The sequence below is a fragment of the Equus caballus genome, chromosome 15 (genome assembly GCF_041296265.1).
Source record: "Equus caballus isolate H_3958 breed thoroughbred chromosome 15, TB-T2T, whole genome shotgun sequence".
In the NCBI taxonomy this organism is placed as follows: domain Eukaryota; kingdom Metazoa; phylum Chordata; class Mammalia; order Perissodactyla; family Equidae; genus Equus; species Equus caballus.
Window position 1 is genome coordinate 66,383,576 of NC_091698.1, and position 288,358 is coordinate 66,671,933.

Genomic DNA, 288,358 nt, shown 5'->3' on the forward strand with positions numbered 1-288,358 from the left:
GAAAATCCAGATAATCTCTGTCGCACCTTGTAACTTTGAAATGGTTACAGTCTTAGTAGTTCTGATTTATTTATACTCTGCAGTTTTGTAGCATTTTCCATTTTCTAATACAACTCCAAAATTAACTGACATTATTTGAACATCAGATACTGTTCCACCATGATGAATCCTTCCCCCTCAACTCAACAGATTTCAGTTCAGATGACCATAGGACACAATGCTATGGCCAACTGGTGACCTTATCACACAGTGGAACACTGTTAATGATCACATTACTGCCTGTTTCAAAGCATTTTAATATCGAAGAGATGTGTATATAGTGTACATATGAAAATTAGTAGTTATAATTATCTCACAGAAGGTATGGAGGCTGACTTGAAACGCAATTTTGCCCATGGCTACTTTTTCAACATTCTCATCAGGGTCTTGATAAAGATTCAGTAATTTCCTAGTTAACAAATGACTCCATTTTCATTTTTTTAATCACAGTGTGTATAATCATACATGAACATGAAATATTAGCAAAGATAATGTCCATTGTCTCCAGTTAATTTTCCAATCTAAATTTCTACTTAGAGAAGATGGAGGTAAAGACCAATAAACTGAATTTAAGGCTATGACCTGGAGAACCAGTTTTGTTCCCACAATAGCTGTACTTTTCTTCTTTCCTAACTTGTCATTTTATAAGAGGTAAATGGCAGCATCTTGAATATTCTATATTGTTACCTTAGGTGCTTCAAATATCAGGAGAGACAGGAACAATATGGAGTAGACATACTTCTTCCTATTCCTTCCACTAAGTACAGCTGAAAACTCTGCATATTATATATAAAACAAACATAAGAAGGCTCCAAAAGGTGGAAAGAAGAACACAGACCAGCTAGAAACCTTATAACCCAAAGAATGACACAGCAGTGAATTCCCTGGTTTTGTTTTTGCTTCACGTATACCAGACTGGGTGCTGGTGAAGCTGGCAATCCAGAAACACCAATGGTCACAGACAAAAAAGAACAAAAGCCTTCTCTCTCTAGCCAAAGGACCAGAAAAGGGGCAGCAAGACAGAAAACTTTTAGATGATAACAGCTTTACTCCCATCAAACATCACAGAAAAAACTGGCCCCGCCCCACCCCTGTCAGCAAAACCACGGTAAGGAGTTTCGACTTCCACTCTTGCCCAGCTATAATGAGATGGAGCCATCTGTTTGAAGGCATCGGAGACCACATGGGGTGCCTGGACTTGTACTCCCATCCAGCTGTAATGAGGCATCGCTACGACCCACTAGATGGTGTCAGAGAAGGTCAAGTGGGAAGCCAACTCTTTCATTCCTGTCTGCTGATAGGGAGACCTCCCCCTTGTGGTGTCAATGGAGGTCACATGAGGAGGAGTAACAATGTACTCTTCCTTTTCTAGCCAGAGAGATGTTGGCAGAAGCCTAGTGGATGGCCTGAACTTCCACCCTGCCCAACAGTAACGAGGAGCCCCTCCTTCCACTGGGGTGTCAACGGAGGCTGAATGAGGAACCTGGCTCTTCACTTCTACTGGCAATAGCAAGATGGCTCTCTTACCTTCCCCTGCTGGCCCAGTGTCAGAAGAGTCTGGCTAAAGGAGAAGATTTAAATAAGATCCAGTGTCTCATAATAACCAAAATGTCCAGGATGCAACTAAAAATAATTTGTCATACCAAGAACCAGGAAAATCTCAACCTGAATGAGAAAAGACAATAGACAATGAAAAGACAATCAACACAGAGATGACTAAGATGTTGGGATTATCTGACAAGAATTTTAAAGCAGCTTTCATAAAACTGCTTTAACACACAATTACGCAAACAACTTAACAAGCACTTCAAGCAAATGAAAAATAGAAAGTCTCAGCAAGAAATAGAAGATATAAAGGAGAACAAAATTGAAATTTTATAACTGATGAATATAATAACTATAAGAAAAAATTCAATGGATGGGCTTATTATGGGTTGAATTATGTGCCCACGAAAAGGTATGTTGAAGTCCTGACTCCCAGTACCTCAAAATGTGACCTTATTTGGAAATAGGGTCCTTGAAGATGTAATTAGCTAAGATGAAGTCAAACTGGAGTAGTGTGGGCCCCTAATCCAATATGACTGATGTCCTTATAAGAAAAAGACAAAGACACACAGAAAGAAGACAGCCATGTGACAACAGAATGATGCATCTACAAGCCAAGGAATACCAAAGATTGCCACAAACAGCAGAAGCTGGAAGAGGCAAGGAAGAAATTCTCCCCTACAAGTTTCAGATAGAGTATGGCTCTGTCAACACCTTGATTTCAAACTTCTGGCCAAACTTCCCAAGTTGAGACCATAAATTTCTGTTATTTTAATACCCAGTTTATGGTAGTTTGATATGGCAGCCCCAGGAAATTAATGCAGGTTCAAAAGCAGAATGGAATCAGTGGAAGAATCAGGGAACTTGAAGATAGAACAATGGAGATAACCCAATTTGAACAAAGAAGAGAAAAATAGACAACTCAAATATAAGTGGATTTCTCATCAGAAACCATGGAGGCCAGGAGGAAGCAGCCTGAAAGAAGAGAACAGTCAACTCAGAATCCCATACTCAGTGAAAATATCCCTCAGGAAAAAAGGGAAAATCAAAACATTCTCAAATGAAAGAAAACTAAGGTTATTTATCACCAGCAAAACTACCCTAAAAGAATGGCTAAAGGAAGTTCTTAAAATATAAATAAAATTATAAAAGGAGGACTATCAAGAAGAATGAAAAGTAAAAATATGGGTGAATGCAATAGACTTTCCTTTTCTTGAGTTTTCTAGTGTGTTTGACAGTTGAAGCAAAATTGTAGCATTGCCTCATACGGTTCTCAAATCCTATTATCATTGGGGGAGGGTAAAGGAAGAAACAACTTCTTCACTTCACTGGGAATGATAAAAATGTTGACTATGATAAGTTATGTAGGTGTAGTGTAATACCTAGAGCAATCCCTAAAAAAGACTACACAAAGAAATACTCTGAAAATAATATAGATAAATCAAAATGGAATTCTAAAATATATACAGGTAATCAACAGGAAGGAAGGAAAAAGGAAAGAGAAATAAAGAACAGCAGGAACACACAGAAAACAAAAAGACATGCACAAACCAGTGTTGGCAAGGATGTGAAGAAAGTGTAAAATGGTGCGGCTACCTTGGAAAACAGTCTGGCAGGTTCTTGAAAAGTTAAATATAAATTTACTGTATGACCCAGCAATTTCACTCATACCTAAGAGAAATAAAAGCATATGTCCACAAAAATACTTGTACATGGATGTTCACAGCAGTGCTGTTGATAACAGTGAAAAGGTGGGGAAAACCCAAATGTCCATCAACTGTTGAATGCGTAAATAAAACATGGGCTAGCCCTACAATGGCATACAATTTGACAATAAAAAGGAATGAAATACTGATACATGGATGAACCTAGATGAACATGAATGAACAACACGAATGAACCTCAAAAACCTTGTACTAAGTGAAAGAAGCCAGAGACAAAAAGCCTGTATTGTATAATTCCATTTATATGAATTGTCCAGAAAAAGTAAATATATAGAGACAGAAATTAGATTAATGGCTGCACAGGGCTGGGATGAGAACAAGGAGCAACTGAAAATGGGCTTGAAGGATCTTTTGGGGGAGATGGAAATGTTCTAAAGTTGACTGTGGTGACAGTTGTACAATTCTGTAAATACACAGTCATGTGACACGTAATAAAATTTTGGTCACCAATGGACCACATATTTGATGGTGGTCCCATGAGATTAGTACCATATAGCCTAGGTGTGTAGTAGGCTATACCATCTAGATTTGTGTAAGTACACTCTATGATGTTCACACAACGACAAAATCACCTAACGACAACTTTCTCAGAATTTATTCCGTCGTTAAGTGACACGTAACTGTACTAAAAACTATTGAATTTTACATTTAAAACAGGTGGATTTTATGATATATAAATTAATCCTCAACAAAGCTGTTAAAAGGTACTGGGGGGCTCTCTTCTTTAGGGTGGACCTAATTTTTTTTTAAATGTCGTAAAAATACACATAACATAAAATTTGCCATTTAATCATTTTTAAGTGTAGAGTTCAGTGACATTGAGTACATTCACATTGTTGTGCAACCATCACTACCATTACCATCCATCACCAAACTCTTTCCATCTTGCAAAACTGAAACTCTGTACCCTTAAATAATAACTCCCCATTTTAATTTGGGGTTACATTTTATCCTAAGGTGGACAGGTCAAGGAAATTAAGCATCTGGTATTGTTTCACATACAGGAAAAACCCTTCTGCAGCTACAGAATGGTTCCAAAATACTTTTAACAAAAGACAGATACTCTCATTTGATAACCAGAAATAACTCTTACTTTATTGGATGTTGGGTATTAAATGAGAAAACACGACTCCTGGCTCATAGCAGGTGCTAAAAGGCTAATAGTGCTTCCTCTTCACTTCCAGCAACTTTCAAAAACAAGATTAAATCCAATTTAAAAACAAACGTTTTAATCTTTTCAACCCCTTGGAAATATATATGTGTGTTTATTAAGAAAAAGTTTATTTGTAATGATAAGTGAAACAGATTTTAAATTTCTTGAGGACTGAGGTGTGTATTATTCATCTTTATATGCCCCCTGAGTTCCTAGCATAGTACCTCCAATATGGAAAGCATTCATTAAATGTTATTGATTTGAATTTGTTGTTAAACTGCTAAAAAACGGAATTTCTAGCCTATTTGTGGGGAAAAAATTCGGGACTAAAATGTGACTATCCTTAGAAGAAGTAGTGCATTGATCTAAATTTAACCTACCGTATCATTCATTCATTCATTCATTCAGTGTTTTTTATTCAACACATAAGTCATCAGCTCTGGCTAAGGGATCAGCACTGTAACATTGATACTGCCATCACCTACCACCACCCCTGTATGTGAGCCTCTTCGCAGAAAATGGGAAATCACTGTGGGCAGAGCCACCCCAATCAAAATCCCAAGTCGGGGTGGGGGGGGGGGGGAGAAAAACACACAAGCAATTACAATATAATGGGATTAGTACTAAAAATTACTCATGAGGAGCACCTAACCTGAATGGGGAGAGTCAAGGAAGGCTTCCTGGGATGAGACCCCTTAACTTAGATCTGTGGAACAAATAAGGGACAAAGGAAGGGGACAAGGAAGAGTGTTCCAGGGAGAAGGCACTGTACAAGCCAAAGCTTGGGGCATGAGAGAGAACACAGCGGGTTTGAGGAAATGAGGGCAGTTCGGTTGCCCAGAGGATAGAGAACAAGGCAAGTTGTGGCAAAGCTAAGGCTGGCTGGTAAGTAAGTGCCAGATCGTGTGTTTTCTGCTGACCGCAGGGTGGAGCATGGACTGGAGGACGGCCACCGTGGAAGCAGAGAAGCAGAAATCTGTGGGGTGAGGAAGAATGAACAGCTCTGTTTGAAAAGCCTGCAGCAGAAGCAATGTCCCCGGGGAAGAGCAACAAGATCTAAGTTACTGATGTATATCCTTTCTTGGCACTCAATCATATAAGGCAAAGAGGAAGAGAGGGGGAAGACTCCACGAGACTTGAGGAGGTTTAGGAGGAAGGAGGCAGAGCATCCACTGATGGGGAAAAGGCAATAAAAAGAGGAAGAAAAACATCAGCTACAGCACAATTTTACCCAAGGCCACTTCTGGTCCCAGTGTGAGTTTAATATAGAATTTGTCCTTTTCCACAATGAGTACTTAGCAAAGCCTTTGAAAAGTGTTTCAGAATGTCTCAAAATTACCCACTGGAGAGGCAGGCTCTTGGCATTTAACAATGCTACTGTTCAAAGATGCTCTTTCCTTGTCCTTTTCATGGCACTTGAGGACCTTTGGGTGGAACTCTCTCTGAGCAGTGTGAAAATATCAAAATAAAACCCTATGACAAGCACTGCAACTGGGCGCCATCTGCCACCCCCACACAGCCACTCACAGATCTGCAGCATCTCTCTTGGAGAGGAGAAGCAGAAAAAGAGACTAAATTCTACAGCGTTCACAACTGGGCTTCCCAAATCAGAACATTTATTCTCTGTTAGAGGAGATTAATAATCTCAGTTACAAAATCACAAGAATGTCCCCATTAGGATCAGTACACTTGATGTTCAAGCATTGATATCAGTAAAGAGCATATAAATTGAAAGACACAACCAAAGTATTCAAGAAAATAAAATTAAAGTCAGTCATAAAGGGTCCTTCATGGCAATCCATAGACACTCAGCCTCTGTGGGAGGGTGAAAAGTCTATGAACCCAATTTCATTTCTGGGAAAGAAACTAAGAAACAATACCTTGGATATATAGGCCTGGCTGCCTCTATGCCCATAAACTCTGCCTTCCCTCCTATTGTAATGGGTGAACTGTTCACACAAGTATCTAAATCAGCCCCTCTGCTAGCACCTCAGATCCCATCCCCTCCTATCCACTCAGAACTATGGCCCTAGCAATTTTCCCTCTCTGTCTTCTGCATTGTCAGTTTTCCTTTCGCTATGAGATCACTGCCAACATGCAGAGATAGCCACCATGCAGTGGTATGTCAGGGATCAGGAAGGGGGCAGTCAGTCCTGGGTGCAGGCAATAATGACATGCACTGTCTGTAGAGAATTTAAATACAGTAATGAAACCAACTAAAAGTCAGTCTACTTTCTATTATCAGCATGTGCTGGCAATTCTAAGCAATGCCTGAGACAAAATACCTCCCTAACTGTTTTATTGACATAGTGTCCTGAACAATTGTTGCAATTACGGTTGAGTTTTAATAAAACATATGTAAGCTTCAAATCAGCACGTTTTAATTTCTTAGCATTTAATAAACATTGTATTGTATGTAGAAGTTAATTTTGAAAACTCCCAGTTATACAGTTGGACCCAAGACACATGTGGACTTAGAATACATATTCATTTGGGGAATTCGTAATGGTCCAGGATCCTTCAAACTTGTTTCAAGACCGTTCTTATCTCCATCCCCTTTGGTACCACATATTCCAGGGTTTAAACTATAGATTCAAAATAAACAATGATCATAAAGATAAAGAAATAGAACTTGAGTTACTTCAATTCTGTCTTTCTATGTGACTATTTGGAGTTCCTATTTTTATCTTTAAATTTAAAAGAGTGCAACAGAATGTGGATGGCAAGATGGAATATTTTTGCTCAGTAAGTTTTATTTGGTTACTTTACACATGAAATATTTATTGTGGTTGAGTAATAACATCTTTAAAATTGAAGTTTATTCTTCTATTGTAATCATTAATTGTTTTAAAACTAACAAAGGAATCAAGAAAATACAACATTACATTAGTAGTTGCTTAAATTGTACCTTTTGCAGACATTTTTATTTCATTAGGATTTACTTATTAGTTTCTGGACAACTATTTACAGAGAATGTTATTACACCAGACTGGAACAAAGAACCAAAGTACAAACTGTTAGGTAAATATAAAAACTATTGAATAAATAGTTGTGTTTTTTTATCCTGCAGGAACTTGGAGGAATTTGCAGGTGTTCGCAAGATTGTGAGACCAGCAACCAGTTCATAATTATTCTGAATTACATAACAAAATCTAAAGTGAGATCTCCACCAACAGGAAATGACATTGACCATTGGAGCTCAACCAAAAAAACATTTAAAAGCAAAACAAGAGATGATTGAAGCAATAGCTGAAGTTATTTTGAAATGTGTAATGTCTTCAACACCACACATATGGTTAATGAAAATTCTGAAGAAGTACAAGCTGGCACATCCAAAACTCCTATGATTTTGTATAAATTAAATTATATAAACTATTCTATAAATTATAAATTAAATTCTATAAATTATTCTATAAATTATATTCTATAAATCCTATAAATTATAAATAGGAATCATTTTCTATAAATGTTGACAATGAGGAGGAGAAGGAAGATTTTAGCAAGAGTCAACGTCAGTAAAATAAAAAAAAAAATAGTGAAGAAGAGACACCAGTAAAGACCAACACCATGACTTCAGTCTTATGAGCTGTGCCATGTCCGCGCTCAGGATCTGAACCAGCGAAACCCTGGGCCGCCGAAGCGGAGCATGCGAACTTAACCACTCGGCCACAAACGGTTGTGGGCCAGCCCCAAGACATCAGTCTTAATGCGGGTAAAGGTGTTTAAAAAGATCTTATCTTCACCAGCTACCATCCCAATGTTCATATATACAGCAAAACTCCTCAAAAAACCATCTACTCACAGTCTCCACACTCACTTGAGTTATCTGTCGAGGTCACTGATGATTTCCATGTTGCTAATGCTCCATTCTTAGTCCTCGTCTTATCCTGTAGCAGCATGTGAGGGAGCTGATAGATTATACTTACTCTAGCTAGCTACTCTTCCTCAGTTTCCTTTACTGGATCATCCTCATTTTCTCGACCTTTAAACTGGATTGCAAAGGCTCAGTTCTCAGAACATGTCTACTCTTTATATTCACTCCTAGGTGATGTCATCCAGTCTCACAGCTCTAAGTACTGACATCTCTCAAAGGCACATCTCTAGCCCAGGCCTCTTTCCTGCCTTGTGTGTCCAATTGCTACTTACTGTCTCCACTTGGATGTCTAATAGGCATCTCAAAGTTAATACCTCCAAACCCGAATTCTTTATCTTTCTCCTCAGACTTTCTCCTACAACAGTCTTCCTCTTCTCTATAAAAAATAGCTCCATTTTTCAGTTGCTCAGGCCAAAAATCTGGAAGTCATTTTTGGTTCCTTTTGTTCTCTTATACCAGGAATACAGTCCAATCCCTCAGCACACACTACTAGCTCTGTATTTCAAGCAGGTTCTGAGTCCAACCATTTTTCACTTCCTATCACCAGTCCTAGTCACCACCACCCGTCACTTAGGTTATTGCAGTAGCCTCCTGACTGCTCTATCATTGCTCCCCTTCTGTGTCCATAGAATCATCTTAATTCAGTTCATGTCACTCCTCCACACAAAACCTTCTAGTGGCTCCATCTTACTTGGAATAAAATCCAAAGTCCTTCCCATAGCCTAAGGAGCTCCACGTGACCTGCTTCCCTCAGCTCGCCACAGCCTCTCTGATCTCCCCCCAAGATGTCCTCCTCATTCACTCTGCTCTGCCACCCAGTAGCCATCTGCCCTGGTGTGCCTCCAATAGGCTAAGCACACTCTGATTTCAGCGCCTTTGCAGTTCCCTCTTTTCAGTTCCCTCTGCTGGACACACTCTTCTCTCCGAGATCTTGGTGGCTTGCTTCCTTATTTCTTTCCAGTCTCTACTACAGCATCATCTCATCAGAGAGGACTTCCCCGACGAACCTATCTAAAATAGCATTCTTCTGCCACTCTGTTGCTTTTTTCCTGCATAACAATGATCACAACTTGATATCTGTTTATTGTCTGACTTCTCCCACTATTATATATTCTCTAGAAGAACAAGAATTTACTGTTTTGTGATTGCTTATTCCCAGTGCCTAGAAAAATGCAGGCACATAGTAGGCACACAATAAACAGTAGAATCAGCAAGACAATTGGAACAACAGTCACATAGCATTTTGAGGTGATTCAAAGTGACCATTTAAGGCAGTCAATGTCTTAAGCAAGCCTTCTGTACTTCAGAGTGTGGAAGACACCTTTGGGAATCCCTCACGTGTTTAGCCACATTCATAGACTTACTCACGCTGTAAGATTTTTGGAAACATATTGTTCTAACAGGCTTTATAAGAGAATGACAATAGCAGGGGCCGGCCCAGTGGTGCAGCAGTTAAGCGCGCACCTTCCGCTTCAGCAGCCCAGGATTTGCCGGTTCGGATCCCAGGTGCGGACATGGCACTGCTTGGCATGCCATGCTGTGGTAGGTGTCCCACACATAAAGTAGAGGAAGATGGGCATGGATGTGAAGATGGGCACGGATGTTAGCTCAGGGCCAGTCTTCCTCAGCAAAAAGAGGATTGGTGGCAGATGTTAGCTCAGGGCTAATCTTCCTCAAAAAAAAAGAGAATGACAACATCAGCCCAGAAAGATTCCTGAGAGAAAGATAAGCACCCATTTTGAGAAGGCAATACTCATTACTGATTTCTGAGGACTAAATAGGGTGAAGGCTTGTCCCTGAGTCAAGGTGGCATAGAATATTCTCTGAAAGCATATATTGGCTTGTTCTTACCTAAGAACCTGAGAGCACAATCCTGGGCTGGAGCTTTTTAGAGACCACATGGACTTTGTTAGATGCAACTCAAAGCTCAGAAGCCAAAAAGGATAGATTCATTCCAATATTTTATAAATCTTTTAAAGTAAGCAGATTTAGAGTTTATTAACTCTTTTTAGAAAAAGTTTGTTTGAAATCTGCTGAGAAGGAAGGCACTATTTTTCTGTCTCTTTAGTACATAGAAATGTTTAGAGATAAGAATGGCGTTTAAATCTTTGGGATGTGTAAAATTGTATTCAACAGCATTTTTAGACAAGGCATTAAGAATACTTTAAAGTGTTTATCTACTGCATTAATTTTAATTATACTCCACTGGACTCACAATGCTTTGAAATGCTTTGCAAAATGCCCCCAAGATCTTTTATTAATCATAATACAAGCACCATCAAATCAAATGCTGCTGTTTCTAACTCTGGGTAGCAGCAGCTTACCTGCGAGCGCCCTCTTCTGTTTCAAGAGTAGACCGCAAATTGTATTACATGGAATTCACAGCCATTCTGGGTAGTACAAAATGGGCTTTTCAGGAAAATGTCAACACACGCAATCACATAATTTAAATAAGCTATCCTCCCGCCTGAGGTTTGTAAGGCTGTTCTGTAACAGACAGATGAGGGAAAGGTTGCAATCCCCAAAGTGTAATGGTGATTAGTATTTCTTCTCCAGGAAGTCTCATAGAAACGAACCTTAATCTTTTAAAACATGGAGCTAGTCTAATCCATTTTCCTTTTCCTTACAGACAGAACATGATTTTAAAGGCATAATATTACCTACTTAGATAATATTAGCTAAGGTATTTTTTGTAACTCGACTATTGCTTTCTGACTAGCAATTCTGTCTTGCTTTTAAAATTAACTTACAGTCAAATTCATATTTAGATACCAGTTCTAAGCAGGAATTTATTAACAATTATAACAAGAAAAATATTTTGTTTCATATAAACTGGGAAAATATGCAGGTAATTGGGTTGAGCCCCATGAAATTGCCGTCAAGGATGGTTAAATATTGGCCATTTCATATGGTTCAATCAAATACACTGAACCCTGTGCCTTAGGACCCTGGGTAAGAGCGTCAACAGTCCTTGGAGTGGAGCGGCTGCCGAGAACGGGGAGGGGCTGGGAGAGAGACACAGCAACATCTAGTGGGATCACTGTGTCTACACAAACAGGCCGGGTAGTCTAGGCGGAGTTAAGACCAAACAGGAAAGAATTGATTGATGGGAATTTGAGTCATTTTCTTAGAAATGTGATCAGTTTATGCCGCTTAATCCTTTTGTTGTTTCTCCAGAACTAGAGCCAAGCCCCGATGATTTCAGTAGTGGCTAAAACAGCGCTTAATGATCTGGCCTCGATGAAGTTTTATTTCCTGATGCACTTTTGAAATTTAACTTTAATAGCTAGATAAAAATTGAATTTCAACACACGGCAGCTTTCTCATCAACAGGGCGGGTGGTGAGGTTGTTAGGTTGGTTTTTGTTAGAGCTGATTTATCTTTCATATCTTTTATGCCACACGCACACACACCTTCTCTGAAATGTATTGTGTACAATTATACAAAACTCGTTTTCAAAACTTTAAAAAAAATTGCTTTAAATGCACATCATTCCTATAATACTAGTTGCCAAAGTTTGAAAATTCCTTAGAATTCTCCTGTGGATGAAGTTTGTCCTGTTGTCAGGAAAACCTGTCGAAGACTGAATAGTAGGTGTCCCATCCAGCTCATTTATCCAGGCTCTCAGCACCATTCATTGTCTCTGAGTTATTTTACAACTCTAAGTCTTAGAAAACTGACAGTAATGCACATGATCCTTATCCATATAAATGCAAACTAATTGGGTGGGGATAGGGTAAACTGCTTATGGATTATTGCCCAGTGGATCATCCATTTTGTGTCTGTTTGTAAATTCATTTCAGAACTCCTTATTTCCTATATACGTCTTTGCTCCTTGCCTTCTCCTTGGAATCAGCTGCAATCTTACCAGTTCCCTCATTAGTCAATGAGTTAAGTAAAACCTCGGGCACATAAAGATATTATTTCTTTAGGAGAGTAATGATTGTATCCTCTTTTAAAAGTCATCCTTTAACATCACAAATTGTAGTTTGATGGTGTTATTTTTCCAGGATGTGCCAACATGTCATGTTCCCTGACTCCTTAATGGTTTAAGCAGTATACATTTGCCTGACAGAGAGTCAATTGTTTAAGGTTATTGAAATTGATTTCATACCTTAAAAAAAAAATAGTCCCAGACCTTGCAAAAGGAGATATAAGTCCATCACACAGCAAGAAGCATTTGAAATACATCTTTAATTTTGGAAAATCAATATGCAATCTACAAAATACTTCGTTACATGATTATTAAGACTCAATCTGTTTTATATGTGTATTGGTATGACATAAAATCATATTTTGAGTAAGATATAAAAATACTTAGTCATCACTAAGGAAGCCCTTCTAACTGAATTTATAAGAAAAAGGGCTGTATCCTAAGCACAGCTCCAGAATGAAGAGAACTAAAACCCTAGAACTGTCTAGTACATAAATCAGGTCAAAACTTCCTGCCTTTATTTATGTGCTGGAAAGTTTTCTTTTTTCATACCTTTTTAAATGGATAAATATTTCTATTCCCATAGAACACGGAAACGTCCTTAAATTCAGATCTGTACTGTTGGTCAAGGGATCATCAAGCCTTGAGTTCGTTTACACAGTTAATATCATCCTTTGACTGGTAAGGCAACCAGACCAAACAATTTGAGCAGAAGGACTAGCCCCCATCTGGTCAGCTGGAAGTCTGCCATGTGTCACTCAAACGACTAACTCCAGAAGGGTCAAATTCATAAAGGGTTGACCTAAATTCTCTAAATTAAAACACTAGAAAGGAGTAGTGCCTCCTTCACTCACTTCCTTCCTCCCTTCCCAACCTTAGAAGCAGAGGTTTTTATTGTTGTCATTGTTGTTTTGAAGATCGTCATTTACTTTCTGGCAAGGAAGATTTTCCTTCTTCATTTCTAAGTTTAAGTGGATCCTACCTGATTTTTCACTTACAGCACCATGGTCACATCTGACCTTCTGCCATTTCTGAGGTCAGAAGAATTGTATTAAAAAGCTTCTCCTCCCTACGCAGAATGTTAATTTAACGCTAAGTAATGAATATTTAAGGATCCTAATAGATGTGCAAATTAACAATTATGCTGTAGCACCCCGCTGTTAATGCTATCAACCTTTGCACTGCTGCAAAAATTAAATTTGGACTTTAGTCAGCCCTCGTTACTATATCTCCAACGCTGAATCTTGAGGTGCTCCTGAAGGCTGGATGGCTATTGAGTAAATGACCCCAGCAGGGAGGACCCCACAGATACTGGGCAACCTGTGATGCATGAGGGGCGATGAATTGAACCCTTTGCTGAAATTATTTCGAGGTGTAAATATTCATTAAGTTCACGTGATCAGACTCTGGGTTCTTTACGGGCAGGATGCCATAAAACAGAGTTGAAAGGAATGGCAGTAATTAACCCAGCTGACTTCCCTGGGATCGTGGACCAGCACCAGGTTCTGCCTGCCTCCATGCTTGCTCTGAGCCGTTGAAGTCACTCCAGGATGTGCCACACCAGATGATGAGGAAAGATGGTGGGATTTTTTTTTTTAAACAACGTACACACAGATTTGCCCTCTTACTCCTCAACAGTGAGTCTCAAGCATATGATGTTATAAGCAATGCATCAAGTGAAGTTAAAAAGAGCAATACCAATTCATTTTAAGTCAACTTTTGTATTCTTTGCCTTTACAGTAAAATAATGAAAAGCAATAAAATCTGCTGATTGATACAGACCATTATAAATGTTTGTTTTAATCTGTTTTTTGAACAGATTAAAATGTATGTAATACAACATTAAATAAAACATAGGACATAAACTCTGTGGGCCAACATACAAATGCTGTTTGGAAGAACATTATTATATCAGTTTTGACAAAACATAGTAAATAGAGAAAAATACCTCCTAATCATATTTAAGATTCAACATACATTGAAGGTGTATTAACACAACATAGAAGAGTTTGTTTTTCAGACTAAAATATACCTAGAATATAGATTTCATAAATTGTTAAAGTCTGACTTTTCACTGTAAATAATGAAAGGAAATTATAAACGAATTATAACTGCTAATGCCATTGACTTTTCATTAGAAACCAAACATTTACCTGACTTTGAAGAATCGAACTGTCAACTCTTAGAAATCTAGGTAAAATAATCTACTGTCATTTTGCTCATCTTTTAAAGAAAAATACTCTAGATTAAGCAGAATTAGCATAAATAGCATGATAGCAGAACTAGCATAAAATAGTCATAATATGATTTAGGCTTCTACTCAAGAGAGGCTTGTGTTAATTACAAATAATACTTTATCAAAATACATTCTTAGAGTCTGTACTTTTGGGAAATAATATTCATGAACTTTAAAAATTCATCTTTACTGTACATAAATGTTTCAACTAGTGTCGAAGACTGGGATTCCATCGTGAAAGGAATCTCTCCAAGCAAAAGGCAGTATGTCCTAGTGACTCGCACTAAAATATGTATATCAACAGAAATATCTTCTTTGCAACACGCACCAGAATACAAATACATTTTGAAAATGATAATACCGTGGGGGAAAGACAGGTTCCAAATACAGCCAACGATTACTCACCATGTGGTAAGAGGACAGGAAGATAAATAATTCAAAACCACAGATACTTCCACATCTCCATTTTAGCCTGTGGTTTCAGTATCATTCTACACCTAGCCACATTTCAGAGATGAGCAAAAGGGAAAATTAAGTATTTTGTTTATGCCTCCTTTGATTGCCTCACCCTTCAGTACAGGTGCTAACACAGCAAGAAGAGATAGAGACTGGAGGATAATAAATATAGTACCTAGGTAATCCAGAGTGAAACGATCGGCCACTGAGTAACCAAAACTCAAATACCCTTTAGCCAAGCTGGCTGTTGGGTCACACAGTGAATCAAACAGTGACTTTGAGTTTCGCTAGGAAGCAAAAACATCACGCAAATTATAGGCACATTTTAGATCAAACCTCTATGGCACAAACATGTCAAAAGCATAAAATATAGATTGCTCAGTTTCAAGTCTAAACTTCTCTAAACACAGCCATTGGCCCTGTCCTAAGCCCTCTATTCAGAAGACATTTCCACTATGCAGTAGCAGAACTCGGTGTGGTCTCTGTGAATTACATATTTGAAAAGTGGGTCATCACCATTTATTCTTGCTACTCCTACTGAGTTACACAGTCACCGGCTTTATCTGGGTCTTCTCCATCGATTTTAATCCACTTCTTTTCTATTTCAACCTGTTATATAAAAGCAAAACATGGGCAGCATTAACAAATGCAACACAGCACAAACACCTGCTCAGTGCTCTTTTATACATGAAGCAAGAACTGCAGCCACCTCATCCTTTGGACACAGACACAGCCCCTCCGCCCTCTCACGCTAGGTCTGTAGTGAGCACTCTGCTCTCCTTTTGGGCAACAGAGCGCCCCACATTCTTCCTTCTAGGGACAAATCTTGAAGAAGACTGAAACTCCTCTCTTCTAAGTCAAACATAGTTTTTATAAAATGTATACAGAATACACACATTGATAAGACAATTAGAGATCTGGCTAGACATGAGATCAATTACACTCCCATATCATATATCCAACCTTTGGCCCACCTGAGATTTATAACACACCCCAGATCATCTCTCTAATTAACTAAAACAAACTAGTTTACAAACTGGTAAACCAGCGGGGCAGAACCATCTGCCTGCCCCTCATCTTTTTCACCTCAGCTTATATGTCACCTCCTCACAGAGGCCCTCCTGGATCATTCTAGAAAAGGAAGCCCTCCATCACTCTCTACCCTGTTACCCTATTATATTCTCTTAGAATTTGTCACTATTTGAAACTATATTATTCCTTTGTTTACTAATTATTTTTTGTTCCCCCACTAGAAGGACTATGAGGACATGCTCTTGCTCACTCTTGTGTCCCTGGCATCTAGAACAGCACCTGGCACTTTGAAATTGTTCAATAAATACTTATTAAATGGAAGATAACATTTTGAAACTGCCACCAAGTATGGACCAATTAGCAAATGCTATTAAAGCTAAAGAGGCTTTGTCATATAATTTTGAGCTGTCCTCTAAAATTACATGAAACTGGTTCAGCTGTGAACAGGAAAATAGGTATAAATGAAGTCTCCATGTGCACTTGAGCCACATTTCAGTCACATATAATACTTCTATAACTAGTGCTACAGGCCAAGATCCCCCAAGAAGCAGGTTCTGGATGGAGACTGGTGTGCAGAAAGTTTACTGGGGATGCTGCTGGGGTCAACACCTGTGGGGGAAGGGAGGGAAAGGCAGGAAGCAGAATGGGAAGAGGGAGAAGCTGGGCTGCAATGCAGTCCCAATAAAAGCTGCAGCCAATTCTAGGGAGAGCTGAAGCTAGGACGGGCCTGCAGAGTTATCCCGAGTTGAGGCATAAGGGTCTTTCTACCCCTGCATCCACCAATCGCTGGACACAGGCTGCCCCAGGAAGGGGGCGTGACCTGGAGCAAGGCAGCTTTCTTCAGCCAGGGCAATTCCCAACTGCTGGGCGAGGGAGTTCTTCAGACCCAAAGGGGCTGCACAGGACAGCACCCACATGTCATTAATTTTATCAATAGAAAAAAAAAATCACCGGAGTTAAAAATATATGCTTCTAAACAGACGCTCCAGACTTATACTACTATATTATAGAACCATCAGTTGATGTTAGTGATGTCATATAATCACACCACTTTGAGAAACTATGGGAAACATGTGGCAGAGGCTATCTCTATATCTACTAACTTTGAAGGTGAGAAGGAAAAGCAAGTTTAGAAACAGGTGCAAGTGTATGTCACTTTTTAATTCATCTACCGAAGAATGCAGAGGAGCTGATGGTGAAGCTTTAAAGCTTTTGTAATAGAGAAACTCAGCATTTCCCAAAGGGTGCTCCACAGAATTATATTCCAGAAGACATTGATAGGTGTATTACATGCACATGGACATGCTCTCATAGACAAGATTCCATAATCAATGAGTTTGGAAAACTGGGTTAAGTTTAACAAGTTTCTTTAATGCAGAACTTCTTAGAGCCTTCATTTAACATTAATTTAGTGTACAGCATTCCCCAACTTATTTTTGAATTGGACACAGAACACATCTTGGAAAATGCTGTTCTAACATAATTTTTATTATAAATATGCTTCTGAAATGTGAGCTCATTTTTCCCCCCAAATCCCCCCAGTTTAGAGTTGTATATATATATATATTTTTTAGTTGTGGGTCCTTCCAGTTGCGGCACGTGGGACGCCACCTCAACATGGCCCAATGAGCATCGCCATGTCCTCGCCCAGGATCTGAACCAGCCAAACCCTGGGCCGCCAAAGCAGAGCACGTGAACTCAATCACTCAGCCACGGGGCCGGCCCCTGAATTCATTTTTAATGCTCTGTTCTGCATTGAGAGCTGAATTATTAAGTACATGGCACTGTGTGCTCAGGCTTCTGACATTCTCTAGAACTGAGGGGAAGAACTAGGCTCACTGGTGACCAGGAGGTTTCCATGGCTGGGCTCTTTTCTAGGGCAAATACACACACACACACACACACACACACACACGGTCACTTAAGAGGGAAAAGCAAATATTTAAAGCCAAATCAGGTCACAGCTCCAGAAGCCCCAACCTGAATAAAGGCCTTCGAATGTACCTGAATGTTGTAGCAAGCTCGCTGATGAATGTGTTTCTGCGGCTGGACATCACTCTCCACCCCCAGAGACCTGACTTCTGTCCCTGAGGCACAGGTGTCAAGCATCCCAAACTGAACAGTAGCAAAAGGATACCAATCAGAGGGAATTTCTTGGTCTGATCCAAGTTCTAGTTTGTAAGACAAACAATGGGGATGATCAGGACCTTGAAGAAAAAAAATCAAATGATCAGTCAAAGTATTTCAACAACCATGGGACATTTCTCTAGAAGGTAAGAAGCACACATCCTCCTCTTTAATAAGTAACTCCATTAACATTATGACAGTGTGAATTCCATTTAAACAACATTTCATCAAAATTCATGATTTTTCACTAACTAGGGGGAATCTATCTATGTTTTTTAAGTACTAGCTTTAAAATAGGTACAACCTTATTACTATGTACCTGCATATATTAACTCCTAAAAGTGTTTTCAATTAGAAGTATGCTAAGTTTCTTTAACTAAAAGATGAGCAATACTTATATTAAGCATCATTTGGCTACAGTGTGTGTCAGATCTGTAAAAAAACCATCTTTCTCTTAAGTAGACTGAATAAGCTCTTACAATAACTTTTAATTTATACACGTTCTTACCACTCTGTTTATTGATAGATAATGCAAAGGTAAATTTCAGCCCAAATTAAGTCACATTATAAAAAAATTCTGATTTTTAAAGTTAAATTTAATACAATTTTATTACATTTCAAAAACTACTCTAGGCCAAGAATTCTTTTTTCAGTAAAATTAAGTCTCACTCATTCTCCTTAAAGCCTTGACTGGAACAGATGTACAATATAGAGATGGGCATATTGGCTTTCAGTGTTTCAATTACTATTTGTTTTCACTTAGCTCAATTTGCCATGTATTGAGCATCTACTCTATGCCAGACCAGGCTCTGTGCCAGCCCAGGGATATTGGATATATGCAAAGATTTTAAGTGGGGTCATGTAAAGTGTGTGTGTGTGTGTGTGTGTGTGTGTTATAATGGAGTTAAAAATATTTTCAGTGTAATCACTGTAGTAACTCTACAATGTTCCATGACTCTGCCACCTTGTCCACAGCATCTGCATATCCAATGCGGCTATCTTTACATAAATAAAGGTATGACATGACATTAACTTCAAAAGCCAGATTAAATTACTTTACCACTGACATAGCTCAAGAAAGAACATTTCCATTAGAATATAGCTTTAGGCACAAAAACAAGAGTTTAAAGGATTTCACTTAATTCTTAAAAGATAAATTGCTTTTCCTTCCTTACAACCTGTTTCTTGTAGAAACTAATAGAATTCTAAGGCTGTAAAAGGCCTTGAGAAGTCATCAATCAATTAACCCATGGACCTCATTAACCATCTCCACCACTTGTACGTAGGGTAGGATGACGGTGGCCTCTGAGGTGCTCTAAGATACCTAGATTACTGCAGGCAAGTGACAACTGTATTCACATACACACACATACACCCAGGGGAGAGTCCACAACCCCTTACTCTTTCTAGTCTTCTGTCTACAGTGAGGATGCAGTAAGTTTATTTAAGATTAATTCAGGCGCTCTTAAGTCCTTTGTGGCCCAGTGGTTAAGAACACAAACACTGAGGCCAGATTGCCCGGGGTTCAATGCCAACCCTGCTACTTCAGAGCTGTGTAACCCTAGGTAAGTTACTTGATCTCTCTGAGCCTCAGTTTCCCCATCTGAAAATGGGGGTGATGATGAGGCTAATAATAACACGAACCTTATAGGATTGTCGTAACAGTTAAACCAGTCGGCACACACCAAGAGCTACAGCCATGGGATACTACGGGTGTAGAAGTGTTGGACGTATATGATTACTTTGCAAAGTGCTATTCGATCATAAATCCAATGTTATTATTTAATTACTATAATTTTGCTAATGAATTCTACACTTTTGGAGCTGAAAATGATATTGGAGATGATCTAATTTGATATTCATATTTTAAAGGAAAAAATTCTTTTGGAACGTTTGCAGTCAAAATTACCCAAGTTGAAGATCTAGAACTCAAAAAATGTGAAAAACAAAACCTTTCCACCCGCTTTCCAAAAAAAATTGGTAAAAGATAAAGGAGATTCCTTTCAAGCTTTCTGGCATATTTTTCCTGGCTTTTAAAAACTCTAAATACTCTACCATGTTTAATAACACAGTCCCCCTTTAGCCTTTGATCTCCATGAGGAGAGGTATCCTGTCTGTCCCCAGCGCAATGTCGGGCACGTTTGGGCCTCCGTGGGTACTTGTCGAATTTACAAATAAATGAATAAAACGTAGAGGAAAATCATGCTGTTTATCTCAGTACTGACCAGCAGGGGGCGCCCTCGGGCTTTGGTAATGGTTATTTTCCTCAACGCAACTTTCTTAGGACTGGGAACGCAAACCACAAAATCTGCTTAGGTCTAGGCGATATCCCTCCCTCTTGAACCAAAATATTTCACATCCGAAACTGAACTGTTGAGAGTTAGAGGGAATGAATGGTAGGAGGATGACACAAGGGGAGGAGGAGAGAGAAAGCAATGTGCCGATGACAGAGAGCAAAGAGAAAAAGGAAAGGCAAGTTATATTTAAAAATTGGTAAAATGGGGAAGGTGGAGAGATATATGTTAATTGACCCTCCACCGCTCCCACTCCCCTTTCTAATTCCATGCTACCGTCTGCACCTCCTTTGGCTAAGCCATCTGCTCATTCATCCTCCTTCTCTTCTCCTTATTCTCCTTCTTCTTCCGCTTCTTCCTTTATCTCTCTCTCTCTTCTCCTTTCTCTCTCCCCTACTCAGCCACCCACCCCTAACAAAGCCTGTGCTCAAGAAAGGCTCCTCTGTCCCTCTGTAGTCATTCACACCTTAGTCTGAATGAACTATCTGAGCCACCTGCTCAAGGCCAAACTTTGTTGTAAAATGAAAGACTTGCCCACTGTTAAAGGAGTATTAAGACTGACATGCTGGTAGAAGAGACATTTAAGGGGCCAGCAGCCCTCCCCGCCTCCCTTGCAGTAAGATGTAAGTGAAAAGGAAAAGTCATTCCTGATCTCAAAAATCCACAGGAGGAAAAGCATAAAATTTTTTTTTAAACTAGTGCATGGTAGACTAGTTCATATATTCTCCTTCAGTTTCTGTTAAAAGATTTTTTCTAAAAATACAAGTTTTTTTATAAACTAGCTTGAAAAGGGTAATGTTTTAAAGACTTTAAAAAGATCTTCTGTTCTCTAAACATCCAATTGATTTAAAAAGTATATAGAAAAATAGAGATACACTGTAAGACCCTGCTACTCTACATGTGGTCCATGGGCCAGCAACATTGGCATCACTTGAGCACGTGGGGGAAACACAGTATGGGGGCCCCACCTGCTGAATCAGAATCTGCATTTTAACAAGGCGATTCATGTGCACACACAAGTTTGAGAAGCACTGCCTCAGGTCAAGGACTTCCTCTCTCCCCCAACCCTACTCTTTCTATGCTTCTCCTCCAGAGGCAAATTGCCAAGCACCATCTCACTCTTTGCATTACCCTCCCCCACCCCACAACGGTGAAGCCACGTGATCCCAGAAGTGCCCTGCACGCCCCAGCCCCCTCACCCCCACTCTACGTGACACAGCCTCCGCTGCCTTTTTCTCTGGGCCTTCTCTTTGTGCACAGACCTGATCTGAACAAAGCAGCTTTGATCCCAAAGGATTTGTTCAGTGAATTATCACCATATAATTCAGTGGAATGCTTGTAAAACGTTGTTCTGTGTGGGCCTGGTGCTATGACAGTCTTCCAAAAGAATTCCTAAAGGCCAAGATCGAGTCCAGCCAGCCTCTCTGGGAATACCCATTCCTGTAATGGTTCTTAGTGAGCTCAAATGCTGGTAAATATGGGTGGGAGGGCAATAACAGAGCTCCAGGAGCCAGAGGACACACAGAGCAGGGACAAACAATGCCTGGGGAAGCACAACAGGCTTCAGAGGAGAGGTGGCAGGGCAGCAATTCTCAGCCCTGGCTGCATGGGAGAGCCCAGACCTGGGCCTCACCCCCAGAGAGTCTGATCGGTAGGGATGGTGTCTAAATAAGGGCATGTTTTTAAAACTCTAATGATTCTAAGGACTCTAACACGCAGCCAGGGCTGGGAAACAGACTTAGACTTTAAAAGGAGTGAGGAGAAGATCCCAGGCTGTCTCAGCTAATGGCACCATCACCCACCTGTTCGCCAAAGCCGGACACGCTGACCTCCTCCCACCCCCTCTCCTTCCCCCACGCCCACAGATAACCTGTCACTGTTTTGGGGGTACCTCTTCCGAATTCCCTCACCCATCCCTCACCTCCTTCTCAGTGCTCCCACTGCCAGTGGGCTTGCCTAGCCTCTCTCCCCTCCACCAGCCTCCCCGTATCCATAATCTACTCTTAATCTCTCCCCCACGCCCCATGCCTGCCTTCCTACAACAAGGTATGATTCTGTCACAGTCATGCCAGACAACACTCTGGAGGCCCTGCTGACAGACGAACTCCACCCCCCACAGCATGGTTCATAGTGTCCTTCATATCCTGGTTTCTTCTCCCACCACTCCCTCGGTCCTAAAACTCAGCTAAGACCTCCCACCTACACGCCTGTGTTTCTGCTGTTTCTATCCTTGATGGAATCCTACTGACACCTGCACGCCAAGCTGAGCTGTCCCCTCTTCAGCAGAGGCTTCCCCAGTACTCAGTGCAGTTTACCACTCCTTCCTCTTGCATCCCTACTGTGTCGGCTTCCACATGTCTGGAATAGAGCACATTTCCACAGCGCACTTGCATAGTTGCTTCCAGGTCTGTTCTGCCTACTAAGCTTGTGTTTCTGGAGAACAGAGATCATGTTTGTATCTGCATTTCCCAAGCACTCAGCACAGAGCCTGCACCTGGAGGAAATTTAGTGGGGTCTGTGGAATGAAAGAAAGAATGAGCAAGCCCTCTTCTCAATAAATTCCTGTTGATTGAATCAATTAACTCTACGATTAACTCTGAGAAAATGCAGTGTTATAAACAGGATCATTTTCACAAGAAGCTTCATATGTTGCTCCCATTCTAAAACTAGAAAAGAATGATTGGTATGGGTCCTCAGTTTGAAGAATCGGGACGGTTGTCCTGACCAGGTCTAGCCAGAGTGCCTGCTCTGAGGCTCAGCAGCTGGAAGGGGTGCTTTGCAAGCCTGTCCCCGACCCCACCTGGACGAGCCAGCAGGCTGAGCCCCTGTGCTCCCTCTCAGAGGCATAATCATTAGGCAAATCTATGTGAAAACTATGTCTGACCTTCTGTTCTGGTCCCAGTGACCATCTCTAAGACCAAAGGAAAACAGCAGGAGGCAGGTTATCACCCAGCCCTCAGGGGACCTCTGTGCATCCTAGAAGTTACAGTAGGCATTTCAACCTGCCTTCCCCTCTTTCCCTCTGTTTTTAGCAAAATAAAAGGCAAGAGTATTCTGATTTTTATAACCCCTCTCACCTAAGAGTAGCACAACTTTGAGAATAGATCATTTGGAACCTTATATTCAAAAGCTCAAAACTTTTCCCTGGGATGAAGATAATCTGAAAATGGTTTTAATTTGCTTTTCCAGCAAAATTATTTAAAAAGGCAGGAAACGTTACCTGGATTATATCATGGAAGATATTCCCATCATGCTGGAGTTGACCAGGAGGCGCCATGAGAAGCCATCTGTGTGACCACGCTGCTATCCCGTCACCACCCCGCCCCGCCCGGAGCCTGAGCCGTCCTCGCTATTCCTTGGGGCTGGTAACTAACGTGAGTCATGAGAGCTGCAGAGCGGAATTAGGCATCAGCAGAGGAGAGTGGGGCATGTCAGAGGGGACTGCTGTGTGGGGGCTTCCCTTCTGCACAGCCGCCTAGGGCTCCTCAGCCACCCAGCTCTGTCTGTCACCTGCTGGAACCTGGAGCCCAATCAGTCAACAGACATTAAGCCGGCGAACTGCAAGTGCTAGACAAGGGGGCCCTGCACCTTCCAGGGCACGGTCCATGCCGCCCCTCAAATCTCAAGTCCATGTGCTCTTCCTGCCCCAGAACATTGCAAGGCCTGCTGAGCAGCATCCCTCAACCTGGGCTACACGTTAGGTTCACCTGGGGAATCTCTCAAAACATACAGGTGCCTGGGCCTCTCCCCCCAGATTCTGATTTAATTGGTGTGGAGTGGAGCCTGAACATCAACATTATTTAAAAGCTCCCAGGCTATTCTAAGATGTAGCCAGGTTTGAGAAACACAGCTATAGGGCCACCTCGAATAAAAATACTACCTCAGAAGTCCACAGCCTGGAAGGCCCTAAGATGAAATGACATTTCCCTGAAGGATTAGATCAGCTTTGAGCTATTTGGGAGCAAGGATCAGACCTTATTCATCTTTAGCCCCAACACCTGATGTGGCACTTGGTATACAGTAAGTGCTCAATAAAAGTTTAGTTGCATGAATGAATGCACCAACTCAGATCCCTCAAATCTGCCCCCAATTTAGTCCCCTAGCCCAGTGTTCTGCTAGAAATAACTGAACTAAAACAGGGACCAGCCCGAATTTCACAATTTGCTTTTCCGCTCTATTATATTACACCCACTACTAACCTACTAGTCTAAAATAAATGGTGTGCTAGGACTGTCTTCTCAAAGTTCTGAACTTCTAGATTAATTATTTTCTTTGCAAAATTTTAAAAAATTAGCTGAATTTTTAATGCTTAGGTTGTGTCCACCTAATTCTAAAACAACTAGTTGAGCTGGTCAAATTGGTCGATTCAGCTAAAGAAATCAATTTGGGTAAAAACAAAAGGCAATCTGATTTCAAAAAGCAGGGATCAAAACCTAAGGAGGAAGTGGTGCTGGCTGAGAATAGAAAAAAGTTCAGATATACTCACAGATGACAGATCTTTAAAAGTTAATTAAGGGATCTAAGGTACGTGAGCAATATTTTTAATATTTGAGGTTGATGGGGTTGATGTCAAGACACTTAACTAGAAACTTTCCCTCAGTGCCACATCCACAACAAAATCCTAGCCTAGGATGGTATTTCTTATGATATTAAAAAAATTTTTAAGTTAAACTTATCTGATAGAAATAGATACAAGAGGACAAAATCAACCAGCGACTAAATGTTCCATTTCCCACCCAGCGACATAAGCGTGGCCTCAGCTGACTGAAGTTACCATCTGTCTCAGTGTGGTTTCAACCCGAGGAGAAGGGTGGAAACATTCAAGCTATTTCACACGGAAATCAACTTGGGGTGTTGAATATTTACTTGAATTTTTATCAGGAAGCCGGTCTATCTTCCATACCACGGCCCGATAGGCGCTCTCATATTTTGCTGACCCCACAGTGACCTGTATGACAGGTTCAGATTCAAGTTCATGTAAATTCCCCAGACATGCCCGGCGGTTCATTTTGGCTTTCAGGGACTTCTGCCGCTGGAGGTTCATGGTCCAGAGGGCCTTGATCCACTGTGATGGGACAGGAAAGTGTATCATTATATTGTCACAGGACCTCAAGGCACTGGCGTGGGATGGTCTCTGAGCCAATGGGGCCATGTTGACAAAGGCTTGAAGCTCCACATACGCCCCCTGGACAACTACAACAGACTTCAGGGAAAAGGGAAGATCTTCTCCATTATACGACGTCTTGAAACGCATCAGCTCAAACCGGCAGGCATCCAGGGGTACAAACTTAATGATTCTTGATTGCTCAAATTCTTGGTCTTTCACACACTTATGAAAATGATAGTCAAGAATATCAATCCCCTTCTTTTCTGAGTCTTTTTCAAAATAACGTTCATTTCGCTTCTGCAGTTCAAGGTCATTCAAAGTTAAAAAGCATTCCATGTTGCCATTCACAAAGCAGAGGCAGCAGATTTGAGTTATCACAGCACTTTCCACCAATTTTCCATCTTCTTTAGTAATTTTACCCCAAAAGTTGTCCACAATTTCCAGGGAAATTTCTTGTTCCTCATAGTTCTTTTTTGGTTTTGAAACAGCTGGCAGCTTCATCAGCTCCTCCTCCACAGTAGTCAGAAAGTCAAGGAAGTCATGGTACTCGGTAGACCCCAACTTCAGCATCTGTTCTATGTCTGGCTCGTGAACTACTTCTGTCTTAGAATGGTATTTCCTTTTTTCTGTGTAAGACACATGCTCAATCTTCACAGTATGGATTTTTCCTGCCACACTGAAGTTCTCAACTTTGGGTTCGGAAAGCCTGCAATGTGGGTCGAGCTGTAACTCTTTAAATGGTTTTTCTAACCCCTGCTCATAATACATTTGTAGAATTCCTCCAGGTACGACCTTCAGAAAAATTGGTCCCCACTGACGGGAAGACATCATGTTCTTCTTCTCAGGAATTCTCAGCATGAAAGACCATCCGGTTTTTGGCTGACTCCTAAAGAGTGTGTGAGGGACAAAGGAAGAGGCAGTGTCTTCGGCACACAGACATTTCATAGACAGATTTCCAAGTGAGTCTTGGTTCTCAGCTGATTGGAGATGCTCAAGCTTCTCACAGATGTAGTTGAGTGAACATTGATTTAAACTTTTTTGATCAATGGGCATCTCTTTGTCTTTTGATGGGAACATCTTTCTGCTTCCTGGAGGGTCAAAGGTGAACTGGGAAGCACTGCCTTCATCTTTCCAAAATGGACTTGAAAAAGCACAGTCCTCCCGAAAATACTGAAACTGGGGAGCATTATTCTGCAACCCTAGGCTTTCAGCCTGGTGAGGGCTATTTTCATTCGGAGAACCCACTTTGGGAGCTGGATGTGTACATGAGTGGTCATTGGGTAAGGAAGCATGGGATAAACAGGTTGGTTTAGTAGGCAATAAGGAGGAACCTGCTCCTGGGATTGTGAGTGGACTGTTTGAAGATGATTCTGGAATAGGATAAAGCACATGAGTCCCTGTTTTGGGGATGCCAGGGATGCCAGGAATACCTGGGAAGTCTTTGGTAGGTGTAGAAAGAGGAGAGTTACTTGGAGGTCCTGGACTGAAGTAAAAGTCTATGATGGGAGAGGAGAGGGGGCTGCTGCCGGTGGAGGAAGGTCCTCTGGGAAATTCCTTAGGACCAGAGAGGTTCAGCTTAAGCCCGTTTGGCCTACAGATGCCTTGATTCTCCAGAGGTAAATTCTTTGACTTTTGAGAAGGTTGAAAAGTGGGGTCATCATCAAATGTGACCCAGTTGCCTGGGTTCGTGGAGCACATCTTTGGGATCAGATTATGGTCTCGTCAATGAACCAGATACGTTGTCTCTGTTAAAGGAGAAAGAGAAAATAAGAATATAATGAGGGGAAAAAATTCGAGTTACTAGAGGTCTTTAGTCTGAGAAATACTTGGATTTAAAAGCATCTAGATTTATAGATTGAGCTCAAGGAAATGCTTAAAAATTGTAACACTTTTGATCGATGAATGTATAAAAAAAGAAGATCTAACCATATGCTCTTTACAAGAGACTCATTTTAGATTTAAGGACACACATAGGCTGAAAGTGAAAAGATAAAAAGATATTCTATGCAAATAGAAACCAAAAGAGAGCAGAGGTGGCCACACTAACATCAGACAAAATAGACTTTAAGTCAAAAACTGTCACAAGAGACAAACAAGGCATTATATAATGATAAAAGGGTCAGCTCACCAGGAAAATATAACAGTTACAAGTATATGTAAACCAAACATCAGAGCACCCAAATATATGAAGCAAACTTTAAAAAATGAAGAGAGAAATAGACAGCAATACAATAACACTGGAAGATTTCAATACCCCACTTTCAATAAGGGACAGAACATCCAGACAAAAGATCAATAAGGAAATAGAGGACTTGAACAACACCATAGACCAAATGGACCTACCAGACATAAATAGAACATTCCACACAACAGCAGCAGAATACACATTCTTCTTAAGAACATATAGAACATTCTCCAGGAGAGATCACATGTTAGGTCACAAAACAAGTCTTAACACATTTAAGAAGATTGAAATCATACCAAATATCTTTTCCAAACACAACAGAACGAAACTTGAAATCAAGAGCAGAAGGAAAACTGGAAAATTCACAAATATGTTGGAATTAAACAACCCACTCTTGAACAACCAATGGACCAAAGAAAAAATCAAAAAGGAAATTAGAAAATATCTTGAGACAAACAAAAATGAAAACCCAACGTACCAAATTCACAGGACATAGCAAAAGCTGTACTAGGAGAGGAGCTTATAGTGGTAAACACATTTAAAAAGAAGAAAGACCTCAAATACACAAACTAACTTTACAGCTCAAGGAACTAGAAAAAGAAAAAACAAACTAAGCCCAAAGTTAGCAGAAGGAAGGAAAGAACAACGATTAGAGCAGAAAGAAATGAAATAGAGAATAGAAAATAGAGGAAAATCAGGCCCAGCCCCATGGCCAAGTGCTTAAGTTCATACACTCCACTTTGAGGGCCCAGGGTTTTGCTGGTTCAGATCCTGGGCACGGACCCAGCACCACTCGTCAAGCCATGCTGAGGCAGCATCCCACATAGCAGAACTAGAGGGACCTACAACTAGAATAACAACTATGTACTGGGGGAGCTTTGGGGAGAAGAAGAAAAAAAAGAAAATAGAAGAAAATCAATGAAACTAAGAGTTGGTTTTCTGAAAAGATCGACAAAATTGACCAAACTTTTATCAAAACTGAGAAAAAAAGGGAAAATACTCAAATAAAACCAGAAATGAAAGAGAAGACATTAAAACTGATGTCACAAAAGTAAAAAATGATTAAAAGGGATTATTATGAAAAATTACATGCCAACAAATTTGATAACCTAAAAGAAATGGATGAATTCCTAGAAATACATCTACTAAGACTGAATCATAAAGAAAGAGAAAATCTGAACAGACCTATAATTAGTAAGAAGATTCAACTGGTAGTCAAAACCTCCCAAAAAAGAAAAGCCCAGGCTTGGGAGGCTGCACTGGAGAATTCTGCCAAACATTTAAAGAAGAATTAACACCAATCCTCAAATTCTTCCAAAGAAGTGAAGAGGATGGAACACTCCCTTTACTCTGACACCAAAGCCAAAGACACTACAAGAAAAGAAAAATACAGGCCAATATCCCTGATGAAGATAAATGCAAAAATCCTCAACAAGACACTAGCAAACCAAATTCAACAGCAGATTAAAAGGATAACACACCATTATCAAGTGGAATTTATCCCTGGGATGCAAGGAGAATTCAACAGATGAAAAGCAATCATGTGATACACCACATTAACAGTACAAAGAGTAAATACCACTTGCTCATCTCAGTAAATGCAGAAAAAGCATTTGACAAAATTCAACACCTTTTCATGATAAGAAACCATTCAACAAACTAGGAATAAAAGGAAATAACCTCAATAAAATAAAGGCCATATATGAAAAGCCCACAACTAACATCATACCCAACAGTGAAAAACTGAAAGCTTTTCCTATAAGATCAGGAACAAGGCAAAGATGTCTTTCTTGCCACTTCTATTCAACTTAATACTGGAAAACCTAGAGCAATTAGGCAAGAAAACACGTAAAGGCATCCAAACCAGAAAGGAAGAAGTTACACTGCATCTGTTTGCCAATGATAAGCTCTCATATGTAGAAAACGCTGAAGATTTCACAAAAAAACTGTTAGAACTAATAAATGAGTTCAGCAAAGTTGCAGGATACAAATCAACATACAAAAATCAGCTGCATTTCTACACACAGTGAACAATCCAAAAAAGAAATTAAGAAAGCAATTCCATCTACAATAGCATCAAAAAGAATAAAATACGTAGGACTAAGCTTAACCAAAGACGCAAAAGACTTGTAAACTGAAAACTGCAAAGCATTATTGCTGAAAGAAAGTAAAGACACAAATGAATGAAAAGACATCCCACGTTCATGGATTGGAAGACTTAAGATTGTTAAGACATCCATACCAACCAAAGTGATCTGCAGATTCATCGCAACCTCTATCAAAATCCCAATGATTATTTTTGCAGAAATAGAGAAAACAATGCTAAAATTCATATGGAATCTCAAAGGACTTTGAATAGCCAAGACAATCGTGAAAAATAACAAAGCTGGAGGCCTCACACTTTCTGACTTCAAAACATATTACAAAACTATGGTAATCAAAACAGTATGGTACTGACATAAAGGCAGACTTATATACCAATGGATCAGAATAGAGAGCCCAGAAATGAACCCACACATATATGGTCAAATAATATTTGACAAACCAGCCAAGATCATACAATGTGGAAAGGATAGTCTCTTCAACAAATTATGTTGGGAAAACCAGGTATCCATATGCAAAAGAATAACCTTGGACCCTTATCTTATACCCAACACAAAAATCAACCAAAAATGGATTAAAGAACATAAGACCTGAAACTATAAAACTCCTAGAAGAAAACATAGACGAAAAGCTTCATGACGTTGGTCTTGGCGATGATTTCTTGGATATGACACCAAAAACACAGGCAACAAAAGCAAAAACAGACAAGTGAGACTACAACAAACTAAAAAGCCTCTGTGCAGCAAAGGAAACCATCAAGAGAGTGAAAAGGCAACCTACGGAATAGGAGAAAATATTTGCAAAGTATATATCTGATAAGGGGTTTGATATTCAAAATATATAAGGAACTCCTACAACTCAATAGCAAAAAACAAACAAATAACCCAATTTCTAAAAAATAGGTAACAGACTTGAATAGACATTTCTCCAAAGAAGACAAACAAATGGACAACATGTATATGAAAAGATATTCAACATCACTAATAACCAGGGAAATGCAAATCAAAACCACAATGAGATATCACCTTATACCTGTTAGGATAGCCATTACCAAAAAAAAAAAAAAAACCATCAACAACAAACAAACCACACACAAACACAAAAAAATAAGTGTTGGCAAGGGTGTGGAGAAATTGGAACCCTTGTGCACTGTTGGTGGGAATGTAAAATGAAAAACACTATAGGGGTTCCTCAAAAAATTTAAAACAGAACTACCATATGATCCAGCAGTCCCACTTCTGGGTATTTATCCAAAAAAGTTAAAAACAGGCTCTGCACTCCCATGTTCACTGCAGCATTATTCATAACAACCAACCTAAATGTCCATCGTCCAATGAAGAAAGAAAATGTCATATATACATACAATGGAATATTATTCAGCCTTAAAAAGGTAGGAAATTCTGACACTCGCTACAACATGGATGAACGTTATGGACATTATGATAAGTGAAATAAGCCAGTCACAAAAAGACAAATACTGTATGATTCCAGTCATATGAGGTATCTAAAGTAGTCAAATTCATAGAAACAGAAACTAGAATGGTGGTTACCAGGGGCGGGGGGAAGAGGGAAAAAGGCTGATGCTGTTCAATGGATATAAAGTTTTAGTCATGCAAGATGAAAAAGTTCTAGAGAGATCTGTTGTACAAGGTGCATATAGTTAAGAATACTGTACTGTACACTTAAAAATTTATTAAAAAAGGGGCCGGCTCTATGGCCAAGTGGTTAAGTTCACACACTCCGCTTCGGCAGCCCAGGGTTTAGCTGGTTCGAATCCTGGGCGCGGACATGACAACATTCCTCAAGCCATGCTGAGGCGGCATCCCACACGCCACAACTAAAAAAGAATACACAACTATGTACTGGGGGGCTTTGGGAGAAAAAGGAAAAATAAAATCCTAAAAAAAAAAAGATTTATTAAAAGGGTAAAACAACTTGTTGAAAAATGCTATTTTTTACTACAATTAAAAAAAGCTGCAACACTTTTGAATCAATTCAAAAAGACTTGATCCAAATGGCCTTGTTAGTGCTGTAGAAAACAAAAGGAAAAGACAAAAACTCAACTTATAATGAACTTATAGCCTATTGACAACTCCAAAATATGTGAGATTTACAGTTTAGAAGCATTTTCAAATTCATGATCTTATTTCTCAAAATGACTCTGGGAGGTATATATCATTATTCTCATTTCATAGCTGAGATTACTTGGTTTAGAGTCATCACCTAAAGTCACCCAGTTGGTAAAAGGCAGAACTAGGATTTTTTTTTTTTAAAGACTGGCACCTGAGCTAACATCTGTTGCAAATCTTTTTTTTTTTTTTCTGCTTCTTCTCCCCAAAGCCCCCCAGTACACAGTTGTATATTCTAGCTGTAGGTCCTTCTAGTTCTGCTATGTGGGATGCCACCTCAGCATGGCACCACATGGGCAGCAGTGGTGTCATGTTATGCCCAGGATCCAAACAGGCGAAACAAACCCTGGGCCTCCGAAGCAGAACACGCAAACTTAACCACTTGGCCATGGGGCGGCCCCATAGAATTTTTTTTTATAACAGCTTTATTGAGATGCAATTCACATACATAAAATTCACCCATTAAAAAAATGACAATTCAGTGGTGTTTAGTATATTCACAAAGTTGTGCAAATATCACCACTATCTAATTTCAGAACATCCTTATCACCCCCAAAATAAACCCTGTACTATTAGCAGTCACTCCCCATTCTCCTCTCCCCTAAAACCTGGCACCCACAAATCTACTTTCTTTTTCTATGAATTTGCCTAGTCTGGACATTTCATAGACTCCACAACATATGGTCTTTTGTGTCTGGCTTCTTTCACTTAGCATCATGTTTTCAAAGTTCATCCATGTTGAGCATGGATCAGTACTACGTTCCTTTTCGAGGCTGAATAACATTTCATTGTAAGGCTATCCCGCATTAGGTTTATCCATTCATCACTTGATGGACATTTGGCTTCTTTCTGTTGTTGGGATATTATGAATAATGCTGCTACAAACATTTGTGTATAAGCTTTTGTGTGATCATTTCTCTTGCTATATACCTAGGCTTGGAAAGAACCAGAATTTGAACACAGGTCACTTCATCCGATCTAATACAACATAAATTATTGAAATTATTCTAATGACATCAGAGGTGATGTGCTGTACGGCCACAGCACTGACCAGGGGGTGGGGTAACCCGAATCCCAGGCACTGCTCTGCCACGCACGAGCTGTGTGCAAAGTCTCCAGACATTCAGTGGTTAGAGGAGAACCATCTCTGAGGTCCTTTCTAAAACAATTCTCTAGTGGTTGACATCCAATTGAAATTTTTTTCAAAAGCACAAATTGTGATACCACTGGGATTTCTGACCAAACTTCCATGAGACAGAAAGTAAAACTCATGAGATCTACTGACGTGAAAACTCAAAACCTCCTGGAGTAAAGCCCATGAGAAAGGCATATTTTTCTCCCTGCACCCAGCCTTCTCGCCTCCCCCTGTGGATAATCGAGGCTCAACCACTGCAATCATTCACGCCTGGAAAAGAGCCAACACAAAAAGAGAGAGAGAGAGGGTCTGGGGCTTCACTGGGGACGTGGCTTGCTCGGTGTTGTCATTTGCTAAATCTGCACATTCCTGAGGGCACAAAAACACACAGTAGAGCAGTAGCCCAGGCCAGCTGGCTCTCTCTGGAGGGCATTTCACTGTCACTGCCCTTGGGCTGGAGTTGCCATAAAGCACTTTCCCTTCGGAGCAGGAAGAGCAGAGTTTCAATGGGACACCGCCAGGAGGCTCAGAGGCAGGAAAGCAGCTGCAATATTTTTTGACCCATTCCATCCCACCTTCTTCAGAAGGAATCCGGCCAAAATAATTCTTCATATAGGGTGAGGGATCATGTAAATATTTGCTTTAGTTGGGTTTATTGAAAAGAAAGAAAAAGAGGGGCTGGCCCAGTAGCGCAGAGGTTAAGTTCGCACGCTCTGCTTTGGCGGCCCAGGGTTCACCAGTTTGGATCCAGGTGTGGGCCTACATACCACTTATCAAGCCAGGCTGTGGCAGGTGTCCCACATATAAAGTAGAGGAAGATGGGCATGGATGTCAGCTCAGGGCCAATCTTCCTCAGCAAAAAAAGAGGAGGATTGGCAGTGGATGTTAGCTCCGGGCTAATCTTCCTCAAACAAAACCCAAAAAACAAAAAATTAAAAAAAGAAAGAAAAAGAGAAAAGACCAAGAGAAGAAACGATTCAGCTTCAGACTGAAACCTATTCTGATCTGTATCAAACATTTTGCCTCATCCATTTTCCATTGGTAGCTTCAATATTTGGAACAGCAATATTGGTTTCTTCAGAATTTTTGCTTATCATGAAAAAAAAAAGTAATTCCCATCAACCAGAGAAGGAAATCAGTCCCATTACTTTTTAAGTGACGCTTGAACTTTTTAAGAAGCACACCTTGCAAAAAAATCTCCTACCTTAAACCCAAAATCTATGCAAGGCGCAATCCTCTCCCTAGGCAGGATTCTTCCATATGGAGGCACTCAGCAAACATAATGTGAGTTTAATTTAACCAAACAGAATTCTGTACTGGGCCCAACAGGAGCCTAGACCTTTTTCTCGGTTTAAAAGGCAGGACTTAGATGCTGTTCTGGAGTGAGCGGCCAAGACTCTGGCTCCCAGTGGCCAAGGGCAGGTTTGTTTCCCACTGTGCTCCTCTTTCTCCTGTTCTGATAGCCCTCTTGCTGTCCTTCCTTATCAATCCTTTTTACACTCATTTCCATTTCCCTCTTACCTCTTTTGCCACCTCCCCCCCGACCAGGACCTCATCCTTCTATTCTAGTCTGAAAGCTCTGACCAGTCAGTTCTCCCAAAGTCAACAACTAGAATCAATTCCATTCAGCACTTTCCTTCTCTGTCCTTCCCTCCCAACCCATCCCCACCCCCAGCACGGAAAGGGGGCCAAATCCTGTGCAAAGCTTGGTCTATCCAAGGCCAGTGGGTCTTGGGAAGGGATGAGAAAGTTCAGAGTCAAGAGGTCTAGAATGTGTCTTCTTTTAGTCATCTGCAACTCCACCCCACCTGCTTTAAGACACTGGAATACAAAGGTATTCAAGCAGCAGCACCTACTTAACCTCACTGTTCTTTTTTTCTGTAAATGGCACAGGAGCTAAGTTTGCATCTGTGCTCCCAGAGGGCCCTGAGTCCTACCACATACAAAACCCTTCCACGGACAACATCTCATTTAAACTTAATGACAATCCGGAGCGGACCACAGCACTTGAGCACCTTCTCAAAGTCCAGTGCAAAGTTGGGAACCCCGGACTCCTGGCATCAAGTCCCCAGCTGCCTTCCTGTGAAGCAGAGATTCCTCTGGTTTGATTCCCTGCCTTTTTCCTCAGCTGTGGATTCCCTCCTACCCTGCGTGCCCTAATCCTTTCAGAGGTCTGTTTTCAGTCAATCTGGATTATTTTGCAAACTTCTAAAGACAATTCCAGAAAAAAATCAGAGACAGGGTAAGACACCAAAACTCTGAAAGAGGCACAGATAGAAAAGGAAAATGTATTATGGTGGAAATTTCTAGAAATCAATCTCTGAGCTTTGAAGTTTTCTAGGAGAGTGTCGGCTTCCCCTTAAGACTATTAGACACTCTTTTCAGATGCCTAATTTCAAAGCAGCATCAGAACACAATGAACTCAAGAACAAATTAGAAGTAAATGCACATCCTGTTCACATTGGGAATAACAAGGATAACGAGACAGTGGTTTTTAACCTCTACCTCAATACCTATGACAGATGGCATTCAGAAGCCTCGCGCATTCTCTTGGATGCACCCAGAGTTTAATAACCCCCTTAAATCTTTAGGGAATCCCTAAAATAATTAATTATCCCCACCATTCTAAATTTTGGATCAGCAAAGGAGGGCCCCAGGCCACAGCCAAAATGAGACAGTCTGCACTTACATGCTATTCCTGCACTCCAGTCCTTTCTTCCACTTAAGAAATGATACTGGAATTCTTATAAGAGTATTATGGAGATTATTAAGAATTGATTCTAAATGGTTTTAAAAAGTAAATCACAAATAGCAAGACCTTTAATATTATTAACAATATTGCAAATTACTTACAATAAGCCTTAGAATAAGAAGCACTGGCATGAAAAAATAGTCTCAACAAAAGAATTTGAGGATAAACATCTTCACGTTGTCATAAGAAAAATTCACATATTCTTTTGAGAGTCAGAGTGAAGCTTTTTCAATGAATGTCTCATTCATTAGGGCATTTTCCACATTACCTACAAATGTCTGAGACAAATATGCAGCTCAATGAATTTGTGATTGAATAATTTTAAATGGTCTTTCCAGTTTTCCATAAAGCAAATCTCTATATTGCCCTCAGGGCAATATGGAGTTCAAAGAACCACTGAATTTCAGAGTTAGGCAGAAATTAGAGGTACTTTTTTCAATTAACCACACCAACAAACATTTATAAAGTACTTCCTATGTGTTGATGGTATGCTAAGGGCTGTATGAGCCTGATCTCATTTAATCCTCATGACTCCATGAGGTAATAATATCACCATTTTGTAGAAGAGGAAAATAAGGCTCCAAGAAGTTAAGGTACTTGCCTAAAGTCACTCAGTCAGTAAGAGTGACCTGTGACCAGGTCTGTCAATCCCAAAGTCCATGCTCAGTACCATCCACCACCCCAGAGGTCCAGAGAGATCTGCTGCCCTGCTGGTGTTGGTGTCCTAACTGCCACTTCTGAGCACTTTCCACCACTCCATCCTTCACGAGAGAGAAAGCTCCAGGATTGGAGCCACCATTTCCTGCAACCGGGAACTCTCTAAACTGGAAGGACGCTGTTGTCACCTAGGAAGAGCCTATTTCTCCTCAAAGCCCCTCACATGGATCTGCCCCTTGGACTGCAAGCTGTGGGAAAGGCATGCTCTGAGAGTTTTCCCCGTGATCGCTCAAGAACAACAGCAGCTCAGAATCAGTTGGGGTCAATTCTGAGAATGGCTTTCATAACTCAGCCGGCCCTATTTCCTGTCCCTTCTTAACTGCATCAACCGGTTATCCCCTCCCTTAGTGATGAACAATTTTTCAGACTTGCTGCCCAACAAATACATTCAGGCGCCACCCTCTCTTCTAGTAGCAATCTTGGTATACTGTCTAATTCCCCAAACTTCACGTAACCCCCTGCATCATCCTTCCTTCCATGCCATCCCCCACCCCCTCCAGGCTCAAGGGTCTGCTTCTGCTCTTCTTTGCAGTTTTCCTTTGCTTTTCTTCAGAAACCATTCAAATAGAGGATATACATGAAGTTCTACCTCTTCCTGCAGATTCTCAAAATCAGATTGTTGAAGCAGCATTCCAGGTCATTTGCAGCTGAAGGCTTTGTCCCCACTTCAGCGTGGTATCTGTGGAGAACAACACCCTCTAGGATGGTCCCCAGGGTCTGGCTTCTCTGTATTTGCCAGATGCTGGCGGAAGACGGATGCTGAAGGGGTCTTCAGCAGAGCGCCAGGGAAGCATCTCCAACACCTACGACAGCCTCCTGGTATCAGCCCCACCCGAACTGTCATTGTCAGGCTGACTCCTACTCAAGCCTCATGTACACATCTGGACCCTCAGCAACGCCCTCGCCTTTGCAGAGGGCTGAATTTAGTCCTTTATGCCTGTGACTTTTTTGCTTGACAACAATGCTGCATAATCTAGAGGAAGAATGTCTTCACGTCAGTATCTGTGTGGTTTCGTCGGCTGCCCCCAAATAAGGAATTCTCCGGCTCTCTCCAGTGCTGGACTCCTCAACTGCAACACTGGAACTAGACTGAAGCTGCATTTGCAAACCCTGCCTGTTGTTTTGTCTGCGGTCTAGTTACACTCCATGCTGTTCTGGGATGTATATCTGGAAACAAAGCCAAAGTCAAGGAGAGCCCAGGGTGCAAAATGCATCCATGAGAATTTTCTTAAAGGTTTGCTGTGAAAGTCTTTAAAATATCATTCCTATAGAATTTTTCCCTTTAAAAGGCAAGCTACAAGTTTGAAACAGAAAGGAATCATAACACAAAACCCCAAGTAAAGTGAGAACGCTTGCAGAGCATGCTCTCACCTTAGGTCGTAGGAGAAGTGCCCACTGCATGCACTGCATATATCATTAGCACATATGTTCTGCAGCCCATAATATTTAATCACAAACATGTGTGGTATTTAGTTCAGCTATGTAACAGGAAATACCATTTGTAAAATATTAAACCACAGCAAAACCTATCCATGCCTTCAAATTTTATCTTTGCTGGTTCCAGCTCAGCTCCCCAACCCGACTCCTGCCCTGTGGTTTTAACCTCCACTTTTCCAGATGAATTTGGGTCCCAGCTATTTTTTTAACCTTGTTTTAATAATCTGCTCATTTCCTAAATTTAGAGAGTAGCATGAACAGATACCCACCCAAACTGGCTACTCCCAGGAGATGGTCTTTACATGAACAAAGAAAAGACTGGGGGCTGGGCAGACATTTTCATTTCAGAATTTTATTCTTCTTACCATGACATTTTTATGGAGTATCCATACCATGTTCATCTCACTGTCACAGATGCTATGGAAATTTGCTAAGCAGAGGTTTCTGAGCCTCAGTTTCTTCATCTGTAAAATGGTTGATAATATTTGCCTCATATGTAAATTACCTCATAAGAGGTACTCAATATATATAGTTTTCCTCTCCCTCCTTTCTGGTTTTCCTTTCTCCATTCTGGCCTTCCTTTCTCTAGTCAGGAAGAAACTAAAGAGCCCAGATTCTGGAGTGTGCTTTAGCACAGGTCAACTTGTCACGAATCCTTTTTTAGAACTGGGTCCCCAATCTGCCTGGCACGTGACCATGCCCCTACCCTGCTGTCCAGGTACGGTCTGTTCCCATCTTGGTCCCTTGTGCCTGAATCCGTGCTCAGGGGTCCTCCTTGTAGACAGCATCTCCCGAAGAGGAGAGAAGTCAACAGGTGTGGGAAAAAGACCCACTATCAAATGCATTTGAGAAATCTCGGTTAAACAAGGGTTTACAGGTCTCTTCATGGCAATCCTTCCCCAAGCCTATAGGATGTTAATATTCTCATGGGCTCCAGGAGGGAATAACAGGCAGCTTTCCTCAAAGACCTACAGGAAGGCTGTGCCTCAGAACATTCTGGAACATGCTATTCTAAGATAAAGTGCCTGAGGCTAGGGAATACACTCCACCTTTAACTCTGGATACCTTGGCCTTTTCATTCTGTTGCCAGCTTCTCTGCTCCGACCATGAGGGTTTGCTCTGGCCCCACAGCAGCTTCTTCGGTTTAGCAGAGTCTCAGCTTTGCTCTCAGGACAAGCAGCGCTACAGGTTCCTTCCCCGGGACACCAGCAGTCCTCATCGGGAGACATGCCCCCTTTGCTTTCCAGATAGGCCATGGCTCGAATGAACTCTGGCCTTTGACCTGGGGCTTCGTCCCCAGGGCGTCCTTCAGGCATTGAGGGCAGCATCTGGCAGCTCCCTTCACTGCCCCTGTGACTGTCAGAACTAAAACCTCCCACCCCCAGGTCCCGGCCTCTCCTGGCCAAGGCAGGGAGCCCATCACGGGTCTCTGGCCCTCCTATGGCGCAGGGGCTCTGGAATGCTGCAAGATGCCCAGTGTGCACACTCTGCCTGGGGCCATGGCACCACAGCCTGTCTCTCTCCAACCCTGCCACATCCCAGCATGTGGTCATCTACCCTCACAGGCTTCTGGGCCCTCCTCAGTCTCCCACTCCAGAGGGTCAAGGAGGGAAGTGTGTGGGACTATGGGGCTAGGGTCAGCCTCTCATCTGCGATTTGAGTGAGTGGCACTGAACTCGGGCTGTTCTCTTAGGGGAAAGTGAGCACCCAGCATGCTCCACAGTCAAGTCTTGTCCAAGTTGTGAAGGAAGGAAACTACCTTAATTGGGGTCTTCCTTGTGCTGGACACAGTGCTGGGACTCATGGTCTCAACCAGCCATCTGCCTGGCCTAAAGGCCTGCTCTCCTCCTTAGGACCTGTAGGTGGCAAGATGGGACCTTTTGAGGCACGATTAAGAGGAGCTCCTCCTTCAAGGGCTCTTGTCCTCTAGTCAAGGCAAAGGCTCAGCCTGCAAAGGCAGAAGCGCACGGATGGGAGAGCACAGGCTCTCAAGCCAGGCACCCGGCCTCTCACCTCGGTTCCTCTGCTTATTAGCCCTGAAGCACGTTGCTTAACACCTTTTGGCCTCCAGTTCCTCATCTATAAAGTGAAAATAAATAACCCTTACTTCCTAAGGACCAAATAAGTGAATGCCAAACTAATAAGTAAAATGCTACATAGTAGGTACTCAAAAAATGGTAGCACTGTGCTTACAAGCAAGGAGTTCTTAAATCTGCCTTGACCAATGCTACAAGCCCGGGGGCTCGAGCGGCAGGCTGTGTCAGGCCTGCAGGGGACGCTGGTGAGAGTCCCGGGGCTCCTGTCCAACCCTGAATTGGTCTCCCATTCTTCAGCAAGAGAAAATCAAGGTGTAAGCCTGGCCTGTGCCAAATTGAGTTGTGAAATGGAAGGTACTACTTAAGCAAGTCAGCCTGGCATCTAGAGACACCAAAGTAATCAGGAAAAAGACTGATCGAAAGTAATGGAGTCCTTTCTCCATGTGGCTGATAACTATAAGGTGAAAGCCTGGGACCACGCTTGCCACCCACAACCCAAGACTCAGCATCACTCAACTGGAGTGATTTAACTCTCCAGGGCACATTTGGCAGTGTCTGGAGACATTTTTAGTTGTCACAACTAGGGGTAGGGGGTACTACTGGCATCTAGGGCCAGATATGCTGCTAACCATCCTACAGTGCACAGGACAGCCCTGCAACAAAGTATCCAGCCCACAATATCACCAGCACGGAGGTTGAGAAACCCTGCCCTGTGTTGAGAAGGTCAGTGAGCTGAGTGTGCCAAGCAGGGTGTCACCCTTCCCCGTGTGTCTACTTTGTTGACAATGAATTAGAGGCTTAAGTTCTGTTAAGCCTGAGGTGTCACAACCAGAAAACATGCTGTCAGATCGAACCCTGTCTCAGGTCCCAAATCTCTTGCTCTTTCCACTACACCACACTGACTACCAGGGCAGGAACGGAACAAGAGAGATGGCAGACAAAGGAATATTTTAAAAGAAGACTTGACAGGACTTCGACACCAAACGTGATCTAGAAAACACGGGAAAAGGAGGAGTCCAGCACTTAGAAAAGCAGAGACGCTGGAGAGGCAGTAAGAGGAGCAGTTCACACGTCGCGTCTGGCGTACATCCCAGTGGAAATATCTAGCAAGGAGCTGAAACCAGAGACAGCATCTGGAGAGAAAACCAGAGGCTACACATGTAGAGTTGGGGGTCTTTCTCAGCTGGGTGAGAGCTGAATGCAACAGAGAATAGGAGAGACCCCAAGCACCCAAAGCTGAGGACCAGGTCACTCTACAGGAAGAGGAGTAGAAATGGAGAAAGTAAGACACACCACAGAGGCCAAGGTAAAACCAGGAGGTGCAGACACGCCCAAGGCAGGAAAGAGTGCCCTCATGGGGCTTTAAAGAGCTGCAGAGGGTGGGGACAATAGAGACAGATGACCTCCAGGTTTAGTGATTATGTCAACAGTGACAAAGGTTGGAGCAATTTCAGCAGCAAGCAGGGGTGAGGCCAGGCGTCCAGTCTGGAAGAAAGGGGGCATGGATGATGCAGCCCATGGACAGAGGCTGGGCTCAGCTGTCCACGTCTTGGGCAGCCCCCAGCCCCACGCCCCGTTCCTGGGTTTCTGCAGCTTTGGGGCTGTGTTGTTTCCTGGGTGGACTGGTGTCTAGCAGCTCTAATGACAGCCTGCCTCTTTGTATCCTACCTACTTTCTGGTCTCAGAAACGAAAAAGGGCCCCTGGGCTTCCCACTCTCTGAAGAATCCAGCCCACCCCGGGCGGTGGGGGGAAGGAGGCAGACAAGGCCTGCTTTCAGGGCTGCCTTCTGGTATTTATATTCCCGTGGGTTCTCTAGTGGGAACAGCAAGGCGCTCAGAGAAAAAAATGAGAAAGGGCATTATCTCCATAGGGGCCCCAGGGCTGGGCTGGGGTGCAGGGCCCTGTGGTTATTAGATGGCGGCTTCTAGATTTGTATTCTGAATTCTCAAAGGAAACCATGAAAATGATGTGGGATAAAGTTAACTGAAGGGGGCTTAGCTCAGATCACGCATCTGAAATATGCAAATCTCATCCTTCCCTTCTTCCCTGCAGGCCCACAGCCCTCCTGAAAATAAGCAGAAAGTGCTGGAAGTTTAAAGAACTATAAAGAGGATCTCTCTCTGGACTTAAATATTTAGTAGGGGGAAACCAAAATCAACCACTTTGCTATGAAAATTGGTCAAGTAATTTATCTTAATTACAGTGTAATTGCTTTTAGTGTTTTGAGAGAAGGCAGTAGCTAAATGGCCCAGAAAGGATATTTAACACTTTCAAATGTGATTCCTTCCCACACACTAATCATGCTGCGTGCAGACTGGAATGGTCTGTGTGAGAAGTTAAGGACCATCACCTGCCCGGAGAGTCTCCCAGGATCCTGACCCTCGGATGCTGGGCCTTGGGGAATGTCTTCCAACTGTTCTGTACAAATTCTTGTATCACACAACCCCTGCTCGTTCATTCAGTGAATAGCTACGTGTCTTCTAAGTGCTGGGTCCTGGGTGGAACGCCATGAAGACCAGAGAAACGAGTAAGACCCGATTCACTAAACGTGTGGTGAGGAAGGAGGGTTTAGAAGTTAGAGAGACTCGTGTGCAGATCTCAGGCCCGCCACTGACTAGCTGTGTGCCATGCGGCCAGTTACTTTAATTCTCTGAGCCTCAGTTTCCTTGGGTGTGAAACAAGGATAATAAGAGTTAACTTTTAGGGTTTGTTATGGGCTGAATTGTGTCCCCTCAAAATTCAGCCCTAACCCCCAGGACTTCAGAATGTGACTGTATTTGGAGGCAGAGCCTCTAAAGAGGTGGTTAAGTTAAAGGCAGGCTGCCAGGGTGGGCCCTGAGCCACTCTGACTGGTGTCCTGATAAGAGGTTAGGACACACAGACAGATACCAGGGACACGCATACACAGAGAAAAGAGCATGTGAGGACACAGTGACAGGTAACCATCTACAAGCCAAGGAGAAAGGTCTCAGAAGAAACCAAACCTGCTGACCCCTTGATCTTAGACTTTAAGCCTCCAGAACTGCAATAAATACAATTCTGTTGGTTAAGCCACCTGTCTGGGGTATTCTGTTACAACAGCCCAAGCAAACTGAGACAGCGTTCTCATGATACTAAATAAAGTAACATCTGTAAAATGGCAGGTGTATGGGGGAGATCATAAATAGAGGCTGTTATTGCTATAGATTCCTGCTCCTAAGGTGCTTATAACCTGGTAGGAAAGACCAGAGAAAACAACAAATGAAAGGCAAAATGCACTCACCCTCCTGTGCTAACGTGTACTGGGAGGCTCAGAGAGGACAGCCCTGGCTCAGGGCCAGGGAGGCCTCACCAGGAGGGGGCATCTGCTTGGGCAGAGACATGGGGCAGCAGATTAGGCATGAATGATCATACCCTCTGGCCATGTTTCTGTGGATTTGGATCCTGTGCCAGTTAACACCAGTGTAAGGGAATTTCTCTCGCCTGGCTTCATTCACTCCACTAAGCAGACACAAAATCCAGTGACATACACGTTGATCATCGCTATGACAGGTCTCCTCTCTGGCTGCCCAACCTGGGCCACAAGCCACAGAGACGACCTCAGAGGTGATCAGGGCTGTGTGCATGACCCAAAGACAAATGCATTTTGGTTCATCTATGGCCAGTCCTAGGCTCTTGCTGACCACGCAGCTCACCTGGAAATGTCCACATCACTGTGAATACACAGGCAGGAACTCCTGACTTACAGAGAATGAAAGCATGTCTGCTTCAATCCTCTCCACTTCTGGGTCTTCCATGACTGTACATGTGTAAAAGAAGTGACAACTTGAGCAATTCCAAGAATAGGGAAAGATTTTAAAAATCATTTATTAAGGTCCTATGTACAAACCAATTACAAATGACAAACTTTACTTGGGGTCTTAGTCTCAAATACAGATATCATACACAAAAATAATATTTGTGTCAGCCCACAGGAGTGCTTGCAAAATGCTTATGAATTTCATTGCATTTCCAAGGCCACTAAAGGCTTTAACCAAGAATTTTGCCCTTAGAGCAAAGTCTGATCAGAAATGTGTAAGTGGATCTGAATGAATGGATTTGCTGAATGACATTCTCAGCAATGGGCATTAGCTTATGTTTAAACTTACGGATCTCTAAGTCTCAACCTGGGCGCTTGAGCCGGTGGCACTGACCTCCTTCATCTCGACTGAGCCCCCATTTCAATGAGTAACTCTCAGGCTCCTCATGAAGCACCCCAGGTGCCTCTGCATAGCGCTGCCCAGTGAGGCCCACAAGCTCCCAATAGATGCAGCCCAGCACAGAAGGGGCTCGCCCAGCCTCTAAGATGCTGGCAGGTCTCCACTGGACACTCCCCAGGGCTCTGCTCCCTCGACACACCCATCTCTCCACCAGACCTTCATACAACTGTTCACAGCACACAGAGATCCCTCTGGGTGAGGTCCCCACAGCCATTTGCCAAGACTGGGAGCCAGGAGGCCCAGGTTTGGGAGGTTTTGTTCCAGTTCTGCTTCTCTCTGGCTCTGTAAGTTAAAACAAGGCACTGCTGGCAAGCGGTTTCCAAGGGTCCTTCAAGCTCTAACAATTTATGAAGATCAATTCTCCTAAAAAGGGGTCTGCAGAAAAGTATGTGTCTCCCCGAGGACCCCTTCCTGCCTAAACTCTTTAGGACTCCTGCCACCATGCTTCAGGCTGGAAGTTTTCCAAAGATGGCCACAACCATCTCATGCTCTTCTGAAATGTCACCTTGTTCCTCCTCCATTGAGAAAGGGGCTCTATTTCCCCTCCCCTTGAATCTGGGTAGGCCCTGTCACTGTTCTGAAAATGTGGCAGAAGTGGCACTGTGACAATTCCGGGCATAAACCTTAACTGAATAGGCCCAGAAGCTGCCATCTCCTGCTTGTCAGAGCCCTGAGCTACCACATAAGAAGCCCAAGCTATGGCTTCTCCATCCAGCTTCTCTGCTGGACGGAGGAGCCACACCGAGGCACGATCTTGGACATCCAGCCACTCGATCCTTCAGTGATTCCAGCCCCAGTCGCCATCCAACTACAACTACATGAAAGACTCTAAGCAAGAACCCCCCAGTGGAGCGCAGTCAACCCACGGAACCAGGAGAGAAAATATTAAATTGTGGCTGAAGCCTCTACATTTTTGTTTGTGGTAAAATAGACATAAACATAAAATTTACCTTAACCGTTTTTAAGTGTACAGTTCAGTGGTATCAAGTACATTCACATATTGTACAAGCATCACCACTCTCCATCTCCAAAACTCTTTCATCTTCCCAAACTGGAACTCTGTACCCATTAAACACTAACTCTCCATTCCCCCACCCCAACCCCTGGCAACTACCATTCTACTTTTGGCCTCTATGAATCGACTACTCCAAGTCCCTCATGTAAGTGGAATCATACAATATTTGCCCTTTATGTGACTGGCTTATTTCAGTTAGTAGATTGTTGCCAAGGTTCATCTATGTTGAAGCATGTGCAAAATTTCATTCCTTTTTAAGGCTGAAAAATATTCCATTGTATGCATATACCACATTTTGTTTATCCATTCATCTGTCAATAAAAACTTCTATGTTTTGGAGTGGTGGCTCGGCAGCAATAGATAATTGGAGTGGTGGGCAAAGCAGCCCGGGGACAGCAGAGAAAGGCTCCCAAGGCAGATGTCGGGACCTGGAGAGTCTGGCAGACTCTTTTTTTTTTTTTTTACAGTCATCTATTTTGCCTTATTTTTCTTATATCGTAATCTAAAACTAAAGTCACACAAAAAGCAATTTTTTCAAGTGTTATAGCTTAGACCATGGCTTTATATTTGGCTCAATCCTTTTTTACCAGTTTAATTTATAAAGCTCGTAATCTTGCCAGCACAGGGCACTTGGGCATTAAACCTCAGGGTAGGTGACTGGCTGGGAATCCAGGTTGGAGCTCCCAGCAGCACATGTCACAGCAGGCTGGGTGTCTCCTGGTTCTCCATTCTAGGCTGGAAGCAACCCCAGGACAGGGACGGACAGGATCTTATTCATGCCTGGGTTCCCTGCCCTGGTACAGGAGAATAGGCCCAATAAATGTTTGGTGAACTAGTGAAAAATGTTCTTGACACTGAAGCCAGGTTCTGACTCATCCCAGAGTTTCTTACAGACTCCATGTAGGGTAAGAACTGTGCCAGGGAAAGCACAGGAGAGCAGCTGCTTCTGGCTGGAAAAGAAAGAAGGCAGCAGCAGGACATTCTGACAGCCAGGCCCAGGCTTCCCAGGAGGCTCAGGATCTCCATTGAAGTACCGACCTAGATGTAGGCAGCCACCAGGAGCAGGGCTTCACCATCTGGAGGCGAAGAGGCCCGATTACGAAAGGCATGTCAGGCACCAGGCTGAGCCAATAGCATGAGGCCTCTCAGGGATCAGCCTGGTTCAGCTTGTTGGACCCAATTCCCAGGGCTCAGGGTGGCAGAGCCTCATATGCCTGTTACAGGGGCAGGGCAGGGCTTAGAGGTGCTTGGCCCTTGGTCATAGCACAGGCCATGGAGGGTAGGGAAGAGGACTTGAGCTGTGAGCTGAGTTGCATATTCAAGCCCTGAGAGCTTTGGGACAGTGATCTTTCTTTACTGCAGGAGGACCCAGGTTGGTTGCACTATGACCCCAGCTCACCCATGACCACTTTACCAAGGAAACAGAACCTATTCTTCCTGCTGCACTGCTCCACTTGACCACATAACCAGGGTGCCCGACACAGGTCAGGATGCACCAGAGCACAGATGCAAATTCCAAATCTAAGAAGAGGACTTGTTCCTGGTTGACTTAAAGAGCGAATGCCAACCATACAAATGTCCGCTTGGGAGCTTAACAAAAAGGACTCAAGTTGCATCTCAACTCTGCATTCAGGTTTCCCAGCCTCTAAAGATAAAGCAAAACCTTAATAATAACTCCAAAGGTGTTTGTCTCTATTCTCTTCAAAGCATACACCATGTAGGTCAGGAAGTGCTTACCATGTGGAAAGCATTTGTCAAAGAACTCAGAAAACAAGGATTTGGGACTTAGCTCAGCTTCTAAGTAACTGTGGGACTTTGAACAAACCAATTACCCTCTTTGGGCCTCAGTTTCCTAATCCATAAATGGAGGAAAATACTATGTAGTCCCATGGTTTCATTAGGTGCATTAATAAGAACAAACATATGTGAGTTTATAGAGAGAGAGAGATACACACACACGTACACACATATATATGAGGTCCTCATAAGAAAAACTACAAATATGTCAGAGATTTACTTATGTTCAGTAGATGCTTGCTGATACCTGCTAAATAAATGGCTGAATAACCGAAGATTACATCAAAACTCACATTTAGTGAGAGCAGGTCCCTCTCCACACTTCAGAATTCCCAGCTAGAATATCTACCAGATCCTAGAAGGCCACTTCTCTGCTCAGGAGGCTGAGCCCAGCTCCCCTATGTCTTAACAACCAACTCCCCAGCCTGCACTCTTCCTCCCATCTGGCCTTACGTTCTTCCGGCCCACTAGGCTGGAGTCAGCCTGATCTCCAGAGTCAGAGCCTGACCCCCTGCCTCTGGCGCAGCTCCCACCTCCAAACATGGCATGAGGCTGCTTCTCAGCCAACTGCCAGACCCAGAACCCTAGGTCTGCCTCCAGGGTCTCCACGGCCTTTGGTACCAGAGGGAAATAATTTGTTCCCTTTTCCTGGTTTTCCTGAAGCACACCCACACGGAAGATTTGTGGGCCAGGAGCCAGCAATGTCTGCTCAGGGCCTCCTTCCCCAACCTCAGGCCTGGACTCTACCCATGACCTTCACCTGAAAAATGAGGCTCACACAGGCTCTTCCACCTCAAAGGGCTTTGGGGAGCATCACAAAAGGTAATGGACTTGAAACCTTCTTTGAAAAATACTTAGCACTCCACAGCTCTTTTGCTCTTGTTTCTCTTGTTACGTTATTTCAGGGCAGTCTCAGACTATGAGTCTCTAGAGGCCTGAGATGCTCCCTGGGTAAATTCTTTTGGTACAATGACCACACACACAGAGAAGAGCTTGATGCTCTTTGTGACTTCGGGACTATGAGCAAATGCAGTGTGATCTCCGGGACAGAGGCTGGGACGGAAGTCAGGAAGCGAGGGTCTGGCCTCATTGGCTCTGCCAGTAAATTAAGTGCCTCATTTAACCTCTCTGGGCATTTTTCTTCATCTGCACAATGCAGCTGACAAGCCACCCACATTCCTAGTCACCAGGATACCAGGAGGGCAAAGAATTTGAAAATAAAAACATTGCACAAGTAGAAATGTTGTAGTATTCAGTGGGCAAGGAGAGTTAAGAAAGAAGAGATGAAAACGAAAAATGAAATGGGAAAAAAACAAAATCAAAACAAAAGAGAGAGAAAGCATTTGGAGTGAAATGTGAGAAGGCAAGGATGGAATGCCACGGAAGTTCCCAGGACAGAAAGTGTCCCCAAAGCCTGAGAGTCAGTGTCTAGAGTAGAAGATTTAGCACAGAGACATCTGAAGCTCAATTCCAGTGAAGAAAAGTGGATGGAAGGAAGCGAAGTCTGTCCATCACCTGCAGTGGCATGAACACATCCCAGAAGAAGCCGAGACTCACTGCCATTTACTCTCATAGCTCAGCTCAGAGCCAGAAGACTGATGAGAAATTAATAGGTCCACTACCTGTAAAAATTGTGCCATGTTCCTAGAGAGGCCCTGGCCAGGCCGCATTCTGGCACTCGAGGTCCAATCCAGGTGCTCCACTTTAAGGGAGACATTCAAAGACTAAGGAGTTCCCATAGGCTCGTCCCCAGCACAGTGGGGTGTGCTGAGATGGCGTGACAAAAGGAAGGGCTACGAAATCTGAAAGTGTTTCCCTAACCAAGATTTAGGGAGGACATGAGAAGCAAAGCCTCTCTTAGAATCAGAAAAACACTTTAAACATTATTTAGTCCAACTCACAACTGAAGGATCTCTAATACCTCATCGCTGAGGAGGAATTATCCAGCAGCTGCGTAAACTCCTCCAGTAACGGAGACCTCATTACTTGATAAGTGAGTTCATCTCATTATTGTTTGGACAGGATTAGACTCTTCTCCCTCTGATTAACCCCAAATTAACCTCCTGGCTTCCGTCTATGCTGTAGGGGAACAAAGACTAAGTCTAAACACTTTTCCACCTACTTCTCCTTCAGACAACTGAGGACAGCTGGTCTTAATGACTTGCACTGGTTCTTCCCACAGACTGGCCTGAGAAGGGGCTGTGTTTTCAGCATACCCCTTAAAGGGCACCAGCCAGCCCCCTTCAATGCTGCTTTCCTGGTTATCTCCTGCCAATTTTGACCTCAGACTGCCATGGGATGCTGACCGCAGCCCTTGCCTTGCTCAGGGCGTCTCATCCTGGCCATGCCTTTTTAGCACTGTATTTGCTTTACAACTAGGTCTCAGCCTCCTGCCCCACTTTGGGCAAACTCTGGTCCATCTCTTGGTCCCAGCTCTGCTGCTCCGCCTTGTGCTGAGGGCTTGTCAGGAACATGCTCCATAATGAGGGCAAGAAATTAGAGTCCTAAATTCATGCCACTTAATGGAAAGCAGCTGGGCATTTGATTGTAGGTCTTATAATGAAGATTGAATCTAGAATGTTCAGTAGGCATTAAATATATTTTGTAACACCTCATTTGACAGATGAGGAAATAGAAGCACAAAGAAGTAAAATGACTCACTCAGGTAACAGAGCCAAGAAGATGAACATAAACTCTAGCCTTTGATTTTCCAGTCCCACATTCTTTCCACTGCTGTTAAGAGGAAGGAAGGCTACATTGTGGCTCTCAGTACACTTTGCAGTAAATTTTCCATGGTTTTTGTGTGTCAGCATTCATTTTTACTTTGACTCAACAGACATTCACTACGCACCTACTATGTGCTTTGTAAATAAACTCATAAGATTTGAAGTAAGCTTCCCATAGGGACCTACGTCCTGGTGTATGTGCATACACAGTGTGTATGAATTAATTTTTTCATACATACACTCATTCACTCGACAATGATAACCGGGAAGCCGAACACTATGCTACACACTGGTGCAAGTAAAAAACAGTCACAGGCCATTACCCCAGGACATTCTCTGTCTAGCAGGGACAATTCTCAAATGTTTTGTTAATGGAATAAAGCCAAATGCAGGGTACTGTGGGGACCCAAAGCCAGATGTGTAACTAAGATTGGTGAGAGTGTTCCTAATTATGATGGGGAAATGAAGCTGATGGCCCTGGTGTTTTGAAAAGACCTCAGGAAAAGCAGATGTCTGAGCTGTGTCTTGAAGGCTGATACCAATTGATCAGGCAGAACAGACTGGAGAGTGGTGAGTGTGTGTATGTGTGTGTGTGCAAGACAGGGAGGCAGGAGAGGGCCTGATTCTGCAGGTAGATGGGCCTGGCTGGAGCCAGGAGTTCATGTGGGTGATGCAGTGAAAGAGGCAGACAGGTGACTAAGGTACAGAAGCCCTCTGTATCATGCTAAGGAGCTTGACTTTATCCTAAAGGCAATAGGTTTCAGTGAAAGAATTTAGAGAGACAATAAATAGGATCAGATCAGAATTTTAGGAAGAAAGCTCTGACAGAGGAGAATGGACTGGAAGGCGGTGAGACCAGGGGAGGGAAACCAGATAGGAGGCTATGGCAGGAAGGCAGGAAAGAAACCAGGGTTGAACCTGGCGGCTCCTGGCTACGCACACTTAGTTTTAAAGCCTGAAATATAAGAAGAGAGAAGAGATTGTCTTTCACGTTCATCTCTCATGGGATGAGGGCAAGTTCCCCAAAATTTTGCAGAACGACGTCACCATCATTCTCCACGGTGACTTGGTGGCACCAGAAAAGTGAGGTCACCGTAGCATCGCGACCAACTGTAACGTGTAGGAGCCTCAAACAGAGCAGCTGCTCAGCAAGTGGTGGCTGCACGCACGAGCTGCATGTATCATAAGGGGGTGGGGTGGAGAAGTCCTAAACAAAGGAAGGTCAGGATCCCGGGCGCACGGATAAGTCAAGCCCGAGCAAGGCAACAAGTCAGAAACAAGACAAAGACAAAAGTTCCAAGGGGAGAGGGGTTAAAGGAACCAGTTCTCCACAGGAACGGAAGCTGCAGGGCACAGACGGACTAGGAAACCGATACAGGAGCCAGCAGCGGTCTCAGGTAGTGGGATTCTGCGTGTCTCGGTGTCTCTAGAGGCAGAGTGCCGCTGAAGCCCATACGGTGCCCTTGTGAGAACCGAACCGGGGAAAGGCACCCCCTCTGGCCAGACAGGCAACAAGCAGGCCACAAGCCGAGGAGTCTGCAGCGGGGTTCCTACACCGGGGCTGGCCAAAGCCGGTGTACGTATGTGGATGGGCATGTGTGAGCAGTTAAGCAGGAACATCTGGCGGGAGAGAGGAATGTGCGGGTGGGGAGGAGGCAGATCCCGACAAGCAGAGGGCTGTTTAAGCTGGGTAAACCTCATCACGTGTGGTACAGAGCCATCGTCACCGGGAGCTCATAGTCAAAGATGAATGATAAAGACGATGAGGTCGGAAGCCTAAAATAACAATTCCCTTGCTTATGAGGGAAAAATGCTCATCTAGGCACGTCTGAGCGTTCTTGGAACTGGAGGAATCTGACATTATCATCCAGTTCCCAGGAAAGCCTTATCACCTGTTTTTCGCCCCAAGATAATTTTTCTGAAAATCAGGAGAACCTGATTGCCAGTGCGCTACTTAGAATGACCCCACCTAGGCACCTTCCACTGAAGCCAGGACTAGCAGCCGCACGGGGATTTTCACAAAATTTACCAGGTTCTCCTCCAAGCCACAAACGAGCAACAGGCCTGGAGCTGCCCTAGGGGAGGCTCTTGGTTGTAAAGATGTGAGATTAAAGCATTTCTCTATGTTTGTATTAACGCTAAACTGAGGCCAACAAAAGCAAGGTTTGTAGCATGAATTACCATCTTCTAGGTCCTGAATATGAGTTACCGTGAGCTAGGAAAGCAAGGTTCAAAGGGCCAATGAACAGAGGCCAATGTATCAACCCCCTCTCGGAATTTCTGGGCCACGGCTGTTTTAAATTAGCTTCTCAATGCTGCCTCCATGAAACTCTTGGCTTAGCACTGCAATGGAAAAGTTATTTTTATGCTCCGAATCACAGATATTTATATGGAGGCACATTCATAATTCCCATTATGCTTGTTTTCATGATGCTCTTTTCCTCTGCTTAAGATCAGTCATAGCCATCATTATTATTTCTAAGACACTTGCAAAAAGCTCTGGGCCAAGTAGAGATTCCACAGGGCCCAGATAAACGATTGTTGTACAATAGGCAGATTTTAGGTCTTGTGAAATCCTCAAGGAATACCTTTACTTCTTCTACCCACTATAGCGGCCTCTTCTTTGTCAATTCCCTACCCCCAACCACCCCTTTATTGCTCAGGGCCTTCATGATCCTGCCTGGGAAAACCTAGTGCCAAAAGTAGTTCTATTTACTCTTTATATACTCTCCCTGGGGTCTTTGAATTTAAAATGTTAGCTTCAATAATTAAATTAAGGGTTTTTATCTTCTTAAGGGACAGGAGCACCAACAAATAAGGCAAAGAGATATGTCTGGTTAAGAGGAGCATGATTCTTAAGTAACAACATAGTTATTCTATAGAAAGGTCCATCAGTAGGCCGGGAGGGCTCCAAGAGCTGATACAGATGCAAAATCAAAATGGTGGTCGAAAGCTTTAAGGAAATTCATCCAAGAGAAATCTAAATTGATTACCAAGAAAAAGTAAGATATTAGGTGTACCCATGGCCTCTCCCCAGAAGTTTCTCTGATTAAAGAGAGAGAGACACACAATCCTCATTTAAAAGAAACAGCAGCGGAGGGGAGATGATGCAAGGAGACTAACATTTGTGAGTATTAACATATGCCAAGAACTTGGTCCATATTATTTGCTGTTATCTCACTTAATCTTCAGAACAACTTTTTAAGGTAAGTTTTATTATTACTGTTTTATAGAGAATGAAATTTAGCCTCAGAGATGTTAAATAACTGGCCTAAGGCGACTGCATGAATGTTTGTGTGTCCCCCCCAAATTCATATGTTGAAATCCTAACCCCCAAAGTGATGGTATTAGGAGGTGGGGCCTTTAAGAGGTGATTAGGTCATGAAGGTGGATCCCTCAGGAATGGGATTAGTGCCCTTATAAAAAGAGGCTGCAGAGGGTGGCTCATCCCTTCCACAGTGTGAGCACACAGAGAGAAGCAAGCCATCTGCAACCCAGAAGAGGCTCCTCACCAGAACCACACCGGTACCCTCATCTTGGACTTCCAGCCTCCAGAAGTGTGAGAAATCAATTTCTGTTCTTTATAAGCCACCTAGTCTATGGTACTTTGTTATAACAGCCTGAACACACTAAGACAGCCACACATCTAGTTAGTGGCAAAGCTTGGCTTCAAACCCAGATCTGCCTGACTCCAAAGTCCATTTCTTTTCCATTATCACATAGGGCTGATGTGAGGGCCAGAGGAGAAGGCCAAGGGTGATTGCTGGTTTGGTTTCCTTAAACCAAAAAAGAATAGAGTTTGTTGGGAGAGTATGGGAAAGATATGTTTGCATAGATTTCTTTAAACATTATAAACAGGCTCTGGCAATACTGATCAACATTCCCAGAGATGCTGTCAGCCACAGGTAAAGAATCAGCCATTCAGTGTAAACCTCTCTGCACTGTTAGTCACAAGGAACACACGTGCCCAACAGAGAGAGAACATCATCGCCATGACCAAAGGGAACAGGAACCTCTCCACAGAGTCTTTTCCTTTCTACATGGATGTGAACTAGCACATTGGTTGATCATGAGAAGGTTTTAGTCGACTACTGAGAATTGAAAGGACAGCATTTGGGGACTGGAACAGTGTGTTTGGGAAATTCAGATCTCTTCTGGACTGAGAACGTGCGGCCAGATAGGGAGCAACACACCTCACCAAGGTGGAGAGTTGCCCTGTGATGGGGGTGTTAGCACTCAGTACTTTCAGGGCCCCTTCTCTGCTGCCTCACTCAGCAGCAGTGTATTTCAGATCCAGGGACTAATGTATATGCATCTACTTACTTGTATTCTACTTTACATACAACAAAATAAAATAAACTTTAAAATTAGTTAAAATCTTCAGTCAATATGGTGGATTGGTCAACACAGAAATTACCCTTTCCAATCCAAACACTTCAAAACATGAACAAAAATATAACAAAAACATTATATAAAACATAGATACAATAGAAATCTCCGGGTAGCAGAAATAAAGAGGGGAATTAAAGTTAGATCAATGAGTGGGAGCTGAAGCCAAGGGGCTGATGGAAAATCCAGACTAGTTAGAGACCTGAATGGCTGGAGGCTGAGATTTTAATGATATGCATGCAGTGAGGGGAGTCCGGGTGATGGTCACCTTATGCCAGGAGCTGTTAATGAAGCTCTTACATAAAGCTGGAGGTCATAAAAGGCTGCTTCACAGGTGAAACAGGTACAGAGGAACAGAATTTGCCAATCTGAGTCAACTGCAAGAAAGCTCGTCATCTGCTTTGGCAAGGAGTAGAAAATGAGTGATTTAAAAAATGTGAAATTTGGGCTTGTGCCACAACACAGGAACAAGGTTTAAATGCATACTTTCAGGTCATACAGGGACTATATGCCAAGAAATTAACACAAAGGCTAGTTTGGAATGAGTAAAGCCCAAAGATTACCAGCAGAAGCAACTGTGAAATTGCTTCATAAGGATGTGCTAACAATTTGAAGTAGACAGGATTTCTATGGAAAACAGCACCTGATGAAGAGGTAAAACACAAGAGGAAATGAATCATGATAAAGAAAAGTCAAAAGTGGAGATAACAAATCTAAAAATATATTTAAAATGAAAGAGACACAAAAAGGATTAGAAATTATAAGGCAAAGAAACATATTTTAAAAAAGGAAGATATCAAGTACCAAATAGAAATTCTAGAAATAAAAAATTATATTAAATTAAAAAGAAGAAATCAGTGGATGGGTTGAATAGTAGATTAAATCCAGGTGAAGAAAAATTAATAAATTGGAAAACAGAAGTGAAAAAATCACTAAGAATACAATTGAGAGAGAAAAAGATATATAATAAGAAAGAGAAATCTCAGACGTAGAAGACACAGAAGATAAAATAAGAAGGTTCAATATTTCCCTAAAGGGTGTTGTAATAGAGAATAGAAAGTGTGAGGGACTCAATATGAGGGCAAAGGCTTTTGTCTCTTATGTTCATTCCTATATCTCTAGCACCTAGAAGCATTCCTGACACGTGGTAAGTGCTCAGTAATTATTTTAAAATTTGTAGAGAAATCAACTGAGAAACCTTTAGATAAGAAAACAGAGATGAGTCTTCCGATTAAAGGCAGACACTGAATCCCAAGTAGAATATATAGAAATAGACTACCCCTGGACATATAATGAAAAGGCAGAACATGAAAGACAAAAAAAATGAGACAAAGTCTCACAAAGAAAACAGATTACCTACAAAAGAATGACAGACTGAAGAGATTTCTCATAAGTAACAGCTGAGGCAAGAAGACAGTAGAATAATATCTTACAAAATGCTGAGGGAAGAATTCTACTTAGAATTCTATACCTTGATAAATTCTCTTTCAAAAGTGACATGAAATAGACATTTTCAAAACAAAAGAAAACCAAAAATACCCATAAAATTGAGACAACTCCAGACCTTCAGTGAAAAAATGATCAGTATGAAGAAAATGAACATAGAAGTAAGGAATGGTATACAAGAGGCAATGTTGAGACAAGAAACTGGTAAAGTTAAATAAGTTTTGACTGTAAAAAGAAGAAATAAAAGTAGAAATAATAATAATGACTAATTGCTGGGGTGAGGGGAGGATTATACACAATGTGAGACTAAACCACTAGACCACAATTACCAGGAAGGTGGGGAAAAGGGCAGATTAGATTTAAAGCCATCTAAGGCCACTGCATTGTTGAGAGGAAAATAAAGACATTGATTAACTTCAGACTTTGTTAAATGAATACACATTTAAAAATTTAAGGATAACAACTAAAAGAATACAAATAGAATTTATATCTTTCAAAACAGTTGACAGAAAAAAATATGAATATACAAAACTTGATCTAAAGAAAACAGTGAAAAGAGAAACAAAAGAAGCAACAAAAAAATGGAAAAATAAGTAAATAAGAAATATAAGAACTTAAAATGGCAGAAAGATGTCAAATATATACATACAATTACAAAGAATGTAAAAGTTTAAACTATTGAAATGACAGATTTTCAGGTTATAATGAAAATGAAGCTATATATAAATGCTGTTTCTAAGATTCACATTTAGAGCAAAATGATACAGAGAAGTTAACATAAAAGGATATACAGACATACAAGGAAAATAGTAAACAAGAGGAGTAGGTATAGCAATATTAATATCAGACAAAACACAATTTAGGCCAAAGGCATTAATAGAAATAAAAGAGGACAGACATACATAATAAATCCACCGAGATGAAATAACAGTCATGAACTTGCATAAACACTCATGTGTTAGAAGAAGAAATTGACAAATCCACAATCACAGACGATTCTATTATTCCTTTCCCAGAAACTGAAGTGAACTCAGAGTGGGCAAAAAAATCAAGAATATGAGAAATTTGAAAAACACAATAAGTTTGACCTGTTAGATTGATATAGAATTCTGCATCCATCAAGTAGCAAATATATTTTTCTTATAAAGCACATATGAAATATTTGGGAAAATTGGACACAAAGGAAGTCCTAAAAAAGAATTGCTATTATACAGACCATGCTGTGTTTCCATAATGCACCAAAATTTGAATACTTTAAGCAAAGTAAAAAAATGTTTTTTTAAAAAAGTTGAAAATGGAGGGGCTGGGTGTTGTATGAAAGGACAGAAGGTTAGCACTCCCCTTGAAAAGGATGGAAGAGGCCCTCGGGCCTGACAACACACATACGGTTAAGGCATTGCCACCTACTTCGTGGCATCTAACCACTGTTTTTAAAAAGAAACAAGGGAGAAAGGGGTCACAATCCACAGACTAGGGAGACCGATGGATAGAACCAGAACAGGATAGCAAATATTCAACTATAGCATTAGGGTAAAGGTAAGGAAACTACCAAAGCAAGGACGATCTTATCACTCTAACTACAAATTCATAACACGAGTTGGAATAAGAAATGAAAATAATTATTTAGGAGGGGAAGAGCAAAGGGTCTAAATCAGTATTGGCCAAGTAAGTAAGAGACCACCAGAGAATAGACTATATTATATACAAGATTCTAAATACAAACTTCAGGGTAGACACTAAAATAAAATACAGAACAGAGTCACAAATCATAAATAAGGAAAAATCTAAGAAACCCAGCATAAGAAATTGCAGTATTCAATGGGTAGGCTAAAGCACACAGGAAAAGAAACGCAGGAAAGATTGACAGCATTAAGTCCACATGCATCAATAATCACTCTCAATGTAAACGGATTGAACTCTCCAATAAAAAGACACAGAGTGGCAAAATGGATTAAAGAACAAGATCCAACAATTTGTTGCCTCTAAGAAACACACCTCAGCCCCAAGGACAGACACAGGCTCAGGGTGAGGGGGTGGAGGACAATACTTCAAGCTAACAGCAAGAAAAAAAAGGCAGGTGTTGCAATTCTTATATTAGACAAAGTGGATTTCAAAATAAGACAGGTAAAGAGAGACACAGAGGGACAATATATAATGATCAAAGGGACACTTCATCAAGAAGAAATAACACTTATAAATATCTATGCACCCAACACAGGAGCACCAAGATCCATAAAGCAACTATTAACAGACCTAAAGGAAGATGTTAAAAACAACACAATAATAGTAGGGGACCTCAACACCCCACTCACATCAATGGACAGATCATCCAGACAGAAAATCAACAAGGAAATAGTGGAGCTAAATGAAAAACTAAAACAATTGACTTAATAGACATATATAGATCACTTCACCCTGAAAGAGCTGAATACACATTCTTCTCAAGTGCACATGGAACATTCTCAAGGATAGACCATATATTGGGAAACAAGGCAAGCCTCTACAAATTTTAAAAAATTGAAATAATAACAAGCATCTTCTCCGATCATAATGCTATAAGGCTAGAAATTAATTACAAGAAAAAAGCTGAGAAAGGCACAAAGATGTGGAGACTAAACAACACGCTACTGAACAAGCAATGGGTCATTGAAGAAATTAAAGAAGAAATCAAAAAATACCTGGAAACAAATGAAAATGATAGCATGCCATACCAACTCATATGGGATACAGCAAAAGCTGTATTAAGAGGAAAATTCATCGCAATACAGGCACATCTTAACAAACAAGAAAAATCCCAAATAAGCAACCTTAAAGTACACCTAACTGAACTAGAGAAAAAAGAACAAATAAAGCCCAAAGTCAACAGAAGAAGAGAAGTAATAAAAATCAGAGCAGAAATAAATACTATTGAAACGAAAAAGGCAGTAGAAAGGATCAATGAAACAAAGAGCTGGTTTTTTTGAGAAGATAAATAAAATTGACAAACCACTAACCAGACTTACAAAGGAAAAAAGGGAGAAAGCTCAAATAAACAAAATCAGAAATGAAAGAGGAGAAATAACAACAGACTCTGCAGAAATACAACGGATTATAAGGGAATACTACGAAAAACTATATGCCAACAGAACGGATAACCTAGAGGAAATGGATAAATTCTTGGACTCCTACAATCTCCCAAAGCTCACTCAAGAAGAGGCAGACAATTTGAACAGACCAATCACAAGGAAAGAGATTAAAACAGCAATCAAAAACATCCCAAAGAATAAAACCCCAGGACCAGATAGCTTTCCTGGGGAATTCTACCAAACTTTCAGTGAGGATTTAATACCTATCCTTTTCAAGCTATTCCAAAAAATTAGGGAAGATGGAACACTTCCTAACACATTCTATGAGGCCAACATCACGCTGATACCAAAACCTGACAAGGACACCATGAAAAAAGAGAACTACAGGCCAATATCACTGATGAACATAGATGCAAAAATTCTAAACAAAATTTTGGCAACCAGAATTCAGCAATTCATCAAAAGGATCATACATCAGGATCAGGTGGGATTCATACCAGGGACACAGGGATGGTTCAACATCCGCAAATCAATCAACGTGATACACCACATCAACAAACTGAGGAATAAAAACCACGTGATCATCTCAATAGATGCAGAGAAAGCATTTGACAAGATCCAACAGTGATTTATGATAAAAACTCTTAACAAAATGGGGATAGAAGGAAATTACCTCAACATAATAAAGGCCATATATGACAAACCCATAGCCAACATCATACTCAATGGGCAAAAACTGAACGCCATCCCCCTGAAAACAGGAACAAGACAAGGATGCCCTCTACCACCACTGTTATTCAACATAGTACTGGAAGTCCTGGCCAGAGCAATCAGGCAAGAAAAAGGAATAAAAGGAATCCAAATAGGGAGGGAAGAAGTGAAACTCTTGCTGTTTGCAGACGACATGATCTTATATATAGAAAACCCCAAAGAATCCATTGGAAAACTCTTAGAAGTAATCAACAACTACAGCAAAGTTGCAGGGTATAAAATCAATTTGCATAAATCAGTAGCATTTCTATATTCTAATAACAAACTAACAGAAAAAGAACTCAAGAACACAATACCATTCACAATCACAACAAAAAGAATAAAATACCTTGGGGTAAACTTAACTAAGGAAGTGAAGGACCTATATAATGAAAATTACAAGGCCTTTCTGAGAGAATTGGATGACGACATAAGGAGATGGAAACACATTCCATGTACATGGATTGGAAGAATAAACATAGTTAAAATGTCCGTTCTACCTAAAGCAATCTACAGATTCAGCGCCATCCCAATCAGAATCCCAATGACATTCTTTACAGAATTAGAACAAAGAATCCTAAAATTCATATGGGGCAACAAAAGACCCCGAATTTCTAAAGCAATCCTGAGAAAAAAGAACAAAACAGGAGGCATCACAATCCCTGACTTCAAAACATACTACAAAGCTACAGTAATCAAAACAGCATGGTACTGGTACAAAAACAGGTGCACAGATCAATGGAACAGAATTGAAAGCCCAGAAATAAAACCACACATCTATGGACAGCTTATCTTTGACAAAGGAGCTGAGGGCATACAATGGAGAAAAGAAAGTCTTTTCAACAAATGGTGCTGGGAAAACTGGAAAGCCACATGTAAAAGAATGAAAATTGACCATTCTTTTTCACCATTCACCAAAATAAACTCAAAATGGATCAAAGACCTAAAGGTGAGACCTGAAACAATAAGGCTTCTCGAAGAAAACGTAAGCAGTACACTCTTTGACATCAGTATTAAAAGGATCTTTTCGGACACCATGCCTTCTCAGAGAAGGGAAACAATAGAAAGAATAAACAAATGGGACTTCCTCAGACTAAAGAGCTTCTTCAAGGCAAATGAAAACAGGATTGAAACAAAAAAACAACCCACTAACTGGGAAAAAATATTTGCAAGTCATATATCTGACAAAGGCTTAATATCCATAATATATAAAGAACTCTCACAACTCAACAACAAAAAATCAAACAACCCAATCAAAAAATGGGCTGGAGACATGAACAGACATTTCTCCAAAGAAGATATACGGATGGCCAATAGGCACATGAAAAGATGCTCATCATCGCTGATCATCAGGGAAATGCAAATCAAAACTACACTAAGATATCACCCTCCACCCATTAGAATGACAAAAATATCTAAAACTAATAGTAACAAATGTTGGAGAGGTTGTGGAGAAAAAGGAACCCTCATACACTGCTGGTGGGAATGCAAACTGGTGCAGCCACTATGGAAAACAGTATGGAGATTCCTCAAAAAATTAAAAATAGAACTACCATACGATCCAGCCATCCCACTACTGGGTATTTATCCAAAGAGCTTGAAGTCAGCAATCCCAAAAGTCCTATGTACCCCAATGTTTATTGCAGCATTATTTACAATAGCCAAGACATGGAAACAACCTAAGTGCCCATCAACAAACGAATGGATAAAGAAGATGTGGTACATATATACAATGGAATACTACTCAGCTGCAAAAGAGAACAAAATCATTCCATTTGCAATAACATGGATGGACCTTGAGGGAATTATGTTAAGTGAAATAAGCCAGCTAGAGAAGGATAATCTGTGAATGACTCCACTCATATGAGGAATTTAAAAATGTGGACTAAGAACAGTTTAGTGGATACCAGGGGAAAGGTGGGGTGGGGGGCGGGCACAAAGGCTGAAGTGGTGCACCTACAACACGAATGACAAACATTAATGTACAACTGAAATCACACAAGATTGTAACCTATCATTAACTCAATAAAAAATTAAAAAATTTAAAAAAAAAAAAAAAAAGAAAATGGAGGGGCTGGCCCCGTGGCCGAGTGGTTAAGTTCGCACGCTCTGCTGGAGGCGGCCCAGTGTTTTGTTGGTTCTAATCCTGGGCGTGGACATGGCACTGCTCATCAAACCACGCTGAGGTGGCAGCATCCCACATGCCACAACTAGAAGGACCCACAATGAAGAATATACAACTATGTACTGGGGGGCTTTGGGAAGAAAAAGGAAAAACATAAAATCTAAAAAAAAAAAAAATTGAAAATGGAATATTAAATAAATCCATGGGTTAAAAGAGAAAAAACAGAAGTATAAAATATTTAAAGCCAAGTGATAATGAAAGTACACATATCAAAACTTGTATGATGTGGCTAAAGCAGTACTTAAAGGTAACTTTATAGGCCTAAAATGCATTTATTGAAAAACAATAAATAAGCTAGGTGTCAACTCAAGTAGCTAGAAGTGGAAAGAAGAAATAATATAAAGAGGAAAAAAAGAAATGAAAACCAAAAAGTATAGATAAGAAAGAAGTTGTTTATATGAAAAGACTAAGTAGACCTCCACATTAATTAAGAAAAAAGAGGTGACACAAACAATATTAAGAATGAAAACAGGAACATAACTTAAGATATACTCAATATGTATAAAGACCATAAAATAAAATTATGAATAAATTTATGCTAATAAATCTGATAATACATGAAATGCATCATCTAAACAAATTATCAAAACTGGATCAGAAAGAAATAGAAAACCTAAATTCATCAATAATCATTAATGAAACTGAATTGCCAAAAACTTCATACACAAACCCTGTATAAGCAATTCAGATGATTTTACAATGAATTTTTCCAAACTTTTGACAAACAGATAGTCTTTATCTCCTATGAACTATTTAAGAAAAATAAAAGCTGCCCAACTTATTTTATGGGGCTAATATAAATTTGATACCAAACAATATAAAAACAATATCTCTTTTAAAAAATTGTAGACCAATTGTTTCACTTACGAACATATGCAAAAATCCTAAACAAAATACTAGCAAATGATATCCCATACAATAAAAGAGCATATCTATATATGTATATATATGCAAGCATATCTCAACATAATTAAATGTACTCATATTATTTATCACATTATAATTAGTAAGAAAGAAAAATATATGATCTCATAATTTACATAAAAACATTAAGGCATTACATAAGATCAATAGGCATGATAAAATTTATAACATTAAAAAATATTCAGGGAAAGTTCTTAATAAACAATATCTACTGAAACGTTAAGCAAACTTCATGCTTAATGGAGAAACTTTAAGAGCACTCATTGAAAACAGTAAGAAGACAAGGAAGCCCACCATCACTGTTACTACTGAATATTGTACTGGAGGGTCTACCCAATGCAATAAGACAAGAAAAAGATATGAGTCATAAGGAATGACAAAGAAAAGACAAATTACTGTTTTATGATTGTCTACCTAGAAAATTCAAGAATATCTACATACAGACTCTTAGAACTAATAAGTCAGCTGGGATGCTAGGTACAAGATCAAAATTCAATAATCAGGAATGTTTCTATGGGCTAGCAAACAACCAATTTGAAAATATAATAAAAAAGATATTTAAAATATCAACAAAACCTACGGGAAATAAATACAGCAAAAGTTGTGTAAAACATTTATAAGGGAAATCACCACTCATCAGTCACCTGAATAAAAAGAGAAGATGGGAAAACCTAATATTGTAAAGGTGTCAGTTCTCCTGGAATATAAATTGAATGCAATTTCAATAAAAAATCCCAACATGATTTTTTTGTGGGTGTGTCACTAGAAAAATTAACATTTATATGGCCTAGTAAAATCCAGGCAAGCCAAGGAATTCTGAAAAAATAGAAAATTGTAATAGCTAACAACTATTGTGTGCTTCCTTATATGGTAGGCACTATTCTAACATTTTGCATATATTATCCCCTCACAATTATCCTTGAGGTGGATACTACTATCTATTTTACAGACAAGGAGACTGAGAGAAATTAGGTAACTTGCCTAAGATAACTTGATACTCTTAGGAATAGAAATAGATGCAAGAAGACAATGGTGTAGTGTCTTCCAAGTACTGAGGGCACATAAGTAGTGACAGCATTCCACACTCAGTCAAATTCTCATTTGTAAAAGCAAAATAAAGACATTTTCAGGAATACAAATACTTTAAAGTTTACCAAAGACCATAAAGTTCTTTTATGAAAGAACAACTAAATTTACATTGACATGAAGAAAAATGAACTCGAAAGGAGTGGGGTGCCATATACTTCTGTGGGCCACTGAGTTGGCTCTGTGCTTCATTTTAGCCAAATAAGAAATAGGCAATGTCAATTAAAGAATTCACAGCACCCACAAGACAAAACAGACAAGTTGCTCACAAGAACTATTCCTGGCACCGAGACCAGAAAGACATTTCTCCTGTGGTTAAATGGATACAAGATCTGGGACTTTAGTCCGAGTATGATAATTTGGGAAAGAAGTCCTTGACTCTTACAATTTTTTTTCAACAAGAAGGTGATTTAGACGCATCAGCCTTCCGGAAATAATCTCCTTGAAGAATAGAGGAGATAAAGCCTCCTGCTTAAGACTTGTTATTTGAATGATCAGGTGTTTTAGAAATGCCCATCTTTAGGGATCTTTAGGTATATCCCAGGAAGAGGATGGATAAGGTGACCTCTGGGGGCCTGGTTGCCTGTGGGGCCAAATGGTGGTACAGGATCTGGGCATTTTTTTTCCCAGAGCTGTCCCCAGATTATTTTCACCTCCACTAAACCAGTTCATCCTGCCAATGCATTTGGCCACTGACCTGAATTCAAGATTGGATTCTAGCACATACTGGTTATGTGACCTTGGCAAGTTACTCCTCTAATTCTAGTTTCTGAATCTTTTATCATGAGAATAATAATAGTACTTCCCTCAAAGAGTTTTAAAATGAAATACCATATGTATGTGCTATATATTCAATAAATGTGAGCTAGTGTAAAAAAAAAGGCCGAGAAATACAGGCAAGCACACAGAAAATCAAAAGCACCTATCATCCCACCATCCATTTCGATGCATATATTTCCAATATCTTTTGGACGTATTTTCAGAGTGAGATTACAGTGCTTTCTGTTTCATAACTTGCTTTTAAAATTTAACACCATACCCTAAGCATGTCCTATGTAATTCGGTATTCTTGTACAACATGATTTGAAAAGGCCACATCGTATTCCTTAAGGTTATTTTACTTCTTAATGACCCCTGCCCTCCATCCTCAATGCAGGCCCCACACTTCATGTATTTCCAACCCATCTAACCCATCCAGATGATAACTAGCTGCTTTCTATTGGCTAATTGGGGATGCAGGCTTCATCTCACCATTCAGACCATCTGCTCCTTAGGTCGGGGCTACATTGCTAGCCTTCATTACCTACCCAGCGTCCTCTGTGGGGCTGCACAGCAAACCCTCTGAAGGATGGCAAATGACCCAGTTTAACAAGATTCCATGAGGTGGTGCAAAAGCTGAACAAGGCAGAAACACAATTTCACTCCAAACAGTATAAAGTTGACTTCTGTGGCATTGAATACACTATAAAAATTCCCAGGAAGAGGAAGAGACTGGAGATTTTTATCTGAGTGCATTGTTTTTCTAAGCAACAGGGCCAAACAAGTTCAAAACTTAAGTGCTTTCTTTTTTAATGAAAGTCACAAGACTTCCTTATCAATGACCTTCTGAGACCACAGTAAAACCTTACTAATTCATACTAATGAGGATCTGTCAAACTGATTCAGCAGAGAAAAGTGAATTACATCCTTTTTAAAATAAAGTTTATATCCAATGAAATTCATTTTTTAAAAAAGTCTTTATTTACAAATAGTTCAATACCTTGACCTGTTTTGATGGATTGTTCAGAACCTGATCGAATACATTTGTTACAACCACATTTATTGTTTGCATAGAAATGGGAATAGCTAAAGTTCTTGAGAAGTGTGCTCTCCCTAAAAACAATAAAAGTTCAACACCCCTTAAGATCCTGCTCACACAGCTCACTCCTTAGGAAAGCCTTGCCTTCTGTGTCATGGGAAGCAAAGCCCAGCTCACCACCCCATCTCCAGTTCTGAGCGAGCAGGCAAGGTTTCCAACATCGACCCAGATCAATCCCTGAAAAAAAAAATCTCCAGATTCCAGACTTGCTCTGTCCAGACCCATCTGAGCATTAACAAGCTCCTTCTAAGCACCCAGAAAGCCTGTCATGGAAACACTGATTCAACCGTAATGAGAACCGACAAAAAAACCCCCACACAAATGAACTAAACAGTCTTCCACCCAATCAGAGTCAAGTTGAAGCAACAGCCTCAGGATTAAAATGTGAGGCTTTTCCCCCCCCTTTGTGGTCCTGCTCATTTTAGCCTCTTCCATTGCCTTGTTTTCACAACTCCTGTTTATGAGAAAGTGGGAGTTGGGGGGGGGGGGGGGGGAGCCGGAGAGAAATGCAGAGGGAGTATGCCAGGCTGGGAAGGTCAACAAACACTGCGGTTTATGTCAGGCAATTTAAAGCTTCTCGCTTGGGGGAGGCTGGAACAGTCTGGGGTAGTCTGAAAACAAGCTATGCTGAACTCCCCTCTCCCACTAACAGATAAGTGTGGCATGAAGTCTACTTTCCAAAGATCGGGTTCTGCACAGTATTTTTAGCAAGCTCTCTTTTTATCTATCCTCTTATTTTCTTTTTTTTCCTTTTTCTTTCGGAATTAGAAAGTCGAATTACATGAAGTATCACTATTTTTGGAAGAAAGCATAGTTGGGAGGTCAGAAAAGATGCCCAAAGGAAACAGTAAAATCCCAAAGAGGAATATATTTTAATTTCTCCTAGGACCCACAAGGTACGATTCGTGGGTCCAGGGGACCCAACACCAAATCCCAGTGAATGTCATTCGTGCAGTAAATGTTGGGCAAGTGTGGATGTCTCTGCGGTTCTGGCTCCTTGGCCTGGGTCATCACCTTCTCGGGCTGGAGGGGGGACACCACGCTGGAAACATCAACTGTGGCGGGAGCCCGGGAGACACGCGCCTCTCCGGGAAAGCGGGGGAAGGGGTGGTCGCAGCACGAATAACAGCAGCCAAGAGGAAAGAAAGTGAGAGTCCTGGGGATAGGAGGACCACAGCCCCCAAGGGAGGGATGAAGGCCGGAGGCTGGTGACCCAGGACGGGGAGGCCGGGACAGAGCGCGGGTTTGTATGAGCCCCCGGCCGCTGCCCTCGGAACTGAGTTTACATTCTTTTCTTTGCTGTTTGAGTTTTCTTTCTCTTTAGAGCCGGCCCAGATCACAGCGGCAGCCCCATAGCTGAGATGCGGAGGGGAAGCCCCGTCAGGGCCCACCCCTGCCCCTTGCAGGCCCGGGCACCTCTGGGGGGGAGCGAGGGCGGGTGTGGGGAGATGGGGCACAGCGCACGGGGCGCCCGTGGAGATGCCCGCGTCCCGGGGCGCCCGCGCTCCCGCCCGCAAACTTTCCCAGAGAACTGGGGGCGGCCCCACCCTGGACAGAGGGCTCCCCATACCTCCCCGACTGTCCCCTGCAGCTGGTCACTCACGAGCGGCGCGGCTGGGGCTCCGACTCTGGCCGCCGCCATCCACACCAGGAGGAGAAACAGCAGGAGGAGGGAGAGAGAGAGGGGAGAGGAGGGGGAAGGAGGAGGGGAAGGAGAGGGAGGGCCAGAGCCGAGCCGACCAGAGTGGAGGGGCGGGGAAGGGGTGGCCACTCCACACTCTCCCGAACCTGCCCCACCCCCTGCTCCGTCCCCTGCCGGCTCCCCCTTCTCTCCTCCTCCTTTCTGGCCCTGGATGCCCCAAAGTTTTTCTGGTGTCTGATTCTCCCTTCTCTTCCCTCTGCCTTATCTTCCTTACCCTGAGTCTCCAGCCACTAATAGGGGAGAAGATACTCCCTCTAGCAAAAGTTGTGTGTGGGGGGGGGGGGGGGGGAGGGGGGGGAGGGAGGGGTGCATTATGTGAGTTAAGTTTGGATGCCCCCTGGAAGCAGGTGGCTGGAACCCTTGACAGGTCTGAAGCCACCCAGCACCCCGTAGGACCTTGTTGCCGCAGATCTGGGTGGTGGGATGATGGGGGGACCACCCACACACAGACATGGACTTTGTGGTCTGGCTTTCCCTATTATTTCATTGAGTTTTTTTGTTCTGTTTTCTCTTGTGATTAGGAGAACTAAAGAATTACTTCTGAAGCCTCTCTTGAGTGCCTCCTCCTTCCCTTCAGGTGGGCCCAGCCCTGGTCGCAGAGTAAGATGAAAGGTAAAGATGGAGCCCCACCTTCCTGGGCAGTCAATACTCAGGAGGAGGAGGAGGAGGAGGACCCGGATAGCTTAGTGAAATGCCAAGCTGCATGGATGGGACAGAAGGCAGATATTTACAGATGCCTCTTGTGTGCTGCCTGCAGAGCGCAAAAGAGAAGGAGAAGGGGAGTTGTCCTCAGAGAAGAGGTTAGAAGGTGGCTTCTAGTCCCTACTCCATGGCCGGCTAGCAGGTGACTCTGGGCAAGTCACTTGGCATCTCAGCCTCTTCTAAAAGAGGGGCTGCCTCACTGGTAGCAAGTAGAATGAAAGGAGAATATCTACTCGTGCCTTTTACCCTGGAGGGACGGCCAACCCCAGGATGGGAGGCTTGAGCTGGGTCTGAACAGACTTAGAGGGGAGACAAGAGGGCATTCCAGGCCCTGGGACATGGTGCTTTGGAGGCTGGCAAGACAGGAAGCCTTAGGGGAGGCAGGAAATGTTTGGATGGGAAGGTGGAGCTGGGCATGTAGCAGAAAAGAGGAAATCCATGAAATTTTTTAAGCAAACGAATATTTTGATCCAAGTGATGTCCTATTCACCTTTGTATTCCCTGAGCCTGGCATACAGTAGGCACCCAGTAAATCCTTGTGGACTCATGGCAATTGAGGAATATTGACTCAACAGTCTGAAAGACGGACTATCTGGGAAGAGAGGCTTGGGCCCAAGGAGAGAAGTCAGGAGGCCCTCATGAACATCTCACCTGGAAGTAGAATGCCTGGATGGTAGACAGGAAATGAGGGAATTCTGACTGAACACTTCCTTGCGTTTGCATAGCAATGTGCTTCTCTTCAATGCTCTTTCAAGTGTAGTCTTGGTTTTGACCTTGCAGTTCCTTGGTGAAATGGAAAAGATATTCAGGGGCCTTTCAAACACCAGCCAGTGTTAAGAACCTGCACCAAGGGCTGTGAGGATGGAAGGAAACATTCAGAGATGGCACAGGAGTGCCTGAAATCACACAGCCAGGATCTACTTAGGATACTTTTATTCTCAGATAAAATTTCTAATTGTTTTTATGCTTAAGACACCCTAAGCAAACAGTCCTCCTCACTTCCCCAGTTCCTCCAGCTACCGTCCCAGCACCAGTCAAGGGCTGAGGAAGGGCAAGAGGGAGCCTAAGGATAGGAAGTCAACTGACCAATTTGTAACTTTTGAGACTCTTCTATGGAACAAGAACAGGTACTGGGCCCAAGTCAGCCTTCTGGTAAGGAGCTGAGAGAGGTGCTGAGCAAGGACAAAGGAAGAGGGAAGTAGAGAAAGGGAAGACAAAGAGGTACCTTGACCCCATGTATTCTGGCTGAAGCCCCAAACTGAACCTCCTATGTCCTGTGTCCAGCCAGCAAGCCTTCTGGGGAGGCCAGCCCATCTCAGAAAATGCCACAGGTAACACCTGGAGAAAGGACTCATACAGAAAACAATATACTTGACAGACAGCAATTATCATTGCATTTAAATAGAATTTGAGTGTACTTTTTTAATTCTATCTTCTTTGAATAAGCAGATTGGCCTTGATTAGTAAGTAGCCCACCTAGTGAAAGAAATCTCTTTGGGAAACTTTGACACTTCTGCAAAGTGAATAGGCCCATAGTTTTCTAAAGACAAATAGTACAGTTGGTTGAAAACCATTTATCTTTTGCAAGGGACAGTCCTCCTCCCTTCTGTGTGACTCAGTGTTACCCCCAAATGTTGCCACTTTCATGAGTGCAGATTTATTTCTTGGAACTCCTCCACATAGTTCCAACAGACCCTTTCTGGCGATGTCCCTTTGTATCAAAATCGGGTGGTAAACAACTCAGCCTGGCCTTAATAGCTAAGCCATGACAGCCGTTTATCGCCAGCTATGACCTCATTTTACTCCAGTTCCTGTTCTTTTCCTTGCTCTACAATAAGTAGACCCTCAGACTATATTATTCTCCTTTTTATTAACAGGGTTCCCTTTCCTGGAAGTTTTTTCACAGAAACCATTTAGAGGTTCCACACTGTTTAATGAGGGGGTCCCCAAAGTGTCTGTAGATAATGACCTAGTAGATTAACTTGCAATTCCTCAAAACTCAACTCAGCTGAAGCTGTCAGGATCGATTAATATACATGCAAACCAGTTTGCAGAAATGCCCGATTTGAAAGAGGACTTGGTTGGGAAAAGTGGAGGCTTCAGACTTAGAACAAGCTTAGCCCTAAATGCTTGATAAGAGCATTCCTCTCTAGAAACTTTATAACAATGAGTCTCTATTTATATTGCAACATTCATTTAAAAGAGAGTAAGGGCTGCTGGAAAACCATATTCAAAAAAATATTACCCAATTTATCCAAAGAACTTGCAATCAACAATACAAAGAGACTTATGCACTCCTATGTTCATTGCAGCATTATTCACAATAGCCAAGATGTGGAAACAACCCAAGTGCCCTTGACTGATGACTGGATAAAGAAGATGTGGTATATATATACAATGGAATACTACTCAGCCTTAAAAAAAAAGACATAATCATCCCATTTGCAGCCACATGGATGAACCTTGAGGGCATCATGTTAAGTGAAATAAGCCAGACACAGAAAGACAAAAACCATATGATTTCACTCATGTGGAAGATAAACTTACAAAGACAATAGCTTAGTGGTTACCAGGGGAAGTGGGGGGAGGGTGGGCACAAGGGTTGCAGGGGCACATTTATATGGTGTTTGACAAATAGTAATGTATGACTGAAACTTCACAATGTTATAAACTATTTAGACCACAATAAAAAAAATTTTAAAAATACATATTTCACAGTGCAGGGCTTCAACAACAGTGAAAATGAAACAGGAAAAAAAAATGACCATTTTAGGCGCATGATGCCTTCTGGCCTGATCTTTGAAGAACACGCTGTTTTTAAACAATTTTTTCCATGAGGAAACCTGAATACTCTTTGGATAGAAATCCCAGAGATAAAAGCCCACATCTTCACTGAGAATGCCACTTAAAAGCAATGGTGATTAAGGGGATGACCACTTAATCAATTCAAAGTGACCCAAGATTGGCCATCGTTTGTCCTGGAGATGGGACACTCTTCGGTGTGGCTGAGCTACCATTGTCCAGTCCCTTGGCCCGCTCCCTAAAATGTGTCCACTTAGCATTTCTTGAACACCTACTATGTAGCCAACATTCTGCTAGGCATTGTGGGCAATAAGTATAAGGCATGGTTCCTGCCTCATAGCATCTGTAGCTGCTCAGGAAGAGGGCACACAGGGAAATGACTACATGAGATATGGTGACAGTTGAACACAAGGAGAGGTGTCCTAAAGAGATACAGGAAAGCTGAAGAGAGGGAGAATGGTCTTTAGCATCTGAGCAAGAGGGGAGTGACATGTTGTTCTTTGTTAACTGTGTTGTTTCTATTCTTGGACCTATGGCGTGTCACCACTCAGCTATTCCACTGGTGCTTAGGGAGCGGTGGGACTGAGTTCAGAGATCATTAAAGCTCCTGGTAAAACAAACACAGAGGTTCTAAGTGGGGGAGGTGACTTTTGAGGTCCCTACACCTACAAACCAGCATGTTTCTCCTTGAGTCCATTCTAATCCTCTCCTTATGAAAAGTTATTCTAATGCTGCGATATAACCTTTTCTTTCAAATATCTGGAAGAGCTGTAATGGGTTTTCCTGCTCTAATGCTTTGATTGCCAGTTAATTTCCTAATTTGGATCTAATTACTAAACTGCTTAAAAATTTAAGTCCCAGGCAACCGCTTACTGACAAGCTTTCCACTTATCACCATGGTGTCTGAGAACACGGCCCTTAACCAAGGACGGAAGCTTCCTCCTCTTTCACAGAACACACTATTCCTTGTCAGGGTGGCTCTGCCAGATGGTTTCTTAGCCATCGTCAACCAAGTTGCTGTCTTCATACATTAAAGTTATAGAAGAGTTTAAAGCCTTTTAAGAACTGGGAGCAACTTCTAGGGTTAATGCTGCATGAAACAAAACTATAAACTGCACATTTTTTTTTTTGGTCTGAGGATTTTTATTATAAAGAAGGCTTTAATTCATGGTCATTTGGAGAGAGCCTCTTGCTCCATCTGTTTTGGTGGCTTTCTTAGCTAATTGGTTCCTCATTTTACTTGTTTTTTTCTCACAGTTTTGTTTGGAAATAGTGCAGCCGAGTTTTTGTTTGTTTTGTTTTAATGGATAATGAACTTGGAAAGTGGTCATGTTGTTAAAAAGAATCTGTTAGCTTAACTGATAGAGTTAGTTTCTTACCCAAAGCAGTGGAGAATCCAGCTTTATCAGCTTTGAAAAGTGAGCAGTATTGCTTATAACAACATGATGGAGGTGGTGGTGAAAAATGGTGTAACAAGACACATGCTACTTATCAGCATTTCTCAAGCTGTGCTTGGAGGGTCTTTCCCCTCACCCACGCCTGCGACAGAACATCAGTGTCACATCAGGGGGCACAGTGAACAGTGTCCCCTGGAGTCGTGCAGCCAGCTAACCATCACCCCCCACTCCTATTAAAGAGCCTTTTTTTTCTCATTTGGAATTTCTTATAATCCCAATTTTGATTAAAAACATATATCTTATATATGCATGAAAAGAGCAGGAATAAACAAAAATATTAATAGTTGAATCCCTACAAAAAGAGATGTGTGCTCTTGATAGTTTTTCTTATTTTCCAAATTTTCAACAATGAGTATGTGGTATTTAATCAAGAAAAAGTAGGAAATGTCGTTTTAATAAGTTCTAAAAACTCCATCTTCTCCAGGATGCAATGCATGATTAATTGAAAGTCCTTTTCTTGGACTTCAGCTAACTCTCTGAGTCACTACTCTGTGCCTAGACTGAGAATTACCTCTTATTTTTCACTTTCCATGCCCCAAGAAGCCCAGACAGAACAGACAGCTCTTTTGAAAGATGCACTGCAACGGCAAGTAGAGGAACGGGGCAGTGACTGGAAGGGCTTGTGATGTGAGAGGGTGTTATTTAAGAGTGGGAGACACTTGATGCCCAGGAGGATGAGGAAGGGAGATCTCAAGACAGCAACAGCATTGCTAGCTGAGAGATCAACCGAGACGGCCTGGAGCAGGTCAGGGCTCTAGGAGGGGCTTCTTGAAGACGATGAAGCTAGTGGAATGCTCAACTGAGGCTGACTGCACTGAGAGGAGAGTTACACACCTGGGAGAGAATTTAGGAATAAATTAGTGATAAGTACCATAGAAAACATAGTAAATAATTTTTTTAAAAAGACACATATTAACTCCAGGAAAAACAAAGAGTTGTACAGGAAAGGAAAAGTAATCATAGTACATTACATGACTCAGCTACCAACAGCATTTGAATAATCATAATAAAGTATATAATGAATAGTGACCTAATCAAAATGTTGATGTAACTAGTTTGAAGACGGGAAAATAGAAAGTATCTATGTGTATGTATGTGAGTGGTGGGGTGGGGAAGGCAGATGAAACAGAGGCAAATCCTCATCTAACTGTGAAGTCAGTTGATAATGCCAACAGCAAAAGCAAATGTAGCACACAATTTGGAACTATGGAGACAGAGACCAAAACAGTGAGTGAAAGTGGTTTTCTCTTGGGGCAGGAAACGGGGGGGGGGGGGGGGGGGGTGGGGGGGGGGTGGGATCAGAGGATTGTTTTTGCTTTTGTTTTGCCTTGTTTTGTTTTCTCTTTGTAATAGTTATTTTACAACAGTTTGACTCCTAATTTTAATAAAATACAGACATTTAACAAACAAAAGTTACAGCCTCCATGTATTCTCTCTCACTTGCTGCCCTGAAACAAGCCCAGGGCAGGATGGACAACAGGACAGTCTGTGATGAAGCTTTTACATGATCACTGCTGTCTCACTATCAGGCCACCAGCTCCCAAGGGCAGCCAGCCTGTTGCACTTTTCACAGTCGCCTCAGCACTGAGCGCACAGCAGACACTCGGCGCGTACTTGCTGAGTGAATGACAAGTTGGGTAAAACGGACTTAGAGGTCAGCACTCACCATCTCCACAGAGGTATGCACCCTTGAAGTATTGACAGGTGAAATGACCCCATGTCTGGGAATTGCCTTAAAATACTCTAGGAAAACAAGAAGTGTGGGAAAAAGATAAAGCAGGATTGGCAAAATGTGCATAACGAGTAATGGGATGTAAGGGTTTGTACTAGTCTCTCTACTTTTATGTATGTTAGAAAATTCCCTTATAAAAAGAGAAGTAACAACGTCATGGCATAAATATATTAAATTCAGAGTTTGGTAGTTAGGAAGGTTTGTACAACAGAGAATATGTAAAAAATATGCAGGGTCAGAGAAGAAAAAAAAAAGCGTGTCAAAGGCACACCTTGTGCCAGGGCCATTAGCCCATGAAGCTACCTAAAGCTGATGGAAAGAAGGGGTAAGGGGCATATGCATTAATGAAGACGTGCCAAGTTGAACGAAGTACTAGAGTTACTGAGAAATTTACTATTTTATCTTCCAAATATATAGTAACTGCAGGAATAGAACTGACTGTCCTCAATGTAAAAGGCTCACACTACAGGAGTGAATAATCCAGACTCTGGATTTGAATCCTGGCTCCACACGTACTGGATTTGTGACTGTGGACAAGTTGCTTAACCCTTCTTAGCCTTAGTTTTCTGTCTGTAAAATGAGGATAGTAATAGCACCAACGAGAAACAGTTATAGGAGGTTTAAACGAAATAATGCATGTCAAGTCTTACCCATGCCTGACTTATGGTGAATGGTTAACAAACAGAGGTTATTATACGCCTTGGGAAGGGATTCTGCCAAGAGAGCAAAGATCCTAGCAGTTAAGCTAAGGGGGCAATTTTGCCAGGGAATCAACTGCACCCTCTACAGTCATGCCGTCCCTCAGCTCTAGGAAACCTCCCAGGATGCACTGACCCTTACAGAATGGCCAAGCACTCCCCAAGTACTGCCCACAGGTCAATGCGGCCAGATGCGATGCAGGGCAATAGGGGCGGCTGGTCGGAGAGTTCAGGCAGCTCACAGCTGATGGGAGATACAAGTCTCAGCCACCAAAGCAGAGAGGAAAACAATCTCAAGATTCATGCTGTCTCCAAGAGAAAAACAGGCCCATCACTCAGGAGAAGTGAAACTTTTCTTGACCCAGAGGTCTATGGGTTTTCATAAACGTGGAGGGAGAGTACACTGGGGTGTGGAAGGGAATGAGGAGAAAGTGAGCAAAGGTCGGCTGTAGTGTCTTGCATGTACATACACTGCTGGACCGGGCCCAGCAGGCACTGAGGAGCCACGGTGAAGGCTTTCCATCAGGAAAATGGCTCTGCAGAGATATGTTTTAGAAAATGGTCTGGTAAAAGGGGTGGGAGGTCTGGAGTACAGGAAGACCAGATCTCCAGACAATAGGGAGCCAGGGCTCAAGTTAAGGCATCAAGTAAGGAGAGGTCAGAACTGAGAGACGCTGCAAAGGCAGGAAGATTCAATAAGACAAGACAACCAACGAGACATGCGAGGCGAGGAGGAGTCAAAGGTGACTCCCGGTCTCCGGCTAAGTTACAGCTCGGTGGAAGCTAGTTGTCCCTCCCTTGGTCTTGCCTCTGTCAAGTTTGTTCAGGCCCAAATTCTTGGCTTCATCTTTGACTTCTCTCTTTCTCTCACTCTCCACATCCCATCCAATCAACATTCACTCAACAAAGAGTCACTCAGTGCCAGGTAGGGTTCTAGGTTCAAGGACAGCAGTGAACAAACCAGATCAAAAGCCTGCCTTCATGGAGCTCTGTCTTCTAGAGGTGGAGGCAGGCAATAAATAAGATAAATAAGCCAAGTGTATTGTGTGTTGGATTAAGATAAGTATAAGGAGTAAAATAAAGCAGAGAAGAGTAATAGGAGTGTAGGCAGAAAGAGCTGCAATTTTAGATAAGTCTGTAGACAACTCTATCTTCAAAATAAATCCAGAAACAGACGTCACACAATGTCTACTGCCACCAGCAAGTCCAGGTCACGATCATCTCTCAACAGCCCCTATTACTGCAATAGCCTCCTAAGGGGTTTCTCTGCTTCTACCCTTACTTCCCACAATCTAATCTCAACATAGCAGCCAACGATCCCATTAAAACATAAGCCCGATGACGTCCCTCCTTTGTCCAAAATCCTCCAAAAAATGAATAGAAATAGACTAAAAATGCCAAAAGGAGTGTCACAGAACACAGAAATGCCAAGGCCTGGCAGGGGCTGGACACCCTGAGTTTATGGTGGAGCTCATTAGCTTGGTTATTTGCTGTTTCCCTCACAGTGCCCGGGGGCTCAGGTACAGTGAGAACAGCTGGTCAGTGACAGAGAACTGGAAATGAGCAAGTCATAGAAAACAGAAGGGGCAAAGGGGCTGGGGACCTGAAGGGCCAGGGAGAATGGGGCTGAGGTGACTCACCCAGAGATCCTCAGGCAGGATCCAAACACTTTCCTTACTGTGCGGACCGGGCCTAACAACCAGAGTCTCTCTACAGCAGGGAGCCAAGGACATGGGGCAGAGGCCAAGGAGCACAAAGGGAAGCTGGTGGTGAGCTCTCAGGTGAACGAGAATAAAGCATTCTGGAGGGTGACTAGCAACTGCCTAGAGAAGAGGCTCATGGCAGATGGAGCTACAGGCAGCGAGCTGGGGAGGAAGGGGTTTCAGCAACATCTCAACTAATCTGGGTATTTGGACATGGGGTGAAATGGCTCTGTGCAAGCAACTCAGAAGAAAGGAGCAATATACTTAGGACCTTGGGAATGGGGTGCTGGGAGAGACACCACTGAGGTGTACACTGAAATGACACAATGTTTATGAAATAAACCCAGGGGAGCCTGAAAGAGCTCAGGGCCCTTGCTTGAAGTATGGTTACAAGTACCTCTCAAGGTAAAACTCAAAGCCTTATAAAAGATTAACCATACAGTTATTCCACTTTGGGGAACTAGAAAGATTACATCTAAGTCAATTGGGATTTGGTAAATTGTATAAAGCATACTTTAGTAGGTTTTAATTTCCTTTATCAGATTTTCATAGAGAGACTGAAAGATTGATATAAGTAAGAATTTATTGACATCAATTTCTTAAGCTATTATTCCAACACAGAGAGGATACTGAAGAGCTGAAGACAATGATAATAAACCCACAAGATCTGAAGTTTTCAAGGCCCACTCCCTCCATGAGAGAGAGAGAGAAGATATGAATATGTCTTCAAAAAGAATCTGGAGACTGCTTTCAATTGTAGCAAGAAGTAATGACAGTTTGACAATTTAAGCATTTTATCCAGAAACATATATCTATTTCATAGATACCAAATCAATTACCATATAATTGAGTTTGAAAATATACAAAATATTTTTCTTACATACTGAAATTAAAACCTAATTTTAAAAAGTGCACAGTAAAAACAGCATAAGGAAACCTACAATATCCATGGTATATGTATTGTTTTCCATTTTACTGTCAACATCGAACTCTGTATTTGCCTTACTGGTTACAAATATACTTTAAATGGTTGAAGGCCATGTACAACACTGACTACTTGACTAGGTCCGACCACACTCCAGCTCCCTGAAGGCGGCCAGCACTGGACGTGGAGCCTCGCCCTGCGTTCCGTGCAGCAGCAGCAGCAGCTCTGGAAAGACGTCGCCAACCAGCTATGTGTCAACTATCGACTCTTGTTTTTTTTAGAATTTCCCTGTGCAAAGAAAATATCAACAATAAGAACACAAACTTTTAGAAAAATAATTCACACAGTTTAGAGACCGAACTGTCTGGAAGCCATATTTCACTGAGGAAAACTTGAGCTTCCGAGAAGGGAATAGCTGACAAGCTTACATTGTTAACTTTTATTCGTAATCACAAAGCAGTTTGTTCGTTTTAACTCTCCCCACTTTCTATGCCCGTGGACCTGGGGGCTGAAGAGAACCAATAAAGAAAGAAAAGAAAGCTATCTTGGATTTATTAAACCTCAAACTTCATTTTGTTCCAAAGTCAAAGGAGTTTATGATTTCATGAAGCTAAAAAAATTCTCCAGCCTAAACATGTTTCTTTGTTGTTCAAATAAGCACCTCTTAAAGGTCTTAATAGGTACTAATTTTGAATAAGTGCCAACTAACATCCCAACGGCAATGACTGTCTGTCAAAGGAAGCTGAGATACTGGTTGGGAACAAGTTAGGGGGAAGATGTCTTAACTTATCCCCAATTGCTTCACATACGGAGATTCGGACTTTCCAGTTTTGCGTAACTTTTCTTCTTTCTGGAGAAGTTCACTTTTTAGGAAAACATTCTAATGCAATTCCTATACTTAACTGTTAGGTACAGATACTTTTTTTTCATGTAAGTGGGACATGCTTGCAGAATACAAACATGAAGACCAAGATAACAGCAAACCAATGGTTTCAAGATGTTTACTTGGTCTCCCATGGAGACCATGTCAACTTAGCCAAAAGATGATGCTACAGCAATCTAAATTACTAATAAACGGGGGGAAAAGCAAAATATAGGGATCCCAGAATAATCAAAGAAAGGTTAACAATACAGACTACAAAGTGAAGAAGGATCTCTAACTCAGTGTCTTATTAATGACAGATATTTTAAGGACTAGATTAAAAAGTTGAGAGGGCTTCAAAATTCCCTACTTCTAAAGTAGCTGCAATACAATTACCTTCCGGACAACGAGCTTCGCTGTACTCGACATTAACCCTTCTCAATTCAGAACTGAAGGCCTTCTGCAGCTCTGAAGTCTGAGGAGTTTCCCTACAATCTTTTTCAAATGTTAGATGCTAAGGCAGGCTTTCTCATACCACTCACATTAATGTGTGTGCTTTCTACGTGCATCAGCTATTGGCCTGCTGGAGTATCAGGATGCCAAAAGGGTTAAAGGAAGCATTCTTCAAGAGGACCCACTGCCCACCCCCTACTTCTAAGCTCAAGTTTCCCAAAGCACAAATAACTGGAGAACCATAATCAGAACCACATTGACTGGTTAAAATCATCACAAGATGTCCCAGAAAAGCATCATGGACACTCTCTGAAGCAGCCAGCTGCCAATCAATATCATGAAACTACACTGAGAAACAAAATTACATAATGCAGATTCCAATGCATTAACATGATATATTTTCCAAGGAGACGGCAACTGAGCAGAATGCTGCTGTGCATGACCACTAGCAGCAGATGCCAAAATAAAGCTCTGGTTTGTTCTCTATTACCTCTCCATTGCTAGCACATAGCAGGAACTCAATAAACACCTGCTAGATCAATAAGGGGCAGTAGAGGGTTTCAAAGCGCACAGGCTGGAGACAGTAAATCCAGGCTGGTGGTGGTATAGCATTGTCTGAGTTATTAGAATGTACCAAGCATCTGAGATGATGCATGGAACCAAGACCCTGGCCTCCTAAAGCCTACCTGTCATGGTTAAAGAGCATATACATTATGTTACAACAAAGAGACATGGTATAGGGATATGTATTTCAACATAAAAATGCAAACCAATATCTACTGACCCAAGCCTGGTTAAGCAGAGGCTTTATGGGAAATGAAATCAATGAAATTTTTGGAATTAAAAGGACAAGACATTCCTAGGTTATATGGATATGCATGAGAATAAATTTGCTGAAGAAGGTTGCTCTTCAACAGCACCATTTTAGATTCATATAAATAGAGAGTAATCGCTCTTACAAATAAATGCTCTAAGAGTCTCCCCAACTCATAACAACAGTAGCAGAAATGCCAAAGAGCAAGGGACACAGTATTAGGGCCTTAGAGGTCACCTCTTCTCTCAACTCATAATTCAGTCAAAGAATCTTAATTTGACTTTTGGCTAAGAGGACAAGTGATATTAAGAAAAATGATTTATAAACGCTTTAAATCTCTTAACCTTTTGCTCCTGAAATGCACGGCAATGAAATATATTAAATACATTAAATATTAAATATTGCCCTGCCGAGAGACTCCCTGCCCCACCCCCCTACCTTGCTGGACATCTTTAGTGTGTCAATCTCTTCTCTCTGTTTAGATAACGTCTCGTTCATGCTACACAGGTGGTCACTCATCATACTTAACTGATCCTCGTAACTCCTCTTGGTAGTTGTCAGCTCATCCTAAACGGCAAAGGAAAAGAAGAACAAAAGAAAAATCAAAGCCCCACTAGTCCTACCACTCTAAGCCTTTTTCAATTCATAAAAGACATTTTGGAAAAGCAACCTATCAAAATGACCTATCTGATCAATTAACATGAAGGTTAAGCGACAGGCCCAATAAGAGAACACAGCTAAAAGAAGTGGGGGAAAAGTTTTTCTCAGCCTTCAAAATATGTTCTGAATTTCTTTGTAAAAATGAGTTTGCTTCTATGCCAGGTATAAAACTGTCACAAAACAAGAGGGCTACATGACCTTTCAAATCTCCTCAGGCTTCCGAGCCTTTGGGTGGTGGGAAGGCTGTCTTGGCATATCCCACCATCCCAGCACCTCCTGAAGGACCCTCAGGGCAGGACCCTCCATGGAAGAAGCACCTTTGTCTCTCTTGCCGTCTCTCATGCTCTCTGGCCACTTAAAATCTAACCCTGTGCTCTTGGCTAATCTGATAAACTAATCTGAAACTAGGAGGAAGTGGGTGCCCCTAGGCCAATGTGCTTTTTCTTTGCCTGTATCATGTTTATATTTAATAGAGGCTTTCTGGAAACAAGCCTTTAAAACAAAGCAGTGAGTAAGGAGGACTATTCTGCAGCCCTACTGTTCAGTTTAGGTCAGTTTTATGAATCAGTAAAGAGAAGGAACAGGGTGCTCTAAACAAAACAAGCTTATAGCCCTCCATGACGAGATTAACAGAGGAGGAGAAAAAAGGACTATGGGTAAATAAGCATTGTTTAAGGAAATGCTGACTAGAAGAGAAACAAACAATACAGCCACTTTTTGCCTGACATAAGTAAGACGTTACTTTAAAATGAATTAGAAATAAAGTGGTTAGAAAAACGTACGTCTGGAGGTCGAATGCCACTAACTTCAGAAAGGAAATGCTGACTTTGCTATCCAAGAATTTTCAATGACATAAAAACATATTAAATTTCAAAAACACATTAAAACTGCTAGGGTAACACTTGTGGACCCACCTGAAGTCTGCTGATGTTCTGACTGGCTGCTTTCATCTCTTCTGTCAGGGCCTCTTTAGACTTTTCAGCCAAGGCCAGTCTTTTAGAGAGTGCTCGGCACTGTGAAACCAGAAAACATCCCATGATCCCAGGAGCATCTCCCAAAGGCACATTTACTTCAGAGAAGGTCACCAGAAAACAATCGCCAAAGCCAAAAGCCCTTCCTCCTCTCCCTCTCTCTCCCTTCCTCCCACACATATCTGACTACCTGCAGGCCTTGGACCACACATTAGCATACACGTAAGGAAGATGTGGTCCCCACTCTCATCACTTTAATAAGGAAAAACAAGTCGACTACCCCAAGTTCATTATTGTTTTTTTCCTGGCTCTAGCCTGATGACCAGTGGTTACGAAAACCATAAGTTTTCACATTTACCCAGGATTCATTTATACTCACACTGGATGAGAAAGGGAATGGTTATTTCAAAAGTTATCAATGGCTTCTGACCATGCAACATGGATCCTAAGATACTTTTCTCGTGTTTTAAGTCCTTTATTAGAGACCACATTCATTATAGGAACAATTAGAGCTTTTCAGTCCTATTCTACAGATTATGCTCTATCTACATGGAAAAAAAAGTAAGTGTGGGACTGTGAAGATCCCAGCTGCTTTCTCTGGGGTTCTACTAAACCTAGACTATCCAGAGACAGAGCGGATCAAGAAGAAAAAAGAAAAATTCTAGTTCACACTGTTGTTCAAAGAGGGTATGCCATTAAAAGGATCACTAAACTTTCCGATAAGGCCATGAGACTGACAAGGAGGATCTGTTGAGACATATTTGAACGCTGTGTCGACATCAGAGGCTCAGACTAACCATTCCAGTAAAGCCGTACAGGGGATCACCATTTCCTGTTTACACACAGGGAAAAACTAGCACAATTTAAAAATTCTTGTATCACAATTGTACTGAAGACATTTACTAAGATAAGCAAATCTCTGGGAAATAAAACAGCCTCAGAAATCCCCCATTTGCTCATAAGTTCCTCACAAGAGAATTTCAGGAGTTTTCAGTCAACCAAATCAACCACCCTCAATTAACCAAACAACTACTGTGTGCTCAGTACTGAACCTGAAAAAGAGGGAGAGAGTTCTGCAAGGCACGGGTCCTCATGAAGATGACAATCAAGTCTGGGACACTAACTCGAAAGGCAGTTAGGGATCCAAACAAGGACACGATTATGTGCTGCACAGCGTGGCTCAGAGTGGAAGCACTACGGCAGTTCCACTGTAGGTCAGCCCTGCTGTCCACCCCACTGTCTACAGTCCAACAAGCTGCCACTATCAATCAACTTCTCACACATGTATGCAGCAGTTGCTTGTCAACAACAATGACCTAGGCACATCATTTACTTTAGCAGGAAAAAAAGAAGCAAAGCTTCTAGCAGCTGGCCTCCCATCAACCCCTCCATCTCCAGAGTATGGAGAAAAATCACAAAGTCAGGTCCCAAGAAGGGGGTCGTCTTTTCTTTTTCAATTTCTTTAATAATTTTAAGCATTATCACTCTCCGTTTGCCATCTATAACTGACCTTTTAATACCAAGTTTCAAATGAGAGACCTCACACATATTCCTATATGTTGGATGACTTCCATTCTATCATCATTTGTTTCTTACGCTTGGATATCTATACTTTCTTCCTCCATTTTTTCCCCTTCTAATCTAGGAATTGTGTATAATTTTATTGATTACCTTGCATAGTGTTTTTCTAATTCTCTTAAGAAATGAATTGTTTGGGGAAGGGAGAAGAAAATGTAACAAAAAGTAAGATTTTCTATCTTAGAAGTTGAAAAAGGTTATATTTTTGATTTTATCATTTACAGGAATTCATTTCCACAAACCGTCATTTAAAAACTGGAGAGTACTTTTTTAAAAAAAGGCATATTTTGCTTCTTCATTTCCCTATACGAAACTTCCTTGACTTTTGTCTACCTGCCTATAACTCTCTAAAACAAGCATGTAATTTGTAATGATAATGCTCTAAAACATACATTATGTGGCTATAGGAAAGGCTACCAGTTAGTCTCTCAGCATTTTTCTGCAACTTAGAGATGATAAATCAGTCCTATATTTATTGAAATGAAGATTTTTAATTGGTATACAGACCAATCAAGATGAACTCCAAATAAACTCATATGGATGCAAAGACTGACTTCTCTCTCCTAGTGAACAGCAGAGACCAGGACAGTGACCTAATTCCTGAAGGGGTTAGGAAAAAACCACCAAATCTGATTAACTCTCCACTCACCTCAGCATAAAAATGCACTGACTTACTGTCGGCCAGCTGCAGCTGCGACGTCAGTTCCACTATCCTCGCCATGTAGTGATTTTTAATTAAGTCTTCACGAGATTCCACGTCTGGAACCTAAATAGAGCACACATAAATAAATAAATGCCACTGAGACGAAGCAGTTCTGGAAGAAAAGGTTAACGTCACTTTAGAAAAAAGAAAGACAACATTTTGTCTATTTTCATTTGAAATTGGATGGGAAATTATAGTTTTCCCATCCCTTGAAGAAACTTCAGACAGGCAGGTAAATGTATATTCCAAATTTCTTCCATTCAGCATCCTGCCTATCTCAGAGTGAAGCTGTGGCTTTAAGAAAACAGCACAAGTGTAGTACTGGGAAGCCCAGGAGCACTGGGGCCATGTCCCTCCATCTAGCTTCTATTAGTCACGAATCTGACTTTCAAAATCACCATCTGTCTGACTTCTACGTCCTCCTCTGATTAGAAGAGGGCAAGAGAAAAGGGAGCATCTCCTGGAACCCCTAAAACCTGAACATTCTTTTTCCCCCCAATTATCTTACGAGAGCTCTAAGCTCTTAAACATACTAACAAATTAAACTATTTCTATAATGAACAGTTTATGGCACTTGTCCCAGACTACTACTTCTAGTTACTCTAGCAATGACACACTATTGAGTTTAGTTTAAAAATATGCAGAAATTCACGATTACCTAAACTATAATGCCAATAAGGACTCAAAAAATTTACGAACCTACTTGAACTATATTTACCAGTTTGCCATATTGAGCGGTAAGCTGAATGACTTTGGTGTCTCTGAACGTTTATAAAGTTACATCTTATAATATTTCAAAACTCAAATGTGCAAACCTATCTGACAAGCCAAATCTGACCTGGGTTCACTCACTTGAGGGCTGGAAAGAACCAGCAAGCACACTGTTCACCAAGGCCCTGAAAAGCCCTGCTTCCCCAGCCTGCCCATTGCGAGGGCTAACAGCTCTCGCCTCACACAGCATGCCTGCAAGCTGATGGCCGAGCTCATGCCACACCTTGTCAAACTGCCAAACCAAGTCATTCAACAAGGCAATTATAAAAACAGGCTATAATCTGTTGGTGACAATTAAAATAGAACCAGAGAGAAAAGCAACATAGATCCACTGATGGAGGGGGAAAACATTGGCTCCACTTTTCTGGAATCGTCAGAAAACACAATTAGACTTTTGCAGGACTTTGTCAACAAACATGCAGCCACATATTTACTGACAAACAACATGATGCCAAGCACATATTACCTCGCCGTCAGACGTCCTGGTTAAAATTCCAATCTAGAATATAAGGGAAAAAAATCTTTGGAACAGACTGTTTACAAACACAATAGTTTAAACACGTGTAATATTTTCTCTTCTCGGTTTACACTGTTTCAAAGCGCCCTGGGAGTGGAGTACTAGAAGAGCACTCTCGGACGGTCCTTTACTCCAAGGAAGCTGTGCCTGCGGATGGTAACTGCGTTTGTTACCTGTGCCATGAGGCGGTAATGGATAACGGTCATCACTACTTCCTCTATCCAAATGCTGTTAACCATTGTCACTGAAATCCAACAAACTGTCTCGGAAGAGCGAGAGGAAGAACAGCTTTTGAAAGCATCTTGTCATTTCTATGCCTATTTCCAAACCAGTAGACACGAAGGGGTAAAGACAGTTTTCTAGTGACCATAATAACTAACAACTAACTAAGCATTCCACATGGAACACACAAATAAATACCCTGGCTAAAAATTCAAAAGGAGAAAGAAGAAATACACTTTGATATAATGTTACTATATCAAAATATAGCATTATGTCAAATGTATATTATATCAAATGTTACATTATACCAAAATGTAATCTTAGACACATTAAAGTGCTGTCGGGTTTTTAAAACTTGCTTTTGTGCATTAAGATTTTAAAAATCTTAATGAATACTGAAATCTTCCATGAATACTGTTTTCAGGTTATTTTTCAAGGTGGAAGGGCATGTACTTGGGCACAACAACTTAAACTATTGGAAAGTCAGTTTCAATGGATTCTATTCATCAGACATGATGCTCAATAAAGTTTTCACACATTCTAAATAATATCTTCAAGAGTATTACTCTTAACAGTGAGCAGTATATCAACTGAATGTGTGCTAAGGAATGTTATGCCCACCTAGCTGTAAAAGTATCTTTTATGAGACTTTTTTTTATAGAAGAGCCATAATTTTATACTCACTGAAGCAAGAGTAGCAATTAATCTTTCAGTTAAAAACTGTTTACTGTAACATGCCAATCACTTAATTTTATATATTCAAATATGAGTACATTTGGCATCTATTCTGCCTCCCCACCCTCACTCCCGTCCTCCGGGTTATGGTTTGAGAATGTAGGAGAGCACACAGCTCCTCTGTACAGATGCTGATCCAAGCTCTTCTTCCATTAGATTGAAAGCAACTAAGGGAGAGGAACAGATTCCATTATACAGACTAGACTGAAAATGAAAGGAGGCTGACAATGTCTCGGGCCTCTAATCCTGACCACCAAAGACAATGCCCCCAACCAGAGTTCACAGAAAATGTGGCAAATGTAGCATCTCAACTGTACCTTAAGTAAGAGGGGGAAAAAGAAAGGCTGAAATGTGGAAACACCTAGGAAGGGAGAAAATGCCGTCTCTTTTTATCTCTATTGTCTCCAGGTCATTTTTGGCAGGAATCTGCCATGTGTAGAAGAGAAGGAGAGTGACGTGGTGAGACCCTTCTCTCCACCTGAAATACTCTTTTCCTGCCTTAGACTCCTGCTCACTTTGAGACACACTCACGTTACCTCTTCTGTGACGTCCTCCTGGAGTCCTCCAGGGACTTCCTCTGTGATCCCAAAGCACTCTGTATAGGGGTCACTATAGAATCATCCTGTGAGCATGGTATCCAGTCAAGTCAAAACTCTTGAGGAGTTTGGTTTATGTTTTTTGCTTTTCTAAAAATTTTAATTCTTTTTTTCTCCCCTATATTTTATTATGAAAATTTTCAAACATGCAGAAAATTGGGGAAAAAATACAATAAACATCTGTATATCTACCATCTACAATAAATAATTAACATTTTGCAACATCTGCTTTATTTATCTGTGTGTGTGTGTGTGTGTGTATGTATATATATTTTTTTTTTGCTGAGGAAGATTCACCCTGAGCTAACATCTATGCCAATCTTCCTCCACTTTGTATGTGGGTCACTGCCACAGCATGGCTGACCAGTGGTACAGGTCTGCACCCAGGATCCGAATGCATGAACCCAGGCTGCCAAAGTGCAGCACGCCAAACTTTAACCACTATGCCATGGGGTCGGCCTCTGTGTGTGTATATTTTTTCTGAATAATCTGAAAGTAAATTGCAGACATTATGACATCTTACCCTAAGTACTCTGGCATTTATCTCCAAAAACTAAGATATTCTCCTAAATAATGATACCATTATCACACCTAAGAAAATTAAGACCAATCCAAGTTTCTGACACTGTTAAGGTGCAATAAGGTCTGAACACATCTTGAAAATAAAAGTTGGCTTGTACGTTTTACTATCAGGTATGTTCTGAATCAGACGCAAGGTCAGTCTGAGAAAGACCACCACATGCTCTGCAACAGCATCAGTGAGCTGCAGGGATAAAGTCGTGTGCCTCAGGCCAGGGCCCTCAAGAAGCGCCACAGCTCTCCTCACGCTCCTCAGAAAGCACTTGTAAATTACACCTACTGGGACCCTTTTCATTATGAGAGCTTTGTTTTTCCTTCCTGATTTCTCTTTTCCTAGACTTTCTAATTTTTTTTACAGTAGGCAAAATATTATAAATAGAAAACTTTTCTCAAAGTACGTTGAATTCTGTAACTTCAATGGAGATGTTTCTTCACCTTCTAAGTCACTGCAGTTAAACATAGAGTTTCAAGATAACCTGCCAGGATACTGCTTTAGGAAATACAATTAGCCTGATGGGCTTCTGTGCTATATGTATGTTGTAAAGCTTTCTACTATCTACGAATATACCATATAATTGGTTAAAAATGGTATTCAGTAATCATTTCTATAAAAGTTAGGCATTTAGCCCTTGGTCAGAAACATAATCCCACATTACAAATGTTTTTATGGAAAAACAGAATCATCTTTAATTTGACTTATTATATCTCTTCCAGGAACACAGCCCTCACCATGGGAAGACTCATGTACAATCAAAAGGAATTTAATGGAGTTGCTTTTTTTTTTTCTTTTAAAGATTGGCACCTGAGCTAACTGTTGCCAATCTTTTTTTTTTTTTTTTCTGCTTTTTCTCCCCAAATCCCCTCAGTATACAGTTGTATATTTTAGTTGTGGGTCCTTCTAGCTGTGGCATGTGGGACGCTGCCTCAACATGACCTAATGAGCGGTGCCATGTCCGTGCCCAGGATCCAAACCGGTGAAACCCGGGGCCACCGAAGCAGTGTGTGTGAATTTAACCACTCGGCCATGGGGCCAGCCCCCTGGAGTTGCTTTCTGAAGGAAGCATATTGGTTACCAATCTGCTTTTGGATGCATGTGGATTATTCCTGTTCTAAACTGATGTGTAACTTAGATGGTTAACATTGAACACTAGGTTAGATCCTCACCAATTAGCATGAAAAAAAGAAGACACTTACCAGACTGGTGCTGTGGACGGGGTCCAGCACAGCTTTGGCTGAGGCTTCCTCCTGGCCCGTAGCATTCACCATGGTGGCATTTTCCTGGGACGGCCCAGCCACCTGCCCACTACTTGTACTCTTCAGCTTATCTGCAATTCGCTGGTTTTCTTTCTCCAGCTTGATTTTGGCTAATTGTGCTTCCAACATCCAATGTTCTTTTTCCTGCTCCAGTTTAGAAATCTTCTCCAAACTCTGCTGAACCTTGAAAGCAACAGAGAGTTCCAGACCTTAGAGGATGATGCAGACAGAACTTAGTGGCCAACTTAGTAAAGAACCTACTTTATAGAATGTAAACCAAAACTACTTCACAGAAGTGAAAACAAAAAAGCTTGACCCTGGAATAGGGAAATATTTACTAAACAGGATACAAAAAGCATAAGCATATAGTGAGAAATTGGACTATAGTAAAATCAAAAATATCTATTCATGGTATCAATAAAAGAGTGAAAAGGAAAGCCACAAAGTGGAAGAAGCAGCATGTATCCAACAGAGGACTAATATACAGAACATACAAAGAATTTCTACAAATAGAAAAAAAATAACGATTTGAACAGACACTTGAACAAGACTATAAACATTAAAAAAAAGGTACTCAATGTCACTTATTTACCAAGGAAAAGCAAATTAAAACCACTCGATTAAAATAAAGAAGATAGAAAGTACAAAGGTGGGCATGTTTGTGGACTAATTGGAACTGTCATAAGGCGCTGAGAGGAGTGGAATTTGGGACAAACACTTGGAAAAACTATTTGACAGGATCTTTTAAAACTGAGCATATCATATCCTATGACCCAGCAATTCCACTTCTAGATACATCCCCAGTAGAAATGCATGCATGTTTACAAAAGACACGGATAAGAATGCTCACAGCAGCACTATGACAGCCAAACACTTGAAACTACCCAAATCCTCACAAGCAGTGAGAACGGATAAAGTATGTATATTCACACAACAGAATACCCAACTGCAATAAAATGGACAGATTACAACTACATGTAACACAAATGAATATTACAAATATAATGTTGAACCAAAGAAGCCAGACCTGAAAGAGTATACACTGCCTAATCTCATTTAATAAAAATTTCAGTATCTGGCAACAAAACTAAGTGATGGTGTTAGAACACAAGATAATGGTTATCTCTGGGGGAGAGGAGAGTAGTAACTGGAAAGGGGCATGAGGAAGCCTTCTGGGGTCCCAGCAATTTTTTTAGAGGTATACCTTACATAAAAAAATGTTCTTTTTTAATTTTATCTAGGTGCTTGTTACATTACTGTGTTTACTTGTGAAAATTCATTGGGCTATATATTAATGATTTGTATATTTTTCTTTAAGTATGCTATACTCCAATCAGAAGCTAAAAAAACGAATGCTCAAGGCAAACAAAAAACTTGAGAATTACATAAAAATAAAATCTTAGAGTGAATTCCAAATGCTTTACCATCATGGTTGAGTAATTACCATGTACCAGACACTGTTCATGGTACTTTCCTCCCCTTATCCCACCGAAGCCTCCTAACAGTCCTACAGTTCTCAATTCTCAAAGAAGAGAACTAGAGCTCCCAGCAGCTCAGCCACCTGCTAAACTAGCAAATGGCAGAGCCAGGACTCGGGACCCCATCTGTCAGGCTCACAAGTCTGACTCTTTTCACTATATCACACTGCCTCCCATTGGCTCAATTAATCCTTACAAGACCCTGAAAGGTAGATATTATCCTCATTTTAGAGAGGCAGGAATTGAGACTCAAGTGTTTATCAGACTACCTGCAGCCGCTCAGTGGCAGAGAGGGAAAAGCAACAGCTCTGAAGTCAGATGATTCTGTCCCTTACTAGCTACTTTGCGTAAAACCTGCTTAATTTCTTTGAGCTTTACTTTCCTTACATAAAATAAGAAAATCCAAAATCAATTTTTAAAGTATTCCATATTTTATTGTTTGTCTCAGGAATTTTGTTTCTCAGGAATTATTCTGTGGATTCAATTTTTAGTTCCAACATCCTAGTGCATTAACCTCGAAAAGATAAGTGATATGTGTCCAATGAAAATAAGATGAGCATGGACAAAATAGTGTCTCAGATGAATTTATTTGTGCTCTCCTTAAAATAAATATTTCCAAAAATAAAGCAAGCGAGGTGCTGAAGTGAATAAATCTCTGACAAAAGCTAAACTGGCGTCAGTTTGTACCAACTTCTGAAAAAGACAGTACCTCCTACCTCCACCTGCCCCCTAAATTCAATTGACCGATTGAATACTGGAAATGCTTCATTCCTGCTCATTTAAGAAATAAAAATAACTCACTGAGTGTCTAGCCTCACCACCTTTTTTGCCTTATTATTTCAGATATTTAAATCTACTGCCTAAAGAAAGAATTAATCATCATGGCCAAAGTGTGCTGATATTACTCTAGTGGCAACTATAATACCAATTGAATGAAGATGACTTATTTAGAGCATCAGTAAATGTTTTTTAATGAATTGTGCTTATGTTGCTTTTTAGTAGGTGTTAAACAACTAATTTTACATGTTTACTTATATAGCCTTCTAAACCACTTCTTTGTATGCCAAAAACTTTCTCCAGGAGATTTAACATTTATGCTCTTTAACAAGTGCGCTGATTTTCCAGGGGCCGTACCTGCTGTGAAAGACCTTCTCGACTTTCAGTAGAGCTGAGAAGGACCCGGCGGTTTGCCAGTGCTTCTTCATAAGGTACCGACTCCAAGAGGGGCTGTGGAAGAAGCATCATAAGAATTAAAGAAAAAGATCATATCATTCCTCTGATCCTACACACACAAATAAGAAGGCTAACTGGGGTTCGATAACAAATTCAGATGTATGCCAACACAGATTCGTTCCTTTACTATATGTGAAAAGGAAGATCTTTTTTCAAAGAAAAATAATGAATAGAGACTTGTTATTCCAGTTACAAGCTACACTAAAACCATATGGACTTGCAACAAAATAGACAGGTGAAGGAAGAGGATAGAAAATCTAGAAACGGACAAAAGCATATACAAAAATGTATTATGTGGTAAATGTTGCATTTTTAAGTCAATGGAGAAGGGACAGACTGGATAAATGGTGCAAGGACAACCAGCTAATAATTTAGAAAAATAACTATTTATATGCCTATTTCATACTTTATATCAGAATAAATAAATTCAAGATAGATTAAAGATTTCAATCTAAAAATTAGACCACAAAAATACTGAAAAGAAATTCAGGTGAACATTTCTATAATCTTGGGAAAGTGTCCCTGGCTGAGACTCACCACCATAAAGAAAAAGACTGGCTTGATGATATAAAAATTAAAACTTCTCTTTTGAAAAACTACTACAGCAAACTGGGGGAAAACTACTTCCAACGTAGACACAGGATTAAAATCCGTAATATATAAGGAGCTCTTTCATTTAAAAATAGGTAAACGACTTGAACAGAGAATTGACAAAATAAATAGAAATGATAACTTTATGAAAAGATGTTTCACTTCAATAATGAGCAAAACAATGCAAGTTAAAATAAGAAACCTCTTATCTCTGAGATTGACAAATATTAAATTTATGGGTTAAATTTATACTTCTATGGCTGGTAAACTATAAGTAGGTAACCTTCCTGAAGTACAGTCTGGAAAAATGTGTCAAAATTTGAAACATTCACAGACTTTGAACCAGCAATTCCATCTCGGGGAATTAATCTTAGATAGATCATTAAAACAATCAGACAAATATAGGGAGATAGCCTTATACATTGCTAGAAGCGTAAAATAGTATAGCCACTCGTAAGGGCAATTTGCAGTAAATATTAAAATTTAAAATGTGCAAACCACATGATCCAGAACATTCCAGTTTCAATATTCCACACGTGTGCCCAAGGAGGCATCTACAAAGCTGTTCATTGCAGTATCATTGTAACAGTAAAAAACCGGAAGCTACTTAAATACTCACCAATAACAGAATATCTAAATGAACCACAAAGAACCACATTATAGAATTCTATGCAGTATTTAAAAGGTATATAATAGGCACCACATGTAACAATATAGACAGATCTCTAAAACATATTTTAAGTGAAAAAAACAAGTTGAACAATGAAACATGCATTTAGGTAAAAAAAAAAAGAACAGAAAAGAAAGAAAATTATATATATCGTATATTGTTTATAGATCTATAAAGACTCATATAAATGCTCCAAGAGTCTGGAAGGTTACACACCAAACTGATAACTATAGTTTCCTCTGGAGGGAAACTGGAATTAGGGCTTGTAATTTACCTGTAAGGTTCTAACGTAATATAAGTGTGTTTATGCATTATGCGTAACTAAAAGTTAAAAAAAGAGAAAAAGATTAAAACAAATGCACAAAGTTGCATGTGCAAGAATACCCACTGTAGCATGCATATAACAGTGAAAATAGGAAACCTAAATATGCACCAGCAATTAGTTAGATTAGTTAACTATCCACCATTAGTTAATATCCACCAGTTAATCAGATTATTACACATTTACAGAATTAAATACTAAAGATAAAAGACTACAGAGGCACTAAAATGACAACAATTTATATTTATAGATATATAAAGATATCTACTATTCATTAAGAGGAAAAAACTAGGCTCTAAAATAGTATATGTATCAGTATATGTATCCAGATACACTTTGCTTTTTAGAGCATATATATGTGTGTGTTTGTGTGTGTGTGTGTTTGCTCACGCACGCGTGTGAGTGTACACATTCATTAAAATTTTCTTGGGTACAGATACATTCTAACAAAGTTAAGAGTAGCTACCTTTGGGTGGTAGGATTTGGGGTGATCATAATTTTCTTCTTCAGGTACTGCTGTATCTTCTGATTTCTTTTTGTGATGACTGTGTATTCTTTTTATATTCAGACAAAAATTATACATGTATTTCAACTTTTTTCTGTTCCTACAAGTCTAAGATTTCTGCAGTGTAATACTTATTGGCTGCCTAGCTGCCTCACCTCAGACATTCTACTGGGCACTCTGGACATGAGTCCAACATGGCCTATGCGTATATCATATAAGAGGTGAGGTTTGGGTCTCTGTCACCACCTCCTCCCCAAAGACGCCCCCAACACCCACCAACCACCTGTGCCCCCACCTGTGTAAAATCTAAATATGAACTATGGAAAAACTCTTGCCATTCTCTGGAATTATTCCTGACTTTTCCTCTGATTTAAATGTTAATAGCAACTCACAAACCTTTCTCAATGCCTTCATATAGGCAGCAGCTTTTTTCTTGTACTGTAGCATGCATTCAGCTGAAAGAGGACTAATGAATCCACTTGCTGCCTTAGGCCCATAGCTCAGTGAAGCAATGAAATAGTCCACATTGTTGCTGAAGAAAGATGCAATCTAAACAAAGTGTGACAAAAAGATAGATTTTTGTTTTCCGATAATATATCTAAAATATATATATCTAATAGTTTTGGGAGCAAAGTGAAAGACGCTGAGAATGGAAATGAAATTTCAACACCTGCCCAAAAGCCCACATTTATTTATTTGAGGAGAATACCTAGGGCAATAATTTATAATAAAAAGACGATACCAGTATAAACATTGAGACCAGACTTCTGAGGTGTCCTGATACAGACAATTCTTATTCTTCCTGAAAACCAAGACTAATTGTGATTTATTCCGTAGACGATGTTCATGAGCTGTTTACCTCATTAGTTTCTGCCACTGCTCTCAAAATATCCATGTTTGGACTTACACATTCCATTTATATTTTACCTTTGAATGTTTCATCTTCCAATGTAAGACATGACAAAGCATCTTGAATATGTTATCTCCACTTAAATTTAATTCTGTAAATCCCAATTTGTGAATTACAAATATAATAGAAAAAAGACCAAAAATTCAAGAGGCCTTTGTCGTTTACAGATTTAACATTTGTTAAATCTATGTAAGCAGCCACAAAGATCCATGACTGTAATTTTGCTGAGCCATGATTGTGACTCTACAGTGCTACATAAAATGGTGATATTAAGTAAAAATGTCTGAGAAGGTTATTAGCCAGAAAAATTAAAGTCTTGGATACTCTAAAGAATATCCTATTTCGATAAATAAGAAAAAGTGACTTGTAAACAAAGTAGTCTACCTTGGCAAAAATTGCCCAAGAAAACAAGCAATTAAATCACTAATGGTCTGAAAGGTTATATTTTTCATTAATATTTCACTATGTCAAATGAAATTCTATGTTCGGTAGTATTTAAGAAAATGAGGATTCTAAAAGTCTGGAGCTTCACATTCCTTGTGAATGACGTGGATAATCACATGCCCACTGTTTGCATTCAGGTCGCAGTAGTATACGGTGAGCATTCTTCAATATGTAAACATTACACTCTCCTGCTGGGTTTTTTAAAATTACAAACTACAAAATTTAGTTTAATCAAATCACATTAGCTAAGTATTAAGCTGCCACTAACATTAGTTCAGATACTTATTTTAGTTAAAAACCATTTATAAAAATTTCAGAATGAAGATCAAATACCTTTCCTTGAGACAACATTTTAAAGTTTCAGGCAAAGCAAATCTACAATAAGCTATGAAGGATCCAGGTATACATTATTTCGGAGTTCTCATAAAAGGTGGTAAATGCACAGACTCTTGTAAAATGCTAACATTTTCTTTTCCCAGAATTTTTGTGAATTGAATCCAAGTTAGAATTATCCTCAGGAAGCTTCTGGCATGCCTGTAGATGAAAGGTTAAAGAGGGGGCTGTTGGGGTGATCTTCTGGCTCAGGAATCCTCTAGGCACAGATCTGTGAGCTGACAGAACCTAAAGAGAACACCTTTTAATTATGGTCCCAAACTATAGCAAAGCGTCACAAAGACCAGTCTAAGTCTGGGAAAGATGACATTGAATATCTAACATGATCTATGATCATCTCTTACTAACTTAAGACACTTGCAAAAAATGTATTCCTATTATGGTCAACCTTTCAGAAAAATAATAGTACATAAACACAGATGGAGATTAGCATTTCCTTGAGAAATTATGTCGAGTCTGCTGAAATAAATGGGCCAAGACAGTCCTGAATACAGTCCTTTTGGTTTTATATACAAACAGGTAGTTCTCAGACAAGTCTTAATTGTTAAAGGCATTAATGATGGCCACAGGAACACACATTCTGAGAACGCGACATCTGCTGAAACCAGAACATCCAAGATTGGATTTTTAAAGAAACTGCACTTTGGTCAGTTTATAATAATAATTAAGTGCTTAATGATCCAAATGATCATTATTTAATATTAAGAGTTCAATGAAAAGGCACATCTTAAAGTCACTTTAAAAGAACTTAAGATCTAAGTGTTACCAATGAATGAACAAAAAATTAGGAGGAAAAAATATTAATGGAGGTTTTATTGTTTTTTCTTTTTATGAATAGTCCCAATTTCTATACAGCAGACCTTTGATATACACAAGAAATCTATATTGAGATGATATAGAATCTTAAAATCATCAAATATCAAAAAATAGATAAATAGTGAGTGATCCACTTACTTTCATAAATGCTAAATACTCACTACCATATTGTTTTAAATATTGGGCAGGAAGGAGGAAAAGGGAAACAACTTTATTTTACAAAAAGGCCTGATATTTCAAAATCCTTTCACTGATCAATTTTCCTATGTCATTCAGAAAAAAAAAAAAGGAGCATATTTAAGAATTGAATTTATCCTCAATATAAACCAAAGAAAGATTACCTTTCCTGCTCCGTTTGTTAATGCTACTACTGACGACAGGATACAGTCATTAGTTGTTACGAGCTTCTGTGTTGCTGTTGGAAGTTCATGTTCTATTGTAGCTTTTTGACTATAATGTTTGGAAATATCTATAAAAGCAATCAAATGAAAACTCATTACTATACATACACAAGTTGCATACAGATAACCAGTCCATTAACTTCTCATATCTACTCTTACAGATTTACAAAGTAAATTTGACAAAAAATGGTCCCAAATATAAGGACGGTGCTGCATATCAATTAGGTCACAAATCCATGTGGAAAGAACACCATCCTGGTGTCTCTATTACAGCCACCAGTTTGTGGGTCTGATTCTCCCTCCTTTGAGAGTTAGCCCTTTTCCTAGTGTTGGGTATAACCCTGACGAGTATTTACCAGTTAAAAACCCTGTTTTGATAGTCCAGCAGGCACAAATGAGAATTTATCTTGTATTTATATAAGCAAACCATGAGGCTAGAACAGAACAGCCAACATAGGCAGGTGCCCCACAATCTTTATTGGACCTTAGCTAGTTTGCTAGTACACACCCCACCTAACAATGAGAAATGTCTGCACAACCAAATAAGGACTGGATCCTCTAGTATCTGGCTTCACGTGCTAGTGCCTCCAGGCCAAGAATATTACAACAAAGACCTGTGGTTAGAAAAGCACAGAAGAGAGGCTTAGATGTAAAACCGTCAAAGAGAGAAATTGCAGTAGATGAAACTGGCCAAACAGCTAAACTTGGGGTTTTCTGGGTCTCTGAGAAATATGATTTTGTCCTGGAATTAAGGGAAAATGGGAGAATTACTAGGAACGTTGGTTTATAAGAAAGGGTAATTATATTTTGAAATAATAAAGTGTTTATAGTACAGCATCCTTTGGATTTTTTTAGAATACTTCAGTTACGACAGCATTAATTATCATTACCAACAGAAGCAAAAATAAATCACAAAATGTGGAAATTAACTTCTATAGCAGGTGTGCATGCATTGAATTTCATTTATTCAGAATCAAGAAATATAGTTGATTTTAGACTACAGATAATTAAAAGACTTTAGAAAGAAATGGTATTTGAGATTTTACTTGATATGATCATGATATTTTAACACAAATTTACCGTGTTTTATGAATGAGATTATTTTTAATAAAATTTTAAAAGTAGGGAATTGAGGTATTTTATATACATATATATAAACTTTTAATTTAAGATAGTTTTAGATTTACAGAAAAGTTACAGAGAGTTTCTGTGTACCCTTCAGCCAGTTTCTCCTACTATTAACATCTTACATTACTATGGTACAGTTGTCACAGTGAAGGAACCAACTAATTGGTAAATTACTATGTTTAATAAATATATATATTATTTTTTTGAGGAAGATTAGCCCTGAGCTAACATCTACCACCAATCCTCCTCTTTTTTTGCTGAGGAAGACTGGCCCTGAGATGACATCCATGCCCATCTTCCTCTACTTTATATGTGGGACACCTACCACAGCATGGCTCAATAAGCAGTGCATAGGTCCACACCCGGCATCTAAACCGGTAATCCTGGACCACCGAAGCAGAGCATGTCAACTTAACCACTGCACCACCAGGCCAGCCTCTAATATATTTTTTAAAATAGATGACTATCTTCTATATATTCATAAGATATCCAAGTGAATAAAACTTCAAGTGGAACGCTGAACATTTTTGTATACGGAACATCACAGTCTCTAAAGCAGATGTTTTTTTCCTACACACCACAGAAAGTTTTATTCACTATTTTACTGGAAGCATACAATGCTATAAGACGGCTTGGTTGGTAGGCAAGCTTGGTTGATTGATAGGTGATTGACTCACTTACGAATGACGTACAAGACTGAAAACACTTATATGGTTTCTAAAGGATCAATGCTACTGTAGTTCCACTATAATAATTCTCCTAATCCAACTGTTTACTCTTTATTGAGTCCAAGTATTTTAATTATTTAGGGTATTCCTTGACATTAAATTTTAACTCCAAAAAGAACAAAGAAATCATGTGACCTAGACTAGAGATGTATTTTTCTTTTATGTTTCCTATGAGTCTACCTGCTCTAGACCTGAGACTAAAGATCAAACAACTTTCACTTAGAATGCCACTTCTTAAAAGACGAATTCACTCTCATTTTAATTCCATGTAGGATACATATTTTTATAAATCCCTATCTCTCTTTTCACACTGAGACCTGCCTGTCTGCCTGCCCGCCTTCCTTTCCTCCTTCCTTCCAACTTAGATCAAGAAATATTCATGGCAAAACAGGAAGTAAGAGGTTTGAAATAAGAGTCCTCTTATAAACAAGTTTCTTCTGTTAATGCCAGTTAATGCTCACTCTGAGTTTTCATGAGAGATACACAATAGTCTTCCAAGCTAGGTATGAAGACAGATTTGATCTGTAAACCTGGCAACAGGACGCCATAATCTGCTTGCCAACCATCCTTCATGTTTCCCAACATTCTCCCTTTATATTATGTTCATTCTGAAGGACAGAAGCAAGTGGAGACACAAAGCAAAGCTTAGGGGACTTCTAATCCTCCCATAATCTCCAACAGCTCATGCCAAATAATAACAGCAACATTTTTTGATTTGGACCACTTGGCATCTTCTCAATCTTATGTAATGTATGAACAAAAGCAAAAACTTTGTATATTTTGGATTAATTAAAATAGAAATAGAAATAAAGTCAAATTTTTCATGTAAATGAAGCTTTAAGACCCCTCTCAATGATAGCTCTAGCTCTAACCCCTCCTTTATAGAAAATCTGGAGAAAACTCTAGCAGGAAAAAAATCATAATATCAGCAAAGGAAAATTTAGAAAACAAAACCAAAAAGCCTGTAGCCACAGAGCTATTTTGTGGTTCCAATGGCCTAGTTCCAGGTTAAGTAAGGTCATAGAATGGAGGACTACAGTTAAGTCCGAGCTCCCCAAACCAAAAGCTGCACAGAAAAAAGGCACCAGGCCCTTAGTTTTTCTACAGACCAGACTAGGTTCTGCAGGGCTGGAGTTGACTGTTGTCACCAGCCACCAAGACTGTCTATCCGAGCTGTAATTTCTGCAACCAGAGCTACCTCCAGAAGTACAGCGACTTTCAAAGTTCCTTATAATTGAAGATAAACCACAAGAAGGACCATTCTCCAGAGTGAATGGTAAGTGGTGCTGGGTAATACTGCTGAGACAAAGAATGACTCCCAGTGCCATACGTTATATGCTATGCTACAGAAGAGCCCCCAATACACCCACCTTATTATTTTCTGTCAAACTAGTAATTGGTCACTAATTGCTAACTAACCACAATAAATAATCTAGGAACCTGGGCTATTTCCAATAGTTCTCAATAATTGCTCCCACTCTCTCCACATTCCCTTACCCTGAGAGTTTTCAAAACGAAAAAAAGGAGAAAGCCTAGAAGCCATGCAGAGCTATAGAGAAGATAGTCAGGACTCAGAATCACATACTAAGAAGCATAAGAAATGCCCCTCAGCAGACTATATCCTTAGAGGCACACTAGCAATTGAAAACTGACCAGAGGGGCTGGCCCAGTGGCGCAGCAGTTAACTGCGCACATTCCACTTGGGTGGCCCGGGGTTCGCCGGTTCAGATCCCGGGTGCGGACATGGCACGGCTTGGCAAAGCCATGCTGTGGTAGGCATCCCACATACAAAGTAGAGGAAGATGAGCACGGATGTTAGCTCAGGGCCAGTCTTCCTCAGCGAAAAGAGGAAGATTGGCAGCAGTTAGCTCAGCACTAATCTTCCTCAAAAAAAAAAAACAAAAAAGAAAACTGACCAGAGCTTAAAAACAGACCTTCATTTCTTAAGGCTCTGCTGATCAAAACAGGACTTAAAATGGGCACTTTAAACATAAAAATGCACAGGATGGTGGAAGCATTCTTTCTGGGAACTTTAAACCTTGGCTTCCTCAAGTCCTTCCTGCTTGGGCTCTAACAAGTGCAAAGTATTTTGCTCAGTGCCTCTGAATAGCATGTCTGGTTCGATAAAATTCACACACCTGCCTTAAGTCAGTGTACTGTATTTTTGGCTAACATACTGTGCATAAGGGTTTCTCTTCAGCACTTTGTTTACCTTCAGAAATGAAGCAGATGGGAAAAGCAGAAGGCAGTGAGCTGTGCACTTCAACATAAGCCAAATGCTACTAAGCCTTTATCTGGGGTCTATTAGCCTTGGCAGTATTTGTTTAAATCTCGTTCAGGCTGATCTGAGAAAGTGGGATGAAGGGTTTAAGCTTATTTATGTTCTTTTTCAAGCCTCACCTTTCATGACATCATGAAGTCCACGCAGAGCAGCACCAACATTTGTTAAGACGGAACCGTAGTTTGTTCGAAGGAGTCCATCTGGCTCCGTACCTAGGAAACCAAAATCACAAACCTAAGCATTTTCCCAGAAGATTTCGCCCGAAAAATTGACAGCCCACCATCTCCCTCTACTTTTGAGAAGAGAGAAAATGAAGACTGCTCATGATAGGTTGAAAACAATGGCTCTTAAAATCATTGCAGACACATTCAGATATAATGGTGATAAACACAGACACATCTAACTGATTTGCATCCCCCAAGTCCACCAATATTTTTTTTTTAAGATTTTTTTTTTTATTTTTTCATTCTTCTCCCCAAAGCTCCCCGGTACATAGTTGTATATTCTTCATTGTAGGTCCTTCTAGTTGTGGCATGTGGGATGCTGCCTCAGCGTGGTTTGATGAGCAGTGCCATGTCTGCACCCAGGATTCGAATCAATGAAACACTGGGCCACCTGCAGCGGAGCGCGCGAACTTAACCACTCGGCCATGGGGCCAGCCCCTTCACCAATATTTTTAATGGTTAAGAATCAAAATTAAATTGCTAAGCAGGACTATGTCTTTCATGATTCTTTTTGAAATAAAAGTCTTTGTGAATTGTCACCTTGTTACTATATAACACATTTCTCACTTTGTTCTTTCCCTACTCATTATTATTTGCTAAACATCACTAAAAGCACTATTATTCAGACATCACAGAGTTCCACCTCTGGCATGACAGCATAAGAAGCTCCACAGATCCACTCCCCAGCAAAACTGGAGAAAATTATTTAAAAACAATCATTTAAAACTCTGGAAATGACCTTCACGGTATATAGCAAATGAAGAAACATTTATTCAAGAAAAATCTTTAACAACTCGGTAAGAACAGTAAGAATCTGTAGTATTTGAACAGAGACCCACTCCTTCCCTCCCCTCACCAGCTCAGTGAGCTAGAAATCCCAGTCCAGGCTGGTGCAGCCAAGAACACAGGAACACAAGAGGGCTGCATTTCTCATCTTGCCCCCAGGTACCTGTTGCTGAGGCTAGTTCTGGGTAAGTATGACCAAGAGGTAAAGGTTCTCTTCTTTCACCCAGCCCCAATTCGTGAGATGGAGGATCTACCTGGGCATGGTGCTGTGGAGAATCTGGGACCCTGATCACCCTTGCCCCAGCTCATCGACAGGAGTTCCATGCTGAAAGAGGCAAGCCAAATAGACCTGGGGCTGCAGCCCCACCCCTTCCGTGGAGCACTGAGCTACTAATGCAGGGGTGTCACTCAGAGAGAAGTGCATCATTGTCCCAACCCCCAGCACCATGGCTCAGAGATTTAGCCCAAGGGAGAAACAGTTCTTAAAACAGAAAGCTCTGAATCCCTTCCCAAAGGAACTGACTTAATTTGCAACAGAAGGGATAAAAAGTTCAAGCCTAAAGGCGCTCTCAAAAATAACAGAGTTTGTGCTGAAAGCCAAGAGAAAATTGGTAGATTCATGAAAGATATAAGCTAAACTGTAGGCTGATTGGTTTATCAAAGAGAACCAGAGAAAGAAACAGCTAAGAAGAGCCCTCCTGGTGTCAGAACAAATCTCAAACACTGATCTCAAAAACTATACCTGCTAGGTATATACTAGGTCTATAACTACACCTGTAACGGAGCCCAAATTTAATTGGATCAGTCTGTGGAGCAATTTATGCCCCCACGGCAGTGTTGAAAACAAGACAGCCATCAGCCAGCAATTAGTAGAGCTTAAACCTGGGTGTGATTAGGAAATGAGACAGTGATAGAGAGCCCTGCCAAAACCACTGTCATCCCAGGGTGACTGTGCCCACGTCCAAGGTTGAACCCTTCCAGAAGAAGCATCAGGGTGCCAAACTGACACTCTGAAAACTACAAAATAATGTTTAAAGAAATTAAAGAAGATCTACATAGATGGAAAAATATACCATGTTCATGGATCAGAAAGCTTAGCATTGTTAGGATGGCAATACTCCCTGTTTAGTTTCCTAGAGCTGGCGTAACAGAGCATCACAAACAAGGTGGCTTAAAACAACAGAAATTTATTCTCTCACAGTCTGGAGGCCGGAAGTCTGAAATCAAGGTGTTGACAGGGCCACACTCTCTCTAACGGCTCTTGAGGAAAATCCTTCCTGCCTTTTCCAGCTTCTCTCGGCCCCATGTGTTCCTTGGCTTATGGTGGCATAACACCAATCCTTGGCTCTGTCTTCATATGGCCTTCAGCTCTGTGTCACTGTGTCTCTCCCTATCTCCAAATCTCTCCTTATAAGGATACCAGTCATTGGACTGGCTGGGCTCTCCCTAAACCGGTATGACTTCATCTTAACTTGATTACATCTGCAGAGATTTTACTTCCAAATAAGTTCTCACACACAGTGAGTGTGTTCTAATAGCAGTTAGAAGTTCACATATGTTTTGGGGAGACACAATTCAACTCATAAAACTCCCCAAACTAACAGAGATTCAACGAAATCTCCATCAGAATCTCAGTTGACTTCTCTGTAGAAACTGACAAGCTGATTCTAAAATTCACTGTAAAGGACCAAGAATCACCAAAACAATCTTGAAAAAGAAGAACAAAGTAGGAGGACTCTCACTTCCTGATCTCAAAACTTACTACAAAACAACAGTCATCAAGATAGTGTGGTACCAGCATAGGATAGACAAGCAGATCAACAGAATAGACCCAAGAACCTAGAAATAAATCCACACATCTGTGGTCAACTGATTCTTAACAAGGGTGCCAAGGCCATTCAATAAGGAAGGAATAGTTTTGTCAATGAATGGTGCTGAGACAACTGGACAGCCACATGCAAAAGATGAAGTTGGATCCTTATTTCACACTATTTGTAAAAATTAACTCAAAATGGATCAAAGATCTAAATGTAAGAGCTAAAACTATAAAACTCTTAGAAGAAAACATAACGGTAAGTCTTCATGACCTCATATTTGACAATGGATTCCTAGATTTGACCAAAAGTATGAGCAACAAAAATAAATTTGACTTCATCAAAATTAAAAACCTTTGTGCTTCAAAGGATACCATCAAGATAATGAAAAGATAACCTGAAAAATGGAAGAAAATCTTGCAAATCATATATCTGATGAGGGATTTGTATCTAGAATATATAAAAAACTCTCACAACTCAATAACCCAATTAAAAAGACAAATAACCTAATTAAAAAATAGAGAAAAGATCTGAATAGACATATATCCAAAGAAGATATACAAATGGTCAATAAGCACATGAAAAGATACTTGATATCATTAGACATTAGGAATATGCAAATCTAAACTACAATGAGATACCACTTCAAAAAGTCAGACAATAACAGTAGGATGGCTAAAATCAAAATGTCAGATAATAACAAGCATTAGTGAGAATGTGGAGAAATCAGAACCCTCATATACTGCTAGTAGGAATGTAAAATGGTACAGTCACCTTGGAAAACAGTCTGGCAGTTTTCCAGTTAAACAAAGAGTTAAATATATGACCCAGCAATTCTACCCCAAAGTACACACCCAAGAGAAATGAAAAGATATGTCCACTCAAAACTTGTTCACAGATGTCTAGAGCATCATTATTCATATGAGCCAAAAGATGGAAACAACCCAAATGTCCATCAACTGATGCGTAGATAAATAAAATGTGGTATTCCATACAATGGAATATTGTTCTGCAATAAAAAGGCATAAAATACTGATACATGCTACAACTTGGATGAATCTTGAAAACATTATGCTAAGTGAAAGAAAGCAGTCACAAAAGACCACATATCATATGATTCATTTATATGAACTGTTCAGAATACACAAATCTATAGACAGCAAGTGGTTGCTTGGTGCTGAGGAGGGGTGGAATGGAGTAATAGGAGGGTATTAGTTAGGTATACAGGGTTTCTTCTTGAAGTGATGAAAATATTCCAAAATTGACTGTAGTGTTCTACATGTCTGTGACTATGGGAAAAACCACTGAATTGTACTTTAAGTGGGTAAACTGTACGGTATGTAAATTATATCACATTAAAGCTGTTACAAAAAACAAACAAATCACTACCAGGAAAATCATGGCATCCTTAAAAATATCATTTAAACTGGGGTCCATTCAATTACCTGAAAATACTCTTTCAAATTAGGCCAAAGAGAAACAAATAGCATTTTTACTAATAAAGCTCCCCTATGCTACTTGTTGAAAGGTTGCTACAAAGTCTTATGCTTTGCTCCTCTCCGTTTAAAACAGAGGAAGGAGAGAAATGGAAATATATTTAATGCATGTCTTCAACACTCAATATTGTACATTCTTAACTTAATAATCACATTTATCTCCATTTTATAAATAGGAAAACAGGCACAGAGAAGTAAAGTGATTTGCCCAAGGGCATAAAGGTATAAGAGGCTGGAGAATTTAAATTCAAGTTTTGTGATTCCAGATCCTAGGCTCTTCTCAACCAAGCTAAACCATCTTCCTGCTCCAGCCTCTTGTACTCTAAGCTCTTCAAGTTGAAGCATGAGCAACAAACACACTTACTTGGCAAGGCGAGAAGACCGACATAAGTCTGCAGCTTCTCAAACACAGCTGTCATCTTCTTCATGTCCTGAGACAGCTCTAGATTCCTGGCTCTTAAAGCAGTTGTGCAAAGAGAAGATTCACATTCTTCTTCTAAACTAGGAATGGGCAGATTTTTTTAAAAGTGAGCATCCTGAACGATTTTCAATTAGCTATAAGAAACCATCTAAATTCTCAAACAACATAACCAAACAGAGATTTTGGAGGAGAAAAAAGGAATTTGAGAGGGGCTGGCCCGGTGGCACAGCAGTTAAGTGCACATGTTCTGCTTTGGTGGCCTGGGGTCCGCCAGTTCGGATCCCGGGTGCGGACATGGCACCACTTGGCACACCATGATATGGTAGGTGTCCCATATATAAAGTAGAGGAAGATGAGCATGGATGTTAGCTCAGGGCCAGTCTTCCTCAGCAAAAAGAGGAGGATTGGCAGATGTTAGCTCAGGGCTGATCTTCCTCAAAAAGAAAAAAAGAATTTGATCTCATTTACAAGCTTCCATTTTTTATATCATAATACATACACCTGCTTGCTGCAAATACCAATAGAACAGAGGAGTAATTGGAAGAAAAGATTAAGGCAGCTGCCCATTATCTTTCCATTCTAAGAGCAGCACAAAAATATTTCCCTTAAAAATATTTTCAGGAGAAAGACATTTAATAGACTGAATTCCTAAAGAGAATTAATTAAACAGGAACTACCAGAGAGAATCATTCATGAACTTTTTTCAATATATGTAGTTCAATATATGTAGTTTAAAAAGCCAAACAGGTTGGAAAAAACAATCTATAGGCTCAAATCTAAAAGTAAATGCTTAACATTCATAAAATACATTTTGTCGTGTTCAATTTTAAATGGTACTTGGGAAAGCTTAATTATAAGGTTAAAAGAAAACATGTGGACTCAACAGTGTTTATTAAAAATGTGCAGATAACCAAGTAAAATGCTTTTTATATAAAGCTGGAAAGTCATTAGCACAAGAATATTAATAATATCCATAATCTTGACCTTGCCACTTCTCCTCGTCTACTTTATTTATAGCAGACAGCTCCATTCAGTACTAGGCCCATTTACTACTAATGAAGATGTCATCTTGTCAATTAAAGTAGTATTTAAACCAATGACCAAAAAATTGCCTAAAAACATGAATACCTGATGAGGTAGGGCTGAAAGCATATGGGACAGAACATTCCAAGAATAGGAATCTTAGATCAAGAAAGGACTTATCCAGTGTTTCTAAAAATGTAATAGTGAAAAACTAAATTAAGATAAAATAAAAATGCATAACTAATTCAAGTAGTAAATGCCACTTTTGCAATGATTCTTAAACAGCTTCTCTTTAACATAAGCCAAATCAATAAGGTATATTCAATTTAGTGTTCAACTTCTAGAGTCAATTTTCAAAAACACTTTAATTATATTGAACTGTAACATATAAGGATCTGAATGAAACTATAATTCATAATTATGAGTTTAAGTCATAATTTCCTGATTCCTAAAATTCTGTCATATGCACAAATCATAGAATTCAGTTACTGAAATACTTTGTTAGGTTAGACCTGGGAAATAAGAAGCCTCTTAACACACAATAACTTTTTTTAAAATAATGAAACTTTATATTTTTGAAAAGCTAAAACCTATTACAAACTATACAACTACAAACTTACAACTAGGACTTACAAACTATAGCTATTTGCATATTTTCAATATTTATAAGTTATTCATCTACATATTTTCTAAACCTTATTTTGCAATATGCTATAATACATATATGTTCTTCTCCTATGTTCAGCTGTATTATTCTTTGATTATTTTTCTTTTTAAAAGGCTAAATTTTAGGATGAAAAGATTTAGATGAACTAGGAGTCTTGGCAGTTTTAGACCAAAAGTATCAAAACGTATAAGCAGTCTAATCAAACGTCCAGTTACGTAAATTATTTTCTCTTGCCTTTCCAGAAATATTTAAGATGGAATATTTAAGGTTACTAACTGAAATATCTTATGAGGGCTGGAGTAAAGTTTTTAGCTTATAATTTAAATAAATCACCAATAATAAAAATAACACTATACTATTTCAAAGAAACCTAAGAATTATAAATTCAAACATAGGAGTTAACTATTATAACCCCCATCTAGTTGTTTACAGCAAAAGAATAATAAATAACCCAAAACTGAAATATTTCTTTCACTAAATGTGTCATTCACAATCATTGAAAATACAGGTTCATAGCATTATGTGGTTATGGCCGTAACCACTGGACAGAGAAGTACTGAAAAAACCCTAGCTGAGAGACTATAATTCAATTTTCTTAAATATCAGTTTATGCTGCTTGAGCCTTAATTTTCCTTTTTCAGAAAAGTCCAAATTGGTTGTGGCGCAGAAAGGTCAGGCAGATCACTAGAGACACACATTACTACTTTATTAACTCCAGAGCAGGCTAGATGACACCCCACAATTCCCCAAGCTCCCTGGCCTCGAGGGGTAAGTACCTTTTTAACTGATAAGGAAGAATCTTCCTAAGAAAACATATGTAGGAGGTTAAATGCTCTGAAAAAGTTTTCAATTTCACAGTTGTCTCCTGGAAAAGAAAAACAATTTCAAGGTTAATAGTGTTATTTGACAAAGAAGAGCTCCTGCTTCCAGAAGTAAAACACAGAAGAAAATTACCAGGACAGTCACAGTATCCTCAGTAATACTTTCAAATAAATGAAGCATTCCTTCCTCAAGAGGGCGGACATAGGATGCATTTTCATGAAGGTATTGTGAGAACTAAATAGAAGGAAAGGAATTATGAGTTAAATCACTGGAAAATCACAAAAGTCAACACATTTGTAAATGGATTCACTGAATTATAAACCTAAGTTCTGTTGGAAACTTTTTTTTCTGTTGGAAACCTTTTTTGGGCAGTTTGGCTCTTACACAGAGATGGTGCCCTCTAACAAGCGCAGGTCCTATCTCAGAGTCCCCGTCCCACTGCAAAACCAGGAACTAGAAGAGGGGCGACGTACTTAACCAGCAGGCATGGGAGGAAACAGGGAGGAGCTATTGCACTACAACCCAGCAAACGTTTGCTGGCCTTCTTCCCTAAACAATTGCTTCTCCACAGGGGTCCCAGTTAAAAAAAAAAAGATTTGAAAATCAAAACTGTATGACCAATTTTTGTGTTCTATACCCCATTTTTCTCAGTTTTATTAAGATATAATTGACATACAGCACTGTACAAGCTTAAAGTGTACAGCATAAGGACTTGACAGACATATACTGTGAAATGATTACCACAAGTTTAGTTAACATCCATCACCTCATATAGTTACAAAAAAAGATTTCTTTTCCCTGTGATGAGAACTTTTAGGATCTACTCTCTTAGCAACTTTCAAATCTACCATACAGCAGCATTAACTATAGTCAGCATCTGCGCTTTATGTTTTAAAAACAAGTCTTTTGAGGGCAGCTTCCTTTACTGTATACAATGTTCAGAGGTAAGAAATTCCAGGAATGTTATTATCATCAAAATGAGGATATAAAAACTTTTTATAACTGTCGCCGATACTTTAGTATTTACAAAGGACTAATTGAGTATGAAGAATAGATTCAGAAAAAGACCCTAAAGGTCTTGAGACAATTTAAAGGCAAAAAGCTAATTTTCACTAAATATGAAATATCTCTATTATCTAAGTAGTATCTAATGGCTCAAATTTCAATTGCTCAGTATAGAAACGTGAGGTCTCATTTTGCAGAAATGTGATTCAACTGGCCCTACTGCAAACTACACAAATATACAGCCCTGGGCAACTTCCTTAACCTCTCTGGGCTTTGATCTTTAGAGCGATAAAGGGAGACGAACTCTAAGCTTACAGGTGTAAACATCTCCTTTATGATTCTCTGGTCATCTTTTAACAAATGGTTTCTGAATCTCCTTCAATATTACAGACTTATTAGAAAAACCACATATGGCTTTTCATAGGCCAAAAGCCAAAGGTAAAATATTGAGAAATAAATGAATTCTTCAAAGTAATGAAGTGTTTCAGACAAGTTAAGAGTAACACAACTGATTCTCACTGTGTGGGCATAATAGTGCAACAAGCTAAAATAAAATTCCAGTAACGGGCAACGAACCAGTGTTGAGTAGAAAATACTTTTTGCTATTATAGGCAGTGTAAAAGAAAATAGAACTACATTAAAATGCTGCAGTACTGTTTTTTCTACCCAGGTTTCTGAAAGCTTTTTCCCCCAGTGATATCAAAGAGCATTTCAAAGGGCCAAAGTTTAATTTTTATGAGCTTCAACAGATTTGTGGAGTCAGATCAAAACTGAATGATAAAAACCAAGCACCTCCTGAGGGCTTCCCACGCGGAAGGCATAATGATGATGGGCTCAGAGCTGCCTTTATCGAGCGCGTCCTACGTGCAGGCACCGCTCTTAGTGCTGTACATGGAATATCTTGTCTAATCTTCAAACATACATACCCGTGAGGTAGGTATTCTATCCCCCATTTTTAAAATGAGGAAACTGAAGCACAGAGAGGTTAAATAAATTGCCCAAGAGGACATAGAAAGTGGCAGAACTGGGCTAGGAACCAAGAAGTCTGACTCAAATCCGAGTCTTTGCTATACTAAGAGGCACTTATGAGATCTGTGGCCACAAACACTATTCAAACCCCAAAAATACTGCATGATGCACAAAAACAAGTTGGGAAGAAGAATCAAGTAAGTAGGAAGAGTGACATGAGTCATTTCAGAGTGCCACATTATGGGGCACTAAGAACACATGCCTATAGCAAGATCCCTCAATTTCCTCCCTGTGGGAGCCAGCCTTCAAGATGGCCCCTGTGATCCCTGCCTCCTGCTACTCTTGGCCCTGTGTGGTACCCTTACACACTGTTTCAGGGTTGGTCTGTGTGATCAATACAATATGGCAGAAATGATGGTACGTGATTCTCCAGGCCAAGTCATAATAGGCATTGTGGCTTCCTCCTCCTCTCTTGGATCACTGGCTCTGGGGGAAGTTAACTGCTGTGTCTTCAAGATACTCAAGCAGCCCCACGGCAAGCTGCAGGCAATGGGAAACTGAGGCTTCCAGCCAACAACCAGCACTAGCTCACTAGGCATGTGAGTGAGCCACCTTGAAGCCCCAGTCAAGTCTTTAGATGAATGCAGCCTCAGCTGACCTTGACCGGAACCTTATGAGAGATCATGAGTCAGAAGCCCCAAGCTAATTTTATCCTGAATTCTTGACCCACAGAAACTGTGTGAGATAAACTAAATGTTTATAAATGTACTAATAACTAAATAACTAACTAAATAAACTAAATGTTTATTGTTTCATACTACTAAGTTTTAGGGTAATTTATTACACAGCAATACATAACCAATATACTCACTAACATTTACTTTATTTTTCAGTTAAATGTGTTTTTGCAAGCTACCTAAAACCCTTTTTTAGAACTAGCTGGGGAGAAAAAAGGAAACGAAGGAGCAAAATTTGCCCAGCCCCAAAAAAGCACATGGACTGAAAGAAGTGACACTTAACCCTCTTCTTATTCTTTGTCTAAATCTCACAAACCTTGAAAATGCCTCGAGGCCCAAATGGATAAGCAGTTTCACTCCTACTCCACTTCCCAGCAGGAAGGAAAAAAGTCAACTATGCTACACAGATTTTTTGCTTTTAAACATACCCAATGATAAAAGTTACTCAGTGAGTACAAACAGGAAGAGAGAAAAATGACAGCAAATTAACCTTTCCAACAACAACGTGGTACTTTTCATTATATTGCACCCCAGTCAAAAAGCTATAAAAAATCTCAATCCAAAATATATAAAGTGCAGGTCTGTGCCTTGGCCTGCCCCCAGGGTCCCTGCAGAGCCTGGAGCCATTTTTCCTCTTTTCATCCTTACCTCCCATTCCTGCCCTTTGAAGACTTCCCACTCCAGCCAAAACACTTGGCTCACTGCTTCCTCCCCACCCCCTCAACACGCACTCTCTATGCTTTCCTGCTCCATGATTTTGCTCATGTTTTTCCCTCTTGGGGGGGTAGCAGTGGGGGTGGGAAACACCTGTCCTGTTTCTCTCCTCCTATTCAAATCTTGCTCATTTTTCAAAGCCCATTCAAATCCCCAAAGAATCTTCCCCAGACACTACCACCTACAGCAATCTCCCTTCCTTGATGACCTCACATCGCTTACTGACCAAACCACTCACTCACACTAAGGTCTTTTAATAACTCCCCTAGTGTTAAATTTCTTAAGAATCTCCATGTTTGCCATATTTTATCTCGAAGGTAAACACTGTGACTTAGAGGGTTTTTTCCATGTCCTCCACAGTACCTGGCTGATGCACAGAAGTGGTCTGAAAATAAATAACACGCCTCTCTACTTGTTCAGGTCTACGAAAGGTATCCTGAGTTAAATTTACCTTCTGATTCAAAGGAGATATAGTATCAATGGCAGAATCAACAGGAAAAATCTGAATCCTCTGTTCTGTATAGGTGTGAAAATTCAGAAGAGCCGTCACAAGATCTTGAACAAAAGCCAGGGCCTGCCCAGCAATGTCTCGCATCTTCAGCTTTAAAATGATAAGCATACAGTTAAAGTCAACTATCAAATTATTATCCTCAAACAACTTTATTAAGCCCACATTTGGAGAACATTATTCCTTAATTTAAATTCTTTTGCTCCCGGCTTGGATTTTAATATTCCCATCTCAGCAAATTAGAAAGCCGCCAATGTTGACAAATACACCTCCTCCACTTAACCTAGACCATTTAAGTGCAAAGTCCACCAACCCAGAAGAAAGGTGAAGCTCAAAAAATCAGTGCATCCCATAATTCAGTTCTAATGTTATCAGACAAGAGAGCAAGCAAAAATCTATATTATTATGAATTCAATAAACAGCAAGTTAAACAATTTTTAAAAAATGTATTAAGAAAGTAAAGCAAAAGTTAAACACAATTGTTTAGTGCACTAAACAGGGGGCCACACAACTAATTCTTGTTTCTGAAAAGTTTGACAAGCAGATCACTAAAAATAAAAACAAGTACTTCATCTTTACCTGATGCCTCCTATTGTGGAGTGGAACATTCAGAGCGTTATACTGACTATATTCTACAAAACAAAAACGGATGTACATTAAGTCTCTCATTTTACCTTTATAGAAAAACAGCTTAACTGCAAAACAATGAATGCTCTGAAGCAAAATTAGCTTTACATAAAAATTTAAAATGATCAAAGCTAGAATCATAGTGCAGGAGAATAACTGAATTTACATAGAATCAGTTATTTCTCAAAGTAATACTTCTAATTTTTTTTGACTGTTAAGATAAGGTGAACAACAAACCAACGCTGTATTTGTTTCTAAGGAATCATTTCAAAAACTTCTTTGGGGCCTATCAAGATTACTTAGAAAGGCTCACGATGTTCTTGCTATCTTCAGTCATTCTCCCTTCTAAAGGAACCCTGTACACAGCTGCCACACTAATCCAAAAATATCACTGTTTGCATGACACCACAAAAATCTATCCCTGTATGCTTCTGCTGACTCCAATGACTCAATCCTAACTTTTCTGGGTTGGTTTCTTTCCCACAGTCCTCCCCTCTACCTGAGGGTCTGTTCTCAACGTCTGATGGCTTCCCAACACCCGGCCTCACTCTTCTTTGACTTCTGCATTTTAATGACCTTCATCTCTACTCATCTCTGCACACCACTTCAGCCATTCAGACCTTCCCTCCTCTGCCTGTGTCCTCAGGCAGAATGACCCCAGTGCCAAAATCTGATTCAGAAAGTCCCTATGCGTTCTCATCCAATTCTCCCTTATGTCCCCATTTCTATTACATCAGCTTGGTCTCCCATCCATCAACATCTCTCTATTCTCCTCTCGGGCTTTGTTGAGTCATGTTTGTTTTCCTTCCCAGCCTGGTCCATCATTTTCAGCGACGCTCTTGCTAACACAAAACAAGATCAGAGTCCACAATATATTCTACCTAGCTTAAGGGGAGCTTCAATGCCACTCAGCAATCCATGATTTCATTGCTGCGTCCCTATCACACTTCCCATGACATCTACTCCAAACCTTTTCCATTGTAAGCTCCTAATATCATTCTACCTCTCCTCCCCTACCTCACGGATGGGCTGGCCTGCCCCATACAATGCCGAGAAGACCAGAGCCAAGGCAGAAGTGGTTCTTACACTCGCCACCCCCCGATCTCAGAGTCTGTGGTTTCACAGATCCCTCGGCTAACCCTCCTCCTGGGCCCCTAGCAGTATCTCCTTCTGATTCCTGCAGGCCCTAGTCCCTCAATCACCCCCTCCTTGTTACTTCTTCAAAATTACCTCATTACGAAAACAGCATTTGTTGCAGCTTGTTTAACTATCTCCACAGAGACTTCTTCCCCTTTACTTATATCATACTTAATTCTATGCCCTCACCCACCCGCTGTACACACCACCTTTTCTTTTACTCTGCTGGAATGTTGAGCTCTTATCCTTTCTTATCTCCTTCATTCCTACTGCTCAAAACACAGCATGTCTCTGCCTGTTTCCTCAGCACCCATCCACCTCTAACCCTTGTGCTAGCAATCTGGAGTCCACCTCCACCCGGCACAGAAGCACTTCTCTCAGACGTCACTAGTCTTCTCAAAGTCACCAAACCCAGTTGCCTTTACCGTCATCACTCTCTCTGCCCTCTGCACAGTAATGCGCAGAACGGACCAGCACCACCAGGCTGAACACTCACTTCCCCAGCTTCTCTCTCACCCCATTTTCCCACCTCCTCTCTACCTCAGCCCCTTGCCCTTCCTGATCACTGCAATGGAGAATTCTCCAAGGACCCTGCACAGGCCTCTCTGCACTTTGTACCCCTCATTCCCACCACTCCCAACAGGGGGGCTCATCATCCCAACAGGGTCAACATCAGTTTCTCTCCAGAGGTCTAGGATTTTATTTATAAATGCACACACCAATAGGTAAATAGATACACACCAACCTATCTGTCAGAATATTAAACAACAACAAAGCTAACCTCATCATCTTTCCTATAAACCTGTTCCTCATCTGCTTCTTTGATTGCTGTCAACTGCACCACATCTTTCCACCACACTGCCTCCTCCCTCTCCCTTGCCCTCCTTGCATCTTCCTGACAACTCCAGGCTTAAGCCTCCATAATAGCACACCAGAACTGTCATCACAGTAGTTTCAGCCCCCCTATTCTCATTCCAGGGCAGTCTACACTCTTGCCAGATTAACTTTGTGAGTGCGCAAATATCACTATGACATTCCTTGGATCAAAAGCTTCTCCAACAACCCCACTGCCTTCTGAATTAAGTCTCAAGTCCTTTGCCCAGAACGCTAGGGTCCAGTCCCACTCTCCCTTTCAGAACTTACCTATCTTTGCTCTCCGTACCCCACCCACTCTAACCTCCTATCATACTTAACTAATTACTGCTTGTCATGGCTTGTCAGGCCGTGACGGCGCCTTTCATACTACCTACCACACTCCATGCAATTCCCTGGCTCATTCTCCCTCATCTCTGCCCAATAAAACCTACTCACACAACCCCACCAGCAATAACCTGTCTCCCCTCTGAAACCCCAACAGATTCTTTATGGAACAGTTTAGCTTATATTTTAGATATTTCTATATATTCTCTCTCCCCTACTGGACTATAAATTCCTTGAGGGTAGAGATTTTTGTCTTATAAATTTTTACATCCCCCTATGCTACCTACCCATCTGGGCACTCAGCAAATGATCCCTAAATATTTTGGAACTAAAAGAAGTAAAGCCAGCCCTGGCAGTCTAGTGGTTAAGATTCGGCGCTGTAATCACCAAAGCCCAGGTTTGTTTCCCAGCTAGGGAACGACACCACCTGTCTGTCAGTTGTCATACTGTGGTGGTTGCATGTTGCTGTGATGCTGAAAGCTATGCCACTGGTATTTCAAATACCAGCAGGGTCACCCATGGTGGACAGGTTTCAACAGAGCTTCCAGACTACACAGACTAGGAAAAAGGACATGGCCCCCCACTTTTGAAAAAATCGGCCACGAAAACCCTATGAATAGCAGTGGGGCATTGTCTAATACAGCGATGAAAGGTGAGAGGATGGTGCAAAAAGACCAGACAGGGTTCCACTCTCCCGTATACAGGGTCGCTAGGGGTCACAATCAACTCCATGGCACTAACAACAAAAAAGAAGTAACCCACATTGACATGCTAAGGATCTAAAGCAGGGTGACAATTAATATTGGAATAGGAAAGATAAATCCAAAGAGATTCAGAAGAAAATTATTAGAACCTGATGACTGATTGATACAACGATTAAAGGGAAAATGAAAGCCCAAAGTTTCAAGTCTAGTGGATCAAAGTATGCTCATGCTATTTATATTAACATAGAAACTAGAACCAGGTGTTTGTTTTCAGAGGAATTTAGGTTTTTAATATACTAATGACATATTGTGATTTCAGCATGAGATCACACTGCTGTTTTTCTTTGATGTCTTCTCCTTCCTCTTTTTTTAGGTCTTCCCTAAGAAAAATTTAGGAGAAGCAAAAAATTAATTTCAATCATGTGACTGTAAAAAAGGAAATGCAAACTTATGTGAATGTAAGTTTCAAAATCCAAACGATTAAATATTTTCTTTGTTTTCAAGGTTCTGATTTGATTCTTGTCTAAATGTTATGAAATCAGCCCTTACTATACATCTAAGTTGATTTTTTCTTTAAGTTCTTTTTGTTGCTCTTGGCTGTGTACATTACCAGACCATTCCCAGGATGAACAGGAAGCAGCACTTATCTGCGTCAGCTCCCCAAGTATTACTGGGGATTGTCCACGCCCAGGAGATACCAGGCTGAAAAGATCCACCTCCTACTGCCCCCACTGCTCTATGAACAACAACTTTTTTATACAAATTTTCAGGTACTTCACACACAGGTTGGTTTTTACCTTGGGATAGACTAAATACATGCAATAAAAAAATGTGGATTTGGGCTTCTTCCAAGAATGCTGGCTTTGGAGTAGTTACATGACAATTTAAAATCTCCCTATAAAATATGAGGGCCAAAGCTGATCAAAAGAACAAAAAGAAAGCAATCTCTATTGGGCCAATGAAGTTTTTTGCCAAACAGATTAGAAATTATTTTGACTAGTTGGCTATCACAGGTTCAAAGTTGCAAATAATAGAAAACTGTACATAATACCTACTTGTATCATTAAAAGGTACTTTTTCATTGATGATTGATAAGGACTCCTCTAATCTACCTGACAAATCTTCATGAAGATTCTTTAACTGTAATTGACTGAAAGAAAAAAATACAAAACCACATTATCACCAATCAGACCACGAAGCTTCATTTGCTTGTTACCTCAACAGCTGGTATCAGGCTTTCAGAGACTTGTGCCTGACACCTGGGATACTCTTGGTGGTAGAGAATTGCTAAAAGATGAGGATAAGAAAAATACTAGCCTTGATTCAAAAGCCCCTGAGAATTCCGTTGAACGATGGTGAAGTTTCAAAGAATTTATCACAGTCTCAGTATCTTATACAATCTTAACTTTATTTCCCCAAGCTCAAAGTAATCTTCAAGCCCTTTCAAAATCATAAATTTTCTCTTTACGACACATAAATGTTTGTTCACGTATTACAGTAAAGTGTTTTTTTAAGTATATCAGGTTTTTTTCCCTTGAGCTCAAAATCTGACAAATTTTCTGGTTTTGAATCAATTATGAGCATAGGTACACATCTAAACCATGCATGTAATTCTACAAGTGCAACTAAATTCAAGTAAGAAATTCACTTGATTGATCCTCTTAAAACCTAAGATATTATGTCATTTATCAAATAAAAGTGGGAGTATGCTTTTACCACCCATTGATAAATAATATTTTAATTTTAAGATTTAGCTATCTCCAAATTAGCTCACATAACCTCTATTTTATTCAAAATGTACCATCAAAAGGTTGGCACAGTGATGTGATTATTAGTCAGTTTTCCCGCCTGGACTATCAGAAGGCCCTCTCTTCAGTGTAGTTTGAAACAGGAAGTATCCAGTCCTCAGTAGAGGAGCCCCAGAACGCTTTCTGCCACGGCCCAAATCACGTGCAGGTTGAGGATTAATGCACAAGCCACTCTACCAAGAATGCATAAGGCCCCAGAGACAACGGAATTGAAAAGGACCGTGAAGATTACCTACTCCTGTCTCATTTCAAATGTGAGAAAATTAAGACAGAGGAGCTGCTAAACCCAAACTCAAGTCTTCTGGTTCTTACTTCAGGGCCCCTTGGAATTCACATTTCACATACCATTCTTCTGTTCGAAGCCGACATTCCTTGGCCTCCTTTTCCAGAGTCTGAGATTTTACCTGAATTTTAGAAAAAAAAAGAAAAGCAGATGGCTCAGGCTATAGACGAGGGCACACTCAGGAGATGCTACAGGCAACAGTCTCACCTTGAATGACTACCTCTGTGTTCTATAAAGTGCTCAGATGATTTACAAAAGTCTTGACTATTTCTTAACGTGCTCTCACCAACAGCGGGGCTTACTTCTAGTTTGGCCTTGTCGTTCTGCAGTTTCTCAATGGTTTCCATGTACTTCCGTGTTAGGCCGTCAACCACGGCCTGGTGCTGGGTCGCCTCCATCTCCAGAGTGGCCAGCCGACTCCTCAGCTCTGCTTCCACATGCTTGTGCTGTTCATCAGCTTCAAAAAACTGAAAATAAAAGACCATTTCCTCATCTCACAATATCCTAACATATACAAACAAAGAGAAACACAACAGCAGTGTCTGTTCATTGAGCAACTTCCATATGGTTCCACACACTCACTACGCAAAACCCGCACAGGCCTGATCTCACTGAATCCTCACAGCATGTCAGAAGGAGTGCTATTGTCATCCCTCCTTTAGAGAAGGGGAAGCCGAAGCTTAAAAGGGCTACACAACTTGTCAAATGGCTCATAGCTAAAATACAGTAGAAATGAGATTTGACCACAGGAGATCGACTCCAAAGCCTACACCTCCTTCCTCTCGGTCTCATGAACTTCTATGTCAATTTCTGGCACACAGAGAATTCAACTGACCAGGGTATAAGTTTTCTACTAGCCTAACTTCTGCAACTAAATAATCAAAATTCAAACAGACATTATTCCTAAAACAGGTAAAGCTCTTTTCCTTAATGAGAATCCAATACTAATTACGAACTACAAATACGTAACACAAATGCCAGCCCTTGTGGTCTAGTGGTTAAGATTTGGCGTTCTCCACGTTCCGCTTCTCGGCGGCCCGGGGTTCGCTGGTTCGGATCCCGGGTGCGGACATGGCACTGCTTGGCAGCCATGCTGTGGTAGGCGTCCCACGTATAAACTAGAGGAAGATGGGCACGGATGTTAGCTCAGAGCCAGGCTTCCTCAGCAAAAAGAGGAGGACTGGCAGTAGTTAGCTGAGGGCTAATCTTCCTCCAAAAAAAACAAAAACAAACAAACAAAAAACAAACAAACAAACAAACAAACAAACAAAAGATTTGGCGTTCTCACCACCACAGCCTGGGTTGTTTCCTGGTCAGCGAACCACACCACCCACCTGTCAGTTGTCATACTGGGCAGCTGTGTGTTACTGTGATGCTGAAAGCTATGCCACCAATATTTCAAATACCAGCAGTGTCTGTGATCCATGGTGGACAGGTTTCAGCAGAACTTCCAAACTAAGAAAGACTAGGAAGAAGAACCTGGCCACCCACTTGCAAAAAAATCAGCCGTGAAAACCCTATGAATAGCAGGGGAGCGTTGTCTGATACAGTACAGGAAGTTGAGAGGATGGCACAAAAAAACCGGGCAGTGTTCCACTCTGCTATACACCGGGTCGCTAGGAGTCAGAATCAACTTGACGGCACTAACAACAACAACATGAAATGCACTGAGGTCAAAATTCTTTGTTTTTTTTTTTAACAATTTCAAAGACTGAGAATTAATGCATATTTATTTCTTACCGTTTGACTATTCTCACCATTTCACAAAAAAAATCAGGAGGCATAGTCGGGAAGACTACATTATGACTCTTACAGTACGCTGAATGTTTGGAGGCAGACATTGATTATTCAACATTCGATAAACACTTGAGGGCTTGCCACAAGTGAGGCCCAGTCCTGGGGCTGGGTATACAAACCAACATGGTCCAAACTCTAATAGACCTTACAGACTAAGAGGTGAAGAGATAAAAACCAACTAAACAGTAATAAACTAAAAAACAACGCTACTTATTGATAAGCCCCCATCTAAATGAGCCACTCAATCACTTCCTATAGAAAATGAATAGTGCCCAGAATATTTCTGTATTGTTAAGTTACAAGTTATTCTGCTGTCCTCTAAACAAATGCATACTTCAAAGCACACGCCCATCTTAAGATATGAATGAGATTTAAGAAATGAATTAAATGACAGTGACATATATACCTAACAACCATAGAAGACATTAAAACACCCGCACATATGCAAAACACTCTATCTTGCAGTGGTTTTTCCACATTCCCAAATCATACAACCCATTTTTTAATTCATATGGAAAAACAGAAAGATTTTCTCACTTGTATATGCAACCGTTCATTCTCTTCTATCTTCTTTTGCAGATCTTCATCAAAGACACTCTTCTGCTCTTGACTCAACTGAGAAGATTCTCCACTTTTCTGATGGAAAGAATAAGTTATGTCCACATAACTTTCATCCTTTAGAGAAACATCCTAAGGTACACAGATTCTCTATCACCTTAGTAGGTTGTCTCTTCTACGTGTTCACCATTCTCAACAATCCTGCAGAAGGTATACAGTCCATCATTTAACTTCCCTAAGTGACACAAGTTGGAACTGCAAATATTGCAATGGGCAGGAAAGCTTTAAAAAGAAAAAAAAAGAACAGATACGGCTCACTATTCTTTGTAGATGAATTCAGGAGAAGTTCTGTTGGAAGACAGAGTAGACCCAGAAAGCTAGCAACACAAATATGCTAATACATATCATTTCGATTTGATCTTTCAGTTTGGGAAATGACAGTTTAAGGAATTCCATGAGTTTGAGTTGTTAAATTTCTTTAAGAAATTGTAATAAATTACTTAACAGCATTCATAAAGATAAATTTATACAAAACTTTATACATTCTTATTTTTTATAAAATACAACGTATAAAATAAAGCTGTTATAAATAAACAGAAGGAAAAAGCTCAAAGATTATGAAAAATACCTTTCTTTTTCTTTTTTACCAATATTAGCTTTTTCTACATAGAAAAGCACTATGTAAAAGAGCCAATAATGAACATTTGTTTTCACGGGATACCAGAACTGAGAACGTTTTCAGCCTAACAATGAAACTGTGTTCAGACATCAGTCACCACCCTTCTCTGCCTTTCTTGTCACCCTCACTCTTCACTTAAAATGAAGTCACCTACTGATCCAATGTGAACCAACAATTAAAAAGCCCTTTGCAGATGAAGGTAGCTATTTAAAAAAAAATTAAACATCCATCGTGTTTGGTGCATAAAGAACACTGCTGAAGGACATATTCTGGGTCCTTAGTGCTTCCAAATCTGGAAAGCTTTAATTAATAGTAGATCAGAAGTCTTACACCCGAACCTCTGCTAAATCAGCCCAGCAGAGGGTCTTACCAACCTGGAGAGCATGGCTATTCCGTCCCCAAGAGTCTTTCAGAATTTCTAGAACACAGATACATTTTTTTTTCTCCCCAAAGCCCCCCAGTATATAGTTGTATGCTTTAGTTGCGGGTCCCTCTAGTTGTGGCATGTGGACGCCGCCTCAACATGGCCTGATGAGCAGTGCCATGTCCGTGCCCGGGACCCAAACTGGCAAAACCCTGGGCCACTGAATTGGAGAGAGCGAACTTAACCACTCGGCCACAGGGCCGGCCCCAGCACAGATATTTCTGACAGTTTCCCAAGTGATTCTAATACATACCTGTTTTGCCCTCTCTGCTCCCCATTTATTTGAAAATTACCACTCTAGAGAATTCTCCCATGTAGGGGAAATGCATATGGAAAGGTACTAACACATAATCATGTCGCCCAACCATCATCTGGCAAATACAATCCTAGGCACTTTTGCATGATCCCATTTAACCCCAACAACAAACCTGAGAACATCATCCCCACTTTGCTGATGGAGAAACTGAGGTTGCAAGTCTAAAAGATTTGCCTAAAGTCATAGGACTATAAATGGCAGACAAAGAATTCAAGCCTGGGCTTAACTCCAAAGCCTCCCTGCACACGGCTCTTCCCTGCACACGGCACCGCTTCCAAGTTACTGTGGGCCCTCTTCCTCCCGCCTACATGCTCTTATCACTGCCTCAATTCCACACATTTGTGGGGTGCTGTCCTATATACACACAAGACTTAAAGACTCAATCACTACCTCCTGCTCTTAAAAAAAAGAAAGAAAGAAACTTCTTAATCACAGAATATTCAAAAGTACCGGATCATCCATCTTAGGAGCAGTAAGAATCTTTCCTCACTACATAAAACCATAAGGAAAAAAATTTACTTTTACATCTCAGGACAAAAATACTAAATTGGCCCCATAAGAATAAACTCTAAGAAAATATAACTGCAGCAAACTTACAAGCCTAAGGTATGAGTATTTCAACCGCTACTTTCACTGGAGCAGGTACGCTTTGACAGTGCCTCTCATTTTATTCGCCCTACCTCGGGTTACTGGCAACTTGGTGTAACTGAGAAACATTAATAATTCTGACCAATATGAGATATTCCATTCACTTTTCTCAGTCACTAAATCAACTATGTACATATTTGCTCCTAATAAATTCTATAAAACTCACTTTCATATGAAAATGCCTCCAATACTTAGTATATGTTAATAGTAAATGTCTGCTTTCTTGATCCAAATCCAGGTGCAATAACGGAACATTAGAGAATTTGGAGGTGGGGTCTTCTGCTAAAACCAGGATGGCCTGTAGATGTCTGTTTCTAACGACAAGGTCACACTAACTTGCTTTTACTTGACCTACCTTGTTTTTCTTGCCTCGGGGCTCACTGAGAGCCAGTTCATCTTGAAGTAGTTCTACCCTCTTGGCAAGCTGCAGATTTCGAAATGTTAAACTGTCCATTTCCTGCTGTAGTTTCCTCAGTGACTGATCCTTCATTTTCAGTTGTTCCTACATCAAAGTGAAAACAGACCACTCCTTATCATTTAGCCTTAAGGTTTAAAAATGAAAAAAAATTTTTTGTTTCACCAAAATAAAATCAAAACCTCTTGCTTTAGGGAATTCAAGCTGTCTGTTTATTATTCCAGTTCTTATGTTTTTAGCTCTGTTTCGTAACAAAATCATTTTCTGGCCAAGTCAATTAAATCTAAAAATAAAATAAAAAGAATATATATATATACTAAAGTAACAGGCAGTCATTAACTTAAAGCAAAACATCCACAACTCTATATGTGTCAGACAATGAACAGACACAAAGCCCAAGGCTACAAATTGATAAATTTGAATTTTTAAAGAGAACCGTAGACTCACTAATGACACACCCTTCTGTGAGCAAGAATGGAAGAAATATATTTGTATTCATTTTTTTCTCTAAGTCTTCCCTGAAATTAAGTCAGTCAAAATGAAGTCTTTTCAACACCCTTAATTTTACTTTAAACTATTCTGACCTATCAAAGATAAAAATCAATGTTATCCTGACACAAGAATATTTTCCTGTCAGATGCTGTTCTATATCAATTCACTTTACAGTTAAGTGAAAACAGAAGCAAAATCTAAAATCTAAATAACACACCTTCTGCTGACCATTCTGTACTGTTTATACCATTATGGGGTAAGAAAATCGAAAACTAAAGAAATATTTAGTTTTATTCTACTTAAAAATATATATTATTCTAACTGCATCTTACTTATGATGTTCTGACAACCTTGTATTCACTGGTAATCAAATGCACATGGCCATAAACTATTCTGTATTTGCATAACTGTACTTTTATTACTGCATTTTTATTATTCGCTGAAAAACTACTGTAAAGCTAAGAGATCAAGTTTTACTGATAGGTAGTTTAAGCACATGGAAACACAACCTAAAAGGCACAGGCTGGAGTCGCACTGCACTGACTGCCTGCATCCTGAGAGCAGGGCTGGAGGGACAGAACAACGCGCCTCCATTAAGTAGAAAAACATCCTTCTTGTCTACTGTTTGTTTGATAAGCCCTTAATTTTTATTTGAAGTTCAAAAGTAAACTTCGGCCCAGCCCATATTCAAATTATCATATACTTTAAATTAAAATAAATTCAAATCAATGAATATATACCATATCTAATGACTCACTGAAGAGGCAAACCCAATATAATCAAAAGCCAACTATAACAGAGGACATCCTAACATTCCCATCGAGGAAACCAGCAAACTGTCACTTACTGTAATTATATGAACAGTAAAACAAAAAGTAATCTCTTTATATCCTTAGAATTAGTCAATCACTAGTTGACTAATGCTCTCTCTCCATTAACCAACCATTGATTTCAGAAGACAACCTGTCTATAAACCCTAGTTTCCGCAATGGGGATGATAATAACGTTACCTGCTCTCATAAAGTTGTTGTGAAGACTAAAGGAGATAATGGTTGCGAGGGAGAGCAGAATATACTGCCCCAAAATACACCATTTTGGCATATTGATTTTGAATTAAAGTTACTTAAAAAAAGAGCCAGTACAAGAAGGGCACTCTGACCCTGCTTTGTCCCCCTGAAGGGATGAAATAAATTCCCCATGTGCAGGGTACCCTCCCTACACCTGGAGGAAAGAAGGCATCTTTATGGCCCAAGATAGAGACTTCAAGGCCGAGAAGGCTGCATAAACAAACTGCGTCACTTCTTCACTAATTTACTACCCCAGGCCCAAACCCCTTTGTCTTGACAATTCTTCGCAAATTCACTGTTTCTTTGTCTAAAAGACACAAAAGCTGCCAGCTTTGGTCTCTTCCTAGAGCTTCATATCTTTCGGGTTCCCATACATATGAATTTGGTTTTTTTCTCCTGTTAATCTATCTTATATCAATTTAATTATCAGACCAGCCAAAGAACCTAGAAGGGAGAATGGAAAAGTTTTCCTCCCCTACAGATGTAATGTACTTAGCTCAATAGCTGACACACAGTGAGTGCTCAATAAATGGAACTTGCTGTCACCATCACCACTGGGGCCACTATCACAGAGTTAATCAAATACGACCAACAACAGGAAGGTGTTCAAACACCAGAGCTGGCTCCTAAGATAAGCTAGGATAATAATACTAGATACTAGGATAGATACTAGGATAGATAATACTACTTTCCCCAGTAGTAGGTTTTAAACATCATTAGGAGATGTAAGGATCATTTCTTCAATGATTCAGGCAAAATAATAACTTGACTAACAAATCCTGACTATAAAGCTTCTTTTTAATAATCTTGGCTTGGGTGCAGAGAGCTTTGGAAGTATGAGTTTGGTATTCTGAACCATCTCAGCCCTGAGTCTGTTGAGAACAGCACCAGAAGAGGGGGAGTTCTCTAGTGTTGTCTCCAACACTGGCTAAGTAAAAGGACATATTTCTCGGTCTTGGTTACCTAAGTAGAACCACCTAGGATGCGTTACTTGTTGGGGGCTACTTCAAAAAGAGGTAAGAGTAAAGCGAATCCTAATCTCTTTTGTCTAATGAGGGAGCAAGGGAGAAAGTGAAAGAATGAGGTAGGCAGTATATTTATCTGAAACTTGGCCAAGAAGGAATCCATACCCTAGAATTAATTTATCCAATTAAGAATATCACTAAGCAATATCTATTACACGCCTACTAGAATGACGTAGAAACAAATTCCTTCATCTCCTATTATATTTCTCCCTTCAGTTAACAAAGGTGCTGACGGGAAAATGTATCACTCAGAGTGTCCTGATTAACACAGGTTATTACTATTAAATAGCTCAACCCAAAAGCAAGATTGATGGACTAAATGATTCACGCTTTCAAATCTATTTATGAGGGGACAACCATCAGCTGAATGCTAGGGATATAAATATGAATATGACAGAGCCCCGTGAGAACGCTGTCTAGTGAGGAAGACAGAAAAGAAGCCCCAGTAATCCAGTGAATTTAACTAAATAAGGGCCTTGAGGCATAAGAGGAATGCATTAAAAGTCGAGTAATACTTTTTTGTAATTTTTAGCAAGGAAATCAAAGCACATCACATTCATACCTAAACAAGCAGGAGAGTTAAACACAAAAACTACATTACCTCCTGTAACCCTTGTGAATCAGTGTCAGGGTTGGGACTTTAACCCGGAGAACCAGCTCAAGTCCCCGCTTGGAGCATCACCAAACACTAACTTAACCCTCAGAACACAACGCGCCTGTGGCATACCTTTAAAGCAGCAGAATTTGCTTGTTCATCCACAACACCTTTTTTCAGGACCTGATTCTGAGCCCGAAGCTGAAAACAGAGGACACAATAATTAACTTTTAATATAAAACAATCACTTACAGCAAGGAAATCACTTACCATTACTTTGCAGGAATCATTACACTGAATAACTATCTTTTCACATATATATGAGAATGAAAATATTAGCCCCAAAGAGGATAGCAGATACCATCATTCTGCCATTGTACAGAAGGACACAGAGGCTGAGCTGCCCTATGACATAAAACTAATCAGTGACAAAATTGAGACCTAGACTTCCAGTACACGGTTCTTTCTACGAAACCAAGTCACCTCCTTAAATAAAAACTAATACAATAAATAAACTGAATATGCCATTTTCCTTGAAACTCTGGCACACCATTCATTTGTAAAATACATACAATTGGACTAATTATGGAATAAGAATTGTACAGAAAATCAAAAGGCAGGGCATCAACATATCCAGTGGGACACTGTGTCTAACATTAGTCATGCAAATGTCATCAGCAGCAGTGGCCTTAGGAGTGGTAGACTTGTTATCAGGCATCAGCTGAGGCAACGTACAAAAGCAACTAAGCAGCAGGCTCAATTTGGAAATTAATAATAATAGCAGCTAACATTTGAATGCTCCTTACACACCAGGCACTGCCCTGAGTGCTTCTCACATTATTACCTCCTCTAATCCTCACAACCCCATGAAGGAGGTACTATAATTATTTCCATTTTACAGATGAGCAAACTGAGGTACAGAGAAGGTAAGTGGCAGTGCTGAGATTCAGACCCCAGCAGTTTTGACTTCAGAGTCATGATGGCAACAGACAATACTGGCTACTATTTTATAAAGCTACCTACAAATGAGAATAGCAGTGGGCTGGAGAGGTGGGGAAAGCCTTTGGAGAAGAGGCAGAACTTGGGCTTTTTTTTCATAGTTAATTTTTCTAATTTGAGGTATAACTTTATTTTAAATAAAGTATACAAATAAAAAGTATACAGCATGATGAATTTTTACTTATGTATACATCTGCATGACCACCAATGGCAGGGTTTTAAAAGGTAAAATCTACTTCTGTAGTAAGAGGAAAGTTCTCAGCAAGGAGAACACATAGCTTGTAGGAATAAATATGTAAGTCCAATGTAGCCAAAAAAAAAGGTTAACAGACTAATATGCTGAGGGCTCAGTACAGAGACCACGAAAGATCAGGTTCTTCTCTGAGAAACTGAAGGAATGGAATGACTATATATCTATGAGCTTTAAAAAAAAATCCACTTCTAATTCTGCACAGCTCAGACCTGTCTCCTGAGAACAGAGAACAGAAACGACCCTTTTCTGTGCCAAAAGTTGGAATATTTGAATACTAAACCTTAAACTGAGTATTTGAAACTCAATAAAAATTTAGCTAAGATTCTAAGAAGAAAAGCAGGAATACTGCAGGCAATTCAACAGTTTGAACAAAAGACAGACTAAAAAGATGAGCTGCTTCTATTTTTAGAAAGCTGAAGATCACAGTTCTCTACCACAACGAAAGAAGACCCACACCTTGCTCTGCCATTTGCTAGACAATATAAACTTGGAAAATTCACTTGACCTTTCTGAGCCGCAGCTATATTGTCTATAAAATGGGTGAATACATCTACGCTATCTTCCTTCTTCTGAGGTTGCTGTGAGAATCAGAGAAGAAATCTATGTCAAAGCACTTTCTAAACCATAAAGTGCTCCACCAGTGGAAACAGAGCTCCTATTACTAGAAAAGAACCAAAGGGACTACAGATAACATTTCTTATAGTTTACCTGGTGTAAGGCATTGTGCTAAATGATACGTAGGAGAGAAAGAAGTAAAAGAAGTGGGCCCTGTTTTCAAAGAATTTATAATTTAAAAGGGAAGATAAAAGATACCTAGCAATGCTAGTATTTCCTATTAAAAAAAAATGTAGTATTGACATTAAACTCTCTAGAACAAGGGCTGGCAAACCAAGGCTGGTGGGCCAAATTGGCCTGCTACCTATTTTAAAGTTTTACTGAACACAGCCACATTCATTCATTACATATTGTCTATGGTTGCTTTTGAGCTACAATGACAGAGACAAGTAGTTGCAACAGGAACCGTATGGCCCCCTGCTTAAAACATTTACTATTAGGCTCGTTACAGAAAAAGTTTGGGGACCTCTGCCCTAGAATTTCAGAAGAGAGAAATATCACTTAACGTTGACTTTCATCATGCAGTATTCTACTTTTTAATCATTATCAACATATTCCCGGATAACATGCTACCCTAGGTAACAGAATTCAATAAATACTTTCAAACCCATATAGCCAAAAGACAGCCATACTACTTCATCTTTGGGTTTCATCTCATACCCCATCCTAACTTTGATCTATGATCTTGGGCCAGCCCCGTGGCGTAGCAGTTAAGTTCGCACGTTCCACTTCAGAGGCCCAGCGTTCACCAGTTTGGATCCCAGGCAGAGACCTATGCACCACTTATCAGGCCATGCTGTGGCAGGCATCCCACATATAAAATAGAGGAAGATGGCCACAGATGTTAGCTCAGGGCCAAACTTCCTCAGAAAAAAGAGGAGGATTGGCGGCAGATGTTAGTTCAGGGCTATCTTCCTCAAAGAAAAGAAAACACTGCCAATCTACGATCTTACATGTCTTCTTTGTGTGGAATTTAGAAGCTCCTAATGACTGCTTCAATGGGGATAAAGCTTGAAATCTGCTGAACTGGTACTTTTCTGTAGGACCAGAACCACAGCGATTTAAAAAAAAAGAACCTCACCTTTCATTTCTAAGGCACACTTAAAAGCCACTTTAAAACAAACTGAACAGCCTACTTTGTTAAAAAGCACAACAAGGGGCTGGCCCAGTGGCACAGTGGTTAAGTTCAAGGGCTCTGCTTCGGCGGCCCAGGGTTCAGGGGTTCGGATCCCGGGCATGGACCTACATACCACTCATCAAGTCAGGCTGTGGCGGCATTCCACATACAAAATAGAGTACGATTGGCACAGATGTTAGCTCATGGCCAATCTTCCTCACCAAAAAATAAATAAATAAATAAAATGCCTATAGTTTTAAAAAAAGCAAAACAAAACTTTCAAATTACTGCTGTTTGGAACTTGATTATAATGAAAACTGATTTGAATTTTCTTTTGGAAAATACTGTTTGCTAAACTGATAATTCAAACATGGTTTCAATGAAACTGCTTAACAGAAAATGAAGCTCTTTTAGAAATATTTATCTAAAATACTTTCCTATTATTTAGTAGGTAAAACAGGATGACAATGATAAGCTCGGCATATTCCATTGCCATATTAACTACACTTTGTGGCAATTGGCATTTTCCTGCATTTCAGCATCTCTACGGCCACACGTCTGTGTTACTGAACCAACAGCTTGTCAAATGCTGACACTGCTGTGATCAGTCTGGTCTTTAGAATCTATCCTTCTCACCAGCATTCACCAGAGAGAGGAGGCAATGCACAGTGTTTCTATTTTAAATAGCTATGAGGTCACCAGATGGTCACTAGTGCCTCTAGGAGACAAGTACGGAGACTCTGATGCACACGGACATAACTGAGAAACCATTGCCCTGAAATCTCCATTAGGACAGAAAAAGTCTCCAGAAGACAACATAGCCTATTTCCAGCAGCTGGGCACCAAGCTCTTCTATTCCATTCAGTAGAGGAACAGCACGTCTGAATCCCAACTCTGAAGCCCTCTTAGTCCATTTAAACCCCATTTTTCATTGTCTTGGAATCTTCTGATTAGACTTACCCTTACTTTGAAAGCACAGCTCTTCCCCATTTTGACCACCCAAATCACAGCTGTTCTTCTAGGAGCCTCCTTCCTACCTCTGGTCCTACTGTCTGCATAAATCTTTCCTAACTACTCCCTGTGATGCACTGTGAGCTTGTCCCTAAGATCCTTTGGCACCTACTAGTAACAAGACATCTCTTATTAAACTGTTCGGTTTTACTTACACTTTTTAAAGTAGTGAATTTTACAATGACTAATTTATGTATGATTTATGATTATGATTTCTATACTCATCTCCCACCTGCCAACTAAACTGTCCTTCAAGGTAGAGACAACAGTATACTTCCTTGTAGCTCCTGCTTACGATGAAAGATCAATGCTATGGATAAAGAAGGCACTTATTAAATTTGTAGTTAATTAATCAAATTAAATACTGTATATAAAAGGTGTTTAAATGTAACGCATTATACAACTATCTAAGAGACTGTCATTACTTTAACAGTCCCTCTCTCAGACCCTCCTCCAAATGGTTTGAACCTCATGGTCCTTTTGGACACCAAGGATCCTCCAAGCCCTGAGTCTAACTCTCTATGACCAGTGTCCAGACCTGCTCTATGTAACTCTGGTTCTGAAACAGCCCCTCAGTCAGGCCTATCACAAAGTTGTGGATAGAGAGAGCGGTGGCGAGCCAACTATGATCTCTCTCACGCCACTCTGACAAACTGTGATAGACTATTTGGCCCAAGATTAGGGATTTACTACCTTCAATCACAAACTCGGAAGAGTTTGTGGGGAAAGAGAGATGAGTCACCTATATGAGTTTTCTCATCCCATCCTCAACAATCGTCTGTGTTAGAACCACTCTTACATAGCTGTTTTCATGCAATGGACATTCTGACATTGACACATGTTTTGCAACCCTGTAAAACAAATCTTTAAACACATAGCTTTTCTTCATTACACAGTAATGTGTGCAACAGACCACCCGAAGCCCATCCCTAAGCCTCACCAAAACCCTGATGGAAGCTTCAGAGTACTGAAGTCATCTGCAGACCATGTGCAGATCCCAGCTTCAGTATCTCTGGCCTGCATGATCCCTAAAACTTCTTCCAGTTCTAACATTTTAAGTATTCTAAAGTGCTGGGAAAACCACTTAATCTTTCTCTCTACCTACTTGTTCCTCAGCCTTGAAAGGGATGAAGTATCTGTCAGCTATCTAGTGCTACGTGGGGTTATTTTGTCACCGAGGCAGGGAAAAAGCCTTCTCCTCTCAGACCTGCCCTCAAATGGAACCCTCTCTCCCACTCCTACTTGGGGAAAATCATTAGGACAAACCGCCGCCCCCCCACCCCGACCCTTGCAGTCCAGCTGCCTCATGAGTGACTGGATGGCTTAGTCAGTTGAATTAAAGAGGAAGAGCAGGACACCCTTTGTCTTTCCAAGGCCTTGCTAGCCAAAGAGTGGTCTGCACACAGCTGCAACAGCATCACCTGGGAGCAGAATCTGAGGCCGCACCCCAGACCCACTGAACCAGAATCCGCAGTTTAACAAAGGTTTCAGGTGAGAAAAAAAAAATTGACTTTTGTGCTGCAGTGGTCTAGAGGATAAAGTAGCACTGTTCAACACAGCAGCCAACAGCCACATACGCCTATTTAAACTTAAATTATTTAAAATGAATACAATTTAAAATTCAGCTCCTCAGTCACGCTAGCCACATTTCAAATGCTCAACAGCCCCACATGGCTAGTGGTTACCCTGCTGGACAGCACAGACAGAGAATATTTTCATTCTCATGGAAAGTTCCATTGGATAGCCCTGAAGACAAAGCCATTTTCCAAACCAACTGTAGCAGTCAACCCTACACATCAAGGTAAAAAAAACTGATAATCGATTTTAATCCAATCCAGCTCCAGAGTCTGTTTCCCTTGGGGGGTGAGGGTGGAATTAATCAGGTTCTGCCTGGCCCTACTATCTGGAAAGCAAACACACAGAGGCAGAACTGACCCTTTCCCAGTATGAATAGCTCTACACCAAGAGTATAAAGTCTGAAGGTTCCCAAAGGCAATCGCCTTCAGAACTAAAAGAAGCATCAACTGCAAGGTAAACTGTTAAAGAAATAATGGATTTTGGCTTTCCCATTGGTTTTTATGGCCTTGAAAAGTTTTTAAAAGATTATCCTCATCTGAGCAAAAACTACTATACCGATACCATTCCTTGAGCAACGGCTCTTAAACTCTGGTGTGCATCCAAATCACCAGAGGGGTTTGTTACAACACAGACTGCTGGGTCTGACTGCCAGTATCAGATTGAGTAAGTCCGGGGTAGACACAAGAATTTGTATTTCTAACTTGTTCCCAGATGCTGATGATGCTGATCCAGGGGCCACACTTTGAGAACCACTGACCCAGAGTACCACAAACATCTGGAAGAGAGTTAGAACTTGAAATTTGCATACACACTTAACATGGTGCCAGGCAAGAGTGCAGGGGCTCCTGCAAAGAAAGCAGCTGAAATCAAACGAGCCAGGGCTGAGAGCTCTTCGCCTCTCCTCTCCATAATGAGATACCAAAGTACCAGATGCAGGGCAGGCCATGGATGAAACATCAAGTAAGAAATGGTCTTTGATTCTTAATCTACAGTGTAGTAAATGAAGACTTGATTAGCTTTCTTTCACGTAGCTTGCATCTATTACCTATTAACTTCAGAAACCTCTGAAAAGCAGCCTCTACACACTTTTCCCCTCCCCCAAACTCTATTAACCCTGAAATCTTAGCCTCCAATGATCTGCTAATTGTCCAAACCAGTAGGGTCTTAATCTCCACTTACCCTGACCTTCCTATAACACTTTATGTTTCAACAACCTGTCTGCCTCAGAAATTCTCATCCGCTTTGGCCTCCATGGTTCACCTTTTAACTAACTAAACTCTCAGTCTCTTTAATGGGAGCTCCTCAGACTGTTTTTCCCCTTCTCAGGAGGAAAGATGATTACGACCACAGTTCTTAACAAGAAATGGACCCCTTCCTGGAACACAGGCTGAGATCTGCATTAAATAAGAACGAGAAGATTCTACAAATGTCCTTGGTTTAGGGATCATGCATGCTGCTCTCTTAATATGTAGGCCTCCTTCCACAGATTTAGAGGAAATTTTTCTTCTTTGTATCCTGAATAAGGAAAAAGAAAGATGTACCTGGATTTCAACATCAGCCCACAATTTCTGTACCAGGGAAGGTAACAAAAAGGTAGAATGTTCCTTCCATAGGCACAGGGCTGAAGGTGGCATAGATCTTACCCAGAAATTGCTGGGCACTGGAATTCATAGGGAATAAAAAGCACATGAAATCTTCTGACCAATTTCTGTTCTCTTGTGTTCTGAAATTTCCACCAAATTGTAATTAAAAGGATGCAAAGTGGTCTGGCCCAACAGAAGAGATAACCTTAAGTGTGGCAGACCTCCTACAGTCTCCTCAGCATCTCCTCCTCCTCCTGTCACATCCTTCCCACAGGTGTTCCCCAAAGAGTCTACCTAAAGTGTTCTACCCTGATTAACTCTCACAGTTCAACTATTTGTCTATACGGAAATTATTCCAAAAACTCTGCCCTTTGTCCTGATTTTAGCCAGACCATCTCCACTAGAAATTTTCAGCAATTACCTCAGTACCACTTCAAGCTACTCTGTGAATAAGATAACTTTAACATGCCTTCCAAGCCTCAAAGGCTATGATTGCATCTCACCTTTAATACATCCCTTCACTCCAAACTGGCTCACCTTCCTGCCCGCCATCCTCTGTCAGCAGTAATCATGTTTCCTCACCTTAGAACTTCAGGGTCAACTCTGTCTTCCCTCACTCATCATGTCCCACAGGATGAACAGGACACAAGAATGAGTGCCTCATACGCTCCTTATATCCTTCATAAGTTTAGTGCTGTGTGCAAACCAGGCACTCAAAAAAGAAGTATTCTAAATCATATTTTCTAACCATAATTTCTAAATCTCGCCCCCCCCCATCTCAACAGTCACTAACTTTATTTAACCCTACATTACTTTCCCCAAAACTATTCTAAGAGCTACAGTCTGGTCTTCTTTCCACCAATCTTTCCCTCTTTCAATCCATGTTCCCACATAGTTACCAGTTTCCTTCCTAAAAGCAATGTCACTCTCCTGTTGAAAAACTTTTGACATGTCTCCATTACTCAAAAGACAGAGTTCTAACTTCCTGTTTGACATCCACAACCGTTCATGATGGAGTCCAAATTACCTCTCCAACCCTATTTCACCGCTCTCTGCCATGTATCTTACCATGCTTTCCTGTCAGCAAACGCAGCCTGTTCCCTATGCCTGGAGTACTGGCCGGGCCCCCGCCTCTTCCTCCTCCACAATCTAAGTGACTTCTACTCTTACCTTCCATCTCTCCTGTGCTCCTACTCAACTAACACTTGTTGTACTGTATCATAATTATGTGCAATGTTTGAACATTCTATTGAAGGGTTCTCCTTCAGGTGGAACTCTGCCTCACTCAACAGACCCTGGCAGACTATTCACAGGGGGCACATAATAAGTGTCTGTTGAACGACAGAGCATACATATGCAAAAGAATAAAATCTTTGAAAGTTTTTATTACTTCTGGTAGGCTATACACTTATTTTAGCAATTCAGTCACTACTCAAAACATTTTTGGAACTCTCCTTTGCCATTTGGAATTACCCTCTGAACTTGTTTACTCTCCAGAGAAGAAAATCAGTCTTCTTACTTTACACTCATGAAACATTTTCACCCAAAAATAGTAGAGCCGAGTTTGAGTAGTGCCAATCCTCCACCCACCCCAATTCATCATATGGATTTGTTCCTAACAACTTCTGGCCCTTTCAAACAAGAAAATATTCTTTCAGAGGATGAAAACTTGCCATCACTGACATTGTGCCACAGGCTCTTAAGACAATTTCAGATGGAAATGCAAGAAGTTTTCCCAATGGTAGCATCGTTGGAATAAGCGTAGTATTTCAAACGGCTCCCACTCGATGGTGAAAAGACTGAAGTGTGTATATTCAGGCACAAGTCTTATTTTTCAAAGAATATTTCATTTCACCTTCCTGAATATTTGTTAAATGAAATCATAAGAAAAAAATGTTTCAGTTTCTCCAAACTGTAAAAAGGGGCCAAGTCTTCCCGTTGCCCCCTCGAATGCCAAGATCATTGGAAACTAAGCTTGATGACTGTTGAATCGATTTCCAAAGATGTAAGGTTCTGCTTTGATACTTCATTAGAATATTCTTAAGGCAGAACCAGCCTAGCCAGAAGCAGCACCGCCCTTTTCCAAGAAAAGGGTTCCATCATTTAAAAGATTGAGGCCATAGACACGACAAAGGAGTAGGTCCCTATTTTGCTTAATTCAACATGTATTGAGCACCTGCTGGGTGCTCTGCCCAACTCCCGGTGACGGAGAGAAAAAGAGGGAGAAAAGGACACAGGCCAGCACTCAAGCTTTCAAAAACATTTCCAGACAACATCTCGCCAGAGCACTGAATACATTCGTAACCACCCATCCCCGGTGAAGCAGTTTGCACGCAGGACTCTATTTACCCTCCCGAAGTGAAAGATGTATCTCTTTATCCTCATATCATCCCCGTTCGGAGGGAGAAAGCTTGATCTTCCCCATCACTCGGCTGGGAAAACTGAGGAGGCAAGAGTGGAGGAGTGGTCCTCACCTTTCTCTTCCTCTCCCCACCAGCACCAGAGGCAGAAGCCAGGATTTCTGACATCCCAGTCCCAAGCATGCTGGTTCAGTGAGAAGGAAGAAACAAACTGCTGCTCCCTCCCGCAGAAACGCACACGGACCCAGACACCGCCCGGCCCCATCTCCTGGGAGCTGCAGGTGGAGGCACGGTAATGGTGGACAGAGGAGGCGGAGGAGAGAGGAGGGGCGCGGTCGCATGCCCTCTCCGCTGTCCCCCTCCGTAGCGACAAGTCGCTGCCAAGGCAACCCGAGGCCGCAGGGCCGGGGACCCCCGACTCCCCGCCCACGATGGGTACCTTCGAGTACTCCTGAGCCAGCTTCTGGTACTTCCCCTGCAACTCTGCCGAGGCCATGGCCTCCCCCTCCCCGTCCAGGCCAGGCTGCCCAGGCCGCTCAGCCCCACCCCCCGCCCCCAACCCCAGACACGCTCCGGGCACGGCTCCGCCAGCGCCTGCCCGCTTGGCCACCGCCGCCGCGCCTCCTCCTCCACTTCCGGGTTCACCCGGTGCGAGGAAGGCGGAGTGGGACCAGGGGCGGAGCGACCACCGGGGGCGGGGCAACGTCTTGACGTCCCTGCCCCACCCTCCTGCGCCCGAGCACGTGCGCGCGCAGTCTTGCTGGCGTTCCTGGATTCTGCCGCTGCGACCGGGGGCGCCATCTTGACGCATGGTCCAAGATGGCGACCTAGAACGGAGAAGGAGAGAATGAAAACGGGAAGAGAATGATGAAAGCCCACAGAATGGGCGGGGGCCTGAGGAGAGGGGTGGTGGTTGCGAGGAGCAGAGGACCGGAAGAAGAAACATTCTAAGCACATTAAGAATTCTGGCCGACTCTCTCCCCCCCGCCCCGCTCGTTCCCATGGTAACTGTCTGGCGTTTGATGGTAACGTCTTTCAGAACGCGCACCGAAAGACCTCAATATTCCGCTATCTTGTCATCCGGATGTGGTAGGACCGGACATGTCCTGTGTTGTAAACTCTCAGACCTCCGCTAAATTTATAACTCTTCCTGCTGCCACCCTCCTCTGTTCCAGACCAGACAAACCTTCATTGTCTTATATTTTGACATTAAGATTTCTTTGTGTCCATTCTCAACCCACTCCATCCGCCCACCGCTGCCCCTGTACGCACACCGCCTCAGAGCCATTTTCAGTGGATTGGGTAAAAAACCGTTAGGAAATTTCAGGGCATGACTGCTGCCGTGCATGCAGATAGGGTGGACGTTAACGACAAATAACTGCAGAACTGAAGCAAAAAATAGTCTGCCTGTGATATTTTATGCTGCTTTTGCTTGAATTAAAAGCTTGCCTCCTCTCGTTCATTAAGTATTTTTTGAGGACCTATTATATGTTATGGTTCTAGGCGTTGCATTTATTGCAACATTGAAGTGTTCACTGACTGAGGAAAGAATAAATTACTACACAGTAGTTAAATGACCTAGATCCTTATAGATCTGCATATATCTATGTTTATCAACATGGCAAAACACTATGTTAAATGTAAAACGCAAATAGCAGTATACTATAGCATGAAAAGATAACATTTAAAAAATACGAAGCAACACTTGTATTGCTCATGGACACATGAATATGTACTAAAAATAGAGAAACAAGAACTGGAAAGATACACATCAAATTCTGGATAGTGGTTGCCTCTAGTGAGAAAAGGAGAAAGAGGAATGAAAAGGAGAACAAAGGAGCATAAACTTTATTTAATTTTTAAAAGTAAATATGACAGAGGATGTTAACATTTATATCTAGGGAGTAGGTACAAGGATGTTAGTTATATTGGCATTTTACAATGCTTGAAATTTCCCATGATTAAAAAAACTGTCTGTGCTATCCTAGTTTCTTGTTTGGCTATGAGTAAACCTGGGATTTTATAGTGAAAGGCTGAGCCTGTGTGTATTTTTCAGCCGTTGTAATATGTAAGAGAATTACAAACTTTTTAAACTGTTGTTTATATTTTTCAATTTGCTAATAGCCAAGTCCTACTGTCCAGCAAATTTCCAGAACAATAGTTTTTAAAATTATTATTATTAGTTTTCCATGGCACCACCAAGCGGCAGAATTAAATATTGTGTTTCTGTAATTTGTAACAATGGAATTTTCAATTATTTAAAAATAAAATGCCATCTCAGAAATAGCATTCCAAAGAAAGAATGTGCAACTTAGGCTAGAGAGCCTGTGTAAGTTCATTTCACTGAATTGAGAAATTTCTATTTCCACTGCTTAAATCTAGTTGTTCTGTCAGATGCATTGTTTTCAAATCCCAACTGATAAGTCTGAATACATTACAGTTAAGAATCTCTTCCTCAAAAGACACCATTAAGTGGGTGAAAAGGCAAGCCACAGAGTGGAAGAAGATGTTTGTAACATACATCCAACAGAGGTCTCTTGTCTAAATATATAAAGAGCTCTTAGAAATCAATAAGGAAAAAGACCAGCAACCTTATAGGAAAATGGGCAAGAAACATCAACAGGCACTTCACAAAATAGGATATACAAACGGCCATTAAACGTGAGAAAGGGTGTTCAGTTTCATTAGTAATCAGGAGGAAGTGAACTTAAAACCACAGTGAGATACAATGCACACCCACACAAATGGCTACAATTTAAAAGACTGACGTGTTAGGATTTATGGAACAAGAAAAACTCTCATAAAATGCTGGTAGGAAGGTAAAACTGCAACAGTCATTTAGGAAAAGAATTTGGTATTATCTACCCACCTAAAAAGATACATATTCATGATCTAGTGTTTTTAATGTATATACTCAAAAAAAAAATGTGTGCATGTGTTCACCAAGAATATTCATAGCAGTAGTATTCATAATAGCCAAAAAAAGTCTATCAATGGAATAGATAGATGAATGGTTGTAAATTTTTATTAAACATGTGCAATGAAAATATTATTATGAAATATTAAACAGCAATGAAAAGAACTGAACAATGGCTACAGTTAACTGCTAGGTGAATGAATCTCAAAAAATAATCCAGAACAAAAGAAGCCAGCTCCCCCCAAAATTATACTGTATGACTTCATTTATATAACATTGAAAAAATGGCAGAATTCAACTATAAGATTCAGGGATGCATGCTTGAGTAATGAGACTAGAAGAATAAGGAAATGATAATGAAAGTCAGGAGCTTTATTCCTTTGCAGGGGGAAGAGGATGGTAACTACTGGGAGGGGGCATGAGATGGGCTTCTGGGGTGTTAGTGATAGTCTGTTTCTGTGTGATATTTGCACAGGTGTTAACTTTGTGATAATTCCTTGTGAGGTACATTTTTGTTTTGTGTACTTTTTTGTATGGTGTTACATTTCTTTTTCTTTTTTATTTTTTTACACTTTTTCCTTAACATTTTGTTATAAAATTATTCAAATACAGAAAATTTGGAAAGATAGCATAGTGAATAGTCACATACATTTACCTAGGTTTTATATGTATAATGAATATATGAATATATATCCCATATCTATATCTATATTTCTTTTTGGTACCATTTGAAGGTAAGTGGTTGACATTGTGAATTTTTTTTTAATTGAGGTAACATTGGTTTATAGCATTATATAAATTTCAGGTGTACATCATTATAATTCAATTTCTATGTGGATTACATCATGTTCACCGCTCAAAGACTACTTACCATCCATCACCATACACAGGTGCCTAAGCACTCCTTTTGCCTCCCTCCCTCTCCCCTTCCCCCCTGGTAACCACCAGTCCAGTCTCTGTCTCTATGTATTTGTTGTTTTTATCTTCTATTTATGAGTGAGATCATGTGGTATTTGATTTTCTCCCTCTGACTTATTTTAGTTAGCATAATACTATCAGGGTCCATCCATGTTGCAAATAGCAAGATTTCATCTTTTTTTATGGTAGTATTCCATTGTGTATATATACCACATCTTCTTTATCCATTCATCCCTTGATGGACACCTAGGTTGCTTCCAAGTCTTGGCTATTGTGAATAATGCTGCAGTTAACATAGGGGTTCATATATCTTTACACATTCGTGTTTTCATATTCTTTGGATAGATACCCAGCAGTGGAATAGCTGGACCCTATGGTAGTTCTTTTCTCAATTTTTTGAGGAATCTCCATCCTGTTTTCCATAGTGGCTGCACCAGTTTGAACTCACACCAGCGGTGTATGAGAGTTCGCTTTTCTCCACATCCTCTGCAACATTTGTTATTTCTTATCTTGTTCATTATAGCCATTCGGACGGGCGTAAGGTGATATCTCATTGTAGTTTTGATTTGCATGTCCCTAATAATTAGTGATGTCGAACATCTTTTCATTTGCCTGTTGGCCATCTGTATATCTTCTTTGGAAAAATGTCTATTCAGATCTTTTGCCCATTTTTTAATTGGGTTGTTAGTTTTTTGTTGTTGTTAGGATGTCTGAGTTCTTTACATGTTTTGGATATTAACCCCTGATCAGATATATGGTTGGCAAATATTTTCTCTGTATGGTATTACATTTCACAATAACAACATTTTTAAAATCTCAATTATCTCATATGCTTGCCAGCAATGGTTCCCAACCTGTAAACGTAGTAAACTTGCGGGGATGCTGTAAATGAAGGTTGCTTGGAATATTGTAAATGTGCAAGTGCTGTAGTGACCATTAAAGCATTTAAGAGCATACTGCTTTAGGATTCCTTTTTCAGTGGCAGGTGACAGAAACTGTACTCAAACTAGCCTGGACTCAAAGGGGGAATTTACCAGAAGGATGTGTAGATAGCTCACAGAACAATAGGAAGAAAAGAGGAGCAGCAGGACCTCAAGTACAGCTTAGACCAGGGATCGGAATGCTTCTGCATCTCACGTACTCTGTGTGTGCTCTTTCCCTCAGGTCTGCTACTTCTACTTCTGCGAAGTAGCAGAACAAAAGGGTACACAGGTCCTAAGCCTCTTATCTCACAACTTTGCCTCCAGAGAGGAAGTAGGTTGCTTAGTTCTAGTTTGAAAAACAAGCAAGTGAGGTGCCCATCCCTGGGTCAGTCAGCTTTGGCATGAGGTCTCAGTCACCTAGGAAGGCAGGTCGGCTGGGAGAACCCCCAGGCCCTGACCAAGCCAAGAGAGAGTAAATGACACTTTCCCCAAACGAAGACTTCTGTGGTAGATGCCCCTAGGGTGAGCAAGGAACACGCCACCATAGAGGCCAGTGAGGGCCAGAAAGCAACACTAGGATGCACTTGATACAGATCCAAAGTTCCTTTCCCTGCCCTTAAGGGCACAGTGTGCTCTCTGAACACCCAGAAGCCATCTTGGGAGGTGAGAGAGGGGGGACAAAACTCAGAACAAATGAGCATTTCCTGAAAGGACAGACTGTTGTACACCTGAACAGACTGGGAAATTATTAACTGGTGAGTTAGGCTTTCCCCTTCCAATGGAGAGGAGACTGTGGGGAAGACTAGATCTTTCATAGAGAAAGGAAAGGCTCCATTTTCTCTACACATCTAAGCATAGTATGAGATGATTGTAGTCACACAGCCTGAGCAAGAAAAAATTTTGGTTTGTGTCGTTCATACTCCATGCTGAACAATTAAAGATCTGGCATAAAATGAGACTTGGGGACTTCCTTATGCATCATAAAAGGATAATGATGGTGGACAGAGCTGTTGGCCATTAATTCAATGTTGATGAATCAACAATATATATTAAATAAGGTGTCTTTCAACAGAAACACACTTAAAAGAAGGTTATTGATCAGTTGATGAAAAGGTCGTGACCAGAGGCTCATAGGAACCTAACCCTGGATTTTTCCCTCGGGGCAGTGTTATTCACTACTTCAGTGTTTGTAGTGATTTAGAACATAACTACTGCAAATAATGGGAATCAACTGTATGTAGTTTAGAACAATGCGAAACTTCCCTTGGTCATACTGATAGTGACCAATTATGCCTTTAGGTTATTTAGACGATATTGTCAGTCTCTGAGTGAACATTATTTCATGGTACAATAGAGTCATGTGTTTTCCATCTTTGCATCTGAAAATCTGAAAATCAAGAAGTCCTTTCAAGCTTCAAAGCTCTATCTTTTGAAATCATACATTCTACTTCATAATAACCTGCTGTATAAAGCAGCTACCACAGTGACATTGGAAGACCAGCTAGTGCCATCACCGCCTCTCCATACAGTCGTTAAGATAACTAAGTAAAGATTTGCTCTGGCCTGGTTTCACAATCCCCATGACTGGCCACCACTCTTGACTACTGAGACAACGGACAACAGAGTGTTATATGGGTGGATATAAGGAAGAGGTTAAAGAAGGCAACTTGTGGGCCTTTTATGAAGACACATTGTCCTTGTTGTTTATATTTTTAATCCAGTGGGGAAGTGCATATCACTCTACCACGAAATTAAAAGAAAAGGCGGGGGTGGGGAGAAATGAACTTTCCTCCACGTGATTTTCTCTTGAGCAGGCAGCTCCAAAGTTCAGGTTTTGTAATGAGTGCTCAGTGAGGCAAAATCTGAACAGAATCTGACGATTTGCACCTTTGAGGAGTTCTACCGAAAATAAGAATTCTGGACTCTGATGTTTTGCAACTCCTTTCTTTGGCTGTGCCCTAATGCTTTGCCTCTCTCAGTCACAGTGTGGCAGAAGAATGACAGGATAAGCAGAGTCCTCACAGATCTTGTCCAAAGTCACACGGCAAATACTGGCAGAATCAAAACTAGAACCCAGGTCCTTTACCTGTACTGCGGGCTGTAATTTCTCTAAGTTAGGATAAGTGCCCACATGTGGGAGATCCTTTACTATTTAGCTTAAATGATCAAAAGGTAATTGAGTCCTAGATTAGTGGTCAGGATGCCAAAGGGTGTGTCATACTCCTCGGAGAAAGGGAAGACTGATATTAAAGAGTTGCATTTTCTTAAGCATGGAACCTTCCATCTCTCAGTTCTTCTGCCCTCAAATTCTGATTTTGCCCTTTCTATTCGAGTGTTGGCCTCGTACACTGGCTGTAAAACAAAGGATGTGCATTGAGGAACAATGGGTAATAAGACTTGAGATGGGAGGACAGGATGTACTAGCTTTTAAGTTCAGCCTTTTGGCAGGGGGTGGGAGGAGGTAGAAAAGGTAGCAAGTAAAGATTTAACTTTTCTGTTTCTGGAAGTCCACTCCTGAATTCTATGGTACGGGCATCCTCATCTGTGTGTGTGTGTGTGTGTGTGTGTGTGCGCGCACAGTAAAATACATGTAACATAAAACCGACCGTTTTAACCATTTTTAGGTGTACGGTTCAGTGGCAGTAAGCACATTCAACTTTTTGTGTGATTATCACCACCGTCCATCTCCAGAATTTTTTCATCTTTCCAAACTGAACCTCTGCATCATTAAGCACTGACTCCCCATTCCTCTCTCGCCCCAGCCCCTGGCAACCACCAATTCTGTTTTCTGTTTCTATAAACTTGACTACTGTATTATCTCACATAAGTGGAATCATACAACCTTTGTCCTTTTATGTCTGGCTTATTTCGCTTAGCATAATGTCTTCAAGTTTCATCCATGTTGTAGCATGTGTCAGAATTTCCTTCCATTTTAAGACTGAACAATGCACCACGTTTTATTTATCCATTCATGCATAAATGGACATTTTTTAACATAATGGCTGTCCTAATGGGTGTGAAGTGATATCTCATTGTGGCTTTGATTTGCATTTCCCTAATGATGTGTGACGTTGAACATCCTTTCATGTGCTTATTGGTGTCCTTAATTTTTAAAGATGATTTACCATTGCCCATTGTTTATTTGCTTACTCGACTGCAAATTTCACCATCTTGTTCCTTGCCAGTATCACCCAGAGGGGCAGAGTAAGGACACGGGCCCCTCTGACTCAGTGAGTGGCCCTTTTGGGACAGGCTTGCACTGCCTTTCTCCACACTTCTACAAACAGTATCAATCATCAGGCCTCACCTGAGGCAAGTGGTCTATCTAAAAACGGCCTCCAAACCATCTTCCCTGACTCCAGGCCACCCTCCTTCTTGCCACAGATTGCTAGCTTCATAGATTACAAACAGCTTCCTCTTCCTGTAGGAAAACAGCTGAATTCCTGGGCCCCACTCACCTTTTCCACACTCTGCTTAACTGGTTGTGATTTTCAGTCAGCTTCCCCAGCACCCCGTCTTCGTGCACACCTCCCCACCTTTGCTCTAAACGGCTGCCCTGCTCCACACCCTCTACCTGGACAAATGCTTCTCAGCATTGGCTCCTCTTCTCTCTCAGTCATCCTTTCTCTGAGTCCTTTAGCATTTTTAAAATCTGCACCATTATTCAAGATCTTTAGGATGAGAACTGTATCTTACTCAGCCCTTTATACTGGACGATGCCTGAGAACAAACACACTTCCAAACTAGCCCCTAGTTGTGCCTGCAGCATCTGGAGGGGGGTCCAGGGCAGTCCAGCAGCAGAAGGAAAGCAGACTCCTCACACTCCCACAAAGAGTGTTTCTTTACTTTTCCCGTTGCATTTCTGCTCAGTCTTCTTGGGTGTCATCTTGGATGAGTTTCCAGCTTTGCCTTCTCCCTCTGGGCCCTCTTCCTCTCCTCTCCTTTCTGCATTGCCCCTTCCCGTATTCCCATACCTTTCCCTCTCCCACCACTCTTGGTTCCACTGTGCAGACCCTCCTATTGGGGCAGCAGTCCCTTCCATGAGCCCAGTGGAGTCTTGGCCTGTCAGATCCTTCAGAGCAGAGTACATACAAGGCAATCAATGTTTTCTTTTTTTTTTTTTTTAAAGATTTTATTTTATTCCTTTTTCTCCCCAAAGGCCCCCGGTACATAGTTGTATATTCTTCGCTGTGGGTCCTTCTAGTTGTGGCGTGTGGGACGCTGCCTCAGCGTGGTTTGATGAGCAGTGCCATGTCCGCGCCCAGGATTCAAATCAACGAAACACTGGGCCGCCTGCAGCAGAGCACGCGAACTTAACCACTCAGCCACGGCGCCAGCCCCAGTGTTTTCTTTTTTAACAAACATTTTGATTAATGTTGACTGTGTCTCAAAACATAGCTTCAGTGCTTTTCAGGCTACCAAGTCTGTCTCTTTACTTTCACTTGCCAAGAATCCCCTGTCTCCACAAAGGAAGAAGAAGAAAGACAATGGCAAAGAAAAAATTCTGACTTGCCACATATATAGTACATGTATTTATATAGTCCCGCCTTTCAAGGAGGAAGATTGTTCTCCACTATTTCCTTCCCAAGCCAATCCATTAGCAGGACCCAAATCTGTCCACTAGTCTCCATCTGCATTGCGATCATCTCGTCTGGAGGCCTGAAAAAGCCTCCCGCATGGCCGCCTGCTTCCATTCTTGCCCAGGGACAATCCTCTCTCCACATAGCACTCAGCGTGCTCTGTTAAAGCGTACCACTCTTCTTCTTAAAACCCTCATGATTCCCCAGAGCACTTAGAAGAAAATCCAAATTCCTTACCATGCTAATTAGCCTTTACACGATCTGGGCCCTGCGACCTCCCCACTTCATGTAACAATGATCTATTGCTGCAGAGCAAACCACCCCAAAACTTGGTGACTTAAGCCAGCAATGCTTTATTACTTCGCACGGTTCTGCAGGGAAGCCTATAAACTGGGGGCCGTTATTAGAACAATCTGCTACCTCTCCTCTCCTACATTGCCCTTCTTTCTGTTCCTCGAACATGCCAGTCTTCAGAAACTTTGCACTTGTTTTTCTCTAGTGGCACTCCAGAATTTCTCTGTAGGAAGAATTTAGGAGGATAGATCTGACTGGAACAGGTAACTGGGTTGGAAACTTATTTAAAGTTGAGTTTGGATCGTGAACACACTGTTTGTACTTATTTGGGATGGTTTGAGGGAGAGCTAATCCCCAACCCCCACCAGCTCTTCCGTGGTGCTGCAGCTCATTATACTTGGCCTTGCCATTCCCAGATCTGGGCATGGCTGCCTCCTTCTCATAATTCCGGTCTTAGCCCACATATCACCACTTCAGAGAGACCTTCCCTGAACATCTACTAAAATATCTCCTTTCCCCATCTCTCTCTGCCCCATTGTTTTCTTTTCTTCAAACACCTATTGCCACCTGAAACGACCTGAGGCAAATCAGCAGCTTTCATGGGCTCCTCCTGGTATCTCACCTTCTAGGACTGTAAGTGCCTTTTCCAGAAGGCCTCTCAGGGCACTCTGTGCAGAGCCAGCTGCAGATATCTTTCAACACCCCTGTGTTAGACAGAATAGTGGCCTCCCAAAGATATCCATGTTCTAGTCTCTGGCATTGACATCTTTGTTAGGTGACATGGCAAAGGGGAATTAAGGTTGCTAATCTGCTCTCCAAAAAGAGAACCAGAGAGGTAGCAATTGAAAGGAATCAGACCAACATTGCTGGCTTTGAAGGCAGAGGAAGGAGACCACAAGCCAAGTAATGTAGGTGGCCTCTAGCAGCTGGTGAAAGTAAGAACAAGGATTCTCCCTTAGAGCCTCTGAAAGAAACACAGCCCTGCCAAGACATTGGTTTAGCTTGGCGAGACACTTCTGAGTTCTGGCCTCCACAAGTGTGAGATAAGAAATTTGTGTTATTTTAAACCACTAAGTTTGGAGTAATTTGTTATACCAGTAACAGGAAACTAAATAATTCCCATAGTAGATATAAGGAAATTACTCATAATGCTACACCCAGCTCCTTTCTTCTACTGTGTCCTGAGGCCATTGACCATCCCTAGCTCAGAGTGTCATCCCAGCCACAGTATTGCAAGTCCCCAGCCACTACCCTGCAATATTGCAGTGGGTATCAACAGTGGTGTGCTGGAGCAGGCTCACGCTGGCTCGTGAGAGCCAACAGTTGAATTTTCAGGAATTGTGCAAGACAGTTATTAAACACAGCCATCATTAAAAATTAAATTTTATAAACATAACTAAATAAGTTATATTACAAAGATAGATACTAAAAACTAGTCACTTCCTTATTTTACTATATTTAACTATTACCCATGCTCTTCAGGTTATTTACTTTTATTGTATCTGTTTGATGGAGATGCTATATAATGCTGTGCTACACATATCTTTGTAACTCTCCATTCACTGACATCATCTTGGGAGCTTGAAATTGGCCATGGTGGGAGTGTGTACACCGTGGACATAGGCAAATGTCTATGGCTTCCCTCTAACCCCAGAGTCAGGGACACATTTGCCACCTGTGTGGGGGGCAAGTGATATCTGACTTTAGCATGTTGCCTACAGCTTCAGGGAGTTCTTTGTATGTCCCACAACAGAGGCCGGAAGCCTCTGTGCAAGGCGAGTCCCAGGAATTACTGTGGCAAAATTCATCTGCTAGGCCCCTAGAGGCTTCACAGGGTCTGAGTCTAACTCATCTTTCTTTTCCCAATGGAGTGAGTGCTCAACAAATGCCAACTGAATAAAGAAATGAATCCATAGTTCCTTCAAGTTAAAAAGTGAAACCTAACAAAAGAATAAGGCCCTTTGGGTTGCATAATGACTCGCGATCTTATTTTCTCCATCACTATTATCATGAAAATGATTTACATTGAATTATTAGTTAATTTAAATCAAAAGGAAATGTTTCATAAATGTTAGGAGCTATTATCATTGCAATTATTACTATTTAGCCCACAATCTATCCAAGTCCATTGACAGAATGTTTTTCTATATTAGGTATCTTGTTCTTAAAGGAAGGTGAGGGAATTCTTATTTACATTTTGAATACTTGATTGTGAGAGCTTTTCTTGTCTTAATTTTTTAAAAAGTTTCTAACAATCAATAAGCCAAATTAAAATTTTCTGCTAGCAAATTAAAGACAAATAGTTAAGTATTTTTCCTGCCTTTCCTATATGACAATAGAGCAAGTTGATAAAGGAAGGTTCTTCTTTACACAAGAATTCCACAGAATAAAGGCAGAGGGATGATAAAATCTTTAAAAATCACCATTTTGCACTTCCAAATAAAATTCAAGGCAATGATCATCTGAAAGCATTAAATAAAGAGTTGATGGGGAAGTTTATGCTGGGGATCAGGCTGCTACCCCCTGGATCTACTGATCAATCTTAGTATCTTAATTAAGACTGGGGCAACCTCGCCACCACGTGCTTTCCAGTGAGATGTAGGCTGGAGATGGACCACACAGCACCACTTCTGAAGCATTCTTGCCGAAGTATTTAAGTCTCTTCTGGGTCTTAGACTTCATTTGTAGTCTACAGGAAACCCAGGGGTTGGAGGGGCAAGTTCGGCAAGACCACAAGGAAGTTGATGGACATATGCAGAATGTAGAACTACTGGACAACTGAAAAAATGGGAGAGCAGGGAGTGCTTATGAGAAGAGACTTAGGATTTTCTCACAAACTTAAACACACAAATCCACTGTGACCCATTATTCTACTCTGGGATATTTACCCAAGAGAAATTAAAACATTATGTCCACCAAAAGATTTACACAAAAATATTCCTCGCAGCTTTTTTCATAACAGCCCAAATTGGAAACAATTCAGATGTCCAGCAACAGGAATGTGCTATAAGCAAATTGTGGTACATGTGTGCAATGGAATACAACTCACAATAAAAAAAACATGCAGTATTATGGATGAACCCCAAAACCATTACGCTGAGCTCAAGAAGTGATACACAAAAAGGTGCATACTGTACATTTCCATTTTCTATGAAATTCTAGAACAGGCACACCTTATCCGTGGTGAAAGAAATCGGAGCAGTGGTTGGGGGTAAGGGAAGAGGTGACTGTGAAGGCGCAGGGTCACGGAAATAGTCTCCGTCTTGGTAAGGCAGTGGGTTACCAGGTGTGCACATTTATCAAAACTCACCCAACTTATGCTTAATATGGTGCATTTCACTATATACAAGGATAAGTCAATTAAGAGGGAAGAAGGGAGAGGGAGAGAGGGAGCGAGAAAAAAAACCCAACAGTCAGATGCAATGTGTGGACTTCTTTGATTCATGAATAACAGCAAAAAGACAGTTTTATTTTCAAGGAAACTTGAATGTTGACTATTTATATGGCATTTAGATGACTTCAAGGGATTATGAATTTTTAGATGTGATAATGGTATGTGGTTGTGTAAGAAAATGCCCAGTTTTCAGAAATGCATAGTGAAGTATTTAGGGTAAAGTGACATGATGTCTGGATTATAATATTTAAGGGCAAAATACAAAGAAAAAAAATTAATGGGATACGTAAAGAGTGAGAAAATCTTGATAACTCCAGAATCTGGGTGGTAAGTATATGAGGATTTATCGTTCTCTTCTCTCTGTTTTGTGTATATTTGAAAACTTTCGTAAATAAAAAAAGTGAACTGTCCTCGGGAAACAAAGAGAGAATATAATACCCACAATGAAAAGGCAGAAAGTAGATGAAAGCTCTCAAAGTTATGTTCTCTTTCCTTATCAGACCACAGATCAATTTTCCCCTTTTTTCTGCCTTGGCAGATTTTTCACTGTTGATTAAAATTCACAAATTCCAAGATCATAATTACGAAAAGATTATACTGATCACTTTTTTTCATATTTCGTTCAACAAATATTTATTGAGAAATAACCATCAAGGCGCCCCGCTAAGAACATTCCAAAAGCATCACCTACCCAGAGGAGTCGTCGCTCGCTCAGCAGGGCCCTTTCCGCCTGGTGTAATCTCATGCTACCACCAGGGGGCGCGCCCTCACCGAATTTGCTTTAGGAAAGATAAGATCAGACCGACCTTCTGAGAAGCTGGTTGCTAGTCTTTCGGCGCGCCCATGGCCAGTGTTTGTAATAGTTTAGACACGTCTCTGGTGACCTCATCCCACTACACCTGAGTCTTTTTGAGGAAACAATTAGCCTGTTTGAACAGAACAGGTAAGGCAAATTAGTAACTGGAAAATTACAAAGTGGTTTTACAGGACGTGTTGGGACATCCTGTATTCCCTTGAGGCTGAGTTAGGGCGTGGACCCTTCTTCCTCACTGGATGTCTGGGAACGGAGACAAGTCACCCCTCTCCGCAGGGCGCAGCCCCTTCTTTGTCCTGGGTAGGCTGGGTGGGCAGAGTAGGAGCGGAGCCGAGCTTCGTGGACAGGAGCTTCACTGGGACAGATGACAGGCCGTTGGGCCCCCAGCTCTGGGGCCAGGAGATACAGCCTTCAGAAGCCTCCGTAGTGGGGAAGACCCCAAAGAGGTCGGGGACTGCTCCAACTTGCCATGTGCTCTGAAAACCTCACGGACTGATTCTCCCGGGCCCTCCTCTTGCGTCTGGCCATGCGCTGAGAGATCAGTGGGTTCCATCCGGGCCGCGTTCCTGCTCTGGGATCCAGGCCTCAGAGGACTCAGGGGTTGAGGGAGAGGATGCGAAAAGGAGAGCTCTCTTTCTCAACCGCAGATTCCATCCTGCTGCCCCTATCTCGAGTAAACCCTTCAGCGTGAGTGGGAAGCTTTGATGACTCCCTGTGGCTTTTAGGGTAAGGAACAGATCCTTGTCATGGCCCGCAAGGTCTGCACAGTCGGCCCCTTCCTACCTCCTCAGTCTCGTCCTGACCACTCTCCCAGGTTCCCAGCAGCCCAGTGAGCGTGGCCTCTCGTTGCCAGGCTGCCCTTTTGCTGGCCAACGGGCTGCTTGCCCTGCCTGAAGCGTTCCCTACCCCTCCTCCTCCCCCTTCCCAGCTCCTGTAGGATTCTTCCAGATGCCAAGCTTTTCCTGCAAAGCTTTCGCCACAAACCGTATTCCCATTATTCTGACTCCCCCACCAGAGTCTAAGCAACATATAAAATATTTCCATAAAACTTTTTGAAAAATTAAAATCACATCATCCACCCATCACTACCCCAGTGGGAACCGGTAAGTGAGGATACTATAGGTTTCCCGTACCCCACATGCCAACCAGGGATATGAGGACTTGCAAGAAGTCCCCAAGGAAAGTGGCAGCAGGGTAAAGAAAGTGTTTAGGAACAAGGAACCTTCCTGGAGCCCCCAAATCACACAACTGAGGCAGCTGTCTTCTCTCCCTGTGCATAAAGCTGACCCTAGCCTGGGATCAAGGAAGACGAGAGCTACGAAAGGCAGGAGTAATGCCTGACAGATCTAGTGCAAGGAGCATAACAGAAATGATAACCAGCCTGCTCAGAGCCCAGAGCCCAGAAGACCGCTGAGATGAGAGTGTGCCGACATGTTTGAGGGAGAGCACAGGCCGGTGTGGCTGGAGCAGAGGGGAGGGAAGTGGAGATGAGGCAGGATTGAGAGGGCTTTGCAGGCAGTCAGGACGACTTTGACTTTTACTCTGAGAGAATGGGTCACCACCGGAGCAGTGGTGGGCTACTAAACTCGGTCTCCAAAAAAGAAGTCCTAGTTTGTAGCATTTACCAATTTCTGTGGTGTGAATACTCCCACCGTGGCCTGTTCCAGGCTGCCAGTGGGACACGACTGAACGCAGAACAGGGAAGGCACGTGCAGGATTGACCCTCCAGCCCGGACAAGCCACGCCAGCCCACCACTGCTTTGGAGGGTTTTGAGCAGAGGTGTGACATGATCTGACTTATGTTTTCAGAAGGTCACTCAGGCTGCTATGTTGATGGGACTGTGGGTGGGCTGGAGGGCAAGGGCAGAAGCAGGGGGCCATTTCAGAAGCTAGTGCGTGATCAAGGTGAGAGAGGACAGGCTTGGGGATGAGTGGTAGCGGACAGCAAGTCCTAGACAGATGTATAATTGGCGTGTACTCTGAAGGAGGAGTATTGCAATGCACCTGGATTTCTTGGCAGACTAGATGTGGGGTGTGAGAGAAAGAGAACAATATGGGATGACTCTGAGGTTTAGTCGCAGGTTTGGGGAGGAATGAGAGGAAAGGCATTCCAGGCACAGGGAACAGCATGTGAAAGCCATGTGTGTAAGTACACAGTGTATTTGGGAAAAAGAAACAAGGAGGTGTGGCTAGTGAGCCAGTTATGTGGGCAGAGACAGCAGACAGGGCTGCAGAAGAGGGTCCTGACCGGGTGCTCCACAGAGAGAAGCCAGGACTTGGGCTGCAGCCAGTAGAGAGCCACTAATGGGGTTTTAGCAGAGAAGTATATGATTAAGTTCATAATATTAAAAAATAACTGGAGAAGCTGGAGGCAGCGAGCCCAATTGGAAAGCTGTATCATCGGTCCAGGACAGAGAGCCTCTCCTGGGCAGGGCTGGCGAGGCTAGAAAGAAGAGGAAGAGGTGAGAGTCTGAGGGTCATGGCACCGGTTCCAAGGCCAACCTCGCACATCGATCATGGAACACAGTGGGCACTCCACCTGTGTTGTGCAGTAAATTAATCTGCTACTGAGATGAGTCTTCGCCTTACAAACCTCCTCCCATCCCCCCAATTATCTTCCCATCTAAAATGTCTTTTCCGGCAGACGAGTAAATTTGGTATAGAGAAATTTGATTTAAACGCACATGCCCCTGTGAGGAGCTGGGAATGTTGTCACTCGCAATATAGGGGGTGGTGGCGTGGGTGTACCTGTGAAAGACGCTTCAAGCTGTACCAGGCAGACGCGTGTGCCCCACCGGGTGAGCGTATATACGTACCGATGGCTGTGATTCACTCTGCCGTGTAAATGGCAGAGCACAGCGCCCTCCCTTAGACCAAGCCCTCATTTCCAGGAGGGAGAAGAGGCCAGAGGACTGGGCCAGGACAGAAGGAGGAAAGGGGAGCAGACAGAGCACGACAGACTGTAAGCCTCACCTGCTTGTTCGCTGTGGAAAATTCACATGGCTGGGGTTCTCTGTAACAGCCACATCTTTCAACTTAAGTAACACCTTAGTTAAAGCGTGTGTGATGGGAGGAGAAAGGACAGGTCGATACTTGGTGGCTAGCACAACAACACAAGACACGTGAAGCCCAACTCTGTCTCTTACCACAGCTGTGCGGGATGATCCCAAGACACCATTTTTTACAGCATCATAAAACCCTGTCATTAGCCTCCTGGTCCACCTATCCCGGAGGAAGCTGACTTTTTCTGTCCTTCAAATTGCTTCCCACCCCACGAATGGCTTCTCTTCTCCTCCAAGTCCCGGGCACACGGGTATTTCTTCCACAAAGCCTTTCTGCACTTGAAGCCACCTGGCTGTTCTAGATAGGTCATGAGGTCCCCATCCCGCCTCCACCACAGAATCCAATTGTTACTTACTCAAGTGCAGTCTCGGGTTGTTTTCCACACTGGTGAGCTTTGTTTCCCCAGTGAGCCTGGAAGTATGACTTCAGGGCTGACTTAGCCAGGGCTGGACTCTCAGAGGCTCTAAGGGATATTTACTATTCTCAGATAATGACCCACACCACAAAAAGCAAAAAATAGATGACCACCTTTCATGCTCAGGTTCTGAAGAGAGTATTTATCCATGTCCACCAGAGTTGGACTCTCCGTAAAAGAACTGGAAGAATGTATGTGTGTATGTGCCTGTTTGTAGGTGTGTGTCTATTTTTGAGGGTATAAACATATTAATAACTATCATTTATTAAATGCCAACTGAGTGCCAAGAACTTGATATTCTCATTGAATCCTTACAACAGCCCAGTGAGGAAAATGTTATTATGGAATCTCTGCTTAATAAATGTGTTACAAGCTAGTTGTGGGTATGACACGAGACTTTCTGATTCATTTTCTCTTTGGAGATGTTTGGTGATTTTTACAGCTAGGCCAACACTTCACCACTTTTATGCGATTGAACTGTTTATAATTCAGACTAAGTCATGCATGATGACCAAGCTTAATAAGAAAAATACAAATGCATTTCTGCATTTAAACATTTTTAATGAATGGTAATATTACTCATGAAGGGCTCTAAGTCAGATGATTTTGCAAAGGAAAATGCTCACTTGAGTAACTGTTAGATTATGAAAAATAAATCTTGAGCAAAAAGCAAAATAAAAATAATAATAATGTTCCTTACAAATGGGTGTTTGACATGCTTTAGTAACTTGTCCTAAACTTTCCCTTAGCAACAAGATTTTCTAGAGCCAGCCCTGATGGCCCATTGGTTAAAGTTTCTCGCACTCTGCTTCAGTGGCCTGGGCTTGGTTCCCTGGCACTGAACCACACCACCTGTCTGTCAGTAGCCATGCTGTGGTGACAGCTCGCATAGAAGAAACAGAAGGACCTGCAACTAGAATATACAACTATGTACTGGGGCTTTGGGGAGGAAAAAAAAAAGAGGAAGGTTGGCAACAGATGTTAACTCAGAGCGAATCTTTCTCAGCAAAAAAAAAAAAAAATGGAAGAGTCTTTAAAACAACAAACAAGCAAACAAACAAAAAGAACATGAGTGACTAAATGCCTCAGTTGCTACAGAAATACTCAGGGAAGTTCAGGGTCGCACAAGCTCAGTCTCTTGACTCCCTTTGTCTGCCTCTATCCGGACAGAGAAAGTCGTGTGAGAAATACAGCAGTCTCTGCCCTCCACGTGGCCCAAGCTGAGGCCTGGGCTCCTTGCAGTTCAGGTTGGAAATCCCCGGGAAACAGTCACCATAAACCAATGCTAAGCCAGGAGCAAATGAGGATGAATCTTTCAAAAGGAGGTGCTGCTCCAGAGCTCGCATGGGGGATGTTGCTGATTGACTCTCACTTCCCCTCTGGAGCGGAGCACATTTCACAACAAAGGATTTTCTAAGAATGAAGATTCCAAAAAGTACCTGGGAAAGAGCCCCGGACAGTCACCGGGTGGTCATCAGGTGAACACTCCACCTACCCCCTCCTCAGGAATTGTGACACCCCCGCCAGTGTTTGGATTCTGTTGTCCTGGCCACGGCCATCTCTAAGCAGTCCCTCTCCTGGGCACGTCTGAAAGGGGAGGGGCAGAGGGCTGGGGCAGGAGGGCTCACCAAGACATCTCCCCATCTGGAGCACAAGTTGGTTGAGATTTATCTGAGGAGAAGGTGAAGATTTAAACCGCCCTGCAAGGACTGTTTATATTTGTTTTACATCCCTCTCATCCTCTAGGGGTTCAAGAAAGCAGGCACAGCCCCGGCACATTTCTACCCACAGGGGAGGCATTCAAGCCACGTCTGTGGATTGGATAGAATGGAGTGACATGATTTTAAAGAAGTTGTAGGATTTTTTTCCTCAGTTGTTTTACAGATGAGGAAACAGACACAGAGAGGTTCAGTTACCTGCCCTAAGTCACAAAGCAGCTTAACCACTGAGCCTAGTCCTCAAGCTGCTGAGCATCATCTGCTCCAGCCATCTTCCCAGAAAGATCTCACTGGCCTGCCGGTTTGCACAGCGGTTAGTCCCACTGTTTTGCCTGGGCCAGGCTCCATAGGAGACACTGCCGCTTTGTGTCACTCTCCTTGGCACCAGATGAAATCAGGTGGTCCCCATTCTTCCTGTTCCACTCCGCCAAGTCTACTGAACATATTTCCTGTGCACAAAGCCAGCTCGCCAATTATCTGCTCCAATTAAGGAGTGTGAGATGTGGTTAATTCAGTCACTCCAGCAGGGTGACCAAGGCAAACGGTGGGCTGGCTCTGCTGGCTGCAGGTCCCTTGGTGGCCCTGGCGGTGCTCCTTCCCCTGGCATTCTCCCCCAACCCGCGGGTGGCCACTGTGGTTTCTTCACCCCCACCTCCGTCCTTTCTGAGTCCCTGAAGTTCCAGAACTGTGCTTTGCCCTGCTTCCCCCTCTGTCCTAATTCTGTGTCCTCTGATAAACTAACGTGTGCAGAGTCGTCAGTGGTAGATCATGGATTAACACTGACCTCTCTCAGAGATAATTAGCTCTCAAATGACGTTGCACATGAAGCATCTTAGGCATTTATGTCCCAAGCCAGGCTTGCCACAGATGGATGTAAAAATCATGCCTGTGTTCCTTTAACATACAGTCCCCAAACACTCAGCCCTCTGCTGTCAGTGCTTTCCGCCCCTTAGCACTGAAGCAAAGAGGGCAGACAAGGGCTGAGAGTGCATTAGTCTAACCAATCAGAAACCAATGCCCTCCTCCCCACTTCGGGGAACGAATATTATGATCTCGTGATGAAATGTGTAGATAATATAACCACCTAGACATACCTTCTCAGAAATAAAATCAGCATGATGCCTTGACTGGAAAGATTCAAAGAAGAACTAAAAGGGAGGTAATTTATAGTAAAGTAATAAATATTTCAGTATGGAAATCTTTGGGCCCAACTACCTCAGAAGATAAAATGGAGGAGTCAAACGTTGTAATTATTCATACATTCTCCACAAAGGAGACAACTACAAACGTGGGTCAATACATGTATATTATATATTGCGTACAACTAGTGTTGCTGTGGGAGATGTAATTTTGTAAATGGTCAACAAATCCCAGTAAGTTCTAAAAAACAAAGTACAAGATCTTTTTTTTTGTTTTACATAACAGTTGTATTCCGGGAAAATTAATGTGTCTAAAACCATGCAAAAAATGCATTTTGTTTACATGTAAAATATAATGAAGTTCAGGGCACAGATAATTATAAACTTTCTGCTGCTGTTTTAAATCTCCATCAACATCTGAGACAGGACACCCCAGGCTTTTGACTGCTAAATACAAGTAATGCTCCCATTTATTGTGACAAAAAAATACAACCCCCCCCAAAAAATTTTTCAAAATGATACTAGAGGGTACTACTGTGCCCTTCATCCCGTAGAAAGTCATTCCATTAGCAATTATCTTTGACCTCTAATCACAGAGTCCTCAAGCGACAGTAGCTTAAACAAGATAGAAGTTTGTTTTTCTCTCAAGTAAAACAAATCTGGGAGAAGGCAGTCTTGGGCTGGTTTGTCCAAGGCTCCTCCTATCTTTTCTGCTCTAACATTCCTAGTATTGATTTCCATCCTCAAGTTCATGGTCATGAAATTACTACTGGAGCTCCATCTATTGTGTCTGTGATCTAGGGTAGGAGAAAGAACAGAAGAAGTTAGGAAGAGCAAAGCCACCAAATAGATGAATAAGGCCCCTTTAAGAGTGTTCTGGGAAGTTTCATTCAACAACTCCCTGTATATCTCATTGGCTAGCCCTGTCCTCAAAGCAGGTCTGGAAATGTAATTTTTTAGTTAGTTGCATTGCTGTCTCTAATAATATTGGTTTTCCCTAGTGAGAAACACAGTGAATGGATATTGGATAGGCAGCCAGACATCTCTACCACATTGTTTCACCCACTGACATTGTCCAGGGAACCTGCCAAAGCCCCAAATGTAGATTCAGTACACAGGTCCTAAGAGAAGTAAGCAATCTTCTGGGTTGTGTGGCTCACGGTCTCAAACTTGTCTGGGCTTCAACTTTTCGTCTGCTATTCCATGCAAGAGAGCAGAGTGAAGCCTCATCGCAGTGACCTATTCTGACTAGGTTTGGTACTGAACATCAGGGAACAGCAGACCGACCTGAGAAGAGGGTCAGAACCCAAGATCTGTCTGAGCTTATAGTGTGAGAGATTAAGATGACAACCGTTTAGTTTTTCACATTTGACTTTAGTCATTCCAATATATGTAGATGTGTATCTAGAATTTTCCTGGGGGTGATTCTGTTCAGTTTCACAAATGTGTATGTAATCTACTGCATTTCTCCTGCTGTGTGCCAGGGATGCAAGATGAAGCCAACAAAGGCCCTTCCCTGGAGAGTTTATAGTCTGGGCATGGGGGGTGGGAGGGGAAGGAGGGGGCCGCAGAGACGGGCCACTGCACTCCAAAGTGGTCAGTGCAGTGGAAACGGGTGTGCTGAGCATTCTCAGTCTGAGAGAGCCAGCACAGTGCTGGATCCAGTAGGTGCTAGATAAATAGCTGTATTTTGACTTGTTCTTTTCTGTGATGCTTGGAGAGGAATCTGTTCTCTTCCAAGCTGTGGTTTCCTGAGCCGAGGAGTTACTCACGGCTGCTTCTCTTGCTGAATGCTCTGTTTTTCCTTCCGTTTCATTCAGTCAACTCTGCCCTAGAAAAAGTTCCTGAAATATGTTTTTATTTTCAACCTTGAAGAAATCTTTCTTGGGTTGAAGCCATGCCAAAACTCTTGGAAGTGGGAATATCAGAGATATGCAAAGATCGTGAAAATAATCTCTGTACTTAGAAATTCCTAATTCTTCCGTAGCCTCAAGTCCCTCCAGAGGGCAATTTGGCAATGATTTTCAAAGTTTTAATAAAACGTTCATAACCTTTGACCCAACAATTTCTCTTCTAAGAATCTACTTCAAGAAAATAATGAAGGATATAGACAAAAATACAAAAATAAGGATATTTTTCACAGGCTGTTTTATAATCATGAAAGATTGGAAACCAACTAGATGTGGTTGTTTCCAGTGTTTTCTAAGCAATATTAGGAGATCAATGAATAAATATAGTACATTCCAAACGACAACACATTGCATCCACTTGAAATGATTCATTGAACAATTGTGTATTGATTACCTGCTCTGTGCCAGGCACTGTTGTAAATAGGAGGATACTTTAGTGAGTGAAACAGACAATGTGGATCTCACATTCTGGTTTTATGCCGTAATTGTATTTATTGACATGAAAATATATTTAGGATATACATTTTGTTCAGTGAAAAAAGGCAGGTTACAAAATTATTATTATTATTAATAGCTAACACTTACATAGCATTTAGTATGTACCAAACATCATGCTAGAAGCTTTACCTGTATTTAGTCATTTTATTTATATAAGAATTCAGTATGATCTGATACTCATTTAAAAATATTTCTTATCTTTGTTACTGTTTTGTTGAATGAGACAGGCACAAGTGCAATAATAAATAACTGTTTTCTTTCTCCCGCATTTATGTCAAACCTGCTCTCTGGATTCTGTTGAAATCTCAGGCAAGTCTCAAAGGTTTTCAGGTCTCTTTCGGTCAGTTGGGAAGTCTTACTTCGATAATTAGAATGCCTGGGCCAATCTGACCTTCCTTCCACTCAAAGGGAATCTCCTCCTCCAGGCCAGCCTGCTGCGAGCTTGGAACCCTGCAAGGGTTGTGGGTGCCGCCTTCCCCCTCACTGTTCCTCCTAGTCCTTCGTCTCGGACCCCTCTCAGGCTGGGCGCCTGGGATGGGCCTGGGAGAAGGGCAGTCTTCCCTGGCAGGCACAGTCCTGAACCACAGTCCTGGACCATCATGGGTTCCTGTGCATTGGCAGATGCACCTTTGCAACTTCCTTTTCTGGCAGATGCCTTTGCAGGTTGCTCCCAAGATTCTTTGTCAAGGATGCTCTCTTCCAGCTAGAAGCTTCCAGTATTCCCCTCAGCCCATTGGGTTTCCAGTAGTCTCCCTTACACTAACCCTCTCCTTTAGGCCCTTTGCCCTCCCACTCAGGAGTCCTCTTGTGTAGTGTCCTTTTAAAACAACCCAGGCCAGCTCCGTCCTCAGATCCACATGGGCCCTGGTGAAGCTCACACATCTTTGTCTGCCACTGTGGAAGTGCATGCAGCCCTTCTCTCTCCTTGCTGTTGGGCAGACTTAGGTCCAGCCGCAATCTCTTACCTGTGGCTTTTCTTGGCAAAAGGCAGACACCAGTCCCCAAAGTCCAGGAGGCACATGTCTAGCTCTCTGAGTGGGTCTCTGAAGGCCTCTCACCTGGCTTGGGATGAGGGATGCACTCCTCCTCTTCCCCTGGGAGGAGGGAGAGCCCACTAACAAGGCTCTGTATGAAATTCTCTCTCACTACTCTTCAACCCTCATTTTCTAGACTGGAGGGGTGATTGCTTAATGCTGGCAGAGCCTGTTTCATAATCTCTCAGTCTACCCTGCATACGTTGCATAGGAGTCATAGCACCTCACTTTAGATATTTAGGATGTGGGATCCTTGGGCACCTATTGTATTGTTATCAACCTTTAGGGCTTCAGCCGAAAGTAAGCAGAAAGAGTTCCATTCTAACGCCCTGTTACGTACATATATATGTGCACGTATCTGAAGGCCTCACTTCAAAATGTCATCGGTTATCTTCGGGTCATGGAGTTATTTTCCTCTTTTTTGTTTATCTGTGCCTATACTGAACACATATTAGAAGAAAAAATTATTCTTAAAAGGAAAATATTTTTCCATTAAAAAAAGAGAGAATCTAGACATGGACTTTGCACCCTCCACAAAAAAATTAACTCCAAATGTATCACAGACCTAAATATAAAACACAAACTGCAGAACTCCTAGAAGATAACATAAGAGAAAATCTAGATGACCTTGGTTATGGTGATGACTTTTTAGATACAACTTCAAAGGCACAATCCATGAAAGAAATAACTGATAAGCTGGACTTAATTAAAATTAAAATCTTCTGCTCTGTGAAAGACATGTCAAGAGAATAAAAAGAAAAGCCACAGACTGAGAGAAGATATTTACAAAAGACACATCTGATAAAGAACTGTTATCCAAAATACACAAAGAACTCTTAAAATTCAACAATAAGAAAATGAACAACTCAATTAAAAAATGGACCTAAAACCTTACAGACACTTCACCAAAGAAGATATACAGCCTCAAGATATATTTGCCACATAAAATGGCAAATAAGAACATGAAAAGATGCTCCACATCATATGCCATCAGGGAAACACAAATTAAAATACAAGATACTGCTACAGCCCTATTAGAATGGCCAAAATCTAGAGCACTGACATCAAACGCTAGTGAGAATGTGGAGCAACAGGAACTCTCATTCATTGCTGGTGGGAATGCAAAATGGGACAGCAACTTTGGAAGACACTTTGGAGATTTCTTACAAACTAGACAAACTCTTACCAAGCAATCCAGCAATTGAGCTCCTTGGTATTTACCTGAAGGGGTTGAAAACTTATGTCCACACAAAAAACCTGCACAAGAACACTTATAAAAACTTTATTCATAATTGCCAAAATTTGGAAGCAACCAAGATGTCCTTCAGTAGGTGAATGGATAAGTAAACTGGGGTACATCCAGACAATGGACTATTATTCAGCACTGGGAAGAAATGAGCCATCAACCCATGTAAAGACATGGAGGAAGTTTAAATGCATATTACTAGGTGAAAGAAGCCAATCTGAAAAAGCTGCAAACTGTATGATTCCAACTATATGACATTCTGGAAAAGGAAAAACTATAGAGATAGTAAAAAGATTGGAGGTTGCCAAGGGTTGCTATTGGGGAGGAGTGATTAATAGGCAGAACACGAGGATTTTGGGGGCAGTGAAAATACACTGTATGATACTATAATGACGGATGCATGTCGTTATATATTTATCCAAACCCATCGAATGTACAACACCTACAGTGCACCCTAAAGTAAACTCTGGACTTTGGGTGATCATGATGTGTCAACATATGTTCATCAGTTATAACAAATGTACCACTCTGCAAGGGATGTTGATAGTGAGGGAGGCTATGCATGTGTCAGGGCAGGGGGTCTACGGGAAATCTCTGTTGCTTCCTCTCAGTTTTGCTGTGAACCTAAAACTGTTCTAAAAAACAGTCTTTAAAAAAGAGAAAATATTCTTCCAGAAAAAAATGTTTATGTGCACGCATTTATTTTCTATTTTCTTCTTGAATCAGTTTCAGTAATTTGCATTTTTCTAGGAATGTGTCCATTTCATCTAAGTCGTCTAATTTATGGCATACTGCTGTTCAAGTATGTCTTTACAGTTCTTTTAATTTCTGTAAGATGGGTAGCAATGTCACTATTTCGTTTCTGATTTCAGTAATTTGTGTCTTCTGTCTTTTTTTTTTTCGTCAATCTAGCTAAAAGTTTGTCTATACTCAATTCTTTTAAAGAGTCAACTTTTGATTTTATTACTTTTCTCTATTGGTTTTCTTTTTCTTTAGGATTTTATTTTTCCTTTGTCTCCCCAAAGCCCCCCTAGTACATAATTGTATATTTTTAGCTGTGGGTCCTTCTGGTTGTGGCATGTGGGACGCCGCCTCAGCGTGGCTTGATGAGCAGTGCCATGTCTGCGCCCAGGATTCTAACCAGCAAAATCCTGGGCCGCTGAAGCAGAGTGTGTGAACCTAACCACTCAAACCAAGGGGCTGACCCCTCTCTATTGGTTTTCTATTTTACTTATTTCCACTCATCTTTATGATTCCATTTCTTCCGGTTCCTTTGGGTTTAGTTTGCTCTTCCTTTTCTAGTTTCTTAAGGTGGAAGTTTAGGTTATTGATTTGAGTTCTTTCTTCTTTTCTAATATAGTCATTTAGCTATAAATTTCCCTCTCAGCAGTGCTTTCATTGTGTCCCATGTTTTGGTAGATTGAGTTTTTGTTTTATGCATTTATTTTCCTACTTTCCTTTGAAGTTTCACTTTTAAGAAAGTTTAGTTGACTAGACTCAAATTAATGAAACTGGAGGATATTTTATATCCTTTTTATGCCTTTTTGACAGTGTCCCATTCTGCCATGATATTTAGATTGTCCAGGCTCCTGGGGGATTGGTTTGAACAATGGGTGCTGTTGTGCATAGCTATTTGCTGCTTAAAATTGCTCTCAGGCCTTCAATCCCCTTCTGTCCACTCGTTCACATGGCTGTAGCAAGCTACCTCTTCAGTACTAAAATATAGGCAAATCTCCCATATAACAAAATCTTTGAAAAGTTAAATGCATTTTTATGTATATTCTTTCATTTCACTCTTTTATTCTTTCAACAAATATTTATTGATCACCTATCATAGGCGAAGTACTGCACCAATTCCTGGAGACATAAAACTCTCAAGATGGTTTGTTTTTTGGGTTCTTTTTTCTTTAGTTTGTTTATTTTTAACATTGGGAACCATATTAAAATACTTTAATTAAATTCATGAACTTTAAATGTATAGCGCATTGATCTATACTTCTACATGTAGAAATTTGGAAAAACTCTCCTCTAACCCTCATTCAGAGGATTCTAGTAAGTTACAGATACCACAGAAATTAGGCAATTTGTCAGTTACTTTCCACATATACTTTATTTTGGCCGTGCAAAGGTGAAAAGTTTCATTGAGACATTTTTCATAAGTAATCTCAATATTACAGACAGACAAGGACATCATATTCAGATTCGTTGTGTACATCTATCCAATTTACAATAGTTACATGCAAACAGTGGGGCATATGCTCTAGGAAACAGGCCACTATGTTGCAGCTTGACAGTGCCATGTCAGGGTGCTAAGGGAGTAACCAAGAGGGACACCTAGCTGGAGTTTGGGGGTCAGAGGGGAAATGACATCTGCTGAGATCTGAAGGTGGCTTGGATGTCAGCCCCTGGAAGAGGCCAGGGGTGTGCAGCATCCTCCCATGTGCCACAAAAAGTGTCATCCAGAGACTAGCAACTGGACTTGCCTAAAAAGTACACACATGATTATAGAAGCTAACGCAATGGTTGAACCCGCTGGAGTCCCTAATCTTGCAGTACTTCTGCCCTCAGCCTGTAATCTCTGGGACTCCTGCCTACAGGTTCATCTCTGCCGTGCACTCTGGGCCAACCATCCAAGGCCAAGGTATGGTGACCAGGAGTCCTGGGTCCGAGGCTGACTGGTTCAGTGTGGAGTAGGCCTGAAAACTCTCTTTTCTTTAATTCTGTACTCTATGTTTCGCTGTGACTTAGTCCTTGCCTGGTAAATGCAGTGCCCTATGGCTTTCAGCCTAGCTCTGCAATAATCCCTTGCAAATAGAGTTCCTGAGTCATACTGGCTGGTTCTTCCTGATAGTTTTATCACCCAGATCTTGGCTAATTGCTTGCCAATTGGTCTTCTAACCACCACTGATCCAACTCAGCTAGGACAGACACTGTGGGTCCCCAACTGGACCTGTGCCAGCACCTTTTTGTGGAGGTGATTATAGGAGAAGCCATGACCTTCAACAAAGGACAGTCCTTAGAAGACAATTTATGTGATTCTTGTATCTCGTTAATCCTACCCTGTAAGTAAACACTTCACTAATCTCATTTGAGTGAACTGGCAGACACATCACTATATGCCTGTCCCTCTCTCAACTAACTACCCCTGTATGTCCACCTAGATTCCTAGATTTCACCTTCTCTAATCTTGCCCACTCCCTAACCCCCCACCCTGGTTCTGATAACTCCTGGACCATCATACAAGAGCCTATTTAACCACAGTTAAAGTACTTAATTACTTTAATAGTATGGGTTTGTGTTCCACGATCCTAAGAACAAGAGACCATGTGACATAGATCCGAACAAGGAGGAAGACAACAAAGATATCTGTTCACATTTATTGGTTGCAGGGTTAGCCAAAACGGGACATGTTTTAAAAAGACACAAGCATTGTCACTGAATCCTTTTGATCATCCTCTTTGCCTCCGTATCTCACCCCTAACTGCCTCCCCTCAAAGAGCTGGAGACACGAGGTCTCTCACTGTGCCGTGCTCCCCAGACCTGCTCCCGACTTGCCCACCCTTGCTACCATCTCACACACCTCCTCCCCAACAAAGCCCCCAATTTCTCGAGTGCACAAGATCCCTGCCCAGTTTCAGGAGGACACCAGTCTGAACCTGGAGCCTCTCAACCTTCCTAAGGGTCTCCTATGTGCTAATATGGTGCTAGGCACTGGAGACACAGAGGCAAACAGGACAAGTATCTGCCCTGCAGGAGCTTCGGCAGATGGTGGGTGCAGTCCACTTGGCAGCACTCCTTGGATTTCCGATGGACTGTATTTGGGCAGTTTTGCAGGAGGTAAAGAGGCTTCCCCCTGGTGGCCAGCCCTCTCTGGAGAGTCAGTCCCCTCAGTTCGCCTTCCTTTTCACAACTCTCTTCTTTGCCTCCCAAATGCATAGATTCTCTAAAAGCTCAACATTGTCCCCCTACTGTTCAGCCACAGAGGGCCCAGGCGTGAACAAGTCCTTGTGTGTGATTAAGTTGTTCATTGGCTAATTGTTCAGAAGGCCAAGCCTGCTCATGGAGCAAATTCAAATGTCGTTTAACTAACCCGGAGAATGGGTCACTATTCTGGAGATGTCTTGCTCCAGAAAAAAGAAAAAACAAAGAGAAAACCAAAGCAGGACTAGTCCTGAAACAATAGGTCCTTTTCCTCACCAAGTGACAACTACTCTCATGAAAGGACCTGATAAATATGCATTTTGGGGATTGTAAGAGGGGACAAGGGCTGAAAACAGTGCTCCTCACCAACTGTAAAAAGACTTTATGAGACAGTTTAGGACATCTGAACTCTGTCTAGATATTTGCCCTTATCTTTTAGATATACATGACGAAGTATTTATGGATGGAATGTGATGTCTGGAATTCACTTTGAAATAATTCAGTGTGGGAGGGGGTGGAGAATGAGGGGGATATATCCAAGACAAGATTGGCCGTATGTTAATCACTGAAGCTGGGTTATAAATATATGAAAATTCATTATCCTATTTTTTTTGTCTTACTTTTGTGTCTGCTTGAAAACTTTTATTATCAAAAGGGTAATACAAAAAGACCAGTGCTCCTCAAGCTTCCGTTTTTAGGTACCTCTGACTACAAAGGAGAGCAAGAATACACGCGCCCCAGGGGGACTTGGGGGACATGGTGTGAAGTTTCCCCAAAGCAATAAAAATATTTCTCTGAATTTTTTATTTTACTTCCAAAATTGCGATGAATTTTATATTCTGCTAAATTGACATCTATTTTAAATGTACAAAGTTTTAAATTACTTGGGTAGAAAGAGAAAATTGCTGCAGCAAGCTGACGAAAGAATTCCTCTCTTGTCTTGGCACATCCCTTCTTGGAAGAGTTTTGCTGAAAAGATAAGGCTCTCGTAAGGTCGCTGGATGGCCTAATGTGGACAGAGACACAGGCAAACTGCTGTCTCTGAGGAAGGAGCAGTAATTTGGGGTCTTGGGAGCTTTGAATTAAGGAGGAAATCGGGGATCAAGGGAGAGGAAAGGAGACCCACAATCACAGCAGGAGGCTGGAGCCAAGTAGAAGTGATAAGATGTCCCCAGTCTTGAAAATGGCCAACACTCATTGAAAGGTAAGGAATTCTAATATTCCACTTTAAGTAGTTGTCTTTGTCGCGTTCGGTGCAACCCCTCCTTTGCTCCAAACCTTTAGTAAAGCCTCCTGTGGCCATTGCCTGGAGTCACAGTGGTATTTGGGAGAGTGAAGAGATTGGAAAAGAAAATATCTTGTTGGGTCACACAGTGTATAAAAGGGGAACAGGTGTGGGAGGCAAAACACAGAGTGGAGACGGAGAAAAATCCGTGGGAATTTGCAGATGGACTTTTCCAGCAAAAATAAAAGCTTCCCTGCCCAGCCTAGCATGGGTTCGGAAGCTCTGGAAGTATTGGCAAGGATGTTGGTTTCCCATCAGATATTTAGGTAGGAGTGAGGCCAGTTCTACTTCAATACTAATAATGATTGAATTAAGATGGTCCCAGAAAAACCAGGGGACTTAAGGGCTTCCAGGCAGCCAGCCTCTGGGTTACAATTACCACTGGGGAATAGGGGAAGGTTGCAAGCTATGTCACTGGTTAACGGGCAAGATGCTGAAAGTTATTGATTTTGGAAAATAGGGAAAAATTGAAGAGGGTCAACATGCAGGTAATTTCTCTCGATACCACAATATATTTGATGGACCCAGACTCATAGAAATAGATAAATTACAGATAAAATGTATTTATTCTCTGCATTATTAACACTACTGAGAAAATGCTTAGAATGCCACTAAAGAAGTGACCCTGTCCCATACTTTCAAGCTCCTCTCGAGGGATATGTTAGAAAATGTTTTTTCTTACTGAGAGATCAAATAATCTATTGTTATTAGTTCCTATTAGTGCTATAACAAATGACCACAAACCTAATGATTTAAAACAACACAAATTTATTTCCTGCAGGTCGTATAAAAGAAGTCTCACTGGGCTAAAGTCTACCAAAGTGTCAGTAGGACTGTGTACCTTCTGGAGGCTCCAGAGGAGAATCCCTTCCTTGCCCTTTCCAGCTTCTAGAGGCTGCTGCATTCCTTGGCTCGTGGCCCCATCATTCTCAAAGCCAGCAATGCCTGGCTGAGTCTTTCTCACATCACATCCCTCTGACACTCCTCTTCTGCCTCCCTCTTCCACATTTAAGGATCCTGTAATTACATTCAGCCCCCCAGGATGATCTCCTTGGTTTAAAGTCAGCTGATAACAAATTTAATTCTACCTGCTACCTTAATTCCTCTTTGTCATCTAATAGTAACATATTCACAGGTTCTGGGCATTAGAATACAGACATCTTTGGGGAATGTTATCTTACCTACCACACCTACGTTTCATGACATACTCAAAGAGTCTTTAAATCTCTAGTCAGGCTCTCTTACTGTCTCTAGGAAAAATTGATCAAAGAATTTTCTCAACAAGGAAAGATTATTATTTTTTAACCACTATTTTCACAATTTCAATACATATACATATTCTAGGTATCTCCTTATTCATAATCCCAACAATCAACTATTTCCATGCAGCTCTTAAGCTTAATTTTTAGTGTAGCAAATTTCATGTAGAGTAAGGGCCAGCCAGGTGGCGCAGTGGTTAAGTGCACACGTTCTGCTTCAGCGGCCCAGGGTTCGCAGCTTCGGATCCCAGGTACGGACATGGGACTGCTTGGTAAGCCATGCTGTGGTAGGTGTCCCACGTATAAAGTAGAGGAAGATGGGCACGGATGTTAGCTCAGGACCAGTCTTCCTCAGCAAAAAGAGGAGGATTGGCAGCAATTAGCTCAGGGCTAATCTTCCTCCAAAAACAAAGTTCATGTAGAGTAAAATAATTCAATTTTGTTTTCCAGTTATCGATTGAGATAATGCATCCTTAAAAATATTTGCAACCACAACTAGAAGGGCCCACAACTGAAATATACAACTATCAACTGGGGGAATTTGGGGAGAAAAAAGCAGAAAAAAAAAAAAAGAAGATTGGCAGCGGTTGTTAGCTCAGGTGCCAATCTTTAAAAAAAAAAAAAATCTGCAAAATAAGCCAAATTTCAGAACAACTATTTTTGTTGTAGTTGTTAATAATTCCCTTACTATTGGGGATTTTGTTGTAAGAAATAGCATCCATGCTAACTGGCTTAAACAAAAAGAATTTGTTACAGGGTATTAAATGACTTTAAAATCATCGGAAATACTGAAGAAACAGAAAGAAATTTCAGGAAGAACTTTGAGGATCACAGCTCAGAAGTGGGCCATCAAATAAGCCATTTTCTCTTCTTTACTGTGTCCCTGAGAAGAAGAATTAAGAAAAGGAAGAAAGAAAGCCAAAGATATTGGCATAATGATAATAGTGGAAATTAGTAGAGTCAAAAATTATATTCGATCCCAAGGGGTGAGAGCGGGAAAGATAGGAAAACTTTATCTAATAGCTTTATTTATGAATCTATTTATGTATTTCTTTATTTTTCCATCTACCTGCCCATCTACCTATTTATCTATTTACAAATGTGATAATCTTATGCTTACCTCTTATACTCACGGTAACATTCAATACAGAATTGCATAAAGTAACTTCGTGTTGATTAACCTCATACCCAAGAGATAACCTCTCTTAACAATTTGTTGGGAATCTTTTAGATTTCTTAATGTATATAAACACATATATAAGTATATTTGTTTAATTTATATTAAATAAATAAGTGCTACATATTTTATTCTATAATCTCTTTTTTGTACTTAACAATGGATGTTGGATGTTTTTCAGAGTCAATACATACATATTACCCCTATTGAAAATGTCATAGAATTCTATATAATCAATGTAATTGATCTTTTTTTCTTTTTTTGAGGAAGATTAGCCTTGAGCTAACTACTGCCAATTCTCTTTTCGCTGAGGAAGACTGGCCCTGAGCTAACATCTGTGCCCATCTTCCTCCACTTTATATGTGGGACACCTACCACAGGATGGCTTGACAAGCGATACCATGTCCGAACCCGGGATCTGAACCAGCAAACCCCGGGCCACTGAGAAGTGGAATGTGTGAACTTAACTGCTGCGCCACCGGGCCAGCCCCATTGTAATTGATCTTAACAGTCTCAACTGATAGACAATAGTATTAATTTCCAAGCTTCCTCTATTGTAAACTATGCTGTAATGAACTTTGAAAAATACTTATACATTTTTGCACACTTATCCTATTATTTTCTTCAGATAAATTCCTTAAAATTGAATTTCTAGGTTAAATGCAAACATTCAAAAGTTGCATTGACAGACAGATCTCCAGAAAGGTTGTACCAATGTATATACCAACCGACACCAAGCCAACATCAAGTTACATCAGTGTTGAAAATCTTTGCCAGTTTTGTACTATTCGGGAGATTGATCTATACCATTTTTGCAATGTTTAGGTATAAAGGATTTGTAATTTTGTAAAATAAACTGAGACATTTTCCTCCCTATCCTTTGGAACAATTGAAATAAGAGAGAAAGTATCTACTCCTTGAAAGACTGGTGGAATTCACCTGTTAAACCATTGTTCTGTATTTTTGCTGGGGATGGAGTTAGGAAGGTGCTGGACAAACTTTTCCGTTGACTTATGGTAACTCGTCTGTTTGGATTTTCAATTTTTCCAGTAAATTATTCATTTTATCTAAATCTTCAGATTTATTGGCATAAAACTGCATATATTCTTATGAAAAATTTGTTGTGCCCATCATTGCCTCCCTTTTTACACAATTCTCATGTTGTGTATTTGTGGTTTTGCTTGCTTCCATAATCGGACTTGCAAGAAGTTTCTCTATTTCATTGACCTTCAAACTAATAACTCTTGGTTTTATATATTACGCCTATGTTTGTTTTTCTAATAAATTTGATTCTGGTTTTATCTTTTTTTTTTTTTTTGGTGAGGAAATTTGGCCCTGAGCTAATATCTGTTGCCAATCTTCCTCTTTTTGCTTTAGACAGATTGTCACTGAGTTAACGTCTGTGCCAATCTGCCTCTATTTTTTGTATGGGATGCCGCCATAGCATGTCTTAATGAGCAGTGTCTAGGTCCGTTCCTGGGATCCAAACCTGTGAATCCTGAGCTGCTGAAGCAGAGTGCATGAACTTAACTACGCCACTGGGCCAGCCCCTTGGTTTTATCTTTTTATTAATTCTTACTTTCACCTTCATACTATTTTGTTGTTCTTTCTACCTTCTTTATTTCACTATTTTGTGTTTATTAATAAAAGCATTTAAATTATGAATTTTCCCCCTGAATACATCTTTTACTGTGTATTTTCATTTATTAATGTCTAAATTATCTATAATTTCTGTTTTGCTTTCATCTTTGACTTAAATTTGTATGAATATTTCTAAGTAATTTAATTTGATTGTAGGGAAAGTTGCTTTTTCTTATTAATTTCTTGTTTTATTTCACTGTGGTCAGAAACTGTGACAGTGTAATTTTTACCTTTCAAATATCTATTTGACAAGGATAGAGATTTTTGCTGAATACAAAATCCTACACATACCTATTAATTCAAGCTTTCTAAGAATATATAATGTAAACTTTATCTTAGATATTTTGTTCTTTGTAGTCTATAAAGTCAGAGGATTATTTATTACAGTTTCCACTATAATTGTGATTTTGTCAAATTCTCTATGTATTTTGAACAATTTTTGCTTTAATTATTTTGTTGCTAAATATTTATAATTATTGTACCATTTTCTTGGTGGACTATACTTTTGTCAAAACAAAATATCCCTCCTTATCCTACCTTTTTGCCTCAAATTCTGTCTTGTCTGATACTAATTTTACCACCTTACTTTTTTTTGTTTATTTGATGTGTTTGCCCAGCCTTTTATTCTGAGTGTTTTCATTTTTGTTTAAGTATGTCTTGTTAACGATATACCTAATTTTGCTTTTCTAAAAAAATCACTTGGAAGTCTTTAATAGGGAATTTAATATGCTCCCAGTTACCGTGGTCACTGTTTCTGGTACGTTTTAAGTTCCTGTGCGGGGACCGCCCTGCACACCAGGCTCTTCTGTCCACCTAGGGAGACGGATGAGTACTGCCGATAATCTTAGCTCAGACGATGCTGGCCTTCAGCCTCCTTCTAGTCCCATCTGGTCTTTGACAGATGAGGGAACAGACTGGTGCAAGGTCATACCATTTACTGGCAAAGTTTAACCTCACAGCTGAATTTGAACACAAGACTGTAACATCTAATTTCATGAAGGGTTTGTTAGGATTGAATGAAATCAGCTGTAGTCAGCACTGGCTTTTCCTCTTCTTGACAGTCCATAGCACTGTCCATAGCTCGATTATGTTTAATATTATTGCTCATTTAAAACATGTTGTAATAAAGTATTTTCCAAAGAGTGGTACAGTTATCCTTGAAGGCTTGATATAATTTTAGGTAGCCTCTGATAAACATTTTTTATTTTAAGCTCCCATTGACTGATGATTGGATAAAGAAGATGTTGTGTATATATATATATATACAATGGAATACTACTCACCCATAAAAAAGACAAAATCATCCCATTTGCAACAACATGGATGGACCTGGAGGGAATTATGCTAAGCAAAATAAGCCAGACTGAGAAAGACAAACACCAGATGATTTCACTCATATGTGGAATATGAACAAACACATGGACAAAAAAAACAGTTCAGTGGTTAGCAGGGGAAGGGGGTGGGGGTGGGCACAGGGGGTGAAGACAAGAAATAATGTACAACTGAAATTTCACAATGATGAAAACTATTTTGAACTCAAAAAAAAGAGTTACATATTTATTTTGATGTAAATTAGGAAAAATATATATCTAGCATACCCTTTAATTTAATGGGTATTACAACTTAGAATAAACCCTAAGATAAAAATGGGGCCAATTTAAAGAAAAACATTGAAGAAATAATAGTACAGGTGATACCCAGGTGTGAAAAATATGAATGATTGAAGTTTAGAAAATACTGGTTTTAAGGTAAGAAAAGCTTTGAGAGACAGATAACTATGGGTTCGTATCCTAGATCTGCCCCTTGTGAGGATTAAATAAGATATATGAAGTGCTTGGCTTAGTAAATCTTTGGCTGTGTTTTTTTCTCTAATTTATCTTGTTTTAGTCCTATCTCCTTAATTAGATTGTAAAAACCTTCAATGACAAAAAATAAATACACTTTGCAAAGCAATAACGCACCATAATACGAGATTTTTATGTTCCAGAAGAAAAGTGGTTCCAATGAGCCAACCACAGCCTGTTTACTTCTAAACTGAATCTGAGTTTTATTTTTTCCACCTCAATATAGTCATCAAATACATTAACACCAATGCATTGAGGACAGATTTAATGCTATTAAATGAGGCATATAGCAAGGTCAATGGAAATGATCTTTGCCCTCTACATGATTACAGTCTCAATTAGACTCCATATTGACCTAATTAGACAGAAACCTGGCTACACGTTTACTAGATAGATGAATTGGTTAGTTATTTGGGTCTCAGTTTCCTCAACTGCAAAATGAGTTAACCTGTGAGGTTTTTGATAATTCTAATGTATTGTATATAGTGCTCCTGTTGGATCCCAAGTGAATACCATTAATTAACTAATCAGTTAAATAATTGACTAATTCAGTCACACAAAGATATATATGTACTTACTATGTGCCAGGCACTGTTAGAGAAAACATGGTACCCCCTGTCCTCAAGGAGTTCAATTCATAAGCGTCTACTAATTGATTCCTTTTCTAGCTAAAGAAAACAATAAGGATTTATCTTCTTAAGGAAATCATTATACTGTATAACGGGGCAGAAAAAAATGTTAAACTATTAGATCTCTCAAAGTAACAAAAAATTAGCTTCATGAGAGAAATTCTAAAAGAAATTTTTCTGGAAACAAATCAAAACAATCTGAACAAGATGATGCTGGAAATCCAGTTTGGAAACGATACCACTAGTCCACACCTGGGTCTGTCCAGCCCTGTGCTAAGTTCTCTAGCACAGTCATGTGAAAAAGAGGAGGGACGATCTTACAGAACTTTCTGACTAGTTAGAAAAATAAGGTGTACTTGTAGGGCTCCCCACCCAAGAGCTCATACAGCAACTTTGTGCAACTTAGGAAAAATCAGCCCCTCCAGGAAGACAAATTACAAAATGGCACCCCATCAGGGCAATAAATTAGATAAAGACACCTTTCTGGAGGTTGCCCGAACAAGGGTGTGTCTTGGCATGTGGAGCACAGGCTGATTTCCGCTCCACTCACCCCCGTGAAGCGTAACTTTGTGCAGGGCACAGACTACACACAGGCTTATGGGGGGCAAGTGAATAACAGTTCTAAACACACCGGGGAGATAACCATGTGGCTTAAACTGTGACCCTTGTAAAAAAGAGGTTTTAGAAATTTCTAACTTTACCAATCTTTTCAAACCGAGTCATGTCCTTAGTCTAAACAGGAAGTTTCCTCACTTCAGAAACAGCTTTAGAAAAAAGCTGCCTTTTTCATATCAGGCCTTTTGTCCAGAGATTACTGCCAAATCAGCAACAAGAAGCCCTGATGGCGTGAGGGTTAAATGTTTGAAAATTCTCCTCTACTGAAGGCTGGATCTTGTTGCCTAGTGACTGCTGTGTTGCTTGCTGCTGTCACTCACCTTGTCTCCAGAGAGTTATCCCCCACTCTCATAAGGAAGGTTATGATTGGACCAGGGTGACATCATAGCACATAGAGGAACAGCTTCTCTTTGTCAAGACAGCACCAATAAGATGATTCAAGAGTTGGTAGCAAAGTGTTTTGGTTCCTTTGTTTTGTTTCTTTAATACAGATAACAAATTTGATGAAACATTTTCTTCATTTCTTACAGAGCCAATTCTGCAGGTGTTAGTAGTGGATTTTTGCCTATAAAAATATTCCTTGACAGCATATGGACTATCTTCACATCCATCAAATCAACGCTAGCCCAGCCAAAGCCTTTTCCCCGACCAGTACTTGGTCAGCGCTTGAGAAGCTGAATAGATTACAGGCAGAAAATGACTAGCCCGCAGCTCATTATCACACTATTGGTTGCAGAGTGGAATTTCACACAGCACCTTCTTCCCGGTGCTTATCTGAGAAGTACCTAAAGTGGTTCCAAAGCATCAGTTTCAAGGACAGCCCTATAATAAGTGTTCAGGGCACATACGTAAGGCATCGATTGTTAAAAAAAAAAAATCGATTAAAGTTGAAAGCACATCTACTTTTAAAATCAAGCAGTTGGAGAAATCTCACGCATTTTAGATAATAAACAAACATAAGCTCTTTGATTACTTTTGAAATTTACATCACACATGTTTGCACTGCTTTGAAAATCAGGCCTGATAGTCTTTCTTTTATTTTTTGCCCTGACTTGGGCTACGTGTGTACTCCTGAATATTTCAGCCATTGAAGACGTTAGCTATGTGATTGAAGTGTCGCTTGCAGATTCATTATGCCAGGCTGCTATATTAAATCATCTGTTAAATGCATTCTTTTCTTGGTAAATATTCAGTAAACAGCATAGTCACAGCTGGTATAATTGGATAATCGTTTCCAATTAATGCTCTATTGTGAAAGCTGCAACTCTATATAAAGCTTATAGTTGAGCTGTAACAAAGGCAACCCCCCCCCCCCCCCCCCCCCCCCCCCCCGGAAGCACAAGAGAGAGAATTTCTTTCTGCAATTCTACTGGAAAGCAATAAGAGAAAGTCCTAATGAATTATATATGGTGCTGCTTTTACCTCCACTGATAAAGCACCTGGAGTGTGTCCGCTGGAATGTGTAAGTACACCACTGCTTCTCCCAAGAGCTGGCTGCAAGTGTTTGAATATTCTTGTCTGAATAATCAACACTGTTCTTAAAGTGAATTAAAGCCAACCATACATTTCCTGGGGAAAATTCACCTAAAAGAAGGGAAAGATAGTATTTATAGAGAATCAAGTTACTAGCAACCACGTAGTCTCAGAATTATCATCAAACACAACATTCAGGAAAAACCAATTTCGTATATAATTTCTTTTAAGAACTCAGATTGGTGTGCAAGTAAAAGCAGAAAGTGGGTGGGAATTCTTTCAAACGAAATCTTAATAGATGTGAGGGGAAAGTTCTGCTGCTGACGTGGTTCCTGCTCATTTGACTAGAAAGATAGCAAACATCTGGGTTCTTAAAATATTTGCTTGGTAGTAGTAAATTATGGTGTTGTCGAATTGATAGTGCTATAATTTGATCAAGATTCGGTTTTACTTTTAATTTAATACTAAGAGATTGAGTACTGTAAACGAGATTTTAAGGGAATGTTTGAATTACTTAATGAAACCTGTCAGATAGGCTAATTATAAAATTATTCTTCTCTATTCCCTTAATGCCCTAAAAAACTTGGATCCAATTACATTTAACAGTAATAAATATGTTTTTTAATAGGCTTTTCAATAATGTAGGCTGATCTTTAAACTAATGAGAAGAAGTTAAGATTTTTACTCTATGAAAACAACTTGTTAATAAGATATAGTAACATAGGTACCAGTTTAGAGAAACTGTCCTGTCTTTCTTAACTTCTTGGATTATACATTTCTTGGTTTTGGAGTTATTTTGGCTTGAAGGGTAACTGTGGGTTATAGTGTACAGGATATACTGTTTTGTCAGAAGGTATTTGATTAAGAATTGGTATTTAAGAATTGCCGCCAATAATCTCCAAATCTCAAGTGTGATAGTGATCCTTGGAAAATGTACATTTGATTCCATTACTCCCAGATCTTGGATTCTAAGTTCTTACCCATGCCCACAGAGCTCTGCATGACTTAGGCCCTGGAACCTGAATACTTCTCAGGCCTCAGCTCCTACCCGTCTTTGCTCTGCACAGGGTGCTCCAAGCACAATAGCTATTTCTCTTGCTGATGCTGTAAAAACATCCAAGGGCCGCAGCCTCTACCTTCACCTTCTTTGCTCCCGACCTAGAAGACCCTTCCTCTGGACGTTTGCACACCTCGCTCCTGCACATGGTTTTAACCCCTGCTCGAGGGCCGCCTCTGTAGGTGGTCCTCCCCATGCGCCCCATCTAACATAGCAGCCGGCACCCCATCCCCCGTCCTCACCTGCTTTTCTTCATGGCACTTATCACTTCTGATATTTTATTTTGAATTTTCGTGTTATCGGTCTTTTCCCGCCAGAATGTAAGCTCCATGAGGACAGAGACTTCTGTCTATTTTGCTCACTGACGAACCACCAGGGCCTGGCTCAGAGATCAGCATTTCATAAGGGCTCAGTGACAGCTTGCTGAATAAACGAATAAGAGGCCATGCGTTCTTCTTGTGCCTGGATATTCCTGTAACCCAGAGGCAGTAAAACCTGGTATTTAAGGCACAAATTTAGGAATCAGACATGGTTTTTCAACTGTTTACCAGCTACTGTAACCATGGGCAATTTAAGCTTTGAGTGTGAATTTCTTTATCTCTACATGATAACGTTTACCTATCAACCTCCGAGAGTTGATATGAAGATTAAATGAAATAACAAACAACATCTAAATGCTTGGCTTAGTGCTCGCCATGCCTGTCAGGTAGAAAACACTTAATAAGTAGTAATTATAACATTCCAGATAATACCTTCACAGATTACTAAATCAGATTCAGGTAGTTCTTAATTTAATTTTAAAAAAGCTATTGAACTCCGGGCAACTGGTTTCCCACACCTACCCAACCATCCTCGGAAACCTTTTAATATTCCTTCCTCTCCAGTCCATCTCATAGTCTATATGGGAGCCATCAGTCTCATTGGACGGTTTTTTTGTTTTTAAAGATTGGTACCTGAGCTAACAACTGCTGCCAATCTTTTTTTTTTCTTTTTCTGCTTCATCTCTCCAAATCCCCCGCCCTGGGTACATATTGTATATCTTAGTTGCAGGTCCTTCTAGTTGTGGCATGTGGGACGCCACCTCAATGTGGCCTGACGAGAGGTGCCATGTCCACGCCCGGGATCCGAACTGGCAAAACCCTGGGCCGCCTCAGCGGAATGCGAGAACTTAATCACTCTGCCATGGCACCGGCCAGTTACCAGGTGGTTTTTTACTCAACTCTCTGCTCTGAAAATGACAGAAGCTGTTGAACATATTCTAACTTCTCATCTGTTCCTTACTAACACATTTTTGTTATCTCTGTTACTCTGCAGTTCAAATTGGACAAATTATTTTATTTTGTAAAAAAGAAATTAGACTACCAAGCAGCTTTTCTCCCCTCTGTATATGGATGCTTCTCAGTCCCCCGCTCCCCGCCACCACCCCACCCCCCACAGTTGACAATCACTGATCTGCTTTCTGACACTAGAGAGTTGTCTTTTCTAAAGTTCCATGTAAATGAATCACATAGTGTGTATTCTTTTCAGACTGGTTTCATCGACATTGTTGCGAGTATCAAGTTTGTTTCTTCTTACTTCTGTGAAGGGCTCTGTTGTAGGACTTCACCCCAATATGTTTATTCTCCTGTTGATGGACATTTCGGTTGTTTCCATTTTGGAGCAATTTTGAATATGACTGCTATGAACATTTGCTGCTATGAGCATTCAGGATCAAATCCATCGCTTCTCTTGGGTAAATACCTGAGTGAAATTGCTGGGTGTTATGGGCTGCACTGTGCCCCCCTCACCCCCAAATTCATATCTTAAAGCCCTAACCCTCAGCACTTGGATTGGAAAAAGTGAGTGGATTTGGAGACAGGGCCTTTAAGAGGACATTAAGTTAAGATGAGGCTGTTTAGGTGGGTCCTAATTCAGTCTGACTGGTGTCCTTGTTAGAAGAGGAAATTTGGACCAAAAAGAGACAAAAGAGACACCAGGGATGCAGGAGCACAAAGGAAAGGCCACACGAGGCACAGCGAGAAGGCAGCTTTCTGTGAGGCAAAGAGAGAGGACTCAGAAGGAACCAAAACCTATGACACCTTGATCTTGGGCTTCCAGCCTCCAGAACAGTGAGAAAATAAATTTTTGTTTTTGGGGTTTGTGTGTGTGTGTGTGTGAGGAAGATTGTCCCTGAGCTAACAATCTATTCCAAACTTCTTCTATTTTGTATGTGAGATGCCGCCACAGCATGGCTTGATGAGCAGTGTGTAGGTCCACGCCTGGGATCCGGGCCCATGAACCCCAGGCTGCTGAAGCAGAGTGCATGAACTTAACCACTACACCACTGGGCTGGCCCCTACATTTCTGGTTTTTAAGTCATCCCGTTAGTGGCATTTCATTGTAGCAGCCCTAGCAAACCAGCACCCTAGGCTATGTGATAAGTGTATGTTTAACTTTTTGAGAAACTGCCTGTTTTCCAAAGTGGTTGTGTCATTTTACATTTCCACCAGCAACATATGAGACTTAACAATTGCTCCACATTTTTAAAAACACTTGGTATTGTCCATCTTTGTGATTTTAGACATTCTACTAGATGTGTGGTGGCCTCTCACTGGGGTTTTAGTATGGATTTCTCCAGTCACTAATGATGTTGAGCACCCTTCCATGGTGTTATTAGCTATTTGTCTATCTTCTTTAGTAAATGGTTTGTTTAAATCTTTTACCTGTTTCTTTACTGGGTTTATGTCTCTTTAATATCGAGCTGTAGGAGCTCTTTATGTATTCTGAATACAATCCTTTGTCAGATAAACAGGTTGAGAAGATTTTCTCCCAGTATGTTGTTTGTTGTTTCATTTTCTTAATGGTGTCTTAGAGAGAAAGCGTTTTTAATTTTGATGCAGATCAGTTTATAAACTTTTTCTCCTATAGTTTGTGCTTTGTATGGTCTACGTCTAAGAAATCTTCACCTGCTCTGAGGTCAAAAAGATTTTCTCATATGTTTTCTTCTAAAAGTTTTATACTGTTGTCTTTAACATCTGGGTCTATGATTGATTTCAAAAACATTTTTTATGTACAATGAGATGTAAGTGGAGGGTCATCATTTTCCAAATATATATCCAATTGTTCCAGTACCATTTATTAAAAAAATTATCATTAATCCTCTGAGTTAACTTGACACCTTTGTCAAAAATCAATTGCTCATCTATGTGTGGATTTTATTTCTGGATTATTCTGTTTCATTATCTCTGTATTTAAACTTATGCCAAATACCATACTGTTTAATTATTATGGCTTTATAGTAAATTTTGAAATCAGGTAGTATAAGTTAATTAACTTTAAAAAAAAATATTATGGCTACTCTAAGTCATTTGCATTTCCATGTAAATTTTATTAGCTTGCCAATTTCCTCAAGAAAGCCTGCTAGATTTTGATTGGGATTGAATTGAATGTATACATCAATTTGGAGTGACATCTTAATAATATTTTAGTCTTTGAATCCATGAACACAGCGTATCTTTCCACTTATTTAGATCTTCTTACATTCTCTCAGCAATGTTATATGGTTTTCATTGCACAGGTCTTACACATATTTTGCTAAAATTTATACCTTGTATTTAATTTTTTGTATACTACTGTAAATGGTATTGCTTTTTTTAAGTTTCATTTTCCCAAAGCTTGTTGCTAACATATTGAAGTACAACTGATTTAAAAATATTGACCTAGTACCCTGTAGCCTTGCTGAATTTGTTTATTGGCTCTAGTCACATTTTGTAGATTCTTTAGGAGTTTTTACACATACAATTGTGTTGTATATAAATACAGGTGGTCTCGTTCTTCCTTTCCAAGCAGTATGCCCTTTAGTATCACCCTCCTCCTCCTTTTGTTTTATTTTTTGGCCTTACTGAACCAGCCAGGATGCTCAATACCGTATCGAATAGAGATAGTTACGAGAGAGGACACCGTTGGCTTATTCATAATTAGGGGAGAAGCAATCAGCCTCTCACCATTCAGTATGATATTAGCTGTAGATTTTTCATAGATGCCTTTTATCAGGCAGAAGAATGTCAAAAACTGTGAAGGATGTGCGCTTTCACAGTACTTTCAAGCTAACCAGCTAGTCTGCTACAGTTTCATGGCTGCTGGCGGACAACGTGAGACTCCTGGGTCAGAGACAAAGGAATTTATTACAGCACACCAAGCAACACGAGCTTCATGGTTGCATTGGTTCTCATTACGCCCATGGGGATGTGCAGAGTAGTCCAGGTGAATGCGGCTTAGGAAACCCAAATATTTTATAAAGCATGTAAGCAAATATGTCTGACCTTTGCCCCAGAGGGAGCCACTATCTCTGTCTTCCATGGCTGTTCACCACATAAACATCCTTGAAAAAATAGTCTGGAAGAAAAGACTGTCAGTGCCCCTGTTTGCAAGACATGCAAAAATGTGAGACCCTCTACTTCACCCCTATTAGGATGAACGTTAGAAAAAAAGAAAAAGAAAGAAAGAAAAGAACAAGTGTTTGAGAGAATATGGAGAAAATGCAACATTTGTGCACTGCTGGTGGGAATGTAAGAGGGCACAGGTGCTGTGGAAAACAGTATGGTGGTGCCTCAAAAAAATTAAACATATAATGACCATATGATCCAGCAATTCTACTTCTCAGTATATACCCGAAAGAATGGAAAGCAGGGACTTAAACAGATACTTGTACATCAATGTTCATAACAGCATTATTCACAACAGCCAAAAGGTGGAAACAGCCCAGATGTTCATCAACAGATGAATGGGTAAGCAAAATATGGTATCTATATACATTGTGTTTATATATACATATATATACAATATATATTATTGAAACTTAAAAAGGAGTGAAATTCTGATACATGCTTTCTCATGGATGAACCTTGAAAACTCTAAGCGAAATGAGCCAGATGCAAAAGGACAATTATTGTATGATTCCACTTCTCTGAGGTACCTAGTATAGGCAAGTTCCTGGAGACAGATTTATGATAGTTGGTGCTGACCGAGTCACCAGGCTGGAATAGTGTTTGTCAGGCTTCTCCACTGTAGTTACTCACCTCCCCCACTTCCATACTGTGCTCTGGAAGGAAGACATTATGCACTTAACAAGTGGGAAGTTATGCTTCCCCTCCTTGCCGGGGTGGGGGTGGGGGGTGGGGGGGGCTGGCGGCAGCTACATAATCTACTTGGAATTCTTCTGCAGGGGAGACTTGTCTCTTCTTATTACTTATTAATTTCTTCAATCATTGTTTATATCAGTGTGGACCCAGGGATATTTATTTTATGCTTTGAGTTATACTCCAATACTATTTTGTTTATTTCGTTGCTCAGATTGTCCCAGCTTTGGCTGTCGGGAGCTCTTTCAGTTGGCAGGTTTTTTGTTTTTATTTTTGCTTTGTTTTTAATTAATAGACTTTGTTTTTTTTAGAGCAGTTTCAGGTTACAGAAAAATTGGGGGGAAAGTACAGCGAGTTCCCAGACATCTGCTTCCGGCGCTATTTCCTCCCCTCCAACCCAAGCTTCCCCTGTTATGAACGTCTTACATTAGTGTGGTATATTTATTACAATTGATGAGCCAATGTTAAGACATTATTATTAACTAAAATCATTAGGGGTCACTCTTTGTCTTGTATATTCTAAGGGTTTTGACAAATGTATAATGGCATATAAGGTTCCTCAATGTCTTTTCATGGCTGGATAGCTCATTTCTTTCTTTCTTTTTTGTTTTTGTGGTAAAATACATACCACATAAAATTTACCATTTTAACCATTTTTGACTGTACAGTTTAGCAGTGTTAAGTACATTTACATTGTTATGCAACCAATCTTTTCATCTCGCAAAACTCAAACTCCACGCTCATTAGACAACAGCTCCCCATTTCCCTCTTCCCATAACCCCTGGCAACCACCCTTCTACTTTGTGTCTCCAGTTAAACTACTCTAGGTACCGCATTTAAGTGGAATCATACAGAATTTATCTTTTTGTGACTGGCTTATTTTACTTACCATAATATCCTCAAGGTTCATCCATGTTATAGCACTTGTCAAAATTTCCTTCCTTTTCAAGGCTGAATAATATTTCATTGTATGTATAATACCACATTTTGTTTATCCATTCATCTATCAATGGATACTTGAGTTGTTTCCCCTTTTGCTATTGTGAATAATGCCATGATGAACATGGGTGTAAAAATATCTCTTTGAGACCCTGCTTTCAATTCTTTTGGTATATACCCAGAAGTATAATTGCTGGATCATATGCTAATTTTATTTTTAATTTCTTTGGGTATCTCCATATGCTTTCCATAGCAGCTGCACCATTTTACTCTTCCACTAACGGTGCACAAGGGTTCGAATTTTTCCATTCTTTTGCCAATACTTGTTACTTTCTTTTTTTAAAATAGTAACCATCCTAATGGGTGTGAAGTGGTATCTCCTTGTGTTTTTTTTTGTTTGTTTGACGAAGATTAGCCCTGAGCTAACATCTGCTGCCAATCCTCCTCTTTTTGCTAAGAAGACTGGCCCTGAGTTAACATCTGTGCCCATCTTCCTCTACTTTAAATGTCAGACGCCTGCCACAGCATGGCTGATAAAGTCTGCACCCAGGATCCAAACCAGGGAACTCTGGGCTGCTGAAGCGGAGTGTGCAAACTTAACTGCTACACCACTAGGCTAGCCCTTCTCCTTGTGGTTTTGGTGTGCATTTCCCTAATAATTAGAGATGTTTAGCATCTTTTCACTTACTTGTTGTTCATTTGTATATCTTCCATGGAGAAATGTTAATAGCTCATTTCTTTCTATGGCTGAATAATATTTCCATTGTATGGATGTATTACAGTTGGTTTATCCATTCACATATTGAAGGACATCTTGGTTGCTTCCAAGTTTTGACAATTATGAATAAAGCTTCTATAACAACTGTGCACAGGTCTTTGTGTGGACTTAAGTTTTCAAGTCATTTGGGTAAATACCAAGGAGCATGATTCCTGGAGCATACAGTTAAAGTTTGTTTAATTTTGTAAGAAACCGCCAACATGTCTTCCAAAGTGGCTGTACCGTTTTCCATTCCCACCAGCAATGAATGAGAGCTCCACATCCTTGTCAGCATTTGGTGTTGTCACTGTTTTGAATTTTAGCAGGTGTGTATTGGTATCTCACTGTTGTTTTAATTTGTATTTCCCTAATGACATGATGTTGAGGATATTTGCATATGCTTACTTGCCATTTTTGTATCTTCTTTGGTCAGGTGTCTGTTAAGATACTCTGCCCATTTTCATACTGTGTAGTTTTCTTATTGTTGAGTTTTAAGAGTTTTGTATATTTCTGATACCAGTCCTTTATTAGACAGGTGTTTTGCAAATATTTTCTCCCAAACTGTGGCTTGTCATTTTCTTAACAGTAACTTTGAGAGCAAAAGTTTTTAATTTCATTCCAGTCCAACTTACCAATTTTTTCTGTCATGAGTTGTGCTTTTGGTGTTGCATTTTGTTGGAAGGTTTTTAATTACTAGTGATTATTAATTCAATTAAAAACAGGTACAAGATTATTCAGATTTCTATTTCTTCTTGATTTAGATTTGGTAATTTACATCTTTTAAGAAATTTGTTTCACCTAAGTTGTTGAATTTATTGGCATAAATTTCATAATAATATTCTTTTATTTTCTTTTTAATATCTGTAGGATCTGTCCTTATGTCTCATTTCATTTCTGATTTAGCTAATTTGTGTCCTATTTTTTTTTCCCATTAATTAATCTGGAAGAGGTACATCACTCATTGATCTTGTCAAAAACTGTTGTTTTATATATTTTGTTCAGTTTTCTAGTTGCTTACAGAGAATAAGTCTGGTCCTGTCACTCTATTATAGCTGCAAGTCAAAGTGTCAGGGTGATCTCATAGACTGCATACACCTTCAATGGCTTCCCTATGTTTTTAAAAGCCTAAATCTTGGGGCTGCTGGCACAGTGGCACAGCGGTTAAGTTCGCACGTTCCACTTTGGTGGCCCTGGGTTTGCCGGTTTGGATCCCAGGTGCGGACATGGCATCGCTTGGCAAGCCATGCTGTGGCAGGCATCCCACATATAAAGTAGAGGAAGATGGGCATGGATGTTAGCTCAGGGCCAGTCTTCCTCAGCAAAAAGAGGAGGATTGGCAGCAGAGGTTAGCTCAGGGATAATCTTCCTCAAAAAAAAAAAAAAAAGCCTAAATCTTTGTCTCACAAGGCTTTGAAAGACCTGGTGCTAGCTCTTTTGCTTTGTAGCCACTAGCATTTTAGTTCACTGAAAATCTCATGTTTTCTCCTATCACAGGGATCTTAGTGAATGCTGTTACTCCTGCCCAGAACAATTCACGAAGCTTTCACTCCCAAGTTAATGTTTCTTTCAGATCTCAGCTTAAATCACATTCCTCAGGGTAGCCCCTAAAAGCCCAAATTAAATGTTGTTTTCATAGCTCCCTATTCTTTTCTTTCCTATCAATCATCACAATTGAATTTACAATTTTAAGAGAGAGATTGTCTATTTTTTTGCTTCTTAGTACATATATATATTTTTTTTTTACATTTTATTCACTTTTTAATTTTTATTGGTGAGGAAGTTTGGCCCTGAGCTAACATCTGTTGCCAATCTTCCTCTTTTTGCTTGAGGAAGATTGTCCCTGTCCTAACATCCATGCCAAGCTTCCTCTATTTTGTATGTGGGACGCCACCACAGCATGGCTTAACGAGCTGTGTGTAGGTCCATGCCCAGGATTTGAACCCACGAAACCCAGGCCACCAAGGTGGAGCACACAAACTTAACCACTACACCACCTGGCCAGCCCCCTTAGTGCATATTTTATGTCCAACACATAAAACTCAATACTTGGGATTAGACACTGAAGTACTTGAGTGAAAAGGTGCTCAGTTCACCAAGGATGTGGAACCTTTTCTCAGTTCCTCTCGCCATATACAAAACTATCATATGAATTTAGTTACATTGCAGAGCACTTTGAGCTGGCTGCAGTCTCTTAGAATTCTCCACCATTAGACAGCAATCTTGCTTCAGGGTCTTAAATCTCCCAAGTTAGTATTTTCTCCAATCTCTCTTTTCTGTATAATTCCTAGTTTCCTCCTTTACTAATTTTTCCCTAGATTAATTTATATTTACCTGAACCCAAATCTCAAGGTTGAGGAAAATCTATAATGGAAGTAAATCCACTTATACAGAAATTTTGTGTAAGAATCACTTTCGGTTAAGGAGAGTTGTTTCCCCACTACATTATGAACTAAATAAGGCTTTATAACTTACCTTCAAATTCACTGGAAAACGCTCCTACTCTTCCAACAATATATTTGTAAACAAACTTTTGGAACACAAACTATCCTTAAATGAGTTACATTCTCTGTGTAGCACATGGCTATTTTAATTTTCAGTTGACAGCCTCTAAACATATCTCGTTAGAATTTCATGTAGATAAGAATACTATTTTTAAGATTAATAATTGTCATTCTTAAAAATTTCAACACTTACACGTCGAAGTTTTTGCACATTTTTTGCTAGCTTTATTTCCAATTAAAAGAATTCTTTCAGAGGGCTGGCCCTGTGGCATAGTGGTTAAGTTGGGTGTGCTCTGCTTTGGCAGCCCAGGTTCATGGGTTTGGATCCTGGGTGTGGACCTACACCACTCATCAGCCATGCTGTGACAACAACCCACATTTACAGTGGAGGAAGAATGGCACAGATATGGGCTCAGGGCTCATCTTCCTCAGCCAAAAAAAAAAAGAAAAATATTTACCTTTCAAATTAGTATGTTCTGAAATTCTTGAGGAAAAGACAATGTTTTTAACCCATATCTTAATGCTATTTTTCTAAAAATTATGTATATTTCTTTCCCCTTCAGAACTAGTATGAGTTAGAAAAACTTGAATGCAATAGAGAATAAAACTCTCTTTTAAGGAACAAATACACGACTCCCAAATGGCTATGCTTTTTAAATGACTTTGTATTTCAAACGAATGCCTTGGAAGGAGTGAGGGCTTAGAGATGGAGGTGGTAGTATAAAATCAACATGGCTGTCTCATCTGACTCATTCTAAATAAACAACCCTATGTAGATAATACCATTAAAATTACCAGCACAGAACTTTAAAGGGAAGTGACAGGAGGAATTAAAATCAAGATGCTGGTTGTAAATTATTGCATTTTACAATGGATGCCCCAATTTTTAAACAGTTGGTATTACTGGTATTTTTGAAGTAACTCCACTGTATTGAGAAATAATCTTAATAATTTCATAGTCTACTCAATTTTTCTTAGTTATATTTCAAAGTATCTCATATATATGTAGATGAATAAGAAAAGTTCAACTTTAGGAAGAGAGTAATTTAACTATTTTAGCTTTCAATGATTCAGATGACATGTAAAAACTAGGAAAAACAATACTTTAAAAAATTCTGAAATTGAAACAACTTCATCTCTATGACTTCAACTTCGTAGCACTAAAATGGAAAGTGTGTGTATGTGTGGTATGAGCCACCCACATCTATACTACCCATCCCAAAAGAAGAGAGAAAGTATGAAAATGGTATAAAATAAGGTTTATTCTGCAATACTTTATCATAATGAATTGCATCTCTTTGGTAAAAATAAACTTTATAAACATTTTAATAATTAGAGATTAGATACAAAAACTAAACATTTGTTAAGTTGTTTTTAATATGAGCAAAGACTGGCAACACAGAAGTGGTTCACTTGTAACTGGTCACCTAACGGCAGTTTTAACTCAAACTCAGGGCAATTTTTATGCTACATTAGAAAAGAGGATAAAGAAACAGTTTAATAACCCAAATTTCTTGAATCAGAAAGCATTCTTACACTTTCATTTAAAAATAAATAATAGTTACAATGAATTGGCAATTATACATTTTTATACACTATATGATGGCAACATAATACTTTAAAATTAAGCACTTAGTTTAATAAGAAATATACAACAATTTTAAAAACAAGTTTTGACAATGGCACTGGCAGTTAGATGCAAAAAAATGTGCTTTAAGAAAAAATGGCAGGTATAACATTAAAATAATTTGTCTTTCAATAAATATTTTTACTACATCATTAACATACTGAAGTAAACTTTGTTTAAATCAAAGCTTACACATTTCAAACTAACAAAAAACTATAAAATATATGTAAACCAGAAAGCCTCCAAGTTTAATTAAATGCTATGGTCTTCACAAAAGGTTGTTAAGTTACTGTAGTACTTAAGACAATAGTCTTTACAGCTTTGTGAAGTATTCACATTTGTTGCTAAAATTGCTGGGAAAGGCCTCCTGGTCTACCAAGACACACACATTCCCTTCTTAACATTTGCTCTAGCTTTGAATTCGTGGCAACATATTTAACTGACCATCTAGAATGAACCCTTTACATAATGCCTCAGAAAGTAGCAAAATAAAAAATATATATAAACTTCACTATATACAAAGAAATCTAAGTTAAGAGGAGACATGCCGGCTATAAGGAGGACAGGAAAGGCCCAAAGGTGAAAAAAAGGAGGTGATGCGCCAATAATGAGCTTTTCCTTGAATACAAGTAATGTTTTCTTGCTCTGAATTTGAAAAGTAAAATATCAACTAACTTTGTAATATATTGCACAAATAAATTTCAAAAATACGTATTCAAGAAACACTGATTCTATTTGGGATATGAAAGATGAAAGATTAATTGTGCTGGGTCAAGACTTTTACTAGGGATCTATTATAAACAGGAATTGGTCATAACAATTTATATTGACATAAGGCAAATTATATATTAGCTTAAATCACAGTTTTAAAGTATGTTGGAAAATATATAACCTCTCCAGGATTGCCAAGTTGTTTTTATTACAGTAAAATTTGTTAATATACTATTGGAAATACAATTTCCAGTCCATAGGACTTGACATGACTTTCCTGAATGGGTGGTTATTAGCCATGTTTTCATCTCAACACATCTGAGGAATGGGATCATAATGTCTATGGAAGTAATAGGGGACCGTCATTAAAAAGGTTCCTCCCTTTGAAAATAACTCCCTTGGTAAATCAGCAAATGGAAAGTGATGCACTGAATTCTGAAAAAGAATTAAGTGTAAAATATCAGGTAATGTCTTCCTGTTAGCTTTTAGTGCAAAAGTGTTTATTGTTCTTGCTAGTGATGAATATAAAGTAAACTTTTAAATTTGTGGGAAGAGTACATGAAGAGTGAGGGAAAATCAGGTTTAAAGAGTTATTCTTTATATCAAGACAAAATAATTTTGAAGATCCCTATTAAACTAGGAACAACTCTCCCCTTCCTTATCCTAGATCATTTTCCTTTACTTACAAAGAGTAATTATCTAATGGACAGGAACCAGAGAGAACATTTGTGGTACAAAATTTCAGTCGAACAAAATAAACTAGAACCAGATCACTGAAACAACGTTACTAAGGTCTACCTACAGGGCCATGGTAAATAGCTTAAAAATATTGTTATTAAAATTATTTTTATAATCTGTGTACTATTTATACTGTGGTAAAAGCAATTTTTTGTGTTATATTCACTGTCTACAGTAAAAAGTGTTAACTTGGGTTAGCCATTTTCTGTAGCACATGTGACATATACGAAGAACAAAAAAATCCAAATATCTCATCCTGCATACTTACAGACTATTTTTCATTATCAACAAATTTAAAAATTACTATATTTCAACAGCACCGATTCCATTAACGTGGCTATCCAGGTTCAATTACAATTAACATGGAAACAGGACAGATAATATTAATGTTGCTATCCCTGGCTTAACATTTTGCCAATTGAAAAAGACATTTCCATTACGCTTTTAATTCGACAACTTTGCCAAAATAAAATTTAGAAGTTAAAATTAAAATATTTTCTCTTAAAAAAAAATCCAAGAAAATGCTTTATGGTTATAGAAACAGCTGAAAGTAACAAACCCAAATCATGAGCCTATGGGTCTATGCATGTATATAGGAAATTATCAGAAAAATGAGAATAAGGTCATTGTCCATGAAACAGGATGTAGCATGACCAGAGACTGAACTTTTTGAAAGTTGCTTCCACCATTGTAAAAAATATATATGTAATGAATAACCTTAGTTTTCTTAGTATCCCTAGTTCTTTCTGAATAACATAGTCAAACTATACAAATGATATGAAAAAATGTCTCATCCAAGCAGATTTGTTCAAATACTTAAAATGCCTCACTCAATGCATGTTTGGAACAGTAATATAAACCTTTTAGCATGGATTAATGGCACATAACATGTAACACACTGCCTCCTCAAAAGGGTGTATTGTATAAGATTTAATTTTATACAAATTTTGAAATCCATAAAGATTTAATTTTACACAAATTTTTAAATCCATAAAGGTATTTTGTCTCTATAGTTTTGTTAAATTTTTAAAATTTAATTAGGTATACACACAAACTTAATTCATACAAAGCTTAGACAGAAGTTTTTCCCTTTCCCTAAATGATCTACCTTTATTTTTGATAACATAATAAGTACTCAAAATGTTTACACTAGATTACACTCCATTCCTACTACAAGATTCTCAGAATGCAGTACATTTAACAAACAAATGAAAGAGTCTCTTATTGCAACAGTGTGTCAAAATGGGTGTTAACTCCTTAACACATTCTATGGCTATATCCTCTCATTGGATAGTTTCTAATCAACAAAGACAGCTAGTGGCTAAAATTTAAACATAGTTGCAAAGCACTATGGGAAAGAACAAAAGGCCCCAATAAATTCTATGCAACATCTGGGAAGTAAAAAATTCAAAGATAATATTGCAATAGGAATTGGAGTGTTCTTAGATGAAATTACACCACAAAACTGCCTTTTCTAAATCTTAGAATTCTTTGCTGCACAGTCAGGTGCCATATAGCGACATTTCAGTCAACAATGGATCACATACGTATACCATGGTGGTCCCACAAGATTAGTACCATATTGCCTAGTGAGTAGTAGGCTGTACCACCTAGGTTCGTGTAAGTGCACTCTATGATGTTCACACAATGATGAAATCGCCTAAAGATGCATTTTTCAGAATATATCCTTGTCATTAAGCAACGCATGACTGTACTCTTTGCCTATGTCACCAAAAGGAACTTTCTGGACATCTAGCATCTTTTCCAATTTATATTCAACTTTGGTCACACTTCAACAAAAAATAATTAAAACCAAAAATTAAGACACGATAAAAAAATCCAAATCTCTTCCTACTGGATTGCATGTGTCAGGAGAGAAGTACATGGGAAACACATCAGCAGAATCTTTAGCTGGATCAGCAACTATGGTTAATTACAGATTGCAAAAGAAAATGAAAAAAGTTATAGAGTTGTAAATTCTTAAATTTTTTTAATGTAAAGACTTCTATAAGTTTAAGACAGAGGCTGGGGACTTTTCTTTTATAAAAATTTTCAAATCTTGGAGACACTTATCACAAAAATTATGCCTTTAGGACTTCACACATTTATAGTTGGGCATGATCCTAACAGCAACTATTTAATAAAAACTAAACAAATGTTTTGAAATAAACAAGTAATTAGCATCCCTCCCCCACCCTAAAACAAAAGAAGGCTTTGATATCCATTATGGCTTTGATATCCCTTGTAGAGAATTAAGTAGAAGAGTATTGCCACACTTTAAAAAAATCACACTAAGAAGTATTTCTATTTTTTCCGCTGCTTTTGATTTTGTGTCTTTGCAGTACTTATTAGGGAACCGAGACATGTACGAATTCCAGCCAGGTGGAGCAGAGATCCAGCTGCCTCTTTGAGCTCCTCATCAATTTCGGGACATGACTGTTTTCGCATCTTTTTGCCTGGCTGCCTTTTGTCAGAGGTATCTGCACAAGCCTGTGACGCATAGCCACTGTCTCCAAGAGGATCATCTTCATAATCAACGTCTGTATCTTCTTCACTGTGAAATCCTTCACTGCCATCACTTCCCACATGGCTACTCTTTGGGATAAATTCGTACACCTCATCCACAGAAGAAAGGGAAGACACACTAGACCTGGATGCACACCGCTGTGCTACCATGCTACTTGCACTGTAATTGTGGTCTTCTTTTGGATCAATGCTGGTGGCTAAAGAATCACTCTCTTGTAATTGCACAGCACTGGGATGATTAAATGCATTGCCATAACTCCTCTTTTTTTGCATTGCTGTTTTAAGAGGAAGAGGCTTCTCACCTGTGGAAAATAAAACTTCCATCAATAGGCCAAATGCATGATTGCAGAAACAGGCCATTTAAAACTACTATATCACTTCCGACTATTAAGCTTAGATAAGTAATGTTTTGTAGGGGTTTTTTTCTATGCAGACCATATCACCCTGTAGGTATTAATCTGAAACATTTTAACACATTTTAAAGCTTAACACTATGTCTTGACCTTTTCATGGAAAACATAATTACTTGGAGCTGCTTGCACAGAAAGCCTCGATATGAATGTACCACTGTTTAGCTACTCAACTCCTTGTTGATATTTAGGTTGTTCTCAATTTTTCACTACTACAAATAATATTGCAATGAAAAGCATTCTAGGAGCTTTTTCTCACACATACGCAAATATTTTTCTATGATACCAAGAAACAGAATTACTAAGTTAAATTGTAATTGGTATTTTCGAATTGCCCTCCAAAATGGTTGCACCAATTTATATCCTACAGTATATGACAATATCCAGTTCCCATACCCAACACCTCATATCAATTATTTTAATAATGGATAATCTCATGGACAAAAAAACAGTATCTCAATACTGTTTCATTTTGCATTTCCCTGATTTCTAGAGAAGCTGCCTATCTTTTCAAGTGTGTGTTGTCCACACACATTTCCTCCTGAGACCCACCTATTCATACATTTTTCTGGCTTTTCTGTTGAACTGTTTTCCTTATTTCTTATCTGTAGGATCCTTTTATATACATATACTCAACCCTAACCCTTTGTTTGTTATATATGGTAAAAAAGTATGTTCTCACAATGTTTTGTTGCGTTACTTTTCTTAAAGATATATTTTGTCAGAACTCTAAAATTTTGATGTTTAATTAAATTTACCCATCTTTTCTTTTATAGATTTTACACTTTGTATCTTAAAGAAGGATTTTTCCCTATTCCACGGTTATACTTTTCTATATTTTCTGATGTATAGCTTTCATTTTTACTTTTAAATCTTCAAGCTTAATTTCTAAATATGCTATTTATTTCTTCATTTCTTCATCAGTGTAAAAAGAACTATCACGGCATTAACCTCAATCTCTCAATTGCTCACATAAACTAATCGAAATATAATAAAACGAAAACTAAGTAATTCAGATGAAAACACACTTTAGTTGGAAAGGAGTAACTTTGCCTGTAACATTTAAATATCCTACATTCTAAATTATATTTGATAAAGTGCTCACAAAAATCTATTTTAAAAAGAAAAGCACAATTGCTTACATTCTAAAATTCCTTGTTCTATAGAAGTATTTAAAAGCATCATCGCAGTGGCAGCATCAATATCAGATTCTGAAAAAGGAAAAGTGTGATAATATTAATATCCTTTATTAACAGAGAGGCTATTTTAAGTATCTGCATGCACCTAAAGGTAACCAACATTAAGATTTTGGAATATATTCTTCTATTTAAAAAATATTTATATAAATATATCAAACAAAATGAGAGATATGATTTTGCAATTTGCTTTTGTTCACTTAAAATTATGAACAGTTTTGTATAAAGAAGAATTGAGAGGTACTAGAGATAATAAAAGTTTTCTTCCTTAATTATTCACAATGAAAATAAAAACCTGAACTGCATTTCAATAAGGTTTGCCCTTAAATAGTCTAAATTAGGTAAGAATGTACACTAAGGCATTATTACTTTTTAGCATTTTAAAAATATCCTTTCCTATGCAAAACTGCAGTTATGAAATACTGCATTAATTACATGCTAGTTATAGTGATAAAAATGTATGTAATTGGTCAGTCTAGATCATGTGAATCTATACAGTAAATGCTACATGAATAATTATTGCTGGAACAAAAATATCAGTAATGTGTCTTTAGTCATAATTATAAATGAGCCTACAAGTACTACAGAACTCAGGAGTTCAAACGTTAATTATGGATATTCCATAAGAAAAATAGGCCTTAAAAGGCTGGTAAAATCAGCAGGTTCTACTCCAGATAAGGTCATTATGCTCTCTTATCTAGTTGTACACCGAAAGTTCCTATCCATCTTGAGGATCCATTAGTCTTAATTAACTGCACTGAATAAAATTCAATGGTATAATTTAACTAACGGAGGAAAAGTTACAAAATGTTTATAAATTTTAGATTGTAAAGGATAAGTTTACAATAAGACAGATATGAAACCTCCCATTTCTATCGCAAAGCTGGAAGATTTTTATTCTCTCAAAGTTTTCCATTTTACTTGCAATATCTAATTATAAAGTTACTTCAGATAATAAAGCCATGAAGATATTGACTCGTTTTCTCCCCAATTTGAGCACAAACTCTGTGAAAGCAGGAAATCTTACTGTTATGACTTTAACAGGCTTAAGTAAATCAGAAAATGGTTGCTATGAAGGAGCACATAACATTATAGCTCTTTTCCCTTGAATAAAATGTGACTTCATGAAACAGAGTCTACATGAATGTCTTCCCAATGAGACTGTCAGCTTCTTTAAGGTAGGAACCAGGTCATATCTTCTATGTTCCATTTTGCCGGGAACAATAGTAGGTCCTTGATAAATGTGTAACAAATAAGTGCACTGCATCTCTGTCCTCCTTTCCTTAGGCTAAGCTAATTATCATGAAATTACCAACATTGAGTAATTTCAATGGGTTTGGCAAGTTCTAAGTATTATTAATGCATCTAATCCTCACAGCTTTATGATGTGGGAACTATTAGTATTTCCATCTTAAAGATGAGAAAACAGACACAAAGGGATCTCTATGAATGTTAGACATGGGACTTGAACCTCAGTAGTCTACCTCTAGAACCCACGCTTTCAATTTGTACTCTATCATCATCCCTTAATACTTACTAAGCATGCATCATTAGACTAGGAAATTTTGCAGAAAATTACAGAATATACTGGAAATTCTCTATTCTGTTATTCATTCAATAAATTGAGCTTTCTTTTATGAGCCTGACATCATTCCACACTGTGGGAATATAGCAGAAACCAAAACAGAAAAATCCCTAACCTCTCAGAACACAAAGAAATAATTCAAACACAGTTGTATGTCAGAGTGATCAACACTAGGGAGAACAATTAAGAGGGAGGAGAGATAGAGAGTGTTGGGAAAGGTGGCTGTACTTTTAAATACAGAGGTAATAGCTGAGCCAAGTCCTCAAGGAGGTGAAAGAATGAAACCACGCAGATATCTGAAGGAAAAGCATTTCAGGCGGAAAGAATAGCAAGTAAAAAGAATTCCAATCAATAATTCTCCCACGTCACAGCCAAGAGGCTAGCAAACCAAAGAACTCTCCAATTTCAGTCTTTTAGAAGGAGACCTGGCTACAGTTTGATAGAGAGTTCAGTATTCTAAAATGTCTTTGAAGAAGAAAAGGTGCAGCCTCTAGCCCATATTGTATCTCTGTGTGAAATGGAAAAAAAGCAACTCTGCCTCCAGGAGAAGGCTTCCTCGTATCAAGGCACACAGCTTGAAGAGTGGGGCGTGGGCTGGATTTCAGACTCCACTCACTCCCTCAGCCAGGTGTCCTTGTGCAGGGCACAATGCACACGGCATCACGCAAAAGCCCTAACAGACATTTCTGCCCCATGAAATAATTTTTGTTTTAATAGAAAAAGGTCTACATTGTTTCCAATTTTATTAAAAAAGGGAGGTGGTGGTGAGAGAGAGAATCTAACACTGAAATGCATTATAATAAGGAAACAATTTCAGGAAATTTATAATCTTATAAACGAAGCACCTATAAAACATTCTTCTTAAAAAATTCAAGGAGTCATATTTTATCCTGACAACATAAGAAAGCTGCATGAACACCATTTCTTTTCTTCGTTTCCAAATATTTAAAATGATAACAAAATTAGGTACTGTTTCTCTAACAGTAGAATGATAGGAAAAGTGTTCCTTGAATACATTTATTTCTTAGAGAGAATTTATTATAGCCAAATTAATTTGAACTCTCCCACATGAAATTAACTTTATGAAACCAAAAACTTCTTTGCAAAAGGATTTTATCTACATCTGATTTGTTTGGTTTACAACATTTCTAAGTATGCTTCCCACAATGCCTTGTGAATTAAATCTGAAAAAAAGTTTAACCTAACATTAAAATATGCATTAGAGAAATGACCCAAAACACCTGGTAATCAAGAACAACTGATTATCAGTGATTTGTCAAAGGTACAGTCTTGCACTTCTTGGAAAAAGAACAACAAAAAACTCTCTGTGTAGACTTTACGAACAATTTTTATTTATAGTATCCAATCTGTTTTGGTATTAAAACTGAACTGATGACTTATTTATTTATTCTCACAACTGAAAACACTTCATAATGTTATTTTTTCATTGCTAAGTAGTTTACACTATTTGAAAGGTGGCTCTGTGTTTTTAAAAAACGTACTATAAGCTATATTATTTAATATATCTAGTTCATAAAGAGTGAAAATTTGGCTCTTTTTATAAAGTCTTTTGGATATATTTTCTCTGACACTATTTAGATTAAGCAAGTAACTCACTTCCAGCTGAAAGGCATTGTCATTAAAGCCATGAGAGCCATCCAAATAGTAATTAAAAAAAAAACCCTCAAAGTCATATTATTTTTCTTTTTATCCTTCATAGTCCTGATTGGAGTTCAAAACATGCTGCTGATTTAATAACTCATTCAAATAAATTCTGTCAAAAGTGTTCATTTGTGCCTCCTGGTTTATCTTTCTTTAGCCTGATGCTGGGAAATTATCAACACTAACTGAGGGGAAAAAAAGATACCAGCTTTAGTCTTCTGAAAGTGACGGTTACAAGACAAACCAACAAGTTTTTGTTACCTGATTCTCAGTCCATTTGCTTAAGGAATGATATGAGAATTGTAGAGGCAGAACTTAAACGGTTATAAGCTCAGAAATAACTATAAGAGGATTTACTGCCTCTATCAAAGCTAACATACACATTCACAGAGCATCCAAATGGAGAAGCTGTCTCTTGCAACTCTTCAAAGCAGCAGGAGAACAATTTCAACAAATTACCAATACTTTAAGGTGACTGGACCAGCAGTTTACTTTTATTCCAATTAAGATACAAATTATGCTAATTTGCAACCGTAAATTTGAACTTAGATTTGCACTTAGCCCCTAACATCAACTCTCTAAATTTTATATTTGCTTGCAGTATACTAGTGCTTAAGTATAAATACTTAATATAGTATATAAGTATAAATACTCAATTTACTAAATAGAATGTGACTTCCATTTTTGTCTTTTTTGTTCACTGATATATCCTTGGTGCTTATACCAGTGCCTAGCATACAAGTGTGCTGAATTTTTTTTTTTTTTTTTTTTTTTTTTGCTGAGGAAGACTGGCCCTGAGCTAACATCTGTTGCCAATCTTCCTCTTTTATTTTGCCTGAGGAAGATTCTCCCTGAGCTAACATCTGTGCCAATCTTCCTCTATTTTGTATGTGGGTCACCACCACAGCATAGCTACCAAAGCAGAGCGTGTTGAACTTAATCACTAGGCCACAGGACTGACCCCTCAATAAGTATTTTTAAATAGATGAATTTATCCCAAATCCACACCAAATCAAAATACTGACCAAAAACAGGTTCTGTTTTGCTATCCCAGTACGAGATTCCTGTGTCCCCTGCACTTTGTTATACAATACTGTAACATACACATTGGCACATAAAATTAGTCACTGTAAGATAAGCAAGAGAGACACCTATACTTTAAACAAACTGCTGCACCTGTTCTGGCTGATAGTGGTTCTGGAGTTCCTAAGCCTAACTTCTCTTGTTACTCTTACATGTCTAGAGGTAGCTCTGATATATTGATTAGGAAACATGAATCTAATATTGGATTCTAATACTGGAGCCCAACAATGACACCTAAGTGATCTTTGCAAAACCAAAGCTGACAATGTTGCCTCAGTCTTTAAAGCCCTTCAGCAGCTCCCCCAATGCTTCATAGCTGGTAGGAGCACAGGCTGTGAAGTTAGAGTTCCTGGGTTTTTGCACACCATTTACTAGTCGTGTGACCTTGAGAAAGTTACTTAATCCTTCCAAACTTTAGTTTCCTAATTTGTAAAAGAGGGTAACAATACCTCAAAGCGTTGCTGTAAGGATTAAATGAGATAATGCATGCAAAGCACCATACTAAGGAACTCAATGCTAAACTCAATGCTATAGCTATTAGGAAGAAGTTCAAACTAGTCATGCTAGATAAGCTCTCCTTGATCTGGTTAATGCCTGCTTAAACAACTTCTTCATTTCCTTTGTCCATGCTAAATGATCACATCTATAACTACTGGACCAAGGCTACCCTGGTCCTCTTCTATACTCCTAGGCTTCAGCCATACTCATCGACCTGCAGTTCCCAGAAAGCGCCCTCCAACAAACCTCTACCCAAGGTAAGCATCCTCCCAATTCTGAGGCCCAGTTCAAGCATCACACTTTCTTCTCTAAGATGCCTTTCCTGACCTACCTCTAAGCTTAATTTGCTACTCACTTCTTTTTCCCCCCAGTGTACTCGGCATAATTCTACTCAACCATCTTCAATTAACTGTATATTTTCTGAGAGCAGGAACTGGGTCTCTTTCATCTCTGAATATCCCAAAGCACCCGCTACAGTGCCTGGCACTACATAGGAACTCAACAATTACTTGTAGAATAAATAGCTGGATTTTTAATCCACTTAGTGTTGTGTTTTTCAAACTTTTCCCTAGAAATAATATCAAGAGAGAAGAAAAGCAAATCTCCTCAGCAGTCTATGAATATACCCTATACCTGATCTAAATATAAATTTTCTTAAGTTTTTGTGCAGTCTTATGTTTTTCTCTTAAAACTCATGAGAATTTTGTATTCTATTCCAGGAAAGACCTGCATTTGCTTTAACTTAGAATACCAAACACCCTCCTCACCAAGTTAATTATTACTAGGGGAATAGGCCTAAGACTCACAAATATAGAGATGGAAGGAAGTAAGGTATTAGCAGCACTGGAGAGATGACACATCGTATGTATAAGTCATCAGAGGAAGGAGCAGTACCTATGCTCTAGTTATGAAAAACTGTGGTTGAAACTAGCAGGAGAAAATTGTGAAAAGTGTCTGTTCCCCAAAGGAAGAAGCAGAATTTGGATGGAATGGAATGAGAGCAAGAAGAGATTCTACATAAACCCCAGAATTCACAAAGAAAATGTTCTCAAAATGTGTATATGAACTGAGCTTGAAAGATTAAAGGTTAGAACTTACTGAGGTAATAAAACAATAAAGGAAGTTTCAGCAATACCTAAATGTAAAGAGAAACCACATTCACCCATGCAGGTAACAGGAAAATGGATACTGGCCTTGCGTTAAGCCAGAACATTATATGAAGCAGACTCCTAATCCACTTAACTTCTTTGCAGAGTTCTCCTAAGCTTTTTCACACTCTTTCCCTCCCTTATTTTTACAGACACCATCACACTGCTTCCTAGGCTCGGGATGGTGTAGTTACAGCCAAAATAATTCTGATATACAGAAAGGCTTTTAGTCTGAGAATTTCTATTTTTAAAGGTTATAACAATGCCTCTAGGCTCCAAAGCAACAATGCTATAAAATCTTATGTCAATCCATCACTAATCTACAATATTAACTATGAGTAGGGAAAAAACCACTAATTCAGAATTTTAATATACTTTAAAAAAGAAGTCTACAAAATTCTAAAAGTTAACTTATTGCCTTCTTAAAGCTCTTTACATTTAACCTATTAAAAAAAAGTATTCTGAACTATATTCCAACCCAGGGGTCAGCAAACTTTTGTAAAGAGTCAGTAAGTAAATATTTTTGGCTTTGCGGGCCAAGAGGCAAAAACCAAGGACACAATACAGAGGTCTCTGTTTCAACTACTTAAACTCTGCTATTGTAGCAAATTTTCACGTATCTTGAAATATTTTTTTTAATTTTTTTCAACCACTTACAAATGTAAAACCATCTCTAAATTACAGGCATACAAAAACAGGTGGCAGGCCAGTATAGCCCATGGGCCATAGTTTGCCAACCTCTATTCTAGTCTAAGACACAAAAGATAACTCTCTACTGATGGCATTAATAAGAAATATTTCCCTATTTTCAAGGAAAACTATACAAAAAGGGAAACAAAACAAGGGATATACAGCAGTATACACAGTATGAGTCCAGTATGTGGAGAAAAAGTGTGTGTGTGTGTGTATGTGTACATGCATGCAAACATATCTATTCATGTATAAGGCTTAAAAAGGACCAAAGAAATTACATCAAAATGTTAACAGTAGAATAAAGGGTAAGTTTTCGTTTCTCTTTTATAAATGTTTTTATTTTCCAAGTCTTCTACAATGAACATATAACACTTTTATAATTAAAAAAAGCATAAAAATTCCTGATATTTGACCTGAGATTTTATGATTTAAAATACTGATCTTACACTTACCTTTGAGGGTTCGCACCTGGTCCTGCTTGAGTACAGAGCTTAAGTAATGAGGTGATAAAGAGCCACTGAAAAATAAAGAGATAAGACAAATGTGGTTACAAAAATCTTTATTTCACTTTTTACAGAACTTAGTCACAAATACAACTAATTTGTACAATAAAAAACACAAACTATTTTTACCTTGTTTTCTTTGCTAATACTATTCAGTTTAGGAAGAGACTGCCAAAGCAGAAAGAGCATAAGATCCAAGATTAAATCACAACTATTTGGATGTTCTCAGGCAAAATAATTAATCTCTTAGTTTCTTCATCTGTAAAATAGGAATAATTAAACCTCCCACATAGGGTTGCTGTGATAATTAAATAAGAATAATGCATTTAAAATGCCTGGAACAATAGACAATACATAATAGTTAATTATTTGGTTTTTTAGTGGATGCTTAAGTTTGATATGATATTAATACAGGTGTTACCACATAAACGAAAGGCTTTATCAAAACAAACGTTTAAGAAGGACTTCAGGGTAATGATGCAAAACAGGTAAGTTCTTGATTTTATCAATAAATATCAAAATCAAATTAAATTTTTTATATTCATGAAAAAGACCAGCAGTTCGGTTGTTTTTAAATTTCAAAAATTAAAACATTTTTGGAATGAATTTCTTCTGTTCTATGGAATTTGTGATAGTATAAAAGAATCCGTTTTGCTAACTAAATTAAAAGTTTATTTCGTAGTCACAGCTTGACACACCCTATATCTCATTCTCTTCCTCAGACTTACCAACTACGACATGAAAGGGCTACACAAAGGCATGTCAGATGGAACTGCCATTTTGCCAAACAATGAAAAAGAGAAAATGTTTCTAAAAATATTAAGGTAATGTTTTAAAGTCAAAGATTATAACCTTTATGCTGTTGTTCTTTTTCTTGAGCAATATTAGCCCTGAGCTAATATTTGCTGCCAATCTTCCTCGTTTTTTTTTTCTTTTTTTTGCTTGAGGAAGATTAGTCCTGAGCGAACATCTGTGCCAGACTTTTTATGTGGGACACCACCACAGCATGGCTGATGAGTGGTGTAGGTTCATGCCCAGGATCTGAACTCGCAAACCTGGGCCACCAAAGTGGAGCACACTCAACCACTGTGCCACAGGGGTGGCCCCGTATGCTGTTGTCGTTTTATCTACTTGTTTTTAAACCACAAAATCATCTTTTTATTTAACATCTAAACATACGATAAAGCTACAAAATATAAACATGAGAATGCAACACATCAAATGCACAGTAAAGCATATTTCTGATGGTACACAAAAGAGTGCCAATTCTCCCATTTAATCTTTAATAAAAAAAAAGGGGGCTGGCTCAGTGGCCTAGTGGTTAAGTTCGTGCTCTCCACATCGGAGGCCTGGGGTTCGCTGGTTCGGATCCCTGGTGCCAGTCCATGCACTGCTTATCAAGCCATGCTGTGGCAGGCGTCCCACGTATAAAGCAGAGGAAGATGGGAATGGAGTTTAGCTCAGGGATAATCTTCCTCAAAAAAACAAAAAACCTTTCATTTAAAATTCCCTATAAAAATTTCCAGACAGAAAATAAATAAATAAATAAAATAGCATACCTAAATGAAACACATAAGCGATCATCAGTAGAACTTACCACTAGTTTCTAAATCATTATTTTTCTTAACTAGGACACCTCAGATGCACCAACATTAACTAATAAAAAAGATATCAACTCCCAAACAATTAGGATATAAACTCTGATAATTTCTTTTCTTGGTTTCATTTCCTAAGGGTAAACCACTGAGTAGTTCTTATTACCATGATCCTTCTAATCTACTAACATGGTAATAAATAAGATTAAAATCTCAATAAGTATATATATATTACTGACATTTCAACTTTAACCTTACTAATTTTTACTGTATTTCAGCTACAGCCACTCCCCTAAAAATTTCCAATACTACTTTAAGAAATTAAATACCATATAAAATGCTGATTATTGTCACAGCTGCGAGTTTATTACAACACTCTCTCTACTTTTGTTTATGTCTGAAATTTTCTATTATTTCATTAAAAAGCTTTTAAAATTTTTCAGAGAACAAATTAATCATTATAGACTACAATTAAAAGTATCTTGACAAAATCTGGCATTTTCAACTCGAATGCACATTATAGAATTCAAAGAAAGATTCTGAAGGCTTATTTAAGAAAGGGAAACAAAATCAGATTTAAGGAGGTTCTATCACATTCAGATTTGACTTAAAATGGGAAAGTTATAAGGTCAATAGGAGTCATTGAGTTTGAAAACAAAAGCCAAGGAAATGTACTACAATTCAAATAAAAAAACCCCAAAACATTATTTTACTTGTCAAACATTTTAAAATGTGAGACTTGAACATAATTTTCAAGTATTAAATGTGCTAAGAGAAAAAACTTAAAATAAATATAAATATGTATATAAAAATGTTTCAACGACAAACTGTTAATCATCTTATTTAAAAAATTTTAAATTTCCCGCATCTTTAGGTCAGCATTAGTACTGCAGACAATTAAAATGATTTAACCTTTTTGTACCTAAAATCATATTATAACTTTCTTTAGAATTTAGTTATAACATATTCAGTATTGATTACATTCTCCGGAATTTAAGTTCTCCCCTATCCAATATCTTGTTTCTGAATGATTGATACAAGTTAGACTATAAGTAAAAAATGCCTTAGGTGAATATCTTATCTATAAATAACTCTCTATACATAAAAAACCCCAAAAAACCCTACAACTTTGTTAAATTTCTCCATCTCATACAATGAAATCTTATAAATTACCACTGATACTTATATGGAAGATCCTGTACCTTTGTGGAGATGCAGGAGAAGCAAAAGGTTGCTTCTTCAGTGCCTGCATAAGGTTGGGTTTATATTCTGGATCAACACACCATAAGGAACCTTTTCCATTAACCTAGAATAAAACACACAAATTAATAACCTGGAAATTTAAGACATACACAATCAGTGTCTGAACATTTTTAATAAATGTGTGAAGGGAAAAAAGAAAACCCTATAGTACCTTTTGAGTACAAAGCAAAGGTTGAAGTAAGCTTGCTATGAAGGTATTGTGTGATTAAAAGCCCTGGAGGCAGACTGTGTGGGTTCCCATCTCCAGCTCTGCCATTTACCTGCTGTGCAACCTTAGCAACATTAATTAACCTCTCTCTCTCTGGGACATCATTCCCTCATTTGTAAAGTAGGGATAATAACAGTACCTACCTCATAGGGTTGCTATGTGGATTAAATTATGCATAAAATACTCTGCATAGTGCCTGGCATATAGGGCCACAAGACTGCACAACCCCAGGACATGCCATCCACATCAGAGTCTGTGAGAATGGCACAAGCCAAAGCTGTAGAGTGAACAGCATGGAGGGCTGTCCAAGGTTGCCCTCCACATGCTAAGATGTCAACAAATGTTAGCTATTATTATTATTGTTATAGAAAAAAGCAAAAATTAAACAAACTTTCTATGCAGCATCATTTCCCCAAAAGTGATAAGCAATATGACATTAAGTGATGCATCAAAAAATAATTTTGGGAGGTGCCAGCCCAGTGGCATAGTGGTTAAGTTCGCCCACTACACCTTGGCAGCCTGGGGTTCGCAGGTTCAGGTCTCAGGTATGGACTTAGCACAGCTCATCAAGCCACACTGTGGCGGCATCCCACAGAACAATAGAGAAGACTGGTATAGACGTTAGCTCCGCCACAATCTTCCTCAAGCAAACAGAGGAAGACTGGCAACAGATGTTACCTCAGGGCCAATCTTGCTCACAAAAAAAAGGAAAAAAAATGCTATATTATTTTACCTCCCACCTTTTAAGAAGGCCACACTACACTTTAGCAGATTAAGGGATCTAAATAGGCCTGCTATAATGAAACCTGTTTTAGGTGGTTTCCCAAAGTTATCTGATACAGAACCTCCTCCTCCCAGGTAACATCCAGGAAGCTAGTGTTCTGTGGAACGCTTATGAGAAAGATTGACATAATTAATAAATTCTTGTAGAATATAGTTTTCAAATACATATTAACAACTAGAAGGACCCACAACTAAAATATACAACTATGTACTGGGGGGATTTGGGGAGAAAAAGCAAAAAAAAAAAAAAGAAGAAGAAGATAGGCTACAGTTGTTAGCTTAGGTGCCAATCTTTGGAGAAAAATAAAAACAAAAACAAATACATATTAATGGAACAAACTACAACCATTGATTAGGCCATGAAGAAAAACAAATTCCCTTTTAAAGATCACAATTTTAGACTCCAGTAGAAAAAGAAACAAAATTTAACTATCTCAACAATAAAATTCTCTGCACCTTGAAAATTTATAAACACGCCTGGATTAAAAAGATATCCAAACTACAATTACAGATTGTCTAGTAAGTAAAGGGTATAAGAAACACAGTAATATCAAAACTAAGTGATGTAGCCAAAGCTCTATTTAAAGGCAAATTTATATCCTTGAACACTTTCATTCTTAAACAAAGATTGAAATAAGCTTTTATCACGTCTAGGGAGACAAAAGGAAAAAGAATTATATAATATTATACAATAGAAAATATTATATAAAATTATATAAAAATACAATTGGTAAACTAAAAATTAAGGAAAGAATGGAAGTGATCAATTCAAGAGAGTGTTCTAAAAAACCATCAATATGCTACACACACTAGTTGAGCTAGTCAAACAAAATAACTGCAGGACTTCAGGAGCTGTGATATCACCTCCTAACTCTTCCTTCAAGATAAATCTTCCCTGCTTCCTTAGCTGAACATCCCTACCTGCGTATCCTGAACAGAAGCCCGCCTACAAGCATATCCCTACAAATGTACCACATTCACACACAGCCTACACACAGAACTCAACAGTCATGCAAGAAGGACGTCCACCTGCAATCTCATCCCACTTCCCCAGAGCTAGACACTACTTGTATGTACAGTGTTTAAGAGTCCAAGCCTTGGCGCCAGACTGCCTACTCTAGAATCCCGGACCTGTGACTTAACAGCTGTGTAACTTCCAGAAAAACGTCTATGTTCTTTGTGTATTAGCATGCTCAAAATATATCTATATATAAAATAGCACCTACTTCAAGAACTACTGCTCAGAACATTGCCAGACACATAAGCACTCAATAACGTTGGCTACTGCTACTATTGATATGTTTTATGTTCATTTTATTTGCAGTTTTAAAAAGGGTTCTCATCTCCTCCAGCCTAATAGCATGCAAATTTGTTTTTGTTTCTGTTCTACTAATTATTGGCATTAAATTTTAATAAATATTTTTTAAGATTTTTTTCTCTGCAAATGTTGAAAATTAAATATAAGGTATAATCTGACCCCTCTCCCACCATGTGATGTACAAAACTTCCTCAAGGGCCCGGCCCAGTGGCGCAGTGGTTAAGTTCTCACGTTCTGCTTTGGCGGCCCGGGGTTCACAGGTTCAGATCCCGGGTGCAGACATGGCACCGCTTGGCAAGCCATGCTGTGGCAGGCGTCCCACATATAAATAGAGAAAGATGGGCATGGATGTTAGCTCAGGGCCAGTCTTCCTCAGCAAAAAGAGGAGGATTGGCAGCAGTTAGCTCAGGGCTAATCTTCCTCAAAAAAAACAAAACAAACAACTTCCTCAAAACCTCAGAACTAACTCACAAGATTGGTGAGATTCAAACTACTACTATTTTTTGTTTTTATATTATACCTTTTCTATTTCAAAAACCCTTTCTTAAAATTTGAATTACACTTTACAACTACATTAACAGTTACTTAGACAACAATAAAATCTACGTGTATTCTATTCCCCTGATCCTTTTTGCTTGTATAAAATCCTATACGATGTAAGCTATTATGATTGCTGGAAGATTTAATGTGATGCATTCCAGAGAGCTTCCACTTCCCAAATACTTTTTCAAGGTAATATTAGTCTATTACTGAGGCTCTTTTATCTCTGAATACCATGTCATAATTATTATAGTAGAATGGCATAATGTCAGAACACTCTTCCACACGTTTAAAAACCAAAGTCCTAATCGTTGATTATTGATTGGCTATGTGATATTGAATAAATTATTTAATCTCTAAGAGTCAGCCTTCTCATTCATATTTTATCTGAAAAATAAAAAACGTAGGCCACTTCACTGAGTTGTGATGAGATTCAAATAAGGTAATTCAAATGTAAGTGACATAGAGTTGAAAAATATGTGAATACTAAGGGATTATTCTGAAATTGGCATATTGTAGGAGTTTATATGGTTTAATAAGAGTATATTCCTACTCCTTTACTTCTAAGAGATGAAGGAGTTTTAAACAAAAATCGACAATAAGAATAAAAATCAATTAATTCTGAATAAAAGACAAAAGTTAGGTAGTAAAGAACAAGAGATAAAGTAAATTTAGAAGGGAAAGAAGCTCTTGTCTGAGGAAAAATATGGTAATTGAGGGTAAGACAGTTTTTTTTTTTTTTTTTGAGGAAGATCAGCACTGAGCTAACTACTGCCAATCCTCCTCATTTTGCTAAGGAAGGCTGGCCCTGAGCTACCATCCATGCCCATCTTCCTCTACTTTGTAAGTGGGACGCCTACCACAGCATGGCTTTTGCCAAGCGGTGCCATGTCCACACCTGGGATCCGAACCAGCGAACCGTGGACCGCCGAGAAGTGGAACCGCTGCACCACCAGGCCGGCCCCCAAGACAGTTTTTAACACTCTAACAACTTAAATATATAAAAAAAGGAAAACCATGGGTGTCATATCACACTGTAATATAGAAAGAAACATACCATACTATCAGGTGAAACTTTTTTCTGGCCTTCAGCAGCAAGATATCACATCAACTATATTAAAAAAGCATTTGAAATTTTGATGTTTTTTCAAAGGACATCAAGTTTTACAAATGTAGTTTTGGATTAAGTGATGAAACTTCTTAAATTAGACATATTTTCAGTTATTTGGCACAAATGATAAATGTGTTTCAATGAAAGGGAAATAAAACTTTAAATGTTAGCACCCACAACAGCCTTTGCCCCAAAACCACTTTAGTTTCATAGAGAAAAGATATGCACGAATTATTTTTCGCATATTGAGTAAGACAATTATTTTAATAATTCTAGCCACATTCTATCTGGTTATTCCTGAGATTACACTCCTAGAAATTGTTCAGTTCAAGTCTACTTTTCAAATTCTATTGTGAGATAACTGCAAATTGTTTTGATCATAGAATTGCTATTTCCTTGAAATAGCAAATTGGAAGAACTGGTACTGAAAACTTGCAGTTCAGGGCAGTGAAGTATCTTGAGTAAGGTCTCCAAATAACAGTCTGGTTTATGTTACCATGGCAGCACTTCCTTTCACTGGGTCTGTTCACGAACTAGCAGTAACAAGAGATAAAGCTATGTATTTGTTAATCTAGGTTTTAGAGTCTACAGCAAAAAGGAACTTATTTTTAATTAATTCTCACTTAAAAACTTTGGCTTTTTTTTTTTTTTTACTGTGTTTAGATGACAACACAAATAACAAAGAGTTTTAGAAGTCAAGAATGGTTTTAAACTAAATTTGCCTATAACAAGATAAACCTTTTGTGCAATGGAAACAGGAAGTGTGCATTCTCTCATTTACTATTTTTGCATTTTGGAACTCTAAAGCTTCTGGACTTATTTGATAGAGAATTACTGAAGGTTTTGAAGAAATGAGAAATGTACTAAGAAATAAATGTTGAAAAGATCTATCTTAATGGAAGTTGTAAAGAACAGACTGGGAGAAGAAGCAATGTTCTCTATTCCTGAAATGTTTTTATGTACTTGCCCTGTACATTTTAATAGTTTCCTCCTTGACTACTTTTTCAGTGGTTTTAAAAACCACTGAATCAAAAGGTATTAACTAATTAAAAAGGGAATTCATAACTCTTACTTATAGTGTGAACTTGATAGTGGGTAGCATCACCTCTTTGCCTGGAATTCAGCTATTGAAGCAAGTCATCACTATGCAAATGTACAGACTAAAATTGTACTAAACCAGGCAAAACTTCTAATTTCATGTTTCCCAGCTAAAATCTCACAGTTATAATGTCTTAGTTTGTCTTTATAAAAATTTTAAAAAGTAAATGTAAGACTTTGATGTTAATGTTTAAAACATAAAAACAAACCAAAACAAACAATAAAACACCATATTTAACTTTTGTAATTTTAAAATCCTGAGGCAGATAAATACGAAGGCAAGATTTTAGACCCGTCTTCTGAGAGCAGTAACTACGGTATGGACGATAGAGGAGAATCTAACGATAGAGGAGAATCTAATCAGCAGCTACACCAGCTGGCTGCATATCATTACCACTTTGTAGTTTGACCTGAACCTTGCCATCTTGCCTTCTTTTTGAGATTATCATCACTAGATAACAGCTATTCATCAGAAAAGTGTTGTCAAATTCAATTCCAACGTCTAATGGAAGTAAGTATAACTTACCTGCCTTCTGCAGATTGGAAGAGAAATACTATCATTTTGAGGCACTGATTCAAGAAGTATTTTATATTTATATTTAAAATATATATATTTAAAAAAAAGTATATTTAAAAAAAAATCCACCAGCATTCCCTTTCCTACTTAAATGTATCGCTTTCTGTCCAAATTTCAGACTTTTAAGCAAAATGGTCTATTGATTTTTGTGAAAACTATCACCTACCAGTTCCTTCCTTCCCACCCTGACTTGTGGTGATAGCTTGCTAATTTTGTCCCAATATATTACAATTTCTATATTTATCCTTATATTATTATATCTTAAGATGACTTCTTCCTTTTTATCACACTCTCCTTGTACTCTTAGACTGTATGCTTTCCTGTTCATAAGGAATATTTTTCCTTAATTTCTTTCTCTAAGCACTCAAAAATGCTCAGGTTAATGATATAAATAATGCACACATTTAAAATTACGGACAAGAACAAGTCTCTTTTGATCACTACCACAAACTGTATCACACCGGACATACTGTTCTAAAATTTTTATTACAAACAATACCACCGTGAATATTCTTATATACATCTCCTTGCATGCAAGTATGAACGTTACTCTAGGGGAGAAATCAGAATTGGATTCGCCAGATCAAAGGACATGCATATTTCTAACTACTGCCAAAATGCCCTCAAGAATGGTCAGACTAATTTACACTCCTATCAGTGGTGTAAAACTACTAATACTGATTTAATTTCCCATGTCCTCATCTAATTTGACATTATCAAACATTTAAAATTTTTACATTTTAATGGGTAAAAAGTAGTGTTTTGGTCCTTTAGTTTGTATGTCCCTGTTTACTAGTGAGGATGAACATCTTTGCAAATGTTTATTGGCCATATGTATTTCCTTGTCTGTAAACTACCTATTCACATTCTTGTCCATTTGTCTATTAGGTTTTCTTTGTCTTATTGAATTATATGAGTTCCTTACATATAGTGGTGTGCTAATTATAAACATCTATCAACTTCACAGTTAATGACATAATAGTGATAGCGTGAACTGGCCAGGATGGAAATATTTACACCTTGGAAATCTGCAAAAGCTACATCCTCAGCCCCATCCCCCCCAATTGTTAAATAGTTACCAGCACACCACTGCTTATATATTTTGAATCTTGATCTTTTGGCTGCTACTTGTCTCAGTCACTTCTTCTTAGCCAATCATTTTCAAGTTTTCTGCAACATTTGACACTGTTGCTCATTCACACTTAAACTTACCCTCCTTAGCTTCCATTATACCATACGTTTCCTAAGAATCTTCTACTGAAAATCAATGCTGATAACTTCCAAACTTAGAGCTTTAATCCAAAAATATCACCACTATTTCTGTACCATATTTCTGAATATCTAGTAGACAGTTCCCCTTTTATGTACCACTGTGAGTATAAACACAATAGGTCTAAAATTAGAAAAGAATTAAGTGATACATTTAAAAAGTGAAAGCTAATGATGCCCTTTAGAAAAGATATATCCAAAACTTCCAATACTTTCAGTTATCTAAAGGAAAGTTTGACTGGGGCTGGGGGAATCTACTACTAAGATGGCTCACTCACACTCTATTGGCAGGCAGCCTCATTTCCCAGCCATATGGGCATCTCCATAGGGCTGCTTAAGTGTCCTTATGATACGGTAGCTGGCTTCTCATAAAGCTAGTTACCCAAGAGCCCAAGATAGAAGCCATAATGTCTTTTATGACCTAGCCTCAAAAGGCATGCTCCACCATTTCCACAATATCCTCTTGGTTACACAAGTCAGCCCTACTCAGTATTGGAGGGGACACTACCAGGGCATGAATACTGGAAGGTGGGGCTCATTTGGGGACCATTTTGGAGGGTAGTTATGACAGAGACTGATCCTTTGAAATGACTGAGGCTTTTTTAAGGCCTAGCACATAACTTGTCTTCGTAAATATTCCATGTGTAGTAGAGAATGTGTTTACTAGCAATCTGTTACATACCAAAAGATAATTAATACAACCTCCTTTAAAATGAGCTATCAGATGATGATGTGTCCTAACGTCTGGCTACTCAGGGTATGTCTGTGGACTAGCAACATCAGGATCACCTGGGAGCCTGCTAGAAATGAAAGCTTCAGTCTCCATTCTAGATTTGCTGAATCAGAATCTGCATTTTAACAAGATACCCAGATGATGAATATGTACATTCAAGTTTGAGCACCACTGTCCTAGAAAATCCTTCAGTCACCTGAAAATATAATTACTTGCTCTTTTTTTCTTTTACTTGCTTTTTTCTTCCCAAATTCCCCCAGTACATAGTTGTATATTTTAGTTGTGGGTCCTTCTAGTTGTGGTATGTGGGATGCCGCCTCAACATGGCCTGATGAGTGGTGCCATACCGCCCAGGATCTGAACAGGTGAAACCCCGGGCCACCGAAGCAGAGCACGCAAACCCAACCATTCGGCCGTGGGACCAGCCCCTAATTACTTGCTCTTTTAACTTTTATTCCAAATAAGAATAGGAGAGTTCTGCTACCACTTGGGGTATAGAAAGCCATAACAGAATATCACTCCCAGCCTTGCAAGAAAAAAACCTACAAAATCATAATTTTTTATAAGCCCATCTGAGAGCTAAGGCTGCAAGGCAAGTGAAAGAACTAAATTCTAAAGTATGACAGGTCCCTGTGAGGAGAGATGGAACATATGAACTGTTTTACCTTTGGCAGAGCCAAGAAGAAGTGGCAGGCATAAAAGAAGGTAAGGAAACACTACTCAAATTTCACCAAATGCTTAAAAGCCACATGTGAGCAAGCAAGATAATTCAGCATCCCTGGCATTCCCAGACAGGCGAAGAGTCTGCATTTACTAGCTAGCATTTTTCCCTGGGCCTCCATCTGGTGCTTCAGAGGAAGATTGTAGGCAGTGAAGGAGACCTAAGAGAGATATCCTTGGAGATGGAGACAGATGTGCAGAAACCACCAATATCTGAGGCTGGAGCAAGGATATCAGGTGAAGTCCATCCATGCTCCAGGCCCTGAATGAGAATAAGGTGAGATCAGGTGCCGTTATAGGACAGGCACGAAACCTGCCTACAGCACCCTGGACAAAACTCCAATATGAAGCAAAAGCTGTCTACCACTGACAGACAGGCAAAAAATCCAGTCCCAAGCAAAGAATGGCTGTTGCTGGGAGAAAAGTACAAAATCCAGCTATCCTCACACTTCACTGACACTAGGCAATGTGCCATGGGTCATTAGGAGAAGGGCAGGAAATCTGCTCGTGCCCAGATCCTCCAATGATACAAAGCAGAGATCTGCTGCCACTGGGAAAGGAAATGGTCACTCATTTGTACCCAGCATCTCCCACTTACACTAGGCAGAGTTTACCTACCATGATGGCAATGAGCAGGTAATTGGCCTGAGCTCTGGAACAGCACTGTCCAACAGGACTTTCCATAATGACAGTTATATCCTATATCCGTGCTGTCCAATATGCCAATTACTAGCCACATGTAGATAATTGGCTAGTGATAAGTGCAGCTCTAGACTCCACTCTGAGTAGATGGGAGGGACTGTCAATTCCTGGAGGAGGCAAGGAAAGTCCCACTCTTGAGCCACAGGCAATCTAGAGCCTGCTTAAGACTAAAACTGGAGCAGAAGAACTGAGATACCCACCCTGCCCATACCCAGAGCCTTGTACCAAGTAGTAAGCTCTAGCAATCTATTGCTCTGGGAGGGGCAAGAGCACAGGGAGAACTATTAAATGACTCTCCCATCCCCAAATGTGTCACAAGCTGAAAGATGAAGGTGAAGCAGAAATGCTGATAAAAAATCATCCAATGCTCCAGGCCTCACACTAAGAACAAAGTATCGGCAATCCATTTGAAGACTTCCGTACACTGGAGGTAACTATGACAACCACAAACTGTGAACCCAGCTCAATTATTAATTACATTGACCAATACCTGTTCACACTAACAACCTGACAGAAGTAGAGGCATATCCATTTCTGGGTAGAAATAATATTTACCTCTTACCATTCTTTTACAATGTCTGACATTTAATCCAAACTTATGAAACATGCAAAAATAGAAGATAAAATAGTCAACAAAACCAGACCCAGGGATAGACGAGAGGCTGAAATTACCAGACATTATGACTATGATTAATATCTTTTTGAATCTAGTTGGAAATATTAGCAGAGAGATGGAGACTATGCTTAAAAAGGAAAATGAAAATGCTAGAAATGAAAAATATTAAGAAGTCCTTTATCAAGATTATCAGCAGAACAAACATAAGAGAGGAAAGAGTGAACCTGTAGAAAGATCAACAGAAATTATCCAAACCGAAACAAAGAGAGAAAAGAGTAGGAAGAGGGGCAGAGCAAACAAGAAGTGAGACAAAAGCAAATGGTCTAACATATTTTTATTTAGTCTCAGAGTAGGAAGTGAGCCACAAAAAATATCAGAAGAGATAATGAGCAAAAATTTTCTAAATTTAATGGACGACAACAAACCACAGATCCAATAACTTCTGAAAAACCAAAGCAGGATAAAAACAAAGAAAAACACACCTAGGTACATCATAGTCAAACTGCTGAAAAGTAGTGATAAGGAGAAAAATCTTGAAGAGAGTTAAAAAAACCATTATAAACAGAGGAACAAAGATAAGAATGGCAGCAGACTTCTCATCAGAAACTAGGCAAGGCAGAAGACAAGAAAGTAACATCTTTAAAAGTACTTAAAGAAAATACCTGTCAACTAAGCACTGTATACCTATCCTCCACAAAAAGGTTAAAAAAATTTTTTCAGTGCTAGCAGACTGGAACCATAAGAAATGTTAAATACACTTCTCCAGGAAAAAGGAATTCATCCAGATAGAGTAGGATTAGTCAACTTTTTCTGTAAAAGGCCAGATAATAAGTAGAATGGTATAATCTTATTTGAAGGTAGACTGATAAATTAAAGATATATACTGAAAAGGGGCTGGCCCCGTGGCCAAGCGGTTAAGTTCGCGCGCTCCGCTGCAGGCGGCCCAGTGTTTCGTTGGTTCGAATCCTGGGCGCAGACATGACACTGCTCATCAAACCACGCTGAGGCAGCATCCCACATGCCACAACTAGAAGGACCCACAACAAAGAATATACAACTATGTACTGGGGGGCTTTGGGGAGAAAAAGGAAAAAATAAAATCTTTAAAAAAAAAAAGATATATACTGAAAACTGTACAGCAACCACTAAAAAAAAAAAAGAAAAGAAAAATTGCTAATAAGACAATAGTAGAAATAAAACTGAATCATAAAAATATACTCAATCCAGAGCCGACCTCAGTGGCCTAGTGGTTAAAAGTTCAGCGCAATCCACTTCAGTGGCCCGGTTCAATTCTCAGGTGTGGACCTACACCACTCATCTGTCAATGGCCACACTGTGGTGGTGGCTCACATACCAAAAAAAAAAAAAAAAGAGGAAGATTGGCAACAGATGTTAGCTCAAGGTAAATCTTCCTCAGCAAAAAAATAAAATAAAAAAGACTCAATCCATAAAAAGGCAGGAAAAAGAAAAAGAACTGATAGAGCAAACAGAAAACAAACAGCATGATGATAGATTTAAACCCAAACATATCAATGAATGTAAATGGTCTACATTCCAATTATAGGGCAGAGACTGTCACCCTGAACAAGAATATATTGATAGAGTGACAGGAATGCCATAGAAAGTAAGAAAAACTGGAACATTAAAAACCTAATTTATGTATCTACTGTAGACTGAACATAATTCTGCTAGATTTATAGCAATATTTAAGAAATTTAAAAACATCTCCAATGAAAGCACATGATGAACATAATTAAGCTCAAGCTGAAATAATCTGACTTATCTTTTGTCTTCCTTTGATTTCCTCATATTTTAAAATCTGCATGTTAATTCTCTCCCACCTCCCCAAACATAGCAATTTTCATAAACACTGACCTTGCCATGGCTTCTTTCCACTTTCTGAAAACATTTATTCAGGGACAGATTATGTCGAACAGAATTCTTCCAGCCTGTTGGTGCAGTAGCAAAATATGGGAAGCGGTCCAGAATCCAGTTATAAATTTCTTTGACAGGCAAACATTTATTTGGAGAGTGTTCAATAGCCATATAAATGAGAAGACTAAAGGAGTATGGGGGCTTTGAAGTTGCTGATTTTTTTTCTGGGTTCTGATAGCAAGATGGTCCTAAGGATGGCACATCATCTCCCTCTATGTCATACAATGGAGTAACACTGGGAAGACCCTCACTTCCGAAGCTGAAGTTTGTTAGAAGATTAGTACTTTCATGAAGCCAGTTCAAGTTTGTGAGTTCATCATCCGCTGACTCACTGTCCACTAGAGTGGCCTTTGGCCTGGCAGCATCAACAGCTTCAGGCAAGCTTCCCATTTTGTAAATCTGGCTTAATCCTGCAACCTTTTCAGCTCCTGGGATTTCAGCTCTTTTTTCTGGAGTCATTCCAATTACTGGACCCATTTACTCTTATAGTTCTGCAACAAAGGAAACAATTATCAATCAATGTAATACTTAAGATTTTTAAGCTCATAGACAGAGAAAACACATATTACCCCCAAATCAGAGAAATTCTGCAATTATTCTACGTAATATTTAAGACCAATATTTGTATAACAAAGACACTAAAGGTTACAATACAAGGAACAGAACTTATTTCATATTATTTGAAATGGCTGTAAATAAAATGTAACATTATAGCACCACATGTATGGTTGATATTAATAAAATTAAATAATGTATTTTGAATATTTATTAAAGTTGCTAGCCCACAGTAACCACCTAATAAGTAATGGCTATTATTACTAAAAATGAACAGACTATTTCTTTGAATTACAAGAGTATAATCTACGCATCTTAAGGATCTATGACTTTACTATAACAGCCATACATATGGCTCAATACAAAAAGTAAGCAGGGGTCAGCCAGTGGCTGAGTGGTTAAGTGCACATGCTCTGCTTTGGCGGCCCAGGGTTTCAGTGGTTTGGATCCTGGGTGTGGACATAGTACCGCTCATCAGGCCACGTTGAGGTGACGTCCCATATGCCACAACTAGAAGGACCCACAACTAAAATGTACAACTACATAATGGGGGGATTTGGGGAGAAAAAGAAAAAAGAAAAAGAAGACTGGCAACAGTTGTTAGCTCAAGTGCCAATCTTTAAAAAAAAAAAAAAAGTAAGCAAACTTAAAATATTGCTTAAACAAAAATTCCAAATAACTCTTTCTTCAAATCTGAAATATTTACTATAAAGGGATAAACAATATCTGATTTTTTATAGAATATCATACTAAAAACATTTCTTATTTGCTAAAATTCATTACCAGCAAAATTATATTTACCGGAAATTTCTTTCTTTTGTAAATTCCCGTATTTTTAACTCTGCATTCTATATTATCTCATCAAGTACTGACATTGAAAGGCTGACTTTCTCTTAGTAAAGTGTGAAAAATCACTGTATTTTCAAGGAGAGGAAAAAAAGCTGTTCCTAAACTCTCCCTTTTTATTTCCATTTTTCTCAAATGACTTTTGTTTTCCTTCTGAAACACACTTCAATTCACAAAACTTGACGTGGGAGAATAACTGACCAAAGAGAAAAGTGATAGAACTAATTCATTTTCAATAGTTCATAAAGGTACATTGTTTCTGAATTCAGTGAAAAACCTTCTGTGTCTTCCGTTATCCTATTCAATCTACTTATGCTTATATAACTGAATAAGAGAAGTACCTCCAGAGTTTTATTTTACTTAGAAGATAGCTGGCAAATTACTCAAAGAATTATGAACACCGGTCAATTTTAGATGTAGCACAGTCTATCTGGATTCTGGTAGCTATTAGTAGATGTAGTCTCTGAACACTCAATTATCAATAGCATCAGCTAATACTTTTAAGCCCAGTCATTGTGCTATGTCTCAATTAACCATCAATTAAACCCTAGAAAGTAGGCATTAGTATTAACCCAATTTTATAGATGAGGAAAACGACTCCAGAGAGAGGTTAAGCATCCTGTTTGAGGTTGCTTGGCTAGTAACTGAAAACACCAGAATTTAAACCCAGGCAGACGGACTTCAGAACCAAAATTCTAACCACTACATCATCCTGCTAACAGTGTATACACATCATCCATGAGCACCAATGATCTGATTCTACCCATTTTAAATCTTATCACTGTTCTCTCCACATCTAGTTCCTATCTCTCTCATGTACACCTGTATCTATAACTTGACACACCAAGACAATGTAAAAAGTGAAAGATCAAACTATAACAAATTTGGTTTTTATTTCAATTATAAAAAATCACACATACATAAACATTCGCACATATGTGCACACAATATACTTCAGAGATGATTCTGTCCTATGTAACAGACCAAATTATTCATTTTACCACCAAAGTCTCTCTAACCATAGGGAATTTTTTAAAATGTAATGGATGAGGGGCTGGCCCCGTGGCCGAGTGGTTAAGTCTGTGCGCTCCGCTGCAGGTGGCCCAGTGTTTCGTTGGTTCGAATCCTGGGCACGGACATGGCACTGCTCATCAAACCACGCTGAGGCAGCATCCCACATGCTACAACTAGAAGGACCCACAACGAAGAATATACAACTATGTACTGGGGGGCTTTGGGGAGAAAAAGGAAAAAATAAAATAAAAAAAAAATGTAATGGATGAGAATCATTTAAGAAAGTGCTGCTTGCTTTGAAAAAAAAAGAATACTCAGTGTTAAAAGAAGGGAATGACTAATTTCTAATGGTTCACTTTTGTCTTTCCTCCCCATCTCCATTTATCTTCTATTACATATAGAAATTAGAAAGTACCAAATAGCAGTGGCCAATATTTACTGAGATGTTACTATATTACAGGCACTATGCTACCAGCTTTAAAATGCATCAACTCTACTTACTCTGCACCACTAGTTAGTTCTACATACGGTCCTTTCTTCCAGCCTGTGAATTCCACAACGGTAAAAGTCTTTTACTTTTGTATTCCTAATGAATCTTAGTATGTTGGGCATAAGTAGGCACTCAAATCCTAATTATTTCAAACTGAAATGAACTTATAATGAACATATACATCTACTATGTACCAAGCGCTGTGCTACCTGCCTAAGAGTTACTTTATTTTAGAAACAAATTGTTAATGCTAGGAAACATCCTCAGTGGTAACAATCAGAAAACTGAAATTCACTGTTATGAATAAGGAAATGGAAGTGAAGCAAGCCATTCGCCTGAGGTTTTAAAGCTAACAAAAAGTAGAGCAAAAATTATAAACCAGGCTGAGCTCAATAATCAAGTTTTTTGTCCATTAGAGTACACTCAACCTCTTAAGGAACTTACATTTTTAGCAATATTACTTAAAACAGATATGAGAATATATTGATGACAGATACTCTCATCAGAAACTGATTCAGATAGTTGCAAATATATGTTATTCCTCTGAATAACAAGTTTAGAATAAAATCCCATTACTTTAAGATGTAAAGCAATACACCTTAGTAAATATGCCAAAGATTACACTAAGTGTACAGCCAAGCAAAGTTAAAAAATCAAGTACTGACAATGAAAGTCTCACATTCTCTTAGTAAGGTTTGAACTGTCACTGTATTTTCAAGGAGAGAAAAGAGCTGTTTCTAAACCATCCTGTTAGAATACTTTAGAACACCATCCACTTAGAACACTAAGTCTACCAAAACAAACAGGCAAATGATCTTTCCCACAAATAAGTATATAAATAGAAAATAAATATATTAGAAAATATTCAACTTCACTGATGATCAAAGAAATGCAAAGCACAGTGCTGGGCATGTAGTAAGGCCAAATATTAGCAATAAAAATATCTATTTTTGCCTAGTTTAGCAATGGTTTAAAAAAATACATAATATACAATTTTAGGCAAAGACCTAGGGCCATTTTGGAAAGCTAACACAATATGCAGCAAGAATCATTAAAAATGTCATATTCTAGGGCCAGCTCTGGTGCCCTTCTGGTTAAGTTCAGTGTGCTCCCCTTCAGGGACCTGGGTTCAGTTCCTGGGTGCAGACCTACACCGCTCTGTTAGCTGCCACGCTGTGCTGGCAGACCACACACTAAAAAATAGAGGAAGATTGGCACGTATGTTAGCTCATATTCTTTGACCCAATAATTCCACTTATGAGTCACTTCAATGAAATAATCTCATATAGGGAAAAAGATTCTCTCTCTCTCTCCCCTCTCTTTTTTTTTATAATTTTTTTTTTTTAAAGATTTTATTTTTTCCTTTTTCTCCCCAAAGCCCCCCGGTACATAGTTGTATATTCTTCGTTGTGGGTTCTTCTAGTTGTGGCATGTGGGACGCTGCCTCAGCGTGGTTTGATGAGCAGTGCCATGTCCGCATCCAGGATTCGAACTAACGAAACACTGGGTCGCCTGCAGCGGAGCGCGCGAACTTAACCACTGGGCCACGGGGCCAGCCCCCTCTCCCCTCTCTTTTACACACACACACAGATGTTCATCCAAGAATTATGAAAGATAATAGAAAACTATAAACAACATATATATTTTATTTTAGAGAGATAGTTAAGTAAACTAAAGCACATCTATTCGATCTAATATTCAGCAGTCATTAAAAATGACTGTCTTGAAGATTGCAAACTAAACAAAAAAGCTAATTAGAAACTGAGGAAAAGTAAAAACTATACAAAAAGCTAACAGTTTATATTAGTAACTTGGTAATTTTTTTCTTTGTTCTATTTTCCAGTTTTTCTTTAATATGTTTATTATTTTTATAGTTTAAAATTAAAACAATATACTCAATGGGGAAAAAGTTGTGCTAGATTATTTTTAGTTGTAGTATTTCCATTTCAAAAAAATCAAATCACAAAAAGGTCACGGACTTATCAAAGGGCTGATGTCAAAAACAGAAACCATCTCTTATATTCTTAGTACAGCCTATGCTGTTACCAAGCTTTTCTATAACACAAATGAGCTCACTGGTAAATAGGGGAAAGATTTTAGTACAATGTGAAAATCACATTGGTTTGTACGTGATTTTCCCCAGCCTATGTTTTTATACTACTAACAAGAGCTGAATCCAAAATAGCCTAACAGTGTAAAGAAGCAAGCTATTGAAAATATAGTACTGTACACAATTCTCATTCAACCCATCTTCTTCCTTCCTCTTAGCACAGTTTGGACACATGCATTCTCCTGAAAGTGCTTAATGAGCTCTTCTCTCCAAATCTTAATGCATTTTACCCTGGCCTCTCTAACCCTGTAGCTTCAACCCTTCCTTGCACACCCTGCCATCAGGCTACCTTTGTTTTTTGTTTTAAATCCTAAATTGATTGCAGTATTTCTTTATTTGTAACAAATTTAATATATCTTTCAAAATATTCTAGTATTCTTATCAAGATTTACTGCTAGTGTTCTGGTTACAAAGCTTCACAGGTTTGGGGTGACTTGACCCGTCAGCTGGGTGCAATATTTTAGGGTTTTCAGAAAAGTATATGTAATACTACAACAGAAAGGTCTGTATATTTTACACCAAAATCAAGAAAACTTTTAGTTTTATTTATCTAGAAAATTCTAGTTTTACGAGAAACTACTTCTTAAAATGAACTGAAACCCTTCTGTAGCAGATCATTAATAACGTGAATGGAAGTTGCTTCATAAAGCAAAACAAGTAAAGAAATAAGAGGAAATCTGGTTTAGTGATGTAACATTTCCTTTTACTAATCTTTTAAGAACAATACTTCAACAAACCACATATAATTGTTACACACAATAAATGTCACTCTAAATCAGCATTTAAGGGCAAGAGAATATGATGTGGGATTTGAAAAATGTACTCTAATTTCTTAGGAGTGTTAACTAGCATAAGCCAAGTAATGAACACATCCACTAATAAACCACGTTCTAAAACCAAGACATTGCTACAAAATCAGGTAAATGTATAAAACAATTTAGCAAAGTATATATTTGTGTTAAGACTCCAAATCTTCTATATTTCAGGAAAGATCAGAATTTTTTTCTGACAAGAAGAATTTTAAAAGTGGACAGTTCAAATAAACCCAGTACAATAATCACTCTGGAACCCCTGTCTAGAGCTTCACTGTGGATTGGCCATGCAGTGTCTTGAGAAGAGGGCTCAGGATTAAAACGTACCATTTTTTCACAGCTGTGCAGCTCGTGCATCTGTTAAAGGTGTCTAACAGAGATCTGCATATTACACTCAATTTTACAGTGATATTCTACTCTAGGACAAGAAAAATAAAATTCTATACTGGAATTCTTAGACCATTTTCCAAAAGGTTAGAGGAGAGCACTTTTGCTTAGGTTGGTAATTAACATTGGTCTGAGAGGAAATGCTCGACAGAGACTGGATAAGAGAAGGGAAACTAAGGCACTGAATTTTCAGTATTGTCTAAAACATAAGATGCTGGATTACAGACCAGTAGAGGTATTACACTGACAGCTTTTTTTTTTGCCCAAAATAACTAAGAAACCTCTTAAAAACAAAATGTTGGTTATGACTGCACAGATTTTTTTTTACTTATTTTGTCTGTTTTTAACTAAGAAAACAAAAAAAATTTTTCTTTATAGTTTTACCATGTTAGGATCCCTAAACATTCTATTTAGCCCTCTATGTTTTTTAAACAACATATTAAATTGAATTGTACTCAAACTTATTTTTTCCCCATCAAATTCATTAACACTATTGCAGCAGTAATTCATTCATTTCTACAGATGACTAGTATTCTATTTTATGAATATACCACAATTTATTATACTCTTAAGGACATTCCTTTGTTTATGTTTGGGGCTACTACAAGTAGTATTGTTATGGACATTCTTGTTCACATCTCCTGGAACACAACTGCCAAGAATTTTTCTGGGATATACAGCTAAAAGCAGAATATATGTGAAAGAGCAGAATTATTGGATCACAGAGTATTCTTCTCTTCAACTCTAACTGCTAATGATAAATTGCTACCAGGAATGCATGTGTATTCTGTTTGCTCCACATACTCATCAAATATTTTTCTTGCCAATCTCATGACTATGAAATTGTATCTCCTTGCAGTTGAATTTGCATGTCCCAGATTAGTAATGGGGTTGAATATCTTTTCATATATATAAGAAAACTAACTTGCAAATAAATATTTAGGTTTCCTCTTCTATTGTCTATTGAAGTCATTTGTATTGTTTGGATACTAATCTTTTTATGTGATACAAATATCTTTCCATAGTAGGTGGCTTATCTTTTCAGCCTTTCTTAATTGCCTATTAATGAAAAAATTCTTAACTTTCATATGGTTGAATTTATTAACCCTTTCCTTTATGGTTACTGTAGTTTGTTTCTCATTTAAGAATTCCTTCCCTACATCAAATTCATAAAGGTTTTATTCCCTATTGTCTTCTAAAAGTTTTACAGTCTTTACCTTTCACATCTAAGTCTTCAATTAACCAAAAATCTATGTATTTTTTAATCCAATTTCATTTTCTATATATGAATACATATGTACATATATATGTATTCATATATATATGAATATATATGAATTCCAGCATGATTTATGAAAAATTTCATTCTCCCTGTTGGGAGAACCAATCTGCCATTGGCCCCCAGCATCCCTGCACATTCTCGCAGGGTATGCCAAGAATGAAAGGACTTTACATGCGCCATTTCTCAGAGTTATGTTTGCCAAAAGCAAAGCTACGGAATGACCTAACATCTTCTTCCAGACAAAAGGCAGTCCAAGCTCAGGGCCGACCCTGTGGCCGAGTGATTAAAGTTCTGTGAGCTCCTCCTGGGTGGCCCGGGTTAGCAGGTTCAGATCCCAGGTGTGGACCTACTCCACTCAGTGGCCATGCTGTGGAAGCATCCCATATACCAAGAGAGGAGGATTGGCATAGATATTAGCTCAGGAATAATCTTCCTCAAGCAAAGAAACAAGAAAGTTGGCAACGGATTGTTAGCTCAGGGTGAATCTTTCTCACCAAAAACAACAAAAAAATGCAGTCCAAGCCTCATTAACATTTCTTCTTTCATTCATGAGTTAATTAGAAGAATGTTTCTTAATTTCCGTGTGATTTTTTTCTTAGTGATTTTCATCTTAAATGAAGTGGCCTATAGAATGCTACTCCTTTGAAATTTGTTGAAACTTGTTTGATGGTCCAGTATGTCGTCAATTTTCATGATTCGGTTGATGTTTCCACAGCGATTAGATGAAAACATGCCCATTGTACCAAGCTTGTTAATTATACTGTTTAAATTTTCTATATTCCTACCAATTTTTTTTCTTTTTGGTCTACTTTATCAAATACTGGGGAAGATACATTAAAATCTCCCCACTATACTGGTGAAATTTGTCAATTTTTCCCAGTAGTTCTGTTATTTTTTGTTTTGTGGTTATGGCTATTAGTTGCATACAAATTTAAAACCTATATATTCCTGGAAAAATGAAACATTTACCATTACACATCAATTCTTTTTATCTCTAGTAATTCTACTTGTCTTAAAGTCTATTTCAAATGATATGCCAGTTTTCTTTCCATTAATATTTGCCTGGTATATCTTTTTCATTATTTTACTTTCAACATCCTTTCCTTTTGTTTCCCTGTAGTCCCTGTTCTAAATCCCATATATAGCTGAACATTTTAAAATATAAGGCATAGATATACTTGAATCTACTTCTATCGCTTTATTTGGTGTTCCGCTCTTTGTTTCCTTCTTTTCTTGCCTTCTCTGGGATTGTATTCTTCTGGTTCCATTTTTTAGCACCTACTAGCTTGGAAGTTATATATTTATTTCCATTACTAAAGCGTTACCTGAAAAGTTTTACCCTGCATACTTATCAAAATCCAAAGTTACCTTTAGCTTCTCCTGAGTATTAAAAAGATCTTTCAAATACTAGCTCTAATCACCTCCTCCTGGTTTATAAAATAACTGGTATTTAGTAAATAACTAAAATAACTGGTACTTTAGTTCTTTTTTTCCCTGACCCCACAACACACTCTTCTTAATGTTTATATAGTTAATTTCTATTGATTTACCCATATACTTACCACTCTCTTTGATCACCATTCCTTCTTGAATCTTAAGACTCCCTATGAGCTTTTGCCTTCTACTTAAAAAGTAGTCTGCTAGTGGATGTTCAGATTTTATTTCTCCGAGCATGTCTTTATTTTACCCTTGTTCTTGAAAGATATTTTTGCTACTTATAGAATTCTAGGTTGAACTAGAATAGGTTATAGTTGTTAAGATTTATTTTCACTGAGTACATCATTTCATGGTCTTCTATCTCCATGACTCCTTTTGAACCCTGATATTACTTTGAAAGTGTTCTCCATTTTCTCCTAAAATTTTCTCCTTTATTAAACTCTTTTATATTTTCCATTTTCTTGTCCCTCTGTGTTGCATTCTGGATTTCTTCAGATTTATCTTTCATTATATCAATTTTTCTTCACAGGGGTCTATTTGCTTTTATCTATTCCTTGAATGTTACTTTCAATTACTGAACATTTTCATTTCTAGAACTTCTGATTCTTTTTACAAAATGTTTGCTCTTTTCCTCATTTTTAAGCTTTCATTGAACATATTAAATATACTTTTGGGGGGGGAGGAAGATTAGCGCTGAGCTAACATCTGTCAATCCTCCTCTTTTTGCTGAGGAAGACTGGCCCTGAGCTAACATCCGTGCCCCTCTTCCTCCACTTTATATGTGGGACGCCTACCACAGCATGGTGTGCCAAGCAGTGCCATGTCTGCACCCAGGATCCGAACCAGCGAACCCCGGGCCACTGAAGCAGAATGTGTGCACTTAACCACTGCACCACTGGACCGGTCCCTAAATATGCTTATTTTATATTTTACATCTGATAGTTCCAAGATGTGAACTATTTGCAGGTTTGATTCTGCTGATTCTCTTATATTGTGCCCTGTTTCCTTGGATGGTTTGTAAATTTTTATTATAAGCCACCCATTTTCATTAGAACTTTACCAACAGGAATTCTTTGATGGTGATGATTTGTGTTGCTTCTGTCAGAGCCCTGGGATTAGTAACAATCCAAGATCACTTTAAATTCTTAGCTTGACGTTTAGTGTCAATTCAGGCTGTAAACCAGTGTGAGGGCCGGTTTGTGGCAACTAATTCTCAGTAGAGATTTTATTTTTCCCATCAGCAGCAATATTCTAGAAAGACAATTTTCCTTGTCATCCCTGGGGACATGAAGGGAAATAATTTCTAGATCACTCTTATACCTAGAAGGTATAGCCCTACAGGGCTCCAAATTAATGAAGAAGACTATTTCCTGCTGACGTTTTACCTTAGCTAGGTTTGTGCCTTGCTTCCTGATCCATAAGCCCCACAAGGTCATGAAGACAGAAGCTCACTTGATTTCGTAAATATCCTCAAGATAACAGCCAGCTTTAGTACTCAGCTTACCTCACTGAGTTTCCAATTAGTGTTCGGTCTAAATATTCTTTACTTTTGTGCCAGAGCATTGATGCATTTTGTCTAGCATTTTAGGTTGTTTTCAGCAGAAAGTCTGGTCCAGGTACTTAGTTCACCATACTGCTGGAAATAGACATTGACATTAGTTTCTGATGGTAATATCTCTAATGTATGTTATCCTGTATCTTACAGCATTGGTTCTTAAGTTTCTTCTGCCTCAGCACACTTCAGGAATTTAACTCACTCCGTTCATTATGACAGTGATTCCCAACTGGAAGTAGATAGAGGACATTTGCCTGGAGGTAGAAGGTGGTTATCAAAAATTCTGTGCAGGGGCCAGCCCAGTGGCGCAGCGGTTAAGTGTGCACGTTCCGCTTCGGCAGCCAGGGGTTCGCCAGTTCAGATCCCAGGTGCGGACATGGCACCGCTTGGCAAAGGCCACACTGTGGTAGGCGTCCCACATATAAAGTAGAGGAAGATGGGCATGGATGTTAGCTCAGGGCCAGTCTTCCTCAGCAAAAAGAGGAGGATTGGCAGTAGTTAGCTCAGGGCTAATCTTCCTCAAAAAAAAAAAATTCTGTGCACATTTTGTTAAAGAGGGTGCTTCTTGGGACCAGCCCCGTGGCCTAGTGGTTATGTTTGGTACACTCTGCTTCAGTGGCCCAAGTTTAGTTCCCAGCCGTGAACCTATAGCACTCATCAGCAGCCATGCTGTGGTGGTGGCCCACATCCAAAATAGAGGAAGACTGGCATAGATGTCAGCTTAGGGCAAATCTTCCTCAAGTAAAAAGAGGAAGATTGGCAACAGATGTTAGCTCAGGGCAGCAAAAAAAGAAAAGAGGGTGCTTCTTCTCATCCCTTTTAAAAATCATACTCTTTAAATATATGAAAGATATTCTAAACCCTTAGCTATGATTCAGGTTCATCACTATAAACAAAAACTTGATAAAGAATAATACTTATAGGGATTTCTCAAGGATATAGGACTAACTGCCACTTTATCAGTTTCTCAAATCAGGATGTCCCATGGAGACACTCTGGGAGTGACAAGTTTTGCAAATTTTCATTTTGTGCTTTCATTTCAATAATAGTATAATGTATTTCACCATTTTCAAAAAGAAAAATGAAGACAAAAAAAAACTACTTCAGGAACTAAAGTCAGTGATTCTGAAAATGGAATCTGCCTACAATTTTTTTCTTTAAAAGAAATCCATACATTATTCAAGGTGAGAAATATGGCTCCACACTAAAAGGCCGAACACTGCTATGCTTGAGTTATTGGACTAATCTTCTTAGTTCTATATCCTAGTCTTCATTTGTCCTATCGTCACTGCACCTGATTATACAAGTATACGATCCCTTATCTGAAATCCCTGAAGTATTTCAGAATTCAGAATATTTTGGATTTTAGAAAGGGACTACAATGCAAATATGATGTGTTATATGATGTATCAGTAAGGTCTGAGGCAGTACCCCTTAATAAACACACTAATATTTCTGCAGCAAAATGTATATTCACATGAAGAGGGAGGTAAATAAAGACCATAAGCAGTGTTATATTAGTTCAAATCATGTTTTGCCATTAAATGGGTTAAAAGAAAACTTTTGGTTTTCAGAGTATTTTAAATTTCTAAATCACAGAGATGGAATTATAGAACCATTATCTGCTACAGACTGGAAAGCCAGGTAAATTTCATTAGAATTTCATATAAGATCACAATAAGTAAGATCTGACAAGGCAAAGAGCTCATCTTAAGTGCACGAATTTAATGCATAAACTTTGTAATTTTTTTCTCCAACTACTCAGGAGTCCCTTTTTGTCTATTTGTAGTTTAACAGTTAAGGATACAGAATAAGTAACCTCCTGATAAGCAGGAAATGTATTATATTATAAATTCAAAATGTCAGAAGTACCTAAATGTATATAGAAATTTAAAATATATACCAAAGCTAAAGTTATAGCTATACCGGATTATGATTACGGTATTTCTACATCTAGCAATATGGATAAAAGGTAGAGAAAGAGACGTATAAGAGATATGCTATTCAGAATAGCCTCTCCTGGCCCTTTTCTATGAAACTTCAAAAAGAAATCTCTTACTCCTACTCCACTAATGGCTCTGCTGTTGTAGTTGTTAGATTTTATGGTAAAGTAGCGTACAACTGTAAAACAAAAGGCTTCTCCCTTGAACAAGGATTAATATATGTAATACTAGGAGATACTGAACAGAAATTTGAGGGAGTAGCATATTTGAAGTTAAAATTGTGAAGGATAAGAATTTCACATTATAAAAAAAATCATAAAAGTAAAATCTATATCATTATTCTTGATACTATTATCACAACTGAAGGCAGTGAAGCAGAGGGTTAAAAGCATGAGCTGTGAAGAGACATTGTCTGGGTTCAAATCGCAGCTCTGCCGCTCAAGAAGCCGTAAGATCTTACCAATTTAGAATTCTAATAGTACTTACTTTCATAAGATTGTCAGTACACATTAAATGAGAATAATAATGAAGCACTTAGAACAGAGGTAGAGAGTAAATACACAATGAATACTAGCTATACACATGATAATTATTATTACTGTTGTTACTAATTTTTAAAATTATTGTTAGCTTTCTTCCTAAAGTAGTAGATTTATAAACGTTTTATCTTTCAGATACAAAAATTAGGGTACAAAATCAGTAACAATACTTTATGTTTTAAAGTTTGGAAGTTTTTAAAAAACACTCTAGTATTAAGGATAGGTCTCCCTTATGACCAGTGACACACTGGCAAGGCAGGCAACTAAAATTAGGACTTCTGAGAAGAGGGCTGCAGTAAGTTTCATCATTTTCTTTATGATGCGACTTTCACTTCCTTATTCTACTTGTTTCCATGAACTTTGTCCGTTATGCTATGTCAATATTTTACCAATCATGCTACATGACAGACCCTTCTTCAAATCTTTCTAGTCTAAGTAATTTAAATTAACTTAAACCATATAAGCTTTCAGAATTTTTTTAGTATTTTTTAATAGCCCCCAAAAAGTCTAAGTTCCTTTATTAACAGATCTGCCTGATGCTAACATTCTCACACACGTACACAAAATTTATAAAAAATAAAGAAAATAACTACACTATCTCTGAAATAAAATATGTTGAGTTTTCACTAGTAATAACATTCTTAACAAAAAAGAAAAGATGTATTGGCAAACATAATGCTATAATCAAAACAGGACAGGAATATAAATACCTACATATATAGTTACATTCATTTGTATAAAACTCATTCAGAATTTACTATCTTGTTACAGAATTCTTATCAAGTTAAAATATTCAAAATAATAATTTCTTCTCTACTTTCAAGATATTATTTATATTTTGAATTTCAGTATATTATCTATAGTACTTTAAAAATATAGGTTCGTGAACACAAAATTTAATGACCCAAAAAGTCAGGCTCTCAGTCTAGCAATTCTCACGAATACGAAAGTTTTTTAGTGTATACTTTAGTAAGTAATATGGATCCACAGCAAAAGAGGAATAGCTGCAATTAACTCAGTTCTAATAATGATGTTTTATTAATACTTTTAAAAAATGCTTTTCAAATTACATTATTGAGTCTATTCATCCTACACTTTTCAATTTTAATTAAGTTTTAATCTTACCTATATATACTTCTTAGAGCCCTAAATCTATAAGTTATTGTTTGCAAGATGATTTTTTGTTAAAAATGTACATTTAATCCATTATATTATCTAGAAATTCTTATTAGGAAAAAAAATAGCACTGAAAAAAGACTCAGGTCAAAATAAAAATATGATAGTCAATTCCGGATATCCCAAAGCAAATTTATTCCAATTTATTTTTTTCCTTGCACCCCTGAGGCAATTACTGAATATGTCTTTCCTCATTACTCAGTAATGAGGAAAATCAATTTTGCTGTTTCTAAAAAGCTTTTACTACACTGGAGTCAAAAGAAACCATGCCATCTGTTATGTTCTACTAGAAGGGGGAAGAAGTTGAAACCAACACTTGAGCAATTGTACCAAGAGGCTCTGAAGAATATTGGCAGTCAGTTCTATGCTTAAAGCAAGGGATAATTAACCATGAACTACATGGCAGCATCTGACCTACAGATAAAGTTGTTTCACACCATTTTCACCCTACCATTCTAACTTCCTATTTAAAATCAGTCTCATTATAAACAATTACTTTAAATATCTAAATTCCTGAAGCATGCGTCAAATGAATATGATTTTTTGGGTTACATTTAATTAAACACATTTACAATTTCTAATTCTGTCTTTTTATGTGGTCTTAAGACATTTGGAAACTATTTTTATCGACTTATTTTACCTCCCACCAAGAACTTAATGTCATCAGTAAAATCAAACAATCTTACAAATATCAAAAGAGCAACCAGGGACTAGGCCCCACCTCAGATTTGTGGCTTTCCCATCCAATTACTTTAAAGTAACCAATATAAAAAAACCACTGACTTGGGCTAAGATAACCCTAGCAAAGGGAAATAGGCAGTCATTCACTTAGTTCAAGTCACTAAAAAAAGTTTTTCATAGAAAAAAAATCTACAAAACTAGGGCATAGCATAGAAATCCAAAATGTTCGTGAATTTTATTAGAACTGCCTGGCAATTACCTCAGTTTTTTACTGTAATTTAAGCTTTGTCTCTGATTAAGATATATTATATAATAAAAGAAATTTCCACTCAATTCCCCTCTCTTTTCCTCACCTCCAATCTCAAGAATTAACTATTTTTATTAATTAATTATAATAAGGTATCATTTCTCAAGACTAGGAGCCACAGCATTATATTTCCTAGATTTATTCAACAGTATAATAAGCTTATTATAATCAGCTCAACATAAAATATTTTAGCAGTTTACAGATACTAATTATTTCCTAAAATTCTTCATTTTCAAAAAAGGAAAACAGGAGCTGGCCCGGCGGTGCAGTGGTTAAGTTCATGTGCTCCACTTTGGCAGACTGGGATTCACAAGTTCGGATCCTGGGCACAGACCTACACAACACTCATCAAGCCACGCTGTGGTGGCATCCCATATACAAATATGCAAAAGAGGGGAAGACTGGCACAGGTGTGAGCTCAGGGCCAAACTTTCTCACCAAAAAAAAGAAAGAAAGAAAAAGAAAAGAAAAACAATCTTCTTCTTGTTAATTTATCACATTGGTAGCAAAAGAAAGTGTACGGAGCACATACTATTTGCAAGGCACTATGTAACAAACCTAAGAAACGTTAGAACTTTAAAGATACTCTATTGACTCAAAATAGCTAATAACTTTGGTAACCCTCAGGTAAGAAAAAAAATAAGACATATAAAAAGAAGGAAGTCAAAACCTTTCCTATTGAATTAACAATACATTCTTTGTTTTGATTAGAATCTCTATTAAAAATACTGTTCATACCACAAAATCCAATATTGAGATAAGAGGGTAGATTCAAATTCCAAATGTACCGCAAAAAGACGTATTTTAGATTATAATGCTACATGATGTCATGTATCCAGGACAACTGAAGCATTATGGTCTCTTTAGGAATAAAACTGCCTCTTGGTCATAGATTTAGGTGACACAGCATGTGATCCATTGTCTCTAAACAAAAAATGTGTGCAGCTGCATTTTCCAGTCAAGAAAGGAGGAGGGGAGCAGAACACAAAAGGGTCAAAGATTTGTCTCATAGGAAAACTGTTTTCCAATATGGGTGAAAAAAGAAATGAAATTGAGGGGGAAAAAACCTTTCTCAAACTCATGCTAAAAGCAGAAAACACAAAAATCTGGGGGGAAAATTCTGTTGTGGTAACCTTCCACCGAATCCACTTTTCTCCTACCCTAACTTGCCCAGATATACTGTGTAAACCACGGTTTAAATGTCACTTCTATCTAAATAATTTTGTGCTATTTGTACATAGTATATAGAGCTTCCCTACACATTGTTGCAGCATTTGTCTCCCCCCGAAAAAAGTCTAAGTTGTTCATTAGTTTCTTGGGGAAGTTAAAACAAAGCAACAGCTCCATAAGTAAAAAATGAAACACATTTGCTTCTAACCAGTAAACAAACCTGATATTTTCTGTATAAAGACCAAATGCTTTCCTTTACAATGAATCCCTAGCACATAACCTTCCCTTTCATACAAAGAAATACTGATTTCAAAAAGTAGTACCATAGAAGATCTATATTGAGTGAAAACCATCTTCTCTGACAAGAAAAATGGCTATTTCTAGTAAGTGTTAAAAAAAAGTTGATGACAAAATAATTTGTAAATTTCTATTGGTATCTAAAACATAGCACTAATTTATCCTACATGTTATTGAATATAGTGACAGAAAAGAAGCAATACTGGCTCTCACAGTAATTCTAGCTTAGAAAATCCAACTTCTCAACCTTTGGGATTGTAATCAATGAGGTGTCTGAACAAAAATACGTTAAAAGCTGAAAAAACTGACAGCACAGAAATCAAAAAAGAAAAATAACCACTAATGGAGGGAAATATCCTTACTATCTAGAATTAGAAGTAATATCACCTGTGCTACAATCCATATAGTAACCAATTAGCCAACTAGCACTTTGGTTCTTTGATAGTCTTATGCTGCACTTGAAAAGTAAGGCTGAAAGGAACAAAGTTACAGAAACCTGAAAGTCAACAGATCTAACATCCTAAAGTCCAAAGGTAAATTTGGTTGGCATTGAATACATACTGGTGGTATTCTTTGTCATCAAAGTTATTTACGTGTAATACCATTTTCAATGCCTTGAAGATAAGCCATAATTGTCACCATGCAGTAAATTTCGTACAGCCAACTGTTCCACTGAAAATAAGCATCTTTTAAAAGCACATTCATAATCAGAAATACCTTCAATAAAGGCAGATAACAGTATCTTATCTTACTAACAGCCCCCAATGTCAAATTTAGAAAGCAAAATTTAGGACTCTATACTGGTTGATTTAATATACTGATTTTATATGTACTTCTAAAATGACACAAAAGTATATATACATATATATATATTGTTTTTTTCCTAAGATTCACCCAGAGCTAACATCTGTGCCAATCTTCCTTTATTTTGTATGTGGGTCACAGCCACAGCATGGCTGCTAATAAGTGGTGTAGGGCCACCCCCAGGAACAGAACCTGGGCTGGTGAAGCAGAGCGCGCCAAACTTTACTACTAGGCCACACACTAGCCCCAAAAGTAAGGTTAATTTAACATAGAATTGAGTCCATTTTAAATAGGACTAAACTAACCCTATATGTACGCTTACTGAAATAAAATATATTTATGCTAAAAATTGTCAAAGATATTTATGTTATTAATTAGACTATCTCCAGAGCATTTTACAAAGTAATACCCTAACAAACATTCAAGTTTTTAAATAAACTTATGCGGAATATAATCTGAATTCTAAGCAGCCACATCAACTGCAGCTATATACAGCTAAGTAGTCTAGCTGTCACTTCTAGTAGACAGGATCAGCATCTGAGTGGATGCTAGTTCTATTTGATAATATAGAGAATATTGAAAGAGAAAATGTCTGTTATTCATCTTGGAGGTAGATCAATGTTTGTGGCAGGTTTTTTGTGTTTTTGTTTTGACCTGCTGAGTTTGAGATGCTCCAGAGGTCATTCTTAACTACTATACTAGGTGCCATCCCACCTAGACTGCTTGGTAAGTATGAAAGGAAGACAAAAAAAAGTATATGCTATCATCAATATATCTCACTCAATAGCTACATCCTCAAGCTAATGCTCATCTACTTGAAGTTACTCCAAACCAGACTAATCCTGTTCAAATACTTCCTGTGCATTTTTCTATTTATATGCTTTCTCTGGACTATCTACTCTCCCTATCACCATTCAGCCAAAACCCTAATATTTAAGGCCTAATTTAATTACACTTCCTCCATGTAATTCCCACCTGAACTTCTTTCAGGGATTTTTTTGTCTCTCCTACTATGTTGCAATTGGATTTATATGTCCTCTTTTTACCATCGTTTTCATGTCAATAGCTCAAAAGAGACAGTAGACATGAAATTATTTTATAAACACTGAAGTTTCATACTTTATAAAGTACTTAATCCAGACTAAATGAAAAACCAGGAAAGGAGAAGAAAAAACAAAGGACACAAGACCCCTAAGCAGAGTACTTCAAGCAAGTATAATCTGGCCCTAATTTGTCGCCAATCAGATTAGAAATGCAAAGAGAAAATTATACCCAAATTATACATATTGTTAAGCTTTTTCAACTGAACAAAGGAGGTGTTTTTATCAAACTATATGGAACAAAAAGTTGAAGGGTGAAGTATGATATTCATTAAAAAAAAATTACTGAGGAATGAACATTCAAGTACAGAATACTATGCTAGATACTATGTTTCCATTCTGCTTTGTGATATTTTCACTTCCTAAATTTTAGTTCTTCACTTAAGAAGTATTTCGAAAATAGTATTATCACAAAAGAAAACTCTTTAAATACTAATTATTTTAATTCCACCTGAACAATATGCCATTTTGAAATAGTAACTAAAGGAAGTCTATAGAAGATCCATTTGTATGAACTACTACTAATGAAAAAGTTTACAAAAACAAATAGAGATAAGGAGTTTATTAAAGGTACGGATACACCATCATGACTATAAAAACCACCTCACCCAATCCCACTCTTTGGGAAAGTTAGTTCCTACTCTGCTTTCCACAGTACTCCTGAATCTATGTTTAGAAGGGTACGTCTCACATTGCAACTATTTACTTACATACATCTGATTCCTAACACATGGTAAGCATTTGATATTTGTTAAATGAGTATCTTCACCTTGTAAAAATTATTTATATCTTTTTGTTCTAAATATCAAGAGAACTTCCCTCTAAGCTTTCTGATTATTTCATATTTCTCAATTATTATCTTTATATAAAGGGAAATCAACAAATTCTCAAAACTCTAACCAATCAATATTAAGCTATTAAACCCAATTCTTTTCTGTAATTTAAGAATGGCCCTAGAGTGGTGCACCTACAACATGACTAACAATAATGTACAACTGAAATTTCACAAGGTTGTAAACTATCATAGTCTTAATAAAAAGTTTAAAAAAAAATGGCCCTAGGTGTACGTAATGCAGGTTAGCTTTTCAATATTGGAAAGAGCTAAAGCATTAAATGTCAACACACTAAAGCTTTTGTATTTGCAACAGAAAGATAATCCCATGACCCTTTCACAATTTCCCAAAGGATCTTTAATAGATTTATTTGTAAATGCTCTCTCAACTAAGAAGAAATAATCAGGCCAAAACAACAGGTTCAGAGCGTTATGACATGTAAAATCAGTGGACATCATTAAGTGTCGGTAATTTCAGAAGAAATGAAAGTTTTTTGCCAAGATTTTTGGAAAAAAAGATGTGACAATGCCCAAAATTAAAATTACCAAGAAGAGGATTATGGGAAGATGGAAGAAAAGTTTTGATTCCTCATGAATCTTCAGCTAAAAACCAAGCAACTAGAGAACAAACGCAAAAACCCTTGGGTAACATTTACAACAAAACTATTTGACAAAGTCTCCCCACAAACCCCAAAACACAGAGCACTGAAAGAAACCACCAACAGCTACAGACTTGTTTTCTATCAGTGTCTAAGTGAGAGAAAGCAGAGGGAAGCAATGCGGTATCTGAGGGATATGAGAACAGAAGCAAAAAACAGCCAACAGGTATTCACTGCAAAGCACTGAGAGACGGTCTGAGAAGCTGAAACTACTACAAGCGTGGATAAGTGCAAAGGGTCCAGAGTAAGGCCTTAGATCTCTTGAAACTGACACCTGGGGCTCTCTTCCAAGACAGACCCTACACTTAAGAGAAAGTGCTGGTAACAGAAACAAAATTGAGCAGGACAGGGACAAACAAGATGAAGGAAAGAGAAGGTCCTGATGGAAGTGCCAGAGTAGAACAGAGCCAGGAAATCTCAGCAAGCCATCTACCATTTTTCCTAATGATGCACAAAAATAACAGAACCCATGAAGTTAAAACAGCTATCTGAACCAAGCCTCCTCCTAGAAGTTCAAGAAAACCAGTTTAATATAAAGAAATGAGCAAAAGTATTGAGGCTGAATATCAAACAAAGTCACAATAAGAAAAAAGAAACAGGAAAATAGTCAAACTCAGAAGCGGGGGGCAGGGGGAGGAGGGGAAATGGGAGTTGTTCAATGGGTATAAAGTTTCCATTACACAAGATGAGTAAGTTCTAGAGATCTGCTGTACAACACAGTGCCTAGAGTTAACAATACTGTATTGCACACTCAAAACTTTGTTAAGAGGGAGATCTCATGTTAAGTGTTCTTACCACAATAAAAAAATTTTTTAAGAAATAAATAAAAGAAAAAAAGGAGAATAAAATAACATCCTGCAGACAATGAAAGCACGCCAGAAAGAGATGCTCACAGGATAGATAAAAACGAGCTTCTATTTCAAAATGAGAGTAAAAGAATTATACAAGATATGAAAGAAAAATACAAATAAGAACTGGAAACGCTCAGAAATAAACTGACAGAACTCAACAAAGAATTTGAAGTAAAAGAAAAAAAATCATTTCAGAAATGAAGACTTAAAGGAATACAGGAAAAAATAAACATCTAAGATAAAGCCTTAAGTGAAACAGAAGGTGAAAATGAAGAAAATGTGATCAAAAAATAAATAGAGAGAGAGGGACGGTGCAGGCAGGCTTAACTATAGCGTCTGGGTAATAAAAATCAAAAAGAGGGCTGGCCTGTGGCCGAGTGGTTAAGTTCGAGCTGCGCTTTGGCAGCCCAGGGTTTTGCTGGTTCAGATCCTGGATGCGGACATGGCATGGCACATCAGGCCATGGTGAGGCAGTGTCCCACACGCCACAACTAAAATATACAACTATGTACCCGGGGGGTTTGGAGAGAAAAAGCAGAAAAAAAAAAGATCAAAAAGAAATTTAATTAAGTAATTTTCAAAAAAGTCAGGATAGTGGTTATTTTTTGAAGGAAGAAAGTTATTTTTGTGAAGAAGCACATGGAAGGGCTTCTAAAGTGGCTGGCAAAATTCTATTCCTTAATCTGGAAGACCATTACATGGGTGCTGGCCTTATAACAAATTCACTAAACTACACGTTTTGTTTTGTGTAATTTTCTGCATCTACACTTTACAATAAAAAGGGTAAAAAAGGAATTTAGGAAAATCAAAAACTACAGATGACATTAATTTAAAACCACTTCTAGATATCAACAGAAAACAGATTAGTGAAAAGCTTTTGGAATAATCTTCAAACCAACTTAAAATTACATAGCCAACCAAGAAACCAATTTTCGCACAATGTTTTGTCCTGATATTTGGCAAACATGACAATGAATTAAAAGTCTACAATCATATTATACAGTACTCACCTGTTCTGTTTCTCATATGTAACCCATGATTTAAAAGTATCTGATATTTACTCATTCTTAGAATAAACTGCAACTAATATTTAAAATGTGTGAAAGATTCTTTCAGTTAAGAGGTACTCTAAAACTGCCAAGAAAACTCATCTTTGTGACAAACAAACATGGTAGTCTTAAAAATAAACATAATTAAATTCAACAAGCATTTATCCAGCACATGTTATGTATGAGGTATTTACAATTTAGTTGAAGGGATAAGTGATACATAAAACTATAAATGGAAAGATATATTTACTAAATGCTTTAAGAAAGGTACAAAGTACTACCGGTTCAAAAGAAGAAAAGGGCATCTCATCTGTGCTATGGCATTTAAATTCTAACCAGACCCTTCTCATATGCCTCCAATCTATCCTCCCCAATACTGGCAGAGTGATCTTTCAAAGACCAAAATCTCCTTTTTAAACACTTCATAAAGTACAGGACACAGCAGGCAATTCAAATGCCTTACAAGGCCTGGAAAGGCAACAAATGAGTGAAACTGGCTTGGTATAAGACAACAGAGAATGATGGAGACAGCCAAAAAGAAGGCAGTTACTTATAAGCGTCAGTCAGTACTGCCATGTAGGAACATGAAACCAATGCTGTCACAAGATGGCAGAACTCTAGATATTTCAGGTGAATTGTACCAATATTTAGGCCCCAGGGCACAGTGGTTAAGTTCAGAACGCCCTGCTTTGTGGCCCAGGTTTGCAGGTTCGGATCTCAGGTGTGGACCTACACCACTAGTCAGCCATGCTGTGACAGCGACCCACATATAAAATAGAAGAAGACTGGCAGAGATGTTAGCTCAGGGTGAATCTTCCTCAAGCAAAAAAAGAGAAGGACTGGCAACAGATCTTAGCTCAGGGCAAATCTTCCTCAGCAAAAAAAAACAAAAAACAGTTAGCAAATAAGGGAAATATGAAAAAATATTACAAGCCAAACTAAACACAGCTGTAAGTAAAGTTTGTGAACTCTTACTTACACAAACTCTGATATTAATATTCCAATAGCTGACCCCTAGATGCCCTCAAAACTGAACAATAGCTGTCTTCCTAACTTAAAGGAAAAGCGAACAAACAACTTTCTCTCTTACAAAGTTATCTTAAAACTCTAGCACCTACTACCATTAGTCTGCTAGCAATAGGCAGCAGATGACAAAACAAGAAAAAGTAGGAAAGAACATTTGGTAGTCATCTCAAAACTACTTAACTGTTTCTTGGTTGTGATTGTTTTTATCAACAGCTGTGCTCATAAGTTACCATTTTACAGTGTATACATGTTATATGGTCAAATTTTCTATTCCTAAAATTGTTTCTACATTGTATGACAGAATAAAATACATAAATGTATTTGCTCTTTAGCAAAAGAACACCATGAGACTCCAGAAAAACTATAGGCCCAATAAAATTTAAAATCTTCGGTAGAGTGGCCTACAAATTCCCTAAAATCTCTGGCTCCTATGTGCCACTATTTCACACCACCCCAAGCATCCTGACTATACTATGCTCTTTCACTCCTTCATGCTTTTAGATATATTGAGGATCTCTACCCCATGTGTTAGAACTGCCTGAAGTCATCTCTCCAGGAGCCTTCCTTGAATTGTCTGTTTTTTCCATCATACTTCCTTAGCATCCTATATAGAACCCTATTATAGAACTTACTTGCTATTTATTATTATTCATAATTATTTGCTTACCTTTCCTTCTCTGTCACTAGACCAGCAGTTTTCAAATTTTTGACACTATCCCCCAATAAGAAATTTATTTTTATAGAGATCTACAACACACTACCTACACTACATAACACTTTTATCCTTACCACATACAACACAATAAAATTTTCTATTTGATTTTTTTTTTTAAGAAACGCTGGTCATAGTTTGCTACATTGAGTCTATTATCCACTTAAGAAATATTGCACTAGAATATAAATCTTTCTACGCAGAATTCAATACATTCATTTTTATGTTCTAGCACAGACCACTTAAAAAACAAACGTTTCAATGAATGAATAAATATAGTAGCATCCTGTACTAGAAAAATGAAAGAGTAAGGCTTTGAAATCAAGCAGACCCATCAGCCACCAACTTCCTTATGCCGTCTTTGACAAATGACTTAACCTCCTTGAATCCCAAGGAATAACACTACTTACTTAACTCACTATAACAATAAAGTAGTAGCATTCTTGCCACAGAATAGGCATTCTATAAATATTAGTGTTCTCTCCCTACCATGTATACTTCCCTAATCCTTCTTGGGGACAGATCAAGATGCGAGCATCCGCATCCTGGGAAATAGCCATTTTTCAAAGGCTTCAGGTCACAGTACAAAGAATACAAAATTTTACAGTCTGACAGACTTGGGTTCAAATATCCAGTACTGCATTTAAATAACTTTTTATTATCTGTTTATCTATAAGAATAAAACACTTTCTGCAGGGTTATGAGGAATTAAACTGTATACTCATGTGTTTAGTATAATACCATGACAGAACATAGTAGGTACTCAATAAAAGGTAATAACTGTTGCTATGATTATAATAAATGTTGTTCAATCAGCATAGAGGAGGTAGCACTTATGCTTATTTATTTTTTTATTTTTATTTTTTTGTTGTTGTTGAGGAAGATTCACCCTGAGGTAACATCTGTTGCCAATCTTCCTCTTTTCTGCTTGGGGAAGATTTGCCCTGAGCTAACATCTGTGCCATTCTTCCTCTATTTTGTAGGTGAGACACTGCCACAGCATGGCTGACGAGTGGTGTAGGTCTGCACCCAGGATCCAAAGCTGCAAACCTGGGCTGCTGAAGCAGAGTGCACCAAACTTAACCACTACACCACGGGGCCAGCCCCTGAGGAAGCAGCATTTAACTAAACTTTTAAGGATGGAGGAATTCGACAAAGGTATAGGGCAGGCAAAAGGAACTGCAAAATTTTAATTTACAAGAAATCCCTTCCCTTTTTTTCTGTATTTCCTCTTTTAAGAAACAAACCACAGGGGCTGTCCCATGGCCAAGTGGTTAAGTCTGTGCACTCCGCTTTGGTGGCCCAGAGTTTCACTGGTTCGGATCCTTGGCGCAGACATGGCACTGCTCATCAGGCCACGCTGAGGCAGTGTCCCACAAGCCACAACTAAAAGGACCCACAACTAAAAAAATATGCAACTATGGACTGGGGGGATTCAGGGAGAAAAAGCAGAAAAGAAAAAAAAGAAAATAGGCAACAGTTGTTAGCTCAGGTGCCAATCTTTAAAAAAAAAGATAAATAAATAAAATAAAAAGTTTATTTAAATAAAAAGACTTAGGGTAAGGGAAATAAGGAATACATGAATCAAAATCCCTTGGTAGCAAATGATGATAAACATTCTTTTGGTCCCTTTATATTTGGTGGTAAGACAGAGATAGCATTCTCATACAGTGGAAATAATGTTAATAATAAAACAATACCATAGGCATTGAACAAGTCTATAGTATTAATTATGAAGTCATATATGACCCAAAGAAAATACACCTTGAATTCTAGTTTCCCAAGGCATCATTCTTAGTCTCCAACACTTCAATTAACTCTCTGGCAAAATTTATAACATTAGCTGTCACATCTATATTAAACGGATTATCCCAAACCTCTAATCTCTAGTCACTAACGGTCATATTCACCTAGTTATCTCCCACTCACCTTATACTCAACTAACTAGACTCTCCATCTTCTTGATGATGCTCCCCTTCTAAACCGGCTTCTCAAAGTTACTAATTTTTTCTTCAAACAGATCTGTCTTCTTCCCATTCCTCTCCATTCCCAGTTAATAATTAGTCCTGCACACTGCTGTCAAATGAACTTTCCTCAAATAAGGATTTTATCCTATCATTCCCAGGCTCAAATGCCATCTTTTTTTTTTTGACTAAACAATATTTAAATTCAGAAGTGACGTTTTCAAGGCCATCCATAATTGGCTATTTTTTTTGTACCCTACACTTGTAAAGAAAGACCTTTCCATCCATCTCTCCACCTCATACCATAAGTGCTGCCTTTCCTTTACTCAGAAAATAATCAAATACCCACTAAGCATATAACATATATCTCAGAAAATAAGACTCCTCTGGGTGGTCAAAGACTCTATAACATGCTTGGAGTGATAAAACCTAAAAAGATAACTGACAAAGAATATGGTAATTTGTCTTATTCACTTAGTTCCTATAACAGTGCTTAGCACAAGGTAGGTGCTCAAAAAATATTTATTAAATGAAAACAAGGCAGTACAGAACGCCACAGCCGAAAAGAAACACACTATCAGAGAAAGGAAGAATTTTCAGTTAGAGAGGTGAAAGCAGGTCTAAAATTCTATGATTCTAAGGTTCGCAGGACAATCAAGATTTCAGCCAAGCCTCAAGATTGAGTAGATTTTCAGTTAAGAGGACGTATGTAGGTGCATTTCCAACAAAAAAATGTTATACCAGCAAAGGTTAAAAAGAAGTAAAATTGTTATACCATGTAAAAGTAGTGAATAATGAACAGTTCCTATAGGTTAGTGGAAGATAAGATGGAGAAGACTGGGACCCAAAGTTTGGAAAAGTCTTGAGAAGAAATTTGGTATTCATGCTTGATGTAATGGGTTTTGGTCATCAGAGTGATATAATCTTTAGGAAGATTAATCTAATGGGAGTAACATGAAGGCTAGACTTTAGAGAGCAAGAACCTTACTTTCTTCAAGAAGCCTCCCCTGCCTACTCAAACCCTCTAGTTTCCTTCTCCTCTTACGTCTTATAGCACCTGCCTGCAACAGACAATTTAACTCCTAATTATATCCTCTTACACTGCACTTTTTTTATGTGTATTAATCTTGTCTCTTCAATCTAAAAATAGGGATCAAATCTTAGATCTCTTTTTCTTCCCTAAAAAATCAGCAAAGCATTGGGCCCTCAAAACTTTATTTTGGAGGACCTTTTCGCATTTACGCAAAATCCAGTTACTAAAATGACAACAATCTAAAAGCAACACAAACACACATACAATGAGTAGCTAAGCAATAAGCTGCCATAAGAACAAGAATAAGTCTTGTTTGGATGACATTTTTTAAAGTTCCACTTGACAGCTGGATCCCAGAACTAATAATGTAGTTATCTTCCAACATATGTTTTCAGTGCTTCCTGCTTTATATAAGTATTTCATCACCTCATTTACTTTTCTTTCTCAACTAAGCATTGCTCTCAGTGGTCAGCAGACACACACATTTCTCAATTGAATTATCTTTTCTGCACTGAAGCCTCCCCAATCTTTGTATCTATTAACTTCACTGATTGAGAACCATTGTTACGGCGCAATTAAAATTGTAATAAATTGTGTTGCTATAACTTCTCTACACAATTCTTTTACACATTCTGAATGTTTTCTATGGTTTAGTACTCTTCAACTAAAACTGATTCAAATAAAAACATGTTACAAAAATAATTCAAATCCATCAAAGCATTCACAAAATGAAACAGGATACACTAGTAACTAAGGATTACATGTACTTAAATTCTAAAGATTTCCAAACTCCCCAAAAGCTCAGATTTTTAATCTTCAACTCTTTGACTTTTTACTTTGATATATTCTAAAAATTAAATTTCATTACCTTAAAATAAAATCTGTTCATGTTAAGATTCATATTAACTGTTAGTACTCTTCTCGAAAAGCTTAAGAAAGTGCACACGTACAAATCGAAGTATTTATTTCATCCCTAAACAAGTATTTTCACCGATAACATATTTATATCTTTTCAGATCACGATTTTTATATAAAAAGAAAAAATTGAGACTTTTATAAAACTATCAAAAAGAAATCCGCCAGAATGTGACTGTCTCTGATTACATTAGAACCTCTCATTAATGGTTCTGAAAGTCAAACGATTTTTTTTCCAGAGTTAGGAAACTCCATAATGTAATATTTTAGTCTCCACCACTCCTTAATGGTACCTAACACTGCTGAGATTTTAAAGATGAATCATCAAAACGGCAGAGAAAGGCAAAAATGTCAATATACACTTTACAAGGACTGCAAGGAAACGGAGATAAGTCTCACAATTCGAATGAAACAGAGACAGACATGAACAGTTCAGCTTTTTCCACTTCCCCATCTGAAAAAAACACCAAAATAAATGTGGATGCAATGCTACAGCACGGTTACAAAGCCCCTGGCTACCAGCGAAGCCTCAGCCCCAGAGGCGCTAGGGCACTCTCTTACACTCAGCCGGCCACGTGGCTGTCACCAGCACAAGGAAGACAGGAGAAACAGCATAAAGTATCCTGGAAAAAAATAACCGACCTCCTCCCCCAACCTCAGAGTTGGGATAGAAGAGAGTCTATGTCATTTCTTTGCACGCTACTTTTTTCCAGTAAGGAGAAAACGAAGTACAGGGGATGCTTTAAAGAAACTTTAAAGCAGAAATCAGGTCCAAGAAGATCCCGAGAGTGTGCCCCAATGAATGAAATACCCCAACTCCCGCGAGCCGCGGTGGAAACAGGCATCTTGCAAAGGGGTAGAGCTGAGTAAAACAGGAGGCTGGAGCGGTACGCACATGGGCCGCTTTCCCCCGACTCCCACCGTCCTCCGGGCTCCCAGACTCGCTGCAGCAGCGGTGGGGCGACCTCAGAGGACTGAGGGGCCTCGCACGCGCCCTCCCGACCCCTCACCTTCCCGGGAGAGAGGAATGAAGGCTAGAGGTAAGCACCGGCCCGAGAGGGGCGGCGAACAGGAAGTGTCCATATTGCAGCGCTGAAACACTAACTCCCACCCCAGCGAGACCGCCACCCCCGGAGGCCCCCGGGGCGCCCGCTGGAGGAGGGGCCCGAGGGCGCCGGGGTCGGCCACCCCCACATCCAGGCCCCGCGCCTGTCCACCCCAGCGGCCCGCGCCCGAAGTTCAGTCCCGGCCGCGCCCGGCGCCTCCCCGAGCACTACCTGGCCGGGCCCAGCCCGTCCGCCCAGGGCCGGACGCGGACTCCACGCGCGGCACTTCCCTCTGCGTTCCAGCGGGGGAGGGGGCGCTGCAAAGCCTCCCGAGGGGCGTGGGGCACTTCCCCTAACCGCAGAGCCGCCCCGAGCCGAGCCCTAAGCGTCGCGAGCCTTCCCGGAGAGCCTGCACCCCTCGCCGCGGTTTCCGCCGCGCGACGCCGCTCCCGGGCGGTCATTACCTCTCAGGAAAAACTCCGAACTCCTCACGGGGCCGCCCGCCCCGCAGTCGACACGCCCCGCGAGCCCACACACGACCCACGCCGCGCGCCGGCGAGACCCGCGCGGAGCGGCCAGTTCCTCACGGGACGAAAATGTCCGGGCGCGTCACGGGACGGTCGCCCTCCGCGTCCCACGCCCGGCGCCGGCCGCACGCGCTGCCTCCGCGCCCGGGAGCGACGCCGCGGGCTGGGGCGGGGAGCGCGAACGCCGGGCGGCGCCGGCCCCGGAGAGCGCCGCTCCGCCCGGGACTCACCGTCAGCTCGGCCGCCGCAGCGGGGAGGCGAAGGACGGGCAGGGGAAGACACAATATGGCAGAGCACCGCAGCTGCTCCGGCAGCTTCCAGCAGCCGCCTCCGGGAAGACGCGGCAACGAGCAGGCAGCGGCAGCTGCGGCGGCGGCCGCGGAGCCCCACATCCCCCGCCCGCTGGCTTCCTCCCCCGGCCCCCGCCCTCCCCCGCTGCCGTGGCAACGCGGCGCCAAGGAGATTAGCCCCGCCCCTCCCTCCTGTCCCCGCCTCTCGCGACCCTCGGGAGGGGGGCTCTGCCCGCCCCTCCCCGGCCCCTCCCGCCTCCTACCGAAGGGCCGGGCCTGGACCCCGCAGGCTGCCCAGAATGCAGGGTCGGGGAGGAAGGGGGGATGCGGTGTCCGGAAGGGCGGGGCTCTCACGGAAGGCAGGGCGGAGACGTTGTGGGCTAGTGCGGGTTTCGGGCCGAGGAGGGGCTGGGGAAGGCGGGAAAATGGAAAGGCCTCGCCTGTCCCAGGAAGGGCCTATAGGAGTGCGGCAGGGCGCGGCGCAGCCTCTGAGTGGCCGAGCCGGGGCGGGGCGGGCCGGAGCGGGGCGGGGCGAAGGGGCCGCCGGGGCAGCTCAGTCCCGGGTGCCTGTGCTGGGACTGCGGGACGGCCCCCAAGGGCCCCCGCTTCTGTGGGGTTCGCCGAGAGCATTCCGCCTGTGGCCAGGCTTTGAAGCCGCTTTAGGAAGGATAAAGCCTTAATCTAAACTTAAAGTATTGTTACCCTCGCCTGACTTAAATTTTATCTGGAAACTCAGCTCAGTGTGTTTGTGATGAAAAAAAAGAAAGGACTTTGGAATCAGATCCAAAATTTAATAAGCATAGCATTTGCTGAGTGCTCACTAAGTGCTAGGGACGCGGCTAAGTCCTTTACATGCACTGTCATAACCATAATGCTAAGATAGCATTGCCGGATAAAATACAGAAATGCCCAGTTAAATCCGAATTTCAGATAAATGTAGAAAATTTTTAATATAAGAATGCTCCATTTGAGATGTACTTCCTCTTTGTTTTATTTTTGTTTTGTTTTAGTTGTTGTTTTTTGCTAAATCTGCCGACCTTATCCTAACTCTTACGAATTCCTACTTTACAGATAAGGAAACTGAGGCGTAGAAAAATAACTTATGAAATATAAGGTAAGTGGCAGAACTATCATTATGATCCTGATAATTAAATCTCTGAATATCTGTATCTACATCTTCCAAAAATAGAATAGTGATACCTATCTCACAAATGTGTTGAATGAATTAGAAGAAAATGTATATGAAAGAGACCTGAACAGTGACTGATTAGCATTGTAGGTGCTAACAGAAGTTCACTTCCTTCCTGAACAATTAATGTTAACTGGATATTCACTAAGTGCCAGGCTCTGAGTATAAAGTGAGCTGAGCAGGCTGCCTGCTGATAATAAAGTCAAGCTGTGGGGATGACAGAGAGATACAAGAATTATAGGCATCAGAATATGTAAAAACAAAAATGAAAGTGTTCGACCCTCATTCTACAGATGAAAACGCGTTTATATGATATGTCCAAAGTCATCTGCTGGTTCCATTTGTTTTTCATTGCACTGTCCTGAAGGGCCTCATAGCTGCATTCAGAGTAAAAGACCATAAGGAGAATGCACAATATGCTTCAATTGAAGCAAGAGTTGCTTCATTTTCTCCCTTCAAAGCAATCACTGTTGCCCCCCCATGTGGATGAATTGAAGGAAGTTCCTGGAGGAAGAGTGTAGCAGAAAGGGAGCAGAGGAAAGAAGGAAGGGAAGATGGACAGAAAGTGGCTTCTGGAGAGCTACAGCTTCCTCAGACCCCAGTCTTGTTTCATCTCTGCTGGCCGTTGTCATGGTGGCCAACAACGTAATATAGTTGTTCATCTCCTTACAGGTTATTGTACTCATATCTTACTTGATATATTGAACTGTAGTTTTTATTTTCCCTTCTAATCTCTTTTAAACTCAGGTGGCCAAACAGACCTCCACAACTCTAGAAGAATCGCAGAATATGAGAGCTGAAAGTTCTGTATACTTTATAGATATATCATCTAGGAGCCCAATCTATCATGGATGCAAAAACCAAGCCAGAAAAGTTATATAATTTGTCCGAGGTCAAGTAATGAATCTACAGCATCCTCATCCACTAAGTTCTCTCTGCTTTTCCTCTCTACTGACTGATTGACCCCAGGGAGTCTGGGCACGTTGAAATCATCTCTGCCAGTAAGGCTCCCATCTCCTAGGAAATCTGTCACACTTAGAGTCCAGGGACACTTGTATACTTAGAGGCTATTTTAGAGGACTTTGAACAACTACCAAGGAAAAGTTCTGATTAAAAATAATGATGATTCAGAATGAGTAGCTTTTCCCAGGAGTTTTCAAGAGTAAAAAGGCTAGGAAACCAGAGCTTAACTCTTTAGGAAAAAGAAGATCCTTGCATTTAAGATCTCTTGTGAAGCCTGTGTTCTTGCTTCTCCACAGTACTTTAAAAGAACATATTCAATAATAAACTTTAAGTTCTAAAAATATATTGTTTTAAATGCCCTCATGTTTAGGCTGAAAGGTGATAGGAACTCAAATATACCTGTTTATAGTTTAAATGTGTCTATCATTGTGTTACGTATATTTAACAAAATATATCAACTTTTTGATCATGAATTAATGATTCTAAAAATAACCAGTTTACCAATAAGGAATGGTGACTTCAAGCACCTTAGGTCAATAACCACGTCATTTTCATCTTTATAGTGTAATTTCTTAGAACAACTTTTGGGACAGAGGTGATGTTCAATAATATTTGTTAATAAAAGAAGTAGCTTTCCTCAAATTACATGATGCCAGGACTTGGATACAACATTCCTAAATATGGAACTGCCACTTGGGTTAAAAAGGTGGAATTGTAAATAAAAGTCTAATTGTTTTTTCTTTAAGGATCTTTTTCAATGCACTTCTTAAGAGCAACTACCTCTATTTAATAATGTCTTCATTTCTATACCCCCTGGTATTGGCAGTAATTTGGACAAATCCTCCTACTAGATTTGGCACTACTAGAGGGCACTAGAAAAACTTAGCAAAATATAAAAAGTATCAGCATAAAGGCATCAGAGAGTTAATAAGATGGGAATTACCAGCCCAGGATCTGAGGAATGATGGAGGCCCAGGGAAGTCCGTTTATCCTTTCAGTAAGGATTGCTTTGTTGAACTCTGTTGAAGCTCCCTTGCTTTGGATGAGGAATACAAATGGCTACATCTTAGCAGTAAAGGGATGACATCTCAGTTTCAAATCATCTCAACCCTGAGATTGGATTAGGGTAATTCCTTTGGGCTAATGCCCCCAAGCCCTTGGCAGAAGCAAACTAAAATCCTCTCAGCAGTAATGTAATATTCTAGGCCTCAAGTCATTTCCACAAACAATTCTGCAAATGCAATATCTAGTACATGATAAGAAATAACCAGTCATGCAAAGAAACAAGAAAAACAGCAGAAACAATAGACAACAGAAACAGACCCAAAAGGGATTCTGATAGTGAATTTATCAGACACAGATTTAAAAATAACAATGCTTACTATGTATAAGTAAATAAAACACAAGATTAAAAATTTAGGCAGATAACTAAAACCTGGAAAAAAAATCACATGAAAATTTTAGAACCAAAAAATTCACTGACTGAAAATAACAACTCAATGATGGGTATAACAGCATGTTAGACACAGATAAAGATAGAATTAGTGAACTAGAAGATGTCAGAAGGTAATATGCAGAATGAAGCACAAAGAAGAAAAAGGATGAAAAATACAAAACATAGAGAAAGTACGTAGAAGATACAGTGATAAAGTTTCATATGCACAGAAATGGAATTCCAGAAGAAAAGAAAAGACAGCATTGGGAAGAAATAATATTTTGAACTAATGAATCCCCAGCAGGATAAAATTTTTCTTAAATCCACACAATTGACACATAAACACACCATGAAAAAATTGCTAAATCCAAAGAAAAAGAGAAAAATCTTAAGAGGAACTAGAGAAAATGAGTTGACCTTTAAAGAAACAACGATTAGACTTACAACTGACCTTTTTTTCAGATTTTATTTTTCCTTTTTTCTCCCCAAAGCCCCCCAGTACATAGTTGTATATTTTTAGTTGTGGGTCCTTCTAGTTGTGGCATGTGGGATGCCACCTCAGCATGGCTTGATGAGTAGTGCCATGTCTGTGCCCAGGATCTGAGCTGGCAAAACCCTGGGCCACCGAAGTGGAGCCTGCGAACTTAACCACTTGGCCACGGGGCTGGCCCCACAACTGACTTTTTAACAGAACTATCTGAAGCCAGAAAATGATGGGCTGATAATGTTAAAGGACTGAAAGCAAATATTTTAAGAATGAAGGTGAAATTAAGAAATTTTCAGGGGCCAGCCCCATGGCCGAGTGGTTAAGTTCGCGCGCTTTGCTGCAGGCGGGGCAGTGTTTCCTTGGTTTGAATCCTGGGCATGGACATGGCACCGCTCATCAAGCCACACTGAGGTGGCATCCCACATGCCACAACTGGAAGGACCCACAACTAAGAATGTACAACTATGTACAGGGGGGCTTTGGGGATAAAAAGGAAAAAAATAAAATCTTTAAAAAAAAAAAAAGAAATTTTCAGGGGCTGGTCCAGTGGCATAGGGGTTAAGTTTGCACACTCCACTTCAGTGGTCCAGGGTTTGCAGGTTTGTATCCTGTGCATGGACCTAACACTGCTTGTCAAACCATGCTGTGGCAGCATCCCACATAAAATAGAGGAAGATTGGCACAGATGTTAGCTCAGTGACAATCTTCCTCAAGCAAAAAGAGGAAGACTGGTAACAGATGTTAGCTGAGGGCTAATCTTCCTCACACAAAAAAAGGAAATTTTCAAGCAAACAGAACCAAGTATTTGTACCAGCAGATTCACAGTGGCATTGTTGAGGCAGAAGGAAAATGATCACAATTGTAATAAGGTCAGAGATACATGAGGAAATAAAGATCAATTAAAATGATAAATATGTGGGTAAATCTAAATAAATATTGATATCAACTATAATACAAGAATAGTAATGTCTTTTGTATTTAAAAATAAAAAACAATGGTATATAAGTCAGGAGAGGGTAAATGGAATCAAGCGTTCTAAAATCTCTGCATTATCTAGGTGGATGGAAAAAGTTACAATTAATAGTAGACTGATGAGTCAAGAATGCAGCTCGTAAGCTCTAGAACAACCACTAAGAGAATAGTAAAAGACCATGTGTATTATTCAAGGTTCTCCAGAGAAACTGAACCAACAGGATGTTTATAAACATAGAAAGAGAGAGACTTATTTTAAGGAGTTGGCTTAAGCAATTGTGGAGGCTTGGTAAATCCAAAGTCTGCAGAGTAGGCCGGCAATTTGGAGACCCAGGGAAGAGTTGCAGTTCAAGTCCAAATCCAGTCTGCTAGGAGAACTCCTTGCTCATGGGAGGTCAGTCTTTCTTCTATAAAGGCCTCCAACCGATTAGATGAGGCACACTCACATTATGGAGGATAATCTGCTTTACACAAAGTCCACTGATATAAATGTTGATCTCATCCCAAAACACCTTCACAGAAACATCTAGAATAAAGTTTGAACAAATTCTGGGCACTGTGGCACAGCCAAATTGAAACGTAAAATTGACTATCACACTATGCAATTTCCAATCTAAAAGGGGAATAAAGGGAATGGAATAATAAAAAGTAATCAATATAAATGCCAGATAAGAGAAAATGAGGACATATAACAGGCAAGACAGAGAAAGTACTTAATGAGATGTTATATTTAAACCCAAATATATCACTAATTACATTAAGTGGAAACAGATCCTGATCTGATTGTTTTGGTTACCTATTGGTATGTAACAAATGATACCAAAATTGAATAACTTTAAACTACTACCATTTGATTATATTTCATGATTCTGTGGGTCAGGCATTTGGGTAGGACACAGGGAGTGGCTCATCTCATCTCTGGGTGATGTCTGCTGGAGCTGAAACATCCCAGATAGCTTCTTCACTTTCATGTCTGGCAGCTCAGCTGGATGGCTTCAATGGCTGGGGGTTAGCTGGATCGGCTTAATTGAAATCATACGTATGGGGCCTGGTTCTCACTGTTGATTGGGTTCTTTGGTTTTTGTATAAGTAGTTCCATGACGTTTTCCTTTCCACATGGCCTCTCCACGTAGTATCTCCAAGGAGGAAGGCAGACTTCTTATACACAAGCTTGGGGCTTCCAAAAGGATTAGGCTTAGAACTAGGATATTGTCACTTCTGCCACATTCTGTTGGATAAAGTGAATTCTAGGCTCATCCCAGAGTCAAGAGGAGGAAACTACATAAGGGCATAAATATTAGTCGGTGTGATAAACCTCGGGGCCACCAATCCATGTAACCAGCTAGCAGAGATTGTCAGACTGGACAGAAAAATCAAAACCCAAATACATGCTATCTACAAGGGATGTATCTAGAACATAAAAATGCAGAAAGGTCAAAAGAAAAGAGATGGAGAAAACTAACCATGCAACACTACCAAAAGAAAACTGGAATAGCTATATTAATATCAGATTAAGTAGACTCCAAGACAAAAAACACTACTGGAGATAGAGGGAGACTCTTCATAGTGATAAAGATTTAATTCACCAGGAAAATAAAAAAGAATTCTAAGTTTGTATTCTCCTAGTAACATAACCTCATAGTACATAAAGCAAAAATTACAGAACTACAAATGAGGACTAAAAAATCGACTATTTTATTGGGAGATGTTAATATATTTAGTTACTGATAAAATAGGCAGACAAAAAATTCAGTAAGAACATTGCTTTGAACAACACTACTAGCAAAGTTGAGTGTAAAGGCATATTGAGTACATTCCTGTAGTCCTTTACGTATGAATAAATTCATCAGATCATATTATTTCTGTTTTTGGCTCATGAAGCTGGAAGGGACATCTGAGGATCCCGAGCCTTCAGACTGGTTAGAACTTACCTCTATTTTACAGATATATTTACCACTGTGTACCTCTACCTCATTCATTTAATAAATATATTAAGTTTCTACTCTGTGCCAGACCCTGTACTTAGCACAGAGATGAAAGCTACAGTTAAAACTATAGACAAGCAAATCAGAAAACATAATGTTGTATGATAAGCACAGTCATAGAGCTTTACATGAGGAGAATGGGAACGAAGTCCTAACCCAGACTCAGGAGGGATGTGTGAGCAAAGTCCAAAGAAAGAAAAGAATATGGAATAGAAGTGGCAATGTGGAGGTGGGGCTGGAACCGCACCTAGCAATGCTTAGTTGTGCGAGAACATGACTGTTCAAGTCAGAGACCTGCCAGTCATTTGAAATGTCTGTAGTATAAAAGGTTGCTTGAGTTAGGGGTTTTCTGGTTGCAAGGAACGGGAACTCATGCCAGCTGGCTGAAGTAAAGGAGGAGCGAATATAAAAATAGGCAGGGATTATGTGAGACCCAACTGTGGGAAGCACAGCCAATACTACAAGAATTCTCCTTCCCTCTTTCTCTCGTCTTCTGGTCTCTAGTCTCAGCTTTTCTTTGTATGCCTGCTTCATTCCCTCATGCGGACCGGCTTCTTTGCTCATTTGTCTGCTTGCCTGTGACCTACTATGGCTGTCCCAAATAGTGGCCCTGGCTTTCCATTTCTGTCCTCCACCCAGTTTGCCCAACTTTCCTGCTTAGCAACCCACAGTTATTGCTTAACACACTCTCAGGGGCCCAATTCCGAATTCCCAGGAGCTGTAATCTGACTGGTCCAGTTTCAATATGCATGTAGATCAGGGGTCAGCACCTATGGCCTGGGGGTGGGGGAGGACAAATCTGGCCTGCCTTTTGCTTTTATAAATGAAGTTTTAACAGAAAACAGCTACACACATTCATTTACATGTTATCTATGGCTGCTTTGGCATTACAAGGACAGAGTTGAGTAATTACAGCAAAAAACCTATGCACCGCAAAGCCGAAGCTATTTACTATCTAGATCTTGACAGAAAAAGTTTGCTGACCCCTGCATTAGACAGTTGGGTGCGGAGACGTAGGGCTGCATCGAGGCTTAGGTAGAGTCAGCTCTGGTCATCGAAACTCTGAGAGTGAATAACCCTTTCCTCTTCCTTGCAGAAAAAAGATAATGTGGGAAAGGGCAGTTGAGGAAGTATTTTGAGAAAGAAACTGTTTGAAGGCTCTAACACAGGGAAGAAAATAATCAGTCTCAAGTATGTGCTAAATTTTTTACACAAAGGGTGGAAGAGTGCAAGACAGTTACTCCTTAATCTGGAGAAGTTCATTACGATGCTAAATTTAGGAGAGCATGTCACCACAACTACCTTTAAATAACTCACTTGTGGCAAATTTCCCAGACCCTCCATAGTTAGCTCTTGCTGAGATGAACTAGCTGAGGTGCAATGTTCACTGTACTTAGAAACATTTTTAAATGCGTGTCCAGAAGGTTAAATATTATTTACCTTTCAAAAGAGAAAAAGACAGAAAAAGAAAAGAGGCACAGAGAGAATGAGACAGATAGTTGGAAAGACAGAGGCAGGTAAACTGAGACTTGGAGGGGTAGGGGAAGATGAAATCTAGAATTTACCATTTTGGTAAACTTAAGATCATTGTTGGGAAAATCCTTCATAAGCAGTCTTTTTAGTTGATTAGAAAAACTATTAGAGTTTTAAAAACCTTAGAGATCGTTCTAGTCCTTGCCACTCAAAGTGTCCTGGCTTGAGAGAGCTGGAATTTTTAAAGACTTGGCCGTCACTGATCTAGATCCTTTCTCTCAGCTTCAAGATGAGGAATCCAGCATTCAGCATGTGACCAATGAAATTCCCTTAAAACACAGCCACATGTAAAACCATACTGATCTCTAACAAAAGAGGGTGCTGTAGATCGAATGTCTCCCCCAAAATTCATATGTTGAAACCTAATGCCCAATGTGATGGTATTAGGATGTGGGACCTTTGGGAGGTTATTAGGTCATGAGAGTGGAGCCCTAAGGAATGGGATTAGTGCCTTTCTAAGAGACCCCACAGAGCTCCCTCTTCCCTTCTACCATGGGAGGTTACAGTGAGAAGATGGCAGTCTATGAACCAGGAATTGGGTTCTCACCAGACACCAAATGGTGGGACTTCCCAGCCTCCAGAACTGACAGAAATAAATATTTGTTTTTTATAAGCTACCTAGTCTATGGTATTTTGTTATAGCAGCATCAGTGGACTAAGACAGGGGCAAACCTCAATCTTCAATAATTCTTGAGGACAAAAAAGTGCTGAAATTCTATACCCCTTCCCTAGTCCCTCCCTACTTAGCAGTCAAGTGAAGAGACAGTATGAGCAGTTTTTAAAAGCCCTAGACTTACACAGACTTGGGTTCGAATCCTGGGTCTGCTGCTTACTAGCCCAGGCAGAGTATTACAACAGTTTCTTAACCTCTTCATGTCTAAAATGGAGGGGTGCTGTGAGGCAAATGTATGTGAAACAATTTCGCACATGGCCTGGTGAGTAATAAGTGGCCAATAAATGTGAGCTGCTATTAATACTATTTTTAAATGAACAACTAAAAAGTCAACCTACTTCAAGGTTAGAAATCGCCTCAAAGGATTGCACATGAGAAGCTAGAGAAGACTGTTGTCTTCCTCACTGCTAGAAGAATAAAACAAATTCTATCTGTGGCAATAGGCTGTCTAGTAAATGGAGCTTATTCAAAATTAAATACTGCAGTTGTGGAAATGATTTTTGAGAAATGAGGTGTTTAGGGAAGGCAGTGAATATTAAAGAGATTTCAAATTATCTTACAGCAAATGCAGCTTTTCGTTCCATGGTAGTATTGCATTTAGAGTCAGGCATTTTTAGCAACAGTGGTCGATTGCTTCACTGTCATTTTGATTGTGCAAGCCCCAAACCTTGGGGTCATCCTGGGCTCCTCTCTCTTCAAAATATGTCTAGAATCTGACCCTTCTCCCCACCTCTACTGCCACCACCCTGGTCAAAGCCACAGTCATCTCTCACCTGAATGACTAATACCTCCTAATGCGCTGCTTCTGCTCTTGTCCCCAGGCGGTGTTGTCTTACCACAGCAGCCAGAGTGATCCCTAACATCTATCAGTTCATGTTACTCCTCAGAGTGAAACTACTCAATGGCTTCCCCATTTCACTCAGAATAATGCTAGAGTCCGTATTACAGCCCACAAAGTCTTAAATGACACCACCACCACCACCATGGGCCTCCCTCCTCTTTCTTGACAATGCCAGACACACTCTGCCCTATGACCTTTGCTCTCTGCCTGGAATGTTCATCTCCCAGATATCTGCCTAGCTAACTCTCACCTCCTTTAAGTCTTTGCTTAAATGTTACTGTCTCAATGAGGCTTACCTTGACCTCTTTGTTTAATACTGAAAATGACCCCTAACCAGATCCCAGGAATCCCACTCCCCTTTCCCTGTTGTGCTTTATTTTCCCATAGCAATCATCATCTTGTAACACACTAGATAGCCTATTTATTATGTTTGGTTAAGTCTGGCTGCCTCGCTAGAGTATAAACTTCACAGGCGCAGCTTTGTTTGTTCACTGGTGTATTCTCAGCATCTAAAACACTGCTTGGCATATAGTACACACTCAACAAATATTTGTCAAATTAATTTATTTGTTTTGTGGTTACTAGTTTTTCATGTGTTTGTTGCACTGTCTTATTTGGACAAAGATTAAAGCAAATTGATAATCTTTTAACAGAACCAGTAATTGCATAAGTTGGGGGGTTTGCATTTTCTTTCTACTTTTCTTTGTTTTCATTTCTTCTTCATAATACTATAAAACCCCTAAATGTTGTAAATACAACTCTAGTTTAGGATGACGTGCACATTTCCTCACCTAAGAACCCGTGCTCCTCATGTTGCCATTTCCACTCCCTTTTTAGTCCTCAACCATACCCAATCTATTTACAGAACACCATTTTTGTGTCTAAATAGTGTCAACGAAAATAATCCATAACCAATCTATAAGTGAAAATTTGGGAGAATTTATTCTGAGCTGAAATCTGAGGACCATGGCCCGGGGCCTTTCTTCCCAAAGGAAGAAAGGGCACCAAAGAAGTGAGATATACAGAGTGGTTATATACCCCCATACAGGACGTTTCACATATGATTGAAATGTCCCTCCCACAATAATCACAAGATTGCCCTGTTGGCACAGTGCTTGATGGACACAGCAGGTAGTGGGTCTGCTCTCTCGGAGGGCGTAGCAGGAGGCAAGTCTATTATCTCCAGCTGGGTGGCCACAGGTGAGCGCAGCAATCAGTTCCTAGCCTAAGGAAAGATGCTTAATCCCTAAGGGAATGCCAACTTTGGGAGGGGGAGGGAAGTTGCACCTTTATCTCAAGGGCCTTTGTTCTTGCCATAGGGAATATCTAAAGCAGATATACAATGCATGCTCCATGGCCGGGTCAGGCCCTTTTGGAAAGACAAGGTCAGGCCAAATTAGGTTTACACAAAATGGCTTCCTCATATACTCCCATATATCCTATTACTTGCCATTTTTATTTGTCAATAGCCATTATTTTTAGGACTGCCTGGTCTTATTTATTGGCTAAGAGGCCCTCATCCCCAGGCCAATAGTCTAGGTTGAGACTATTGCAGTAAAGAACAGAGAGAATAGGAGTAACAGGGCATAGAGGAAGATCTGGGAGTTGCCTCCGTTATGGGAAAATGTTGAATCTTTGTTACCCCTCTCACCATGTGACAAGAGAAGGAAGACAAATTGAAGGGGGGAGGGGCATTACTATAGTGGTGTGCTATATGCTGTGGTTTATAAAATCGTCCCTTGGCTCCTTGACAAAATCTTCAGTAGAATCTGCATTGCTTATAACTGTTTGAAGGGTGGATTTTCTTTTGAAGGGATTCACATATGTTCTGATTCCTACTTCAAGGTTGACATGGGGTAAAGTGGAGTCTTCCCATGGCAGGACTACACAAGAAAAATTTTAGGTGTAGAATTAGCAGAACTAACAAGGACCTAGTCAAGTAACCAAAAGAAGTGTTGGGAGAGGTACCATAAAAGTGACAAAAAGTCACATGGTTAGAGTCCTCCTTTTGGGTTAGGAATCTGTCTCCCAAAAACATGCTTTAAATGTATAAATGTTGCCTACAAAGGGAGATAGTGATAGGCTCCATCCCATCTTTCATTAACTCACTTCTTGAGGTTAGTCAGTTTCTCACACTACAGTGTGAGCCCTGGCATGGGGAAAGGGCATAGTTGAAGGTGCGGCTCCTTTGTGTGAGAGGATGGATCATGTTCTACTCAATTGCATCACATTTTTGCCTAATATCATTCTTGGCCTAAGGTATTATGGTCATGAATATCCTCATATCCTGCTGTCCTTTTATTTCCGATGAAGATTTTCCTCCCATTTAAGCAAGGTCTTAAAAACAAAGACAATTTGGAGCCCTTTTTTGTTGTTGTTGTTGATTAGGTATGTACAATATAAGGCAGATTATTAAGTCATGAATAGAGAGAGAAACAAAGAATCACAGAAAATACTAGAAGATTCTAGCTTTCCACTCAAATAAAATTCTGGTTTGGAAACACATATTGTGGAAAGGTAATGAACAATAAACAGTGGTAAATAAGAGACGAGCAAAACACAGACAACTTTGGGATGGTTGGGGAAGGCATTAAAGGCCTTAAGGAAAAGATGGGATTTGATTGGGCATTGAAGATTGGGGAGGATTACTAAATGGAATGTGGAAGAGAAGAAAGAGATAACATTCCAGGTAGTAGAAGAAATTGATGGTACCCTGTAATTGAAGACCCCAAAGCCTCCAAAATTAGACATATGATTCTCTGTATTTCATATGGTAGCTAAAAATCTTTTAAAATTTATAAGTATTTTGTATACAATGTTTTCCCATCTGTCTCTTTATCAAAGCTGTATAATGTATTTGAAAGAATTGTCTTTACTATTTTGACTGCTTGGCGCTTAACTTGACTTGAATCCTACCAGCAATAGTTTTTTCATCTAAAAAGATATTTCAGGGGCTGGCCTATGGTTAAAGTTTGGGGCACTCTGCTTTGGTGGCCCGGGTTTGTGGGTTTGGTTCCCAGGCGTGAACCTACACCACTCATCAGCCTTGCTGTGGCGGCGGCCCACATACGAAATAGAGGAAGATTGACATAGATGTTGGTTCAGCTGACAATCTTCCTCAAGAAAAAAAAGAAGAAGATTGGCAACATATGTTAGCTCAGGGTGAATCTTCCTCGGCAAAAAAATAAAAAATTAAAAGATTTTTCAGTGCCAGGCCAGTGGTGTAGTGGTTAAGTTCACTCTCTGCTTCAAAGGCCTGGGGTTCACCAGTTCAGATCCTGCATGTGGACCTACACACTGCTTATCAAGCCATGCTGTGGCGGGCATCCCACATATAAATTAGAGGAAGATGGGCACGGATGTTAGCTCAGGGCCAATATTCCTCAGCAAAAAGTGGAGGATTGGTGGCAGATGTTAACTCAGGGCTAATCTTCCTGAAAAAAAGAGAAAAGATATTTCAACACAGACACAAACATGTACACACAAATACGCATAGGTATTTGAGATTTTTGGGGGACATGCTCTGGGAGTAACTATAGTTCTGTAGACAGGGCTGGCTTCATGCATATGTGACCAGTACAGTCCCATAGGGCCTGTGCTTAGAATGGCCCACTTTTAGGGTATAATGTCTACAGTCTTCTCTTATAATTCTTAATAACTTTGTCTTTGAATTTGTGTTTTGTAAGTGAACTTTGATGGGACAATGAGGAAATGATGGGGGCTTAGAGCCTTAGTTCACACGTGGTCCAACCTCCTGCCATCTGCCTGCCTCCCAAGATGGGTTCTCAGCTGCTGGCTCCCCCATGTCCTGGCACCCCAAGTCCACCCAGCCTCCCCATCTTTGCCCTTGCCCAGGATGGCAACCAGGTCCCGAGGGAGTGGGGCAGGTTGTGTCCTGCCAGCACCCTCCAGCAGGGACTGGGTACATCTAGGGAGAGTTAGGGTTCTGCATGTGCGCCCCACAGTAGCTTGGGACAGGACGTGATGGTGTCATCCTGGCCATCCCTGCCCTGGGCTGGCAGTGCCATGGTGCATTTGGTGGGTGTCCTGGCAGCGGTGAGCTCTCACCCACTAGAATCCAGGTGCCAAATATCTTTTGGCATGGAGGTTGCAATCTTTTGGGGGTTGCCTATTTGCCATGGGTTAGGGTGACAAGCCAAGGCAAGGGAGGTTAACTTCCTAACCCTGGCAAGGGCACTGCGTGAAGGTCCTGTGGCTGGTGAGAGGTGACCCCAGTGGCTGTATTTGCCCTGAAATTATCCCCATGCAAGAGAGCAAGACATTAAGTAGCAGATAAAAAACACCGTGATGAGAGAGAACAAAGAAAAATGTTTCATATTTTTGTATCCTTAACATTACAGTACATTGACACTTTCTCTGCTTTTTGAACAAGGCACTACATTTTCACTTTTCACTGGGCCCTGCAAATAATGTGGTCAGTCCTATCTGTGGCAGTCTACTTCTTTTTCCTTTCTAAGTAACATTCTGTAACGTTAGATGTGGTGGTGTGTCTTCCATTAGTGAAAATAAGCCAATTTTTACAACACATAGTATTATTAATCTTCAATTACCTTTGATGGGTGTAGCAAAGGGGAAGCAATTTTTTCCCATATCCATAAGAATCACTGTATCATTAAATTCACCTTATTCTATGATTTAAAATTAATAAGCAGGGAAGAAAATTTAGTATTTGTCAGTAAAATTCCATTTGAAATTGCAGTAATTTCTTTTCTGGATGTTCTTGAGAGCCAGAAATCATGATATAAAGTGTTGCTTATGTCTAGCTATTATATTACATCGGAGAATTTATTTTCAGTTCTGAGGCAGTCTAGTCTTCTAAGAATAAAATAAGCAATAAAAATAATTGAATCTTTGAAATATGCACTTCTTGCTGATCTGATATGGTTGCTGTCTCTTCTCATGTGAGTGAAGTTGTATGGCTTGGTAGAAAGAACACAGGATTCTGAATTAGAAGAAAATAATGGGCAAGTTATTTAATTTTTCTAGCTCTCAATTTTATTTTTGTTAAATAAAGACCTTGAACTAATTAGAAAATTTCTCAGTTTTCTTCCAACCTTGGAGTTCAATGAGGTTTGAATAGCATGTTTTAAATGCATGCACACACACACACACACACTTTATTTATTTGAATGAATACTACTACTATTAAACTATCTTTAATAACTATGGGTCTTGGAACATGTGTGCATGAAAGGAATAGAAACCTACTGAATTTGCTCATGTAAAAATTATTTTTTTCATTTGAGAAATTGTGTTATATAGAACAAGAATGTATAAAATGCACATGTATGAATATTAAAAATAACTATAAAGGGCCGGCCTGGTGGCGCAGCAGTTAAGTTCACACGTTCTGCTTCTTGGCGGCCCAGGGTTCTCTGGTTTGGATCCCAGGTCCAGACATGGCACTGCTTGGCACGCCATGCTGTGTAGGCGTCCCACATAGAAAGTAGAGGAAGATGGGCACAGATGTTAGCTCAGGGCCAGGCTTCCTCAGCAAAAAAGAGGAGGATTGGCAGTAGTTAGCTCAGGGCTAATCTTCCTCAAAGAAAAAAAAAGAAAAAGAAAAAACCCCCCAAAACTATAAAGTAACGACCACCCAGCCTAAGAAATAGAATACTGCCGTACCTTAGAAGCCCCTTGTTTGCATCCCTCTGAAAACATCTCCCTCTCTCCCCTTCAGAGGTAAGTGTTATACTGCTTTTTTGAGATAATCATTCTCTTGTTATTCTTTATAGATTTTACCATCTATATAGGTGTTATTAAATAATATGTTGTTTTAAAAGGAGTTGCATTATAAAAATATCATTCTGTAATCCACAAAGAAACAGGGAACAACTAAGCCTCTGGAAGGACAGGAATCGGTACATTTTGGGACTCTCAGTATCGAGACTTTAGAGACTGTTGGTCTAGTGCTCCACCGTTGATGTGTCTCAACTTCCAACGTGTTGAGATAGAAAATGTGATTGGCTGAAATGGCTTATTTCTCCTTAGATGTCTGTCTTTGATCCAATCACCTATTGCTGGGGAGAATGCAGTGCGGTGGAAACGAGGCAGCCAGAATAGTCCCAGTCAGGATTTATTAAAAGGTTATACACAATTCAGGTAGTAGCTAGATACAATGTATAATTCAGCCAATGAAGATGTCACTTTGAACAAGCCTGAACTACCATTTGCTTTATTTTCTCATCAGCAAATACTGCATTTCACATTCTTTTAAAAGAAATCTTCAGATCTCTAAGAGAAAAATGCTAACCTTAATTAAGTTAATCTGGCAAATGAAATAATTTCCCCCTTTTATCTACTGGGCCTTTCTTAGGTGTCTGTGTTGCCACTTAAGGGAGAAATGTGTTGAACCTCAGCCACTGCTGCTCTGCATTGGACTTCTGCTCTTGCTCCAGGCCCATATCTTCTCCCTTTCCCAAACCAATTAAGAAGCTCAAATGCCACATATTCAGTAAAAAAACATGTGATGGAATGAAATGCATTCTTTTCTATTTACCACATAATTTTAAACATAAATTGTATATTAGAAATACACATCATTGATTCCTCTCACCCTCTCTTCTGAAAGATTCTGACTCTTGCCTCCATCACAACAGAGCCCTTGCTGGCCTGTTTGTACTATGTGACCTCACCCCTCCCCAGGACTCAGGCAAATAAGTCATGGGCAAACACTTGGCTGGCCCAAGGAGATGCACTCTGTTTTGTAGCTAAACCAATCAAATCTTTCCTTTTGAACATTTGAGAGAGGAGACACAGAAACCTAGGGAGTGGGTAGCTGTGTCACTTTCATAGGGAAGCCAGAGAGAGTGACTGCCCTGTGCCCACCCTTGCCTTCTCCTTGAATTCTGTAAGATCAGGAATTCTTTTTTTTTCCCCTTTATTTTGGTGAGGAAGATTGGCCCTCAGCAAACATCTGTTGCCAATCTTCCTCTTTTTGTTTTTCTCCCCAAAGCCCTAGTACATGGTGATATATCCTAGTTGTAAGTCATTCTAGTTCTTCTATGTGGGATGCTGACACAGCATGGCCTGACGAGCGGTGGGTAGGTCTGCACCTAGGATCCAAACCGATGAACCCCAGCCCGCAGTAGCAGAGTGTGTGAACTTAACTGCTTGGCCACGGGGCCAGCCCCAGATCAGTAATTCTTATAGTACAGATCCAGAGTATAATTAACATTTGAACTAATTTGAGTAGGTTACTGAAATAAAACTTGCTCTGAAACAAATAGAAAATTTTTTTAATATTTTTTTCCTTAAAAAAACTAAGTTATTTCCTAAAACAGTGGTTCTCAAACTTGAGTATGCATCAGAATCAGCTCCAGCTGATTGCACAGCTAAAGCACAGATTGCTGGGCCCCATCCCAGACTTTCTGATTCAGTACATCCGGGATGAGGCTGGGGCATTACAATTCACATTTCTAACAAGTTCCCAGGTGATGCACATCTTCCTGGTCCAAGGACCACTCTTTGAGCAACAATGCCCTACGCATAATCCTCTAAGATGACCATATCTAACATGATTTTTTTTAAGCAAAAATTAAGATTCTTCAGAAAAGTGCAGTGGTTAAGAGTTCATGCCCTGGATGAAGCGAGATAACCTAAATGCAAATCCTGGCTCTGCCATTTACAAAGTCTACCCACTTGGGCACCAGCTTGGGCAAGATACTTAATCTTTGTGTGCCTCTTCATCTGTAAAGTGGATAGTGTAATAGACAATACCAACAGGCAGCCTAGGACTATACAGTTCCAGGGATCCCATTCATATAGCCTACAATGTGAATGGCATCCCCTAGGGTTGTGCAAAGGGGCCATCCTGTTATGAGTACCTACCTCATGGACCTGTGATGATTAAGATCATTGTAAGGACTAAATAAACTGTAATGAATATGAATGGTTCAGAATAGTGCCTAGCACATGGTAAGGGCTCATTAGGTGCTAGCTATTAGGAAATGGTCCACCTCTTGGCTATGCAAAGAAAATCCTGAAAACATGGTCGTGATAACTGTATCCTTAGTTAAGAATTAGAGGAATGCAGGTACCACCTTTCAAGTGTAGTCAATTAAAAATGTTTTTTCTAAGAAAGATATGCTTTGGAGAGCAGGGAGGTGGCAAAAAAAAAAAAAAAAAAAAAATATGACCCTGATTCTCCCAGGGCAAAACTACCCTTTACTCTGTATACATATCTAGTACAAAATTAAGCAAATAGTCACTGCTGTCCCCAAATTATATTTTAATATTCTGAAACATTAGTACTCTATCAAGAAGTAGTGTTCTGTATAGATTGGACCCTAATGGTTTTTAAAATTAAGTCAATTTACTTCTCCAAAATACTGTGCCTGACTTAAAATGTCACTGAAGGGCACAGGTGGTAGATTGCACAATTTTATTTGACAAGATAAGAAAGTGCTTTAAGCAAGGAAACTTAAAAAATCAAGCTGTATTTGGAACTGTAGGAATAATACAAACTAGGTGAGCTAGGTGCCGTAAGAAAAGTCCGTTGAGACATGTATGTGAATGTTCATAGTAATATTATTCTTAAAAGCCAAAACCCAGAAAAAATTCAAAGGTCCATCAACTGGTGAACAGATAAACACAATGTAGTGTATTAGTTATGTATCGCTATGACCAAATCACCCCAAAATGTAGTAGTTAAAAACAACGAATGTTTATTTTCTTACCATTCCTATGGGTCAGGAATGTGGACCCTGTTGGGTAACTCTGGCTTACTCTCTCCTAAGTTTGCAGTCAAGGTGCTGGCCAGGGCTGCAGTCTCATCTGAAGACTAGACTTCAGAGGAAGGGGTATCTGCTTCCATGCTCACTCACATGGTGTTAGCAGGCCTCAGATTCTCATTGGCTATTGGCCAGAAACATCAGTTCCTTGCCATGTGGATCTCTCTATGTGGCTGCTTACAACATGGCAGCTCAGAACAAGGGATTCAAGAAAGAGAGAGAGAATGAGAGCCCTCAAGATGAAAGCCATAGTCTTTTTATAACCTAATCTCAGGAGTGACATCCCACCACATTCTACTCATTAGGAGCAAGTCACTAGCTCCAGCCCACACTCAATGGGAAGGAGTTATACAAAGGCATGAATACCAGGAATCAGGGATCATTGAGGGCCACCTTAGAAGCTGCCCACCATTGTGGTATATCCATACCATGGTACTATTCAGCAATAAAAAGAAACAAACATGGGGCCAGCCCTGTGGCCAGTGGTTAAGTTCACGCACTCTGCTTCAGCAGCCTGGGGTTTCACTGGTTCAAACCCTCGGCCGGGACATGGCACTGCTTATCAATCCATGCTGAGGCGGTGTCCCACGTACCACAACTAGAAGGATCCACAACTAAAATATATGCAACTGTGCACTGGGGGGCTTTGGGGAGAAAAAAGGAAAAATAAAATCTTTAAAAAAAAAAGAAACAAACCACAGAGCTATGCTACAAATGGATGAACCTCAAAACATTAAGCTAAGTACAAGAAGTTAGACACAAAAGATCACATACTGTATGGTTCTATTATTTGACTTTCTGAAAAGATGAAAATATAGAGACGGAAAGCAGATTAGTGGTTACTAAGGCCTGGGAGTGGGAGTGGGGGAAAGGGGAAGTTTTGAGGGGTGATGGACATGTTCTAAAACTAGATTGTAGTGATGGCTGGACAACTCTATATATTTACTAAAAATCATGAAATTGTACACATACAGAATAGATGGCATGGGATACAGAACAACTGGCTTGTACTTTTCAAAAAAATGTTAATATCGTGAAAGGAAGAGAAATTATGTCAGGTTAAAAGAAACTAAAGAGGGGGGCTGGCCCCATGACATCGTGGTTAAGTGTGCACACTCCGCTTTGGCGCCCTGGGTTTGCAGGTTTGGGTCCTGGGCACGGACCTACATACTGCTCATTGGGCCATGCTGTGGCAGCACCCCACATCCAAAAAAAAGAAAGGAAGATTGGCACAGATGTTAGCTCAGGGCCAATCTTCCTCACCAAAAAAAAAAAAAGAGAAAGAAAAAGAAAAGAAAAGAAAAGAAACTAAAGAGGCATGACGACCAACTGTAATGCATGATCCTGGATTGGATCCTGAATGTGGGGAGGAGGACATGGGAGGTCCCATAACGACATTATTGGGAAAATCAGGGAAATTACATACGGACTGTTGATTAGATAATAGTATTGTATCAATGTTAAATTTTTCAGATAACTGTCCTGTGGTTATGTAAGAGAATGCCCTTGTTCTGAATAAGTACATGCTATTTAGGGGTAAAGTTGCATGTTTTCTGCAACTACCTCTCAATGAGTTCAGGAAAAGAATTATATGTATATAGAGCATGTGGAGGAGTGATAGAGCAAATGTGGTTAACTGCTAACAATTGGTGAATCTGGGTGAAGGATATATGGGAATTCTTTGTACTGTTCTTGCAATTCTTTCATAAGTTTAAAATTATTTCAAAATAAAAAGTCTAAAAACATAAAACAAATCTTTGACCGAAATTCTCCCTCTGTCCCTTAGTTTCCAATCAGGATCAAACGCAACTACCAACGAAAAAGAAAAACCAACTGGAGAAAAAAGGAAACAAATGATTTTTAGCCTACTACTTGTCAGGTACTGTTTTTCTTTGTTGTATTTAATTCTTGTAACACCCAGGAGAGCACTGGTTCTTGACCTCATCTGTACATTACAGTCACTTAGGGAATTTTAAAACTCCCTACGCCCTGGCAACAACCATACTTATGAACTTAGAAACTCTGGGAATGGGACCCAGTCATCAGTATTTTTAAAGCTGTCCAGGTGATTCCTTTGCGCAGCCAAGGTTGAGACCACTGCCTTGAATCTAAAGCTTTATTATCTCCCTTTTACAGTTGTCAAAACTGACCCAGGGAGATTTAGTAACTTGCCCGTGGCTGCACAGCCTGTGGAAGCAGCAGAGAGGGTAGAAGTGAACACGGGCATACAGAAGAGGGGGGGCGTCTGCATGACCCCATTTTCGGGCTCCTTCCACCACACCTCCTGGCCTTTTTGGGTCTTCACCCAGCTTTCCACGCCTAGCCTACAGACAAGGAGCTGAGTTGGATGCTGCAAAATACAATCAATCAGACCTGCCCTTGGATTTTAAGAATCTTATAAAATGAATGCAAACACGTGAAAGGTCATGAATATTTATAGACAAGATTCTATAAAAGCACGTAGCTCCTTTGCAAGAGGGTAAAATCACATGATGGGAGTAGGTTCAATCCAGAGAGTCTTCTTTGATAAATGGTCAAGAAAGAGAAATTGACATCGCTGGACATTCCTTCTATGAAAACTTAAATTTCCTTCAACTAGACAAAACAGACCTAAATTTTTTAAATTGTAAACTAAGAAATTTCTAAAAGACTTCACTCCAAATTTAGAATAATTAAATGTTTCCTTTAAGCCATGTTTCTCAATAACCTGTAAGTCATTAAGAATTATGTCTCATTTTAGTTTAGTCCCATCTATTCATTTTTCATATTGCTGAACAATGTTCACGTAATAAACTTCAATTGTTGCTGCTCCTACGTTTCCCAATCATTTAGAAATAAACCTTTTCAAGTGCTGTTTAAACTGGAGAAGGGGAAATTTGACCCACAGTTTATCACTTAGCTCATTAGCATACTAATATGACTACAATTTACATTTGACTAGGGGGTTGCTCTTCACCCCTGTAATCTTCTTGGTGGAATATCACGGTTTTGGGTTGGTTTTTAAAACAAATTGTCTATCTACACGAGGGAAATAAGGTGGTGTTAATACAAGACGCTCAGAAGTGAATTAATTGCTGTGAAACAATCCCATGTTGGTTTAGCCCCTTAGGTGGTGTTATTTGCACAGCTCTTGAAAATGCTAATGATCAATTCACAATGGCATTTAAACAAAATCAACCCTAAGACATTTCTCACACTTCCTAATGAATGATTCCTTTTTTCTCAGTCTCAAATTACCTAGGTCCTGCGGTGATCAAGGATAGACCTACTTTGACAAGTGAAAGTGTGGCTGAGGCCTTTTCATGTAAACTAGTTTTTGTTGGACAATTATATGCATTATATATATAATATAATAAAGTATAATATGTTATATATAACAAAATATAATTTTATATATATGTATATATAAAATTGGCCAAGAGAAACATTTCTGTATTTTTAGGAGACATCAGATACTCAGTAGGGTTAGGGTTAGGGTTAGGGTTATTATCATCAAATACTCAGCCCAGCTGGTGAGGTTGTCTTAGATTAAAACTATCCCTTTCACAGCCCCACTATATACCTTGGCAATAGTTTGCATCAGATTCCTCTGTTCGGGGACAAAGTGCCTAATAAACTCCCTTACAGTGGAGAAGGGACTTAAAACAATTAGTCAATTAGGAGTCCAAAATAATTAATTGGTAGAATTTCTGGAATGCTGACAAAAGGAGAGGTTGTTTTCGGTGGATTGTGGTGGAGGTCTTTCCAGTCACACAGGTGACTTCTTACTCCATCTCTACTTAAGAAGAAATATCTGCCAGTACTTCAGGAGGAGGCAGAAGAATAAAACAGTACTGACACTAACACTTACCAAGCACCTGCTATATGCAGGACCCTGTGATTAACACACTTAACCTGTGTTATCCTGTTTAACTCTCTCAGCAATCATAGGAGAGACGTGCTGATTTCCCCACCTGACAAGTGGCGATGGTTTAGTAACTTGCCTAACATAACACAGTAAAGTAATAGAGCAGAGATTCAAACCCATTCTATCCACTCCAAAGCCTGCTTTCTTTTCACTCTAACGTGAGGCTGTCAAAATGAAAGAAGGTTCAGTAAAATCTGACAAGAAAATAAGTCTGAATATTTGATATCTTGTTGAGGGAAACACAACAAGGTTTGGAAGTAGATATGGCAAAAAGGGTATATTGCTCAGGGCATGGGAGGAGAAGATTAGAAGACAGCTACATATAGAGAACGGAGGGGAACCCAGACTTCTCAGGGAGCAATGACTGAGACTGGCATGAGCGTGGATAACTGAGCAGACTAAAGACTCTCGGTAACAGATTTCTTCTAAGTTGAACAAAGGTTAACTCTGAGCTTATATATGCTGACCTACGTGTAGCTATGGTTTTCAAGGAATAGTTTCATCACATGTAGTGGCTTCAAGAAGATTAGCCTAAGTGTTTGTTGCCATCATTGAGAATTTACTAAGAGGAGGAACGTAAGGGAAAAATGAGGGCACTTGTGAGAGAATTTCTATAGGTTATATACAGAGGAATGAAATTACTGGGGCAATGGGTGTGTGGATCTCCATCTTAAGTAGGTATTACCAAAGTGGGGGAAGATAGCTCTTCCAAGGAAGTCACTCCAAGAATGTGACCTGACTTCTCTGTGGGAGGACAAGGAAACTACCTTAACTCTATCAACAATTCACCAACCTCTTCAAGAACCCATTGTGAATGTGGCACTGGATCTGGAAGATGCCAATAAATCCTCAGCATGGTTCCTATGCTCAACAGTTTGTATAATATTTTATTTTTTAAACTGTGTAATGGACACATGGGTGCTTATTTTGTTGATCTCTAGCACTTCGTATGCCTGTAATATTTCAACTTAAAAACATTAGAAGAGGTAAAAAGAAGACTGAAAAGATACGTGGTGAAATGTTTAATAGTATTTGTTGGGATTATGTGTGGATTAAAATTTCTTCTTTATATTCTTCTACATTTTTCAAAGTAAATATATCACACTTTTATTTAAAATTTTGTAAATAAATTTTTTTAAAACAGAGTGCATTACAGAGACATGCTATATTGCAAGAGCCTAGAACGGTAATTGGCATGTATTAAAGTATCAATAAATATTTACTGAATGAATGAATGAAATGGGTGGGTGAATAAATGAGACCTTAGCAATAGAGGCCAGCAGGAAGGAAGAGAAAGCTAGGAATGGTGGAGGCAGGCTAGTACCTAAAACAGATAATCCTATATGGTATAATATATGGTGGCTACATTTGTTTCTAAGGAGAAGAATAAAGTCAGGTATAATCAGATTCCTTCTGGCAGATGGGGTCAGGCAGTGGCAGAAATGGTAACCTGATCTCTCCACCCTCAACCAATCTGTTCTTACCCTCCTTCTCTTTCCCACCTACCTGAGTTCCTGAGATTCCATCATTCCTAGCACCTGAGCCTGCCCGTCACCATCTGTAGGACAAGTGGAAATATCTATATGTGAATAGCATCCATGATCTAAACAGCTAGCCTAAGTAGCCTGTGTTGTGTCTAGACATGGAATAGATGAAAGCTAGTTAATTTGCACCAGTATGGTCTTAGTTTGAACTGCTGTAACAAAGTACCATAGATTGGGTGGTTTATAGACAACAGAAATTTATTTCTCACAGTTCTGGAGGCTGGAAGTCTGAGATCAGGGTGCCAGCATGCTTGGGTTCTAGTAGAACTCACTTCTGGGTTGCAGACTGCTGACTCCTCGTTGTATCCTCACGTAGCAAAAAGAGGGTGAGAGAGCTCTCTGGGATCCCTTTTATAAGGGCATTAATCCCATTCATGAGGGCTTCACCCTCATGCCCTAATTATCTCCCAAAGGTCCCACCTCCCAATGTCATTACATTAGGAGTTGGGATTTCAACGTACGAATTTTGGGGGGGACACAAACATTCAGTCCATAATAAGTATCAAACCCCACAAATATCATCTCAAACATTTCAGAAAGTTAGGGCCGAGACACTATAGACAGATTCTGTAGATTTGATAATACATTTGCAGGCTTTAAGTGAGTATTTATATTTGTACCAAAGTTCTTATATACCCAAGCAGAATTATATACCATTTGGTAAGATTCTGCTTATTAAACTAACAAGGTAATTCTTTGGGCTGAGGCAATTCGAGGAAGATACAACAAGAATCTGCACAGAAAGTAGCAGTAATCTTCTAAATACAGCCAAGTCAATTGTATCTGTTGTGCACTAACAGAAAGACTCCCGGGTTTAGCAGATAGCCCACGATGTAATCATCCTGGCTGAATAGCCTCGGATACTTTGTTTTGAAGGGAGTGCAGAAATCCTGCCGGTTTAATTGCCAATAAATCAGCATGACCTCCACTCCCTGGCAGTCCTTTTCTACAATGATCTTTTCAACCAGAAAATGAAGAGATGGATTTTACAGTGTGTGCGTGCTGCTTATGGTAAGATAACAGAATTACACTTGGTGATTTCTCCATTACAGGCTATGCTAGATAATGAAGGACTCTATTAATGACATGTTCTGTTTGCTTTTAGGTTATTTTCATCTTGTATTATAGTTATTTCCTTTCATTATTATGGAGAGCTGTCTGTCTTTCTCTTTTTTTTTTTAAAGTGTTCTGTCATTTGTTAGTTCAATATTTTACTATCACCAGAGATTTTATTCCCTAGTTAATTCACAAGAATTTGCATTAAAATATTCTGGTTCATCCAAAAAGCTATTTACAAACTGATTGAACTGGATATTGTTCTTAGCTGATTTTCAGATTTGTTTTAAAAAGTAACTATTTTAAATTAATATTTCCAATTCATGACTATACCTAATGCAGAAATATTAACACTCATCTATACCCAAATGTAACATAAACCTGCTGTTTGTACTTTTGAATTGCTTGTATGTTTATTTTAATTTGAATGAGTAATAGTCACACTATAGGAAAACATCCAGATTTAAAACTAGTAAACAATAGTTTCCACTCCCTACTTAGTTTTGGAGTGCTACTGCTACCTATTCTGAATTCAGGGTGATGCTTTTCTTGCCTCACCACAGGGAGCTGGACCAGATGATTTCCTGGAGCTCCGTCTAGCTCTAAGATCTATGAGACAGCCTGCTGGGTCAGGAGGCCATCTTCCTATGGGCTGTATGCTGGACAATACTGTTGTCCTTTAAATACACATTTAAAAAATGTTTTAGGATTGAGAAGATTCTAGGATGATGGCAGCAGTGACATAGTTTTTTTAATCTCTCCAAATCCCCATGTAACAACAAATAGAGCCGCTAGATAGCAAAACCAAAAACACTTACAATAAAATTAGGTGATAAGATATCCCCAGAAGACCTAAAATACAGGCAAATGAGAACAAGTCACCAAAATCCACAAGAGCTGCCGTTTGTGCAAGAGAAAGCAGAAGAAAGCAATAGGACCTCTAATGAACCTGAGAACAAAGTAGAAAAAATAGCCAATGGATATTTATTGGAAAGTGCAAAAGACTAATTTGAGAATAGCAGCTGAAATTTGGAGGTGTGTCCCCCACTCCAGTGGCAGATGAATTCAAGAGGTCTACAGTGAGGACGGCAGGGACTAGAACAATTTGGTCCCAATGACCTCATGAAACTGACCCGCCAGGGCTGCCTTCCAGAATAGAGCCTGACCCAGGCTAGTGAGAGTGGAATCAAAATTGATCAGGACAAAGACAATAGAGACAAAGGAAAGAGAAGAGCCACAGCCAAGAAAACTCAGAAAATGAGCAGTTAATTTTTTAACATTTCACGGAAACAAAAGTGGGAACTCTGTGAAGTTAGCAAAGCTACCCTGAACCATGCCTCCCCCTAAAAATTCAGAGAAACTCTCTTCACATAAAACTGGGCAACAAATCAGTTACTGTATGAAAATAAGAGGATAAGGAGCAGAATGATATCACTTCATCAATGAAAGCACATCAGAAACATGTGTCCACAGAATACATCAAGACCATAACCTTTAATTTCAAAATAATCTCAAAGGTATTAATAAAAATAATCTAAAACATATTGACATGAGAAAAACCATAAAGCAGATTTTATTTTAAACTCAGAAATGAGATGATAGAACTCAGAGAATGAAAAAGAAAAATCATTTCAGAAATGAAGTCTTAACTAGAAAGAACACAAGAGAACATACAAATAATATCTTAAGAGAAATAGAAGGTGAAAAGAACAAGAATTTTAAAAATGAGAAAGAAGTTAAAAGAGATAGAAACAGTTCAAGAAAAAGCGACAAGTTAAAGGCAACGAAGACCCAACCTATAGATAAAAGGAAGTCCTTGAAAGAGAAGACAAAGTGAGAGAACAAAACAAATACTAAAAAACATAATTCAAGAAAACCTTCCCAAATTAAAAAGCAGAAAGAATTTAAATTACATATTGAGGGGCCCAGTGGCACAGGGGTTAAGTTCACACGTTCTGCTTCAGCTACCCAGGGTTTGCTGGTTCAGATCCTGGGTGCGGACATGCCACCGCTTAGCAAGCCATGTGGTAGGCGTCCCACATATAAAGTGGAGGAAGATGGGCATGGATGTTAGCTCAGGGCCAGTCTTCCTCAGCAAAAAGAGGAGGATTGGTGGTGGATGTTAGCTCAGGGCTAATCTTCCTCAAAAAAAAAAAAAAAAACATATTGAAAGAGTACACCATGTATCTGAAAACATCCACCCGGAACAACTAACACCAAGACATAATTTAGTAAAATGATTAGACTTTAAAGAAAAAGGGAAAAAAATCCTTTAGGCATCTAGGCAAAAGGAATGGATGATTTACATAACAAACACAATTAGATTATCATCAGACTTGTCAACGCTTTATGTCCGACAAAAACGGAATAACATATTTGAGGCACTCAAATAAAACAAATGTGAACCAAGGATACTATATTCAGCAAAACTGACCTTCAAGTATAAAAAGCACAGACAAATGTTTAACATGCAAGAACTCAGGGAATATTGCTATCATTTTCTAGAGAACAAGCTGCAGAGAACCAAAATGACTAGAGAGATGTTGACATAAAGCCTGTTTGTGAGCATTAAACAAATAATTACGTGTAGGACTAAGACTAAATCAGGCTGAAAAGGACAGTTGAGTATGTCCTGGTTCTCTGACAACGTAGATACAGTACAACTATTAAAACTGGGGAGAGAATATGTGAAAACATTTTACCTGTTCTCGGTAATTGTATTTGTCTTTTTCTGAGCCTGTGCTGTATATAATCTGGGATAAAGAAAACAGCAATTATGGGATATTTGACTTCTGTTTTACCCTCTGCCTTTGAGAACCAGGATTTTCTAGTGTAGAAGACTAAATACAGGCGTTAAATAAGAAACTTATAGTCCTGAATTTGAATTGGAAATATCAATATTAACTCAGAGGTATTTTATGTTTAAATGTATGTTTTTTTCTATCTGTGTGTTGTTTTACAATAAAAAGATTTTTTTAAAGGAGGTTGGTTTTTTTTTTTTTTTTTAATTTTCCTATCTCTGTCCACTGAAGAGGCCTAGAAATAGTGACCAGTTCTGTAACCTTGAGCATCCCTAGGAGCCAGATTGTGGTCTTGAAATACCATAATACCATTTCTCTCTAAAAGAAACCTGAGCTTCATAGGGAAATGGCTGATTGTAAGTCGTGGGCAGTGTATTAGTTTGCTAGGGCTGCTATAACAAAGTACCACACTGGGTGGCTTAAACAATGGAAATTTATTATCCCTGAGTTCTGGAGGCTAGAAATCCAAAATCAAGGTATTGGCAGGGTTGGTTCCTTCTGAGAGTTGTGAGGCAAGGATCTGTTTCAGGCCTCTCTTCTTGGCTTGTAGGTGGCCATCTTTTCCCTGTATTTATTCACATTGTCTTCTTTCTATATGAATCTCTGTATCCAAATTTCCTCTTTTTAAAATAAGAACATCGGTCAAATTAGATCAGAGCCCACTCGACTTCATTTTAACTTAATTACCTCTCTAAAGACCCTGTCTCTAAATAAGGTCACATTCTGAGGTAGTAGGGTGTTAGGACTTCTACATATAAATATTGGAGTTAGAATTCAACCCATAACAAACAGTATATATACAGAATGAACTTCAAACACCTTGTTATGCTAGCTACTGAGAAAGTTATTAAGATTTACCAGGGTCATGTCCAGAAGCAAACCTAGAGGCTCCCACTAGCCAAAGAAAAGATAGGATAAATACGATTTGAGCTTCAAAGTTGATTTTATATGTAGATATAAAATTGGTCTCTTTTGGAGGATGATAGATAAAGAACTAATTTATTGTTTTGAAAACTGACAATGCAAAAGAATCAACTCTTTGTTGATTCTTTCCTATATAATTCTTTCCTACGTGAACAGTGCCATTGTGTCACTAAATAGTAAATGAGGGGAAGCATCTTTTTATAAAAATATTCCAACTAATAATTGAAAAAGAAATGATAGAGTTAGAGTATCACCATTTTTCAACCCTCAAAAAATGAATGGCTATTACTGAGCATCAACAAGCTGCTGACATCACAAAAAGAGAGACATCCAGACATGTGCCTCCTGGTGAAAGAAAACATCACCATCTAGTGTCTTAGTCTGTTCAGGATGCTATAACAAAATACCACTGACTGGATGGCTATAAACAGTAGAAATTTATTGCTCACAGTTCTAGAGGCTGGAAGCTGGAGCTCAGGGTGCCAGGATGGTCAGGTAAGGGCCCTCTTCTGGATGGCAGAGTTATTGTCGTATCTTCACATGGTGGAAGAGGGAAGGGAGCTCTGTGGGATCTCTTTTATAAGGGCACTAATCCCATCCATGAGGGCTCCTCCCTTAGGACCTAATCACCTCCCAAAGGCCCCACCTATTAATACCATCACCTTTGGGGGTTAGGATTTCAATATATGAATTTAGAGGGGACGCAAACATTCAAACCACAGCACCTAGTCTTCCCAAAAGAATCAAACTTCAATCTGATCATGCCTCTGGATCCAGCAACTAATATGCAGGAAATAAAGAGGACAGAGAAACTTGTTGAAGTGCACTGTGGGTGTATAGTCAGCAACATTTAGAGTATAGGAGAGTATATGGGTTAAGTTGTCTGGGTTCTTCAACAGATAGGATGTAAAGAAAAGAATTGGAGGAGGAACGTATAGATTAAAAGAGACAAAAGAAAAACCTTGCATAACAGACAAGACTAAACAATAGTCTAGGGTGTTTTATTACACTTGGGTAACAATACTGTAAAGAAAGCAAGGATCCCTTTATTACTCAGAATAGTGGAGAGAGGAGGTTATCATTGGAACGAGTATATGGAGGGGCTTCTGGGTGGGGATTGGGGTTGGTAGTGTTCTATTTCTTGGCCTGGACGGTGGTTACAAAGATGTTTGCCTTATAGTAACTTATTAAGCGACACATTTGTTTTGGGTGTTTTTCTGTACCTGTTTTGTTTTCCGGTAAAAAAGTTTGTCTTCTTTTTTGTTTTTGTGTTTTGTTTTGTTTTGTTTTAAGAGCCATACAAAACACAAAGAGCTTTAGAAGAGACTTGTGCTGTGTGCTGCTTTCATTTCAGGACACTTGTCAATGTCTTCCAAAAGACCTAGTGTGATCCCATTTTTCCATAAATTCAGCAAAGCCTGTTCTTGGGATAATAGACAAGCACTCATTCCTGTCTGCAGCCTGACTTAAGGACATGGTAGGAAGAAAGCAAGTGAGAGGCCAGTAGAAAAGCAGAAAAGAAAAATGTTTTGCCATCCAAGCATATTCCTGCAAAAAATAATATTAAACAAAACTGAGAGAGCATAGGTACAGGGATGGCAGCGTTAGTATGGCGGTATCACAAACCTTGCTGAGAGCTACAGAATCCCTCACCCTCTGTTCAGGTTTACAGCTTCACTCCGTTCAGATTAGACAAACTAAATGGCTTTTATCCATTCGATCCATTGACCTTTTGACTTTAAGCTGCAAAGGGCTACCTGGAGGTCAGTTTGCAACCCGAATCAATCTTTAGTTATCAGCAAAGATCTTTCTGAAAGCTAACTTTCCTGAAGTATTCATTAAAGCAAAGGACTGGAGTCCACTGTGTAGAGTAATAACACATTCTCCGTGACAAGTGAGAAGAGGGCCATGGGATCTGTATCAGAGAATTTGCAAGTATTTATTGAGCAGAGATTTTTCTAGACAGTCTCAATTTCAAATATGGGATTGGAGCTCCAGTAATAAGGTCACCATATCTATTTTACAAAATCATTCTCTGTCTTCCTTCTTCTACTCTTACTCAAAACAGTACTGCGCTTCTAGGTAGATCTGACAGACAGATTTAAGTCATTCTTAAATTTGTAAGTCACTAGAACCCCCCCAAGAGGTTCTGAGGATGTGCTCCAGACCCCTCAAAGTGCCACTTGGAGAAGAGGAGTTAGTAAGCAGGCAGTTATTTAAATCCTGTCAATTATTTAAGGCCCAGGTCAGCGTCATCTCTCTGCTCTCCACGCCCCTAAGAGCATTATAGACTGAACCACCCATAACCTAGCTGTCACTCTTGCCACTATTGCATATTATTCTCCATCTACTCTGGGATTGTTAACTTTGTGTCCCTATCTGGTTACAAAGCTTCTTGAAGGCGCAATTATGTCTTATACTATCCTGTATTCTCCACTGCATATAGAAAACACTCAATACTCATTGATCTCATTGATCGATCCTTTAATTCATCCATTATATTCAATCAACAGTATTTATTGAGGATCAACTATGTGCTGACCTTTATGCCGGCGTTATAGCTGTGAAAAAATTTGTGCTCTTGTGAAACTTCCATTTTAATAATTGGAATAAGGAAAAACCCCAGGGTGCTTTTTTCCCCCCCCAAAACTATGGATTCTAAATGACTAACTTTCTAGCAATAGCAGGGGCTAAACTGCCCTTGTCCAAAAAGAATTCCCAGACTTTTCTGCTGCTTAGTGGTAAGCATACTAAAAGAAAAGAGTAAACAAAACAGGCTCAGCAGGTGTGAATTCTTTCTGACGATTCTCCCCTTTAGTGAGGTGAGTACTTCAAAAAGCCAAGTAGAATCTTTCAAAATCCTGGAGCAGGAGGGGATTCACACAATTCCCCTTTGACTCCCATACTTCTCCTCATTACTTTCCCTCAGACGTATACTATTTTACATAATGTGTACATATATGTGTATACATGTGCATATGTGTGTACATAGATATATGTGTATACACATCTGTGTATATGTATGTTTCCGTATAGATATATATGTATACACGGATGTGTATATATGTATGTACACATGTGTGTATATGTATAATAAGGTTTGTCTCTCCTCCCCGCTTCACAGTGTTTCTAGGGAGACTTTTTTTTTTTTTTTTTTTTTTAATTTTTTCCCCAAAGCCCCCCGGTATATAGTTGTGTATTCTTCGTTGTGGGTTCTTCTAGTTGTGGCATGTGGGACGCTGCCTCAGCGTGGTCTGACGAACAGTGCCATGTCCGCGCCCAGGATTCGAACCAACGAAACACTGGGCCACCTGCAGCGGAGCGCGCGAACTTAACCACTCGGCCACGGGGCCAGCCCCACTAGGGAGACTTTTATTGTTAAAGCAGTAGTCACTCTAGTGCCCTTTGCCCTCTAGAGAGATTTCTCAAAGGCAGGGCAGTGCCAAAGCTGTAAACTTTTGTCTTGTGATTCTTTTTGATGTTGGAGCTTTCTCACCATCTGCTCTTTTTGTCTAAGCAGTTCCTAGGCTTCCACAAGCCTGGGAAGTTGGCTACTTCTTAACCACTGTTTATTTATTTTATCAATAGTGTTGAGGTGGCAAATTTTATAGTACTGTGAAAACGGTAACATTGATTCTCAAAGTATGTATTTTCCTGGTTTTATTTGGTTTGACAAAATAATCTTTGGCAGAAAGAACTAAAGTGGTGAATACACTTTAGTGCCCCCGGTGAACTGCCCAAGCTTGATAATGCATATAGCATAAAAATGATAAAGCTCTGCCCTTAAAATAAATTTTAGTGCAAATTGGTGCAATGCTGCAGATAATGTTAAAAATCAATTAATTAATAAATAAATACAGATAGCTTCTGAATGAGGAAAAAAGTGAAAAAATCATAGAGTCTCAATAAATATAAATGCACCCTGCATCCCAGTACTGCTACCAGGCCAACATAGAGTAAGCACAATAATATTTGAATGAATGAATTACATTCATTTCTTTATCCACCACTCCCAAATCCCTAAAACTTAAAGAGTGGCTTATCTATGAAGATAAGGAAACATGTTACAAATATAAATAATAGGATTATGACAAAGCATACATCCTTTTAAACTAGTGTTGGTATGGTCAAAACTTCGTGCTTTACGCCAGAGCTCACGTAAATAATTGTTCACCCACTCTTTGTACATCATCTGAGTAATCCGATTACAGACAGACGGGAACCTCAAAGTTTCCAAAAAGGGAAATCAAGAGTATTTTTTCCTGTGGAAATGCACGAACGTTCTAAATGCTTCCAAGGTTTGCTCTAGGTGATCCATTCTTGATAACCAAAGAATTGCTGTCCCAGGTGTTATACCTCTGAGGTGGGGCTGAGTGTCTTTGAAGGAACATGAATTAATGGGTTTTCACGTGGGGTGATTGTTTTTATTTGTCCAAGTAGAAAGGGCGCATGGGAAGCAGATGGTTGTCATCCGGCACAGAATGACTCCAGATGACTGTACAGTTCCCGAGTTGAGCCAGAGGAAGCTCAGACCCAGCTGGCTGTGGACGGACACTCAGTGAAACCTGTGGGTAACTGTGGAGAGTCTTTCCTGTGTGTACTCTGACCTGAACTTTATGCTGCGGCACCTCCTTGTGAAGACAGATTTGTTTACCTCACAGGAGACTTTTGAAATGATTCAAAGTCCTAAAGGACTAAAGGATTCTAGCCAACCAGTACAGTTCATGTCTCTTTTCTGTACCAGAAATGACAGAGAAAATATCAAAATTGCTTACATTTCCCCTTTATTCATACAAATGGAACAACAGTCATGGAGTGACCCTGTAGAGCCTTAGGCTGAGTTAAACAGTTGGTCTTATCGGAGCAGTTTCTCTAAGAGTAGATCACTGTGGGGTCCATCTATTAGACAGCCAGTTGAGTATTTCTTACCCCTTAAAGATATGATAGCTTACAACCCCTGAAGTAGGTATAGGACAATTAATGTTATGTTAATATGTTGCTCATGACCTGTGAATTCAAGCTATAATTTCCTCATACGAGATATTTCAAATATTTTTGAAATACTTCTATTTCAGTTTGTCTATTTCCATAGCCCACAAAGCTAGAATATTCTTTCTAATTTGTCTAACAAGTGGATGCAGCTCAAAGTTTTGGGACAGGAAGAATTTGAAACTTGACCAAGTCCCCATTTATTTGTCTTATGTATTTGTATTAAGTATTTGGAATACATAATCCACATTGACTACTGAGTTTTATGGGAGATCTTTCCTAAAAAGCAGTGTGGGTCAAAGTGTATAACTTAAATAAATTTGTGTGTATACTTAGGTCTCTCAATATTTACCCGTTTGAGCTGTGTTGAGTCACATATTCATTCATTTATTTAACAAATGTTTATCAAGCTCCTACTATGTGCCAGGCTCTGATCTAGGCGCTGGGAACATAGTGATCAAAACAGATAAAAATTGTGAAGCTTACACTCTAGTGTATTTAAGGATAACGATTCAGTGTACAAGACACATTCTTCAAATTCTTTCAAGATTGCTCCCACCGACCCGTTTTACTTTAGTCTGTCTCTGACCTCTGTTGGCTCTCAATTATTCTTCAATTTCTTTTCTGCCTGATCACTTTAGTTTGGCACATTGATTGACAAACTTTCACTTTGTTCTTCGTATTCTTCACTTTGTTCTTAGTATTCCAAAAACTGTCTTTCCCTTCTGGTGTGTCTCCCCTCAGAATGAATGACCCATGTTAAGCTTCCTGGCTTGTAATTCCCAGAGCCTATCTCATTTCTGAACAGCTCGTACCAGAGATGGCCTGGGCCATGAGCAGACACTAGACAGTAGACCTGTGCCAAGTTGCAGAGTGCATGGTTGGGCACAATAAGGAGTATTTCTTCTCCTTATAATGAGCACAGCTTCAACTTGGCTCAATGGAAGCTGAAAATAAACAAGGTAGTAGAGGGAAAAATTAAGAAGCAGGTAAAGCTGACTTCCACCACCTTAATCTCCTATTTTCTTTCCCTTTCCCCACTTAGTAAACTTTTTCTTTGTCCATACTGCTTCAGTCGTTGTAGAGGGTAAGAAAAGGAAATATCACTCCTCTGACCTGCCCTCCTGCTCTCATGGAAGGGAGCCCTGGCTGCAGCAGCCAGAGAACTGATCCCTATGAACTACTAAGAGTGGGAGAAGATGCCTTAGGATTTCCTTCCCTGCCTCCTTATTTCTAAGTCTCCATTCGTTATGCTATGCCCTAAGCCCCCAAGGCACCAATGTCCAGAGCAACTACCCACAGACCTGTTTCTGTATAATAGTGGTAACTAGCATTGGTTGAATGCTTACTCTGTGCTAGGCTCACACTGAGTGCTTTACATGTATTAGCCAGCTCAGTCCTCCCAACCTGGTGAGGTAGGTACCGTTACTACCACAGAATAGGCTGAATAGACATTTCTTTTACTGCTGGTCAGGAGGACAGCACAGAGTTTTGGTTCTAGGGGCTGAGGTTCAAGAGAGAAAAGGCATTTTGTATTCATTATGTATTGCTGTGTACCTCCAAAAGTTGCCTCAAACTTAGCAGCTTAAAGCAACAAACGTTTATTATATCATAGTTTCCGAGGGTTAGGAACCTAGGAGCAGCTTAGCTGGATGATTCTGGCTCAGGGTCTCATGAGGTTGCAGTCTAGATGTGAGACAGGGCTCTTGTGATCTGAAGACTTGACCGGGACTAGAGGACCAACTTCTAAGATGGCTGACACATGTGGCTTTTAGCAAGAAGCCTTAGTTTCTTGCCGGCTGTTGGCTGAAGATCTCAATTCCTTGCCTCATCAGTCTCTTCACAAGCCTACCTCGAGCCATGGCAGTTGGCATGCTCCAGAAAGATTGATGCAAGAGAGAGCAAGGCAGAAGCCACAATGTCTTTTATAATCTAGCCTCCGAAGTGACATTCCATCACTTCTGCCATATTCTATCTGTCACATAGACCAACTCTGATACAACGTAGGAGAGAACTACATGAGGGCATGAATCCCTGTAGGTGTGGATCATTGGGGGACCATCTTGGAGTGGGCTAGCACATCTTTTAAAGCTCAAAACCACAAAGTAACTCCTTTCCATATTAAGAAAACAAACTTTTGGAGTGTCTCTGATTGGCTAGCAATATTTGGCCTTAACAATTAAATGTTGTGTAAGTGCTGTGCTAGCTGGAGGTGGTCTCTGCTCACTCAGGTGGCTGTCAGGCTGGTCATGTCAAGAGTGTGTGATTTCCATTCTATAGGCTTTGAGAATTTAGATGTTCCTCAAGATAATGCTACCGTTGGTGGAGGAGACAAGGATTCTAATGCAGGCAGTCAGACTGCAGAGGCCACCCTTATAACCACAAGTCTATAGGGCCCCACCCTCCAAGGGTAGGCCCTACCCTCATAGTTGCTTCCAGCCACCAGCCTAAACCCAAGGAACAGGGGGAGGGGGAGCTAGGACAGGAAATGGGGTGCAGCCAGAGTGCTACTCGAGATTCCTTTGAGGACGCATATGGCAGAGCAACCTAGAAGACTGAAAGTAAATGTATTGTTAGATCACAAGAACACTCAGGACTGAAGACGGAATGAGAGGGTTGAAGAAAGGGATCTCCTGCTTCTTACGGACTGATTGAGGGTCTCTGTTTCCTAATTTGTTTGAAAGTGACATAAAAAATCCAGTATTGCTAAAAAGTATTGTAAGGATGCTTCTCATTGATGCTGAATAATCAACAGAATGAAAGGAAAAGATACAGACACTCACTTTGGTAATGTAAAAGGAACACAAATTACAGTCATTAATGTGAAATGTTTGCCATTTGTGTCTGGCTAATATAATCACATTCAGGAATAAATGCAAGGAAATCATGGTCTCTGAAGTACAGCTAGGAAACTCTAACACATTCTTCCACTGGTTATTTCTCTTGGGACTGGTTCTTCCCTACCTTCTCCTTCCAAAAACTAAATAGAAAGTAGCTATTCCTTTTGGAAAATGATGTTTGCCCTAGAGATCCCATGGATGCTGACCCAGAAGGAAGCATCATACAAGAATTCTTTTAGGGGCCGGCTCCGCGGCCGAGTGGTTAAGTTTGCATGCTCCACTGCGGCAGCCCAGGGTTCAGATCCTAGGCGCGGACATGGGACTGCTCGTCAGGCCACGTTGAGGCGGCGTCCCACATCCCACAACTAGAGGAACCTGCAACTAAGACATACAGCTATGTATGGGAGGTTTGGGGAGATAAAGCAGAAAAAAAATAAAAAAAGATTGGCAATGGTTGTTAGCTCAGGTGCCAATCTTTAAAAAAAAAAAAAAAAGAATTCTTTTAGAGATGATGCCAAATTAAGAAGCTCATATGTGTCTTCCTCATCTGCAAAGCCTTGCTCCATCTTGCCATGTTGGTCCAAGCTCTTCCTCTTCCTCTTTTGCCCAAATGGGAGTTTGGACTAAGGATAAGGAAGGAAAGGTCATTTGAAGACATGAAGCACTTAGGGAGGACAAGCATTGGGGAAAGAGGACTGTACTCTTCCAGGGGTTGTTGGGGAACCCTAAGGCTATCTTCCCAGGTAGAGGCTCAGTGACCCAACCCCTTGAACCTCTTTTCCACTTTCCATAGTTCTGAGAAATTCAACTTGCTTTCTTTTCTTTTCTGAGCTGTTAGCACCTACTCTATTTCTTGGCTCTCATTTGTCTCCAAGAGTGGATGTGAAGTAGGATGTACCCCTGTCTAATTGTGCACCAAAATAAGCACACAGGCCCTTTCCATTTTAAGGGCTTTGTTTTGGGAGCACAATGGGGAAACAGAAGGGGATAAAAAGAATAACAACAGGGGACAGTAGTGAAGTCTCCAAAAACCTTACAGGGTGTCCAACTTTATCCTTATCTGGTACCCAGAAGTGTAGATGGCTCCTTTTCTGCTCCCAAGGGTGGAGCTCTCATCAGAGCGCCTCTTTTCTGCACCACTTCCCTCCCTTATCTTGTTCCCACAGATCCCCTCCTCCTTCCCTGAGGGCCTCTCTTTCAAGATGTGTAAGTACAGTTTGGGTGTGGGCACATAGACATTAAAGTGCTCCCAGACCCAAGGAATCATCTATTCCAAGACGATTCTCTTTTTCTCTCTCCATGCCTCCCTTGTGCCACTGCACAAGTTCAACACTAGAGTTAAGAGCATGAAAACTGTGGTTGAGGAGAAGGGACACAGGGAGAGTCAAAGATGTGGGCTTTGGGAAGGCACCAAAGACTCACCATATTTATTTTGCCATTTTGCTGAGGGCCCTTGGTAACCGGTCATCTCTAAGTGAAGCACTTAATAGGTGGCTCTCTGTCAGTGTGACTCTGGATGCTGCAGATGCTAAAGGGTGTGAATCAGAGGAATCCAACCTGGCATAACTTGGTAGTCAGTGCTTGTGGTACAGACCAGTGACTCACCGCAACTTGATAATACCGCACACAAGGACAAATCTTGGCAGCTGTGGTTTACTAACTGGGAATAAAAAATGCTAGTCATTTTTTATAGTGGAAGAGAGACTGCATCCAAAGTCAACTTTTTAAAATGTCTCCAATTGTTGGTGTGCTTAATGCAGTCAACAAGAAGAGGTGAACTCTAAGTTGGAAAAGGCATTGATGACACTCAATTGTTTGGAGAAGTAAAAAGAAAACAAAAGATCTCACTGAAGGATTTTGAGAAACTCCAGATGGACTCAAACATCTTGAGGGAGGCAGCGGGCAGCAATATGACAGATTAGATCTGACTTGAGTATCTATAATTTACAAATGGAACTTTGAGATTCTTAGATAAGCTAAATTTGCTGAAAGAAAGAAAGAATTCTAGAATTCATAATTCTCTGTCCACGGGTTTCAAAGAACTATTTACAAGTATGGAACAGCCCTAAGGGTAAAATGGAAGCAATGGACTTGTTGCCCTGTCCACGACAGCTAGACCTTCTGTTTTTGTCCAGCCATGTGGAAGTGGTTATGCTTCTCTGGATACTCCATGTTGTGACCCCTCCCACCACATCCCCGGCCCACTTTTAACGATCCTGTCAGGTTCTTGTAGCACCATATACTTTCCTTCCATATACTTTACAGTTTGTAATTAGATATTTATTTGTTTGACAATTTGATTGTCTGAGTCTATCATACTGCATACTTTAAGAACAGGAACTATGTTTGTGCTGTTCAGAATTGTATCCCCAGTGCCTACCTAGTATAAGATATCTAGCAGTACTTGATAAATATTTTTTTAACAAATGCATAAATGAGCCTTAGCACATGATTTATGCTTTTTGTTTTCTCTGCTTGGAGTGTCTTCTCTCTTCCTCTTTAGCTGGTGATCTCATATTTATGTCTTTCAAAACCCCGCTTGAATCACCACTCCAAAATACTGCTATTGCAAGGGAAATTACAGCCTCCTTTCTCTCTACATCTTCTAAGCATTTGGATTGCTGTAGGAACTTCTGTCCTATAGCACAACACTGTACCGTAATTGTTTGTTTACATGGCTCTCTTGACAATTAGATTGTGAGCTTCTTGAAGACAGGGACTGAGTCTCATTCATCATTTTATTCCCAGTGATGTGGGCTTGGTGTGATGCGGGCTCAGTGAGCCGAGGAGTCGAAAGAAAGATTTTTTGGACTCTCAAGATCTGGCAGTAGTGCTCTTTTATTTAGAGAATAGTGTGGAATAACATGGGGGCAGGACCCACGGGCAGTCAGGCTGCTGCATGGGGACAGGACCCGCGGGCAGGAGGAGCTGCTGCTGCCGCTTCTGCTGCAAACATGAGTGGAGAGAAAGGCTAAATTTAAGGCATAGGTATGTGAGCCATCTCTTTACAAGACAAAGGAAAGAACAGGGTAAAAAGTTAAAATGGTATCAGTGCAGGTGGGGTCTGGCTATTGGGTGATCCCATGCTTTTAGATAAGAATCAAATCGGATTAAGTAAAGGTCAGAAACCACCACCCTAAATCAGTTACATGAGATTGCCAGACAGTAACCAACTTAAGTTCTTGCTTTCCCCATTAAGAGTTTCTAGAGACAAAGTCATCTCCCTTCTTTCACAAATGCAAATGTCTCTCAAAGGGCAAGCAAATTCCAGTCCTCGGAGCCTGCTTCTCATCTGCAGTTTTAAAATTAACCAGCCTAAAATAATCCTCATCAGGTGAGTCGAGGAGTCAAAAGAAAGATTTCTTGGACTCTCAAGGTCTGACAGTAGTGCTCTTGTATTCAGAGAATAGTATGGAATAGCATGGGGACAGGACCCACGGGCAGTAAGAGCTGCAATGTGTTGAGGGTTAGAGCTAAATGTATAAGGCATAGGTATGTGAGTTATTTCTTTACAAGACAAAGGAAAGATCATGAAAAAAATCGTTAAAATGGTAGCAGTGTAGTTGGGGTCTGGTTATTGGGTGGTCCTATAACTTTAGATAAGAAATCAGATCAGATTAAGTCAGGAGGTCCTATGCTTCTCGGAGGATGATATAGATCAGTATGTAGGGCAGGACGCCCTGGGCTTCTCTCCCTGGGGCAGCCTTGATCCTCATCACCAGTACTCAGTGGCGTTCAGTAGGTGATCATAGATGTTTTGGAAGTGAAGTAATAAATGAACCTTGTGTTTTCTAGCCACCTTGTCAAGGGAGAAGTCTATTTAGGGGCAGTGATGAGCTGTAGGTCAACAGTTTAGTGAATAGTCAGGACACCAATGATGCCCCAGGTAACATTGGTGTTCCTTTCCCTTCCTTTAGGGACTTGCCACTTTTCTCCCTTAACTCTTGTGATCCAAATAGAGCTTCCCAGGCCACTGTGGGGCAAGTCCATGATGCAAGGTGGGACAGGCAATGAAATTCTCTAGGTTTTTTCTTCCAATAGCTGAGTAATAGATAGCAGTTCTTTCCTCTCTGATGGTATTAATATTAAGGTATGCACACAAGTCATTCCCAATGACTTGGAGAATGTAGCCATCTCTAGAGAGAGTCTTGGAAGGATCAGGTACCTAGTGCTAGCAAGATCTAGCCATCCCTGTCCTTTCAACGGTTTGCTTACCTAAGCAAGTACATTCCCCTTTGGGCTAGACTAGTTCAAGTTTAGAGGCAGAGCTCAGCTTCTCTACCACTGTTGGTCCTCTTTCTCCACCCTTTCCCAACACAGCCTCTCCTCTAAAAACTACTTGAACAAATAATAAAGAATATCTGTGAGATAATAAAAAAATATATATATTAGTCTCTGCCTCCAGGTCCTGGCACAGAACTCCTAAAACCCTTGTAATTTCCTAAGTGATAAGAGCACTAGGGGCACCTTTTGTTCTAGTATTTGGTCTTTGACCCTGGTTCCTGACACAGAGTTCTAAATCCCTTGGAATTTCCTGGGTGATAGTAGTGTCTTTTGTTCTAATGAAGTGACTCTGGATGGGTTCCTGGATGGCTCCTGAATGGCTCCTGAATGGGGGCTGGGCGCCAGAAAGACCAAGCCATGATTAGAAGCTTGGAATTTTCGGCCCCACCTCTCATTGTCCAGAGAGGGGAAAGGGGCTGGAAATGGAGTTAATGATCCATCTTGCCTATGTGATGAAGGCTCCATAAAAATCCCAAAAGTACAGGGTTCTGACGGCTTTCAGGTTGGTGAGCACAGCCATGTATGGGGAGGGTGATGCCCCCCAACTCCACAGGGACAGAAGCTCCTGCAGTTGGGACCCTCCCAGACCTCCCCCTATATATTTCTTCACCTCATTGTTCATCTGTATCCTTTATCATATCCTTTAGTAAACTGGTAAACACAGGTAAGTGTTTCCCTGAGTTCTGTGAGCCGCTCCAGCAAACAATCAAAACCAAGGGGGAGGAGGTCATGGGAACCTCCGATTTGTAGCCAAATCAGACAGAAGCTGTGGGTAACCTGGAGACCTACTACCTGCAACTGGCATCTGAAGTGGGGAGCAGTCTCGTGGTGGGACTAAGCTCTTAACCTGCGGGATCTGATGTTATCTCCAGGTAGACAGTGTCAGAACTGAGTTAAATGGTAGGACACCCAGCTGGTGTTGCAGAATTGTTTGGTGTGGGGGGACAAACCTCCACACATCCGGTGTCAGAAATATTGTGTGTGTGGTAATTGTGTGAGAGTAAAGGAGAAACCCTGGAGGAAAACCTGGGTTTTTTCTTAATACAGTATTCATTTGGAAGATTCCAGTTTTAAGATGACAGAATAAAGATGATCTGCCCTCCCTATTCTCTCAAAAATTGCCGTAAAACAACAAGAACAAAAAATAAGAAACATAGAGTTTATCTTTAGTAAAACTAGGAGACAATTGTGACTCTGAACCAAAATGGAGGAAGGTCAAACGAAATTTCCCGCTCAGGGCATGTTAACCAGAAGGAGCTGACTCACTTCGCCCAGCTGCAGGAAGGCTCAGGAACTGGTGGCACCAAGTACCTGGAAGGCAGAGGTGAGGCAAGGGAGTGAAATGAGGACTGTTTAAGAGTGTGTAAGGAACCACTAGACCTCTAGGTTCCCACCCACACTATGAGGGGGCTACCTTTCCCCCACCCTCAAAGATGAGAGTAGAGTCTCTGGAGAAGCTGATCTAGAAAGTCTCAGGAAGGGGCCCGCCCATTGCATAGTGGTTAAGTTCACATGCTCCTCATCAGTGGCCCGGGGGTTCGCAGGTTCAGATCCTGGGCATAGACCTACGCACCGCTCATCAAGCCATGCTGTGGTGGCATCCCACATAGAGGAACTAAAAGGACTTATAACTAGGATACACAACTATGTACTGGGGCTTTAGGGAGGAAAATAAAAAGAAGAAGATTGGAAACAGATGCTAGCTCAGGGCCCATCTTCCTCACCAAAAATTAAACAAAAAAATAAGTCTCAAGTACAGAAGAGAGCCAGTAGTGAGGTGCTAGAGTCTGAAAGGGGAGTGAGGACTTCAGTGCCAGGTTTTAAGCACACTCCCTCCCTCCCCTCTTCCCATAGGAGATGGAGGATCCTTCTCTGAGGAAACTGAACACCATCAGAGAAGAGACCTACCTATAGCAACACTTAGGGATACCAAATGAAAAAGTTGGCCACCTGCTTATATTACAGTTCACCAGAACATAAGCCCATTCTCCCATAAACAGCTTCATTTTAAGTTATAAGTGGATGGACAAAGATCACTGGAGATCTGAGGAACACCTCCAATATGGAAATTAGAAACCAGAACAAGAAAAATAACAACCACAAAAACTCAGAAGGAAAAAAAGCTTTCAGGGAGAGAAAAAATCATTCCAAAGGATTAGGAAAAAGAATAACACTGGATTTCTTAATGATAATACTGACAGTTAGAAGCTAATGAAGTAATGCCATTTAAAAGTCTGAATAAAAGTTATTTTCAATCTAGAATTCTATAGACAACCACCCAAACCATTCGTTATGTGTGAGGATATGATATATACATTTTCATCCTTGTAAAAATCTCAAAAACATGTTCCTTTCACATTTCCTTTCTCAAGAAACTACTGGATGATATGTTCCACCAAACAAGAAAATAAACTAAGAACACAGTGGATCCAGGGAACAGGGATCCAACACAGGGTAGAAGCAAAGGGCATCTCCAGGATGATGGCAAAAGGGAGTACCGGAAGACCAACACTGACTGTGCTGTGTGGTAGACCTAGCAGTAACCCATATAAATTAAGTGGAATGGAGGGCTCGAGGAAGGATGCTGTCAGGGGGAACCTATTAGATTATCTAATAGGTTTGGTCATGTGAAAATTTTTAGTGAGAAGCGTTTTCTAGAGCTATGGGTGGGTGTGGGAACACTTACAATTGGTTCAATGAAATCTAAGGAAATGAAAAAACAGAGCAGTTTTTAACTTCAAGAGAAAGTGAAAATAAACAAGAAAGAAAATGCAGTCACCATACACTTCTTGATTCATCAACAGGTAATACCTACAATCATATTAACAATGAATATGGGTTTAACCAAAAAATATGATACAACTATGTTGTGAGGATAGAGGGAGGGGGCAGGGGAAAAGCCAGAGCACTAATCGCCTCATGCCTACAATAAAAGGAAATCAATAGATAATATCTAACCTGATGAATAGAGAGAATCACATTCTTGGAGGCAAATAGAAACAACTATAAAAGCTGGAAATGATTGTCTCTGGATAATAGGATGGTGGGGGTGGGACAGAGCTGTGAAAATAATGCTATTTTTTGTTATAAGCCTTTGACACTATTTGACCTTTTAAATTATGTACAGATATTGCTTTTTTTGTTTTGTTTTGTTGTTGTTGTTTTTTGAGGAAAATTAGCCCTGAGCTAACTGCTGCCAATCCTCCTGTTTTTGCTGAGGAAGACTGGCCCTGAGCTAACATCCATGCCCATCTTCCTCTACTTTGTATGTGGGACACCTACCACAGCATGGCTTTTGCCAAGCAGTGCCATGTCTGCACCCGGCATCCGAACCGGCAAACCCCAGGCCGCCGAAGCAGAATATGCGCACTTAACCACTGTGCCACCAGGCTGGCCCCCAGATATTGCTTTGATAAGTAAAAATTAGTTTAAAAATATCATATTGAAGGAGCGCTAAATTATCAGCCGACTTGGTCGCCCACATGTGTCGTTACAGTTCTGCTCTTATGCTTGGAGGCTTGAAGATGTGGTCAGAGGGCGGGTCAGGGGACAGGTTATGAAGTGCCTTGTGCGCCGAGCCAAAGAGGTGAGATTTTATTGGACTGGGGATGGAGAGCCTTTAGTGATCTGAAACAATGGAATAATAGAGTCAGACACGCTCTCTGAGCATTGGTTTCCAAGACCAGGTTGGCCTAGGGAGGACTATTCCGCCACTTTTTTCCCCTCAACATTTTATTATGAAAAATTTCAAATGTTTTACTAGTTCCTAGTTTTAAACTTCTATTTTTTATTTTCCTAGGATTTATTATATATTATTAAATAATTATAAATTATTTAAATTTACTGTGAAAATTTTTCAGAAAAATTGTTATATAGTGAGCATCCGTTTAACTGCCTAGATTCTACGATCATTTTACTATATTTGCCTTCTCACATAATGATCCATCTATCTATCCCTCTGTCCATCCATCTATCCATCTGATATTTTTTATACATTGACAGACGTCAATATATGTCATCTCTAAACACTTCGGCATGTCTATCATTTATTAGAGGTTTTTTTTTTTACAGTTTTTTTTGGTAAAATCTGCACAACAGGGGCTGGCCCCGTGGCCGAGTGGTTAAGTTCGCGCGCTCCACTGCAGGCGGCCCAGTGTTTCGTTGGTTCGAATCCTGGGCGCGGACATGGCACTGCTCATCAAACCACGCTGAGGCAGCGTCCCACATGCCACAACTAGAAGGACCCACAACGAAGAATACACAACTATGTACCGGGGGGCTTTGGGGAGAAAAAGGAAAAAAATAAAATCTTTAAAAAAAAAAAAAAATCTGCACAACAATGGAATTCACAAATCTGTAGCATACCATTCCAGAATTTTGTCAAAAGCCTATGCCTGTATAACCCACCCTCTTTTCAATATGTGGAACATTATCATCACTCCAAAACGTTCCCTCATTATTCTGCCACTTTTTAGTTTCTTTGCAACAGTAAAGTCCCAACAGGGCTGGGTGCTGACACTGAAGCCATTGCAAGAACGTAGGGAGGAGTAGGTGTGGGATTTGAGAGTAGGGCTGTCAACACAGCTCCTTTCCTTGATGGGGATTCCAGGAAAACCAGAGACAGTGACAGAGTATGAGAGGTATATCTTGGTTAAAGATACTGGATAAAGCTTTAAAATCTACTGGTTGGCAAAGCCTACACTAGATGACCTCAGACATCCCTTCCAGCTCTCATGCTCCGTCTTCGTTTCTGGGATTTGGAAAGCCGACTGTTTTCAATGAATTTCACAAGCACTTATTAAGTGTACAACTGTAACAGGCCCTGAAAGGCTCACAGCATATTAGCTACTACTAATGCCATCTATTGATGGGCAGAGTTTTTGCTCTAGCTTGGGCTTTGATTATATCTGTCTGATTTTGTAAGGCAGAAGTTGGTAAGGTGAAGAGCTTCTTTAATAACCATCCTTGCCATCTGGGGATGGCACCTCTTACTCACCTTCCTTAAAAATTCCACAGTGAAGAGGGTGGCCCCGTGGCCGAGTGGTTAAGTTCGCGTACTCCGCTGCAGGCGGCCCAGTGTTTCATTGGTTCAAATCCTGGGAGTGGACATGGCACTGCTCATCAAACCACGCTGAGGCAGCATCCCACATGCCACAACTAGAAGGACCCACAAGGAAGAATATACAACTATATACCGGGGGGCTTTGGGGAGAAAAAGGAAAAAAATAAAATCTTTAAAAAAAAAAAATTCCACAGTGAATAATCATCCTGTCATGACCAGTGATGGGCATTTGTAAGATTGCTGGCTAGAGCTAGAGTTTCAAGCATGCAACTTTTCTCACTGTGAACTAAAGTGACCTCAGGACCTGTAATCTCGTGTCCCACTTAACCAGACATGACTTTAATAAACACTCAGTAAAAACTGTTTGGCAGTATTCAATCAGAACTCTGGCACTTCTATAAAACTACAGAATATTTTTAGGATGGTGAAGATCAGAAGTAACTTCCTAAGCAATAAAGAAAAGACCCCCTCAGTCAG

General features: G+C 39.8%; 3 protein-coding genes and 1 non-coding gene across 17 annotated transcripts; 1 reads left to right on the forward strand and 3 right to left on the reverse strand.

Annotated features, from left to right (window-relative positions):
- Nucleotides 1–12,509: 12,509 nt before the first annotated feature.
- On the reverse strand, nt 12,510–67,290 carry STON1 (stonin 1). Of its 3 annotated transcripts, none has more exons than XM_005599776.4 (4): nt 67,066–67,290; nt 25,281–27,266; nt 17,998–18,200; nt 12,510–15,570 (listed from the first exon to the last, which is right to left on the reverse strand). In XM_005599776.4, exons 2-4 carry the CDS (start codon nt 27,217–27,219, stop codon nt 15,496–15,498), a joined length of 2,217 nt encoding a protein of 738 aa, XP_005599833.1. In that variant the 5' UTR covers nt 27,220–27,266; nt 67,066–67,290; the 3' UTR covers nt 12,510–15,495.
- On the forward strand, nt 56,935–57,060 carry LOC111768262 (U6atac minor spliceosomal RNA). The gene has a single exon (XR_002800441.2). It is a non-coding gene; the product is annotated as a U6atac minor spliceosomal RNA (small nuclear RNA).
- Nucleotides 67,291–76,856: 9,566 nt separating the features above from the next.
- On the reverse strand, nt 76,857–135,004 carry PPP1R21 (protein phosphatase 1 regulatory subunit 21). 6 transcript variants are annotated; one of them, XM_070235501.1, is made up of 23 exons: nt 134,748–134,939; nt 124,925–124,993; nt 121,796–121,896; nt 121,554–121,700; nt 119,111–119,209; nt 117,079–117,243; nt 116,839–116,897; nt 115,741–115,835; nt 111,597–111,649; nt 110,961–111,110; nt 107,217–107,318; nt 107,039–107,127; nt 104,516–104,652; nt 99,951–100,043; nt 95,635–95,762; nt 93,127–93,279; nt 90,544–90,636; nt 87,872–88,114; nt 84,495–84,527; nt 83,204–83,320; nt 80,920–81,018; nt 79,784–79,912; nt 76,857–77,504 (listed from the first exon to the last, which is right to left on the reverse strand). In XM_070235501.1, the coding sequence occupies exons 4-23, from the start codon at nt 121,686–121,688 to the stop codon at nt 77,475–77,477; spliced, it is 2,202 nt and encodes a 733-aa protein (XP_070091602.1). In that variant the 5' UTR covers nt 121,689–121,700; nt 121,796–121,896; nt 124,925–124,993; nt 134,748–134,939; the 3' UTR covers nt 76,857–77,474. The 6 variants fall into 6 exon arrangements, with proteins under 6 accessions (XP_070091602.1, XP_023474880.2, XP_070091603.1 ...); XM_023619112.2 differs by lacking the exon at nt 121,796–121,896 and having other exon boundaries at nt 134,748–135,004; XM_070235502.1 differs by lacking the exon at nt 121,796–121,896 and having other exon boundaries at nt 119,111–119,413; nt 134,748–134,995.
- A 49,626-nt stretch (nt 135,005–184,630) lies between these two features.
- Nucleotides 184,631–242,053, reverse strand: FOXN2 (forkhead box N2). Of its 7 annotated transcripts, none has more exons than XM_023619119.2 (6): nt 241,907–242,053; nt 212,175–212,725; nt 200,564–200,667; nt 197,716–197,780; nt 190,541–190,609; nt 184,631–189,290 (listed from the first exon to the last, which is right to left on the reverse strand). In XM_023619119.2, exons 2-6 carry the CDS (start codon nt 212,709–212,711, stop codon nt 188,767–188,769), a joined length of 1,299 nt encoding a protein of 432 aa, XP_023474887.1. In that variant the 5' UTR covers nt 212,712–212,725; nt 241,907–242,053; the 3' UTR covers nt 184,631–188,766. The 7 variants fall into 7 exon arrangements, with proteins under 7 accessions (XP_023474887.1, XP_023474884.1, XP_023474885.1 ...); XM_023619116.2 differs by lacking the exon at nt 241,907–242,053 and adding an exon at nt 241,584–241,757; XM_023619117.2 differs by lacking the exon at nt 241,907–242,053 and adding an exon at nt 241,291–241,695.
- Between the last annotated feature and the right edge of the window lie 46,305 nt (nt 242,054–288,358).

Coding starts and splice junctions, on each gene's coding strand:
- STON1 (XM_005599776.4), bottom strand. CDS start 27,219: ATGTGCTCCACGAACCCAGGCAACTGGGTCACATTTGATGATGACCCC. Junction 18,201..25,280: donor GCTTCCTGATAAAAATTCAA/GTAAATATTCAA, acceptor TTTTTCTTCAAG/GTCCTGATCATCCCCATTGT. Junction 15,571..17,997: donor GAGCTTGCTACAACATTCAG/GTACATTCGAAG, acceptor TTTATATAACAG/GTTGAAATAGAAAAGAAGTG.
- PPP1R21 (XM_023619114.2), bottom strand. CDS start 134,491: ATGCTTGGGACTGGGATGTCAGAAATCCTGGCTTCTGCCTCTGGTGCT. Junction 111,650..115,740: donor AGTACCTTTTAATGATACAA/GTAGGTATTATG, acceptor TTTGTTTTGTAG/AATATAGTCAGTATAACGCT. Junction 77,505..79,783: donor CACTAAAGATGTCCAGCAAG/GTAGGGGGGTGG, acceptor TTCTTTGCACAG/GGAAATTCTAAAAAAAACAA.
- FOXN2 (XM_023619119.2), bottom strand. CDS start 212,711: ATGGGTCCAGTAATTGGAATGACTCCAGAAAAAAGAGCTGAAATCCCA. Junction 200,668..212,174: donor TGGAAAGAAGCCATGGCAAG/GTCAGTGTTTAT, acceptor GTTTTATTCTAG/GTTAATGGAAAAGGTTCCTT. Junction 190,610..197,715: donor CCAGGTGCGAACCCTCAAAG/GTAAGTGTAAGA, acceptor TTCCTTTTTCAG/AATCTGATATTGATGCTGCC.